This window comes from Carettochelys insculpta, chromosome 8 (assembly GCF_033958435.1).
Source record: "Carettochelys insculpta isolate YL-2023 chromosome 8, ASM3395843v1, whole genome shotgun sequence".
Taxonomy (NCBI): Eukaryota; Metazoa; Chordata; order Testudines; family Carettochelyidae; genus Carettochelys; species Carettochelys insculpta.
The window spans coordinates 60,639,505-60,927,862 of NC_134144.1; the positions used below are offsets into that span (position 1 = coordinate 60,639,505).

The following is a 288,358-nucleotide window of genomic DNA, read 5'->3' on the forward strand; positions in this document are numbered from 1 at the left end:
GATGATATAATTGCAAAGTAAAAAAGCAAAAAACAAAAAAACAACAAAAACCCATCCCTCTTGGTTATTTTTGATAAATGGTGAATGTCCAAAACCCCCAAAATTAACAATTCATATCTAAATAGCAAACAATATGTGATCTTGAAACACTGGATAAATCCCCACGGTGTCCTCCAGAGAGACAGATGGTTCAGGAGTGAATGTCTGGAAGGCAGTGGTACGAACACACATGGAAGTGTGAGGAAATATAATATGGAAAAAGTTTGTGAACATCCTTCAGTAAATATGTATCACATTACAAATCATTGTATGTGCGCTGTTCTTAAAATAGGGGTTTCAAAAAGTTATTTATTAAGGACCAACTTGTATTCACATGCAGTGTGGCTCCTGAATTATTGAGTTTTCTACCAAATTGGAAAAAATGGTTCTTCTACATGTTTTGGTTGCTGATCCCTGCCCTACAGCACAATCTGGACAAGCTATTCTTGTGTCTATACCCTCACATTAGCAGATTTCCTGTACAATTTTTAAAAGCTCAAAATTTCACTCATGATCTAAGTGATCCAATTCCTGTCCATTGTTTTGGGAAGCACGGATCAGAAATCCGAACCACATGACCAGGCCAACAAAATTATCGGTAAATGATAATGGCTTCAGTGCTGGTCATGTTCAGCTTTTCCAGGGCACTAGTGTTTGTGCACATCGCCGCCCAAGAGATATTTTGGAATATATACATACATACAGAGATGGGAGTGTTGCATCAGTGTTAATAAGGCTAATTCAATCAGGAGGGATGTGGCCCGTTTCCAACAGTGATAAGAAGGTGAGAACACCTAAAGGGGAAAACTATGTATTGTAATGAGTCTCAAGGGGTAGCCATGTTCGTCTGTAGCTTCATAAAAAAACAAAAAAAAAAAAAGCCAACAACAAGTAGTTCAGTAGCAAACTGTAGTGTAAAATACCTCAAAGGCAAACAAATTTATTTCTTAGGTGTAATGAGCTTCCATGCATAAGACCACTTCTTCAGATTCAGACCATTCTGATGGTGTCAAACTTACATATGAATTCCAGGTTTCAGGCTGCAATCTGTTTTTGAAGTATTTTGGACAAAGATGGTATCTTTCAAATCTGTAACTGTGTGTCCAGGGATGTTAAAGTACTCTCCTCTTGGTTTTAGTAATTATCATTCTTCAGGTCTGATTTTTGTCCATTATTCCTTTGCATAAACAGAGTCCGGTTTGTCCAATGTGCATGGCAGAGGGCCGTGGCTGACACGTGTTGGCATATATCACATGAGTAGAAGTGATAATGGTACAGCTGATATGGATATGGTTAGGTCCTATGTTGGTGTCATTAGGGTAGATATGTGGACTGAGTTGGCAATGGGGTTTGTTGCAGGGATTGGTTCCTGGGTAAGTGTTTCTGTTCTGGGATGTCTAGTTGGTGGTGAATATGTTTCAGGTTGGGGGACAGTTCATAAGCAAGAATGAGTCTGACTCCCAGTGCCTGTGAGAGTGAAGGATTGTTATCTCATAAGTTATGGATCCTTGATGGTGTATTGGAGAGATTTTAGCTGGTGGCTATAAGGAATGGACAAAGTTCTGTTGTTTTCTTTGTTGGGGCTGCTCTCTAGGAAGAGGCTTCTGGGTGCCTGTTTGTCTCTGGCCATGTCTACACGAGCCCCAAACTTCGAAATGGCCACACAAATGGCCATTTCGAAGTTTACTAATGAAGCGCTGAAAGGCATATTCAGCGCTTCATTAGCATGCAGGTGGCCGCGGCACTTCGAAATTGACACGCCTCGCTGCCACGCGTCTCGTCCCGACGGGGCTCCTTTTTGAAAGGACCCCGCCTACTTCGAAGTCCCCTTATTCCCATCAGCTCATGGGAATAAGGGGACTTTGAAGTAGGCGGGGTCCTTTCGAAAAGGAGCCCCGTCGGGACGAGACACGCGGCGGTGAGCTGCGTCAATTTCAAAGTGCCGCGGCCGCCCGCATGCTAATGAAGCGCTGAATATGCATTTCAGCACTTCATTAGTAAACTTCGAAATGGCCATTTGCGTGGCCATTTCGAAGTTTGGGGCTCGTGTAGACGTAGTCTCTGACAATCTGTTTCTTTCCTTTCCCAGTTGGGTAATGTAGTTTTAAGAGTGCTCAATAGAGATCCTGTAAGTGTATGTTTCTGTCAGTGGGATTGGAGTAAATGCAGTCATGTTCTAAGGCTAGGCTGTAGGCAGTGGGTCATGTGACGAGTTCTGGATGAAACCTGGAAGCGTACAGGTAAGCACAGCAGTCAGTAAGTTTTTGGTATAGGGTGGTGTTTATGTGACCATCTGTTATTTGCACTGTAATTTCCAGCAAGTGGCTCTCATCTGTGGAGTGGTCCAGGCTGAGACTGATGGTGGGGTGGAAATTGTTGAAATCCTGGCAGAATTCTTCAAGGCCTTCCTTCCCATGTGTTGAGATGGTGATGCTGTAATTAATGTAGCGCAAGCAGAGGAGGGGCACATGGGGACATGAGCTAAGGGAGCATTATTCTAAGCTAGCCATAAAAAATGTTGGGGCCATGTGGATACTAATAAGGTATAATCCATTGATATAATTGGGAGTCTTCCATCTGATGTCAGGGACCTTTAGATCAGGCCTAAATGCATAAGGACTGATCCTGCAATATCCATCCAAAAACAAACAAGCAAGCAAAAGAAAAAAAAAAACAAATAACTGATTTAAGCATGTAGTTCTATTGATTAGGCTGGTTCAGAGAAGGCAATATGAATACCCTTTAAGAAAACTGACATTACACATCTTATACTACTTGCGTAATAAAACCAAGCAAGCCAGAATACGTTTGGCTTGATTAGCACAGCTGCATCCAGCAAACTGCTACTGAAACTAAATGTGTTGTGACTGCCAGCATCCTTTGCCTCATTGATTAATGGTGGAACTTCAACAACATGGATGACATTAAAAAAAAAGTGTAAAGGAACCAAAACATGGTTTTAAAACACAAAACATGAACAATTAAAACTGCAAAATAAAAACACTTTATTATCCAATGAAGCTGGACTAATGAACTAACGTTCACCAGAAATGTACTATAAGTGCTATGATAATGTAGGTGTTTTTTTAAACATTATTTGTACTATACTAAAACCTAGAGATCACAATATTGTGTGCTGTATGGATAAATAATCTCTCTGCCTAGGATAGTGAAAGTCCAAGAGATAGGATCAGGGGAAAGGATCCAACTTGAAGGCAAAGAAATGAGTAATATTTGGCAGATGTCACATTGAGTCCACTGTCCTTTCCTAGTGTGTGGTGCACGTATACCAAAAGAGAGGTTGAGGTGAAGTAGAATAGTGATAGGGGAAAAAAATAATAGGAAAGTGCAATGGGTAATGTAGAGTGGTGAGGAAGGATGTGACAGAGAAAGGGATGGAGAAGAGAATGAGTTTGGAGAAGATGTGGAAGGTAAGGATAAGTTGTTGGAATAAATGTCCACATAGAAAACAATGGCATGTAGTAATGAATGATCTCACAGGGTTCAAAGAGTATGCTGATCTCCCCCTCCTAGGTCGCTTGGAGTCAGGAATGGAGACCTTTCAAAGTGGTGGCTGCTTGTTCATAGGTGAGTCTAGATACATGTAGGACCCTGCACAGAATCAAGTTTTCTCACTTTGATTGTGTAGTCCCCAGCTGCTGCTCCTCAGTTCTTCTGCCATCTGAGTTTTCCCAATAAGAGCTGAAGGAAGGCCAAGCCTGTGACAGCATCACTTATGTATGTAATACCTATCAGAGAGGTAGCTGGTTAGTCTGTAGCTTCGAGAACAACAAGAAGTCTTGCACCTTATAGACTAACAGATATTTTAGAGCACAAGCTTCCGTGGGCAAAAACCCGCTTCATCAGATGCATGAGTGGGGCGGGGGTCAGAGGGGTATTTAAAGAGTGGGGTCCCAGGAAGAGGGAGGGTCAGAGCTGACAAGGTCTATTCAGCAAGGTGGAAATGGCCCAGTAGCAATAGTACTTATCAAAAGAGTGAAAAACAAGTTAGATCAGACAGGGGGATGTGAGCCTTTGTCAGTCGAATGGGGAGATATTAATGCCCAGGGCAGAGAAGCTGGTTTTGTAAGGTGTGAGCCACTCCTAGTCTCTGCTTAATCCTTGGTTAATGGAGTCAAATTTGCAAATGAACTGCAGCTCAGAGATTTCTCTCTCCATTTGATTTTTAAATTTCTTTGTTTCACAACTGTCACCCTTAAATCTGCCACTGAGTGTCCAGGGAGATTGAAGTTTCACCCATGGGCTTCTGTACATTACCATTCTTGATATCTGATTAATGTCCATTTATTCTTTTATGGAGAGACTGTCCAGTTTGGCCAATGTAAATTGCAGTGGGGCATTGCTGGCACATGATGGCATATATTATATTAATAGATGCACAAGTAAAGGAGCCCCGGATGGTATGGTTGATGTTAGGTCCTGTGATGATGTCACTGGTATAGATATGTGAGCAGAGTTGTCAGCGAGGACCGTTGCAGGGGCTGGTTCCAGGTCTAGAGTCACTGGTTTGTGATTTGTAGTGGCTGGTGAGGATTTGTTTAAGGTTGGCAGGCCGTCTGTAGGCGAAGACAGGCCTGCATCCCAAGGTCTGTGAGAGTGAAAGATCATTGTTCAGGATGGGTTGCAGATCACTGATGATGCATTGGAGAGGCCTTAGGTGGGGGCTGTATGTGATGGTCAGTGGTGTTCTCTTGTTTTCCTTGCAAGGCCTGTCTTGTAGCAGGTGGCTTCTGGGTACCTGTCTGGCTCTATCAATCTGTTTCCTCACTTCCTTAGATGGGTATTGTAGTTTGAGGAAAGCTTGGTAAAGGTCTTGTAGATGTTTGTTTCTGTCTGATGGATCAGAGCAAATACAGTTGTACCTTGGTGCCTGGCTGTTAACAATGGATCGTGTAGTATGCCCTGGATGGAAGCTGGAGGCATGTAAATAAGCATAGCGGTCTGTGGGTTTTTGGTATAGGGTGGTATTTATGTGACTGTTGCTTATCTACGCAGTAGTGTCCAGGAGGTGAATCTCTTGTGTGGACTGGTCCAGGGTAAGGTTGGTGGTGGGATGAAAACTGTTGAAATCATGGTGGAACTCTTCAAGAGCCTCCTTCCCATGGGTCCAGATGATGAAGATGTCACCAATGTAGCTCAGGTAGAGGAGGGGCATTAGGGGATGTGAACTGAGAAGGTGTTGTTCCAGGTCAGCCATAAAAATGTTAGCATACTGTGGGGCCATGCAGGTGCCCATAGCAGTGCCACTGATTTGAAGGTATAATTTGTCCCCAAATCTGAAATAGTTGTGAGTGAGGACAAAGTCACAAAGCTCTGCCACCATTTGTGCCTCGGTCTCATCAGGGATAATGTTCCTAACAGCTTGGAGTCCATTTCCATGTGGGATATTGATGTAAAGGTCCTCTACATCCATGGTGGCCAGGATGTTGTTTTCCGGAAGGTCACTAATGGATTGTAGTTTCCTGAGGAAATCGGTGATATCTCAAAGACAGCTGGGGGTGCTGGTAGCATAGGGTCTAAGTAGAGAGTCCACATATCCAGACAATCCTGTGGTGAGGGTGCCAATGCCTGAGATGACGGGGTGTCTGAGATTTCCAGGTTTATGGATCTTGGGTAGCAGGTAGAATAAACCTGGTTTGGGTTCAAGGGGTGTGTCTGTGTAAATCTGTTCCTGTGTTTTCATAGGGAAAGTCTTGAGCAGGTGCTGTAGTTTCTTTGTGTATTCCTCCGTGGGATCCTCGGACAGAGGCCTGTAGAATGTGGTATTGGAGAGTTGCCTGGCAGGCTCCTTTTATTAGTCTGTCCTGTTCATGATGACAACAGCACCTCCCTTGTCGGCCTCTTGGATGACAATGTCCGAGTTGTTTCTGAGGCTGTTGATGGCGTTGTGTTCTTCATGGCTCAGGTTATGGGGTAAGTGATGCCACTTTTCCACAATTTCTGCCTGTGCATGCCAGCGGAAGCATTCTATGTGTAGGTCCAGTTTGTCATTTCGACTATCGGGGGAGTTCATGAGGAATTCTTTTTCTTGTACCATAGGTGGGATGGTACCTGTGGGTCAGTGTTCTGTTCAGTGTCATGTTGGAAGCATTCCTTGAGTCATAGACAGCAAAAGAAGGCTTCCAGATCACCACAGAACTGTATCAAGTTTGTGGGGGTGGTGGGGCAGAAAGAGAGTCCCCGAGAAAGAGCAGATTCTTCTGCCAGGCTGTGTGTAGTTGGACAGATTAACAATATTGCTGTGGGAGTTAGGGGTACCACTATTGCAGCCCAATGTGGAAAGTAGGGAGTTTAGATAGTTTACAGTCCTTTTTCTTCTGTCGAGAAGAGAAATGTGTGTTGTAAATCTCCTGTCTTGTTCTAGTAAAGTCCAGCCATGTGGAGGTTTGCGTGGAAGACTGTTCATTTACAAGGGTCTCCAGATTTGAGAGCTCTGTTTTGATGTTGCCCTGTTTGTTGTACAAGATGCTGATTAGGTGTTCCTAATAGGTGGTTCCTAATATGTAACACCTGTAACCCGCACACCTATGCGTGGTTAACTCCCACCTCGTGGTACTTAGACCACTTCACAGAGAAAGAATAAAAGTCCTCTACAGCCCATGCTGAGGGCCAGCTGCCCTTTAGCTCAAGCTGTAGAGGTCCCTGCCCTAAGCTCCAGAGGTACCGGGCTTGATTGTGCCTGAGGGTAGTTGCACATGCTCACCCAGGCAGGGCAACCTGCTACCGGCTAGTTGGGTAGCCTCGGGCACAGGTGCAGAAGGGAGACCTCAGACTTGGGGGGAGCACAGGGCTGAGCCTAGGCGGGCAAGCCGCGGGGTGCACCTCTCAGCCGGTTAAGGCCGACATCTCCCCCACCCAGCCCAGGCGCAGCTGCTTTCGCTGCCCGAGGGGAGGCTGCACGCGCGCTGCCCGGGGCCGGGCTGCCAGGAAGGCGGGTGAAAGCATTAGAAGCGGGCGGGGCGGCAGGAGCAGGCAGACCCCCCGCCCCCAGGCTCCCGGTAGCGGCGGGGCGCACCTGGCCGGCCGGCCGCCCTGAGCCGCCGCTGCGGTGCTGCCCGCCCCTCCCCGGCCGGGCGGGCGAGTCCCAGCGCCGCCAGGTGCTTCGCGTGGCTCTGCGGCTGCAGGCGCGGCAGCCCGCCCCCGGGGGTGCCTCCGCCTCCGAGCGCGCTTCCCCGCGCCTGGCTCCGGCGGGGGGCGGGGGGGCTGCGGTAGCGGGAAAGGAGGCGGTGGCCGCCGCCGCCGCCGCTCCTTGGTGCTCCTCCCCGCGTCACTTGCCGCCGCGGCTGTGCCCATTGACGGCGAGCGGGGAGGCGGGTGTCATGCGCTCGGGGCCGGCGGAGCGGTCCCCAGCGCTGAAGTAGCGGCGAGCCGAGCCCGCGCGGGCCATGACAGCCATGAAGGAGCAGCAGGCAGCGAACCCGGGCGGCCGGGGGAGCCAGGCGCCGCAGCCGGAGCAGGTGAGAGTTTGCAGGAACTATTCCCTGGGGGCGGGGGGAATCCCGCCCCCAGGGGAAGAGACCCCCGGCCCCTCCCCCCACCGCTCCAGCGCGGATTCCCGGCCAACTTGTAGCCAGTGGTGGGCAAAAGTGCGGGCTGCGCACCTGGCGGGGCCGCCGGACGCTGGGGGCAGGTCGGGTGCTGCCGCCCTGCTCCGGCTGGGGTACGGCCGGGGGCGCCTGGGGGGCGGGGAGGTGGCGGCGCCTTGGCCGCAGGACGGGCAGAGGCAGCCGGGCGCTCGAATGACCTTTCCCGGCGTGGGAACGCAGCGGAGAGCGCCCCAGCCTGCTGCGGGGAGGCGGGTCGGGGAGGCTGTCGGTGCTTGTGTTCGGGAGCCCGCAGCTGGCAGGGTCTCCCGGGGGCCTGGGCTGCCGTGGCGCGTCTCTTCCAGGTGCTGCTGCAGAGTTGAGCAGGCAGCGCAGGGCTCCAGACTTTGCTCTCTGGGGGGGCCCTGGGCCACTCTCAGCCCGTTCCGTGTCATCTGCCCCCGTCTGAGTCACCCGGGAATCGTGCAGGACTTTGGGCTCTTGGTTCCCTAAGTTGCAGCCGGTGAAATAGACGAGCACGGTGATGGGTCTTTACAGATGTGTCATGTTTACATCAATTAGTGTCTCTAAGTGGAGGCTGTCAGCTATTAGGTCGTTGGATAATTACGGTGCTCCATAGAGAGGAGCAGGCCGATCCTACCAGAGATGGTGCTGTCCGCTCAGGAGATGCTGGGAAATGGTGTAATTCTTCCCATGTCAGTTACTTTAGCTGCCAAGCACAAGAAGTGGGCATGAAGGGAGTGTGATAAGCTTAAACATCCAGCACTGGGATGCGGGAAACCATTTAGCTTCTCTTCCTGCACTCCGGATAGAAAGCAGGAAGGGAGATCCTTAGATCTGTGAGGAAAGACTGGAGTCTTTAACACTATGAGAATTCAGCACCTCTGTTTTGCCTATTTCCTCCCCACATCGTGTCTGTTGAGCCCCTGGCAAACGTGTGAGCACTTTGTTTTGATGTGGAAGGAGAGAGATTATTTACTAGCCTTACAAGTGATAGAGCAACATTTTACACAGCCTTTTGGAAGTCTTGCCGCTAAAAGCCTTTGAACCGTGTTTGCTATTAAATGGGGCTATTTGGAATGCTGTTTGTCTTCCAGTACGGTTTTTGTAATGACAGCAGAGCAAGCAGTTTCAGTATAGGAAAGCTTAACTTTCATTAACAGGCTCCTATTTCTGAGGTGTGCTCTTGGATGATGGTAATAGTACCTTAGAAAAGACTGGTCATGTGAACACTCTTATAAAATCTTTGATCACTAAGCTTGTGACCCCAGATGGTGACTTCTGGTGCTGCACAGTTTGAAATTGTGGGAGTGGGAGAGGGGAGCAAAGAATAGGATAGAAATGCAGGCAGTAGTTTATCTAATTTCCTCAATGTATAGTTGATACCAGCTGACCATGCTATCAATACTGACATGTACCAATTTTTGCATTTGGAAAGCAACCTTTTTCAAAAAGCAGCCAAGATAAAAATTATAATTATAATTACATTTTCTTATCAGACAAATGACCAGGATTTCCAAGTGTATCACAGAATCAGTTTATTGGACAAAGTACATTTTGATAGTGAAAACTTATATTATAGGTTTGTGTGTTGTCTAAGGACCCAATCCTCCAATATTTACCTATGTGTAAGTAAGAGTGTTAGTAATCCTACTGACTTCAGTGGGGCTACCCGTATGAGTAAATCTAAGCATGTTCTTCAGTGTTTGCGGGATTGGGGTTTTGTGTACACATTCTACCATTCTTCCCTATGATATTGAACAAAGGCTTGTTTGAGCCTTTCAGTATTCTGAATAAATTAAATGCATCTGTTACAATAGTTTGGGACAGAATGACTGGGTTATTGCTGTCAGCACTTCCTATGATGTGTACAGAATGATTAAAGTTTACAGCATGTCAGCTGGTGCAGGCATTTGTTGCTACTGTATGATCAATCTCAGGCATTCATAAGGTGCTCTAATTTCAATAAAATATTGTCTTCTGTCTTTTAAGAAGGCAGTGCTCTTAGCCAACAGCAAAGACAGTTGGATTTAACCACTCACTATGGCTTTATTTTAAAGTCACATTCAGTCAAATTACCAAAATGGCCTTTTGTTGTTGAAGCTAGAGATTTTTTAAATATCAAAGCAGTTTGTTGTACGTCAAACCCTATTACTTTCTACTTCCCTGTTACCTCACACTGAATTTTATCCTTTATTTAATTTTAGACAGCTGTAAATCTTAGGAATATGTTTATTGTGTTTCACTGCTATACAGTTCTCAACCACTCTTTCAACTAATTTGTAAGTGAATGGCGGTAACTGTGGTTCTTCCTTGTATATGCAAGCATTAAATGTAGAGGAGAACATTGTTTTGCCAGGCTCGGACTAAATGGTGTTGTGCAATTCCTGGTTTCCATGCCTTTTTTTTTTTTTTTTTGCACAGGGTAATATTTGAACTACCCATAGCAATTGTTCTTGACAGTTGAATTTTATGTATAGAAGATTATTCTCTTCATTTTAAATCATAGGTGGCTACTTAAGAGAGTTTTAGTGATCCAAGTTCATGCAGCGTTCAAATGAAGTCAGCGGGGATCCATATGGATTCAAGTTTGTCATATTAGATATGTTTTATGGTTACAGAAACAATCATTTTTCTGCTCGTGATAATTGTTACCTTTTTTTCCTCATAAGACCCCTGCAAAGTAGAAAAGCAGGTGTATCCCTGTTTTCCAGTTAGGGAAGTGAGGTCCAGAGAAACTAAGTTCAGATCTGCATGAAAAACTGTTATTGGTATAGTAATATGGAAATTGTTTTTGGTCACATCTCACTGCTAGTGAAAGCCCTAATGTAGAAACAATTTGTATCATCACAAAAGTGCTTTTGCAGCTACAGTTTAGTTTGCTTGCTAAACCAGTATAAACTATGCTGGCAAAAGCCTTCTTTTGTTGGTATAAGTGGTATCTGCGTTAGGGAGGGTTGCTGGCAAATATGGACTGAGGACTGGAAGGGACTTCCTGGGTGATGGGGTCCATACCCTTGCTATTGCAGGCAACACTGTCATATAATCCCATTCATAAATTTATCATGCTCTATTTTAAAACTAGTTACTTTGTTTGCCCCTATTATGCCTTTTAGAAAATTGTGTCAGAAGCTCACCCCACATATGGTTAGAAAGCATCTTCTAATTTACATCCTGCATTTATTCATGACCAATTGATACCCATTTGTTCTTATGCCAATGACATCCTTTAGTTGAGAGCTCTTCTCCATCTATGCTATTTATGCCTTGATATGTTTGTAGAGAATAATCAAATTTCCCCCTCCTTCTGATCAGCCTTAGCCACCATTTAGCCAGGCTAAGCAAGCCCACCTATTTTAGGCATTTTTTTCATAAGACAGGCCATTTATTGCTTTCACTCTTGTAACGTTACCATGGCCCAAGTGCCTTGCCCAGTGCCACACACAAACTTGTGACAAAGCAAGGAATTATTCACAAGTCTCCTCTTGCAAATACCTAATCACTGATATACTTTCGTGTGTGTGAATAGTCAGACTGAAGTCAATAGGTTTGTTGCAGTGAGGCTATGTCTAGATGAGAGCGATCTGTTGACAGAAGTTTTTGTCAGAAGATATCTTACTGGCAAAACTTCTGTTGAAAGATCTTAGCCAGATAGCAAAGTGGATCACTCTTTCGATCCGCTCTGTTGATAGAGAGCAGCCTCTTGACAGAACGGCCACACAACACTGTCAGAAAGGGTCACGCATCCATCAGTCCCTTCCAGAAGCCCCAGCAAGACACACCCTTGTGTTCATGGTAGCTGTGAAATTGTGATAATGTAGATTCCAGCATGGTCTAGGTTTACCCAGTTGCGTGGGCCATAGGGAAGCTGTACTGCCTCAGTCCGCTGCTATTGGCGCATGAGCTAGCTACGTTAAAGCTGGATCACATAGGTCTACATGTAGAGTTGTCAGACTCATCAACAGCATTACAGACACTGCATGTGTCTGTCTTGTTGATTTTTTCCATTGTAGGCTTTTCAGGGCAGAGACTGCTTTCTACTTTGTACAAGGCCTAAGCACAGGAGACCCATTTGTTGTTGGTCCTTTGGCAAAATAGTGATAAACAAGATTATTGTTGTTTTTTTGAGAGAATTTTGATAAATTCACATTCATTCTAAGCCCTTGGTTAATGATTGTGGTTATTTATTTGAAATGTAATTTTAGATGTTATACTTTATTTGCATAGAGAAAAATACTGTTTAAATTACTCTTATTTCCACTGAACTCTGCCTGAATGCTTGCTTCAGAAATTATTTTAGCTTCATTTGTTTTACTTGTGTAATACTGCAAATGGCATTTGTCAGTCTGTAATTTTTCTTTAACAGCTGCCTGGGATCTCAGACAATAGCTCTTAGGGATAATGATAATAAAATAAAGCACTGCTTAATAGTCACAACAAATTTGGAACTGATAGTATACCTGTCTGACATGCCAGTTGATGCGTATTGCTTTCTCTGCAGATGAAAAACTAAAATAATTCCAATCTGTATTAATATTGTGAGCGTCAGTCTGATTCCAAAAAAAGAAAAAAACAAACCTCACTTAGAGCTTCCTGTAGTTCCATGTGTGCATGAGCAAAAAAAGTTTGAAAATTTTAATTGTGTACCTGAGTTCCTACTATTTGCCCAAACTTAAGCATTGTTTTCTAAAATTCAGTTTTAAAATACAAGCTACATCTTTCTCTAGTAGTTCTGAACTACAGTCCAGTACTGCATCTTTTAAGTTTATATATTTTTAAAATAGATAAGTGGAAGTGAAGATTAGTTGTGTGCTTTTGTGTTAAATAATTTGATTATTTGTTAAGCACATCAGTTACTTTTGCTCTGATTTGAAGTCAGGGGGACTATTGCCATTACGGTAAACCGCAGTGAATTAAAGAGCAAGAAATTTAAAGAATTAAAGAGCAAGAAATAAATTTGCTTTTCCAGGCCTGAGTTCTGACAATTTAAGATGTAGTAAAGACACTATTAATTAAAAAAAAAAAAAAAAGGCCTCCAAGGAGATTTATCTCTATATGGATCAAGGTTTAGTTTTTGGTGAATAATAGGCAAAATGTCTTTCATGTATTCCTTATGTCCTTCATGCGTTTCTTCATCATGTTACAGTGGTTTCCCAAAACTAGGCCTTGACCTTGCTGAGGCTATGTTTACACTATGATATATATTCAGTTTTATTAAGATCAGTTTTATAATGCTGGGTTTAATAAACTTGAATTTGTGTGTACTCACCTCCCCACAAAGTTGACCTAGTGCTACCATGGTGAATTACCAAACATCGACTGTTGCTGCAGTGCATTGTGGAAATCTATCCCACAATTTCCTCTGCCCTGTAGTATTCTGGATTTTTTTCACTGGTGCACTATGGGGGAAAAATGCCTCGCAGGTGGCTGTGGGTATGTGATATCTTCCCGCATTACATTGCCCTCATTCCCCTCCCGTGGAAAGCAAGCAGCCATTTTTTCTGAAGGAAGGAAAGGCGAAGGAAAACCAGATAGGCTTGTTTCAGAAGGTGACTGAATCCTGTATACTGGTTGCTCATCTGCTTTTCCCCTGTAGAAAGAACACATTTAGGTACCACTGTAATACTGCCCTGGGGTCACCTTGGTGACTGTGTTACATCAACTGGCACTCCAGCCACCTTTCCCAGAAACACCATCCCTGAAAATACTACAGGAACAGATTACAGTTTGCGATATCTGCCCCCCCACCAGTCTGCAAGGGATGTCGAGAGGTGGGTGGGGGAGTAGGATGAAGGGCCAGTTGACATGGTCCGTTCAGTAGTCTGCTCTGATGGGGGGGCAGCCCCGAATGCCTATGACTGTGGGGGCTGCCCCACAAAGTCTCCAATGGGTGCCTTGGGTGGGTGTTGGATACCACAAGATGTAATCTGTGGAGAATTCCCCCCAGTGACAGCCTCCAGAATCTTAGCTGTGAGGGGTAGACTTTCCCCTCAGCAATGAGCAGCCCCTGAGAAAATCTTAGCTGTGGTGGGTAGACTTCCTATTACTTAACTTCCTGCACACCTGGAGCGCACTGGAGACGCAACAGGCCATAATGGACGATTGTGGGGCACTGTGGGACTTCTCTGAAGGCCAATGAATCTGGTTTAATTGGAAGCTGTTTCCACACTACCATTTATCTGAACTCTTACATTCAAACTCCCCGTTAATCCCACTAGGGTTGTTAGAGTAAGAAGATCATCTGTAGTGCCCCCTAAATTCGAAATAATGATATTTGATGGGTGAACAGTCACAGGTTAAAATTGAGCTAATGCCTTAGGCTGCTGCTACACTTCCATGGTCCTGTCAGAGAGGCCATGGTAATGAGGCAATTCGAAGCAAGCTAATGAGGCACTGAGATGCATATTCAGTGCCTCATTAGCATAATGGCAGCCACACAAACAAACTTTGATTTTCAGATTGACAGTGAAGATGGGGGCAGCTTCAAAATAAGTGTCCTGCTTTGACATTCCCACAGAACTAGATCGGAGTAAGGGAATGTCAAAGCGGGACACTTATTTTGAAGCTGCCCCCATCTTCACTGTCAATCTGAAAATCAAAGGTTGTTTGTGTGGCTGCCATTATGCTAATGAGGCACTGAATATGCATCTCAGTGCCTCATTAGCTTGCTTCGAATTGCCTTATTACCATGGGCCCTCTGATAGGACCGTGGTAGTGTAGCAGCAGCCTCAGATTCAAATTTATGCTGTAGTGTAGACATAACCAAAGAAAAGTAAATTGATGGATGCCTGTGCCTGCCCTGAGTCACATTCACTCCAGCAGGGTTCTGGGTGGACAGAGGAATCCTCTCATATGAATCTCTTTGCAGGATCAGGGACATGGGGGACGTATGTTTTGTATAGTAAACCCTCGATTATGTGGGGGTGCATTTCTGCAACCCCCATGTAACTTGAATTTTTGTACAAGTTGAGGGGATATGGGGGAGAGTGGAGCCAACCTGGTTCTTGTCTCACTGCCACTTGCTGCTTGCCGGACCTTGGAAACTGACCAGCTGGTCAGTTTCCTGGGTCCTGCAAGCAGTAGGTGGCTGGGAACCAGGCAGCAGCCTGGCTCCCATCTCCCCTTCTACTGCAGAGAGGGGAAACTGACCGGAAACTGGCCAGGGCAGCAGCCTTGGTCAGTTTCCTGGCTGCAGCCAGTGGAAGAGAGTTGGGAACCAGGGGCAGCCTGGCTCCTTTCCACACCTTGGAGCCAGGAAACTAACCAGGGCTGCTGCACTGCTCAGTTTTCCAGCTCTGCAAGTAGAGGGGAGCTGTGAGCCAGGCTGCCGCCTGTTTCCCAACTCCAGGCGGTTCCAGGGACTGGGAAACTGCTCCTGTCAGGGGAAGAAGCCTTACTCTTGCTGCACCTGGCAGGAGTGGTTTCCCGCTCCTGTCAGGGACAGCAGTTGCATTAACCTGAGATGCTCAGTTTGGTTGTGCGTATCTCGGTTTGGCAGATGAGCCTGTTAGATTGTGGTTTTTTTCATAGTTTTCATTTATTAAAAATATTCCTTTTTTCAGTAACTGACAAGATTTTTTTTGAATTTTTATATTACATGGTACATGCACACTTACGAAACAGTAGATGAACATTGACCTACCGTAAATGAGACAGTATCTAGCTATCATAGGTATTCCTGTGCAATTTACCAATCTTGTACAAGGAATTAGGGCACCATGTAAAAGGTGTTCAACTCCAGATAATCCAGAAGTTCATTCCATATGCTATCTGGGTTTTTTGTTTTTTGCATTTCCTTAGAGTTAACATAAGAAAAGTGAGTACAGTACAAAATCAAAAATGACTTCACATTTCTTCATGTTTCTGTAGCTAGCTGTGTTTTTTTGACTTGTAATATATTGTCATATATCAAATTTATTGATTTTTTTTTTTTTTTTTTTTTTTTTTTTTTGTGGGACAGTATAAAGTCAGCTACACCAGATTTCTAAGGTGGAAAAATGAGGAAAAGTGGTAAAAGAGAGTTTTTATTATTGCCAGAATTTTACTGCAAGTTAAAATTTAAATTAAGGTTCAGTTTCTTATTCCAGATGTGAGTAAGCCATATCATTTTTGTGCTGAAGACAGAAAGATATTACAAACTTAGATTATGAAGTTAAGTACATGAATGACAGCCCAGGAAGGTTTTTTGGAGTTGTGTTGTTAATCCTTCTATACGTTAGAACTTTATTTTTCCTTACCTCATCAGCCATGTTAAGTAACGGGCTGTGAACACAAAAAATGCCATGTGCTTAGCTTGTGGAACAAAAACATAGCTTTTATTCTGGAGGGGCTTTTTAGTCATATTTTATAATCCCTCCAGCCCTGCACACGAAGCCTTTTATCTTGATTTTATTTCTAAAATAGCCTACGGATAAGCACTAGGGAGTGGAACGGTACTGTTTCTTCTGTTTTGGGGCCCTCTCTCGCCCTGCAGAGGTGGGACTAGGATTTGCCTCTTTACAAAGAAACTCAGTGAGATTTCTGTGGGGTACAAGGCTTTGCCCGGTTCTTACAAGCCAGAATAATTTATTTTCCATTTACAAGGAATTCGAGCTAGCCCTGGGAACTTGAAAATATTTGTTTATAGTATATATTCAAACACAATTTCTTTGCTTCTTTCTGGTAGCTTCCTATTTTAAGGTACTGCTTTGATAATTAATAAGGAGAGAGACGGGTTTAAGCCAACTAAATACTGTTTAATAGTTTATTTCCCCTGTACGAAAGTCATTTTACTAACTTTGTTGACTGAATTTTAAAGCATGTAAAGGCTTTCATGAATGTGATGAGGAAAAATAATCATTAGTCATATAAATTTTCATGCTAGTAAAACGTATGAAATTAATCCCTGAATGAGTATCTGATTCTAATAGCACAGAAATTGATGGAAGTCTTCTGATTGGTTTCCTAGGTTTTGCATGAGGCCTTATCTGCTTGGATATACAGTACTGTATTTAGCACATCCTGCTTTGTACTGCTCGTAATTAACTCTTCTTTCATATTGCACTGACAAAATGAGACAGGAAGGTGAGTAGCTGCCTTCAAATCCATTGCCAGAGGTGCCCTTAAGTCTTCCGCCAGGAGGGAGCTATAATTTGATGACAAACTCTTTCTCGCTCTTAGAAGACCTATGTCATTTCTCAGCCCATGCAGTAACCATAAAACCTATGCTGTCTCAAGCTCTGCACCTTTTCACTTTCATCATGCAGTCCTTTTATGCTCCACTAAGCTGTATCGAATAATTTTCATGAATATATGGTAGTAAAAGGAATTATGCTGTTGGTGACTGATGATGATAAATTGCAGTATTTGTCCATTAGGAAGGACATTTGGATGACCTACAGAATCGACGGCTGAAGCTAGAAAACCTTTCTTAATTGTTCATAACACTGATAGGAGTTTGAATGTAACTTCTTATAGAGAGATTTTGTACACAGTGAGTGATTCAAAACCATGATAAAAGCCCTCTGGTACTTTGAGACTGTTGTATAAAATAATCAATTAGCAAGTATAAAATTGCGTAGTGATTTTAAAAAATAGAAATTACTTTAATAGAGCTGTTGGAGTATGCTATTTCACTGAACCAAAGGCATTTTGTGGTAATGTAGCTGGTGGATTTTATTTTATATATATATATTTCGGCATGGCAGGGATGGAGGTGGAGAAAGCAAATGTGATAACTTGCCTTATAGCATAGTGGTTAGGGCACTAGTTTGGGTTATATGAATTAGTGTTCCCTGTAAGTTGAGCATCTGGGTGAGGAGAGATTCAGGTGCCACCCAGCTGATTAGCAGAGTGCTGGTAGCTGCTTATTGCCAACAGCATGTGTTTCTAGTGGTGGTGTACATATGCTTGTACTGGCACCCAGAACAAAATTTATTCTGCACATGGCTGGAAAAAATAGAGGGAATCTTGACTGGCACCCTCAATTTGAATCTTTGTGCTATCTGGGTGAGACTGGGCTGGAATGAAAAAAAACACTGCTTTGAGTCAGGTAGAGGACCTGGGTCTCCTACATCCTGAGACACATATACTGAAAAACTTAATCTTTGACCCAAAATGGACATTTTTGATACTCTTCAGTTTTTGTGCATTCCAGTGCAGAACAAAACCCAACTTCAAAATCTTAAAGAGCTTCAGTGATGTGAAACTGTTGTCCTCTTGCCGTCTCTACTCTGTAAAGATTTTGGAAACTGTGTAGAGTAATATTTGCAATTCACATTCCTTTGAAAAGGAAAAAGTGTTGTGTGGACTGCTTGAAAAGGCATTAGGTTGAAGGATAGGCAGATTCTTCTGCGGTATGGGTGTGATTTCCAAATACAAGAAAGAAAATGTTAAGCTTTTTTTATTGTGTAAGTTAAATGCTGAAAAAATGCAGAAGACTAAGCCAAGCAAACATCACTAATGGGAGTGACTGTAATTTCTTAGCCTGCTCCTGCATTTGTATACAATACCTCTCATCTCGGGACTACACAGTGAATGTTGAGTTCCTCTGTCCTCTTTCTGTCTCAAGCTCCCCATTGGTTGAGGTGAACATAACTGACTGAACCTTTCAGTCTCAGGGTTTTGTCTTAAGTAAAATCTTATCCAAGGACTAACTACAATGAGCTTCTTGAATTTGAGTTTCTCTCTTTCTCTGTATAGCAGGGTATGTGAATGGGGGAATGAGGGGAGTAATTTATTAATCAAGTAAATCTCACGTCCACAATTCTGCTGGAGGGTGGGATAGGCCAAATGATTACTGTAAATAGATCGAAAAGACCACAAAAACCCAGGCTAGCTTTAATAATAGAAACATTATTCAAGTAGGTATGTTTTCTGGATAGAAATTAGCTTGCAAGTTGCCTTCTCTGTCTTGGAAGAAATGTGCTATATCCCATGGTGTGAAAAGCAACAACATAAAAATTCCTGCTGGAATGTCTGTATGAAAGGCGTTTTTGCTCCAAGGCGTAGATGATTCTGTAGGGCAATTAGATGCTGTCAAGCATAAATATAAATTTAAATCTAGTCAATGTAATAGACTGTTATGAAGTCAAAGATTCTGAAATAAAGGGGTAGCTATCAAGGAAATTACTTGTAAAAGATGCTTTTTATTTTTTAATCCAAATTGTGTTGCAGTATTTTGGGGAATTGTTAGACAAATGCTGTGTTCTACTCCTGATTTGACTTTATTTTATAGTGTTTGGGCTTGTATATGAGAATTTCAGTGTTAATACTTCCAAGGAAAGCAGTGGGATTAATTACATGACTAACTGGTACTGGTACGTGCAAATATTTACACAAGAACTTTTGGTAATTTGTAAATTTGTAAAAAGCTCTTTGAGGTCCCACAGAGTGGAAGGAAACTTATTAATGCAACTTGTAATCAGGGTGTTTTGTGACAGTAGTTTGCCCCATGCATTATCATTCTGAAGGTTCTCTCAGTTAATTTGTAAAAGTTCAGAATGTTGATAGTATTTGGAAAGCTTGAAAACGTGGGATCAAACTGAGAACATTATGGGCTACATGATACATCTGCTCATGCTGGTATATCATAGGGAAGTAAAATCCTGTTTAATTAGTTAACCAGTGAAATGCTAGGCTTAACTGGTTAACCTGTTGATCAGGGGTGTTCCTGAGAATGCCACTACAGTACAGCTGGACTGGAGTGGCCCCTCCTGCTGCAGGCAGGGGTTGCTTTGTCTGGGCTGTAGAGCTCCTGCACCTGGTGCACTGGGGAAGGGGGCTGCTCCGTCTCAGCCAGAACATCCCTGCCTACAGTGCCTGTGTGGTCAAGGTTGCTCCAGAATGACCAGAGCAGCCCCTGACCACAGTAGCCTGGCCCCAGGCCAGAGCAGGCTTGTGCCCCAGTGCACTGTGGGCAGGAGAATTCCAGCCCCCGCTCCCCCTTCTGGGCCACCACAGACTGGGGATACTCTGGCACAGCTAGAGTGCCCCTGCCCATGGCAGCCCTGTGTGGCTGGAGCAACACCCTGCCTGCAGAGTGCGAGGGGCTGCTCCAGCCGCTTCTGGTTAACTCTAACCAGTAAGCCTCATCCATTTAAACATTAACATCTCTAGTGTATCAAAGGAAATATTTTGCATGACTAAATGCTCAGGATTATGAGCAGGGACCTCACTAGCTGATCTTATACTAATTTATTTAAAATCAGCAGTAATTTGTTTTTATATTTTCTGAAATAAATTTTTACTTTTGCTTTCATATATTAATGAACATTATATGGGAAAAATACTCTGCATGTGTAGTAAACTCTGTCATATCTGGCAGACCCAAGACTGGGAGGTTGCTGGATATTCAAATATTCTGGATAATAAAGAGGCATACCTAGCAATGCATAACACTGAAGAAAAACAAGATTAGATATTAAGAAACAAAAATGTATGCAGTGCTTTATTTACCTACAGCAGTACTACTGTAAACTTATACTGTGTTTTGCTGTATTTATTTGTATTTGCTTTCACTATACAAATACTTACGCAAAACTTAACTAAAATTTATTTATGGTTAAAGTGCCAGTTATTTGAGAGTTACAGATAATAAAATGCTGGATATTAAAGAGTTTACTGTAATTCTGAAAAATACACAACTTTAAACATAATGTTAAATTTTAGCATGTTTATAACTAAGGTAGTTCCATTGAAACAGTTTTTCCTCTTTAATTTGATTATATTTTCTCAGAAAGGGTCTTCAAATAAACATCTGCCAGTGCATTTTTATGGAATGCAATCAGCTGAGATTTGGTTCCAAATTGTGCATGTGAGTAACAATGCAAAGACAAGAAAGGATCCATTGAGCTTGATGGGACCACCAACAGATTCGTCTTGCAAAAGCAAGGCTTCAGATTTTTATAAAACAATCTTTCATAAAAGGTAAAATCAATAAGGAAGTTTCCATTGTTCTCATTTCTGATTGGAGCAGTTATTTTAAACAAATTCTTAAGGGTATTTGAAGTCCAATTACTGCAGAATTATGAGCCAGAAAGTGAATCTCTTTTTTTGGTCTATCCTGACAGAAAATTACAAAGTAAGGCCCTGATCCTATCAGGAGCTTCATACAAGCAGATCCCTTTGCATCTGCTGAGCTCAGTGAGAAACTGCAACCTAAATTAACAATAAAATGTAGATTAGATATGCTTGTGTGCTTTTAAAATTTTTGAGATGTATTTATTTTAAATATGGTTCTTACTTACCGTGTCCCTTTGAGATATTACAGAGTACTTCTTCATCTGCTTAAAAATAACTGACTTAAATAATTTTTTTTTGCAATTTGTTAAAATAACAAATGCATTATTTTGTAGTGTTCCGCCATCCAGGATACAGTCATTCAAAAACTTAAAACAGAATTCAGTGAAAATTTTAGTTAACTACTTTGAGTTATATATGTTAAGTTGTTTTAATATGCAAATGTATAGATCAGTATCTTGCTACTACTAATAATGGATTGGAGGGAAAATAAAATAAGAATTTACTTTACAAAATGAAATATTTCTGCTCTGGAACATACAATTATTAATTGTCAACTGTTCTAGAAAATTAGAAGGTTTTGGTTTGGAAACATTTTTATGGGTGATAGAAAACATGCAAAATTCTGTAAATCACAGCTTAAACATAGTAGCAGCACAAGATAAGATTCCTAGATTAGACATGAAATTGGAAGAAAATATTACATGTAACTAGAAAATTAAGATGTGGTCCTGTAAAAATGAATGTATGTAACTTTAGTCCTGTTAATGTTCGGTTAAACTCAGAGTTGCTAGTCCTGGGCTTAAATGTAAACATGTGCTTAGGAGTTTGTAGGCTTGTGATTCAGACTTTTTTTTTCCTAATGTCCAGTTTCCCAAAACAGCAGTTAGGTGTCTGTAGCTATTTCACTGTATGACAGGACAGAGATAAATAGAGCTGGGAAAAAATTTTAAAATAAAGCAATTTTCAGTGAAAAATGTTTCTACGTTGACCAAAATATTTAGCAAATTTGTGTCTAATTCAACAAATTCTTTTGGACAAAACTAGAACAAAAATAGTGTATTTAAAAATATCAATGTTTCAACTTTTCAGAATTTTTATTTTATCTTCATTTTAAAACAAAACAAACAAAAAGCCCAAAATATTTCATGATGAGTAAAACAAAACCTGAAATGGAACTTTGAAGAATTTTCACTTTGGCTTGACCCAAAACAAATGCTTATTTATTATTCATTCAGCCAGTGGTCTAAGAATAAAATGTACCAGTATCTGCAGTAGGGAGTAATAACAGAATAATCTGTCCTGAGTTGCAGCACCATATGCAGGCTTCAGCTAGGATTCACCTGATGCAGAATTATTCCAGGTAAGGCCCTGATCCTGTAATCTGCTGTCTGTAGATTCCTTGATCTGTGCGGTGAAGTCATTTGGGATTTGTATGAGTCCAAGGTGCTGCCTAAATGGATCTTGTGGCAAGATCCGAGCTTGCCTGTATTTGGTAAAGGAATTATGTTGCCCGCTGTGTTGAACTGAGTATGCTATAAAGAGGGGGAAAAAATCTCCTCAACAATTCCCCCAACACTGTTCGGTTAGTAACATTATCATTCTCAGATGACATATTATCCTGAAATATGCATGTCACGGCTCTCACCAGAATTTCCACCACCCTAAAGCAAATAGCTGTATTTAAAGAACTTCTTATTTTATGCAAAATATAGTGATTGCAGAATTCTTCTTGTTCCCTTGAAGTGAGTATAATTGTCAGGGTTATATCTTGCATTTTACAAGGGGGAAAAAGTTAAGATGTTTTGTCAGCCTTCTACCAAGAAGAAATTTTTATTGCAGAAAGTTTAGATGTCAGAAGAAGAAAATAGTCACAGGCAGTCACTCTACTTCGTGTATTGCAGTCTGCCATTAGGTGCATATTGAAAGGGGAGTATGTCCAGGTTTTGTCCAGAAGATGCAGAAGAAGACTACTTTACATGTTAAGTAGAGCTTCAGACATCAGGACCTAAATGATCTGCCTGCATTATGGGAAAGCTGGTGAGAATAGGAGGGGAAGCAAAGAGCACAGGGTGTAGCCATTAAAGCTCTGATCCAGAAACTGATCCACGTGAATGGAATCCTGTTTCCATGCAGTGCTATCGGAACCTGAACTTCTTTCTCCTGATTTTAATACATGAAAATTTGTAAACTTAAACTGACAGTAATATAATGTTTTGCCTTTAATAACTTGAAATTTTGACATCTTGTCCCGAGAGTTTGGAAGGAGAGTCCCATGCTTCTACATCATATGATATAGTAGAAGAGCTAAAGTTGCTTATTTAGGAAAACCAAAAGTTGAACAACTTCAGAGGATTTTATTTACTACACCTTTTGAGCAGCAGTGACTTGTGGGACAACACATGTTATATCTTTTATTTATTTACCTTCCTGTTCAATAAAAAATGTTTGCCATGGCAACCTTGTATCTCACGGCATGTATGCTGAGATAAAAAACACCACCTGAAAAGAACAAGCATAGAGTAATTTATTATGTTAGCATGGGGATATTCTTCAGTGTATAAAGAAGGAAAAATATTCTTTATGCTAAAATGACATTTTTATTGAGTTTTTTCATTTTTGTATCTAAAACAATAAGTAGAGAGAATTATTTGTCTTCAGTGTTTTCTTTCAGACTGCTTTTATAAAATGTTTTTTTCCATTATCTAGTAAACTTATCTCATACATTTTGCCATAAATCATGTATCATTTCTGAGTGGGTGTCTTTCCCTTTGAAAAATCAGATACAGCAATGGCATGCCAATTTTGCTATTAATAGAATTCGTATTTAACAGCATAGTCAGACTTTCTGTACCTTTTGACTTTTAAAGTGGTGTCCTACTGGATTTTCCTATCGCTCCTTCCTGAAGGGTCACTGCCAAAATAACACATGGCATCGTTTAATTGTTAGTAATGGCTGCTGTGACTCCACAAGGATATGTGGCCAGACCACATGTCACTGAACTTCAACTGGGTATCTGTATTTTTTCACAAACCAGTCTGAGAAGCAAGTTTTGAAATAAAGGGTTCCTGCTATGTGCTAAAGTTCTAGGAGGCAGGGAGTAACATCTGTTTTTCACTCCTCACACAAGAGGACTCTTGGAAGCACCTGAGGAAAAAAGAGTGAATTGGGGGAAGTGCTGGACCCAGCCTGTGTATGAAGACTAAAAAAGACTCGAGCTATAAAGCTAATGCAGCTGGTACGTTAAGTGGCTGAGTTTCCATGTGCTAATGGTTAGGGTGAGAATTTGCTGTTCATATCCAATCTATCTAGCGTATCAAGCTTAGGTTGTGTTTTTGTTTGCTACGTAATATTTTTAGCTATTCACTATCAATTATAAGTTTGTAAAATCTATCTTTTGTGGTTAATAAACATTTTTGTGTGTTTTGCTTTATCTAAACCAGCAAGTTGGAGTGAACTACATGGAAATTTTACTTCAGTGTACTTGATGCTTCTTCCTCTTCACACTGAGGGGGAGGTAAACCCGATAAGAAATTTTTACTGGTTGGGGTTTGGACCAGGGCAGAACAGTACTGCTCTGGCTCCTAGACTGGAAAGCTCAGGAGTATTTTGACTGTATCCTTTCTATTGTTCATTCACATACAGTGGCAGGTCAAAGAAGGTGTATGTAATTGCAGCTGGGTATGGATGCTGGTGGAAGTGCGTGACTGGGAGTAGGTCTGCAGCTTGTCATGTCAGCACAAAGGCTACATCTATGCTAGAGGGTTTGTTGACAAAACCCATGGAGCATCCACACTAAAAATACGTGCTAGCAACATACTGTCAACAGAATTCAGACCTTTGTCAGCAGCCTTCTTCCTCTCCTCCATGAGGCAGAACACCTTTCTTAACAAAATCTGTTGACAAAAAAGCCATGTGGATGCTCCAGGGGGCCCCTCTGTCAATAGACAGGGCTTCTGGGTCACTGCTGTACTTCCAGGTGGCCATTCTGTTGAGAGTGGCCAGGCAGTCTCTGCGCTCTCTGCCAACAGACTCGGGGGGGGTTGCTTTTTTTGGTCCTCTTTGCTGTTTAGCCACAATCTGTTGACAGAAGTTTTGTTGGAAAGTAACTTATGACTGTAACTTCTGTTGACAGATTCCTCTAGAGTAGACAAAGCCAGTATGAGAGGCAGCATAAGCTAGATGCTAAAGATGGTCAAATTCAAGTAAAAGGTATCAGCAATAGCCATGTTCCAGGTGTCATCCCAGGAGGGAATCTGGCACAGGATGTCTAAAATAAGTAGCTTTCTGTCACTCATATCTGTCTTTCTTGACAGTGATCAAAATCCATTCTTCCTTTTTATAATCAGATGTTGTTAAGTCTTTGTCATAAGAATTAAAGAATAATGGGTTATTTTATATATGATCTATAGAAGAACTAGCTCATCCAGAAGCTTATATACTTAGGTATGTGACATTTTTTTTCCTGTCAGGAAGATTTATGTTTGGAACTCTGCACAGATTTTGGCTACTTGCCTTGCCTCGCCTCCTGGCCTTGGGTCCAAAAGTTGGACATCTGGCTTCACAGAAGCTTTGGGGATCTGCACTTTTCTTGCACATAGTCAGTGGTCCTCCATTAGGTAGTCTCATATATTGAGGGTGCACTCGTTATATTAAATGCACGTTCTTGGTTAAGGACTGGCAACCAGTACCCTCTAGACTTCTTGATTGTCTCTGAGGACATGAACAGTTCCATTATAAAAGGTTTAGCTTTCTATGTAGCAATTGAACAGATGACTGCATTCTGCCCTTTGATATTTTCTGCGTTTGACCCAAGCTATTTTAATACAAGAAATCCAATATGTCTGCCTTATGAACAAGCAAAATAGTGATTCAAGTAAGGCCAGCATGAAAATCAGTTTGATTTGTTTCGTGGCCTTAGTAGGTAAGCTTGATGTTTTTCATATCGCCAGACGTGTCACGAAGAATGCAACAGCTAGCTTTTGTTTACTAATGGAAAATTTTAGCTGGAATGTTTATGCAGTGAAATGGATTTAAATCTCTATTTCTATTAGGGATCTCTGATTCAGACCACAGATTTTAGCAAGAAGTTTTTTGCCCTTAGGACTTTTTTGGAGTTCTTCGTTTAGAAGAATCTATAAAATAATGTTCCATGTTTAGAAAGCAAATAAAGCTTATAGGATTTAATCTTTTATTTATGAACATTTAAGATGAAAGTTGATTTAAATTATGACACAGGGAAGTTCATTCAGAAACAGCAGACAGTAATGCTATTTTTTGTAACTGGTAGCATGCTGTTGAGCCTAGGTTTTAATGAAGAATGTTGAATTTATTATGCTAGGACAATTTTCCCAAGTGACTTCACAGTGCGTGATTTTTTTTTTTTTTTTCTTTTTAAAGTGGGAATGGAATTTGATGTACTAAATTCCTGGGGTTCTTATTTAGACCAGAACGTTGTTTCTTCAGTTTAAATCAGGTAGTTAACAGTTTGAGATGTTGTGTTTTTGCCAGGACCAAACGATGTACAAAACTCAAAGGGACAAAGAAACTGGCCAAATATCTATTTTCATGTGTAAATAATAGACCATGCCAAAATATCATGAAGTAACTGTACATTTTTATAGCAAAAACAGAGAATAGTATATATGTGAAATGTACGTTAGTGTGAGATGCAGTAGTTGACCCTCTATGTTTTTCAGTCACTTTAGTTTTCAATATGTAAACAGTTTTACCTCTTTTAAAAATTAATTTGGCCATCTTTCCTGGATTGAGTGCATCATTATGGCTGTGCCTACACTAGGGCAATCTGTCGGCAGAAGTTATTGTGGGATGCTATCTTTTGACAAAACTGTCAACAGATCAAAGCCAGACTGCAAAGTGGATTGCTCTGTCGATCCACTCTGTCAACAGAGAGCAGCTGGACTGCCTGGCTGCTCTCTTGACAGCATGGTCATCCAGAATGCCCCAGGTGGGGTTGCGTGTCTGGGAACCCCGGAGATGCATACTCTTAAAGCCTGCCCCCCAGCCCACACACAGATGTGTTCCCTGCCCATGCTCAGCTTGCCTGCCTCATTGAGGGCTCACATGCTTGCTGAGAGAGATACGAGCACTTTCCAGTTAGCCATGGTGCCAGGGCAGCCCCCAAGCTTAGGGTGTTCCCACCACAGGTGCTTCAGCTTCTGCTGCACCTCATCACTGCCATACTCCTCTTCCTCTGTGGGCAGGGGGCATGAGCCTGGCACCAGCTCTGAGGAGCATGCCATGGCTGCCCCATAGGCCCACATGTGCTCACCTCCCTTGGGAGCTCAGGCAGGTTTGGAGGCACAGCATCAGTTCCAACTGATGGGACCAACTCATCATAGGGCAGTGGGATGACCAGTGGTGGCTCCAGAACTTTTGTATGTCGAAGGACATGCTCCTGGAGCTCTGTGCCTGGCTTGCTCCCACCTTCTGGACACAGGACACCTGGCTGCAGTCCACCATCCCTATTGTGAAGTGGGTTGCCATCGCCCTCAGGAAGTTCACCACCACCAACAGCTCATGCTCCATCAGGAACCAGTTCGTCATGGAGATGTCCACTGTCAGGGTTGTCCTCTTGCAGGTAAGGGACTCTTGGGCTGCAGGGTCTGCCCAAAGAGGAGAGTGGAGTTCTGCTCATTGGATACCCATGAGGAGCAGGGTCGGGGATGCAAGGGGTATGGGGTGGGAAGGTCCCATCCATGAGGGACTATGCCATTCCACCATCTGCCTGCTGCTGGGGGAGGGGACGTCCTCTCAGGAGGGGCTCCCAGAGAGCTTGAGGGAGCAAGGGTGGGATGGGGCAGGGGAGTCTGCTAGAGCTCGGGGGCCCCCTCAGTCCCTGAAGTGTTTTGTCTTCTCCCCTTACAGGTCATGGTGGCCCATCAACAACATACTGATGTCGGGGGTTGTCCATCTGGCAGAGGTGGATGTGGTCATGGCTGGATTCACTACCCTGGGGTTCCCCAACTGCTTCAGGGTTATCCACAGGACCCACGTCTCCATCCAAGCCCCCAACTGCAGCATGGCCATGTTCATCAACTGCAAGAGATATTACTCCATTGTGCCACAGACCCTGGTCAACCTCCGGGGACAGTTCGACGTGTATGTCGGGTGGTCTGGCTGGGCACAGGACATGTAGATGTTCCACAACTCTGCCTGTGCCAGAGGATGGAGGTGGGCACTTTCATTCGCTGACAGGAGCTGGTGGTTGGGGATGTGAACATGCCACTCTGCATTGTGGAGGACATTGCCTACACCCTCCATGCCCTGGCTCATAAAGCCGTACGCCGGGTAGCTGGACCCAAGCCAGCAGCTGTTTAATGCCCAACTCAGCTGGGTACGAATGCAGGCCCAGTGTGCCTTTGGTTGCCCCAAGTAGTGGTTGCGTGTTGTATCCTGCACAACCTCATGGTGGGGAAAGGGAGGTCTTCCTTCCAGAGTGGGGGCTGGATTCCAACCACAGCTATGAACAGCTGGACACAGTTTGAGTCCACCAAGCCCGTAGGGATGGGCTGCAGATCCATGAGGCCCTGAAGAAGAGCTTCTCCTATGGCCCCCATTAACCCTCCCTAGGGCACCTCCAGTGGGGGGGCCTAGGGCCCACAGCCCTACCCCATCCCCACTGCGACACGTCCCTTCACCCCCTCACCTCTTCCTTACCCTGCCCAATAAAGAGGGAAGGGGGTGTGGTGAACATGTAACATTTTACTTACAGAGGTAGAAGTGTTTAAAATAAATGTTCTGATGAACTATTTACCAAGTGCAATAACGGGTAACTATAGAGCAGCGGGGGGTGGGCGGGGCTGGGGAACTGGGAGGATGGCTATGGCCATCACCCACTGTAGCAAGTCCAGCATGCGTAGGGAGATGGCTGGCTGCGGGGGAAGTGGGGTGGCAGCCGTGGCGGCGGGGCTAACAGGCCCCTCCAGACACTGGTGGTGGCATTAAAGTGGGACATCAGTTGTTCTCAGGCCTGTGTCCACCACTACGAGTCATCCTGCAGCTCGAGGAGGTCAGTTAATCTCCATAAGGCAGCAGTGTGGACCCTCTGGAGGTCTTCAAATGGCCGATGACATCCCCTCTGGCAGCAAGCCTGCTTTCTCAGTGGATGGAGAGGGTGCTGACTCACCCTGGTGGTGTTTCTGGGCTGCCTGGGTCTAGTGCAGGGGTGGAGCTGGCCCACCCTGGCAGGAAGGTGGGACTGGCTTTTGAGCTTCTGCTGGCATCCCAGATCCGCATGTAGCCCTATGGGAGCTCTTTCACCATCACCCACACCTTCCTCATGGCGCAAGCAGGGTAGTCCCAGGCCACAAGGATGGTGGCCAGCTGAGCATAGGTGGAGGCATTGTGCCATTTTGTTGAGAGGTCCAGGAGAGTCTTTTCCTCAGCCCAGAGGCTGATTGTCCTGGACCTCAGGTGTGGACCAGGAGGGGGCCCAGTGTTTTGTGCCGCAATGGGGGTGGGGTTGGGCTGGGATCCTGGGATACCTACAGCAGCTCCCTGTCGGGGCCAGTGGGATCACCAGGGGGCTGCCTCTCTGCCATGTTTCAGGAAGGAGCTGACAGGAGTGGCTGTGAGGGTATGTTGAAGAGCACCCTGTGGCTCTGCTGCTTCCTGCCACGGGGTTTCTGGGGCTCCCTGTAGCTTCAAAATGGCGGGAGGCAGTGACTATACAGTTGGGATTGCTATGGACAATCATTTCCCTCAGTGCAGCTAGTTGGCACCCTGGAGGACTTTTCTGATGACAGAAGGCCCCCCCCCAAAAAAAAATGTCCATAGAAGCTTTCTGTCAAGAGAGAGCTCTTGAGAGAGGCGTTCTGCCTCACGCGGGAATGGCAGAATGATGTTCACAGAAGTGACACATTCTGTCAATTTACTGTTGGCAGAACGTCTTTGTAACGTGGACATGCTGCGAGTTTTGTCAACAAAACTCTGTAGTGTAGACATAGCCTATTTGAATACATAGTCCTGACATTCATTAGAAACAGGCAAATAGTCCTGCATAAGTTCCTGTGGAGAATAGATACTGTGTGTCTGTGACGTGCATTTGTGGCATATATTTGTATAAAATACACAAACGGATAATCGATATCATGACTTCACGAAGACTGGACGTGCTTGTCCCTGCCTGATATTTTATGATATTCATGATATTTTTATAGAATTGTTTTCTTTGTGCAACATATGGTTTGAGGTGGCTTTATACCACAGCGTATACATGTGAAATTGTTAGAAGGTGTATCTTTGAAACTGCTAAGTCACACATACCTATAATAAGAAGAGCTGGGCAAAAAATATTTGTTGGTTAATTGAAAGGTCCAAAAACTGGGTGGAGGATTAAAATTTGGTTTGAATATAAACACACTTTTCAGCATTTTCAAATGTAAGTCAATAAGAAAAAATCAAACCGATATATTTTTCCTGTGAATTTTTAAAGGGCTAAAGTCTAATGGCACATGAAAAGTGAGGATGAGCAGTTTCACCATCTGTCTGTTGGCTAGTTACATGGTTCCCATTACCATAGTATCTGCATGCCTCAGTCTTTTAGTGTATTTATGCCTGGGAGATAGGAAATGCTATTTTCCCTATTTTACAGATGAAGTACAGGGAAACTAGGTGACTTGTCCAAAATCACACGTGAAGTCAGTGGCAGAGCAGGGACTTGGAACCCAGGTCTCCAAGTCCTAGGCTACTGTCCTAACTGCTGGACTATCCTTCATCTCTTGACCTCAGAATATGTCCCTCAGGCTGTGTCTACACGAGCCCCAAACTTCAAAATGGCCACGCAAATGGCCATTTCGAAGTTTACTAATGAAGCGCTGAAATGCATATTCAGCGCTTCGTTAGCATGTGGGCGGCCGCAGCACTTTGAAATTGACGCGCCTCGCTGCCACGCGTCCCGTCCCGACGGGGCTGCTTTTCGAAAGGATCCTGCCTACTTCGAAGTCCCCTTATTCCCATCAGCTCATGCTTCAAGGGGACTTCGAAGGAGGCAGGGTCCTTTCGAAAAGGAGCCCCGTTGGGACGAGCCGCGTGGCGGTGAGGCGCGTCAATTTCGAAGTGCTGCGGCCGCCCGCATGCTAATGAAACGCTGAATATGCATTTCAGCTCTTCATTAGTAAACTTCGAAATGGCCATTTGCGTGGCCATTTTGAAGTTTGGGGCTCGTGTAGATGTAGCCTCAGAGTCACACTTTAAGGTGATCCTGAACATGCTGAATAGGAGAACAAGGAATAGCCCCAAAAGTAGGGGAGTAAAGGCACTTCCAAGTAGCATGGGCATTTTGAAGTGCCCACAGCTACACGCATGCTGGAGCTTTGAAGTTGCCACAGCAGGTAATTAGCCTAATAAAGTGCTGCATATTCACCGCAGCACTTCATTAGTAATTTCCCATCGCCCTGATTAACATGCCCCCTTTGAAGTTGGGGGCAAATGTAGACAAGCCCTATGTGGTATGTGGTCCATACCACTTTGACCTGATGTGTATCTGTGTGCCAATGGCAGTGAGTGCTGGCATATTTAATCTATTCTAACAGAGAGTTGGATCTCTCCCTGTCATCTTGATCTGTGGTTCTTTTGTGGCACCCATTTCCACAGCATCTACATGCTGTGTTTCTTTCTATCAACGTTTCAGAAGCTAAAATGATCAGAGATGTCTCCCTTTGTAATTTGGAATGTGAAAAATAAAACAATTCCAAGCTGGAAGTGAATGTTACAACTTTGTGATGGGGATGATATCTGGGGACTATGAGTTTCTCATATGCAGTGAATATTGTCTCTTAGAGGACTTGAAAACCTCTCAAAATGAACAGACAAAATTGTTTGAGAGGTGAGTATGGGAAAACATTCACCAAATTCAACTACCCATGTTGAAGAAACTCTATAACTGTCACTTAAACAGCTAAGGTTTTCTATCCTATTTCTACTGAGATGAAAAATGGATTTGTCAGCATGGATAAAGCTGCTGGCATGTAATGGCTTTGCTTTTCTTGAATGCAGAAAAGGTTGTTGCTCAGTTTGTAGGGGGTAGTCTTTTTATATGAAGATAATTTTGGTATTAACTTCCTAGACTGGCTAAAACAGTTATCTGATAGAGTACATCCGGTTGGTCTAATTAATTTTTCTATTGTGTGGAACACGTCAGGGTAACTCCCTGTCTCCATTACTGTTCCTACTTGCAACAAAGTCCCTGTATGTTAGCCTTGGAATCCTGCTTTGTATCAAAGGGCTGAATCAGAAAATGTACCTTTGTCCAAATAACGTTCCATCACCTTAGTGGTTGAAAACAACTTACCAAGATTTAAGATCACCTGGGAGGTTATTGGGCTGTTAGGATACTATCCACAGGCATTACTTTCCATATGTAGTTCCCTCTGATGTCAGTGAAGCGTGAAATTAAAGACTTTCCATAAATTCAGCTACAGTTTTTCATCTCATTTTAATGCAGAATTGTGCATGCTGCTCTGAGGTTAATACCTATCAATGTCAGTTGTTACCAACTAAGATGAGGATCTCTTTACACTGAGTGCTGTACAACTCATAGAACACTAGAACTGGAAGGGACCTCAGGACCAAACACCATCTATATCATCCCCAATAAGTGTCTGTCTAACCTGCTCTTAAATATCTCCAGTAATGAAGATTCCACAACCTCCCTAGGTAACTTATTACAGTATTGAACAACCTGGACAATTTGGAAGTTTTTTCTAACGTCTAATCTAAACCTCCCTTGCTGCAGTTTAAGCCCATTGCTCCTTGTCCTGTCCTATGCTCAGAGACCAAGGAGAACATTTTTTCTCCCTCCTCCTTGTAACCCTCTTTGAGGTACTTGAAAACCGTTATCATGTCCTCTCTAAATCTTCTTTTTCTAAACTAAACAAGCCCAGTTCTTTGTCTTCCCTCATAGCTCATGGTCTCTGGACTTTTAATCAGTCTTGTTGCTCTTTTCTGGCCTTTTTTCCAATTTCTCCACATATTTCTTGAAATGTGGTACCCAGAACTGGATACAATTGGAAGATCGAGGCCTAATGAGCACTGAGTAGAGCAGAAGAATGACTTCTCATGTCTTGCTCACAACACTCCTGTTAATACTTTCCAGAATCATGTTTTGCTTTTTTGGCAACAGCATCACCCTATTGATTCATTTAGCTTGTTGTCCACTATGACCCCTGAGTCCTGGACAGGCGCTTCCCATTCTATAGGTTTGAAGCTGATTGTTTCTTCCTTAGTGGAGTACTTTGCATTTGTCCGTATTAAACTTCATCCTGTTTACCTCAGACCATTTCTCCAGTTTGTCTAGATCAATCTGAATTATGAGCCTATCTTTCAAAGCAGTTGCAACCCCTCCCAGCGTGGTATCATCTGCAAACTTAATAAGCATACTGTCTATGCCATTATCTAAATCGTTGATAAAGGTATTGAATAGAACTCGTCCCAAAACAGATCCCTGTGGAACCCTGCTTGTTATGCCCTTCCAGCATGACTGCAAACCATTAATAACTACTCTCTGGGAATGGTTATCCAGCCACTTATGCACCCACCTTACAGTGGCCCCAGTTTTATTTGCTTAGTTTATTGATAAGGTCATGCGAGACCATGTCAAATGCCTTACTAAAGTCTAGGCATACCACATCCATCACCTCTCCCTTATCCACAAGCTTTGTTATTCTGTCCAAAAAAAAAAAAAAAGCTATCAGATTGGTCTGACATGAATTGTTCTTTACAAATCCATGCTGGCTGTAACCTACCACATTTTTTTCATCCAGATGTTTGCAGATGAATTCCTTAATTATTTCCTCCATTATCTTTCCTGGCACAGAAGTTAAACTGACTTCTCTGTATTTTCCTGGGTTGTTCTTTTTTCTCTTTTTATAGATGGGCACTATGTTTGCCCTTTTCCAGTGTTCTGGAATCTCTCCTGACTTCTAGGACTTCTCAAAGATGGTAGCTAAAGGCTCAGAAACCTTGTGTATCAGCTTCCTAAGTATTCCAGGATGTATTTCATAATGCCCTGTTGACTTGAAGACATCTAATTTTTCTAAGTAATTTTTAACTTGTTCTTTTATGTATTTTATCCTCGAAACCTATCTTCTTTCCGCTAGCATGCGTTATATTAGGCATTTCTGCATCAGCCCTGTTGGTGAAGACTGAAACAAAGTAGTCATGGGCACCTCTGCTATTCCTAAGTTTCCTGATATTGTTTCTCCCTCCTCACTGAGTGGTGGGCCTACCCTGTCCTTCGTCTTCCACTTGCTTCTAATATATTTATAGAATAACTTCTTGTTACCCTTTGTTTCTAGCTAATTTGAACTCATTCTGTGCCTTGGCCTTTCTAATCTTGCCCCTGCATACATGCATTGTTTGCTTAGATACATCTTTTTTGTTTTGTCCTGCTTTCCACTTTTTATATGACTCCTTTTTGATTTTGAGATCATGCAGGATCTCCTGGCTAAGCCAAGGCGGTCTTCTACCATTCTTTTTAGCTTTCATAAGCAGTGGTATAGTTTGCTTTTGGGCCCTTAATAATGTCCCTATGAAAAACTGCCAGCTCTCTTCAGTTGTTTTCTCTCTTAATCTTGCTTCCCATGGGACCTTACCTACCAGCTCTCTGAGTTTACCAAAATTTGCTTTCCTGAAGTACATTATCTCTATTTTGCTGTTTTCCCTATCACTATTGCTTGGAATCGTGAACTCTATGATGTCATGGTCACTTTCTCCCAAGCTACCTTCCACTTCCAAATTCTCAATGAGTTCCTCCCTGTTTGTTAAAATCAGATGTAGAACGGCTTCCCCACAATAGCTTTTTCCACCTTCTGAAATAAAAAAAAAAAATTGTCATCTGTGCAGACCAAAAATTTTCTGGATATTCTGTGCCTTGCTGTATTAGTTTCCCAACATATGTCTGGATAATTAAGTCCACCATCACCACCAAGTCCTGTGTTTTGGATGATTTTGTTAATTGTTTAGAGAGAATCTCATCCAACTCTTCTACCTGGCTAGTAGACCCCTATCATGACATCACCCTTGTGGTTTACCCCTTTTAACTTAACACAGAGATTCTCCACATGTCTGTGTCCTGCACCCATCTCCACCTCAGTCCAGGTGTGCACATTTTTGAGATATAAGGCAACACCTCCTTTCTATTTACCATGCCTGTCCTTCCTAAGTTGTACCCGTCTATACCAATATTCCAATCATGAGTATTATCGCACCAAGTTTCTTTGATACCAATTATATCATGGTTGTGTTTGTTTAGGATTTCACATTCTTCCTGCTTATTACCCATGCTTCTTGCATTTGTACGTAGGCATCTGAGATACTGATTTGCTTTTCCTCCCCAGTTATGCCTAGTCCCTCTTTTTTTTTTTTTCTATGCCATTATAGTCCATGAACCATCCCATGTCCAACCCAACTCTCAGATCTCCAGGTTTTTTTACTTACCTGTGGGCTTTGGTCACCTGTCCCCATCAAACCTATTTTAAATCCCTCCTCACTAGGTTAGCCATTCTCAGTCCAAATACATCCTTCCCATTCCTTAAAAGGTGAATTCCATCCCTGCTTAGTAGTTGTTCTTGGAACAGCATCCTGAGATGGAGGAAGCCAAAGTGCACCTGGCAACACCATCCTCGCAGCCCGGCATTCATCTCCAGAATGCGCCTGTCTCTGCCTGGGTCCCTATCCTGGACAGGAAGGATTGAGGAGAACACCACCTGCACTCCCAACTCCTTCACCTGTACTCCCAGAGCCTTGTAGTCATGCTTGATCTGCTCAAGGGTGCACCTTGCAATATCATTTGTGCCCACAGGGATGAGTATCATGGGGTGGTAGTCAGTAGGCTGGATAATCCTTGACAGTGCCTCCATAACATCTCAGATATGGGCTTCTGGCAGGCAGCATACCTCCCAGTATGACATGTCAAGGCAACAGATGGGTGTCTCCATCCCCTCAGAAGAGAGTCTCCTATCACCACTACCCTATGTTTCTTTCTCTCAGTGGTGGCAGCAGACCTCCCAGCCTTGGAGGTACAAGGCTTCTCTGATTCACCTGTAGGGGGTGGTTCCTTATCTCCTGTATCTCCCATATTCAGAACAGCGTAATGGTTTCCCAGTACCACAGTGGGAGGACTGGAAGCAGGATTAGAGCACTGCCTGCTGCAAGAAGCGACCAGCATGCCAGTATCCCCACTGAGCCATCTCCACCTCCACTGACGGTGTGTCAGCATTCTTTTGTGTTGGGGCAACTATCTTAACCTCAGCTGTCTCAGCATGAATACTGTCCAGGAATTGCTCGTGGAGTCTAATACTCCTAAGCCTACCTACGTCTTTCTGTAGCTCCACCACTTGCTTCCTGAGAGCTTTTACCAGAAGACACCTTCCACATTAGATGGTCTCCCTAGCCTGGACTTCAGTAGGCAGAAATTGCAAGTCACAGTCCCTGCAAAATCACACCAGGGTCTGGACAGAGGCATCCCTGGTTAGGAGGTCTGCCTGACTACAGGCACAGGTGGAGGAGACAGTAGCAGTTCTGGCACACATGTTGCTGGTCTTCCTAACCATAGTGGAATCCCTCTGTCAAACTTCCTCTTAAAACTGACCCGTTTGCAGCCCCCTGCCCGCTTCATTCCCCTGATCCCTCTGACTGTGGCTTCCAAAGCCTGCAAACCTCAGTAAGGCCTCCCTGTCGTTAGTCTCGGAGGGGAAGGCTGATCCTGAGGCTGGTGAAAAGCAATCGAGGTAACAAGGGATCAAAAAGATTCCAACCCTCCCAGGCACACAATCCCAACTGCCACAGTAACTGAAACTGAAATCACCTGCGCTCAGAAATCAAAATGTAAACAGTCAGGCAAACTCAACGTGATAGTTTGGGATGTAGTTTTTTGTATAAAAGTTCTCAACAATGCAAAAATGAAACTAGTGCCCCTCTAAACTCCCTTCTCAAAATGTCCTCCTGTTTGCAACTGCCTCTCCGCAAACTCCCCTGGTCACTTGCATAGTGAGAGACAGCGCCTGCCCCCAGTTCTATATACAGTAAACTCTTTTGTATCTAGCAGCCCTGGGACTGGGAGGTTGGTGGATAGTCAAATACGCTGGGTAATAGAGAGTAGGGTGACCATTCATCCTGTTTTCACTGAGACAGTCCCATATTTTAGGCAGGTGGCCCTGCTGGAACCAGAAGCATCCCTGCAGCATTCCCAGAACCTGGCTGCATAGGGCAGCTGGCGAACATCCCACCCTTTTTACAGGACAACAGCCTTTGCAACCACATTGCTCTCCCATGGAGCGTCAGCCTTGTTCCAGCACCCCATGGCATGGGGCAGCCAGGGAGCTGCACTTACTTGGCAGCCACAGCTGGGGAGCCACTCCCACTCCTCAGTGGGGTCCTGTATTTGGCATAGGGTAATATGGTCACCCTAATCAAGAGTTATATGTAGCAATGCATCCAACTAAAGAAAAACAAAATTAGATACTAAGAAGCAAACAAAAATGTTTGCAGGATACTTAATTTACCAACAACAGCAGTACTGTATACTGTAAACTTATTCTGTGTTTTGCTGTATTTATTTGTATTTACTTTCACTATACTGTTCTTAGGAAAATGTAAGTAAAATTTACTTACAGTTAAAATGCCGGTTATTTGAGAGTTCTGGATAATAGAATGCTGGATATGAAAGAGTTGACTGTAGAATTACTTCGTCACCCACCCTTTGACTTGCTTAAAGATCCACAGCAGGCCTGTATTCAGAGGAGAGGGGGTGTGGGTGGGGTGTATGTGCAAAGGGAGGGAGTGCATGCTCCCATGTCCAGTTTCTTTCCCTTCCTCTCTACTGCACTGTGAAAAGGGAGCCCCTAGGGCTTGATGTGGGAACCCAAGGCATCCTAAGAGCTGTATTTCCGTGGCCAGCTCCCGCCTAGAGAGCTGGCCCAGGAGCAGGAAAGGGACTACATTTCCCAGCATGCCCTCGGCTAGTATCAACAGTAAAGGAAGTGGGACAGATCATAGAACACTAGGACTGGAAGGGACCTCGAGAGGCCATCGAGTCCAGCCCCCTGCCCCAATGGCAGGACCAAGTACTATCTAAACCATCCCTGATAGACATCTATCTAACCTGTTCTTAAATATCTCCAGCAATGGAGATTCCACAACCTCCCTTGGCAATTTATTCCACTGTTTGACTGCCCTGACAGTTAGGAACTTTTTCCTAATGTCCAACCTAAACCTCCCTTGCTGCAGTTTAAGCCCGTTGCCTCTTGTTCTATCCTCAGAGGCCAAGAAGAACAAGTTTTCTCCTTCCTCCTTTATGATTCCCTTTTAAATACCTGAAAATATAAGATATTATGGAATATTGGTTTTCACTGAGGATATTAGAGCAAGAGCCCAGAAAAGTAATTTCTATAAAAGCTTTATTACTGTATTATTTTTTAGTATGTTGTAACAAAATCATTTTACCAATCGCTGTTGTCACTCAAATTTTTTGTTAACCTCTCTTATGCACACTCATTGTATAACTATTTTGAACTTCTTTATACTTTGAAAAAATGAGGTCCACATTTACCAAAACACACATTCCGCTGCCACTAAAATATCTGTGTATAGGCCTGCACAAGAAGTCTGTGTTAGGGCCACATAGACACACAGTTCATAAGTATAGGCCATGAGCTAAAAGCCAGCTGCTGTCTGGCTCAAGCTATCTGAAATTGGGTACCTGAAGGTGAAGCATCATAGCATTAACTTTGTGGTTGTAATTGTATCAGTGCCTCTGCAATAGGGATAATGTTTGTCCATATTTACAAAGGATTCTGGGATCTTTGAAAGAAAAGTGGAATATAAGTAAGATACATTTTGTCCACAATAACAGCAGTGTGGAATAAGAGATGTTATGGTATTTTCATATATTTAGAAAAGGAAACAATTGGAATATTGAATCTAATTTGGGTAACAGAACATTATCTAAATGACATTGATGCCTAAAATTCTGGCTGCATGAAGTTGTTCCCCATTAAATAGTTACTAGATAGTGGTTTCTTGGTCCATTTCCTTCATGTGCTGAGTCCTGGTAGATATCGACCTTTTAATAGTGGCCAGTGCAGATGTATGTTGGTTACTCCAACAATTCTTATTTTGTGGTGAAGTACATCACTGCTGGACATGTATAGCTTGTTGGATTGATACTCACTCAGCTCTGATCATACCTAATCCACAGAGGTATTGTCAGTATTAGGTAGCTAAACATTTGTGAAGCTGTTTGAAATGCTGTGATGATAAATGTTTTAAAAAAACAAAAAAGAAAAAAAATATTCCTAGGGAAAAGAGCTTTTCACTAGGTATGCTCATAAACCTGTAGTTATTATGGTTAAGATTTACTTAAGTCTTCCTTTTGGGATATGCACTATGTAAATTGCGTAGGAGATTATACTGATGTTTTTCATATAAATTCAGGAAGATAAAAGTAGGCCTCTGCTGCACAACTAATACTCTTACTGATTCATTCTGCCAAGGGTTTGTAGAAGTCAGCTTTATCAAAGTTTCTCAGTTCTTACATGATATTTAATTGGTGTAAAGCAAAATATGGGCCATGTTAGCTCTTTATGTGCAATGACTAGTGCTGATGACTGCTGGACCGATCACCACCTTATTCGATCCACAATATCGATTAGGATTGTCACCAAACAGAAAAGTCAGAGGAAACAGATCTGATGAATGTGCAAGGGTTGAAGGACCCCATCAGAATAAGTGAATTCCAGATATCAGTAATCCATGAGGAGGTGGTGTAATTTGAGGAGCCCCACCACAGTGCAGATGAGGAGAGGTGGAGAAGAAAAGAGTGCCAAAAACTGCCCCACATCTTTCCAACATCTACCAAACCCTGCTGTTTCTGTGGTAAGATCTGTGGCTCCAGAATTGGGCTGATCAGCCGTGAACAGACTCACAAATAGCAGGGTGGCATGAAAATGTCCTACTTGTTATCAAGCAGCTGCCAAGAAAGGCATTCTGTGTCCCACAAGATTAAATTATGAGATGAAAGGCAACAGGAAGGTGTAAGAAACAGGCAACACGAGACACAACACTGGAACATGATAAGCTGTATGGTTGGCTAATCACATGGTGATCGCTTTTCTCATTATTTCCACATACTAACTCACATTAACAGGATAGATGGAATATATTCAGAACTAACTACTTTTTCATGTTGGTATCTACAGTCAGTATAAGGGATGTTTTTTGACCCTGAACAGAAAGGGAGGTGCAACGCTTAACAATTTTTTTTTTTTTTTTTAATTTTGGAATCTTCTTTCCAGGGGAAATTTTGATATTTTAGAGATGTTTGTTCCTCAATCTGCCAAGGCAGGGAGGTTTCCTCCAGAAATCTGTCTGGAGGAAATTGAGGTTTCCAAACTGGAAAGAAGATGTACATTTTATCAGTAAAGTTTGCCAGTTGGTGTGATGAATTCTCCATCACTAGAAATGTTAAAATCTATACAGGCTCTTTTTCTAAAAACAAAATTACAACCTCTATACTTTAGGGATTATTTTGAGGAAGTTGAGTGTCCTGTGGTGTAACAGGTCAGACTAGATGATAACTGTGGTCCTATCTGACCTTGGAATCTTTCCCAGCTGCAGTTTAACCCCTTAAGTTTGACCACTCTGCAAATCAAATCGGTAGTGTTTTATTTATTTATTTTTTTTGCAGACACATTTTTGTTGTGGAGATGATGATGCATGAGTGGCCAGAATTTCACAGATGCTGAATATTCACAGTATTCAGTGGGAGGTTCAGATGCTCAGTGTCCGTGAAAATCAAGCTGTAAACTGAAATAATGACATGGTAATGGTAAAAAAATTGCTGGACCTGGCTTTTTCAGACAATTACTTGAGAATACAGCTTTGTAGCTTTAGTTTCAGCATGTCTTACAAATTAGCCAAGTATCAAGTTTTTAAAATTAGGCTTCACTTTTTATGTTTCCTACAAACAATAAAAATGTGATGTTTTTATACGTATATGCTGAAATATACAGTGACAGACAGTTATTTTCCGCTGCTGTGACACTTGTGTGTCCTGCTGCTTTATTAGGGGTGCATAACTGGCTGGATAACCATACCCAGAGAGTAGTTCTTAATGGTTCTCAATCCTGCTGGAAAAGTATAAACAAGTGGGGTTCCGCAGGGGTCTGTGTTAGGACCAGTTCTGTTCAATGTCTTCATCAATGATTTAGATATTGGCATAGAAAATACACTTATTAAGTTTGCAGATGACACCAAGTTGGTAGGGGTTGCAACTGCTTTGGAGGATAGGGTCATAATTCAAAATGATCTGGAAAAATTGAAGAAATGGTCTGAGGTAAACAGGATGAAGTTTAATAAGGACAAATGCAAAGTGCTCCACTTAGGAAGGAACAATCAGTCTCTCCCCATTCTGTGTGTGTGAAACTATCTAGGAATGACCACAGCAGAAAGGAATCTAGGGATTATAGTGGACCACAGGCTAAATATGAGTCAACAGTGTGATGCTGTTGCAAAAAAAGCAAACATGTTTCTGGGATGCATTAACAGGCGTGTTGTGAACAAGACACGAGAAGTCATTCTTTCGCTCTACTCTGCGCTGGTTAGGCCTCAGCTGGAGTATTGTGTCCAGTTCTGGGCACTGCACTTCAAAAAAGATGTGGAGAAACTAGAGAGGGTCCAGGAAAGAGCAACAAGAATGATTAAAGGTCTAGAGAATGTGACCTATGAAAAAAGGTTGAAAGAACTACAAATTACAAAGAATGAACATAGGCAAATAACACAGGAATGCAGGAGTAAAATTAGAAAGGCTAAGGCACAAAATGAGCTCCAACTAGCTACAGGCATAAAGGGTAACAAGAAGGCCTTTTACAAATATATTAGAAACAAGAGGAAGACCAAGGACAGGGTAGGGCCATTGCTCAGTGAGGAGGGAGAAACAGTAACGGGGAACTTGGAAATGGCAGAGATGCTTAATGACTTCTTTGTTTCGGTCTTCACAGAGAAGTCTGAAGGAATGCCTGACATAGTGAATGCTGGTGGAAAAGGGGTAGAGTTAGTTTTTGAAATTAAAAAAAGAACAAGTTAAAAACCATTTGGAAAAACTAGATGTCTGCAAGTCACCAGGGCCTGATGAAATGCATCCTAGAATCCTCAAGGAGCTGATAGAAGAGGTAGCTGAGCCGTTAGCTCTCATTTTTGGAAAGTCATGGGAGTCAGGAGAGATTCCAGAAGACTGGAAGAGGGCAAATATAGTGCCCATCTACAAAAAGGAGAATAAGAACAACCCAGGAAATTACAGGCCAGTCAGCTTAACTTCTGTGCCAGGAAAGGTAATGGAGCAGGTAGTTAAGGAAGTAATCTGCAAGCACTTGGAAGGTAGTAAAGTGATAGGGAACAGCCAGCATGGTTTTGTAAAAAACAAATCATGTCAAACCAACCTGATAGCTTTTTTTTTTTTGACATGATAACGAGACTCGTAGATAAGGGAGAAGCAGTGGATGTGGTATACCTAGACTTTGATTTGGATATTGGCATAGAAAGTAAGCTTATTAAGTTTGCAGATGATACCAAGCTGGGAGGGGTTGCAACTACCTTGGAGGATAGGGTCATAATTCAGAATGATCTAGATACATTGGAGAAATGGTCTGAAGTAAACAGGATGAAGTTTAATAAAGATAAGTGTAAGGTGCTGCACTTAGGAAGGAATAATCTGTTTCACACATACACAATGGGAAAAGACTGTCTAGGAAGGAGTACAGCAGAAAGGGATCTAGGGGTTCTAGTAGATCACAAGTTAAATATGAGTCAACAGTGTGATGCTGTTGCAAAAAAAGCAGACATGATTCTGGGATGAATTAGCAGGTGTGTTGTGAACAAGACACGAGAAATCATTCTACCGCTCTACTCTGCGCTGGTTAGGCCTCAGCTGGAATATTGTGTCCAGTTCTGGGCACCCCAATTCAAGAAACGTGGAGAAATTAGAGAAGGTCCGGAGAAGAGCAACTAGAATGATAAAAGGTCTGGAGAACATGACTTATGAAGAAAGGCTGAAAGAATTGGGCTTGTTTAGCTTGGAAAAAAGAAGATTGAGGGGGGACATGATAGCGGTTTTCAGATATCTTAAAGGGTGTTATAAGGAGGAGGGAGAAAACTTGTTCTTCTTGGCCTCTGAGGAGAGAACAAGAGGCAATGGACTTAAACTGCAGCAAGGGAAGTTTAGGTTGGACATTAGGAAAAAGTTCCTAACTGTCAGGGTGGTCAAGTACTGGAATAAGTTGCCAAGGGAGGTTGTGGAATCTCCATCGCTGGAGATATTTAAGAACAGATTAGATAGATGTCTATCGGGGATGGTGTAGATAGTGGTCGGTCTTGCCATCGGGGCAGGGGACTGGACTCGATGGCCTGTCGAGGCCCCTTCCGGTCCTAGTGTTCTATGATTCTATAACTGGGTTTGTTTAGTTTGGAAAAGAGAAGATTGAGGGGAGACATGATAGCGGTTTTCAGGTATCTAAAAGGGAGTCATAAGGAGGAAGGAGAAAACTTGTTCTTCTTGGCCTCTGAGGATAGAACAAGAGGCAACGGGCTTAAACTGCAGCAAGGGAGGTTTAGGTTTGGACATTAGGAAAAAGTTCCTAACTGTCAGGGCGGTCAAACAGTGGAATAAATTGCCAAGGGAGGTTGTGGAATCTCCATTGCTGGAGATATTTAAGAACAGGTTAGATAGATGTCTATCAGGGATGGTTTAGATAGTACTTGGCCCTGCCATTGGGGCAGGGGGCTGGACTCAATGGCCTCTCGAGGTCCCTTCCAGTCCTAGTGTTCTATGATTTTATAGTTGTTGTGCAAAGAGCTATGTTAATATAATGTTAAGTTTGGTCATTTCAATGGGCATCAAGAAATTCACTGTCATAAGAATGGCCATAACAGATTGGACTAAAGGTCCATCTAGCCTGTACCCTGTGTTCTGATAGTGGCCAATGCAAGGTGCTACAGAGGGAATGAAGGGAAAAGGTAATCCTCAAGTGATCTATTCTGTCTCGCCTATTCCCAGCTTCTGGCAAACAGAGGCTAGGGACACTAGCCCTATCCAAGTTCAAGAATATTGAATAACATTTTGGATCACTGTACATACAATATTAAATGTGTACTTTAAGCTAAAACTTAAATATGAATATAATAAATGTTTTAGTAAATTTTGATTATTTAATGATTTGACTTGTGCCTATGTACATTGCCAACTTAAACATTGTCTTAATATAGGTTGTCTTTAAAAATGAAGAAAATATACAGAATACTCATAGGCTGTTTCTACACAGGCCACTTTCTCTGAAAGTGGCATGGTAATACACTGCCCGAAATATGCTAATAAGGTGCAGATGCAAATTCCTCATACCTCATTAGCATACGGTCACGTGATTTGGAGTCCGGAAGACCGGTCTTCCGGACTCCAAAACGCCGTTTAGAGGCGTGGCCCCCAGGCGTCTTCCCCTTTTTGGGAAGAAGGGGCCTCCGGAAGAAGGACTTCCTTCCAGAAGACACCTGGGGGCCGCGCTTCTAAACGGTGTTTTGGAATTTGGAAGAACGGTCTTCCGGACTCCAAATCACGTGACCATATGCTAATGAGGCACGGGGAATTTGCATCTGCGCCTTATTAGCATATTTTGGGCCCTGTATTACCATGCCATTTTCGGAGAAAGTGGCCTGTGTAGAAACAGCCATAGAATTGAAATGATGATGGTATCTCTTTTTTTCTGGGGGGGAGCATCAGACTTCGAAGTGCTGGCATGCATGTAGCTGTGGGCACTTCAAAGTGCCTGTGCTACTTCAAAGTGCCTTTACTCCTCAAAGTTGCCATGGGGGAGAATTAGCCTAATGAAGTGCTGCATATTCACTGCAGCACACTGTTCTCTGCATTTTCTTTGGACGTTTCCAGAACATTTCCTTTTCAGATGGAGTGCAAACAGAAGAAAGCCCACCGAGGAAATTTTGAGGCGGCAAATTGCAAGCACTAAAATAGGAGTTTGAATGAGAATAGCTTTGTGTTGCTGTTGTGATATTGTAATAATAAAGTTGACTAAAAATAAAAACAGAGATGATTTTTGCTCTCACACTTGTAAATTTGGGGAGCTTCTGCTAAACTTACTGGAATTGTGCCAGTGTTCACAATATCAGATTCAAGCTTGCTGTTTCCACAGAGCTAAAGGAAAATGGAACAACCTCTCTATTTTCCTAGCATTATAAAATAAAAAGTTTACAGAACAGCTTTGTACTATAAATTACTTGTGCAATTGCACACACAATAAAACACATGCATGCACACAGTGATCCATGAAAGAACTCATCTCTTAAAGATCAGGCCCTTATTTTTTTTTTAATTCAAAATAGTATTATTATTTAGGTAAACTCCTCCCCTTAAATAAACTGCTTGCTATGTGGGACTGGTCTTTAATGGCTAGTGCAGAGAACAGGCAGCCAAGAAGGATCTTCCTCTGAATTTTAGTTTTAGCTGAGATCTAGGGTTTGACTATCTTTTGGAAAGCTTTTTGTGTATGGATTCTTTTGAAAATAAGAGGTCTTAGGCCCTGATTCAGAGCTTATTGAAGTTAATGGAGATTCCCATTAACTTTTCTGCATATTGGATCTTGCCTTTTAATCTCTCCGTGCATCAGATTACCCATTTTATAATGAATAGAATAGTTTTATATACCACCATCTTAATTTGAGATCCTGAAGCTTTTTTCTTGAGACCCTGGGTGAAACAGCGATATAGTGTTATTTTTTCCCCTCTGTATGAACTGTTCATTTCCTGCTGCAAGATTGAATCTATTTTCTTATCCAGCAAAGCCCAAGCTGTTGCCAAAATGTTACCTGTAACCTCTTATCTTACAGTTTAGCTGTCACATGAAAGCAAATTACAATTCATAACTGTGGTAATTTTGAGGAATTAGAAACAAAGATTTAGGATTACAGTTCTCTGAAACATGAACACTAGATTAATGTTGTTTTCAGTGTTTTAATCAGCATTCAGTAGAAGATGCTTCTCTGCTGTCTCTTGAGAATTTATATAAACCTTTGGGGATAAATTCTGCTTTCAGTTATGCTGGCTGAGTCAGCAGGTATAGTTGATATTTACACTGGTGAATTGCAAGTGAGAGCAGATTTGGCCTCCCAGTGTCCAGAGAGAGGTGGTTTATTTACATCCCATGAAACATGATTGAAACAAGTGGGATCATGCAGGATTGCAGTTGGGGTATTTTGGGTTGGATTGTTGGGTAGACCGTAGGGGGAATGGAGTCTATGGGTCAATGAAATTGTGGATGTATTGATATGAAGTGTAAGAGAAGGGTAAATTAGGAACCAGGTTGGGGGGCTATGAAAAGAAGGGGAAACTGGCATAAATGTAGTTTACTCTTACTGTGTCCTTTGGTGTAATCAAGAAGGGTGGGGTTGTGTGTCCATTATTCCTTTTACTTCCCCACTATCCTACATGGCCTTGTTCTCCCAGATGCTTTCACTGTTGCACCCCAAATGATGGTGTCCCAATTTTCACTTGGAAAATTATGGTCTGTGAGCAGAAATGCATGTTGGGTAGTTGTGGCCCCACCCTGACGTTGGAGAGCAGAGTCCTCACTCAGTGTAAATCTGCACAGAATGTAACCCAAAGATGCTGCCATCACCACCAGGAAGTTGTTTCCCTCCAGTTATGGAGTTGAACTCTGTTGCTTAGAAAATCTCCAGGACAGAGTCTATATTTTTGTTTTTCTTCAAAGAAAAAAACATGTCAGCAGAGAGATGGATTACTTTGTAGGATTTATGGAGTTATTGCAAGGCTTTTTTAGCTCACAGCTCTCTAATGAAGAGGGATAAATAATCAATGCCATCTATTTCTTTAGAGTTGTAAGATGTTTTGAGAGACTGTATACCAAAAATCCCTAGATCACTTCTTTTGGTTTCAACAGTTGTTTCACATTACAGCTTCTATGTCATATGGAAGATAGAGGCAATTTTGTGGAAAGGATTTGAAAAACATACATCAGTTTTAGTGCCATCTCAGCAAAGCATCTTGGAGTGGCCATTGGTGTGGCATTTTGTAAAAAGAGAATCGGGTCAAGGGTGGTGGTGAAGATTTTTTCTTTTTCCAGCCACTCTTTTAAACTACTTACAATTTGTACTTCTTCCTACTGATAATATATAAGGAATAATATATTAAGAGGGAGATGTGCTGTACATCTAGTGTGTTTCCCACAAGTATGAGCCTTCATATGCTTTTCCTTATTAAGCTTGCCCCTTGGACTACATCTACCCTGCAGAGATCTTTTGAAAGAAGCCCATCCGAAAGATGTCTTTCGAAAGAACTTCTTTTGAAAGAGTGCATCTGTACACAAAAAGAGTGATCTGCTCTTTCAAAAGAGAGCGTCCACACAGCCCCCACTCTTTCGAAAGACCAGGCCAAGGATCAAAAAAATCAGGTGCCATGAGGACTTTCAAAAGAGGGACCTTGTGGATCACCTATACACGTTTTCTTTCAAAAGAATCTTTCGTAATAAGGCATTTTTCCTGAAACGGGAGAGGAAAAGTGCTTTCGAAAGGAGCACTACATTCTTTTGATTTACTTTTGAAAGAATGCTTTTTGTATGTAGATGCTCTGCAGGATCTTTTGAAAGAGCCCCCTTCTTTCAAAAAATCTTCTGAAAGAACTTGCTAGTGTAGATACAGCCTTGGAGAAAAATCTATTTCTGCTCTTCTTACCATTACACTTTCTCGAAAGTACATTTAGAGCAATACATTCACGCTGGTAATAGGGTACTTAGCATTCTTGGGTGATACCCAACTAATTATTAATGCTAAAGAATATAATAGTACATGCGGTATGGTGGAAATTAAAACTGAATAGACTGTCTGTCAGTGAATTTTTTACAACAATATGTTATGGACAAAGAGGGATTTGGGAAATAAGCTTCAACTAAATTCAAAGTTAAAAGACTTGAGAATTTTGGACATTGTGACATGAGGATTTTTAAATGGTCAGCTATATTCTCCAGGCAAGATTCTTCTTTTGATTACATCCAGTGTTTGATCTCGATAACTTTAGTGAAGCAGAACATGGGCTACAACTGAGAGAACAAGTTAAATTAAACTCTCTGAGGCTGTTTCTACATTACAAAAATAACTTCGAAGTTGAGCATTTACACACAACCTACTTTGAAGTAGGGCACGACTCCATTCCAGGGAATTAAGTAAAGACTTTGAAGTTGGGCTCCTTATTTCGAAGATAACTTCAAAGAAAGGGAAAATGTGTGTAAACTCTCTGCTGGCTACTTTTGATGTGGTGCCTAACTTTGAAATTAACTTCAAAGTTAGTTGGTAGTGTAGACACACCCTGATAAGCCTTTGCTAGGCCCTGTGAAATCAATGACTTGGCAGAGTGCACCTGAGGAGTGAGACGTGGGAACTATGTACATCTACTTGCACAGATTAATCTAGTGTGGTAAGCACCATTACTTTATCCAACAAGGAATACGGTTTGTGGTAGAACAAGAAATAAATGCTAGAAATGAATGAAAGGGAAAGTTAAAGATATTGTGTGAGTTACTGAAGCTCTGATGGCAGATAAACACAATATTCAAGTTCTTCAGTCTATTCAGAATGTGCCCAAATGGTAGAATAAAATTGGCCCTTGACTATGTTGCCTCAAAATCCTCAAAAAGAATAGTACTGCTGAGCTTTTAGCTGTTGTATCCTCATCATAAAGACTTAAAGCAAAATCTGGGGAGAGACTGAAGAGAGCTGAAATAAAATCAAGAGCAAAATGAATATCATACCTGATCTGCTAATGGTCTGTGGCTTGCTATGAAGAAATTTCCCATCGATTATACCCCAGATGATGCAAGAATATTCATTTCTCTATGAGGTTTGGATGTAACCATTCAACTACACCATATTTATAGCACTTTGGAAAAAAAAGATAAAAATCACAAGAGAGGAAAGGTCATTAATGAATATTAATAGCTACTGAGCAAAGTATGAGTTGGCAATAGAACCACTGGTAGCATTTTCTTTCAATTGTTGCTAATATGTCATGACATGATTGGTGACCTTTATCTCAGCTTTGATTTCAAGCCATTTAAAGTGTACCTTTTTAAAATGTAGGTTAAGGGCTAGACTGCTGTTCAGGCAGTCTCATTCTTAGGGCAATACAGTACAGCAACACAACAGTGTGAGGTCTAGGATGTATCATGCCATAGATAAATTGTACTGGGGTTAGCTTTTCCTCTTATCTGAGTTTTTACTGGCCACTTTGGGAGAGGAGGGTACAGCAAGGTCCTGCCCTTTGCTAACTAGTTAGGAGTCATAACAGAGAGGTAGCTGTGTTTTGTCTGTACTTCAACAAAACAAAACAGCAGAAGTGTAGCACTTTGTTTTAGGAAGAGAATTTAAAAACAGATTACATCAGGAAATTTGTGAATTGCAATTCATATTCAAATTCACCACGTTAACATGTGGTATGAACAGCGATACGAATTACCTCACACATTACAAGGATTGCTTCCCTTCCTTTAATGCTCATAATTATCTCAGGCAGGACACTTAAAATCCCCATCCCTCTACGTCCCCATCTTTAGTTCTATGTACTTGATTTGTCAGTTTTTAGTGCAATTTTTTTTGAAGCTCTGTACTTATAAATATCAGTCTCTACTGGAAATGAGATTGACCTTATGAAGTGGGTCTGTTCCACGAAAGCTCATCATTGAATAAATCATTTTGTTAGTCTTTAAAGTGCTACATTTCCCCTGTTCTGTTTATTTAGAAGTCACTTGCTCCTCACAGGGCGTTACTGGGGATTATACCCTGCACTCAATATGCAATTTAATTTCGAGTCTGGTTAAACAGGGAGGGAAGGATATGTTATCCTCCACGCTCCTGGTGCTACTTTCCCTTTGATGTAAGGGCTCGATATAATCCTGCTGTAAATCAATACCGACATTTTATAGTCCACCCTGTCTGCCCAAGACTAGACCATGCTTTCTTAATGCATTATACAATGCCCTTTTACTCATTCATAGACAAGCTATAGTAAGAAATGTAGTGATAATGAGCAATTCTATGAGAACTGACTCATGATGACTGCTTCATCAGCAAAGGGGAAGTTAATTGTCTGGCAACAAAGCTAGGACTTATTTCTATCTGTGAGCTGAATGACTGTTTTAAATATTTTATCACCATAAATGTGATCCTGTTGCACACACTGTTGCTGTAAATCCAGTTAAAGATATTACCTCCCCCAGCTTGTCTCTGTGACACTCACAGAAGAACTGGAAGGGACCTCAAGAGGTCAAGTCCAGTTCCATGCCCTCATGACAGGATAAAATACCAGCTGTATCATCTGTTATCTAACCTGTTCTTAAATATCTCCAATGATGGAGATTCTGCAACTACCCTGGGCAATTTATTCCAATAAGTAACCACCTTGACAAGAAATTTTTCCTAATGTCCAATCTAAACCTACCTTGTTGCAATCTAAGCCCATTGCTTCTTGTTCTAGTATCAGAGGTTGAGGAGAATAATTTTTCTCCCTCCTCTTTCTAACACCCTTTTGAGTACTTGAAGGCTGCAGTCATGTCCCCTCTCAGCCTTCTCTTTTCCAAGTTAAACAAACCTGAGTCTTTTAATATTCCCTCTCATAAGTCAGAGGGTCCAGGGTTAGCAACCCCTGGCACGGGTGCCAAGAATGGCATGTGAGAAGATTTATGATCAGCATGTGCGGCAGGAGCTCAGACTTGCCCCTCCTTCTCCATGAAGCCAGGAGCTTGCTCAAAGCCATGGTTTCTGTGGATGAACAAAAAGATCATCTAATGTTACCAACTGCTACCGAAAGGATAAAGCTCTGCATCTATTAGTGACTGTACATAGAGGTCAAAGGTCAAATTTTGGCACTCTGCTTTGGAATGGTTGCTGACTGCTGTTCTAGAACTTTAATCATTTAGTTGCTCTTCTCTGGACCCTTTCCAATTTCGCCACATCTTTCCTAAAATGTGGGGCCCAGAACTGAACATGATACTCATCACGGTCATGTCAGGATACCAGACTTTGTTAAAAATCAATTCAGTAGCATTGGTGAAACAGGCCAATTCAATGATGATCTGTAAGACTGGATTCAGATTCAGACCTTCACTGCCTGAAAATATCATATAAAAATAAGGAATGTATTATGCTGGTTTATTGAAACAGTTCCTTTTTTCTCATAAAGCAGTGAGAAGAAGCGGTACATATGTAATAACGTCTTGGTATCCAGTTAAAAGCTACTTAGCATCCTCTGTTTTGATACTTATATTAACCCTTAAAACAGTGCTATGCTTTTTTTGTCTTAGCTCTGCCACAGCATTATGTGAAGTTAAATATTGCGAGAGATGGAAAGATAGCAAAATATGACTAAATTACTGAAACAAACCAAGGTTTTATCAATTACAGTATATTTCTACAAACCACCACGAAAACCCTAAACACCTACCTGAAGAATCACACATTATAACTGGTGTGTATCTTTCATCTTGTAAAATCATGTTCTGTAGAATTATTATAAAATAGCAAAGTGCAGTGCTGCATAGCTCAACGTTATGCTAGATAGAAGATATTAAAGTATTTCTCTTCACCCTATGACTTGTTATTAGTAATGGATATATAATCTCTACAGTAGCAATACTAGCAGTGAATGGCATAATTGCCTTTTCTACCTGCAGACCTGTTGATTTCACACTGGTAGTTCATTTTTAATTAATTTTCTATCATGGTCTGTTATCATTTGGGTGTGTGTGAGGGGGGTTATTACTTGAACTTCTAAGAGTTTGTTTATTACATTAAATATAATGTTTATACTACATACAAATATTCTTAGTTTTTGCATACTATAGTTTGTCTTCCAGTAAAGAGTGACTCATATAGCCATTTGAATGGAGGTCTGTATTTCTAAATATGTAATTATGCATGATGCCCTTGCTATGTTTTCCTGGTCTTTAGTGCCAGTGAAATGTACCTGGACAATAGGGACATGACAGCAAATAGAAAAGGACATATACTTTGCTTTTAGGAATATCCAAATCTATACTGTCTCCTGTTCCAGAACTGAAGACTATTTAGTCTTCATGTGACAATGGTGGAACATTTGGGGGCACACTTTGTTATGAAAATAAATTTTAGTCAGAGCTCGTTACTTGCCTCTTAATCGTGTGTGTTATTTGGCAGCACTTTAACTTTTTTGGCTTACAGCTATTGAACCTGGGGAATAATCATCATAATTATAAAACTCATGGAATGGGCGGACTATACAGAGGAGATTGTGAAGCCACACTGAACTTTCTACTTTGTTACTAGAATTGCAGAAAACTCCACCAAGAGCAGTAGGTGAAATATCCAGTCCCAATGAAACTCCCATTCAATCTACAAGTGTTTTCTTAGAGCTCTGCATTTCAAAAAGTTTAAATGGTCATATGCTCATCTTTCTTAAGGTAATAAAGTGGATTTTATATTTTTTCTTTCAAGCAACAGGAGCCAATGATATACTTTTTTGTTCCCTTGATACACACATAGCAAGACTACTGTGTGACTTGATAATGCAATGGTGTTTAAGGGATGACTACATTGCCAATAAGACAGTGATTATCATCTTCATGACACCAGAGGTGGAATAGTGTTTGTAAAATGGCTTTTTTTAAATGCAGGAAAGATTTGTGAGGGCTGAGTTTTCCAAAATGTGTTATTAAGAAGATGATTTTACTGGCGAAGCCATAGGAGGACATTTATAATTATGAATCTTTTTATTGCATGCTATCAAGAGCAACACAAATTTCTTTCCTCCAATAAAGCAAAGATGAGGAACATGGACATTTCTTTCTATGCACATTATAATTGACATATCCAGAGATATATTATAACTGGCATGCAAACTTAGTAGGGAGCCTGGAGATCTGCACCATTTTGGGGAGAGCACCAGAAGAGGGTGAGCCTCAGGAGGCCTGTTCTCTCTGCTGGGCTTGCTCCATACACGTAACTGATGCTCTCCCTATGCCATCTGTTTGAATAACATGGCTGCTTCTCTGCTGGTTCTCTTGCTCCCTCCCCACTTTTTTTAAAATAAACTTGTGACTTCATATTTCCATAATCACTTTCCCCTTCTTTTTCTTTAATCCATGTCCCAGTCTGGGGCTACTGCAGAGCTATATTGCCCCACTGGAAAATCTCTGAGGCACTGTGCATCATGAAATTCTCAGGCACATAGCAGGAGTGCATATGATGCTACAGCCTTTAAGGTGGCACCTCATTTATTCTTTGCTGCAGCTAGTCAGCACCATTCACTGTACAGGGTTGAGTGAGAGGATCCCATAGATGCTGTTCACACTCTCTCTCTTCATTGTACTTACTTTGTCTATATTCTTTTTCCCTTTTGTTTTCTTTTCATTGGAGAAAATTCATATCTCATTTGCCGTGTTTTAAATCTGTCCTTTTCTCTGTACGTATGTAATCAGAATATGGCCCACTAGGTCCTGTTTTCTCTCTCTCTTTTCATCCTGTCCTTCTCTTTTTTCCTGCAAGAAAATTTGTTGGTGTGTGTAGGGAAAACAAAGCAGACCATAAGACTTGCTTTCCCAATGTTTCTTCTGACGGTCGTACTCAATTGCTATTAAATGATTCACTCAGTATCCATCACCAGATTTTCCCAGAAAACTCCTCTGATTTGTTCTTTCAGCCAAAATATGGGGCTAGATCCTCAGCTGGTGTAAATATTTTGATAATTAAGTGTATACCTCTTTTTTTATACTTGTGTAGGCTATATGCAATTGGAATGATTGGTTAGGCACTAGAAAAAGAGTTGAAATAATCATATTAACAGATTTAGTTGTGCTTCCCCATGTCACTTAAGGAACAGTCATGCCATTGGTTATTGAATGAAGCGACAGAAGCTAACTGAGATTTTACTGTATGTCTAATCAATAGTGTATAATTCCACTTGAACAGAGTTCAATCACTTTCTATATGTCCTTTTTATCCCAAACAGTAGTTATTAGATTTTACATTTGCAGCTTGTGTTGCATCTGTCAACTCAGTGAAACAAGGAATCTAAATACTTCCATATGAGGGTGTGTGCCTCCAACTCAGGTGAAACTGTGACTTTTAATGAAGCGTAACTCATGATAGTGCATTTGTTCAGTTGGTAGATGTGTGGGCCAGTGGTTTTAGAGGGGTAGAGGGACACATCTAATCCTAGCTCTGACTCTGGATGACGTGATCATCAAGGTAGATGTCTTAAGGGTGAGATACAGAGAGACTTTCTGTACTAATATGGATAATGAATTTCCCTGGTTTGTAAAGTGCCTCAGGACATAAATGTGACCAGTGCTAAGTAAGTGCCAAGTGGTATCCTGTGTATGTTAAGGCCCACAGTGCTGGTGGCTGTTTTGGCCACTTGTGCATAGTTACTCCCACATTGAGTCACAGAATACAGATCCTTGTTTGATGCTTTAGGCCTGTCGTAAAGACCATTTTGGAAGCAATATCTAATATATTGGCTGGCTATTGCTATAGTGAACTGGCTCCATTATTCTGAAGATGTATGTATTTTTCAAGCCAGCTAGCCACTCTCAACCATCCAAATAACCACATGTGGCAAGTGGCTAGCCTGTTGGACACCATGGGCTTAGGCATTCATGAATTAGGGTCTAAGCCTAATAAAGAACCCACACAAAACAAAGGTGATCCTTGCAGAACAGTTGATGTCATGCCTGCCCTCACCTGCTAATGCTTCTTGGTTCCTAAGGTAGAACATAGCACTCTCTGATGTTGGTCCATGACTCACTGTTATGGCAGTGTGTGGAGTACATACATTGTACTCCTCCTAGTACAGGTATAAATGATGTAACTGGTGAGGCATTTCTTAGAGGCATAGAATAAAAGCAAACCACTCTACATGCCCAAGCAGCACTTCCTTCATTCACACTGCTGGATTTAGCAGCGTAATGTCTCACTGCAAGAGCCTTTCCTTGCAACAGGGAAAAAAGGTGTGTTGGGGGAAAGGCACCAGAAACTCCTTGTTCGGGAACATTTACCCAACACAGGGAAAGACTGATGTACAGCAACCTTCTGTAATGTGGACGCAACCTGTTTTGAAACTGCAGAGTATAGCTACATGCACCCTATATGCTGTGACCAGTGAAGTATAAATGGTAAGAGGACAAAAAAAAAGTGACATTATTGCTAAACAACAAAGTAAAAGAAGCAATCAGAAGCAAAAGAAAAATATATCCTTTTAAAAGTGGAAATTAAATCATATTGACAATAGAAAGAAACATAAACCCTGGCAAGTGAAGTATAAAAATATAGTTAGGCCAAACTAGAATTTGAGTAATAGCCAAAGGGCTTGTCTACACTGGCCCCAGACTTTGAAGGTGGCATGGTAATCAAGGTGATGGGAGATTACTAATGAAGTTCTGTAGTGAATATGCAGCACTTCATTAGGCTAATTCTCCCCCATGGTAACTTCGAAGTGTCAAACTTTGAAGTAGCGCGGGCACTTCAAAGTGCCCACGGCTACACGCATGCCAGCACTTCGAAGTGCCTTTGCTACTTCAATGTGCCTTTACTCCTTTACTCCTCAAAATGTTGAGGAGTAAAGGCACTTAGAAGTAGCCCAGGCACTTCAAAGTGCCCACGAGTGAGCCACAGCTATGTGCAAGCTAGCACTTGGAAGTGGCTGTTGGGGGAAGAATTAGCTTAATGAAGTGCTGCATATGCACCACAGCACATCATGAATAATCTCCTGATAGCCTATTTACCATGCTCCCTTCAAAGTTGGGAGCTAGTGTAGACACAGCCATTAGACAGGTTGGAGGAGTGAGGGAGACTCCTAGTTGCAGGGATGGAAAGTGGGGCCCAGTGTAAATTTGCTCACCCCTGGGCTAAACAACTAGTGAGCCTACTGAACAATCACATGCTAAAGGAGCACTCAAGGAAGATAAGGTAATTGCTGAAAAACTAAAGGAATTCTTTACCTCAATTTAATGGATGAGTGTGAGGGAGGTTCCTAAATCTGAGCCATTTCTTTTTTAAGTGACATATATAAGGAACTGTCCCAGATTGAGGTGTCATTAGAGGAAGTTTTAGTAAAAAAGATAAAATTAAATAGCAATAAGTCATTAGGACTAGATGGTATTCACCCAAGAGTTCTGAAGGACCTCAAATGTGAATCTGCAGAATAATGAACTATGATTAATAGCATATCATTTAAAACAGCTTCTCTACCAGATGACTGGAAGATAGCTAATAGGTACCTATTTGCAAAAGAAGTCTCCAAAGGTGGTCTTGGCAGTTGCAGTCCAGTAAACTTAACTTCGGTACAAGACAAATTGGTTGAAATGATTCTAAATAACTACCAGACATGCAGTAACACAATTTGTTGGGAAAGAGTTAATGTGGCTTTTATAAAGGAAAATCATGTCTCCCCAGTCTACTAGAATTCTCTGAGAGGGTTAACAAGCATGTGGACAAAGGTGATCCAGTGGCTACAATGTACAATTTTTAAATACCTTTGATACAGTCTCTCACCAAAGGCTCTTAAGCAAAATAAGATGAGAAAGATCATCCTGTGGATCGGTAACTGGTTACAAGATAGGAAACAAAAGGTGCAAATAAATGGTTAATTTTCAGAATGGAGAAATGTAAATAGTAGTGTCCCCTAAAATTTAAACTGGGACTAGACCTGTTAATTATGTTCGGAAGGGGCTTTGGAGAAAAGGGTGAGGTGGGAAAATTTGCAGATGATACTAAACTATTCAAGATAGTTAAGTCCGAAGCAGACTGCAAAGAGTTTTAAAGTGATCTTACAGAACTGGAAACAGTCAAGTAGCACTTTAAAGACTAGCAAAATGGCTTATTAGGTGAGCTTTCGTGGGACAGACCCACTTCTTCAAATAACCCTATGGTCTGAAGAAGTGGGTCTGTCCCACGAAAGCTCACCTAATAAACCATTTTGCTTTAAAGTGCTACTTGACTGTTTTTTGTTTTGATAGTGTATAGACTAGCATGGCTTCCTCTTTGTTACTATTACAGAAGTGGGTGACTGGGAAGCAAAATGACTACAGTAAACCCTTGAGATATGCGCAGTCAAGTTGCACGTGTCTCTGGTTAATGTGACTGCAATCCCTGACAGGAGTGGGAAACTACATCTGTAAGGGTCAGCAGCCTGACTCTTGCTGCCCCTGACAGGAGTGGTTTCCTGCTCCTGTCAGAGGCAACAGCCACTTCTATCAAGGGTGGCAGCCTGATAGGAGTGGTTTTGATTATTGTTGTTGATATATCAACTGGCATTGACTGATTATTGTTGGAAAACTGGATAACGACCTAAATCAGTGTCAGATGGCTGTTCTTATGCTTTGTTTTTACGGGCAATACAGTATGCCCACAGCATTTGATTCAATCTCTGTAGCTTCATGAGCTCCTTCTAGTTTAAGATCTGGATCACTTCTAACTCCAAGCATGATGTGCAAAGACACTTACCTTGTTTCAGCTTGACTTACAACCTCTTCTCTTATCTTTAGCCAAAGCTGATCATCTATCCATGCTTCCCCCTCTTCGCCACTGGCTTCTCTCACATCATATCAAGCCCAATCATCTTGTGATTTATCCTTTGTAATCTTTGGGAGGGCGACAGTTTACTTCATTGACCTTTTGCAGTGCTTAAATCCCACTCCCAGCTGCCATAGAGAAGCAGAGGAGGATCCAAAAATCAGTCATTAAGGATTTTTCCTACAGTCAAGTTCCAAAAGGAATGAGTTTCATTAAGTACCACGTTTATAAAAACTTATAAAGAAACATAATAAATAAAAAAAACCTTATTTGTGCTACAAAACATGACTGTTTGGTGGTGGTGGGATTTTTTAGTAACATTAGAGAAATTGGAACTAGTTCCTCTCTGCTTTAAATCCATTGGGGCATATTCACCTCAATAGGGGAAAGAGTGCACACCTTGGTAGGATATCATTCTGAAGTAAGGGAAGTGATAGTGAATGCCTCCCTCTATTTCCTTTTGTGGAAGGCAGGTTTCATCCCTTACAAGGATTTTGTAAGTGTCCTCCCAGAGCTAACAGCTCAGAGGTGAAAATATACCTTCCTCATTTTCTTGGGTCACTTTTACCTCTCCAGGCATTTTGGGTAATGCTGGTTCCCTGTCACTTTCCCAATATAGCCTTTTGTCATTGCATCATTCACCTAAAATCCAGACTTCTGCACTGAGGGTTTTAGTGATCCAGTATCTTCAGTTACGCACAGAAAGAAAAATTTAATCTAAACAGGTCAGTCCCCACAGAAACACAGAGGGAAGAAACTCAGAGTTCTTACGCTGAGTTCTCCTGAGTCTCACCCAGTCTTTCGTTACAAAATCCATAGTCTACTGAATGAAAAGCATTATCTTCCTTCCACTTCCTTATAGGACTCTTCAGTTGGTATCCATGCAGACTCTTTGTCCTCCTCTGCTGAAGTCATTTTTAGCCAGTTAGCTAACAGAGTAAGATTGGAATATGTGTGCCCTCTATTGCCCACCACCGAGAAATACTGTGTACACAAAGCCAGCCAGTGTTTCATGCACATTTCCAAGAGTTACGGGCCTCCATAGCAGAATGCAAATTGTTGCCCCAGCACAATTGCAGCAGTAGAGCACCAATAATAGACTTCTCCACTGCAAACTGATTTTTCAACTGACAAGCAACTGTCAGGAGTCATCTGCTACCACATAGCAATTGTGACATGCTGCTTAACCAAGAGGGCCGCTCTCATTCAGTTATCCTGTGCACCCAGCTCAGCACACAGTTCCAGGAAGGCTGTTTTGCACAGCCTCAAATTCTGTAACTGTTAGTCTTCATTCCATAGCTGCATCACAGTGTGATCCAAGCAATCGGTGGTGGTTTCCCTAGTTCAGAAGTGCAGATCTACCCTGAACAGCTGCTTTGTGACTGCCAAATGCAATGAGAGGTTGCCACTGTTTCTATCATGCATACTGTCAGGCTCCTCTGAGTCGTCTTCCTTTGTCAGTAATCACAAGATGATTTCCGCTGCCATGTACAAGGTCCTCACCACTGTTAACGGAGCATGTGAGAAAAATTCAGGATCCAATTTTTCTTGCTTCGGATGCCAGAGTGCACAGTGCAGGACACCAGATGCCCTGAACAAAGTGTGGCCTGATAGAACCATTTGCATAGTCCCAAAATAGGTCACGCTCTGCTCTGTGGTTCCCACAACACCTAGCAACAGTTGGTGTCACCAGGCATTGTGGGATACATACCTACAATGCCTTGCCTTCACTGTCCACAGGAGAACTGAAAATGTGGACACAATCTGTTGACACAGAGAGAGTGAATGCAAACGTGCTTTAGTGTATTTATTTATTTATTGGTGACTTTTGTGCATTGATGTTGGTTTTCTCAAGAAAACTTGTTAGTGTAGACATTCCTTAATCCTACTATTCTCCATGCTGCTGTTGAATTCCCCTTACCTCTCCCACCTTCCCTTCGTTCCACTCCATCCCCTTCTTCAGACCTCTGTGCCATGTCCCATATGCCCTTTCTACTCTCTCTGGTTCTTACTTCACCCTTCAATTACATATGGGGATGAGGGAAAGAAGCAGGAATGAGTTTTTTAAACTTAAAGTTTAAATAGTGTAAATTAGTATTTGCTTATATAAATATAAATTGAATATTTTGATGTGGAAATGCTGACCTGGCTGCATGAGACAGAGGGCCAGTGTTTGCCCTTACAACCAGAAACTGCACTATGGATGTCAGTGGATATGCATGTTTGTAAGCGAAAAAGGCTGTTTTGTTTTGTTTGTGTTTTTGTTTTTGTTTTTTGTCATAGACCTGATCCCAGCCTTCCATAAAGACATTTCATGGTTTCCTCAACACCTTCAGCAAAATGTTACAGCAATGTTCATCCATTCTGTAATCTGGTAAAAATTATTTTTTTAATAAAATACTCTGGACCCAATTTCTTCTTGCCCGGCATCTCTTGAAGTCACTTACACAAGCACAACGATAAGTATAAATATTAATGAATTGGAATGGTAATGTTTTACATTCACTTTGCACTCAGTATTAACTTTCCTTTGAGAGTAAAATTACCCATCCTTAATTCTGACCATCTTTACCATTACTTTTCTCTTTGTAGCCTCTTTAAATTAATTGAGTTATTTTTCATAGTTCTCAGCTGCTGAAATCACATTTATTTTTAACAGTCTGATATATTTTAATTAAAAGGCCGTATTTGAAGAGTAAAGCCTTCAAGTCTATTTTTATATGTAGATCTTCTCCTGAAGTGCCTTACTTCATTAAAACTGGAAAATTAAAAGAGAGAAAATAGACAGGGGAAGTGAGGCATATTATATTATTACTTTCATGTTTAGTTTTGAAGGTAAAACTATGTCAAAATTATAATTAGATTTTGTCCTTGAAATAGCCTTGCGATAGTAAGTGTCCTGATGGCAGAGACTGTGATAGTATTTTCTTTATGGAGTTACAAAATTCCCAAATGAATAAGTTCAAACTGCCACCAACCATTGCACTAAATTATAATTATCATAACTAAAATCATTTTGCCCACACAGAAGTTCTGGTGAACAGGGTAAAAAAGTTGTTTGTTTTTTGTTAATGCTCCATGAAAAATTCAGGCAGTTTAATAAAAAAATAAATAAAATATATAAAAATCAAATTTGAACATGAAGTGATATCCTAGAATAAAGTATTTTAGAGACATTGCCTCATTCCTAAAATATCCAAAACAATTTTTAAAAGCCAAGTAAATACCACTTTCAACAAGTCATGTGGATGATGTTTGGGCTAGATGTGTTTTCTTGGGGGTGGGGGGTGGTATTTTTGAGTAACATTAGAGAAATTGGAACTAGTTCCTCTCTGCTATAACTCCCTCGGGGCAGATTGACCTCAATAGGGAAAAGAAGGAGCTGTGCACACCTTGGTAGGGATATCATTCTGAAGCAGGGGAAGTGATATTAAATGCCTCCCTCCATTTCCTTTTATGGAAGGCAGATTTCATCCCTTACAAGGAATTTGTAATGGTCCTCCCAGAGCATGCAGCTTAGAGCTGAAAATATACCTTCCTCATTTTCTTGGGTCTTGTTTACCTCTCCAGGCACTTTGGGTAATGCTGGTTCCCTGTTGCTTTCCCATTGTAGCCTTTTGCAACTGTGTCATTCACCTAAAATCCAGACTTCTGCACTGAGTGTTTTAGAACTGGTTTCCATCTAGGTATAATGATCAGTACCTATCTTCAGTTACTCTACTGTGAATATAGTGTAAACCCAGTCAAGCAATTAGTATTACTCCAGGGGTGTGTCTACATGAGGAACTTACTTTGAAGTAGCCAGCAGAGTGTCTACGTACATTTTCCCTTACTTCAAAGTTTACTTAAAAGTAAGGGAGCCCGACTTCAAAGTCTTTATTCCATTCCCAGGAATGGAGTAGTGCCCTACTTCGAAGTAGTAGGGTGTGTGTAGACTTACAACTTCGAAGTAAGCAACCTTGAGGTTATTTCTGTAGCATAGACACAGCAGATGTATATCAGGATAAAGTAAAATAATTTGATCCATTAATAAAAAAAACTAACATTAATATTTGTTTAATTTCCCATTAAAAAACTAGCCTGAATCAGTATTCTTAGTTTTGTGTATGAATATAAATAAATTATGGTGGGGAAATTAAAACTCAGTAATACTTACAATGCACCTTTTAACTTGTTAAATCCTGAACAGAGGTGAATTAATTTATCGCCTTAACTTAGACATCATAAACACCCTGAATGACTTGGTCTGAATTCAGCAAATGTTAGGCCAGGTCCCGTACCAATGTCTTTAACTGATCCACCCAGAACAAGCGAGTCTTTAAACAATATTTGTCAGAAAAACAATATAGAAAATTCAAATGCTCTGTGAAAAGTTGCTAATTCGAAAATTTAAGTAATTCCAAAGACCTAAAACTTTGAAGATGACTTATAATCCCCACTCAGAAAGTAAGACTAATGAAGATTGTAGTAATCAAGTTTAATACAGTAGCTCTTTGAATTATAACTATCTTAATCAAATTTTACATGCTTTTGTAAAATGTAAGTGTCTTAATGGCATAATTACCCTCTGCATATCTTCCCTCAAAAACTAATCCAAAAACTTGTCACAGATTAAACTATTCAAATGGCAGAATCCTCATTTAAAACTTAAATATAGCATGGCAATATAACATTAAATATTGTGCATCAGAAGTCAAAATCCACCATGAAACCTCTCGGGTTCCATGCCAGTCCCAAGCCTGTCATTTGAGAGGAGTTGTTTTAGAAAGATCCTGAGAATAGGATGGATGCAGAAGGTCACCAGTGAGGAATTATATAGGAAGGTACAGCCAAAAGAGAACTTACTACAGTAGGTTATACAATGGAAGGTAGAGCTATTGGACATATCTACAGAATGAACGATGAACAAAAAATCAAGGCCCTGGTATTCGGCATAATTGATTGTTCGAATAGGAGAGGCATACTCCACAGAGAATGGGTAGATGATATAGTAGATTGGTGCGGATCTAGTCTACAGAAACTAAATTCCTCCCTGGACAAGGAAAGATGGAAGAAAATAGGGAGGGAGATGTTGGACACCAACAGGTGCTGAGCCCGTGGTGGTTATTGATGATGATCAGAGGTCACATATTTGTTATCCAAATTTGTTTTATGCCTTAGATTTCTCCTTTCATAGCAATTCATAATGAATCTTGATTTTGTTTTGACACTGTAGGGTATGTGTCTAATAAACTTGTGCCCCTGACTAGACCAAAAATCAGAATAAAAACTGTGGTCCCAAAATGAAAACGTGAGAATTTTTGGTGGACTGAAAGTTGGAAAAAAAATTAAGATAAAAGTAAACATTTACTTTGACCCATAACTAAATATATTTTTTACTGTAGCCCTTTTAAAAAAATTAAGTAAGTTCTTTAACAAAAAGTAATTTTGAATAACAAAATAACAAAAAAAAGCAAATAACAAAGCAAAATTGTTAACTGTGAAAATCTTGAAAGGAAACTTTCAATTTTCAGAAACAATCGGGCAAGTTTGACATAAATTTGCAAAATGTTTTCATTGACTTGAATCTTTTGTTGTGTCCGAGAATTTTCACACAGCTCCAGTTTTCAATCTTTCTAAACTTCAAAATGACTGAGCCACTGAGTGCTGTGTATATAGAAGCTTTTAGAGTGTCACTGTAGTTCTGGTTTCACACCTGTACATTTCATCTACTGAAGTGTTCCTTATGATGATGGGGTGTTATCATCAGTATTTCCTCATAAACATTACTGAAATGTTATTGTCACATTGTCTGGAGTGGCTCAAAAGTAAGAGCACCCAACCTTAAGGCAGCCTGCTGAAAATTGGGGCAAAATAATTTCTTTGCAAACCTCTCTATAAAACAAACTCCTTCAAGGAAAATATTTACTCTTCCCTTCCACGGCTACAGTATACATTCTGAGCTGAAACCCTCTACTGATCCAGGGAAGGACCAGCCTCAAGGAGCTCATTTGTGTCTGTCTTTAGCAGACTCTGGCAAAGAAGTTGATTTTTCACATCCTTTCTCTGAAGGAAAACTGCTGCTCTCAGCTGGCCAAGGTTGGAGGGCATTTCCCTCCCCGTTGGAGCCTAGGAGTGGTAGAACTGTACTCTTTCTGACTAGTAGGCCTCCTTCAGTCTGCATAGACTATGGATCGTGCCCTTTATAGTTTCAATTGAGGACTTCGTTTACAGCGTCTACTGTGACTATGAAGACCCACATGAGAGTGACAGTCCTTGCTGCATCTCTTGCAGATGTGGTGGGTGTCTGGCAAGTCCTTAGTGTGCTTTCTGTGCGCTCGCTTCTCCTCTGCTAGCTGTCTGATCCTCATCTCGCCCTTCTGAAGGCCCTTGTGTAACCCCTGCCTCCATCTGTTGCGGTCGTCTGCTAGTTCTTCCCAGTTGTCCAGCTCAATGTCTCCCTCTCTGAGGTCTCTCTTGCAGACATCTTTGTAGCGCAACTGGGGGCGTCCGGGAGGTCTTTTGCCAGAGGCTAGCTCACCATACAGGATGTCTTTTGGAATCCTTCCATCATTCATCCTGTGGACGTGGCCAAGCCAGCGGAGCTGACGCTGCCTGAGGCGGGTGTGCATGGTTGGGATTCCAGCTACATTAACCTTCTTAGACATGGCTAAATGTTATCACCTACTAAAAAAGCAGCAGGGAGCAGAGTCTAATACCCGTAATAACATCACCTTTAAAATCCTCCCTCTTGAAGATGACCTCAGCCAGAGGCATAGTGACAGAGGATTCAGCTAAAACTAGTGTATTTAAACTTGTACAGGGAATTTGTCTTCACCCGTTACAAAACTTTCCTTGACCAAAATGACTTGGAATGCTTTGTCTCTTCGGCCCTATTCATAATCTGAGGCCACTTCCTTTAACATCCTTAATTTTTTTACTGCCCTCGCAAGACTCAGGCCAGGTCTACACCAGAGGAGAAAATTTTAGGTAAGATAACCAACTCCAGCAATGTGAATTGTGTAGCTGCAGTAGATGAACTTATATTGATTTTCTGCACCATCCCCACACCAGACAGTTGAGAGATGACTTCCCTTACTCTTCATGATTGCAAGGAGTATCATGATCTATGGGGGTTGGGGGCGATGCTCCGTGTTAGATTTACACTCTGGTAAGTATAGACAAGCCCTCAGTTTTAACATAGCTTGTTGGGCCCTATACCCTTTCTACTACTGTTTCTGGGACCACTCACACTGGGAGTTGTATATCGTGGGTAATCTGATATTTTGCAGCTGGGCATCCCACCATGATGGCAGACAACATGCCTTGCCTTACAGATCCCCTGGGATTTGTTTTCAAGGATGAAGTTAGGTTTATTTCAAATTTCCTCTTTTTTTATCTGGGGTGACAGTGGATTCCCTTCTCATGGGATTTGTGCTTTTCTTTAAAACCAGAATGGCTCTTTAGTCTGAATGTTCACCCACTGTCAGAAATTATGTGGAAAATACAGTAATTTTTATTACTATAAAATTTTTCCTACACTGTTTTCTGGAACAAAATTATTTAGTATGTATCAGTGCTTTGGCCTCATAATGGTCACTGTAAATGAAAGGAATTCTTGTAATTCTGGGTAGTATAACTGAAATGTTTAGAAAATGTGGAAAAAGTGGAAGCAATATGATGCAGTTAGGTATTATTAATACAACATGTAGAAATTAATTAATTAATGCAGCAACCATGAGATGGTACATTTCAAGATCCTGATAAAAGGAAGAAAGGTGAGCAGTAAAATACAGACTCTTGATTTCAGAACAGCAGACTGCAACTCTCTCAGAGAACTGATGGGCAGGATCCCTTTGAAAACAGATGTGAAGGGGAAAGGAGTTCAGGAGAACTGGAAGTGTTCTAAAGAAGTCTTATTGGAGGCACAGGAACAAACCATCTTGATGTGCAGTAAGACAAGCAAACTTGGTAGGCAACGAGCCTAGCTTAACAGGGAAATCCTTGACAAAGTCAAGGTCAAAAAGGATGTATATGAGAAGTGGAGACTTGGACAGATGACTGAGGAGTATAACTATATGGCTGGAGAATGCTTAGGAAGTAATCCGGAAGGCAAAAGCACAATTGGAACTGCAGCTAGCAAGGAATGTGAAGGGCAACAATAAGGATTTCCTCAGGCTTGTTAATGATAGGAGGGTTATCAGAGAGAGTGTGGGGCCGTTACTGGATGAGGAAGGTAACCTAGTGACAGATGATGTAGGTAAAACTGAACTACTCAAAGATTTTTTTGCCTCAGTCTTCGTGGACAAGATCAGTTCCCAAACTACAGCACTAGGCAATGCAGCATGGCAAGGAGTGGGGTAGCCCTCGGTGAGGAAAGAACAGGTTAAGAGCTACTTAGAAAAGTTAGAGATACACAAATCCATGGATCTGGATTTAACGCATCCAAGGGTACTGAGGGAATTGGCAGGTGTCATTGCAGAGCCTTTGGCCATTATCTTTGAAAATTCCTGGAGATCAGGAGAGATCCCAGATAATCAGAGAAAGGTAAATGTATTGTCCATTTTTAAAGAAGGAAAGGAGGACAATCCAGGGAACTATAGACTGGTCAGCCTTACCTCATTCCCTGGAAAAATCACCCTCAATAATCCATTTTGAAACACTTGGAAAAGGAGAAAGTAATCAAGAGTAGTCAACATGGATTCACCAAGGGCAAGTCATGCCTGACCAATATGATTAGCTTCTATAATGATGTAGCAGGCTCTATGGACATGGGGAAGTCAATGGATGTGATATATCTTGATTTTAGCAAAGCTTTTGATACAGACTCCCAAAACATTCTTGCCCATAAATTAAGGAAGTATAGATTGGATAAATGGACTTTAAGGTGGATAGAAAGCTGTCTTGATGGATGGGCCCAATGGGTAGTGGTCAATGGCTTAATGTCTGTTTGCAGCGGCTTTCAAGTGGAGAGCCCCAAGGATCAGTTCTAGGGCTGGTATTGTTCAATATCTTTATTAATGACCTGGTTGTGGGGACGGATTGCACACTCAGCAAATGTGCAGATGACACTAAGCCAGGGGGTCGGGGTAATTGGCGGGTAGGGATAGGATTAGCCTTAAGGACGGAAGAATCCCAAGCATTGTTACAGGCTGGGTACTGACTGGCTAGTGCAGCAGAAAAGGACCTGGGGATTACAGTGGATGAGAGGGTGGATATGAGTCAACAGTGTGCCCTTGTAGCCCAGAAGGCTAATGCCATATTGGGGTGCATTAGGAGAAGCATTTCCAGCAGATCTAGAGAAGTGATGATTTCCCTCTGTTTGGCACTGCTGAGGCCACATCTAGAATATTGTGTCCAGTTCTTGCCCCCTCCCCCTCAGTATAGAAAGGATATGGATGCATTTGAGTGGGTGAGAGACGGGAGAACATGGAGTAATGGTCTGAAGTTACAAAGGGAGAGGTGTAGGTTAAATATTAGGAAAAAAAACTATTTCACCAGGAGAGTGGTGAAGCACTGGAATGTGTTCCTGAGAGAGGTGGTGGAATCTCCATCCCTAGAGGTGTTTAAGTCCTGGCTTCACATAGTCATGTGTAGGATGATTTAGTTGAGGTTGATCCTGCTTTAGGCAGGGGGCTGGATTAGGTGATCTCCTGAGGTCCCTTCCAGCCCTGGAATTCTATGATTCTCTGGTTTGATTAAATGAAAATGGAAGTGGGAGAAACAAGCTCAAAACCTTGAAGAAAATAACATTGACAAAAGTCCAACCTATAGGTAAGAGGAAACAAGAAAGAGTATGCAAGATTACTCCTAAATGGGTAAAAGAATCCAATATCAAAAGAGTCAATTTTTTAGCTACCAGAGCCTACTTTGTATCAGTTTATTTAAAAAAATAGGTTAAGGAGAAGAGTCCTTTTCCACATAATACTAATAGGATTTCTGCAATTTGGTGGAAGGGATTGATTTTAAAAAGTGACTGAACCCGGAGATCTGCCCAGGTGAGAAGAGAATTCAGCTCATGTTTTATATATCAGCAAGAATGATGGTACGCATTTAGGTTGACTAGATGTTCCAACTGTATAGGGACAGTCCCAGTATTTGGGGCTTTCTCTTTCATAGGTGCTATCACCCTGCCCCAACCCCTGTTCTGATTTTTCACACATTCTGTTTGGTCACTCTATATGCACTGAAGAATGGTTGCAGAGCTATTGGAGGTAATTGTCATGATTCAACTAACATCTCATTGAGAACAAATGAAAATACGTGACTTGTTGCTATCTTCCCCAACCTGAAAAGAACTGCTCTTCTTCCTCCTTCCCCCCCACGGGAATAAAGATTGGAAAGATGAAAAAAAAAAACCCTTTCGGGCATTCTGTGACATGAAACAAACCTGTAGAATGTTTGTTTCATATGCATATTTATTCTTCAAGCTTTAATAGGCACAGTAGATCCTCAGAGTTATGAACACCAATCAGCCATACGCCTTGTTTGGAACTGACAATAAAATTTGAAAATGGAAAGTTGCAGCTGCAGTGACACACATGACCAAGCAAATATAGTGCTGTGTTAAACATAAACTAATAAAAATAGAGAGAACAGCATTTTTCTGCATAGTTAAGTTTTACAGCTTTAATAAGTCAATGTTGCCTGGGACTACACTGAGCTCTGCTCATGCTGCTGCTGGCAGAGCTATGCAAATTGAGCTGCTTGGGATTGCAAATGGTTGCTTATTTGCATACTCCCAAAGCTCATTACCATGGCCACATGAGAGTTTAGTGCCGGCAGAAGTGGGTGCTAGCACTGCGGAGGCTGAGTGAATGTGCCTCTGCTGGCTAAACCCCACTCTGTTGGCAGGGTAAATGGATGCAATTTTAATGCAAATAGCTGGGCTCAAAATTCAATAAGTGATGAGAAGATCAGCTAAAAATCTGAGTCTTAATACAGGACCATGAAAAAAGGCACTGAACATTGTTCATGGGCACTGCCTGACCTAGTACTGGCAGTTAAGGAATTGATTTGATTTTCCCCTTTGTTTTTCTTGTAATCTGAATAATATGTTTTCCTGTTCTTTGTAAGATCACGTTGGTACCACAGTTGTTGTTGTATCTGTCTGCTGTGCTTCAGAACAAGAATAGATCTCATTCTGTTAGAGTTTATGCCCTTTGTTTGCTCTTTACACCTAACAGTATTTGGAAGTTGCAGTCTGAAAACAAATCACCTTACAAAAAGTATAAAAGGTTTCTCTTATCTAGTGCTGTGCAATGGTATCTAAATATACAATTAAAAACTTCAGGGGATTCACAGAAAATGACAAAAAGAATTCTGATGATGCAGTCTTGCAAAATGGTGATGACTGACATAGATGCTGTCAGAAAGGAGGTAGCAAAGCTGGTGTCTGAGTTTGCAGAGGACTTTTTTTAGCTATGGAGTTTCATTAGGGGGTTGCTTTTAGGTAAACTGATGCTTTATTTGTGTTTTTAATGTGTTGAAGATACCTAGAGTCCTTAGAATTCAGATGTAAAATATTGTGTAGTTATGCTTTTTGAAATGTTGCACTTTAAGATGTTATGTTTTTAATTTCACATTCCAGTTCCTTCTTACTTTCTAGCTGTGTCTACACTAGCACCTTCCTTTCGGAAGGGACATGGTAATGAGCGAGGTTGGAAGATGCTAATGAGATGCTTCCATAAATATGCAGTGCCTCATAAGCATAATGGCGTCCGCAGTGATTCAAAAGTGCTGCTTTCGAATCACGTGCCACCTGTGGAGACGGGAGCCTGTTGAAAGGATCCCCCAGACTTCTAAAGCCCCTTCTTCCTATCTGGTGTTAGGAAGAAGGGGCTTTGAAGTCGGAGGGGTCCTTTCAAAAGGCCTCCATCTTCACAGGTGGCACACGATTCGAAAGTGGCACTTTTGAATCACTGCAGCTGCCATTACAAATGATGCACCGTTTATTCATGGAAGTACCTCATGAGCATCTTCCAAGCTTTCTCACTACTGTACCCCTTCCAAAATTGTGATGTACAGTGCTCTGCTAGGTCTCTCTTGTTTACATGTTGTATGTGTGCAGGAGTAGGATGGGGTTAGAGGTGTGAAGTCAGGGAGACAGGTAGGGTGTAGGAGCACACTGTGGGTATTGGAGGGAGGGTAGAGGAGGCACAGGGTCTGAGAGGGAGGGTAGGGTGCAAGGAGGGGATGGGCTCTCGGAGTGCGGGTGCAGGAGCATGCTGGGTTGGAGGTGTGGGGGCTGGCACCCTGCTCCTGGACATACATGGCTATGTGCCCCCCACCCAACTCAGGCACTGCCCCCCATAGGTCTGGACAAGTACTTTGCTGCACGACTCTTCTCCCAGATGATGGGGTTGGGAAGTGGCAGCTGTTTCCTCCTCCCCATGCCAGGGTTTGAATCGCAGGTGTTCCTGGATCACAGATACCCAGATTAAAGAGGTACAAGTGTACTTCAGTTGTAATTCAGTACACTACATCTCTAAGATTCATTGGCCAGGTATTCATTACTTTTTGGCCTATCCACAAATTTTCCCCCACACCCTAGTAGGGTGGGAGAGGGTATGGGGTCCTGAACATGATTTCTGCTTTTCCTCCTTATATCTTTGTACACCAACACCACCACATTTGCATAGCGTTCCAGCCATTGCAAGCACACAGATATTGCTTCAGGATTTGGCTCCACATCTGTTGAGAACACTTCCTAACCTGTAGTCTTGGTAGTTTAGAGGTCATTGTTACAGTGTCAGACACTGTTTTCTCATTCACTGGATTGCATGGTAATCTTGAACAAGAATAAATCTATTTGCCCCAATCCCTAAATGGCCTCCTCAATGATTGAACTCACACCCCTGGGGTCAGCAGGTCAATGCTCAAACCACTGAGCTATCCCTCCCCTGAGACTAATGGAAATATTGGAGCATAAGCTTTTGTGGCAGAGACCCACTTTGTCAGATGTACGGATCTTTGCCCATTAAAGCTTATGCTCCAATATATGTTAGTCTATAAAGTACCACAGGACTTCTCTTTGTTTTTGCAGACACAGAGTAACACGGCTACCCCTCTGGTAATAGGTTCCAATATACTTTCTTATTTCAGAGTGGTGTCAAAACTCATCCCTCTGTACAGGATTCCGGTGCTGTGCAAAGTTGTAGGCTGATAAATTGCAGACAGTAACTAGTGCCAAAAGTCTAATAAAAATTTTATACAATAAAACACTACTATAATGAATTATTCAGTGATAGCTGTTCAACAGGGAAGTGGGGCTTATGGTATGATGAACTGTAGCAAATAGAAAATAAATATGTAGAGGTAAAGACCACAAAACTGTGAAGAAAAAAATCAGATGTAATATTATGTATTAGTTATTACAGTAGTGAAAGACTGAGAGTTAGTTCTGATATACATGATCAGTTTTTCACAAATTTTTAGAGTTGCTTGCTAATCATAGTTACTTCTCTGTAAACAGTGTTCAGTTTTTTCAACTTTTGGAGGTGGTTTGAATGTTAGGAAATGCAAGATTGGCAAAAGTGTGCTTCTCAGAGGAGCTGGGGTGATCTTTGACATGAATCTCAGTAGGCACCCGTATAGCTTTGGGAACTGTTGATTAATTAGAAAAAAGAAAGGTCCTCAGTTGAAGCAAATATTAGTTGAGTCATGCAGAATGCCCATGACTTTTCATACAATTTTCTTTTGGTCTGAATACAAGGGCAAGCCCATTGACTTAATTGTAGTCACTGAATTACTAATTTGCTCCAGCAGACACCTTAAGCCATTATTTACTGTTTGGCATATTATGTAAATTTATATTTCAGACTCTTGATGGAAATAGAATGTTAGGTTCTAAGACCTAATTGTGCATTTTCAGAACTCTGGTCTATCCCCACTGTTGGAGGGAGGGATAACTCTGTGATTTTTAGCATTCATCTGCTAAACCCACAGTTGTGAGTTCAGTCCTTAAGGAAGCCATTTAGGGATTGGGGGTAAATAGATTGGAAAAAAAATCTCTCAGGGATGGTGTTTGGTCCTGCTAAGAGGGCAGGGGACTGGACTTAGTCACCTCCCAAGGTCCCTTGCAGGTCTATGAGATGTGTATCTCCATATATTATGTAAGTTCACTCACCACAGAAGTATCTCTTTGTGGCCAAGGATTATGTAGCAGCTATCACCTTATCTGGCTCCCATTGCTGGTGGTTGTTTCCTATGACTCTGCACTTTGGAAGGGTCACAGTTTAATCTACCACTTCAAAGCTGACTATTTCCAGCAAAAAACAGTCCAGTGTCTTCACAGGAGGTGTTGGCTCCATATCCAGGCCTTCTCATCCTCACATTCTTGCATCAGGGCTTCCCAGTGTCCTTCACTCTTTGTATCATGGAAGTTTCAAGACACTTTCTCCAGGTGCAACCATATAACATAACTGATTAATCCCTTCAGGGCATGTGCAATGTACACTCCTGTTCATACCTACCAAAAAAAAAGCAAGTCCCAAAATATCAGTCATGGGGGAGAGGAGGAATGAGCTCTTTACCCTCCTCTAGTTTCTTGACTTACCTCACTTTCCTCCCTGCATGTTGACATTCTAATGACAACCACAATAGCATTAATCTGCAAGTTGTGGAGAGTGTGTTCCAGAAAGCAAACCTCCTTTTAACACTTAAAAAAAGTATTTTCCTTTCGATGTGCACATATTATGGTGTTTGTTTATTTATTTATTAACTTGCTAGTGTGACCTTTCTCATACTCAAAGACCTCCAACTGGGTCAAATACAGTTCTCGCTAAGCACACAAGATTCCCATTGACTTCACTGGGAGCGCTCTGAAACCGCTATTTGGCTCTAATCTCAAGGCTCAATACTAAATTTTATGCATTACCAGCAATGTATACTGGACCTCTAGACAGCCATTATCTTCACTACATTAGGGGAAAAGTCAAAGGCAAGACTGATTTGAACTTTGCTTCCCAGTTAGTAGAACCATTCAATCACTTGACAAATACCTCCCTCTGTACTAATAGAATGGTCTTTGTCCCATCCCGTCCTCTAAAACTGTTCAACTTGTTTCTCATTATAAATTCCTAAATCTCAAAATTGGCAAGAAACATTAAAGAGAGAAAATAGCCCAGACTAATTTGTCACAAGAAGTAGGACATTACTTAGGAAGGAATCAGTACTTTTGGGGAAATGAATGATGATGTTCGTGCCTTGCTCTTGGGCAAATCTTTTGTTTGGATGGATTTCTGCCAAAATGTGGTAAGATATTCAGTGAGATTCATAATAAAGGTGAAATAAGTGTTATGGTATGGATGGGGAGCTCAGACAATACTGTTCCCTTTTGCAGCAACATCTGTCCTTCCTTTGTTAAGAACATAATAGAGCCCTAAAAGTGTTCTTCATTCAACTCCCTGCAAAATTCCTTTTAATCATGTAATTTAAAATTATGCAGACTTTGCAGAAGGAGACTGAACCCTGCCTTACTGTTGCTTCCTTTCAAGCATAGCATTTTACAGAGGAAAGATGTGCCACAGAAAACAGTAGCTGCCTTATCTATGGTACATGAATGGATCCTATGCTCCAACTGTCCTTGTATTTAGTTGCTCTCACTAAGCTAAAGAGGGCATGTGTGCAGGTCAGTAAGAGATTTGGGTATGTCTATCTTATCTATTTTATCTTTCTAATCTATCTATTCCCAAAAGTCTTCAAACAATATTTACTGCTTCCTAATTTATTTCAGGAAGAAGGGTGCTTTTGAAAATGGGGCTTCCTTTCGAAGGAACCACATCTACACAGCTATTTTGCGTTTCAAAAGCAGCACTTTGGGAATGTGAGTGGCTGATATTATGCAAATGAGGTACTAGATATGCAAAACATAACCTCATTTGCATTTTCAAACTGCTGCATTTGCATAAACCTTTCAGAAGAGATCAGCCAGTGTAGATGCAGCCAATCATTGCTAAATACGTTTACTTAGGTTAAACAGTCCCACCTGATACATAGCTGTGACACTCAAGTATCTTTCTCAGACATGAAGAGCTCTGTGTAGAGTGAAAGTATGTCTCTCCCAGCAGCAAATGTTGGCCCAATAAGAGCTATTACTTAATCCAGCAGACTGAAACTTCTATGCTGTCATGGTAATAGGAGTTTGAAGCAGGTAGCTGGAAGGAGGCAGTTAACAGATTTGACCTTTATGGCTGGGAAAGTGAATGGTTTTCCTGAGCTGACCCTACTTATCTGTTTGTCCTGTTTTGTCTTCAGTTAGATGGAATCTGGAAATTTTGCTTTTCAAGTACATTTCTGTTTAGGAGAAATGTTGCAATGTAACATTATTCTTAGGATGATCACATTGTTGATGGGCTCATCTGAAGACATTTTTTGAAAAAGCATATGACTGACACGTGGACGCACACAAAGCTGTCATTCCATGCTTGAAAATACTTTTTATTTTCAGAAAGCAGCAAAAAATACTTGAGGGCCAGATTCTGATCTTGCTTGCACAGGTGTACATCATGACTGAAATAAAACTGGTGTAAATGGGATCAGAATCAAGCCTTGAGAGAAGACATGGAAGTTGGAAAAGTCATTCAAGAAACATAAACTATAACATGAAAATATTGAGTAACTTATTCCAGTTCAACTCAAAATAGCACTTTTAAGAACTTAATTGGTTTTACTTTAAGCTTGCCCCAAGCTAGGTTCTGATGGGCATACTTGTCTGACAGAACTTTTCTAACATCTACATGACACAGATAGGTTTTGACCTATGTAAAGAACCATTCCTTCTAAGAAGCATTCCTGTCATCCTTAAACCAGTCAAGTTCTTCTGATTTATTGCACAGCTCTCATTCCCCCATGCAACATAAAAGATAAAGAGTCTCTTAAAATGTTTTATATAGTATTGCCTGTTAAAGTAAGAAGTGCTTTGCAGAGAAAATTGTGGGATTCACACAGTGTCCCTTCATCTCCCATTGAATCAATGAACCCTGTTAAAACGACCAGCAAATGCCTAGGAATTTTTTCTGACATAGATCTTGTTGCTTTTTAATTGTACATCAGGGAGAAAAGACTCTGCATAACCACACTCTTTAACATGTTTATGAGAAGTGTAATGCTACCAGGACACACATTATTTCTAAATGGGAGTATAGCTTTGTAAAGTCAATATGTACAGTGGGATCTTGGCATAATAAGCATTGATATAAGCAAAAATTAATATCTGTGTATTAGAAAGACAAGATGGGTGAGGTAATATTTTTTTACTGGACTGATTCCTGTTGGTGTATGACACAAACTTGCAAGCTACACTTAGCTCTTCAGGTCTGGGTATTTGCCATTTGTCATCTAAAGCCAAGAGCCTAAACTAGAAATCTCCCATGTGGTCATTTTGCCCTGAAAACATAAAGACCATGTCTTCACTAGCATTCCTCTTTTGAAAGAAGCATGCAAATGAAGGAAATCAAAAATCCAAATGAGGCACAGATTTACATATCTGGCAACTCATGTGCATACTCTTCCTTCAAAAGAGCTTCTTTCAAAAGAAGAAAAGCAGTGTAGACATGGGTCTTTCCTAAGTAAAACCTTTTTTTTAATAGAAAGAAAGGTTCTTTTGAAGATGGGGGTTTTCTTTCGAGAGAGCCACATGTACACTGCTTTTCTTTTTTCGAAAGAATATGCAAATGAGGTTCCAGATATGTAAATCTGTACCTCATTTGCATTTTCAGTTTCCTCTATTTTCATGCCTTTTTTGAAAGAGGTATGGAAGTCTAGACATAGCCAAAGGGAAAACAAAATTTTATATTTGCAATATTAATAGCACTCATTTGTCTAGGGAAAAAAGAAACGCACCGTATCCAATGACTAAAACCCAACATTTTTTAAGTTTTACATGGGAAAGAACTAAGGAGAAAGGGGGTGAAGTGTATGGGCTCAGGATTGTAAAAAATGACTTCCCAGCATAGAGGTGGATAAATAATCTGTTTTTTAATCTAGTGATCAAGTGAATATGTTGACCTATTGATTTTGTTCTTTCAGGCATTTTTAATTTTTATTAAAAACAAAAGAAATTTAAAAATGCCGTTCATAAAACCGATGGAGGAAGAGGAGTTTATTGGAATAGGGACTGGTACACACTTTTTTCTCTCCTTCTGCATGCCTGGCTCTCTCTCACTCTTTCTTTCTCTCACCAAATGATTATTTAATACTGACTGGAACAGCTTCAACAGAAGAGACCTGAGAGAGCCACCCAGAATACCCTTTACCTCCTGGGCTTCAGTTACTCTCTCGAGAGCCGAGAAGCCCACCTTTACTCTAAGTCATTCAGAAGTGGGAAAACTGAATCTCCTACAGCCCTGGTGAGTGCTCAGAAGTGATGAATGGGTGTGTACAGAGAGTCACATGCATCCCCTCCTCAGCATCCTTCTCCCTACCAACCACCAGCACCACTGTTTCTGGTGAGTTTAACGACAGTCCCCCATTTCTCCCCTGGAATAAACATGGCACTTCTTCAGGGGGAGAGAGCAGAGCAGAGGCAGGGAGAAGGCAGGATATGAATGGTGCAAGCGTGGGAGGGTGGGTGATTGGAGGGGAGAGGGAGGGTCTGCTGTGGGTCAGGAGTGGATGGGGAAGGGTCGGGGACATGTGGCTGGTGTTCCACTGGAATGCTCACACCAGTCGCCTCTGTGACTATTCTAAACACTGGTCTATTGGTGATAAGTAAGGTCCCTTGTGAATTTAACTTGGTTTGTGGGTGGTTGTGGTGTATTATTTTTCTCTCTGAAAATGTTCAGTGAATTTATGGCAAATTTTGGTGACTAAAACTGCATATTTTGATGAATATACTATCGAAAAAGTTTCACCCAGTTTTACTTTTAAAGTTTCATCTTGACACTAATGCTTTCTGGGGCATTGGCCAAATCTCTTAAGCTCTCTGCCAAAATTTACTCATCTAACATATGATACATACATTAAATAACTGTTGGCTTTCCACTTCCCCCAACCCTGCATTTTGAAGTGATATCTAATGACCTTCAAAATTGTCGATGACGAGGAACACCACACCTTTTAAATGAGGGCATGACAAGGAACATCAAATTTTGTGTTGAATGTACTGTTTATACATATACATTTATATTCAAACATGCTGGAAATTTATAATGAAATTAAAAATAAATTTTCTTTTATTCACATGTGATGTGAAAATTTTTAACTGACTGATTTGTCCTTCTAGTATAATTTGGATTGTCAGCTTTTTATTTATACAAAAGTGAATACTCCTGCCCTTAGGTCCCAAACCTGCTTGCCCCATCCCCAGGCCTGGGCTAGGAGTTGGGGTGCAGAAAGGGACTGAGGGTTCTGGCTGGTGCTCATGCTTTGGGATGGAACTCTGGGGTCCAAGCATTGCTTACCATACCTCCCAGGATGCAGCTTCCAGGTGCCTGTGGCCCTTAAACACATTGTCTGTGGTCACACTAGCCATTCATTTTGAAAGTGATTCCAAAATGAGGGGCAATTTTGAAGTGAGCAGGAGAGTGACTACACAGAAATTGCTCGTTTCAAAATCAACTTAGAAATTACAAGGTGTTCATTTTGAAGTTGTTGTTCCGCTCCTGTGTTGGGAATAACACCTTCTTTTGACATTGATTTCCAAATGAAAGGTGTGTAGTCGCTCCCCGGCCACCACTTCGAAATGAAAAGTCCTCCACAGAGCTGGCCCCTCCCCAGAGCACAGAGGCACCCTGACCAGCAGCCAGAGCTCTATGGCTGTCACCTGCAGGTGCCTTAAAGCTGCAGGGACACAGAAACCCTATGCAGGAAGCAGTGTGTGTGCTGGCAGACATAGGAGCACGAGGTGGCCAGACAACAGTCTGAAGCACACCCAGAAAGTGACACCTCTCTGTGGACAGACTGTTGGCTAGCAGCCAAGACCCCCAGGATCCTCAGGGAGCCAAGGGTTCTGGGCAGCAGGGCTCCTAGGGTTCTGGGCAGCAGGGCTCCTAGGGCTCTGGGCAGCCCCCAAAGAGGAGTGGGGGCCCTCTGGTGGGAAGCTGAAGTCTGGGACCTGCTGGCTGGCTGGCTGGCTGGGGGGATGAGGACGTCCTGCTCAGAATGCAGGAGTGGAAGAGAAAAGCAGTTGCCTTTGCCCTCCTCCAGCAGCGTCGCTGCAAGGTGCCACCCACTGTGAACCCTTGACCAGGTCCACTCCAAAGTCAAGGAGCTGCGGCAGGGCTATGCCCAAGCAAGAGATTCAGCCCGGCAGTCAGGAGCAGCGCCGGCCACCTGCCCCTACTGCAGTGAGCTCCACCAGCTGCTGGGACCCAGGGAGGTTGCACCACCTGAGAAGACCCTGAACACGGCGGAGCCAGAGGGGCAGGGCGAGGAGCCCGAGCCAGGACCCTCGATGCCCCCACCCCACTGCAGGCCCCAAAGTACCTGCTGGCACCAGGGACAGTGACGGCGGGAGCAAGGGACCACTATACATAGCTGAGGCCTCCCAGGGCCCTAGCCAGACTGCCTCCACCCGGGCCTCCCCTGAACCACCTGAGGAACCCTTAGGTAGGACTGAGTGTGGGGTGCCCTGGTCATGCGGGGGGGGGGTCCCCTACGCATGCGGCCACAGGCCAGGGACCCAGGGATGGCCGTCATTGCAGTGGGGGGGCTCATGCATGTGGCAGGGGGGTCCCCGCATGGGCCTATGGGCTGCCATGAGGGTCATAAGCCTGGGAGGGTGGGGAGGGCTGGGGCAGCCACTCTAACAGCCACAGGTTGACGGACCCCACAGCAGATGGGCCACCCCAGAGCCCCTCACCACAAGCAGGGTGGGATGCTGGTGGGGACAAAGCTGCTGGCCCATGGTATCCAGGCTCATGACTGATGGGGCACCACCCTCTCCGCTTATGTCTTCACAGCCTTGACATCTGCCAGCGACCCCAGTCCCCTGGACGTGCCCAGGAGCCCTGTGGCAGCTGAGGAGGGTGAAAAGGACGATTTCTCCCCAGACCAGGTGCTGTGGTGGGAGGAGCCACCACTGCAGCTGGGCAGATGATCTGGTGGCAGCCCCCATGGCTGCATGATGGGAGCAGAACTGCTTGCTGCGGGAATGGCTCTCCGTGGAGCAGGCAGCCTGGGACTGGGTGGCTGGGTATCTTGACACCCTGACCCAGGCTGTCGCCAACCACCTGGCCCAGCCGCCTGCCCCATGAATGGCCTTTCCTGCAGTGCCCGCCCTCACCCCAGCCCCTGCCAGGTCCCCTCCTCTATCACGGCACCCCCCACCCCAGCCCCCATTTCTCCCCAGCCCCAGCTGTACCCTTTCTGCCCCCGCTGCCCTTGCAGCTCTGCTCCCAGCTGACATGTCCCCGGCTGAGTGGAAGGAGCTGGCGTGTTGGCTGTGGCCGGGTGAGTCCTGCCTGTCTGTGGCTCCCCACGTCGCCCCGTGAGTCTGAGCGCCTAGATACACCATTCGAGCCACGGACCCAGGGCAGACACAGCTCCAGGGGCCGTTGTGGCTCCCGACCAGCCACTCCAACAGAGGATTGAGGTCCCTCCCCATGTAAACAGTTCAGCCCCCCATGTAAATAGTCACATGTTCTTTGTTTTCCAAAAATAACAGTTGAATTTATTTAACTGTGATATGTGTTGCCTTAGGTGGGGATGGTGAGGGGGGCACATGCGAGCAGGGGTGCTGGCGGGGGTGGGGGGAGAATATGTGGAGTGGGCCAGCCAGGTCATGGGAGTCCCCGGGGAAAGGCCTCCTGGAGGGCCTCCTACTCGTTCACCCCTTCCCTGTGCACCTGGCGACATGGGACCACACCTGGCTTCTCATAGTGTGGCACAGCCTTGGCCACCCAGTGCACCACAAAGAGCTCCTGCTTGCTGTCCACGAGGTTGTGGACAGCACAGCAGGCACCCATGACTGTGGGCATGCTGGGCAGCCCAATCTCCAGGTGCGTCAGCAGGCACCTGAAGCGCGCCTTCAGACGGCCGAATGCCCGCTCAATGGTGTTCCTGGCTTGGTTGAGACAGGCGTTGTAGAGGTCCTGGTTCTCATTGGTGAGTCCTGTGTAGGGACACATTAGCCAGGCCTGCAGAGGGTAGGCAACATTGGCGACGATGCACGGAGGCATGGTCACATCCCTCACCAGCAGCTCCTGTGGGGAATGTAGGTGTCCTCTGCCATCCTGCAACCGAGCCATGAGTTCTGCAGGACACAGGCATCATGGGCACTGCCCAGCCAGCCCACACAAATGTTCATAAAATGTCCTCAGGCATACATGAGGGCCTGGAGGATGACAGAGTGGTATCCCTTTCGGTTGATATACTGTCCCCAGCTGTGTGGTGGGGCCTGGATGGCGATGTGGGTGCTGTCCAATGCGTCAATGCAGTTGGGGAATCCCAGCTATTGGAACCTGGCCATGGCAGTGTTCACATCTCAAAGGCAGATCAGGCAGTGCAGGTGGATCCTGTTGATGGTAGTGACAACCTGTAGGGATAGAGGGCACAGGCACCTGTGAGTGTGTGGTAACATATGGGAGACCCCCCTCCTGGGATCCTGCCATGGGTGTGTGGCCCCAGGTGCCTTACCTCAAGGAGAACAATCCCGATGGTGGCTTTCTTCACACTGAATTGGTGGCCAATTGAGTGGTTGCTGTCCAGGTGGCCAGCTTCCACATGGCGATGGCTACTTGTTTCTGCAGGGGGAGCGTGGGCCACATGCGGGTGTCCTGATGGCAAAGTGCTGGTGCCAGCCAATAGCACAGCTCTATGAATGTGGCCCAAGTCACCCAGAAGTTGCGGAGCCACTGGTCATCTTTCCATTCCCTGAGGACCCTCTTTCCCGCTGGTGGGGTACCTCCAGAGGCGATGGCAGGGCTGGAACAGGAGGTGCTTCAGATGCACCGTGGGGGGGAGGGATCTGTAGGAGGGTGGCCACGTGTCGGGTAGCACGTAGCCTCATATGGCATGCTGTCAGGATGGCCATCAGGCTGGCCATGATGTCCAGGGTGTCCCCATCAGTGAAGTGCTGCGGGTCCATGGCAGGCACTGGTGTGGTGGCTAACCAAGGCTCTGTTGAGTGCTGTGCTGGAGGTCGCATGCTGCAAGTAGCTGGGGTGCTCAGCATGTGCACAGGGAGTGTGTTTAGGTGAGGCCCCTTAATAGGGTGGCTGGCCTGTGCTCCAGAAAGAGCTTGCCAGCCATTCGACCCTGCCCTCGCCATTTCCTGCCCTGTTATGTTGAAATGAAGCTGTGGTGTGTAGCCGCTCCATTTCGAAATGACAGGGCACCTCTTCGATGTTGCGGCTCGCAATGTGGACCCACGTTTTGTGTGTAGTCGCTTCCTTTTGAAGTGGCCCACTTTGAAGAGACAGATAGGAATTACCCCTTTTGACGTCACTTCCTAGTGTGGCGACCGCCATTGGCAGCCAGGGAGTATTTGTGCACTGCACTCACGTCCACAACCCTGCCGTGCTCATTTGATGTTGTTCCTGGTTAATGAGGGCTGTGGAGCTGGCTCACGGGTAAGGAGGAGGCAGTGTGCTGAGTCTCCCTGACGTATGGGCTGCAGGAACCTGCTGGCCCCTTCCAGGAGCTACATGGAGTCAAGTTAAAAAGGGCCTGAGTTTTTCAGAAAGATTCCAGTACGGGAGCAGTATGCGGTGTATGTTAGGCAAAATAGCAATTCCCAGAACAGTGTCTCTCTAGGTCTTTGCAATGCCCCCCTCCTGTGATCAGTCCCATACACATGCTGAATAGGCTCCCCAGCAGACAACCTATCCTGAGATACCAGCTGGCCCAGTCTCTTATCAATCCCAGTGACCTTCTCCTCTGCTTTACTGTGACTGGCACCCACACCGACCAATCAAATACTCTGTTGCTGTTAATAGCCTACTCACCTAAACTCTTATTTGCCAGTGCATCGACCTCCTATGACCACACAGGGTGCAGAGCATGCCAGTCACTGGCAATTCTACTCCTCACTCCCTCCGAGGCACTGTTCCTCTCTGGGACTTTGCAAAAGCAGTGTGGAACAGCTTTAAACATTGTAGCTTATTGTGGGAGGTCCTTTGCAAAGTGGGGTACTTGAGGCCTGTGTACCAGAGTCTCTGTATGTGACCTAGGTTTCATTTAACCACTGTTTTTTTCACATCCCTATATGGGAATGGATGGTGGTATACTTCCTTTCTCCCACACTTTTTCTTGTCTATTTCAGTAGTTAGAGTTGTGAATAACTTAGTCTTTTACTATGTATATGCACAGTGCCTAATACAAAAGTGCTCCAGTGCTGGGGTCTATAGGTGCTACTGTGATACAAATAAGAAAAGGATTATTAGTTTAAAATATTGCACTATATAATGTTACTTACTGAGGCACCTTGAGTCTAAAATGCTTTCCCCCCCCCAAAAAAAAAGTGTCTCCTAAAAGTTCTGGCAATAGCTAGAAAACCAAGATCAGAAGTTATTTCAGATATAACCTTGAAAATCCAGTTAAACAGTGTGAGAATTCATGAGACAATACAGTTGCTCTTTGTACCATTATTTAAAGTGGTTAATTGTTAATGCAGCTTTTTTCATAATTACATGTTGTCTCTAATTAGTGTGTTCGAATTCAGGCCTGAACAGTTGTAATATTTAAAAAAAAAAAAAAAAAAAAAGTCTCTCCTAATCAGTCTGTCGCACTATTCAGTTCTAGCACAGCCATTCCATTACTAGACGTATTAATAGTATCTAGCTCTGCACTGTTCTGGTTGAATTTGAATATAGCAATTCCAATTAAGCTTCTTCCAAATTAATTTTAGAACCAGTTTTCCAGTTTCCCTGGGGTCACAAGTCACTTCAGCCCATGTATGTTGCTCGACCAGCTGAAAGTGATTGTGAGCTAGTATTACTTGAGGGTCTACTGCCCTGTAAGTGTTTACAGATGTAGATAAATGCCTAGTGAAATTTTCAAATGTGGGAGTTAGTCACCTAATCTGCTTGGGCACAGCTGAATATCACACTGGGTAACCTGGTTGCCTAGCTGCATCTTCAGGTGCCTAAATACCTTTGAAAATCTAGGCCAAATACTGATTCAAACCATTTCTGAAAGTACTGATTATCATGAGTCCTCAAAGTATCTATGTGATTTGACATAGATAAATCCCATACTCAGTTCAGTTAGTCTTAGGTAAAATGAGGTGTTTTCTTACCTGCACAAACAGAGAAAAACAAAAATCTGAAAAGAAAGAGTGCCTTGCATCCAAATTTCCACAATGTGTTTTTTCTAGCCTCATAATCACTGCTTACAAGTGGCTCTTTTATTTAAAAAAAAAAAAAAAAAAAAAAGCTTTCGATCCCTGCAGTCTGGAGAATCATGGACTTGTGTAATAGTGATGCTACACAATGACTCTTAAAGAAAACTCTGCTATTCTGATCAATAGAGGCTTTGACGATAGGAAGCAATTGTGAGACCGTAATCATTCTGACGAGAACTTGCACAACAGAGTTCCAAAATGCTGTGAATAACAAAAGCAGCACAATGTGTGAAACTTATGGGTACTTACACAAATGGATTATGACTATTTTGTACCACTTCAAAGTTCTGAGGGTTGTTTTTATTTTTTTTATTCTCCATTGCTATCTAGGCCATGGAATTACTCATAAACAGCCAGCGTACTATAGATACCACCAGTTTAATTAATGTTTCAAAGTCTTGTTGTATTTGTTTTCCCTCATGTACAGCACTACAAAATCATGGAAAGTAATATTCAATATTAATCACAGGACAGGCTGTATGGTGGAAAGTCCATGTAAACTAAATCCTCTTATTAAAAGTGTACCAGCTATTATCTTTTACAGTTCCTAAACCACACCAGATATGTAGCTATCTTTTCAAAGTGATCACCTTTCTACATTTGACAATGTTTAACAAAATAGATAATGGAAGTGTTAATGCCATTAAAGCTGTAAAATCACACTAAAAAGCGATATAATCACACTGGATATGTATTTAAGACAGATCTATAATGAGACAGGGCATAGGTTGTAAATAGCACAATTGGCGTACCACTGGGATGTTCTTTCTCTTACTATGATTTCTGTCAACACCTTTGGTTCTTTGGTCTATACATTGGCTGTATTTGCACTAGCTCCCAACTTCGAAGGGAGCAGGTTAAGTAGGGTGCCGGGAGATTATTAATGAAGTGCTGCAGTGCATATGCAGCACTGCATTAACTTAATTCTCCCCGCAGCACCTTTGAAGTAGCCTGGGCACTTCGAAGTACCGACAGGTTAGCCGTGGCTACATGCAAGCTGGCACCTTGAAGTTTAACTCTTTGAAGTCCCTTTACTTCTCAAAACTCAAAAGGAGTAAAGGGACTTTGAAGTAGCCCAGGCACTTCGAAGTACCGCTAGCCGGCCCTTCAAAGTTTAACACTTCAAAGTTGCTGCGGGGGAAAATTAGCTTAATGAAGTGCTGCATATGCACTGCAGTGCTTCATTAATAATCTCCTAGTACCCTACTTACCATGATCCCTTCGAAGTTGGGAACTAGTGTAGACATAGCCAATGTGTAGACCAAAGGACCAAAGGTGTTGACAGATATCATAGAAAGAGAAAGAACATCCCAGCGGTACACCGATTGTGACATTTGCAACCTATGCCGTCTTATGCAGTATCATGCTCCCTTCAAAGTTGGGAACTAGCGTAGCTGCAGCCATTCAGTCTAATATTTTAGTTTTTGATCTGGTGTTGTGCTTATGTCATTTATACATTTTAAAGTAGAGATTCCTTAATTTTTATCCAATTGGGTGATATATGTCGCTGCTGTGGGTTGTCCGAGGGGGGAAAAGAGTTTTCTATTTACTGTTACGTAGCTGTGCCCCCCTTTCTTCTTACAGCTCAGCAAGTTACCTTTATTTTGTCAAGAGCACTGTCACTTTAAACAAGTCAGCAAATGAACTGGTAAAACTCCAGTTCTGTCAGCAAAGCTGTGGCTTATTTGCTATGTCATCTGTGCTCACTCAGTCTCCATAAGTACAAATAATTAGCAGTATAACAAAGATTTTAATTGTATCATTTATCAGATCCTTCATATGTATATTTTAGTGTTATGAATCAGTAAATATTGTGATGTGCTACCTTAGTCTGTTTGAAGAGGGTGGGGAGGGGAGTTGAGGAAAATGGATGATTCTTCTGTATCAATATTTCTTTTTTAAACTTCTTCATTCAAAGTTCATTTGCATTTGTAAATGCTTAAAAAGAAACATCATTAGTGTCAACATCCTGTCAATGCTTTTTGAGAGGCCCCTCAGTTTAAGTCCTTGATATTTACTTGCTATCAATGGGAACTCATTACTATAATGATTTATGTGTGGTAATGAGGGAACAGTATTGCTATATTTTTGTTGGAGACTTCATAAGATATTGTGCCACTGTTGGAGGCTGAAATGAAACGTGTTTCCTGGCTGCCCTGATTAAGACTCTTCTTCAACAACACCCCCCACTTTTCCCTAACTCATCTCAGTTAAAGGCCGGGGACAGTCAACATGTACTGCTTTAATGTCCCACTGATGCTTGAAGACGTAGTAAGTCAGGAGTTTGCTTTGGTGAATGTAGACATGTTTGTATCACAGAGCTGTGTAAATTCAATTCAAAGCGTAAAAGCTTAACTTTGACTTTAGGCAGCATCCACAAACAAGCAGAAGTTCATCTGTAAATTTTCTATACCTGTTGTATATAATTTCTTGCATTAGATGAGCACCAAACTTTACTTCTGTGTTTTGGATGAGGTTAGTCTGTTCTGCATTACCAGGAAAGTTGAGTATATCAGCGATATCTAATTTCGCTTGTTTTCCAAGGCAGCCGTGCCTGTTTTTAGTTATGTCTGGATCAACTGAGGAAGTTGGGCAGAGTGCAGGGACCCACTCTGTGTTGCTATTCAGAGCCACTTTGATGCTTTTGATTCTGGCATACAGTGTAGCCATTATAACCACCGTTAATTACCTTATACTGTTTTTGGGACTTGTGTGTTTGTCTTCTGCTTTCTGCAAAATAAAGTAGTATTAAGCTACAATCTTCAAGAAAGAATAGTTTATGTTGCTTTAAAATCTGACTTTTTCTGTATCTATGTATTGTACATAACTTTTGCCATAAGGATATTTATTTCCCTAAGATCAGAATTCTTTTATGAGATTGGAGTTGAAGCCTCATGGTATTTCTTCTATGGCATATTCATTTAGTCAAATTCAAATGGGTATAAATTCATTGAAACTAAACTTGCCCTGTAGTTTTGGATGGCTTTAACTATGAGAAAAGTTGTTTCAGTAAATTTTTGGGCTTCGTGCCCATCAATCTTGGAAAGGTTTGCCTTGCTTTTCTGCACATGTTTGTTCCTGAATGTTATTACCTGGAATGTATTCTCTGGTTTGACTCAGGATGTGCAACTCTCACTGCAGACATTTATGAGATTCTTCTGAGACATGTATGAATCCTATGTGGTGGTCTGAAATGTAGTTTTTAGACAGATGACATTTTGATCTTTAGAGAAACAAGGGAATGAGGCAATGTCTTTTATTGGATTAACCTCTATTGGTGAGAAATGAGCTTTGAGTTTACATTCTTCTTCACTTCTGTGTTTGCTCAAAAGCTTCTCTTTTGTACCAAGTTGGGCTAAGAAAAGATACTACCTCAATCACCTCATCTCTTTAGTATGCTGGGTTTGACAGGATACAACAACCCTGAATACAATTTTAGTTTTTAATACTTTAGAGCTAAAGCCAAAAAAGTAATTTAAACTGAGGGCTTCAACAGCTAACACTTAGATGCCCTAACACCTTGTGGAATACACACCAGCCCCAAGTTAGGCTCCCTATACTTCACGTGAGGCAAATTAGTTGCCTTAGAATGTGATTCACAAGGACTAACATGCTGAGCAGGGAGTCACCTTAGCTATATGGCAGAAATGCTGATGACTGGGTGTCCCCTTAGCCCCAGCTATCAAAAGGGAGTTAGGTACCTAATGCTGGACTTAAGGAAGATGCCTGCCTTGTGTCAGGATTCACATCCATGAACCTGCACTTGAGCCAAATATCCAAATTAGGTCAGCCACTTTTTTAAAGAAAAAATAAAAACAAAAAAGCCAAGGTGGTTCCCTCTCCCTTAATATTTATGGTCTGATAATTAAAGTGCTCACTGAGGATGTGGGAAACCAGGCTCTGATGCCCACTCTACCTGATTGGGAGCAAGGACTTGAAGCCAGTTCTTCAACTTTCTAGGTAAGGGTTCAATCGGCCAGGTTATACTGTATGCTTTCTCAGTGTTTCCTGTTGGGCATATGCCTCTTTTGTATGAATTATTTAAATAGCTTTGGGCAGTGAGTGAGAGTATGTGTGTGATTCTCTCTCATAAAGCTGGAAGGGACCTTCAGAGGTCGTGGACTCCAGTCCCCTCCATTCACAGCAGAACCTGTCACCCTCCCTGACACATTTTTTTAAAAATCTATTTGCCCCTGCTCCCAAAATGGCCCCCTCAAGGTTTGAACTCTCAATCCTGGGTTTATCTGTCCCTCCCTGCTGTCTGGAAGAATCCAGGTTCCAATTGCCTACTCCAATAAACAGATAACTATTTCATACCAAGAGGAAATGAGTGACACAGATGGGGAATGTCCAGTCTGAGGCCCCCTGAGCTGCTTGTCAGACTCAAGACTTTGCTTTGTGCAGGCACACCAGCAGAAATTTGCAATTTAGGTGGCACCCTGGAGTTTTGCTGTAACTGGACGTAGGCTCCTAAAGCTAGTTCCTGTTGTGGAACTAAATCCTTAATTCCCACTCTTTGTCGTGATCAGATTCCATTGTTGGTTGTAAGACCATAGTAGTCATTACAGGAACAAGGGCTGAGGCAGAACATTTAAAGTTACTGATGTTTCTAAGATGAAGAAGAAAAATTTAGTTTCTTAATAACTTACCTAATCAAATTACTACACTAACTCAGTGTGTCAAGGAAATTCTATTGTTTCAGTGTCCTGCCTAGTTTTATACATTCTTGCAAGAGAAGTTTATACCTTAAAGGCTTTCATGTACATTCATTAACAAAAAAAAAATGCATAACTTAGGCTTTTAAAAAGAAAAATCTGAATTGTTTTTGTTGCTTTGTTAATTGCAAGAGAGTCTGTTTATACAACTAAGTAATTGCTACAGATATTTCTGAATAATAGTCTATTAATGTAAATTATTCTCTTTTCCTAACCCATGTTCCCAACTGTAATTCAAATTAAAGTGCTTTCCTAAATTATGAACCCTTAAATCTCAGATGAACAAAACATCTACAGATGAATTGAATGTAATGCAAATTAATTTCCTGAATCTGATACCACATAAATGTATTATTTTTACTGTGGCTTCACCCTGGACTCCATTGTAATAATCATCTTGATGGAAAATTTAGGCTGTCTAAAGTGTTGTATGTTACAGCGAGAGCTGAATGGTGCTATAGGTGAGAAATCCAAAGCAAAGATGCAGAAAAAGAGGGAGAAAGGTTTCATTTATTACTTTTCTATATATACTGAATATACAATGTCAAACTAGACAATAAATACCTGGAATATTATTTAACATTAAGATGGGTTATGGAAGATCAGAAATATTGGGAGCATTATTGAATGTGGAGTATAATGAAGTTGCAAGGAGTTAATGTAGAATTTAGTCAATATTCTCATTCTATATATAGTGTATTACCTTGTACAGCCAAAGAGAGCCTTGTAGTCAGATTATGGCCAGAGTGATCCTGGAATGGCATGTGGCTTAGAAAAAAACGATTGCCAAGAATAAACTAAGCTTCCATGTTGGATGAAAGCCAGATGTGTTTTCTGAACTGTTTTTGCAAAGGGCAACACTGTTAAATATCCAAACATACAACTCAAACCAAAACCTAAAACAAAACTGCAGCACAAGACTGGTTGGTGGAACTGGTTTGAGGGATGTGAGTTTCATGGCTGTACATTTCTGGTCTGTTGAGGATGTTTTATTCTGTGCTGTAAGTGTGCGAGGTATCCCAAGAGCCAGCACAGTAATCCACCAGAGGATTAGCCAGTGTTAAAATGTTTTCTGGACCTTAAAATATATGGCTCTGTGAATCACCCTAGTACAAAGAGGAATTTCTGGTCATACAGAGATGATGTGATGGCTCTTACACCATTCCATTCCCTGTAGCTAGCATAGGAGGCATGGCTATGGGATGAAGGACATGGCCATAATGTCTCTTTGAGACCTCTGGTGATTGCTATCCAAAGTAATCATCATCAAGGCCCCTTGGTGGCTTGTCAGTTCTGCTACATTTTCGCTATGCTGGGAACCCAGCCTGGTGCACTGCTGGCCCAGGATCAGAGAGCACATACCTACTTCCTGAACGGTGCTGTTTGCTCCAGCATCCAGCGTGGAGCACTTGCAAAATGTGTTATAATGTCCCTTTAATGTAACTGCCTTTCAGTAATGTTTCTTTTCCTCTCCATGGATCACCACGTTGTAGTGTTGGAGAGGCTTGCGTGTTTCAATGACCCCAAGAGCAATGCTTCCTTGAGTCGTGTACTTCCTTTTAGTTACCCATGGCAGAATAGTCAAAGGTGAGGTTCTGAATGAAGTGTGATCCAAGAAGTCCTCAGTGGCAAAGCAGATGGACGATAAATGCACAGTGCAGGTTAAACTGTTGTGTGATGTAATGGCTGTGCAGGCAGATGAAGGCTGCAACTGATAGAGGATTTCCACTGTTGTGTTGCCCATGCCGTTTGTTTCAAGGCTTCTGTATGTCAAGGGCAGTGTGGTGACTGTGCATCACTCTCCCCACTCTAAAAGAAGTCTCACACAGGCATCTTCCTGTTTTGGGAGATCCCCATGGAAGATGATCATACTCCGTAACTCTTGATTGCCATCCTCAATGTGTTTTTTTTTTTAAACGTTCTGAAAACATACGTAAAGTTACTTAAATATAATGCTAATATATCGGGTCAGTAGTCAATGGCATCCCATGCTTGTGTCCAGTTCCATCTTAAATTTTGCATCCTTGGGACCGCTTCAGTCTCTTTTCTGGTCATGAGACCAAGCTGCTTGTAAAGGGGTGGCATTTATAAAACAGAGCGGCTTAGATCAGACCTCCAAAATGCATTGTGAATAGAGGTGAGTGGCTCAACTTTTGGGGAGTAAGAGAGATGTATAATATAGATATTTTAAGAAGGTGAGCATGAAATTTGCATAAGCACTTCAAAGCCGGGCTGAAAGGATTTACATGTGGTTAGTCAACCAGTACTCCATCAGTCAATAAACTGCGATTGGAAAGAACCTAACTTTAGAAAGCAGCCTTGTACAGGACAGCCGTAAAGCCCTAACATCTCTGAGTACATCTAGCCAGGATAACAGACACAGGGCTGGTCTGAGTCATCTGATGTAGTTGCACAGGCCTTAAGTGCTAGGTAGGTTTTTGCGAGGTCCCAGATTTTGAGCTTCAACTCAACTTGAGCCCAAATGTCTACCTAGACCAGAATCTGAGTCCCATGAGCATGAGTCAGCTCACTGTACTTGCTGTGCACAAGTACCCTCTACACCCATCCTCCTTGCGTATTTTGGGGATAACAGTTCACATCACAGTCTCCCTGGAATGAATACCATCCAGATAATATTTTCACTGCGGTTTTAAAGATCTTATTTCTAGGAGAATGGGCCATCCTTAAGCATATGCAAAGTAAGCAGCTGTGTAGGTCACCACTAAATTTGGGGCACCGCTTCGCCACAAATTAACTAGTGCCTTATGCTTGGCCTCTGTATGCCCAGAAAAGCCAAAGGACTGTGCTGCCTCAAGCAGCTCCAATCCCCTGTCCTCCACTTCACTTCCTGGATGTGGTCATCCAATCCTCCAGCACCTCAGCCCCCGGCTCTGCCTCCTGGACCCAGCGGCTGAATTCCTCAGCCCTCCACCCCCTGCTCTAATGGCCCCTCACCTCTGATGGCCCCAGTCCTCTGGCTTCGTGCTCCACCTCCCAACTCACAGCACTGATGGATTGCACTAGTCCCCCACCGCTCTCCCTTCCTGCCCCTGCCCCCACGGCCCTGGTCAATTTAACAAATAACTATCCTGTGACAAAGAACTATCCTAATCAATGGAAACAAAACTACCAGGTTCCAGGATACAGTCCCTGCATACGAAACGCAAAGGATTATATCTACATAGTTCCACTCTTTTTTTTTTTCCTTTTCTTACCTGCCAAAGACATGCACAGAGAAACCAGCTGAGCAGCCACATAATACTATAATACCTGTTTTCATGAAGCCAACCTGACAGCAAGTTATGCCCTTTCCCCTTAGGACTCAGTTCAACAGAAATTAAATGCAGAGATTGACAAAGCAGAAAGCTGTGGATTTGGCTTCCTCATTCAACTGAATTGTTGTACAAGTAATAAATTTACCACCCTAGTAAAGCCATTTGAGGCTTTATCTGTTTGTTCCTTGCATAGCATTGGTCCAACCCACCCTCTTTGCACATTTTCACAAGCCTTCATGTTGAAAATGTGGACAAATATTGGCTTTCTACAGTCATGGAAGCCATTTTTTAAAGAAAATCATTTCCTGCATTTCGTTTATATCTGTTCAGTATCTATATTTTACCAGCCCAGTGCCTAAGCCTTACTTGGAAAGTAAATTTTTTTCATTAAAATATTTTTCCTGATCTGATGCTCTGGAGAAAGGGAATGAATTATTTCTTTATCCTGGGTCAATGCATTTAACTTTTAATTTTACTTCTTCTTACTGCTTTAGGACTTCCCTTATCTGATCAACAGCAGACTAGCTGTTTAAAAGCTTATTATTTCCCACCTCTGTGATAGCTGAATTTCCCTGAGCATACTTACTGAAAACTAGAGCACCGCCACTAAGTGATAACTCCTGTGTCCTCTGCTGCATGAAATACTGCAGTTGAGGCTAGATATTATATAATGATGGGATAGGCATAGGTAGGAGCTTCCTTAGTCATTCCAGAAAATAAATAAATATTCTAAATCTTGTATGGGCGAAACCAGAATGATTCTGGTATAGGATCTCAGGGCTAAAATAAGTTTTAATTCATAATTACATTTATGGTACCCCTGGATATTAAAGACGTTCAACATTCAACTGGTTTCAGAATTTGGCTTTCAGCACACTGGACAGAAAGGTGGCAGGAAAGAGTAGAGTTTTCAATGGATGGTGCGTATTATTTTTTACTGGAAATTTTCTTCTTTGTAGCTGTGTTTTAACAGAATTCCTCATTCACAAATTACATTCAATGTGTACAATTTATGGATGTCTTTGGTGATGATAGAATTCAGTGGATCATGGGGGGCGTAATTTAAATAATGAGAATCCTTATGGTGGGTTGTATATTTTGAGTGACTATTTTTTGATAAGAGTTATGTTGTGAAATCGGTAATAATGTTTCAGAGGAACCTTTTCAGAAGCTGATATTTTCCTTTACACTGTTTTTGGTCTAAGAGCCTGTCTAGAACCTTGGATACCCCACCCATCTATTCATTGCTTTTTGTACATCGGATAATTATTCCATGCATTTACCCACAGAGACGCTTTATGGTATTAGAGAACTTTTGTCCACTGACTCCCTCTTAAATTTCTCTGTTCACCATTTTACATCTCTATAGGATTGTCCTATTCAGACTGAAAAGACATATTTTGATTTATGACCTACTTAATTACATTTTGTTCATGAGATGAACTATGGAAAATGTTTTTTGAGATGGCAGGTGTCTTATTGCTGAATATTAATAATTATGTTTTTTATCAAAACATTTTATGCCCCAAACTCAGGAAGAGTTCTGAAGAAGAATGATGAACTACCTGGTTAGAGCTCATTTGTAGGAGGAGGGTCTTAGAGTTCACTGTCCTGTTTCTCCTCTCTATTATACTATAGTGTAAATTATAATATTATAGTTTAGAATATAGTGGGACTGTAGCCAGAAATCACCCCAGCTGGCATTGATCGATATGATGCACACACACACAACCATCCCAGAAGGGGACGTGCCCCGCCCACACAAAAGAATGTCCTGTACTCCTAAATTGCTTATCTCTTGTCTTACAAGTGCGAACTAAGTAAGAAATGCCCTTGTAACAAACTGGCGTCACAAAGACAGACCAGTATGATCTGGCACCATAGATAAGAAAGAGAATACGTAACCCAAAAGGGGTATAAAAGGTGGGTCCAGCAGAACTCTAGCTTTGAGTGCATTCCACCAACTACCTGCTGGTCGGGTCAGGTGATTGCCTCCCGAGGTCCACAACTGGGGACGCCCAACCTTGTATTCGTCTTTCCGTGGAATTGAGTGACCGATCCAGCTTGGCTACGCTGGTATCGAGAGACGCAGAGAGGGTAAGATACACCCATGCTAGGTCTCCGACTTTTTTTGTGCACAGCTAAAGAATTAGAGCTCTGTAACTAGATGTCATTGTGCCAAGATATCATTGTGTTAGATGGTAACAGATATCTTTGTATTGGATTGTAACGTAACTTGTTAACACCTGTACTTTGCTAGCATATAAGAAGTAAACAATAGCCTTTTGTAACCGCACGCTTATAACTGTAGCTTAATAAACTTGTAACTAGTTAAGCTCTGAGCCTAACTGCTGTTAACCCTTTTGTCACTGCAACACAGCCGGCACAACAAAAAGAACTTTAACCGTTTGGTTACTACAGCCTGGCCGTGGGCGACAGTGCTAGGAGCTGCCTGCTCTAACAGTAAAAAAAACTGGGTTGTTTAGGACCCAGGGGAGTACCTCACCGCACATTACCCGGCCACCGGCTAACAGGGACTGGGGCCTAATTTTGAGTCAAGAATAAACAAATTTATTAATACAGGAGAGAAAATGGTAGGGAGAACATGGGAAACAGTGATACAAATACACAGTTGTGTGGTCTTGTTAACATATGATATGTTAAGTCCAGCTTAGTTACAAGTAAGAATAAGAGAGAGACTCCTTGGATTTGGAACTCACACCCCATGTCGTCTGTCTTTCTGAGGTTGGGGGACCAGTGTTGGGATTCTCCGGAAAGGATTTCTTGTCCTCTGCCTCAGCCTTTTACTATTGTCAGGAAAGCCTTTGATGGCCCATTGATCAGTGGAGTCACTCTTGCTCTATAGTGACATGGAAGAAGCATCTGATTCCCTCACCTATACAATTCTTTATACTGGTTTTTCACATACAAAACATTTCATGAGGGTATTTAAAATGTTTCCTTTTAGTTATTCAATAATATTGTTTCAGCAAAGGCAAGTGCTCTGAGTATCATTATCTCTTTCCCCAAAAAGTGTTGAGTCTTATGTACAAAGAACTATGATCATGATTTCAAGCAAATTTATGTTGCAGTCGTTCCATAGAATTAGTGACGTGCAATTCATTGGTCTGACTGCTCTTTTTCTTAGCATAAATATTTTAATAGCTGTTAATTGGTAGTAGCTTTCCTAAAGTTCCATTATCTGATGGCTGAACAAATGTGGTATTTCTTGCTTCTGTAATGAATTCTTGAAGAAAGGTCCAATGCCTAAAGCCTTATTTTCCACAATTACCCACTAAAATTAGCAGGATTGTCACACAAGCAAGAGCAATAGGATTGGGCCACAATTAATTTATGAAAGACAATACTTCAGTGTTACAAAAGAGGTTGTTTGGTGGGGCAGCCTCTGAGACCCTTCCCACTAGTTTCCTCACGAACCCGGTTCAGCTCTGGTATTGTCATTCAAGTCCTAATCAAACTTGATGTAGTACAGGTTGCACTTCTGAAAACTAGCAGTCTTGGGTCTAGCAACATCTGCTTCTGGACCAGAAAGTCTGGGAAACTAAGGGCAGGAGGGCCCTGTGGCAACCCAGGCTGGGATTGGAGTCATGCGACCTCCTGCAGCAGCTATACGAGCTGCCCTGTGGGAAGAGGTGACGTAGGTGCCTGCTGAGGTCTTGGGGGACCATGGTAGGGACCTCCTGTGGTCCAGCAAATTCTCTTTCTCATGAGTGATCAGGAACCGACCATGTCAGACCAGGAAGGTAAAACCTGTAATCCACACTGAAACTCCACACACAAACCTGTAGAGCTATGCAATCTCCACAGCTAGAGGTGATGGTGTGTAACCACTGCTGCTTTTGCTCAAAAAAAAAAGAGAAAAGAAAAGAGGAGCTGGTACACAGCTGTCTCCCAGCCACCTCCCCACCCTTCAGAGTTTCTGTGACTGGGTCCGCCAGCGGGACTCTGTGCCGCAGCTGGCTCCCCGCCATGGGTCAGCCAAGGATCCCCCAGCTGTGGCCTGGGGCTGGAGCTGTAGGTTGGGTTCTGTGTCCCAACTGACTCCCAGCTCTGGGGCTGTCATGGTTCCCAGGCCCTGGATGGGTCCCTGGAGCTCGACCTGTTGGTGGAGTTCCATGCCTCGACTGGCTCCCAGTCTCAGGGCTGCCACGGTTCTGTGGCAGAGTCCCAGGGCTGGATCTGCTGGCAGGGCTCTGCCCTGATCTGGCTCCCAGTCATGGTGCTGCTGAGGTTCCCCATCTGGGTCCCAGGGATGGATCTGCTGAATGTTTTTTGCTGCGAGCCGGCTCCCAGCTATGGGGCTGGCAGGGACCCCTGCCATCCAGCCGGGGAACCTGGCTGGGACCACTAAGGTGCTGGTATGGCATACCATCTCATACTGACACAAAAAAAGCCCTGGTTGTAGGACAGAGAGAGTAGGATTTTCCTTGCATTGCCTGTACATTAGTTCACAGACAAACGTGCGTTACGTTGGGTCATGTCCAATGTATATGTGTAAGACATAAGTTAGAATCATGGGATTAGGACTCTCAAGGACCTCAGACTTCAAATGATCTTGTCTGAGTAGGGGAAATATGAAATATACTGCCTTTGTATGAGGGAAAGAAGACAGTCTTAGGTATTCTAGTCTTAGTAAGCATAAAACCTATTATTTAGTATTTCACTGCTAAGGGAGTTCTGTTTGGCTTTGTCAGTAAAGGCTTCTGCTTTTGATAGAGAAAGACACCTCTGCATGATGTCCATGTAGTTTGTTTCCATCAAAGAATGTGGGTTGTCACAACATTTTTTTTTTCTTGCCTCAGACATTTGCAAACTTGTTCAGGAACAATTTCTGTATGCGCAAAACAAAACAAAAATATTTTGAAGTTATCCTTTGTTTGTCCTGGGTAACTGCCATATTGGCTAAAACAAACAGAAGAATTCTAAAAGACTGTCCATGAATAGAACCACCCCCATCTCTCAGCATGTTCCCTCCGCAGTCGTCTAAGAATTAAAATAAAAAAAAAGACTGCTTTGCGACATGTCCAGAAAGTTAACAAATATGGGTGATGACGGTTCAGGGCAAATGGGTTCTGAAACCAAGAACCTCTCAGCATGTTAGTAGTTTCTTCTCATTTATTCCATGAATAATCTATCTGCAGAGATGCTACTGATCTCCCCTATGACCATATGTCACAAAAGAAGAAAATCTCTCGGTTGTCCAGGTCCCAAACCGTTTCATGTATTTCATATTTCAGCTTCTCTATGTTCCCTTGCTGTAAGCCTAGATAGGGTGTATGATAGCAATCTAAACTTGAGGTGACAAGCGCCTGGATAATAGTCATAAGGTTGACAGCAGAGAGTCAGACAACAGTCAGAACTTACTTTTCCAGAGGCAAATGGAGAAAGTGTTTTGGCGGGGGCAGGAGAGCAGTATCAGTCAGGTATGGCTTTGATGTATTTTTCTCTTCTGTAAGGCAGTGATGGTGCAGTATGGAATCTGAGGAATATAAACTATGTATTCCTCCTGTTGGCAAACTTAAATCCCATTTAAACAAAAAAGCAGTCCAGTAGCACTTTAAAGACTAAGAAAATAATTTATTAGGTGATGAGCAACAGAGAGAAAGCCATGCTAGTCTATATACTGTCAAAACAAAAAAGCAGTCCAGCAGCTCTTTAAAACCTAATAAATTATTTCGTTGGTCTTTAAAGTGCTAGTGGATTGCTTTTTTGTTTTGATAGTATATAGACTAGCACGGCTTTCCCTCTGTTACTATTAAATCCCATTTGTCTTATATTAACAAGATGTCTTATATTAACAGGATATTAATGTAACCAAAGCAGAATATATGCTTATATGGAGTAGTAGATACAGAAGTATTCATTTAATATTGTCACAAGCTACTGTTGATATTTATGAGTAATAGGGGAGAAGTTTTCAGGTAACTACTTACTGTATAGCAGAAAAATATTTTTCAGTTTAAGATGGAATACTCTGAGCCTCTGGCAGTTTTGTAAATGCTTTCCATTACAAATAAGTATCATGTAATACATTGTAAGCTTAGGTATTTAAACCTTTATGGTCCATACCACTTTAGGTAGAATTACAGTAAACTGCCACATTTTATTTCCATAATTACCTTGTAAAAGTGCCAGTTGATGTTGTTCTGAAGTTTATGTTCAGCACATGTTAACATCGTCATATTTTGGAAATCTTGTAAAAGCTCAATTTGATTTTCTCATAGGGAAATAAAGTTGTTTAAAAAGACATTACTGTTAAAAAGATCAAGGAATTACATAACTTTTCAGTAATTAAATGAACTACAGAGAAGAGAAGGATGATGGGCAACTCATATATAATTTGTGTGTTTATTATGATCTACAAAATCATGTTTATTTTAATCCTTTTTTTCAGGATATTGTGTAATTATGAAACTTTTTTAAATCCCTGTAGGAGCTTGGAAGTAATAGCCCTCCACAGAGGAACTGGAAGGGAATTGCAATTGCACTGCTGGTGATTCTAGTTGTATGTTCACTCATCACTATGTCTGTCATTCTTTTAACACCAGGTAATCTCTCTATCTATCCCTTTATATATGTAATTTCTTAATGAAGGCATTTTGGTTCAGAATGTAAGCTTCAAAATGACTTGCAAGTATAACATTAACCCTTGCCTTTGAGCATTTTAACCTCTGGTTACTTAAATTTCAGTATCCAAAGCAGGCACAGAATGACCTATTTGGGACCTGCTGTTGCACGCCCACTCAGAAATCCCCCTGGCTTCAATATATGTGAAACTAATTGAAGCATGGGTGGCTGCCTCCGGGTATAATTTCAGATTCTTTGGTATGTACAGAAAAAGTTGTTTAAAATGTGCTAATACTGAAAGTGAAACGGTTATATCCAGCCACATCAGTGTGTGTGTGTATATCTCACTGTCATCTACACACACAAAATCAGAGAGAACTAAAACTACTTAACAGCCAAAAATATGAACATACCTTTCCAGCATGTCCTGGACAATGTAAATGCCTATACATAGAGGTTTGATTTTTGCTGCCATTTTTCTTTATTTTAATTTGATCCAAGAAATATTTGTAGAGGAAGTCCTTTTTTTCTGTCGAGGGAACAAACTTTTAAACAGAAACCCAGATAGAAGTCAATATGGTAAAGAAATATGTAAAGAAAAGAAACGTAATTAATTTCTCACAGTCAGAAGTTATTTGAAATAAGTGAACTGAAATGCATGTATCAGTGGTAAATATAAGTTTGAAAATATTCTGCATTGGAAATGTTGTTATTCATTGGCTTGCATTTGAATGTGCTTCTTAAGTTGCATAGTTCTGAAGTTTGAAAAAAAAATTAATCAATCTATACCTCTATACATCCCTGATTAAGTTCACATGGTTACATTTGTATATTTTTGCATAATTATCTAGTATAATTTATGAGTTAATATGTATATGATCAATAAGCAGATGTTACAAATTCTTTTGTGAATTTTAGTACTTTGAGGTTTAGACTACTGCAGTAACTGAATCAATCAAAAATGTGGTTTAGGATGTTTAGCTATTATTTAAATTAGACCCCCTAATAATGCAGTTAGTCTCCCTTAGCCTATGGCTATGTTACTGTAATTCATACATTATGAAGCTGGAAGAAGGTATGAACAGACTGAAAAATTTCGATAGCTCATAAGCAAGAGACGAGTCCCGTCTGGGCAAGTAACAGAGCCAGATTTGGCCAGAGAGCTGATAGGTAAGGTACTGTGGGAATCAAGCTAAGAGGGGAAAATTCAGCAGAGTTGGGAGTTTTTTTGAGAGATACTATTAAGGGCACAAGAGGAAGCAACTTAATGCACAGAAAAGATTGAAATTAGGGTAAGAGGACACTCTGATTTAACCTGGAGATCTTCAGTGAATTGAAACTCAAAATCCCCAAGACCAAAACAAGAACAGCCATACAAGAAGTGGAAACTATGTCAGAAGGTCAAATTGTTAAAGAATTGTTTAAAAAACACAACATAAACACATAATAAGAAAATTAGAAAGGCCATTACACAAAATGTAATAGGAACGAAAAGGGTAACAAGATGTATTTGTAAAATTCTGAGATGCAAGAGGAAGACTACGAATAAGGTAGCCCCCCCACATTAGCAAATGAAGAGGGAAAGAGTAACAGAAAACACAGAAATGGCAGAATTGTTACATGTGCATTTTGTTTGTTTTCAACAAAAGGTTAGCAGTCATAGATGTTCACTACAGCTGTTACCACACTACTGCTCCCTTTTGGAAGGGGCATGTTAATGAGACTGGGTCTACACGTGCCCCTTCCTTTCAAAAGGGGCATGTTAATGAGCAGGTTTGAAAGATGCAAATGAGGCACTGCAATGAATATGCAGTGCCTCATTAGCATAATGGCAGCCGTAGCGATTCTAAAGTGCGGCTTTTCAAATTGTGGGCCGCCCATGGAGATGGGACCTTCTGAAAGGACCCTTCCCCAGTTTTCGAAAGCCCTTCTTCTGATCACCAGATAGTGTGTGGGCCTGGTCATTTCCCCTGCTGGTCCATCAGCCAGACTCATCCTGTTGACAGAAGAGCTTGGGGTGTTTGTCCCAGGCCCCATGCTTTGTGGGCAGGGGAGCACACTGCAGGAGGATGTGGGAACTAGGTAACACAGGGGTCTGGCAGGCAGCACCACCAGCCCCAGACTGCTCTCCTTCTCTCCACCATGTCCCATCTCAAGGGGACTTGGAGACTGGCAGCAGGGGGGGCTAGCAGTAGTGCCAATGGCTCTGCCCCACTCCACCTTGTTGGTTCCTGGCATTGCTCAAGCAAGGAGGACACAGGGTGGAGTTTGATGGAAAGGGTGGAGTAGCGGTGGGGTGTTCTATGTCTCACATCTACCGCAGAATGACCCCACCATCAGCAGAGCTCCAGTGCATGCCAATTCTTGGCCAGCAGGGCCCTTTCCTTTTCTTTCTGTTTCAAGGGGACATTGGCATGAGCTGCAGTGGTTGGTAAGTGTAGGGAGGCACCTACCTATTGACCTTTCACTTGCACTGCCTCTCGCTTTCCTCTCCTTGCTTTGCTCTGTCCTCTCAGTGCTGCTACTCCATATTCCCCCAGAGGCGGGGCATGTCCCACTCCCAGTGCTTTGTGGAGAACCAGTCCTTGGTTGGAATGCTAAGCATGCTTACAGCCTGGCCAGCTACTTCTGTCTGGGCTGGTGCCCCAGGAAAGTCTTCTGGTCTGGTGCTGTGGTCAGGAAGAGCTGAACCCTGCAGGTGTCAAAGTTCTTAACAGTGCTGATATGGGGAAGCCTATCTGCCCCTTAGCTGTGCTGTGGAGTGGTGGGGGGAGTTGATTTCAAGCCTGTTCATGTTCCAAACCTGTAAGCTCCTCAGCAGACCCCCAGCAGGGACTTAATCCATTCTTCACTCTCTCCATCCTAGGCTCTGTCCCCAGGGAATTCCAGTTTGTTCTATCCCTTAGGCAGCCTCCCCTGAGAGGGAGAAAGGAGAGCTCTTTAAAGACACAGGCCAGGTCATCCCTCCCCAGCTCATGTCCTGCAGCAGCTTCTCTGGTCCTTCCCTCCTGCACAGTGCTGAAAAGCAGCTGCTGATCATAATATTCTGGAGTGAACCCTAGCAGAAATCTGGGGAGAGGGGCATGTGGCCCTGTGTTCCCTTCTCTTCCCCCTCCCCCCACCCTGTGTTGTCCTGGGAAGATGCTGTTCCAAGTGAGGTGGGGCTGTACTGGAGCCTGAACTAGGCATGGAAGTACGGAGGGAGGAGAGCCCCGGGAAGGGAAGGTCAGTTGGTCACCTGCCCTGTGTGAGGAGGTGTGTGTGTTACATTGAGCTGGAGCAGTTGCCTATTCATGGAGCATAAGAGGTTAAACCAGCACTGAGAGAGGGCTGAGGCTGGGAGCCAATGAGAAAGGAGGTATGAGGCAGCCAATCCAAACCTGGCTGGGCTGGGCTAAAGGGCTACTAGCCTGGAAGAGCAGTCACTCTCAATACAGCTAAGGAGAGAGAAGGACCTAACTGCCTAATAGGAATGACTACCTGGGACAGAGCTGGGAAAAGGCAAGAGGAGAAGGGGAGCTCTGTCCTTGCAAATCTGCAGTCTGAGATCTGCCACAGGGGCTGGAGGAAGTACTAAGACTGCATAGAGGTAGCCAGGGCAGGAAGCCAACAGGTCCATCTCCCTTATCAATGGTGAGTGGTCAATTCAGAGTGCAGTTTGCCTCTGAGGGAAGGGGCTAGATAAAGAACAGCAGTGGGTTACTGAGGCAAAGTGGGGGGGTAAAGGTAATGGGGTTCCCTGCAAATTCCCTGCATAGGGGCCCAAAGTGCTGAAGAGGAGCAGATAACAGCAGGAAGGACACTGGCCAGCAGAGTGTGCAATGAGGCCAAAAAGCTAATTCCTGGACTGGTCAGCAGGTGGTGGTGTGACGGTGTGTCGACCATGTCACGTGCGCCTCCCTGAATGTCTGTGGAGGGTAGGGGTGTGTGTCATAAATACATAAAAAGAATCAAACTGCACAATGGAGGGTCAGTCAACTCTGTTATTTTGAACATTTGTACTAATGGTAGCCATTGAACTCACTTGAACATGAGCAGTTTTATGAGGTGTCCCCTACTCAGCATAGGGAAATATGGTCACCGTAGGAGTTCTCGGAACTGAGAAAGACTTGGCTAGAGTATTTTATCCAGTTCTGGACAACATGCTTAAGGAAAAATATGGACAAATTGGAAAAAAATCCAGAGGAGAGGAACAAAAATGATTAAAGGTCTGAAAAGATGAGACCTATGAGGAAAGAATTCACGGGGAGGAGGGGAGACTAGTTATATTTAATCAGGAGAAGAGAAGACTGAGAGGATACATAATATTCTTCAAGTATGTAAAAGTTAGTTATAAAGTGAAGAGTCATAAAGTACTTTTCTTAACCAGTGAAGACAAGACAAGAAATAATGGGCTTGAATTCCAGTAAGATTTAGGTTAAACTTCAGGGGAAAAGAAAAAAAAACAAAAAACAAAACAAAACAAAAAAAAAGCCTTCCCACCTATAGGTAGTCAAACAGAAACAAATTACCTAGGGAGGTTGTGGAATCGCCACCAATATCTGTCAGGGATGGTTTACATAATACTTAGTCCTGCCTCAGTGCTGGTGGGGGTGGGACTAGATGACATGTCAAGATTTCTTTCACTCCTACATTTCCACGGTTTCTGTGTATGCTTGGCTGAAATCCAGTCCGGAGCAGTAAAAACAATGATTCAAAGTAATATGTGGGCTGTCACCCATTTTGGCTCATATTGCAAAAGATGAGTTTGGCTGATCTAACCACAGTTAGCAGGGAGGGGGTTCATTAAGGAGTCAAAAAAAAAGTTGGGAGCATGTCATGATCAGGCCCCCCAGCATGGTGGGGTAAAGGGGGCAGTTGCCCCAAAGCCTGGTGTTTCTAAAGAGCCCAGAATGCTTAGCCTCCACTGCTGCTACTTTGGATATGGCACTCTGGGTCACTTTGAAGTGCTGCGGCAGTACAGTTCCGTAGACCTCTTGGGGACAGGGGACAGTGCCAAAGTCCAAGGCCTGAGGCCCAGCCTCTTTCATCCCTGGCCCTGCTCCCCTCCCACCTTGCCCTGGGACTCACAATGGCTCTCAGTCCCACTGGTCATGATCTTCCCCAAGCCACGCTGGTGACTGAGGTACATTTCTTGTTTTCCACATGAGGATTTCTTTTTGAAGGTTATGGCAGAAGGTAGAAAGAATTATGCCAAAACTCAAAGCAATTAAGACCAGTTCTAGCCCTTATGTTCGAGAATCTGTTGCTCATAGTAGCACATTTGAAGGAGTATTTCAGCGTCTTCAGAGGGAAAGCTTTTTTTTTTTTTAAAAACCCACACCTCTAAAATACATGGGCTAACAATACTTATGTTACTAGAATGCATGTCCCCAGTTACATTGGTTTTGCCCAACAGTTAGTCATACAAGTGAAAACCATTATTGTCTGCTCAGTTGCTCTGATGTCCCTTAGAAATTTGCCAGTTTGGTGTAGTTAACAGAATCTTCTCTGCAGCGAAATAGGATTGGAGAAAGAAGGATTTCATGCAGGTCAGGAGCTGGGTTTACACTTGCCCCCAACTTTGAAGGGGGTATGGTAATCAGGGTAATGGGAGATTGCTAATGAAGTGCTGCAGTGAATAGGCTAATTCTTCTCTGCAGCAACTTTGAAGTATCAAATTACATGCATGCCAGCACTTGGAAGTTTGGTGCTTTGAAGTTGCTGCAGGGAAGAATTAGCCTAATGAAGTGCTGCGTGTTCATGGCAGCACTTCATTAGTAATCTCCTGTCTCCCTGATTAACGTGCCCCCTTCGAAGTGGGGGGCAAGTGTAGACAAGCCTAGGAACGAAGGACATCAGGGGAGTTTCGAAAGGAAACTTGCATCACAACTGCTTGGTGTTCCTGCTCCTGGGGTCTGCAACCTGAGGCTCCAGAGCTGCATACAGCTTCTTTGTGGCTCCCAATGCTATAATTGCAAAGTAAAGGGGAAAAAAAAACACCTGATTATTTTTGATAAATAGTGAACATCTGAAAGCCCAGCAACGAACAACTCATTTCTCAGGTGCAAACCATATTTGATCTCTGAACAGCAGATAACTGCCCTTTTAATAAGTGTAGTGTATTATGGGATTTGATGCTGTATCTGTGTTTTAATCATGTTGCTGATAGTCTTATTCATATGCATTGTGGCTCTTGAATTTTTAAGTTTTTTGCTGAATTTGAAAAAAATGGCTCTTGTTGTTTTTGTTGCCAACCCCTGCCCTAGCTCCTCATTTTCATGACCAAGTTATTATTTAAAATCTTCTAAATCTAGTTAAAGTAAGAATTTTGCTTATATGTGTTAAATACTATAGTTGGATTATTGCTCTAAAGTGTTTCAAAGCCAGCTGCAATGTCTACCAATAAGAAAATGACTACATCTTGTAGCTGTAGAAACAAATAATTATGGGCAATTTATACATGTACTTGGTCTAAATAGGCCTTAATATAATACTTTAAAATGTTTTCCTGTGAAATACATTTGATAGAAATTAAGTTTCATGTTATCTGAGGATCATTGAGAACGTATAGCTTCCAGTTTCCTAATAACACTGGTCTGAGCAAATTCTAAAGATGAGTGCTTTGTATTGTTTTTGATTCTCATCACTAAACATGTTATCAGACACAGGGAGAACTACAGTGCCACCGTTCATTTCTTTTCCTGTCCATTGCTTGTTTGTCCATGAAACTCAGTCTGGTTATATCCTTGTGTAATGATATCTTACTGTTTAGTTGTTGGTTGGCCTCTAAGTTTTACATACCTTTGTTGCGTTTGTGTTAATTTCATTGCCACCCTCTCCTCTGTTTGTCCTCTGAAGTGTCCCCATGTTTTAAAGTTAACTTGCAACCAGTCCTGTACCCCAATTTCACGTTATTCTCTTTTTTGAACTTCATTTGCCTTAAAAGAATTCCTTTGTTACGTGTTACCTTCTAAAAGGCTGTCATTGTTACAGCTCCAGCCTTATGATGTTTGTTTCATTTAATGCAGCTGCTTCCAGACCAGACCGTAAGCCACTAAGTGCACTGGTTTGATGCAATTCCACTTTGGAACCAAATGTAAGGATGAAATTATGGATGAATAGAAAACATATTCTGTACAGCATTTGCACCTAAATAACATCTCATTTTAATCTCATCCTTGGTGGAATTGGTCAAGCTTTATATGTATTTTCCTGTGGCTTCTCTGCTGTTGCATTTTGGCACTTTATTTGCTGTCCCTCTTCCAATGTACAACCACTTTATCTTACACCAAACCTTGATTTGAACTGTTGCCTAATTTTTCACCAATTCTTAAAGTACTGGAGGATTTGTACAGTTGTATAATTGCAATTATCCTAGCTGTGAAACGATATGATTTCTGTGGATTTCCATAGTTTTTTCCTCCAGACTAAATCAGAAACTTCAAGTAGCTTCGGAAAGCAGCAAACATCTTAAATCTCTGCTGTCCCATTTTTCCACCAATTGTCAGAGCATCCATCAGCCTATTCTGAAGCTGCTATAAACCTCACCTGCTCCTTCCTTTAAAAGTGGCCTTGATCTATTGACAACAACTTTTCCAGTACTTATTATAATCTTGTACCTCTAATTATTCAGATTGGTAGGGACTCTTTTTCTGAATTGGTACTATTTTCTTTATTAGTCACTGGTATCTCGTCTTGTTCCCATGCCCCTATTATATAATTTTCCAAATGCTTTGATAGTGCTTGTCTTGCCATCTTTTGTCAGCTCATCTCTTATATTGTTTCTCCTCTGGCTTTTCGATGTTTAGCAGCCTCACTGCTCTTTCTGTTTCTTCTGGTGATGATGGTTCAGTGTTGGCAACCATTCTACAATGCATGCTGCCCTGTTCACCCAGCATGTCTACACTGCTTGCATCTGGATTAATGACATGATTCAGCACTTTACTAAAATGCTCCTTGCATATTTCCAGCACCTCTTTGGTACTTGTCATCAGTTCACCAGTAGCATTCCTTATGGTTTAAATAACTGGCCTGATATTATGTCTACGCAGCTTAGACATTTTTTTGATCTTGCTCTCTCCTCCTGTTTTCTTGATGCCTCTCTTAGTTGTTGAGCCTCTTCTTTCCAGGACTTTTGCTTGATCAGTCTTCACTGCTTTGCACTCTTTGATTGTTTCCTTCTTTCATTGCAGTCTTGGCGGCTTTACACTTTGTTTGAATCTTTTTTCGTTATTGTCCAGCTTTCCCAAGTTTTCTTATGTCTTCCAATAATCTCTATCACTGTATTGCTTCCTAGAATAGTCCCTATCAGTTTTGTAGTGAGATTTCTTCTTCCAAAATTTCTGGTTTGAAATGTCCTGAAAGCATCATCTTGTATATCTCCCTCACACAGCTATCCTTTGACTTATCAAGACCATATTTGGCTCCAGTTGCACCAATTTTTGCCTTGAATTTTTAGTTAACATTTCTCATTAGTTGTTCATGATTACTGCCATGCTCAGTACTTCTCTGGAGTCTTATCAATCAATCATTTTCTGTATGTTTTTTTTAACTGACAATCATATAGTCAGTCTAAAAGTTATTTCACCAATCTGGTGAGTTCCATATAATTTTGTGCATACTGTATCTTTTGGAGGACTTGGTTTCCTCACAATGTGTGTTGCACCAGTTCTTCACTTTTCCTCATTATCGTTCATAATGTTATCTAGGTACAGCTAGGTTGAACAGAAAAAATAACTATTGATTGCAGTTAACTAGCACATTTAATTGTATTGGGAGGCATTTAATTTCCTACCTAGAACTAAGTAGGTGTCACAACAATATATGCTGTATGTTTCTAAAGCTTCAAACAGTAATTCCAATCCTACTTATTGTTCCTAAGAGAAGAATAAAGGTTGAATAAGAAGTTATTTGTCATAAGAGTTTTTAACATTAGTTCCATACAAATATTGACATTAAAGAAAATAATAAAAGCCCTGTGTGTAGGCTAGAAAACTTCTCCCTTTGGTGTAATTGGTGTAATAAAAGATATTACCTCATCTACCTTGACATGAATAGAGACACATTGTCTTTTCATTTTTCTTCTGCAAGGGATAGGAGCTTATCAAAACCAAAGAAAAATTATTAACACAGATTTCATGAAATAAGACTTGAATTTGTAGAACTAATTTGAGCAGATATTCATTATATTGATAAAGAAGAATACAGGCAGAATTAGTGATATCTTACCCATTATTAAAAGAGCTTTTTTTTTTTTTTTACTTCATTGAAGTTCAGGAACTCGTTCATTTTATATTGCTTGCCCATCCTATGAATCTCCACTGCTTATTAAATGTCCCAATAATCCTCTTATACAGGATTTAAATTCCACATAGCATAATATTAATTTCATAGGTGAGGAAAAGAACCATAGCTTGTTTGATAGGATACCAATCATGTGGAATGTGCTCATTCTGGTGCTGATAATATTATATTTTACTTGTAGGTAGTGCTTTTTATCCATAGATATCAAAGTGCTTTATAAAGACATTATACCTAGTTGCTATGAACTGCCAAGGTCACACAGCTGGTCAGTGACAAACCTGGAAATGGAAATCAAGATCTATGCATTGGAATGTATCATCTCCCATTGAATCTTTCTGTGTAGCCCAGAACCAGGATTCATAAACACAAGCTGCAGCTGACTGTTTACCTTGTAGTGTGTGTGAGAGCTTAAGGTTAAAGGAATCACACTGTCATTCTGCTCCTGCAGTGGATTAGCAAGTTCTTGGGGGTGGTGAAACGCGGCTGCAGGGCTGTGCACAACCTGGAAGCGCCAGACAACAAGGTTATGCTTCCTGAAGGTGCTGAAGAAATTTAGTATGGAAGAGCTCGCACTTCAGGGAACCAATCTGACCTTCCTGCACACAAATCAAATATGAAGCCAGTGCTTTTCTTTCTTAGAGCTGTCAGTTACCTTTGGGAAAGAGACCTGAAAATAGAGGAAAACAGAAATAAATTATCTGGGGACCAGACTCGTACACAATATAATCTTCTTTTCCCCTTTCACACTGTTTGAACAGGTGGATTGAAGTAGAGCGCACAGTAGAAGAGCTGTGTCTCAGTCAACATTATACAGATTTCTATTACCTTTATGTTGTTTTCTTTCACCTCAAACGTTTGAAATTCGTGTTGGCTTTGCCACTTAAAAATCATCCTCAAGTAAAATTTCTGAGATGAGTTGTTCACATGAAACACATAATTATCTCACTACATACCTTAAGCTTTTCACTATATTGAATATCATTGATCTCATCAGAGGATTCAGGTGGTCTTTCTTCCCTTGTTCCTCCCAACCCCTTCGAAAAAAGTGAGCAATACTCCTGGTCACCATATTATTTGAAATAAGTTGGAAAACTCTTAGATCCTATGAATGGAGGCAAGGTTCTTATGTCAAGACATACAGATTGCAGGTACTTCAACCATGTGTAGAGAAGGAGAGTGTTTATACTAAGAGGTAAACTCCATTCTTCCTAGTTATGACTGGATTTGTAGCATCTCTTAAGGCAGAAGAAACTGAGGGCCGATCAGAGAGAAACATTAAGATCAGCCAATTTCGTGGAGAACTTCAAGCAGAAGCTTATGTTCGGGTACTGTTTATTGTTATATCAGCCCCCAGAAAAAGAGTAAATTTGAATTATATGTTACAATGCTGGGTCTCTCCCACATTGCTCACTGTTTAACCCAATTTCTTCAACTATCAGAAGTGGTTGCAAAGGTTCTTTTTCTGATCTGAACATCTACACTAACTAGATCTAGGCCATTAATTCTCTGCCATTAATGACATAAGTTAACAACCACTGTTGTTCACTACCCACCTTATATCATTGTATTGTCCCTCTTTCATTCATAAGTTATAGTACTATTTCACTAATTTCAAGTTGACGCATCTATATACCCTTTTAAGTTACACACAATAAACTAATGGTCTCTTTCCACTTCTTAGCCAGTATTCAAAAGCAGGCTGCAATACTTAGGTCTCATCTTGCAAAGACACTTTTACCTCAGAGTAGGAAAAAATTATTCATTTAAAATTTGAAACATTAAATAATTACAACTTAACTAGTCTTATGAAATAGCTAAAGTAGAATTTGTGAGCCATTACTCTTCCTTTGTTGTTGTCTGTTCATTTACTTGCTAATTTGCAAAAGTATTTTCTTATCTATTAGTGCAAATTAGTGAGTTTCTGCTCTGCTTGATTCCTGCTTTTCAAAGTCTTTATTTTAAAAAGAGTTAGCTGTCTATATACAAATGTCTGCCGATTGTTAAGCAGTTCAGCTGTCAGTTTACTGCACAGTGCAAAAATGTAACACTTTTTATCTTTGAGCAATTGAATTCAACTCTGACTCCTGCAATCTACATAATATATGTGTGGATTTTTGTTTCTCGCTGTGTGTGTATATTCAGTTGGAAATACAAAAATCTATCAAGTTAGTTGGGGACCTGGAAAATTTTAGCCCTTGAGTGAATACTCAATAAAATTTAAAATGGAAATGGAAAAGAAAGGGTAGACTATTCTGCAATAAACATGAGGAAAAAGACTCTTTATCGGGCAGACAATATAATATACAGTCTGCATAGAAATTCAGACCAAATGTGTGTTAGTTTTCTGATAGCTTGTCTTTTCATGAATTAACTGAGCATTAAGGGAATTTACAGTATTTGAGTCTTGTGGTGTCAGATTAACATTCTGCTAAAAAAAAACATAATTAGAGAGGTTGACACCTAGATTAAAAGATCACAAATTTGATTTTACATAATACCATCTTTCGCATTGAAGTTTTATTCTTCAAACTTTAGACAGTCTTTTTTTCCTAAACTAGATGGCTGAATAGGATGCTTAGAAATACGGTAGTCAATGTGAAGTTATGAAATGCAAATTATAACAAAAAAATTACCTAGCCAACCTGTGAATTGTCAGAATGAGAAGAAAAGTGGATGCAGCTGTCTTTTTAGTTATACTTTCCATATACTCTCCAGTTTATTTTTAATGGCTTTAATAAGGAATTTAATTAAGTTTTGCTCAGAATAAATTTATGAATTAGGCAAAATCTGGTGTCATAGTAAAAGTGGTGAATTGGATTGAAAGCTGGTAAACTAGGAGGGTACACAGCGTTATAATGAATAGAATTTGATGCAATGTGAAGGCTTCAAGTGGGGTTTCATGGTGAGAGTTTTATTGAACTTTTATCTAAGTTATTCAGAAATGGAAATGAGATGCCTAGTGTCTAAATTTCCAGGTGATTACAGAAACAGTGGTGGGGTAGGTAGGTACTAAGGAGAACCCTGCCCAATACTGAAATGAATTAAGCTCTATGGAATCTGATGGTGATGAGTATAAGGTAATAAAAGCTTCTATGGAGAGAAATATTAGAGAAAAGATACCTAAATTAGTATGTTATTGTCTCTGGTAATGGAATACAGTAGTTTGAAGGTAGACACTCAGTGGGTGGGATCAGCGGCAAATAAAGGCTAATAAGGTTCTGTTGTGTTTAAATGGAGACTAGGTATAAATCAAGCAAGATAATAGTGCTACGCTGTAAAACCCCTGTAGAACTATACTTGGAATACTGTGTCCAGTACTTGGTTTTGCATTAAAAAAGTCAGATCCTTGGGAAAATGCACAAGAAGTCAACATTTGGGGACTAATAGGTCTGTTTTGTGTGAAAGAAGTTTTAAGGGTGAAACATGGTCAGTCTTTTTAAAAGGGTGAGTGGGGAGGTGATTAGAGTAAGAAAGGGGCTGTGCTGGCTGAGACCTTGGGGCGGGAGGGGAAGATCTGTATAGAATACAGAAAGTTGGCTTAGTGAGAGGTCTCACTCTGATTCTTGTTAAGCATAAGTTTAAGAGAGAGTAGGGTTGGGGAGGAGATGTTGCTTTCTGAAGACAGCATGTAAATCATCAATACCACTGAGAAAAGTGGCTGAAGCAAACTCTTCTGTTCAACTTCAAGAGAAGAGCAGATATTTTTGGGGGGACGGGTGGAAGCATTAATTTAATGTACTTAGAACCAGCCTGTATTCTCCAAGACTGATGACAATGATAAAGCTCAGGGACCAGGATTGCACCCCTAAGTGTATTACGAAATGTTCCTACCACAAAGAAGATTTCTCTTTCTCTGTTGAACTCTACTACTTTATTGTTAACAAAGGGGTCGCCAAGTTAGTCTGTATTTTTAAAAACAACAGGAAGTCTTGTGGCACCTTATAGACTAATAGATATTTTGGAGCATAAGCTTTCATGGGCAAAGACCCACTTCATCAGATTCAAGATCTCTGCCCACGAAAGCATATGCTCCAAAATATCTGTTAGACTACAAGGTGTCACAGAAACACTTGATTGTTGTTATTCTAGACTTCTTTTCTAACCAAAACCCAACACCACAGAGAATTGTTGTAATTAGCTTTGCTAATAATGATATTGTGCATGTCATGCATGCCCCATGATCTGGTAGCAATGTGTTCTTTCACGAGTTATGTATATAAGTTTTTCAAAGCAACCAGTGATTTGGGACAATGTGGCCATGTCTACACAACCATTTAGCACAGCACTGCTGCCAGCAGCGCTGTGCTGATGACAGTTCACGAAATTGCAAATGGAGGACAATTTGCAAACTCGTGCGGCTAATTAGCATAGCCATGCGAGATTTTGCTGTTGACAGGGGTCGTGCCGGCATACAGAGGCCAAGTGGACATGCCTCTGCTGACTAAGCAGCCTCTTCTGTTGCCAGTCCCTATTGCCTGAAAATTCACATGACCTCTGTACTGCCGGCACACCGCTTGCTGAAAGCAAAATCTCATATGGCTATGTTAATTAGTGGTGCAAGTTTGCAAATGGTCCTCCATTTGCAATTTAATGAACTGTCATTAGCATAGTGCTTCTGGCAGCAGTGCTGTGCTAGATGGCCACGTAGACGTGGCCACTAAATATAATTGGAAACCTATTTTCTGACAAGAAATGGTGACTTTCAGTTAGCAGTACCTTTTAATCTCATGTATTAATGTATCCATTTACCTAATGACTTTTTAAAAATTAGATTTCTAGAAGTATCAGCTATTTCCATAAATGATGCTTCAGCACAAGAAAATGATAGTTTACTGGTATTTCCTTTCTGGAAGTAAGATGCTCATTGCAGGGGTGAAATTTAAAATTGTATCAGAATTCACTACCAATTAAGAACATCTGAAATGCTGCACTCTCCCTTTTTGCTTAGCATGTGAAATAACCTGGCCTGCTGATTTGTGGGGAAGGGAGGGGCGAAGGTACCAGTTGCCCTGGGGCCCAGCATGGCAGCAGTCAGAGCCCTGGGCCCTTTAAATCACTGCTGGAGCAGCACGCTGCAGAGCCCTGGTGGTTGTGCTCTGGATGGTGTGTGTGGAGGAGAGAGATGGACACAGCTGGATGGCACTGAGGACTGTCTGCCTTGGCAACACTCCTTCCATCTTGAGAGCATGTCTCTTCCAAGAGTACAGAGGTGGCCTGCTCCACTTTGCTCAGTCCATGGAGGCTGTCAGCTTGCCTGGAAATAACTGTATAGAAACTCTGGACAAATGTGCACTTACTAATGGTGGGCACTGTATTCCTAGAAAGTGTACCTTATATTGCTCTGTGATCCAGAATTCTATTGCTCCCATCTCCCAAGATCTGATGATAGTGGGGGAAGAGGTTATGTGGCCAGTCTGATAATTTTTACATGTGAGTCTTGTGGTGACAAACAGAAATACTAACAGAAAATGTTAACTTAGATCTTTTTTTCTTCAAATCCTGTGTCACCTTAAAGATTAACAGATTTATGTGGGCGTAAACCCACTTTGTCAGGTGCACCAGGAAATTACAGAGACAGGGATCTTATGTATATATATGTAATAATATATTAAACAGTGTTGGAGCCAGCACAAACCCCTGCTTCACTCTGCTGAGAATCTCAAAGGGTTCGGATGTGGATCCGTTGTATACGACGGTCCCCTTCATGCCTTCACGGAAGGCCCTAATAATGCTGAGCAGAGTTTGGGGGACAGCCGATCTTAGCCAGAATCGCAAACAGACCTTTTCTGCTGATCAGGTCAAATGCCTTGGTCAGGTCGATGAAGGCAATATACAGAGATTTGTTCTGCTCCCTGCACTTTTCTTGTAGTTGCCTAACAGAGAAAACCATGTCTATGGTGGACCGTTCAGCTTTGAACCCACACTGAGACTCAGGGTAGACTCTCTCCGCCAGAACATTGAGCCTCTTCAGAACAACACGTGCAAATAGCTTCCCCATGGTACTGAGAAGGGAGATGCTGTGATAGTTGTTACAATCACTTTTGTCACCCTTGTTCTTGTAGACAGTAATGATGTTAGCATCCCTCATATCTTGCAAGGCTTCGAGCGAAGACCAGGGTGCTTACGAAGAGTCTAAGGGAGTTCCTTTTTGCTGACGATGCAGCTATTGCTGCTCACACTCAGCAGGAACTGCAGTCACTCATAACTCGCTTTGCGGATGCATGTATGGAATCTGGCCTCACAATCAGCTTAAAAAAGACCCAGGTGATGGGCCAAAACGTGGGTAACGAGCCATCTATCAATGTGCTAGACTACGAACTGGAAGTTGTCCATGAGTTCATGTACCTACACTCGATGATCTTGGACAACTTGTCACTTGATAACGAGATCAACAAGTGCATTGGAAAAGCTGCCACAACGTTCTCTGGGCTGACGAAGAGAGTATGGGCTAACAGTAAGCTCACTGTACACACCAAGGTGCAGGTCTATACAGCCTGTGTTTTGAGCACATTGCTGTACGCCAGTGAAACATGGACTTTGTGCTCAAAACAAGAGCAGCGGCTCAACACATTCCACACGTGCTGCCTTAGGCGCATACTTGGTATCTTATGGCAGGACAAGGTCCCCAATAGTGCAGTGCTTGAGAGGGCAGGCACCACCTCCATGTTCACCCTTCTCAAACAGAGGCGTATGCGCTGGCTGGGCCATGTCTCACTAATGACGGGTGACCGAATACCGAAGGACCTCCTCTTTGGCGAACTGGCATCTGGAAAGATGCTGAAAGGGCGACCTAAATTGCGCTACAAGGACATGTGCAAGCGTGACCTCAGTGCTCTCTCTATCAGTGTGAGCACCTGGCATTTGCTCGCCTCAGACAGGCATGCCTGGAAACAGGGAGTGAAGGAAGCTCTTGCTATGTATGAAACTACCTTGGTGAAGGAAGCGGAAGACAGGAGAGCCCTCAGGAAGATCCGTGCCTGTGATACCAGAGCGACATCTGCCTACTGCTGCTCACAGTGTGGAAAGGACTGCCACTCCTGCATTGGATTGCACAGCCACAGAAGACGCTGCTCGAATCAGTCCAACTGGGGCGCAAACCCATGATCCCTTGGGATCGAAGGATGCCTACTACTAATATATTAAAAGAACGGGTGCTAAATAAGGACTGAATAAGCATTTAGAATGATTTTCTCACTACAAAGGCCATTTTCCCTCTCTTGGTATTCATACTACCACATCAGCTGCTGGGAATGAGCCATCTCCATCCTGACTGAGTTGGCCTCGTTAACACTGGTCCTCCACTTGATAAGTAACTTCCTTATTTTAATATACTGTCTTGTGAATACCAAGAGATGGAAAATTACCTATGTTGAGAGAGCCATGCTAAATCTTTAATTGGTTCTTATTCAGCACCCCTTCTTTTATTATACTTGTGTGTGTGAATGTATCTCTGCCTCTGTAATTTCCACTCCAGTGCATCTGACGTTGTGGAGTTTACTCATGCCCAAATAAATCTTAGTCTTTAAGGTGCCACAGAACTCCTTGTTGTTTTTGGAGATTGTCTAACATGGCTGTCCTTATCAAAACAAAAAAGCAGTCAAGTAGTACTTTAAAGACTAACAAAATAATTTATTAGGTGATGAGATTTCGTGGGACACACCCACTTCCTCAGACCATAGCCATACCAGAACAGACTCAATATTTAAGGCACAGAGAACCGAAAATAGTAATCCAGGTTGACAAAGCAGAAAAATTATTATTGAGGTGAGCAAATCAGAGAGCAGAGTGGCAGAAGGGGCCCGGGGTGCGAAGGGGGAGTCAAGAATTAGATACAGCGAAGTATGTAAAAGAGTCCTTGTAATGAGTCAGATAATTGCCATCCCAGTTCAAACCATGTGTTAATGCGTCGAATTTGAATATAAAAGAGAGTTCAACAGCATCTATCCTTCTGAGACTTCTCTTATTCTAGTGACATATCATGGCTAGTGGGACTGAGACATGAACACTATTTGAAACTGGCCCATGGCCATAAGAACTTGTGTAAAAATCTTAGGGTTGTTTCCCCTCACCTCATAGGAGGTAGGTAAGGTTTGTTTTAAATTGGTATTTTACCAGTTATATATATAAAAAAATAACTTATTTCAGTAGGCTGTATGGAAGAGTATGTAATCAATATATGCCTAAATCCTGCACTATGCATACAGGAAATACTTACACTGAATAGAATGGCAGTGTGTCTACTAGCTAAAGCACTGGACTGGGACTCAGGAGATCTAGATTCTATTTTCAGCTGTGCCACTGGCCTGCTGGGTGATCTTGCCCAAGTCATTTAATCTTCTTGTGCCTCAGATTTCCATGGAAAATACGGGAACATTGATACTTAGCTTCTTTGTAAAATGATGAGAGGTGTTCTAATGGAAAAAGTGAATAAGTATGCAGTATTATTATTGACTTCAGTAGCAGCCTTACTTGTTTTTGAGCTGTAGGATCTGCCCCTAAAATCCTAACAATTTTAAATAATTAGCTGTGATATATCATTTTTTTTTAAAAATTTATAACCTGCCATTTCTTTGCTTGTTTGTTTTTATTTCTAGATGAACTTTCAAATTCATCAGAAACCAGATTGTCTTTAGAAGATCTTTTCAAAAAAGAGTTCATAGTTCATAATCCAGAAGCTAAATGGATTAATGGTATGTATATAAGCGGTTTGAATGCATAGAGAAGCATTTTTATGGTTAATAGAAACACTTTCATTACTAAAGCTGTGAGAGTCATAAAGACTGTTTTGCTAGAAGTTTTGTCATGTTTGCAGTGTGTATCTAATTTTTAATATGTACTCCCTGTATCAATATCTGTTAATCTAGCTATTGGATAATTAGTACTCCATACGACATAAGGAGTTTGATCCAGATCAGTTTAAAACTGAGGCTTGTCTGTGTATTCAAAACAAAATCGGACCATTGAATGAAAAGATTTATTCAGATCTGAACTTCAGGGTGTGCAAATGGTTCTGACACACAACATATGTAAGCACATTTCAGTTTGAACTTCAACATATTTGCACAGCTCTAATTACTTTGTGAGGATTATATATCAAGTTCTGTATGTTTAAATGCTTTAAGAAATGTATATAATGTTCTAAACAATAAGTGGTGTTACTCTTGTCTCCTAAAAAGAGTCTTTCAATCTCTCATTGAAATCTTTGGGGGTTTTATTTCATCATATACAATGTTTCACATTCTTTCTCTAAACAAGAAGTTTTCAAATACCACGGTATCCTTCCCTGTCTTTGTGTTAACATAACTGTGTGGAATTCAAGATATAATAATCAGAAGAATAACAATAGGCGTTCTGCAAAATATTATATTTGAAGAAGTTGTGAAAATAGGAAATCTTGTTATGTGGTTGCAGAGCTTATAAGAGAAGTGCAGGCAGAATGCTTTCTTCTTCACATTGAAAAGATCTAAAGATACTGAAGCTGGCTTGCCTGAGGTGAATCAGTGAGAACTGCAAACAATGCCTGATAAAAGGGCACTAATGGAATTAAACTTCACAACCTTCTCTGGAGACTGAGGTGAAGTTGCATCTCCCCAGTGAAAGTTCCCAGGTGTGTTTTGCCTCAGATGAGGGGTGAGATGGGGCAGGAAGGCTGTTTCATAAAGTGAAGCATGCAGTAACTCTGCTTCTTTGAGAGACCAAACCATGGCCTACTCTTGCCTTCTCCCACCCTTCCAGTAATGGGGAGGTTTTGCCTGCACAGTAACACTATCCTGGAGCAACTGTGTTTATGGGAATGCCAGAATTTCTAGTTTATCTATGCCCTGAATCAGTGCAAAAGAGAGAAGAAGGAGCCTTGCTTCCTCACCCTCCATTCATGCTTCTTTGCCATGTTTGTTCATTTCCAATTACCCTCCTGTATGATGAAATTAATCTCCTCTGTAGAATATTGATTACACCCTTTTCCTGTGCATGAAACTGAATAACTCTCATTTACAGCAAACACAAGTTGTGAGCAGCCTTCATATGACTGCAGCTAATTCAGTGAAAAAATCCTTTTTTTGTGAATGAAAATTATATTATATTGAACCATAAATATAGACAATCCTCGAGGATACAAAGAGTGCAGCAGTAACAAATAACATCACACAGTCACTGAAGCCTATCTTTAAAAACTGCTCATGACACCAACAAAAATCAATGGCCTAATGAAGACAGAGTATTCTCCACTTCTGCTTGCACAAATAATCACGTGTGCATGTAAATATACAATTGATTTTGCATATGGACTTTGTCCTCCTCTTTAAAAAATTGCACTGGCAACAAAATAGTCTTTTAAGGGGAGTACTTATGGTAGATAGTAACTTACTGGAAGTGAAGCTTGGTGCAAGCTTCACTGTCAGCACAATTCCTTTGCTTGCCTATTATCTTACTAGGTCTTGTATTTGAAATTCTCATTTTTTCCTCAAATCAAATGTAATCTAACTTTCTAAAGTGGCATGGATAGGCTTTGAGTTCTAGTAAATGATTATTGTTTATATAATATCATGCTTGTCTATTATCATTTAGTCCATACTCAGGAATATCTGCCCTGGACTGCAGAGGGGTTTTGGTGAAGGAATGATGAAAATGATAAATGCTTGCTTAACGTGCAGGATTTCTTAGCTTAAAAAGCTGTTTTTGAGGTGGGATCCTCTTAAAGAAACACTTCGTGAGCGGTGATCTTTGGTGACTGTATAATAAGAAAATGCAGGTATCATGGCTAAAAAATCCAAACCAGACCTAGGGCCCCACACCTGAAGGGGCAATACACTCGAGCTGGCTGAGTCATGCTGTCAGTATTCTGCCTTGTGCCTACCCACTGTGCAGATCCTGCTGTCAGTGTGCTGCTTTGGGCCTGCAAACTTTTGGCCAGTCCTGGTTTCGCATGAAAGAAGAGTCCGATTTTGATTGCATTCAGGGGGTAGGGAGGTGGTGGCTTTGTTTGTTTATTTGAGTTGGTTTCTGGGGATTGTTGCCCAGAAATGAGGGTGTAGTTGCTAGGTTTAATAGTTTGCATAAATCAGAAATAACAATAATACTTTAAGCTTTTCTTTTTCTATATTTTGTTTAGTACTAAAATTTACATATTTCAAACTCAAAACAAGAGAGAGACCAAAAAAGTCACCTCTTTCTTCCTCCTCCTGTTTTTAATGACATGTTCTTCATCCTAGTATTGATCTTCTTTTCATATTTTATTACCCAAGTGATGGCTATACATGGTAGGTGTATCAGCATATTGTTGCAGTCAGGCTTTAATCGTACCTTTAGGTATTGAAGAGCATGGTGGGCAGGATAATTCTGTGCTAGGAGTGAAGGGTTTGACAGAAGAGGAGAAGCTGGTCATAACCATTCCTGTGGTTCTATTTAGCAGTTTAGATTTCTAAGTCCTCTACAGTCAGCATGCTTAGACAATTCCTTTCAGATACTATATGCCTCTGAAACAGCTCACATAGGGATAGAGACAGATTTGGGGAGTAATTTGAGCTAGGACTCATGGAAATAGAAGCCCAGGAAAGAAAAGGTCCATTTTCAACAATTTTCTAGGTGGCATTTTTGTGCAGAGCCAGAAATCAAATTATTGATGTGATGCACATCAAAATTGTCTTGATCATTTGGTTTGCACAATGTAGTCAGTGCATGCCATCCACTAAATCTTTGGAGGACCAAAATTGAGTATTTTATTCAAGAAAGTGTACTTTATCACATTGTGCGTGTGTCAATACTGGGGAAATGGGGGGAACAACAAGTGGATTTCTGGATTTTCTGGATTTCCTTTTGAAAGGCCCCATCTATGTGGGCGGCAAGCAATTCAAAAGCGGCACTTTCGAATCGCCACAGCCGGCATTATGCTAATTGAGTGTTAGTGTAGACATAGCCCATGACTGGCAGTTGTAGTAGCTGCGTAGCAAGATGGTCAAGCTGCTAGCCTCTAGACAGGAGTGGCTCCCTTTCTCCTTTTGCCACTGTTCTGTATGAGTTTGATATACCTCACTATATGTACCGTAAACGCTCTAAAATCCATATATGTGGTGGCTTTTTTTTTTTTTTAAATGTGGTATGACTCATGAGAGTTCGGATTAGGGTTGGTGAACCAAATTTGGGATGACTTTCACCAGGGTTTCCAGAACTCTGAGTTCTGAATGAAATACTTGTTTTTCAAAGGAGTATTTCTAAGTACCTTTCTTTTTCTTGGTGCCACAAAACTACAGATCAAACTATTGCTGTGATGTGGATCAAAATAGTCTGAGATACTGGTAAATTTTTATCCAATGTAGTGCATGGCAGCTACTGACTCTTCTGGGGATCCAAATTGTAAATGTTATATTGGGAAACATGTTCACTTGTATGGATGTGCAGTCTGGATGGATTACAGTGTGCATGATCCAGTAAAGAATAACCATGGCAAAGTTTTTCTGCATTCACTTTAAGCTGCCTGAGTACTTTGAGCAAATGTGCTGATGCTGTTACCCGAGTGAACATCTCTCCATGGACACTTCTAGACCAAACCTTCATACACCCATATAATAAAAATGGAATAACTCGTGTTGCTTCTGCAAGTTGTCACTATTATAATATAAAGTATGTCCTTATTTTATGGGGATGTTTATGGTGAACACAGCAGAATAGTAAGCAGCTTGGCTAACCAATTTTTTTCTTATATTGTGTGGGAAGCAGCTCATAACATAGGACTTTGTGTATAGGGGAGATATGGAGGGACAGGGAGACAGGTTTTGCTGGGAAATGAAGACAAGTAATAGAAAAAAAAATGGGTTAGTTGTTTGAGAAAACCTGTGTTTTACTAGCCACGGATTGGATGAGATTAGTCTGCATTCAAATGATTCGAGGTATACATGCAACTCTTCCCTCTGCTCTCACACATTGGCGTGTGGAAAATATAGGTTTTACTATATCATAATCTCGGCTTTTTCAAACACCTCCGCACACGTCCTCATGACACAAACACCTATACAAAGGAAGCCTAACTACTACTTCCAACATTTACTGTATGTACACCCAATATACTTACTGCACTTGGTATTTGTGCAGATAATTCTCATTGGCTATTACCAAGTCCAGGGGAACAAGAGGAAGAATGGCAGTGCAACCTTTTTCAATTTATTTTTCTTCTATGCATGAAATTGAATTGATTTTCTTCAGTAACTGTGAAGTTGGCAGAATAAAAGTGTCTGAGTAAAAGGGGCACATAGAAGCTCTGATGAAATGGGGCAGTGCTAATGCATGGGCAAGCATATCTTTGTATTTGCTGACTTTCAGACGTTTGAGTTTTGCTCCTGGAAAGGAGACACACATCAGCAAGCAACAGTATCTCTGTTAGGGTATTTTTTGCCACTAACCTAATTTGACCTCCAATATAACATAAGCCATAGAACTTTGGAAAGCGATTCCTGCCTTAACTCCATAATTAGGGTTCAGGAGGCAGTGGTCAGTTGTCAGTTGTCCCTTGATATTGTTACTCCCCAGTCTAGACTTGTCATTGGTCTACATGTTCCATAATGTTCCATTATGCTTTCTACTTCCCCCCTCCTCCCCCATTGTGTAGGTTATAATTTAATCACATAAAATGTCCTTGATGTTTTGGGACTGGAGTGGATTTTACTCATTCACATTCTTTGAAAGGGATATCTTTTCCCGAACCCCAACTACCTGAAGTTTGGCTTGCAACTAGAAGCAAACAATTTTATATTTATATTCCTTTCAAAAACACTTTTTTCCACTTCATCTTGCAAGTTAACTCTGGATATTCTAGGTATCACTTGTCACTTCTGTAAATGTCCATATATATATCCTGCTATGGTCTTGGTCTCAGTGACATCATGTGACAGAGAATTCCATAGGCTAACTTTATTTTATGTGGGGGGAAAAAAGGACTTTCTCACTGTTCATAAATCTACTGCCCTTCAGGTCCATTGCATGTTGCTTTATTTTTCTGTTATGAGAAAAGGTTGTTGTATGTTGTATCTGTACTGCTCACAAACACCACTTCCATGATTTCAATATCTATTCCATCCACATCTATTCACTTCCTAGTTTTTACCTCAGTGATGCTACTCTATTGAGTGTGGATTCTCCTTTTCAATATTTTTTTCTGCTTGAGTCCCTGAATACTATTTGCCATTCATCCATCCATATCCCAATCTATTTAAGTTTCTCTGTAAGGTGTTGCTTTCCTGAGGTGAGCAAACTGACCCTTCTGTTTAGGGTGTCATCAGGAAACATACGTATATAGCAATGCATCTCAGCCTCTAGGTCAGTCTTCATGGCTATGTCTAGGTTGAAGCAAATTGTTGACAGGCAAAGCCTTTGACAGATCACGTCCAGACAGCCAAAGTGGATCGTAAGAGTGATCTGCTCTGTCAACAGAAAGCAGTTGGATTGCCTGGCTACTCTACTGGCAAAACAGCCAAACAGAAGCACAGCAGAAGGGTTTCCTTTCCTGGAAGCGCCTTCTGGCAGCAGAAGTGCCCCCCAAAAACTTTCAGACCAGCTTTTTGTCAACAGATGTCTTTCAAGGGCCTTCTTCCTTGTGGTGAGTGGGGTACAGCTGTTGACAGAAATGCTGCGTTCTGTCCACTTACTGTTGACAGAATGCCCTTGGGCATGTGGACACTTCATGGATGATGTCAACAAAATAGCTGTTTTGTTGACAAAACCCTAGTCTAGACATAGCCCATGATACTTAAGTAACCTTGCTACTTACCACCCTCCATGTACCTGGGACAGATTCCTAGCCTTGCTTTGTTCATGAAAGGCTATTCAGTTTGGTTCATTTATCCAGCAGTCACTTCTCAGTACAAAAGGTCTGCTCAGTGCATCATTTCCAGTCATTTGGGTTTCCAACAGGTTTGTGGGCATGCTGAATAATTTGGAGTGTGTGGACCAGAAGGGAGGAATGGAGAGGACAGAGAAATAATTTCGGATTTAGCCTGGCTCCCACCGCAGATGTTTTCCTGTTGCCTTAGGTAAAATGTGAGGGATGAGAATAGGCACCTTACAGAGCAATGGAAAGAAAGAGGAGTGTTTTTGTTTTGTTTTTTTAATTAGATACTTAGAAAATGTTTTATGATTGTTGTTCAGCATCCCAAGTGCTTTAAAACATAACATTATAAATAATGTGAAAATGATTAATCTCCAGAGGAGGATCACAAACCAGGTAACAGAGCAAAAATGTAATAACTAGGAAGGAAAGAAATTGTGCAAAAAAGGGCAACTAGATGCAGAAATGGACAGGCGCAGAAAGGAAAAGTGTGTGTTTGGGGGCAGGGTGGGGAAATGGTGAAATGGCGGTAGTCTACCATCCTTGAGGATTAATGGCTTTCTTGGGTATTGACACCACAGCTCAAACTTTTATCGTTACTGTTTCTTAGTTTCTGGACACTTCTCGGACAAATATCAGAGGGGTAGACATGTTAGTCTGGATCTGAAACAGCAACGAAGGGTCCTGTGGCACCTTATAGACTAACAGAAACGTTCTGAGCATGAGCTTTCGTGATGAGTGAGTCTGTGCTCACGAAAGCTCATGCTCAAAACGTTTCTGTTAGTCTATAAGGTGCCACAGGATCCTTCGCTTCTCAGACAAAGGCATTTACAGGTTAGCATAATGTCCACCTGAAACTCCTCTTTTTGGGGCTCTCTGGGACAAATGCTGTGCTGATATCCAGCCTCTGTGCAGCAGAAGTGTGTTTGCTCCTCATGTGGTCAGCTTGCTTGCTAGTGCACAGGGTGCTGGGTCTCAACACACAATACGGAGTTTTTATGGGGATGGTACATCTTGGCCATTCCCCCTTACTTGGGTTGGGGCTGTGGCTAACAACCACAGTTCAGCAGTGATTTGGGAATGCACACAGTGCAACAGGAGCAAAATAAATAATGGACATAAATTCAGTTGGTTACATTTTTGATGGATTTTTAATTACATTTTTAATTTGCTATTGGAAAAGTTGAATATGGCCAACCTACAGACCTTAGAAGTTTGTGTAGTTGAACAAAGGCAACTGATATGCTTGCTTTTCTAATTTGATAAGATTTCCAAGCAAATGTGTAGGAAATATTTGCCAGCTAGTAATCATTTTAACAACCATGTATTTTTGCCAAAGAAATCTAGATTAATTTCCATCCATATTTGAGACTGCACAAATTCATACCCTCGCTAGTAAGAGAATTAAATTCTGGGCACTTTGGTCAAATAGAATTTGAAACTGGGGAGAACTATTGGATTTTGGCCTGAAGCATTAGTCTTCTATGCCAAATGCGCTTCACTTTATTATTATTTATTTTTATTTTCTGATCTTTATAATATTTTGGTAACCCACAAGAGGAATTATTTTTTAACAAATAGAGTTCACACTCTGTGTGTGTGTGTGTGTGTGTGTGTGTGTTGGGCTAAGGTAAAATCTTATTTGACATGAAGTGAAAATTTAAAATGTGTGTGAAATGTTAAAATAGCAGTCTACTCTGTAAATACAAATCACATCTCCCTTCCAGGACTGGGAACATGGGTTGTGAAGTTAAGCCATAATTTAAGTGCTCTTGTTCTGGGGTCCAGCATGTGCTCACACTGATAATTTAGAAGTTAAATAATAAATATAATATGTTTTGATGGTTGTAAAAAGTGCTAGAAAGACAACTCAGGAGTCAAGACCCTTGCATATAGGCTCTGAGAGTCATCACAAAGCAGGAAACTTGACCTCTTTCACTGTATGAACAACAAGAAGTCTTGTGGCACCTTTATAGATTAACAGATATTTTGGACCTTAAGCTTTCGTGGGCAAAGACCCACTTCATCAGAGGCATGAGTGGTGGGGGAGGGGTTCAGAGGGGTATTTGAAACCTCTGAAACTGCCCCCGCAACTCATGTATCTGACGAAGCGGGTCTTTGCCCACGAAAGCTTATGCTCCAAAATATCTTGTAGTCTATAAGATGCCACAAGACTTCTTGCTGTTCTCGAAGCTACAGACTAACACAGCTACCTCTCTGGATACTTTTTCACTGTATGGTGAGTATAATGTAAAAAGAGGGAAGAAATGAGTGTCAATTTAGCACAAAATCAAGACGAGCAACATTAATAAAGAAATCAAAAGGCATGAAGAGAAAAAAAAATCTTTAAGGATCTATGCACAAATCCTGGGACCAGGTAACTAACACAAGGAATTAGAATTCTTCATTTATGGGCATAAATTCAGTTTAGCTGATATTACAGAAACCTAGTGGAATGATTCACATGAATGGAATGTTAAAAATCAATGGATAGCTGATTTAGGGAGGATCAAGTGGGCAAAAAGGGAAGAGGAATGTCACACTATTTCAAGAATTGGAGGGGTAGCTGTGTTAGTCTGGATCTGTAACAGCAACGAAGGGTCCTGTGGCACCTTATAGGCTAACAGAAAAGGTTTGAACATGAGCTTTTGTGAGCACAGACTCACTTCATCAGATGCCAGCATCTGATGAAGTGAGTCTGTGCTCACAAAAGCTCATGTTCAAACCTTTTCTGTTAGTCTATAAGGTGCCACAGAACCCTTTGTTGCTATTTCAAGAATGGCATTACCTGTTTCCAGATCACTGACTACTCAAACAACGATTGGGAGTGCTTGGTGAACAATGTCCTATCAGGTAAAGCACAAGAGGGGGGTGACAGTAGGTTTCTGCTACATACTATCAAATCACACAGGAAGCAGGATGACCAAATATATTAAGATTAATTTTTAAGAAACAAACATGCATACATCATCATGGGGGACTTCAGTTTCATGATGTGTGGAAGAATGCTTCTGATGACCTTTTTACTATCACTTTGGGAGTTCTCGTTCATATAGTGGCAAAAAATTTGTTTTTGAAGTGTAAAAAAAGTCATTTTGACATCAAAATGAAATAATTTGATATTCATGATAGATTCCTAAGGGGATTTAGGCATAATTCATAATTACTGGAATTGTGCACCCGTAGGAATGTGGCAGAAGCAGGTTTAGTTGCCTGCTCTGGAACAGGAAGTTGAATTAATTTCTTCTCCTCTCTCATGTGAGTACCACAACCAGATGGCTACGGGGTATTATGAACTGAGTTATTCCCAGTGTCTCATGGGCTACATCTGTGCGAGGGAAAAACTTCAAAATGGCCATGCTAATGGCCAAATCAGGAAATACTAATGAGGCGCTAAAATAAATATAGATTCAAGGTAAGTTTTGGATCCATTTTTTAGCTACACTGACTTTCATGTCAACTCTTGTATATTCGAGTCTCAAAGGCAGCTACAGTTCTGCTGTAATTATCTTTGTATGTTTTTTTGATATTATCATTTTATGCCCATCATGGCGAATCATTGTGGCAACTACCCATTTATGATATTTTCTTTCCTGTTCAGGGATCTGTAACTAATCAGGTTCCCACAAAATTCCCCAATTTATATGATTATGTATGTGGTATACAGATATAGAATGGTGGTAGTAGAATTTTTAAATTTAGCAGTATTTTAAATAATTTCAGCCATTTATCTTCCCATTCTTAGCACTATGTGTACAGCACTATATGTACAGCATTAAATACTAATCACTTTTATAGCACTCTTCATTTTCAAAGTACTGTATGAGCATTAACTGATAGCTCCTCATAAGATCACCTCAGACAGATAAATATTTCTGTTTGACAGAGGGGAAAACTGAAACAGAGGTCGTAATTCTGATCTTGCGCCAAGGTAACTCTGTTGACTTCAGTTATATTTATCCTGATTTACTAGCATAAGTGGCTTCAGAATAAAGTCTGAAGATTTTACCCCAAACCACACAGCTAATCATCAGAAGAACCAGGATTAGGATTCTTGCATCCCTAATCCCTTGCTCAAATCACTGGTCTTATGCTACCCCCTGTTGTGCCCCCTACCTGTTTTCAGTGATCATTCTTTCCAGGATTCCTCATCTTCCTGGATTTTGTTTTCTTAACTATGAATTTATTGATGAGTCTGCATTCCAGCTTGCCTCTGACTTCCTCTTAGTACACTTTGTAAGGGTGAAGAATAAAATATCATTGTCACCTTTATGTGTATGAGTTCACAGGGCTGGGGCTGAAATGCACTGGTCCTTGGGCTACACCAAGGACCAGTGCATTTCAGCCCCTGCTCGGGGAACTACATATAGACAACAACTTCCCTCCAAGTCAAGATCTGCTCAACACTTCCCACACCTGCCCAGGCTCCATCCTTCTTCACCCCTTCCTCCAAGACCCAACCCCTGCTCTGCCTCTTCCTGCCACTGCTCCACCCCTTCCTGCCTTTTTCTACCCCATCTACTGAGCATGTCCCTGCCCTACTCCCAGAGCTGCTTGTATGCTGTGAAACAGCTGTTAATTTCAGGCAGGACATGCTGGAGGAGAGGGAAAGGAGTTGATCAGCAAAGCCAGCAGTGGGTGAGAACATCTGGGGGAGTATGGTTGCTTGAACTTTCTCTAGTTTTTCTCAATGGATGATGCATCCCCAGACTCCCACAGAGTTGACATTTATGCCTTTGTTTTACTCTCCTCAGCCCCAAAGACAGATTAGAGGTCTTTGTCTTCAGTGTTGCTTTATCTTGTATCTGCAGACAGCTGCGTCTAAAAGTTGTTCCATGTTGGGAGCTGCTGGAATGGAAAGGTGCATTAGCCATACATGGAAACAACCCTTGCCCCAGGGGATGAAAAAGAATGGAGGAGGCTTACAGTCGCAGAAAGAATATAAGAAGGAATCCATTGGAAGCCTGGTTCAGCAAGGTTATGGCCACTTGTGCCAGAGTGAGGGCCCATGGGGAGCCCATTCAAAAGGTCCCATCCACTTTTTTGCTGTTAATCCATCACTCTTATTAATCAAACACTTCAACAGATACCAGAAGAGGACGAGCTTTATTTTCAATTGCTTCTAAGCTCTTATTAGTCATTGATTTAGCCACACAGTGCTGTGGAAAGTTACTGGCAATACTTTGACAGTCTATAACAGGACTCTTCTGTTTATAAAGTGTAAACTTAAGCAATGAAAATGTATATTTGGAAGAGCTTTAGAAATGCAGTAATCTTTTCTAAAGGACACGAATAACTGTGTACAGATATTAAGCAATTTACCAGCAGACAAAATAGTAATGCTAACAAAGCTATCTCTTTAACAAGACGCCATAGACCAAATCCATCTGATTACATCTTTGCTGGCATACCAGTGAACTATTCTTTGAATAATAGATTTTTTTAAACAGTTTGGAATGGCAGGCTTTAATTATAAGGGTAATTATGTTTTATTACGTTTTATAATGGTTGCAGTGGTTTAAGGCTTTTTGAACATAATAGTGAACTGATTTCCTGTAGTTAGATTCCCCAACAGTAGGAAGATCTTTTCTAAGTGTGTAATTTAAATTTAAATAAATGCAGACCTCTGTACTAAACTTGTATAGAATGAGAGTGATAACTTAAGAGAAAATACAGCTTTGTGACACTCTGATTACTTTTGTAAAGACAGAAGTATATTCTTCCCTTGATGCATGTGTCTAACTTCCATTAGTGTTAATGGGAGTTGTGTGTGCATTCCAACAAGACTACACTCCAATTAATTATAAGACTTAAAGAAAATGTGAGTTCTGTTAGGTTAAGTTAGAGAGTCATATAGTATTCAAATGTTCTGTAATTTTTTCCTGCTCTCAATCCTTTGATGGCTGCTTTACATAACACTGACTGACATATTGTCATGCAATCTTGTAAGTAGTAGAATCCTACTTTGTTTCAAACATATTGTGGCATATAGTCAGCTCAAATCTAGTTCTTTCTGTGATATGTAGACTACAACCTGCCTGTCTTTATTCTGTTTATGTTTAGCTGACAGTTGAATAACTGTTCCATTAAATTTATCAATTTCAAGGTTAGCTGTAGCTGACTGAAACTGAAATACATAAATGTGTTTGAATGAATCCTTTTCCTTTTCTCTTTTCTCGAGTTTTCCTTGTTTTTTTAAGTAGATATTGCTGATAATCTGAGAGAGAACAGAGAATAGGTGCGTGATTAATATTTTAGTTTAGATTGCAAATACTATTCATAAAAGGTAGAATGGGCTGAGGAAAGTAACAATAAGGTATTTGTAGCAGACAATGTGCGTGATTGACATTTATATTGGACATAATTCATGTGTAATACAGCACATCTGGAAACTTCAGGCAGTAGATTCTGTACTCTGTAAATAGATACATAAATGGCAGGAGTTCAGTATGCAGTGAGAGAAAATGAGCAGGAAGTTTTATGTATCAGATACATAACTGTCAGGTAGATTAGGGCAATTCAACAAACTTATTGCGAGACATACATTTCTGTTTGTCATCTTTACTATTACAGACCCTGAGTTTCTTGTTATCTCCTTGTAGTCATTGGAATGCTCTTTTGGGTATTTTTTCCTTGCTTGTGGAGCTGTATGCACCAGCATTTTGGGTTATGTATTCCATTTAAATCATCAGTCATTGTTTTGAGATCAGAGTATTGCATATAAGTAAATAAGGATGGGGTTTAAATTTCTGTTCTACTTGTATTGGAAGGGGATGTGGGATTACTTAGAGACAGAACTTTGACAGGCTATTAGGTTCTTCTTGTAGCCCAGTAAAAAGGATTGCATTGGTAGGAAAGGAAACATTTGCTGTCTTATCAACTTATCCTAGTGTACTGTATGGTTGAATAGCATGAGAATGAGCAACAAAAGTTAGTATTGCTAAATCAGAAAATGTAAAAGTCAAGGGATAGAGAGAGACAGGCAAGAAAGGGGTGAATTCTGTGTCAGGCCAAGAGTGAAATCCTATTAATTAGGGCAATGACAACTAATAAAAGTCTCTTTAAAAAGGTGTGGAAGGAGCTAGAAAGAAAGCAAAAAGTGTTTATGTCCCAGAGAGCCTGTTCCATAGTAGCTCTCCCTGGTAGCACCTCCTCCTAGTTTCAACTTCCAATGACCTGAAGCATGACAGTTCTAGATAAGAATACATCAGAGACTGTAAAATCCGGCTTGCATCAGCAGCTGGAGGAGAAGGAAGTTGGTACCTTGACTGATACGATGGAACTAGAGGCAAAGACCCTTTCTGAAGTGTGTAACGTCACATCAGCCTCAGTTAAACAATTCAACACAGCTAAGGAGAAACTAGAAGAAGCTCTCTTGTTCTCTTGCAATGCTGGTTTTAAAGCAAGCATGTTACGATCCACATAGACAAGGGAAAAGTGTATCAGTGAATAATTTTATATCAGCCCTGTGTGATCTTATTGAACATTATTTCTATGGACAGATGAGCTAGGACCTCATCAAGGACAGAGTAGTGGAAGTGTGGATACAAAGCTCTTAGATGTTGGATCTAGTTCTGATACTAGAAAGGCCAAAGGGCTTGTATTGTTAAAGTGGGAATACAATGACATTATCACATTATTCTCCAAACTAATTTTAAGCAGAGGGCAAAGTACAGGTCACACATGTTGGGAAGATGATACCCAAACATATAGCTCAATAAATAACCTGACCACAGATGTAACTGAAGACTGATGAAGCCATGTTGTTTAACCAAAATGAGGAACTCAACAAAAAGAACTTCCAGAATGAGGGAACTGCATGTCAAAAACCCTGATCAGCAAGGGCAGCCAGAAAATGAATAAAGGATACAGCCATAGTTCTATAAAAGAACAAGGCACTTCTGGCAGAAGATCCAGAAGAAACCAACTATATGTTTCTTAGAATAACAGAAGCCAACTCACAATGGCAGTCATTGTTTTCCAGGATGGCCCCGAAAGACAGTAAAGTAGGATTCTAAATAGGCTCTAAAGTGGATGTAGCAGGTGTTAGGGGATTGCTCTACCTGATGATTGAAACTAGTGCCACTCCATGAAGTAAAGTGGATGTTGGAAGGCCTAGGACATTCCTTGTGAAAGGGTGATTTTTCTCTCTAATTATTAGGAGGAAAGAATACATCCCAAAATTTCGTTGTGGTTGATAGTGTTTGATTGCCAGCTGGCCAAACACACCAATATAACTATTACCTATATTCCGAAGTGTCGGAGGCTGATAGGGATGGTGGAGGAATGCACATTGGATTATATCTAATGGTGTGTGAAGCATCAGTGCCTGTTTCAAAACAAAACATTTGTTTTTTTTCTGAAATGGATAGGCTTTTATTAACAAAGTAGGCACACCAACACACATTTGTAAAAGGTAAGAGTTACTGCAGCTGTATTTTTCACAGAAAAAAGTTTAGGCAAAAATGTTCACACATATCTATGCAAAAGTCCTGGTGCTTCTGCAGTATCCTGAGTGCTATTATACAAGTTCTCCAGGCAGATCATAGACTGAATTTATAAAGTTTCATTATTGTAATTAATTCTATTCTGATTATTTATTTAGGTTGTTAACAGTTCAAAGACCTTCATTTTTATACCATATATTCAGCCTTTCTAACAGTTTGAAGCACTCATTGGTATTTCTTTTTTCCTGTGTTCTTGTTACAAAATGTAATGCATGTTTTGTGCTTTTTTAAAGAAAGAGATTAAGTCCTTGTACGTCAAGTTTCAGCAGAGCATGTGCATGTGTAATGGCCAGCTTTACTTGTTCAGTAAAGGTTTATGGTGAAAATGCTGCAGCATCTTTAACTACAGCTGCATGAATGTTCTGGTATAAATCTGTAGCTGGAAAAACATATAATTAGCATAATGGCAAAAGGGCAAGCCTTAATGGGAGATTGAGATTTATTTCTTTACTTCAAACGACACTCTAAGAATGTAAGTTTTCTTGTTCATCCTTTAAAATGGTCATATAATCAAGACAAAGCCAGAAAACATGCTGATAAGAGAAAATCTTTATAAATTGTATTGTAACAAATTGAGAAATGTAAATGCAATGGAGAGAGATGTTTAAATAGAGTTGAAGCTGAAATACAAGCTAAAATAGGGGAAGAAATTGAAGTTAGGGATGACTTTTTTTTAAAAGTAAATCAATTTGTGTCTGAATGTCAGTGACATCATAACTGAATTTTCATTTGTTGGCTTGCATTAGTGGTTGTGGCAAAGAATGTCTGAGATGTGAACCTCCACTTTGTCAAAACCTTCCAAGGTGTGTCTTTTATTACAAAGTGCACATTGTTAAAACGGCTTGAAAATAATATATCCTCATTTTACGCCCTGCGCAGTGGAAACCCACTGCCTGTCATCTGTTGTTCTAAGCACTATGGTTTGTTGTTTGCATGGTGGAGATTGATGGGTGCAATCAGATGCTATGACATTGACTATTACAACTGTGAAAGAGAAAAAAAACTGCCACAGTGGTAGAAAAGTTGATTTAAAAAAAAAAAACTGGCCTTCCCTAAAATTTCTGGGCCCTGTTTGTGGTGAAGCAATCACAGTGTCAGGACACAGTTCATCTATGACATACTTTTTTTACTGCAATTTAACAAATTTATGGAATGAATTTAGTGAGGAAACAGGTGCTTTGTTGTGCTTGTACTTGCTGGTATTGAGTACCAACAACTCGGTAGCCCCAGCCATGGGATGGGCTGGTGGGGAGAAGTGGGGAGCCAGCTGAGTGCTAGCTCTTCTTTTATTCTTAAAAAAAAAAAAAAAAAGGCACTGGTGACAGCAACATGTCTAGGCTTCATGCACAATCTTGTATTCAGTTCAGATGCATACTGAATGTCATTTAGACAGATTCAGTTCAGTACTGTGTACCTAAAGTAAACTGGTTTGAGGTTACATTGTAAAGTTCTAGTTTGTCTTTGTATTTAAATACCGTGGTGAGGGACCTTTAGAATTGCATCTGTGAGTACAAGTTCTTCTAATGTCCTACAAAACTAATTGCTCTGAATGTCGTGCAAGTTAAAGTCCTCTTGTTGATGTATATGTTGAAAACCAATTCATGAATTAAGAAATGGAATTTGAGAGTGGTTCAGATCTCACTGATTTCGATGAGACTCTGACCTTACTTGACTTATTCCTCTCTCCTGTGCTATCTAAGGGCATTTTGGTATTTATTGTGAAAATCAGTCAAAGAAGCACCAATCTTATTTCTATTGTTCAATTTGTATGACCACATCTAATGTGAATTAAAATAGGACCCACACCCAAAATGTTTTACGTTTTGACTGCCTTGCTCCCAATGACATACCATGGCCACTGAAATCTGCCGAGGCATTTAGAGCATTGGTTGTTGAATTTAATCAGGAGAGTGAATGTGTTCAGGTTATTTTCACTGGGGGATCCTCAGACATGCCAGATTCTGCAGCTAAGCTGAAATTTATTGAACAACCTGTTACCCTGGGAGTTGGAGTGGAAGTCTTGCATACTGCACCTGGATGGGGAAGAGGGCTTATTGCATACACTAAGAAAGGCTTAGTTTGGTGAAGTGGCTGAATTTCTTTTGTTGGACCTTGCAGTCAATGCATATGCTTTTATTATTTCTGTACATGGGTCTAGCATGCATGAATGCATAATTAAAATAAATCTAATAAATAAATAAAGCTGGAGAGACTTTTATTTAATAATTTATTTAAAAACTAATACTCACCCACCCACCTACCTTTCCTATTTTGAGAGTCCCATCTTTTTTTTTTTTAATGTGAATGGTTTCTGATCCTAGAAACATTGTTACCTTGTTAAAATCAAAAATAAATTGAGAGAGATTGACAGAACGTTTGGAAGAATTGCCTTTTAGCAAGGCTTGTTGTGAGCTAGGACTGATCCTTAATTAATTGATTTTTTTCTTCCATTTACTAGTGGACAAGTATTCTAATAAGGGAATTTATTGTATTATATAAGTACTGCCATGCCCTAATAGTTACCCAGTGAGTGCAGCTCCATGTTGAGGTAGGTGTATGACTATGTATGAGACCAGGGGTACAAGTTTTAACCTCCTATTAATAAGCTTTGGAAAATATTTTGGCTCCTTACTTCAAAACATTACAATAGTAATATTTCCAAGTATCCAAAAGCAAAAATTTGGATAGCTGGTTAGTAATTTTCAAATGTCAAAACAAATCCAACTCCTCAATGTCTTTTAATTTGTGATGCCATTTAAAGGAATAACTATGTTGGTGCTTTTAGATCTTTAAGTGAGCACATGATTTTAATTCTTTTTTTATTATGTTTAGTTTTGGATACGGTTGGGCATCGGGGTTTAAATGTCAGCATCAGCATTTAGCCTGTGCAGAAGAGGTGCAATCATGATTTAAATTGTTAATAGCAGAAATGACGACAGAACCTTAACTAGACCCTCTTGAAGAGTGCTGCTATAATAAATTAATTTTACTAGCTGTACTGTACCTCCAAAGCTTTTTCCCAAGGTGCTGTTTTATCTGTGGGGTAGTGATGGAGTTTAAATCAAATATAAACAAGAAATGTGCCAAAACTAAAGGAATCAATAGACGCCACAGGAGTTTGGAATCCTTACAAGTTCTTGAAACAAAAGTGGGAAAAAATAAAAAGATGTTTCTGCCTGAGGAGCTGTAAACTCTTACATACACATTGCTATACCTAAAGGAATCAGAGTTTAGAAAACAAAGAACCACCAGTGCAGGGGTAAAATACTCACTACTTGTATTCTAGTTTCTGCCATGTGTGCTAAAATAGAGAGTACTTCCAGGAATTTTGCTACAATGGTAATGATTCACTGACTTTATTACTATAAAACACTTTGTAGGGGAAATGTTCTGCAGAATATTTTTTTGTCCCTAAAGGGAGGTGGTAATAGTAGCAGAATGACAAAAGACTTTCTCTGTGGTTGGTGAGTAAACACAAATTCAGAGCAATTTGATTCTGGGCAAGAATATACACAGCTTTGTATAGAACTGCAGGATAAAACAATATGTCAGTTTAGGATTTGTTTTGCCTACAGAATTGCTTATTAATTCTGTGTGCCTTATCATTTTCTCACTTAAATTGGATTTACATCTGTATGACTCCACCTGATTTGGCAGAGTTACCACAGATGTACACAGAGAATCACGGTCATTATCTCTTGGGATGTTTTTTATGTAATTTCTTAGCGAGCAACTCTAGTCCAACCAAGGACAAAAAATGCCCCAAAGTGTGACTTCCCCAAAGCATCACAGTGGAAACTTGTCGAATTCCCCCTAGTGAGTGGTAATTTTTAGTTGCTGAACTATGTGAAATGAGAAATCAAGAAACAGAAAAAAAACCAAGGATTATATAAATTTCAGTGTACTTTGTTCACATTTGGACAATGTTAGTTCAGTTGAAAATTAAGTATGTGATTTTATACATATATCTACCATCAGGTTTACATAAGTCTCACCACAGAGTAGCACTGCAAACTACACCCTTTGGAGTGTATGAGTTTGACTTTCTACTTGGCTGTATCTACACTAGGAATTTCTTTCAAAAGTTTTTTTGAAAGAAGGGGGCTCTTTCAAGAGATGTCGTGGTTTGTCTACGCAAAAAAAAGCCTTCTTTTGAAAGTAAATTGAAAGAACATGGCCCTCCTTTTGCAAGCAGTCTGTTTCAGGAAGAGCGTCTTCTTTCGAAAGCTTCTTTCAAAAGAAAATGTGTAGATGCTCTGCGGACCCTTTTTTTCACTGGGACTTGATTTTTTGATCCCTGGCTCATTCTTTTGAAAGAGCAGGGGCTGTGTGGATGCTCTCTTTCAAAAGAGCAGATCACTTTTTTGATCTGCTTTTTTGTGTCGATGTACTCTTTCTTAAGAAGTTCTTTCAGAAGAGATCTTCTAGAAGGGTTTCTTTCAAAAGATATCTGTAATGTAAACATAGCCCAAATGTTTTCAGCTGAAGTCCTTTCAGTTCCGTGATATTCCCAGTGACTATGAAATTGAGTTGTTCCCGATTGTGTTTTCCTTCTGAGTCATAAACTTCATTCTTTATTCATTCATTCATTCATGCTCTTCAGTTGTAGTCTATGTAGCAATGGGACGAATGCACAGCTTAGTGCATGTCAGTAGACACAAAGGAATTTACTCTGAATAGAAATGACATCTTGATGATGAATGAGCTGAGTTCCTATCCTGTTTTCAGAACAAACAATGTCCAAACTCTCCTTTATGTGCTGCTTGTTGCAGCATAAACCTAAGCCTTAACTTTCTCTTTGTGCTTTGGCTGTTTCCAAGCTTTCCCTTCAGAGTCTCCTGTGTTGTAATTCCTTCTTTAGGAGAAGCATTTCAATTTTCCAAGTACCCCAAATGAAGCTGACTCTGCAAACCTGCCAAAAGGATACAACAGCACTTCAGCTTTACACAGGTCCTTACTATCCATTAACAAGGTGATTCAAGGGAATAGCCTTTTTACTCAGTTCTCTCATTCCCTTTGCAACAATTTAGATATAGTGTCATAGCACTGTAAAGAAAAAATCTTTCTCCAGAAGAGCTTACAAGCAAAGGACCCTGTTCTGCAAATGCAGGTTTGAACCTCTCTAGTCCAGCAATATCCATTGTCTGCCATGATTTTAGTTAGCTGGACATCCACTTATCATGGGTGTGGCCAAATTTCTCATGGTCCCAGAAGGTTTGTTTATAGCTACCCATCCTGGCTCTCACTGTTCTGGGCTGTTATTTAGCTCTAACTTACCTCTAAGGCTGTGTCTACACGAGCTCCCTCCTTTGAAGGGAGCATGGTAAGTAGGGTGTTGGGAGATTATTAATGAAGTGTTGGGGTGCATATGCAGCATTTCATTAAGCTAATTCACCCCCACGGCAACTCCGAAGTGCTAAACTTTTGAGGAGTCAAGGGACTTTGAAGTACCGGGGGGTTAGCCATGGCTACACGTGAGCCGGCACTTCAAAGTTTAACACTTCAATGTTGCTGGGGGGAGAATTAGCTTAATGAACTGCTGCATATGCACCACAGCACTTCATTCATAATCTCCTGACACCCGATTTACCATGCTCCTTTCAAAGTAGGGAGCTAGTTTAGACAAGCCCTAAATCGCCGTGTGTACACTAGCCAAAAACTTTGAAATGGCCATGCAAATGGCCATTTTGAAGTTTACCGATGAAGTGCTGAAATACATATTCAGCACCTCATTAGAATGCAGGTGGCCACGGCACTTCAAAATTGACAAGGCTCGTCCAGATGGGGCTCCTTTTCGAAAGGACCCCAGCTACTTAGAAGTCCCCTTATTCCTATGAGCAGATAGGAATAAGGAGACTTCAAAGTAGCCGGGGTCCTTTTGAAAAGGAGCCCCGTCTGGACGAGCCGTGTGGTGACAAGCTGCATCAATTTCAAAGTGCTGCGGCCACCCGCATTCTAATGAGGTGCTGAATATGTATTTCAGCACTTCATTAGTAAACTTTGAAATGGCCACTTGCATGGCCATTTTGAAGTTTTTGGCTAGTGTAGACGTAGCTAATGTCTTCTAAGAGCCTAGCAATGGAAGTGTTGGTAATACTCCTAGACAATATTGACCTCCTGTGGTCTGGCAAATTCTCTATTTTGGGACCAGTAAGGTCTTGAGGGTGCCAGATTAGAGAGGTTCAACCTGTATAATGAAAGGTGATCTTAGAAGGGGATTGCATAGTGGTAGTGATTAGGAATGGAAGATAACAAGTGCATTCTAGAGAGTATTTGTTGAAGGAAGTCATATACAATGTAAAGCTTTATCAGATGTACAGACCAGGATGAAAAGAACCAGAATAGTGCAAGTAAAAGAAACAGACAAAGCGAGCAATTAGTTCTTAAGAGCTGCCATGAATAACTGTAGGAAGATTTGGATCTGTTCCTCTGCACATAATGAAACACATTCTATGCTTGCCTATTAAAAACAAGGGTGAAGACAGACACCGTCCATCACATTTATTGTGGCTAGAGGAAGTGGAAAACCCTTAGAAGGACATTCTGGTCAGATACTGGATGAGTAATGAGTTTCATGGTGGATGATTCTCTGGGAGGTTGTTTTTCACGCTATGTAAAAGCTTAAGCTCATTGCAGCAGTGGGAAGTCTTCAAATATTATTTTTGCTATGAAGATAGTGCTTTATACTAGAAGGAAACAGGTTGTTAAAACTCCTGCAATAAAACTATTCTGTAGTAGTTTTGCATCCAGATTTTCTCGTTTGTTATATATTGCTTTTCCACAATTATACCTTTGCATTGCAGAGGCTGCAAAATCTTTAGAGTAGACACCGTCTTCTACTATGTGCAGTATATCACCTAGCGCAATGAGCCTTGGATCACTAGAAACAACTGTGCTGTCCAAATAACTCTTAATTATTTACAGCTCTGCAAAGAGCTACAAAAGGATGTCTCAGAACTGGGTGACTGGGCAACAAAATGGCAGATTAAATTTAATGTTTCTAAAGCAAAGCAAAGTACATCAGACCCCATTAATCTCAATGGGATCTAAATTAGCTGTTACCACTCAAGAAACAGATATTGGTGTTATTGGGGATACTTCTTTGAAAACATCCACTCAATCTACAGTGGCAGTCAAAGCAAAGAGAATGTTGGGAATAATTAAAAAAGGGATAGATAATAAGACAGAAAATATATTGCTTCTATATAAATCCATGGTTTGCCCACATCTTGAATAGTACATGCGGCAGTGGTTGCCCCATCTCCAAAAAGATATAATGAAATTGGAAGAGGTTCAGAAAAAGCCAACAAAAATAATTAGGGATACGGAATTGCTTCTGTATTAGAGATTAATGAAGCTGGGACTTCTTAGCTTGGAAAAGAGGCAACTAATGGAGCATAAGATTGAGGTCTATAAAATCATGGCTAGTGTGGAGAAAGTAAATAAGGATCTGGCGTTTAGTCATTCTCACAACAAAAACTAGGATTGCGTACAATGCGTAGATGCTAGCACAGTTGCTTCGAAGTAAGGCCCTGTTATTTTAGAATAACTTTGCTGTGTAGATATACCTAGAGAACTTGCATTGTCAATTTAGGTACAAGATAGCAGACAATAGAGAGGGGCTGAGGAGGTTAAAGAGTGAGACAACTGGATTGCTTGGTAGTTGAGTTTAGGAAGGAGACTACTAGATGACGGTAAAGAGTATGAGTAAGTAAATCTACTATATTGTCTCACCTCTCCAACCATCCTACAATAAATCAGAACCAACACAGCTTAGGGTGTCAGCTTTTCTGAAGTTGCTGCCTGGAGAATTTTCAGGCCAGATATACTATCTCTTCTATGGAGAACAAATTTGCTTTATAATGCAAGATGTCACAAATGTGACAGGTGTCTGACAGGTACTAGCTCTTCAATTTTTATTGAACCCAGTGTTTTGAAGTTTCTTTCTCTGATGAAATTGTAGAGGGAATCTCTAGTCAAGTGCTTTCCTGTTTTCTCTGGAGGGTTAGCTATCATCTGATGAGTCATGCAAGTCAAAAACTAGAAGCCAGAAGCTACACTTGAACAGTAGCCCTAAAGGGAGATATATATCTCCCTGTAGGGCTTCTCTCTGTGTGTGTGTGTGTGTGTGTGTGTGTGTGTGTGTGTGTGTGTGTGTGTCACTTGAAACTTGCAAATATATTGTTAAATTTGAATCATTTAGTGCAATCCAAATGATAAATCCTTCTGAGATTTGAATTAGGGAAACAACTAGCAGTACAATAACCTGAAAGGCCAGTTAATTTTGGGAGAGGAAAACAAAAATAAAAGATTATCAATCTGCTTTCATTAATGGAGGATGGTAGAAAATTTGCCCTGTTTATTGTCCTTGTGCCAAGTAAAGAGAGACAGGATACAAGATACGTGGTTTAATTAGGGCACAGCTGCGGGGGCTCAAGCACAGTACAATTTCTTTCAGGCCCACTATAAACTTGTAACACAGACCCCCTCTCACACACACACCCCAATTTGCAGCCTATGTTGAGCCCCCTCAAGGGTCTCTTGGCCCCAGTATATCCTTCCACCTCATGTGGGGCCCTGACCACAGCTTCATTAATTAGTCATCCAGCAGTTACACCTACAGTGACAGTCATGATTCCTTCCTTATTTCTCTCCACCGGGGAGAGAGCTGCAGTTATTGCCTCATCCCTCCAAAGCTGGTCCCCAGCCTACTACTGAGGACTTGCCACTTCTGTCTCATATGAGGGTTAAGAAGTTTTGTGGAATTGGGGTTGTCTCCTCTCTGCATCAAATATTAGGAGCTCCAGTCTGACTGCCCATTGTCCCCCTCCCACACTGTACCTGGTTAGGTGAAGCCTTTCCACCCCTTCTCCCCTTGTTCCAAATATTGAGGGAGGGAGACCCTTAAAGAAGCCACTGCCCCTTTTTCCTGCCCCAAACCAAATAACACCCCCTTCCACAAGCATTTTTGAGGATGCAACAGCTGCAGTCTCCAGATGTTTGTAGAGTGAGTCAAGTGGAGACGACAAGGAATCCCCCCCTTACCTGTTGCATTTATTATTTCATTACACAACTTTGACAGAACAGTAGGTCACCAAAGGATTACGATGTGGAATAAGGGTCCCCTGCAACATTATTGGTTTCTACAAAAATAATTATTAATGGTGATTATCAACCATTACTGCAGATGTGGAGAGTAAGCTAATTTATGACTATGGAGAGATTGTCTCTCTGTGACAGACCTGTGGGCCCTATACATTTAATTCCCCCTACCTCCAAAAAGTACCTGTTCTGTCTGATCCTGGTGAGCCAGGAATCTTGATATCTTTTGTAAAATAATTTAGTCTAATGAAACTACACATGCTGCCCTTCCAATAATATTGTCTGAAATCCTGGCCTTGTTGAGGTTGGTGGAATTATTGCCATTAACTTCAACTAGGCTTGCTATTATTCCCATAAATTTAATCTTGCCCAAATTTAAGTAGTCTGTATTCCACAACAGTTTTCCTGACATGTGAGTTCAACAGGTTAATTATACATTGTATGAGAAAACATTCTATCCCAATTAAATGTGTTGTTATAATTTAATCCAGTGAACTATTATAATGGAGAGTAAATAGATACATGTGATTGACTGAATCTGGCTTTATAAAAACATGAGCTGTAAGCTTTGATGTACACCCAAATATTCTGGAGTGCGTTACTGCCCTCACATAATAGCAATCATAAAAAAGGGTTAATTTTAAGGGGGGGCAGGGATCCACTTATAAGCTCTTCTGGTATTTTATTGGTCAATGTTAATGTATTACTACATAAGACCAAATATAATATTTAATACTAGAAAAAACATTAACTGATTAAGCCTCAAGACATCCCTGAGAAGTTTTATATATTTTATATAATTTTATATATTTATCCCCTTTTCATAAGTGCATTAAAGAAGACAACAGTGATTGAGTCTTAATTAAAAACTAGTGCACTACTGCCATTGCTGCTTGACTGCACCTTTTTGTTGATGATGCAGTTTAACTTTCTTGTTCCCACTGCAAAATCACATCCCTACCAAAGTTTATGGTTTAGGTTGGTAGAGAAGGGGACTCAGCAGTGATGATGTTTTGAATACAGACAGGCAATTTCTCACACAATGATATATTTGGGGTAAAACAGGAAATGGTATAGAAGCAGGAAACACAGAAGAGGAGAGAAGGTATGATTGATTACATATATCTGCAATCAAAGACATTTCAAGGATACTCTTGGTTGCCTATGTAGAAGAATCAAGGGATCTGGGTTCTACCCTTGGTTTAACATAGGTTGTTTTCTTTATCATGGTATTTTTGTTGCGTGAGCGTGAATACAGCAATATGCGTGATAACTTTGTTTCAACCATCAGTTTTATTTTTACAATGATACATAGTATGATCTTAATCATTAGCAAGTATAAATTTGCTGACTGTTATAATCTGAGAAGATTTAAATTACCAAATGTTGGCAGATCATTCAGTAACGGTACTGAATGTTATCTTTGCAATCATATTAATTGATGAATATTTCTACCTGCAACTGCATGTACCCAATGTTCATAGTTTCCTTTGACTGTAATTTATAATCATTATTTTGTTGCATTCCTCAATAAAAGTTGAGAAAAGTCTAAGTTGTTTGCATCCCCTTTTCAGGATGGTGCAGATACTGTCTATTCATTGTTAGTAATTTAAAACAATGAAATTTCTCAGTCTTTACAGCAGGAGAAGTTTCCGATTAATATTCAGAGGACTTATGTTTTTAAAAATTTTGTCCTCTGTGTCATTCACCCACATCACCTTTGATAAAAGTTGCAGTTATGCTCCTGTATTTTACAACTGCTTAGGAAGATGAGTAATTGGTTTCTACCAAAACTATTTCAGTAATACTCTGAATAGTGAATAACATACTCGCTTTGTATGTGATAGATTTTGTATCTGTTGCTTTGAGCACTTACGTATGTCATCCGTCCCTTTATACAGTGTGTGAGAAAATAGGACATACTGCTAAATTGGCTGCATTTCCAGTTCCACTAAGAACATATGGATGAATGCCACTGTGTTACTGGGATAGTCTCAAAACTGTCATCCTGGTGCTCTCCCAAGTAAAGAGACGGTTACACTTCAGGTCTCTGAGAAACTGTCATCATTTTCTTGCCTGATTGGCACCGATGATGCATCATAAGGTTGCATTTTCATTCTTTGAGCAATATGTCTCTAGACATGTGCCCACACAACAAAATGCAAAGAGCATAAATGTTGCCAGGATCATGTATGGAAGTATGTAAATATTCGTTCATTATATGTATCTTATTTTGTCCATGCAATGTTCTTGTACGTTTTGTTGGCTGGAGGATGGGAAGGGAGGTGGGGTTCTGACCCAGTATGCTTTCAATTTCAGGTTATTTGCAGGGGGCAGTGGCTATTATGTATTTATTCAAACCAACAGCTAAAGTAATATGAAAAACAAGAGGGATCCTTGAGTATTTTAAAATAGTTCAGCTATTGCAAAATAATTTTCTTCATATTAAGGAGGTCTATTTATCTCTGAATTTCAGACCTGCAACAACAAAGAGTGATATTGAGGCAGCCCTCATTGTTAATCTGTCCCACAATAATTCCAGAATCGTAGAATACTAGGGCTGGAAGGGACCTCTAGGGGCCATCGAGTCCAGCCCCCTGCTGTCAGGGCAGGACCAAGTACTGTCTAAACCATCCCTGATAGACATCTATCTAACCTGTTCTTAAATATCGCCAGTGATGGAGATTCCACAACCTCCCTTGGCAATTGATGCCATTGTTTGACCACCCTGACAGTTAGGAACTTTTTCCTAATGTCCGACCTAAACCTCTCTTGCTTCAGTTTAAGTCCATTGCCTCTTGTTCTATCCTCAGAGGCCAAAAAGAACAAGTTTTCTCCTTCCTCCTTATGACACCCGTTTAGATACCTGAAAACTGCTATCATGTCACCCCTCAATCTTCTTTTTCCAAACTAAACAAACCCAATTCTTTCAGCCTTTCTTCATAGGTCACATTCTTTAGACCTTTAATCATTCTTGTCGCTCTTTTCTGAACCCTGTCTACTTTCTCCACATCTGTCTCGAACTGCAGTGCCCAGAACTGGACACAATACTCCAGCCGAGGCCTAACTAGCACAGAGTAGAGTGGAAGAATGACTTCTTGTGTCTTGTTCACAACACACGTGTTAATGCATCCCAGAATCATGTTTGCTTTTTTTGCAACAGCATCACACTGTTGACTCATATTTAGCTTGTAGTCCACTATAACCCCTGGATCCCTTTCTGCTGTAGTCATTCCTAGACAGTCTCTCCCCATTCTGTATGTGTGAAAGTGATTGTTCCTTCACAAGTGGAGCACTTTGAATTTGTCCTTATTAAACTTCATCCTGTTTACCTCAGACCATTTCTCCAATTTATCCAGATCATTTTGAATTATGATCCTATCTTCCAAAGCAGTTGCAACCCCTCCCAGCTTGGTATCATCGGCAAACATAACAAACATACTTTCTATGACAACATCTAAATCACTGATGAAGATATTGAATAGAACCGGTCCTAAAACAGACCCCTGCGGAACTCCACTTGTTATACTTTTCCAGCAGGATTGAGACCCCATAAGAGCTACTCTCTGAGTACTGTTACCCAGCCAGTACCTTATAGTACCTTAGGCACCTTATAGTAGCCTCATCTAAATTGTATTTGCCTAGTTTTTTGATAAGAATATCATGTGAGACTGTATCAAATGCTTTACTAAAGTCCAGGTATACCACATCTACTGCTTCTCCCCTATCCACAAGGCTCATTATCCTGTCAAAGAAGGCTATCAGATTGGTTTGACATGATTTGTTCTTTACAAATCCATGCTGGCTGTTCCCTGTCACCTTACCACCTTCCAAGTGCTTGCAGATGATTTCTTTAATTCCTTGCTCCATTATCTTTCCTGGCACAGAAGTTAAGCTGACTGGCCTGTAGTTTCATGGGTTATTCTTATTCCCCTTTTTACAGATGGGCACTGTATTTGCCCTTTTCCAGTCTTCTGGAATCTCTCCTGTCTCCCATGATTTTCCAAAGATGATAGCTAAAGGCTCAGATACCTCCTATATCAGCTTCTTGAGTATTCTAGGATACATTTCATGTTACTCAAGGATCATGAAAGGTAAAAATGCAATGGCTCTATTCTGCCTTATCGGCATAGGTACCTTTTGGGGGCAACGTAAGATGCTGCTGCCCTAGAATGCATTATAGGGGAAAAGCAGTTCCCTGATAGTTACAAGAGTGTAGTATTCACTCTGCTCTACTCTAATCAGCTTCACTAACTAAGGCAAAAATGATGGAATGGGACATACTTCTGCCCCTGTTGTGCCCCTTTGGGATGGCCCACACTGCTAGCTGTGTTATTCTTGTGTTCAGATTTGTCAGCTACAGTCTGGCGTAAAGGAGCAAAGCATATAGTTAGCCTATGGTATTTCCTATCTCAGAAGTTCACCAAATCAAATAGAAAAGATGGATTTTAAAATATTTGTATATACCATGTGGACATCTTGTACAGAGCTGGCAAATGCTAGTTTTCTTCAGACCTCTTTGGCATAGTTAGAGCTGTAAGTAGAATACTGGATTTGATGGATGTTCAGTCTGATCTGGAATGTCAGGATTTGTGTTTTAATTTTCTGTGAAATACCTGGAGAAATTATTCTACAAGAGCAGCTGGTTGAATAAATAAGTAAAAACTTTTTAAGAAGTTCCCCAACATGGCTATGGAACTCCCATGATGCCTTTCTTGCCCTCATCAAGAGGGGAGACTCTGATGTGCCCTGGGAGATGTTGCCTGATCAGGGAGCCTGGCTTGTGAGGAGAACTGGGGATACAAGGGTGTCTGAGCCACACCTTCCATGAGTTACCACTGCAGCATTTCCAAACTGAAATATTTTCGTTTTCAGTTAAAAAAAAACTGATTTTCAGTATTTCACAAAAAAATTAAATATTCAGAGGAGGAGCAAATCAGACCTTTTCCAACCAGTTCTAACCTTATTCCATAGGTGCCATGCATTAAGCCAAAGGAAGAAGCACAGTAACTAAGTCAACAAAACTATGCTGATTGTCAGGTTTACATGCTTGCAGGTTTATATGTTCTGCTTTAAAAACTTCTTTCCCTCTGTGACTTCTGTCTTCTGAGAGATGTGTGAAATAAGTGGATTTGTTTCTTTAATGCTCAAATCTTAACTGAAGTGATAAGAACAGCAGAATGGCCCTCTTGGATCAGACCAATTGACCATCTAATCCTAATCTTCCTACAGAGGCCAGTGTCAGGTCCTTCAGAGGCAGTGAACAGAACAGAGGAATAATTGGGAGGTCTATCCTTGTTGTCCAGTTCTGGCAGTTAAGACATTTATGGACACCCAAAACATGAAGTTAAATCCTTGACCATCTTGGTTAATTGCCAAGATGGACCTAACCTCCATGAACTAATCTAAAACTTTTTTGAACCCAGTTATTCCTTTGGCCTTGACAACATATTCTGTCATCAGGTTCCATGGACTTCTGGTGTATTGTGTGAAGAAGTACTTATGTTTGTTTTAAACATGTTGTATATATATTTCATTGGGTGGCCCTGATTCCTTTAAGTGGAATCTTAAATAGTACTTCTCCACTGACTGTCTTTACATCATTCATGATCTCATAATTCTCTGTAATGTCTCCCACCCCTTAGTTATCTCTAATTGAATGTGTCCAGTCTTCTTAATCTTATCTCATATGGAAACTGTTCCATTCCCCTAATCAATTTTGTTGTCCTACTCTAACTTTTCCACTTCTAATATTAAATTTAAATGGGGTTACTAGAATGGCATGGACTATTCAAGGTATAGTCAGACCATGGAACTGTGAAATAGCATTATGATATTTTGTGCCTTATTTGTCCCATTTCCTAGTGTTTCTGTGTATTTTATTCACATTTTTCACTGTTCTTGCCTATTGAGTAAATGTTTTCAGAGAACTATCCACAGAGTCCAACATCTCTTCCTTGAGTGGTAACAGCTCAGCTAATTTAGTCCTTATCAATTTGTATATATATTTGGGTTTACGTTTTTCAATGTCCTGCTTTGCACTGATCAGCATTGAATTTTATCTGTCATTTTGTTGCCCATTTACCTGGTTTTTGTTTGCCCATTTGTTAATCGTCATGACCAGCTTTGGACTTACTTAGGGTGACCATATGCCTTGTTTTTAAGGATAGTCTTGTATTTAAGACCTCCTGCAGGTGTCCCTACTTTTTCTTAAAAATGGGCCAATTGTTTAGTATATTCTCTCTCCCCAGTTCCATGAGTACTGATGTGTCCTGCTGCTGGCTGGTTCCTTGCTTAGCAGCTGCAGATCTACCACCAATGAGTAGTGGGGGTCCAGTGGCTGATGATGGAGGTGGGTACGTAAGGTTTGTGGTAAGGCAAAGCTGCGGTGTGGCAGGGCCAGATGTTCCCCCTGCTGGGCTTTCAGTGCAGTTCTGTGGCATGATGGCAATGAGGTTCCTCTTGGCAATGAGGTCTACCTTACTCCCTTTCTCCTTTCCAGCAAGAACTGGCTACTTTGTGCCATGGCTGCTGAATGTGGGCAGATGATGGTTGGTTGTGTTGCCTCTTCTGCCCACCTGTATGGCGTTGCCTTCAAAAACCACTCCACCTGTGTTTGTCCTTTCAGCACTGTGCAGAGAACCAACCAGATCATTCAGCTCGCCAACACAATGGCTGCCTGGCTCCTTCCTGCTCCCTCCATTTCTGGCTGGGCTGGCAGACCTGGAAAGCCCAGGACCTCTGGCCCAGGACTTTGGGCAGCAGGAGCCAAGCCCTGCATGTGTCAAAGCCCTGAACAGCACAAGCACAGGGAAGCATCTCTGCGCCTCAGTTAACCTTTGGAGTTGTGGGAAGGAAACCTGTATGGGCCCTGACCCTGCAGTCTCTGTAGCAGTAACTCCCCCCACTCCCACCCAGGCAGCAGCTTAGTACTCTCTTCACATGCTGCCTCTGCCAAGGTCCAGCCCTCAGGCAGTGTGAGGTTGGTCTGTCCCCTAGACACCCTCCACTGCTGAGCCATTTCTCTGTTGGGTTCACTGAGACCACTGCCATTAGGTTCCCTGGATCACAAGGCACCCTTAGAAATTAACCTTTTCCTGTCTGTACTGTAGCCAGGGGATAGAAGGTATAATAAACCCTTGAGTTACATGGGAATTGAGTTTCTGCAACCCCCCATGTAACTCAAATTTTCATGCAAGTCGGGGGCAGACAGGAACTAGGCTGCAGCCTGCTTCCAGCTCCCCTGGGTTTGCAGGAGCTGGGAAAGAGTCCAGCTCATCAGGGCTTGTCAGTTTCCTTGCTCCCAGAATGGTGGGGAGACGGGAACCAGGGGCAGCCTGGTTCCTGTCTCCCCACAACTTGCCACTTACAGGACCTAGGAAACTGACTAACTGGTCAGTTTCCCGGGTCCTGCAAGTGGTGGGGAGCTGGGATCAGGCAGCAGCTCCTTGCCACTCTGGGGACCGAGAAACCTCTCCTGTCGGGGCAGCAGCCCAGTTAACCCAAGACAGGCACAATTTGGTTGCATGTATCTCAAGGGTATGCTGTAGCCGGATTATATCAGTAACCAGCAGCAACTTGGAGGGGTGTCGGAGAGAAGGGAAGAAATTATCTCTGCATCATCCTTATACCCAACACTTTGTGGTTACAAGCAGCTCCTGTCCCTTCCCTCCTGCACAGTGCTGAAAAGCTACTTCTGGCTATGATCTGGTGTGAACCCTCACAGAAATTGGTGTTGGGGTGGGGAGGACAGGCTTGTGACTCTTGACCCCCACATGTTGTCTCAAGAAGATGGCATGCAAGGTGCCAAGAGAGACAGGTCTTTTGTGGGGGTTTAGGCAGGCATGGAGGATAGAGAACACTAGGCAGTGAGGGTTGGGTAAGGTCAGTTGGCCTCCCCATCATCTTGTGAAAGAGGTGTGCGGGAGTGTGTGAGAGTAACTTCTCCGCTGCAAATTTTAAAGATAAGAAAGTAAATAAAAAGACTACAGCTACCCAGTTTCTTTTTAATAGAGGCTCAGCCAGCATTATATGAATTCGGATGTTTGTACTGCATATTTCTGGCTGATTTATTGCTATTGTACTCACCTGAATGGGAGTAATTTTGCCAGCTGTCTTATATTCAACATAAGAAAATACGGTCTCCCTATACTTAATGATCTTGAGTAATTTTGTATCATCTGGAAACTTTGCCAGCTCACTGCTTTGCCCCATTTTTCTGGATCATATATGAACAGTACTGGTCTCAGTACAGATCCATGGGGAGATGCCATTATTATTTTTTTTTGCCATTGTGAAAACGCTTTCCTTTCTTTCCTGTTTTTAACCAGTTACTGATCCTCAAGAGAACCTTCTCTCTTTTGCTTCTGATAGATGAGCACCTTTCCCTGCTTCATGCATGTGCTGCCTTATCCTTCCACAATAGATGGAAAGCTCTGAAGAGAACTGACACATTCTAGTATGAAGTGTCCTAGAACTAAATAGCCACTTCAGTTGAAGAAGGAACATTCTATGGAAATAAATATAGGAGTACATGACACTACTTGCCAGTTTTGTAATTCAGTATTTGAGAGACAGACAAGATGACTGGTATTGATTTCAGTTAAGTTTAAAACAATACAAAATTGGAGAATCAGTCGCATAGGGAAGAAATGTAAGTTTGTTTGTTTTTTTTCTATTTTTCAAGAAGCATCTTGACTATCTGTTTACAGGTCTCAGTGACCCAACCAACAGCAGGAAATAATAAAAGCAAAGGGCTGTGTGCATTCTTCAGAACAGCATGATGAGTAGCTTTGGGCTCTGATTCTCCTTGGGTAGTAATTATTACCACCACTAAGTGGGTGGAAAAACTCTTTCGTTGTGGTTAGGTAACATTTTATACTTACTTTGCTCTATCGTGTGATTACAGAAGTCGCACGACAGCTTACACTCAGACCTCAGAAGAATGACTGAAAGTTGAAATATCTGAAACATGATGAAATTGTTTCTAATGAAATTCCATATTCAAAATAAATTTAACTTTAGTTACATCTTTATGCCTTGTATGGAACCTATATAATTAGAATGTCTTAAGAGGTTGCTCAATAAAATGTTAGTGAATGTCAATGTTGTTGGTGTTTTACAGTTGTTTTACAGCAGAATCCAAACTGTAACACAGAAAAAGATTGCCACAAGCAGTATACTGGGCTGGATCCTCAACTAGTGTATACCTGTGTAACTCCTTGATGTCAGCAGTGCTATGTTCATTTCTAACAATTAAGGATTATCCATTATAATTATCATTCGCATTATATATTGTTGAGCTTATTTCTTTAAATTCATGGTGCGATTGCAAAGTATACTAGCAAATAACATATTCCTTTTTTCCTACCCATACCTCTTCCAGGGAACAGGTGATCAAACTAATTAAACAAAACGATGAAGAGTTATGCCTCTGAGCTCTTTGCAAATAGTGAAATCTCCCCAAATATTAGCTTTTCTTTCTGAGCATTTCATTCTGCTGTAATTTTCTGAGAATGTGAGGCAGAGAGGGGCAAATATACAGATATAACTTTAAATAACTTTTGAAAGTCATTTCTCTGTCCAATCTGTATATCATCAGTGCATATGAAATTATATAAATGTTTGTACAGTTGTCTCTGAAACATACTGTAAGTAAATCAGCCAGAGATTGGCTTCCCAGAGACAACTGCAAGGTGAGTCACAAAAGCTAGAGTGGCTGTCAACAGCCATTGTCCAGCAAGGGAGTTACAATGCAATGGCTCACATACATGAGGCCACCGTGGGAATTGCTGAACTTTGCCTGAAAACTCAGCAGTGCCCCAGACTTGTGTTTCCCAAGAGCATGGACTGAAGGTGTAAAAACCAAACACGGGGGCCCATACATTGACTTCCTCCTGCACCCACCTATAATGCAAGCAACCAAGACACTGAGAGGACTTGAGACTCTAAATGTGGGGACTGACTCAGATTTCAAGGAAGAAATATCTGTGTACTACGGACTGCAATAGCCAGTGATGTGAGAACAACTGTCTGATCTAGCCGTTGCTCAATGTGGAGTTGCGAGTTTAGACTGCATATTTATATTTTAATTTTATTTTGGTAACTACTCTGACTTTTGCCGAACAGTTGCAGTCACATATCAGTCTTTTATAGTCGGTAAGCTTCTTTATCTTTACCAGTGAGTTGGTATGAATTGTGTGGCAAATTTGCTAAGCTTTTGCAAAAGTTGCTGTGTGTCCACTTTCAATTAATGATATAGCAAGCCAGGTAGTAGATTAGGCTGTATATTCCTGATGTCCAGTACGGGGAGCTGGGGGATTTGCCTCTGTGCCTTTCTCTGTGTGATTCATGGGTGGGTCTGGGAGCATTTTTGCAAACTAGCTGAGTGTAAGGCTCTGCATTTGGTTGTGCTGAGTGATAACAGCACTGGCGGGGCCGGGGGGGGGTGTTAGCTCATTAGCAAATGAGAGACAGCCCAGGCTGGAGAGAGTTAAGGGGCAAAACAAACCCATAATTCCAGGGCACACCCCAGGAGGATCCTGTCCCAACTAGATACTATATTATAGAAATACAAAGCACAAGCTAGTCATGCGACCAACATTTTCTTGTTTCATAACATACAAGTTATTCTCAAATGTTACAGTGAATTTTTCCTTCTATAAGAACACACTCATAAAAAAAAATTAGGTATGATGACATTGTTTGAAATTAGGAGCTAGTCTATGCTAGAAGTGCTACATCAGCAAACTGCACCATTGAATTGCAGCTGTGCCGCAGTAGTAAATCTGGTGATGATGCTTAATGCCAATGGTGCAGAAAGCTCTCATGTCAGTATGATTAAATCCATATCTACATCCACACTAGTTCTCTAAACCAGTACTTACATCAGGTTAACTTATGTCACTTGGGTGTGTGGCTTAGTCATCTTGCTAAGCAATGTAAGTTATACTGAAGTAAGTGATATTATAATCTATGTCTTAGAAGCTGCTGCACTGCAGAGGAGCAGATAGATTTGGAGACTTAAGAGTCGTGTTAGGTTTGCACTGTTTCTGCTGATTTCAGAATAACTTGCATCTCTCAAGGATGTGAATAATTCACCCTCTCAGTGATGTAAGTTACTCCCACATAAGCACCCATGTGGCCAGCTCCATTTTGTTAAATAAGGGGGCCATTTTTTCCATGAAGGTTTGTTTATTTTTTTTGTTGGGGGTCGGGGGGAGGACTATGGATCATAACAACTCCACAATGTAATTCTTTTAACACTTATAGTTGTACCGTCAGCCTTTTAAGATTGTTATATCAACTATTAATGCTATATTGATATCACAGAGGTCATTTCTCCTAGACCAAGAAGCTTTAACTGAATCACATTCATAAAATTGATGAATGAATGTGCCAGTCAGCCTGTGACAAGTGGCAGACCTGGGAGACCTGCTTGGGTCAGCCATAACACATTCATCAGCTGCTCTGGAGAGTGTACTTGGAGACACTGCTTAATAAACTTACTGCACAACAGACACATAGGAAGGTGCTAAAAAGGTGTGGAAAAGGGAAATGCAATACCAATTTTCAGTGAAGGTAAGATGAATGAATCTGTTACTCCCCCCCCCCCAAAAAAAATCTTTTTCTGCTTCTACTAAAACAAAATAACAGGCATGGAGAAGGCAACATATTTGTTTTTTAACCTAATTGTAAATAAATTATATGCAACAAGAATTTTTGTATTCTGGATTGCTAGGTAGCACAATGGCTAGAAGCACTTTCCCTCTATCACCATATTCACTAGGCAACTACACAATAACCTCATCTTTAGGTTGGAGACCTCACTACACAGAAGTTCATATCATTCTTTTCTCAAGACTGATGACAAAAGTCAATGAAACCAACTCTGAACTCCCATAGGCATGCTTCACGTGTTGCCTATGTCTGCACCGTCCGCCTTTTCCCATGGGGCTTAGAGTTCCCGCCCTGAGGTGGTCTGTGTAAACCGTAAACTGGAAAACCATGCTTTGTGGATAAATGATGCTTTTTTGTTGTTTTGTTTGTCTATCAAAATGTGAGACTAGGAGACAAGTTCTGTATTGATGTAAAAACAAATTAAAGTTAAAGCCTCCAATGACATTTTCTGCACTCTGGAAGATCTTAAAACCTTTGAGTAGATTAGATTTTGTATCAAGTCTAATTGATTGCATGCTGCTTCTCTGCTCCAGTTTGAACCTCTCTAATGTGGAACTCTCTTGTCTGGAAAACTCCATAATCCAGCATGATTTTAGTCAGTTGGACAACCACTTACCATGGGTGTAGGCAAATTTTCCATGGTCCAATAAAATTTGTTTACAGCTGTTATTTAGCTGTAATTTACCCCAAATGTCTTCTAAAAATCCAGTAAGCAGTGGAAGTGTTGGTAAACCTGCTAGACAATATTGACTTACTGTGGTTTGGCAAATTCTCTCGTCCAGCGCCTATCAAGTCCAGAGGATGCTGGACCAGAGAGGTTCAGCTTGTATTTCCACCCCTGGAGCTTTTAGGGCATGGTCCTTTTCTCCCTTTATAGGGGCTAGGGAGCCAAAAATTGAGATAGGACACTCCTAGCTGGTCATGTCCCCTACTATCAGGTGCTGCTGCTGCTGTTTTCTCAACTCACAGGAGGTCTAGGAGCCAGGACCTCCTCCTCCAGACATCAGCTTCCTCTGCCTCTCGCACATCAGATTCCCCTCCCTGAGGTGCTTATTCCTGAAAGTGAAATAGGATGTTGGAGCTCTGAGGGAGCAGTACTCCCTCCGAGGTCAAGAAGAGTCAGAAGATGGGCACCGCTCTCTCCATTTCAGGGGAATTATACTTCTTAACCAAGTCCTCTGTGGAGTGGGTGGCGGACAAACTTCTCTACTGAGGAGTATTCCTTTACACATGGCAACTTAAGAGTTGCAGAAGCATGGTAGCTGCAGATTGGATGGCCTCCCAGCCCTTCGATTATTGGCAGAGACTCCCAAATCAACTCATTTAGAACGACTATAGTCCGCCTGCCTGCCTATTTTGATTCTTAAATAACATTTAATGTAAATTGAGGTAAATGCTGTATACATAGAGTAAACTGCTCAATAAAAGTAAAAATAGATGCTGTGTATTTGCATTAGACGCTTCAAATTTTCGCATCTTGGCCCAAACTTGTCTAAGCTCATATGATAAAACATAATTTACTCTGCAGCTGTGAAATCTTACAGGGCAAATTTCAATGAAACTGATGAATGTATTTTTACAGCTGCATGTTAAACCCCAGAAAAATGTTGTAAAATGAAAATGTTCATTGGAAAATACTCAACTGTGAGCAAAATCTTTGTCTTTACTGAAACACTGTGTAAATCTCCCTTCAGAAACTTACTTTTTACTAAAATAAAACCAGGAACAGACATAAAAACCAAAATTGATATATACAGAGTTTGTATCTGACAAACTGGGCTCCAGCCCAAGAAAGCTTGTGCCCATATAAATTTTGTTAGGATTCATTGTTTTTGCTGACTAAAACAGAAAAACTGAAATAGAGCTACCCATCTGAAACAGGCAGCATTGCTTCACAACCCAGTATCTTCCTGTGTGAAATGTGGGTAAGGATGATGATAGGTGGTAGGCCTAGCTAGACAGAGTGAGTGTTTCAGGGAGTGGAGAAGGATCATGCTCCGGCCAAATCTGGACATTTGGGTTTGGATTCTGAGCTACAGTTGCCATGCTCTGAACAGCTCATGCTGGTTTACTTTGTTTCAGCTGCTGGCAGCCCAGGTCTGCTGTTTCAGTAGCTAGATGAATTACTACATCCAGGGGATAAGGATGTTTTGGCCATACCTCCTGTGCTGAAAGTAGGCACAGAATAGGAGTAGTTACGGAGCACAGTAGGGTACCTGGGAATTCCCCTGGTCAAGGAAATCCAATGTTGGCAGACAACATTGCTTGAAGGACAGCTTTGCTTGCCAGAATAACACAATGCTACCGCATTATAGGAGAGGACTGGGGTCTTGCTCTATAGTCTTTAATCTACCTATGGTACTTATATGGGCCTCATTAAAATAGTATCAGGGTGCCTCAAAAGTTTGCAGTCCTACTAGAAGGCAAGGAAGTGCTGTTATCCCTATTTTACAGAAGAGAAGTGAGGCACAGAATGATAAAGGCTATATCTATATTGCAAGGGAAGTTGTGGTTGTAGCATATTTGTAGCTGAAATCTAGCTAGAGTTTTAATCTTGGTAGTAACACTAGTGCAGATATGGCAGCACAGGCTCAGCAAGGGCTAGTGATCAGAATGTGTACCCAGGCTCAACAGCAAGCCCATAGCACCATGTACGTACTACTGTTGCTACTGATGTGCGGTTTCTAGGGTTCTACTGTCACGCACACAGATTGCCAGGTTCGTCTAGTGCTCGCTAACTGGGTTTGGTTAGAAGAAGGGGTTAACTGAGAAGGGGTTAACTAAAAAAGGGGCCCCGGTAGTGGGTTTGCCCACAGCCCATCTGTTGGTACTGACATACAAACACACAACGCTCTGTCCTATAGAACATGGAGGTTCAGCAGGGCACGCTTCCCACTCAAGGCAGCTTGCTTTCAGAATTTCCTGGTCATTGGGCCGGAGCCCTTTCAGGGGTCCTGGGATGTCTTTGCCTCAGCCTTACACGTGGCCCTTACAGGCTCATGAACTAAGACATAAACACACCATGATACACAGTTAAGGGTCCCTTTCCCTCTGACCACTGGTTAGGGTACTGGGTAAAAGAATGGATATGGGTGACGAACAAATAAGACGTAGACAAATTTAACACAAGCAATAGTTTTTACTTACACAAGTGAGCAGGTACAAAGATAAAACAATAAACTGTTGCATTATGTTGTTAGAGCTATACTGATACAGATTTCTTTGCGGTACCAATAGGTACAGTAGTGCGCAAATACCTATCTCATGAGCAGGCGGGGTGTAGGGTGATCAGTCCTTGGCACAAGCGACACTTGGCTTCTCCAAGGCATCAGGAGTTGCCCCCTTGGGGGTTGGTGTTATGCTCCTATATATGATTTTTGATGTCACTACTTCCTGGGGTGATGTATGCCTAATCACCAATCATTTTACAACACATTTCACTTGGTCCCTTATATGGGATGTAGAACTGGGAGGGCCTACCAGCCTTCACTTGATTATCATATTCATTAAGTCATGTGTTAATAACCGCTCCTGCTCCTCCAGGCTTCGTGCTTATTGCATGCGATCAAAGAGCCCCCCCCACTTCTCTTTGTTCTTGTCTCGTGAGACACTTCCCTGTTTTCTTTAGCCAAGGTCACAGGTTGAGTGCCTGAGCTACGCACCCGAGGTCGGTCATGCTGATATGGTCAAACTGACATTTGACAGCTGCTCATGCTTGTTACATGAAAGCTAGTATGGGTATTTCATCTTTTGCTACAATTGTACTTGCACAGACAGTGTATACATATGCAATTCATCTTGACCAAGGTCACATAGGAAGTCTGGTGCAGCAGAGAAATTAAGATTTTTTCCCCACTCTTAGGCTAGTGTTCTATCCACTGAATGGCCCCATTTCCTTTTAAAAATTGCAGATTGCACCTGTGTTTTGGGTGGGGCTCATTTTAAGACAATAAGGCCATTTCTACACAGGCCACTTCCTTCGGAAGTGGCATGCTAATACAGGGAGCAAAAGATGCTAATGAGGTGTGGATGCAAATTCCCCATGCCTCATTAGCATAACATCACGTGATTTGGAGTACGGAAGACTGTTCTTCTGGACTCCAAAACATCGTGTAGAAGCGCGGCCCTGGGGGGGGAGGCTCCCAGAAGGAAGTCTTCCTTCCGGAGGCCCCTTCTTCCCAAAAATTTTCCTGAAGGAAGTGGCCTGTGTAGAAACAACCTAAGACCTTAAGTCAGGAATGCACTAAAGAAAACATGTTTAAATTTAAATATGTCCATCAGCACTTAAATATGTGCTTAAATCTGATAGCAAGCATGTACTTAAGTTCTTTGCTAAATCATAGCACTATGAGTAAAACATATGTTCTTTCTTGTGTACTGATTGTCTCCAAAACAATTTATTCAGAAGGCTTGGATGGGCTGTATCCTTTTTGTCTTGATCCTTGTACTGCTGAGGTACACGCTACTTTTCAGGCAAAAGCAATTTCAACTAGATTCAGATGATAAAATTTCTGCTTTGCACACCATAAATGACACAGTCACATTATATGCCTCTCACATTTTTGAGAACATCTCACTTGTGCACAGCAGAGATGATGGGAAAACGGGAAACAAGCTTTGATATATGTTACTTCAGGAGGATGGCAGTTATTGCAAAGCCATTTGTGAAAATAAGGGTAGCATGAATAAAGAACCATTAGCTTCTCAGTATTCACTTGTGTACTCTTTTGTCATACAGTCCAGAGTTTAAAAAAAATACAATAAAAGATTTCAATTTTTAAAGCCATTAGCATTGGTTGTTGAGATCATTCACCTGCAGAGGTCATAGCCATATCAGTTTCCTTCCATCATCATTTCTCAATCACATCAACATCAACCATACATACTCCTCATTATAAGTAGAGTGAACTGTAGAAACATCAGCAAAAGTTGAGTCTGGAAACTGAAGCTTTAGTGATGGCTGTTTTATTGAGGTGTCCAGATTAGAGTAAATGCCAGTAATTTACTTTCCTAACTGTGTACTGAGTGGCCAATAGTTAGAAATAGTGTTTTCTGATTAATGCACAAAAGCAGATATATAGTTTCCTTTGTGGGAAATATTGTACAGTGTATTATTAATTGAAGCATTATTGCTAGGTTACAGAAACACAACCACAGTTAATGATGTGACTCTGAGGTCTCACACAAGTATTTTATTTGTTCCAGAAATACTAATGGTCTTGCCCACCAGGTAAAAACAGAAGAAAATGACAGTATGGTACAAAACAGAGAGTCGGACATATTCTGATTTCCAACACCAGTTTTACATCAGTCTATTTTTGACGTAAATAGAATTAATCCTGGTTTACTCAAGCCCCCATTTTTCAGGTCATGGTATTTTTCAAGTATTATCAAGCAGATTTAGGGTACTATCTAACAGTACTTTAAAAAAAGTCGCCCAATGTGGCTCCTTACATGCCTAATTTTCCCATTGACATCTGCTGGCCAGCTCAAAAGCTTCATTATAGCCCCTTTGCACTGTTCAGTGCAAGGCACACAATACAGCTATAAGATGGGGGGAGTTCTGAATTGAGTGTTTAAAATGCAAGGGAATGAGGCATACAAAAGATAAGTTATGACACAGGAAATCTGTGGTTAAATCAGAGACTTGAACACAAATCTCCCAAATTCTGGGCTAATGTTCTTACCACTGGACTTTGTTGAAGCTGTTCAAAGGTCAAGCTGGGGGACCTGCTGCGCCACTGTAATTATATACGTTGAATTGAAATTTCGACTCTACCCGATATACCCAGACCCTTAACAACATATAAACAGGTAGCTCGTAATGTGGAATTATATGGAAATTTCATTCAGATAGTCATTTTGAAGGAATAATTTCTCATATGCAAAAGGATTTGCATAATTAAGGCCATAGTTGTTTATTTTTCTATTTTATTTTCTCATTAATGGTCTGAAATGTGTGCTTTCTTTACTGCAGTCCTGATATAAAGTCTATGCAATTCAGTAAAAAAAAGTGAAAGTTGACTTCCCTGTGCTTTGGATTATGCCCTCAATGAGGATGTGCAGCATCAGTGACATTTTTTCTTGAAAGATTAAAAACAAGATATTATGGACACGAGCAGCCAGAATCTCTTCTGTGAAGTAAATTTAAACCAAACAGAATGATTATGATATATAATATTTATCCATGACACCATCTTGCAATCAAATGCATTGTTAAAATATGCATATGGTTATCAGGGAATGAGAGAGGTTGCTTTCTTGATTGTTTTTAAAAGATAGTTTAGTTACCTGGTACAGCTAGAACAACTCCAGAGGAGCCATTATTATTGATCAGGTAAAATATATATTTAAAGAAAAACCTTTCAAATCACTCATTCTATTTTCTCATGTGATGATTGTGTCTAAGGTCAGATGCATAATAAAAAAAAAATCTCTTGGCAAGTTCACTGGAAAAAGGAAGTGTACTCTATTTCTCTCTAACTTCAATTAGTTTCTTGTTGTTCTGATTGAAAACATACATTTTTTTATTTAATACAACACCGCTATTAGACACAATTGCCCCATCTGTCTTAGAAATGCAAAAAAAACAAAACAGAAAAAAAAAACAACAACCCAAAACAGTGCATTTTGAATCCCTGTTTTTTGGGTGATATAACATTAAACTTTTCAGAAAAAAAGAGTCTGTTTATTCATCCCTTGGTGTGTCTTTCTGTCACATCAAGGTGAGAACAAAAATGAACGAATCTGAATGCTAAGACTCTATGTGCTTTAGATGGAATGCAAAACTATGTTCAACATACCCAATCAGCTTCTACAAAATGTACTTCTACTATCTTGCTTATGCCAATAAATATTTTACATTATAACATTCAAATTAGATGACAATGAATTATTAAACAACTGTTGTTATTAAAATGTGATCTGTAACTCCTAAAATGCATGGAGTTATTTTGCTTTGAAAAAACATACTTCTGTGCCAAACTACCTATAGATATTATAGAGCTCAAGAGACAGAATGTGCTGACGTGTGCACTCGTAGTTTCATTGAAATTTAAATTAGTTCAGAATTCTTCAGAATTAAGTGTTGCCTCCATCATGACTATCTTTTCAAATTACTAGTGTTGACTTACTGTGCAGATGCACTTGCCTGTGGTTATGGCAGGTTTTTATTTTTGATACAAAAGAATAGAAATTAAATCTTAAGCACCTAGACAAAATGTTTGCAATAATTCAGTTGTAATTAGCAATGTAAAGGTCTATGTATAGTGAAATTATGTTGGGTAGTGTTTCGTCTTTACTGAGTTTGCAAAAGCTTTTCCATTAATGTTTTTGCTTGATGCAAAAAACCTTAAAATGTACCAACTAAATCCTGGTCCTTTCCCACTGCCCATTTACTCCATGTTTGGGGCAATTCCTAAGGATCAGAGGGGACTGAACCTTCACTCTGGCAGTTGGGGATCACAGCAGAACTTGTTGGTGGCCAAAATGTCAAGATTGGCTCTCCATAACTGCTGCATATCTCCTCTCCCAATTTGAAGGAAGGTCTAATGGTAGTTCTGTGCATTTAGAGTTCTACTTACCATACGCCTTCACTTCTCTTGTACTCCCCTAAGCCCTTGCCTATTGTGGAACAAAAGGAGTTACGCAGCTGTTCAAAGAAGGTTTGGTCAGACTCACCTGCCTGTATGTCTGTGTTTATGCTATCTCTGTTTTTTGTCTTTCCACTTGCCTTGTTTGTTTAGAAAGGTTTTACCTACAAAAGTTAAAATGGTACAGGTTGAACCTCTCTCATCTAGCACCCTGTGTACCTGATCCAGGTGCTGGATGAGAGAATTTGCCAGATGACAGGAGGTCAATATTTTCTACCAACACTTTCACTGCTCACTGGTTCTTCAAAGACATTTAGGGATAAATAACAGCTGAATAACAGCAGCACAGAACACTGAGCCAGGACTAGTGGCTGTAAACAAACCTTATGGGATCATGGGAAACTTGGCCACACCCATGATACATGGACATCCAGCTAATTAAAATCATGCCAGATTATGGATGGTGCTAGATGAGAGAGTTCCAGATTAGAGAGGTTCAGCCTGCATTTAGAAAAAAAATAGGTGCAGGTGGACTTCATATACTGTATTCAGAGAGGTTAGTCTCATTTGTTTTTAATAGCTTCTGAAGTATGAAAGGAGTGTCAATTTTGAAAATTTGCGGTTATTCCAGTTAGACTATAAATGTAAAATCTAATTTATTAGAGTTGCCAGTTGGATAAGTGCAATAGTAGCAAATAATATACTGGAATTCAGTAGCCTAGACCCCTTTTATTGAATCCAAGGAGTGTTGGCTTGTTAATTTCATGCTGGCTTCTTTTTAGGTCAGATTTTATTTTGATTTTTTTTTTTTAAATTGGGACACTGTTCTTAACTAATCACCAGTTGATTTAATTCACTTAATCATATCAAAATACAATTAACAATTCTCCAGTCAAGTATGGAAACAACTGGCATTCTAGTTATATACTCCACACACCAATACATTCTTACAAGCAGTTGTCAAAGAACAGGGTTAAAGCTCAGCCACAACTCCCATTGGCCGGGTCCCGTGAACCACTGGGAGCTGTGGGGCTCCATGCCTGCAGGTGCTAAGATAAACAAAACAGCTGATGGTCCACCAGCAGTTAACCCTGACAAACTGCATGCAGTCTGCTGATCAGAGATTCCCCACCTCTGTATTAGAAAGACCAATAGTAGACTTCTATATCCAATTATGGTATCTACATTAAAAGGCTGAAAAAATGGAAAAGGTGCAGGAAAGATCCATAAAATATATTCCGAGGTAGGAGAAAATGCTTTAGAGTGAGAGAATTGAAGACCTCAATCTGTTTATTACAAGCAGACTGGGGAAGAGTCTGATTGCGTTATCCTAGGCTATGTTTAGATTGCCAGGAATTGTTGGCAAAAGATAAATTGTGCAACACACTGGCATATCTTCTGCTGATGTTTCTGTTGGGAGAGGCTTTCCTGACGTTTGGCCCATCCACACAGGGCCAAATGTTGGGCAAATCCCCTCCTCTGAGACATTCCTTCTTCCCTGTGGAATGAGGATTACCAGGATGTCAGCATAACACTCCGGGAGTGGCATACTTCTGTTGGGAGACCCCTGGGGTCCCAACAGAAGCCTGCAGTTTAGAGAGAGCCTCAGTGACTTCACAGGGAGAAAATATACTGTAATAAAAGGCTTTTTTAATTTAGTGACGAAAGGTATAACAGGAACAAATACCCATAAGATGAAGCCCAACAAATTCAAATTAGAAATTAAGCACATTTTTAATGAAGGTGATTCATCCTGGTGCAGGGGAACCCTACCAAGGGAAATGGTAGATTGTCTTCATTTCTTCCAAAAAACATTGGATAATGTCTTTTGGAAGATACATCACAGTCAAACTCATTTGATTGGGCTCAGTAAAGGGGCTATTGTGTAAAAATTAATGGACTATGACACAGAGGATTAGACTCTTTAATCTAGTTGTCTCCTCTACTCTTAAAATCAATGAATCTATGAAGAAGAGACATAATCCTATACATGAATGAGTAAAGACTTATGCCCCAAGTGGAATTTATTATGCTACTATATTCATCCATTCAAGCATTTCTGATTCCATTACTGACGCTGCCTCCTTTTAACATTGCCAAGAAGCTCTTGATTTCTGTGTAGTCAGGGAACTTTCTCATGCTGATTGACATCTCTCCATATAAAGATTATGTAAAACTTAAAATGGGAAGCAACCAAACAAAGATTGGAAAAAGTAAAAGGATTGTTCAGGGAATGTGGCCAAAAATTCAATGCATGATGACTCACCAACACTGGAGGTCAGGAACTTAAATGCATGTTGCTTCTGAATAGCTCCACTGGTTGCAGAGCCTGAGATATGTGACCTTCAATAGATTGTGTTCTTTCAAGGTCTTGAAAACTATGAAAAACAAATTATTGCTGATTAGATTTCTTAGTGCAGTAAACCACATTTCACTGATCCAGACATTAAAAAAATAAGATGGCCTCGCCTGTTTCCTAGCAAGGATTTAATAGAAGAAAGTAGTATATTATAATTATTTTTATAAAATACATTGAATATGTGCAGAAGTACCTTCTGATTGGCAACTTTAGACTCATAGCCTGATACAAAACACACATGCCAAAATATATGGCGGAGGGCAAAAGCCCATTTAGTAATGAATTTGTCTTACACTTTTACTGTTCACCTGCTCCTAATTTCACCAAATTCAGTAAAGAAGCAATGCGCCACAACAGGGTATGTATTATAGATCTATGGAGAATTTTATATTTACTAACTCACACCTTAATTTTTATTAGACTATATCTCATTATTTTTGCATATGTTTTAAAAGATATATAATTTTGTTTATGTTCATATAATGTGCCTGTCTGCTGCCAGTAGTCCTTGCAGAAAGAAAAAGAGAAAATGGTAAGGCAAAGGCTATAACACATACTTGATGTATTTTTAAAATGCTGGGTGTTTATTCATCTTTATTAATCCTTCTTTCTTGTTTCCTTTTTCTTTGAAATGACCTAAGCCATCAGCCTCTAAACAGCCTCTTTCTGTTCCCCAGAAAGCCAGGTGCCTTTTCAGAAGTAGTCTGTTCTAACATACGATTTCAACTTCCTTGCTATAGCAACAATAAATTTTAAAAAGTACTCTCTTGAATGGGATTGGTTTTAAACAGAAGTACAGACTGCTTCTCAAAAGGGCAGGTGGGAACTTAGGAAGGTGGAAGTTTAAATTTATCCCCCCAGACTCTCAGTATGGCTCCCTTCCCCAAATCCTCCAATCAACTGTTTTTACTTCCCAAATTTAACATAATGGGTATATGGGGGTTTCATGTACCGTATTTTGGTGTTCATTAAGGGGTTGCTTGTATGGTTGTGTCATCCAGTCAGGCTGATGGCAGAGGGAAAGGGGGACAGTTGCAAAAGGGCTTGGAGCTCTAGCCTTCACCACTGCTAGTCTGGTAGTGGCAGCTGCCTGAGCCGCAGGCCCTTTTGAATTGCTATGGCAGAGCCACTCTGTGTGGTTATCAGGAGGTGGGGAGGAGCCACCACTATGGTATGAGTGGAATCATTAAGTGCTGACTGCTGTAAGCGTCCCTCTTCTGCCCTTGGCCCAATCCCTTCTGGGAGTGCAGAGATGCCCCCCGCCCCCCGACCTTGTTCCAGTGTCTGCTTTTGGCCACTACTGGTGAATCCAGGTAAAGGTTTTACTAACCAAGCAAAATGAAGCTTTGGCCAATGTGTTGTCAGTCATATTCTACTTTTCAGGAGATTTGCATATCATTAGAGCAAATTATTGGTGCTTTGCTAGGAAATAAACAATTTCCATATGTTCATAATCAAAAAGTGCACCTAATCTTTGCTATACTTTAATGGCAACTGACGATTATTTTAACAAAACAATCTTGTGCAATATTCTTTAAAGAATAAAAATTGTGAAAAGTTGTCATTACTTACAAAACACATGCATAGAATTAATTCCATGGCATGATTTAATTTCATATAGCAAGGTACTGCAAATTATATAGTACAGATCTCTCTAATTTGGCTCTCATGAAGCATTTCATGGGATTTTAGAGACTTCTGAATGAAGGCTCTTCAGCAGAACTGTATGGGAACCAGAATTTTCCTTCTGTGGGAGAAGTTACCTTTCTTGAAAAGAAAGATCTGAATTGGAATGAAAAGTCAGAAATGCACAATTTTCCATAGAAAGGACATGTTGAAAAAGCTATTTAATTTCCAGTCCCAATTCCTGGTTCTCCTGGTTTCCCAAGTTCTGCAGGAATGAAACTGGTAAGCTGCGAGGAACTTGGGGCATTCTGGGATCTGGGCTTGACCCTTGGCCAGCTGCCCAGTTAAATACAGAGAAGCTTAAGAAGTGGATGGACTCAGAGGAAGCCTGCTGGGTTTCCTTTTAGAATCTAATCAAAGTTTGACATTTTCAACCACAGTTTCAGTTCTTGGCAAATCAGCATTTTCTGATGTTTTGTCAGAAAACTTCCATCTACCTCTAGTCTTCAGCATATCAGCAGTCCCCTGGCCAGGCCTGCTGATGGGGTGGGGACGGGGCGCACAAATGGGGCAACTTGCCGCAGGGTCTAGCAGTTCAAAAGGTCACAGTGCTCCAGGCTGCCACTACTATAATAGTGCATATGGGAAGTGCTAAGGAGTGATGCAGGGAGCACACAATATGGTCTGAGTGGTGCTGAGGGGTGGCTGCCTCAGCCCCAGCCCCAGCCCTGCCCTGTCAGCCTGAGGCCCTGCCCCTTCTGGGAGCACAGAGCTGGCCCCACCAATGGGCCCAGCAATTCTTTTGCCCCCATGTCTCTGGCAGGCTGGCAAAGTTCAAATCCTGGCTCCTATAACTACCAGATTCCTCAGCACCTTGCCACTTTGGCTGCTGCAGAACTTGGGAGTGCAGAAAATCCAAGAATTAGGATGGAAAATTTAAGTGGTTTTTTTTAAAAATGTCCTTCCTGTGAAAAAAATATGTATTTCACTTCTCATTCCAATTCAGAATTTTTTTCCCCAGCAACACATGGTTTTTTAAAGGGATACTCTTCTGTTTCTTATGTTTCATATATATCTCTGCTTGGAGCATCCCTCGAGAAAAATGTGGCTTGTCTTTTGCAGGTGGTATCAAAACTAATAAAAAGACTCACCCCTGCCGGTATAAAGTGGCAGAATCCATTACTAGTTGCATGAGCGCAAGTTAATGCCAGCCTTACATGGGGAATACCTTTTGCTTCCTACGTTTGCATAGGTGTAGACTCTTGGGAGCTCTCTGGTTACATGTGGTTTTCTCAGTGTTGTCAGTTAAATCTGAGATCCAAGTACACAATATGTTAGTCAGGAACTTTAGGTGCATTCATGTTACTCCCTCAAGGGTTTTGCTACAGATTTGGTTACACAGACACATTGGAAACTTTTCACAGGTCTACATACTTGTGCACAACAAGATTTTTTAAAAAGGATTTAACATTTCTATGATAAAGACTATGCAGATATAACGATTATAATATGTTTGCAATAAATATTAAACTTAATGTTTCAAAGCTAAAGCTAATGTCTAACCTGTAGGTCCCAGAATGAGATCTGTTGCGGGGTATGTCTTTCCAAAGATGGGGTGACAGAGTCAGGCCAGAGGGCTGGCTGAGAAGGAGACAACAGAGAGAAAGAGCTGACCTGGAGAAGCAGCTGAGGAGGGCCAGCTGAGCTCCCCTGAGACTGCCACAGCACTGTTTAAAAGGCCTCCTCTTCTGAGAACAGTGGAAGGGAGTGGAAGAGAAGGTTGGAGTGGTGAGAGCAGAAGTAAATGAGAGAGCACAGAAAGAACATCAGCATTGCCAGGGATAGCAGGGGAAGTGAAGAATTTGGACACAGTTCCCCACAGGCAACCAAGGGTGAGGGCCTCTACTACAGCTCTCTTCAGCCCCAGGGCACTGGGGCAAACTGTGGCTAGAGCATGTGGGGGCCTGAGCTACATGTGGCACGGTGAGCAGAACAAAGGGCTGGGGCTCAAGAGTGTGGCTTCCCCTGCCATAATGGGTTCATACATCTTTCTCTGAAACAGCTGGTGCTGGGCACAGCTGGAGACAGAATATTGGGCTGGATGGGCAGAGGGTTGATTCAGCCTGTCAATCCTTATTTCCTGTCTGAAGTGTTAAAGTAGCTGTAAATATGAATGCATCCGACAATTAATGCCATCTCTTAGATACCGTGCTGTTTTAGGAGTGAAATTCACCCCCTTTAAGATGCCTCACAAGCTCTATGCATTGTTTAAACCCATTGAGTATTTCATGATGAGCTGTACGTGGGATCTGTGCCTACTCTTGCACGTAGACGTATCTCTGCAGTTTAGAGAAATATACTGATTATTTGCTGCTTATATCTAATAGGCTTACTGATGAAAATGAATTACCCATAACTTACATGCAAGGTGACACTTGCAACTTCTTAGTCCATGCCTTGTTCCCCCAGAAATACGTGTCTTGTAGTGTCCAGCACACTCCTGAACAATGCAGGCTCTTAAGAAGTTTGTCATGTCATCAAAGGAGAATGAAAATGCACCAACCTTCTTACCCCAATTGGTGTTTTCCATATACTTTATTCTAAAAACCTATTGGTTAAGATAAAACAATATGATACATTCATTTATCTTTCCATCTTCTCCCAAGCAGCTCTAATTTTCCAGTCACCCACAGTGTTCAGCTGTTCCATGTTGCAACTGATAACGTGTTAGTTGTAGTTTTCTTTTGGTAGCCAATTTATCGACCCAACCTCGATCACTTGATTAGTGTGGCGGACGTTGTTTATCTGGGCGACGTCTGAGCTAGCATCTTTTATCATTTAGTCATATTGGCACCAGATTTCATTCCTATTGTTGTTTCACGGTCAGCACATCACTCATCTGACCAACCCTCCTCCTTTATTCAGGCTTGGGACTGGAATGGAACCCCCAAAGGCTTCATGGGCAAAGTCTACACTAGCCCAAATCTTCAAAAGGGCCATGCAAATGGCCCTTCAAAAGATTACTAATGAGCCCCTGAAATACATATTCAGCACTTCATTAGCATGACGGCGGCTGCAGCTCTTTGAAATTGTCACAGCTCGCTGCCACATGGCTCATCCACATGAGACTCCTTTTCGAAAGGACCCCGCCAGCTTCGAAATCCCCTTATTCCTATCTGTTGATCTGCTTATAAGAATAAGGGGATCTGCTGATCTGAATAAGGGGATTTCGAAGTTGGCGGGGTCCTTTCGAAAAGGAGCCCCATCTGGACGAGCTACATGGCAGCGAGCTGTGACAATTTTGGAGTGCTGCGGCCAGCAGCATGCTAATGAGGCACTGAATATGTATTTCAGTGCCTCATTAGTAATCTTCGAAATGGCCATTTGCATGGCGTAGCCATGGTAGAGTTATTTTGAAACAGCTAATTTGATTTCTTAATTTGAAATAACACAGCACACACAACATACATTTTGAAATACCACACAGCTATTTTGAAATAGTATTTCGGTTCCATAGCATTATTTTGAATAGAACCCATTATGTTATTCCTCAGGAAAGGAGTTTTACCGGAATTGAAATAATGCACCTACTATTTTGAATTTATTTTGAAATAGCATCTGTATCATTGGCTATGTCTACACAGAATGCAAACCACCCGTGTAGACAGGGCCAACTTTTAAAAAGGACCCCTGATTTTGAAAGCCCCTTCTTCCTATTTGGTTTTAGGAAGAAGGGGCTTTTGAAGTCGGGGGGGTCCTCTTGAAAAGGTCTTGTTTACATGGGCATTGTGCATTCCAAAAGTAGCACTTTCAAATAATTCACAGCTGCCATTATACTAATGACTCATTGATATTCATGTCAGCACCTCATTAGCATCTTCTGAACTGCCACATTAACATGCCACCTGTAAAAGGAAGGGACATGTGTAGACACAGCCATTCAGATACTCCCCAAGTTATTTCAAAATAACTGCTATTATTTCAAAATAACTTGGCTGTGTAGACACAGCATAAGTGTCGTTGAAAGCATGAGTATTGTCTGAATATATGCTGTGATAAATTTGCCTCTCGGGTCTATCTTCAGCTTGGGACCACTCCCCCTTAGTTCAGTTCTTTGAAATGAGCTGATGTCAGAGATACAGGAAGAGAAGTAAAGTCTTGTATTTTACACCCCTTCTATAACTTTTCTTGTTCTAGAAACATCCTTGCTGAGTTATGACATGTAATTCATTGTGGACAAGAAGTTTGAAACATTCTCTTGGTGCAGTGTAAATTTCTTATTCATATCTTCCCCTTGCTGGAGAATTTCTGCTTAAGTAAGTGGTGGCATCTTTGTAGGGTATTAGTGTGTCTTTGTCTATGAGAAACCAATTTGTAGGTTTTACCCAGAATTACAGCATATTTCATCATGATGCATCTGATGAAGTGGGTCTTTGCCCATAAAAGCTTATGCTCCCATAAATGTTAGTGTATAACGAGCCACAGGACTTCTGTTTTTGCAGATACAGACTAACCTGGCTACCCCCTGATACTTGTCAGTGTTTATCAGTAACAATCATACAAAAGAACCATGCAACTCTATATATAATGTTGATGCACATAGTTTACTAGACAGTGATATTCAGTGGATTATGACATTCCAAATGGTATCTCAGAAGGTATACTTTATACAAAATTTATCATAGTCTTGTAAAAGTTGTGACCATAAGAACATAATCTGTTGCACATACCCATGAAAACAAACAGGGGACACATTCTCAGATGGTGTAAGTGAAGAGCTCCACTAAAGACAGTGAAACTGTGAATTCTATGAGTTTATTTATCCCACTGTTTTATTCTAATATATCTGAAGACTGTAAAGGGAGGCATTTTTTCAATACAAATGGCAAATTTCTGAAATAGCAAAGGACCCAATAAAGCCTATATATAATCATAGTCTTTCTGTAACCCCAGGGGGAAAAATATGGTGGAGAATTATGTTTCAGAAGCTTTATAATCATCATAATTACACTCATCCCTCATTTAATGAGTACTTTACATATGAGTACTCGGTAAAACAAGGAACATACATACCTACCTTTATTCACTGTATGAGTGAACTTCTGCTGCTTATATGAGTGGGGTCCCTGGCCAGGGGATGGGGAGACCCATGACCCTGTAGCTGGCTCAGCTCCAGCTGTGGGATCCCTGGCTGGGAGCAGGGGGACCTGCAGCTGGCTCCTTCTCCCTCCCTTCCCTCAGACATGCAGCTGTCTGACAGCCCTTCTGTTGGGGGCAGAGAGGGAGAAGGCTCTTCGCCTGGCTTCCTCCCTTGCAACGGCCGGAATGTGAAACTGACCAGCCAGGAGCTGATCAGTTTCCCGGCCCCGCAAGCCATGGGGAGACTGGAACCAGCCTGCCCCTGGTTCCCAGCTCCTGCCACTCTGGGAGCCAGGAAACTGACCAGACCTGGTGGCTCCTGGCTCCACTCCCCTTGCAGGAAAATTTGAGTTATGCAGGGGTTGCAGGAACAACCCCTGGGTAACTCCAGGGATTACTGTATTAGACCCCCCGCCCACCCCTCAGACCTCACCCTTGGCCAGGTTTTAACTGCCCTCTACAGTCCCAAACTTCCTCCAGCCTTAGACCCCCCCAGCATCTACAAACCACCCCAGCCTTAGAGCCCCCCAGCAGCCCTAAACTGCCCCAAGGCTTACACCCCCCCAGCAACCCCAAACTGCCCCCAACATAAGACTTTCCCTGCAGCCCCAAACTTCCCACAGTCTTAGACCCCCCCACATCCCTCAACAGCCCCAGCCTTAGACACTCCTCCTCCTCCCACAGCCCCTTCACTGGGGCTGCTCATCTGGGTGGCTCCCCCAGTCCTCCTGCTTTCAGCAATTAACTCAAATGTTAAGGTTTCAGCACCTAGGCATAAGGTGATTGCTATCCCTAGTGAGAGAGAGAGAGCTGCCATCTCTAGCAGTTATCACTATTGATATCTGCCTGAGGCAGCAGTACTAAGAAACTGCAAATGGCTTCTTTAACAGCCTCATGCAGCTGGAAACTGCCCAGCCAGTGACCTTTAACAAATCTAATGGGACCCATGTTTGAGTTCTGACCCATAGTTTTGAAATCCCTGCTCTATATGCATATACTATATCCTATTTCTGTTGCCAAACTATTCAAATACATCAGAAAAGTACCTAAACTCAACTGGTTTATGTCAAGTTACAAGCCCTTGGAATGAATTGGAGACTTTTACACATATTTTAATGGGAATTTAGTGTCGCTCATGAGCTTTCACCTACAAGCAGAAATCTGGGAACCAGTTGTGCTCGTATAGCAAGGGATGACTGTATAGAAAAATATGAAATAGAACTTTACAAGATTTTTTTGAAATTCTAAATTAAAACTGTAAGCTATAGGTATAGAAGTTTGTGTTTAATGTATTTGTTCATAATCTAAGATCACTATGGCAGTAATCCTAATTTCAAATGATCAGTACTCAATTTCATCTTTCCTTTTCTTTGGTATTGGTTTGTCTCATATGTCCTTTTTCTGAAGTAAATAACATCGACATTATTGATGATCTAGTGGGCACTCTATCCAGTGAGAGACCACGTTCTTAACATTTAATCATAAAGTGCACTCTGCAAACCCTATGGCTAGTCCTTGAGATGTCAAGTTCAGAAGTTCATCTCCCACCATTTTTGGAGATGAAATAGTGAGGCTTAAACAACACAAAGAAGTATATTGGAGAGGAGAGAATTCACATTATTAGATTCCATCTCTTTGAGTTGAGGCATGACTGACACAGTACACGCACAAAACTGTGAAGTATACAGCCACTAGACACCAATCAGTTTTATTCTTTTCTTTGGTTTTGCCTTTGTTAACAACAAAACTTCAACCAGGATTTTGCACTTGTCTGGGTTGAATTTCATCTTGTTGATGTCATACCAATTGCCCGCTTTATTCAGGTCATTTTGAACACTAGTCCTGTCCTCTAAAGTGCTTACAACCCCTGCTAGCTTGGAGTCATCTGCAAGTTTTATCAGTATAGTCATCACTCTGTTATCCAAGTCTTTAACTAAAATACCTCCCTGTTTTGCATAATCTGCATACTTAATTAACTTCTTGTTGTATTATGAAAGAGGACTGTATCTCTGGAAGTATAATCAAAGATGCTTCATAATGGGACGTGCATGTGAGGCACCCAACCTGAGACTGCTACACAGTAATAAAAATAGGGAGTAGGCATATTGATCAGCTGTAGCACTTGTATGGAAGCAGATAGGGCTGAACATGGACCCTTCCTATTTCATGTCAGAGCATCTGCCTGAGGCACATAGGTTGCAGTTACTTGTCTCACCTATTGTATATGACAGACCAGCCCTACCTGATGTTTCAGGTCTTCTCTTGTTCTTGTAAAAAGTGAGGAAAAAAGTTTGGGTTAGGAAGGGACAAATACTATAAATCATACCTCTAGCACTATGCTTAAGATGCTTGAATGAAGTGAATGGCCCACTTGTAACTTTTGAGTTGACTTAGATGGTTAGGAAAATGATTCCTCTTCGTCATTGGCCTGATATTCCAACTTTGGTATTCAACTGGGCAGGAAAATTCTGCTGAAGGGTTATATGTATTTTAGACCACCAAACTTTATAATGCCTTAAAAATATCCTGTCTTAATAGCTATTAAGTTGTCAGCCTGTTTTCACTCCTTGTATCCAGGAGTGACTGGACTGGAACGCAAGGGAGGATCACGTCTATATTGTCCTCTCAAGCGCTAAAGGGCTTTATGAAAGATTATTTTTTTCCCTAGGTGAGGTGGTTACAGATAATGGCATACAGGGACTCCAGTTTCATAGCAGACAAGAAGAATGGGATCCTCCTCCTCTTGGACCCGATCCTCAAAGCAAGGGAATAAAAGAGAAGTTCATGTATGTTCCTTAGTACACTCAGCAACTGCATGGACTTAACACACTTCCTCCAGGCAACAGGATTCCAGCTGCAAATGTTGGAAGTTCAGTTGTTGCTACCATCTCTCTAACCAGAGATCTGGCTGGTGTATCTTGTACACAGAGACCTGTTTTATTTTCACATTTATAATTATTTTCATATTGCATAGCTATAGCAAATCAGCACGTTATTATCTGAATTGTCTGTGCTAGGATTTTCAATTAATCCCTATAAAACACAAAAACAATCACTGAAAACAAAACAAAACCCAAACTGTAGATCTATTTTCTGGCAGTATGATGAAATAAGTGACAACAGTTTGGACAGCTTGATTTGTATTCTCAGGAAGGTGCACATGTGTATTAAGTGCAGCCAGGATTTCTCTGGAGAGTAAGTACATTATTCCTAGAAACAAAAGTAACAAACATTGTTTACCTGGAGAAATAAGCATGGCTTGAGAAACTCTGCTGCAAATAGAGGAGACTCTAGAACTTGTGAATTATGTATAGATCCTAATTTAACATAGTCTTCATTCTGTCTTCGGAGATTGGCGAATAGCATTTTATAATGTTCAGGAGGAAATATGTTTGATTCTATTTGCAGACAGGTGAAATTATTATTTTTTCATTTATTTCAGGCAAATTGCAGTCAATAGCAACCAGTCTTCATTTTGCTCACTCCAGGGTCTCATTTATTTTCTTGGACTGATTTTACTATTCATATAAGATTTCTGTTAAACAGGCCACAAAAAGTATTCCAGGTCCTTGTTCAGGGAAGAAAATAAACAAAATAAAACCAAAACTGTTTGCGTATAATCTCTTTTTACTTGCCACTCCAATTTTTACCCAACTATGTTTAATGTCTAATGGCGCATTTCAGTTTCTTTGGATTATCAATCTTTCGCATGTATTGCATCCTGTCTCTTTGTTTTGTGGAATTTTCTGAGCCTCTGTGTTTTTTCTCTGCCCTTCTGAAGAAACATGCAGTGTGGGGCTGTACACACTGTACTGGTTATTGGGTGCCTAGACAGACCTTCAGGTTGGCTGAACATTCACGGCTGAGGCTCAGTGGGAAAGCAGTCCTGAATTAGCATGGAAAGAAGGGCTTGTTATGGGAGCAGCTAATGCCCATTCTGTATACCATGGGTATCCATGAGTGGGCACCAAGTACACTGATTTTAGGTGCAAAGGGATGCCCTTAATATGTATAGCTAAGAGGGACTTGCGTCAGATCATGAAGCTTTTCTCAGGAATAAAATTACGTGTTTGGACATGCTGCAGTGCAGGATGTGTCAGGATGCCCCCTGGGGTCAACGAGGCTATGAGGTGTGCAAATAGGAAGCTCGCCCTATCCATGTGGTTATACAGGAGATCTACAATTATCCTCTTGACAAAGCATGAGGGGAACACCAAAATTCTTCAGGCTGTTGGACTTTACCTGTAAGACTTGGGGGGCTGACATTTTTGCTGATATTAAAGGGGGCATTCATAAATGTCTGCAAATCCAGTGGGATTTGGAGAGGTATGCAGCCAAGTTAACTGCAGGCACCTCTTTGTGGCAGATGTCCAAAGAAGGTAGTCCTTAGGAAAGGGTTACAGTGATCCAAGAATTGGTTTGGTAAAGGATTTTAAGGAGGTGTATGTTAAAAGAGCAGAAGTGGGGTGCAGAACTCCTATGAATGACCAGCCTACCTTATACGCATTCACAGATTGTGGGAATAAGGATGGGCTCAACAGTGAGTTGGCTGGAGATCAGAGTGAAAACAGGTGGGTGGGGCTGAAAGAAGCTCTCTGGGTACATTTTCATCTGCTGGGTGCTCCTTGGGTGCTCCCAGGCAGTTAAACATAAAGTAATGAACTAATTAAACCACATCCACTGTCTCCTTCCTCCTATTCGTTCTTTAGAATTTTTGCATCCTATTTCTTTCTTAACAAAGTCTTCTGGGCCACTCTCTGTCATGTGAGAAAATGTGGGCTCAATTCAGTTTCCAGTAAATTTAATGTGAATGTTACCATTGACTTTAATAGGAGCTAGACCAGGCTAGTATAACCGGCAACTGTTAATTTTTGAAGGCAATGGAATTACTCATATAAAATAGACCCGCATGCTGGTTCTGAGCCTTGCTGAGACTTTCCTAAGGCAAAACCAAAACATGCTATAGAGTAATATAAAGTTGGAGAGCCAATGGAAAATAACATATTAAAATGATTGTTCAACCGAATGTCGTATGTCTGAATATCCATGCTCTTAAAATGTTTGGATGTGCTGCTGGTTGGTTGGTGCAGTTCTAATATGAGCTGTTTAAATTGTTTTTAGCTATGAAGTTTGAAAAATATATCAGTATAGGGCTTTGTTATGAATCCCACTGGGTGCAATGCCACTGAAATGAGTAGAAGTGTTCCCGATAAGTATGGGGTATTCGGAGTATCCTGACTATAGGATTAAGCCATTGAGGTTTTGATTTTTCTTCTGCATGTCAGAGTGTCTGAGTCAAAGCCTATTGAAGACACTGGAACAGTGGCAGGCAACTTGCAGCTTGCAGGCTGCATGTAGTCCCCTGTCTGCCCTCCTACCCCACATGCCTCTCATGCACTGGGGCACTGGAGCTCCACATTTCCTATTCCTTTCTCTCCTTCCTAGCACTTTCAGAGTACCATGATCTGCTGAATCATGTTCTGTCCATGCTCCTGCCTCTGCAGCCCGGGAGCTGGAACACCGCAAATGTGCTGCTATGGCACATTGAGATGAAAGAGGACCACTCCTGCAGCCTATTTCTATTCTTCGTTGCCCATCACTGCTCTGGAAACACTGTATCAGGTGCATTGGCTCAGATTTTTAAAGATTTGTAGGCCTTTTGGCACTCAGGGTTGCAATGCCTAATTGATTTAGAGTCAATTTCATTTGCAAAATGGATTTATGCACTTTGGAGCCAAAACTGCATGTGAGAGTCCATGCCATATTGAATATGAGTCTTTAAACCACCTGAGTACCTTTTAAAAACCAGGCCCTCTGCATTTGGAGCACTGTACTTATGTGGGCATAAGCATTACTTATTTTTCAGAATAGTAACAGAGAGGGAGCCGTGCTAGTCTATATACTATCAAAACAAAAAGCAGTCAAGTAGCACTTTAAAGACTAGCAAAATAATTTATTAGGTGAGCTTTTGTGGGACAAACCCACTTCTTCAGACCATAGCCATACCAGAACAGACTCAATATTTAAGGCACAGAGAACCAAAAACAGTAATCAAGGAGGACGAATCAGAAAAAAATGATCAAGGTGATCTAATCAGAGAGTGGAGAGGGGAGGAAGGTCAAGAACTAGGTTAAGCCAAGTATGCAGACGAACCCCTATAGTGACTCAGAAGATTCCCATCCCGGTTCAAAACGTGTGTTAATGTGCCGAATTTGAATATAAAAGCCAGCTCAGCTGCTTCCCTTTGAATAGCGGTGTGAAAGTTTTTTTTCAGTAACTCGCATACTTTTAAGTCATTAACAGAATGGCCCATTCCATTAAAATGTTGACTAACTGGTTTGTGGATCTGGAGTGTTTTGATGTCTGTTTTGTGCCCATTGACCCTTTGTCTAAGGGAGTTAGAAGTCTGTCCAATATACAAAGCATCTGGGCATTGTCGGCACATGATGGCATATATGATGTTAGTAGAGGAGCATGAGAAAGTGCCCATGATTCTGTGAGTAACCTGGTTAGGTCCAGTGATGGTATTTCCAGAGAAGATATGTGGACAAAGCTGGCAGCGGGCTTTGTTGCAAGGAAAGGTTCCAGGACTGGTGTTCCTGGGGTATAGACTGTGGCTGTTAGTAAGGATCCCCATGAGGTTGGAAGGTTTCTATTTTTCAGAACTGTTGACTAGTGGTTTTTATCCGTCAGTGAGGACATCATCATGTTCCAAAAAGGTAAGCTGTCAAAGACGACACAAATGAGGGTATTACCATATGGATACCAATATGTATAACCTGACCTTCATCCCCCGCATGTAACAAAGAGCTCAAGGAAGCCCAGGACAAAATAAAATTAAAGGTAAAAATAAGAGTTAGGCAGCATGTAATACAGATCTTTTCTTGAGGGGAAATGAAGGAAGAACAGCAGATGTGCCTCACTAGAAATATCATAGCTCTGCATTTGCAGGGTTTTTTCTTTTTTTTTCAAAGAAGAATTATGAGTATCATTTACCATGAGAGTGAGCAATGGGATAGATCACAGTGACACTCTGAGGGTTGCCTGTGATTCATTTAAAAGGGGCAGTGTGTAGAACCATGGTAGGTGTTTCGAAGAGGCACACTGAGAAAACACTTCAGTCTACTTAAAGGCAGTCTGATTCTAGAATAGGTTGCACTCTGAAGGAAATATAACCAGCAGATATGATTGCAGGATGTTGCTGGCCTTTGGGTTTACTTGTAAAAACCCAGGCAATTAGATGACTTTTCTGGAAAAGTTTCTCCTTTCATGTATAGTTTTGATAAAAACCAAATAGAAGTCAACATCTAAGGGCTGAATATTAGATGAGCTAATTCATTTGCATTTTATGGTAAATGATCCATTCCCCAAACCTCCAACATCCTACTTTTCTAGCTTTATACAGGAGAATTGCAGTAGATAGTCTGTCAGTGGGCCTACTGTGGCCCTACATTAGGGGATCAGGAATGGATTTGTCTCCCTATAATTAATATTACACCTGTCTCTCATGCAAACTTACATGAACTGTTAAACGAAAAGCAGTCCTGTGGCAGCTTAGAGACTAACAAATTTGGTCATTAGCTATTGTGGGTATAACCCACTTCATCAGATGTTGTAAATGTCAAAGTGACCACACGACAGCTTTTAGATTTTGAGTTACAGATGAACATGGCTACCCACCCCTGAGAATTTGGAACTTACAAAGAGTAAATCCAAGGCATACATTTTATTTCTCATATGACATAATCTTAGACTGTATTTCCCAAGTTTTTCTTTCAGCAGTCCCCTTACCATACTTTCTCCAGGAAAGAGGAGCCTTTTTTTTTTCTTTATGAAAAGACTATTCTTTTTCATTGAAACATGGGAAGTTGTGGACAAAATTATGGCTACTGCAGCACAATTAAACTATAGCAATCTCCATTTCATGTCTCTGTGCTTTCTTGTCTGTGACCCTTGAATGCAGACAGCCTGGGAGGATGGCTAGCATTCTGGGTAGCAGCTTGTAGCAGAGAGAAGTGTGTGTGGATAGGGTAAGGCCACATGCTGGCATCAAGACAGAGCTGCAGAATCTATACTATATCTGTTCTGAAGCTGTGGCAGGGAATGATAGTAATATGCTACCTTTAGTAGCCCTAGATACATCAGTGGGGCCAACAGGCATTGTGGGCCCAAGGGGGAGTGAGAAGGAGGGCCTGTCTGCATGCTCCTGGGAGGACTGGGGTGAAGGGAAGAAGAGGCAGGGTCAAGGGCAGTCTGCCTTTTGCACTGCTCACACTGTGGCAGTGACCCTCCTTCTCCAGCCACATGGCATTTCAAAGGGACCTAGAACTTTGGCCACTTCCACAGCTAAAGTAGTGGTGGTGGCTTCAGCTCTGGGCCCCTTTGAAACGCCAGGCCCCAGGGCAGCTTCCCCTTTTGCCCCCACCCCCCCACCTTCTCCTCTATCAGGGGGTCTGAGAGACATTAATGGAACTGGTCAAATACTGATTTTTTTTTTATTAAACACTCAAATTTTGACAAACATTTTGACAAAAATGTGTCCCTCTGGGAGCTTGGATGTATTCAATTTTCATAAGTAAATACAGATGAATATAAATTTCTCTGTATGCATAGAAACCAAGGGGAAAAGATTTCCATCAATAATAAACAATTTTACATAAAGAAAAAGTAAGAAAAAATGCAGTTTGAGAATACACTAGTTTGATTTAAAATATATAATTTGTATATATAATTTGACATGTGATGTTGACAATTTGTGTTCTAATGTTTTATAAAGTTTTAACATTTTGAGTCTCAGTATTTATGGGGGATAATTTTCCTCCATTGTGAAAATTTAAATAGACACAAATAGAAAAATATATTTAAAATAAACATCCATATTGTCTATCAAAATAAAAATTGAATTCTGTCAAGCCTCAATACTGATGTGGAGACCTATACAATTATGAAAACACTTCTCTTAAAAGAAAAAAAAATCTGTGTGATATGAGTCCACGTGTCTTTTGTCTCCCCTGATTCCACCATCTTGTAGTCTGTTACTCATCTACCCACTGGGGATTGTGATGGTGTTCCATGGGTGATGTTTGCAGTGTACATGCATACTTCCAGTCAACAACAACAGGAGCTAAAAACACCAGAAATCTCCAATCACCAGTGTGAACTTGGAGGAAATGTTGAGCTCCCAATTTATTTATTTCATCTATAAAAATGAAAATGGGAAAGTAAATGTATTTTCAGTGTAATGGCTCTCTTTCTGTTGTCCTAGCTGTGTTCTTCCTTTAAAACAAAACCAAACCAAAAACAACCAAACAAAAAAGCCCTGTGAATGCAGTTGTATCTATTATTCCTGCTGTGTGCATCCTAAAAAAGACATAGCGTACCACTGAAAGAGAAATTAGAGTTATGCATGAGCAATACTGTGCAAATTTCTGCATCCACAAGACAGCTTAGGCTGACTAAATACTATAGATAGATATAGATAACCAAAAGGTTTCAAATAATGTCCTCAGTATTTCAGAATACCAAAGCTGAAACACAAACCCTAAAAATATAGGTTTCCGACTGTGCTAGAAAATATGGATCTCATGTGGTCTGGCAAATTCTCTTGTCCAGCATCAATCAGGTCCAGAGGGTGCTGTACAAGAGAGGTTCAAAGTGTGTATGGTACTGTTGATTGTGCCTCAAGAAGTGTCTCCACAGAAGACAAGCATACTCAATTAGATTAGGGCTATGTCTACACTAGCCCCAAACTTCGAAATGGCCATGCAAATGGCCATTTCGAAGTTTACTAATGAAGCACTGAAATACATATTCAGCGCCTCATTAGCATGCGGGCAGCCGCAGCACTTTGAAATTGATGCGGCTCGCCGCCGCGCGGCTCATCCAGACAGGGCTCCTTTTCAAAAGGACCCCGGCTACTTCGAAGTCTCCTTATTCCCATCTGCTCATAGGAATAAGGGGACTTCGAAGTAGGCGGGGTTCTTTCAAAAAGGAGCCCCGTCTGAACGAGCCGCGCAGCGGCAAGCCACGTCAATTTCTAAGTGCTGCGGCTGCCCGCATGCTAATGAGGCACTGAATGTGTGTTTCAGTGCTTCATTAGTAAACTTTGAAATGGCCATTTGCATGGCCATTTCAAAGTTTTTGGCTAGTGTAGACGTAGCCTAGGTGTTGTATTCTGTCTTAAGATGAGATTAATATCTGTGTTGTGCATCCTTTATTTAAGTTGCAAGATCCTTTTCTTCAAGCTCACATCAATATTGAGGTAATTTGTGCCAAAAAATACAGCATTCAGTGAAAAAAAATAGACATTAAATGATAGACATTCATTAAACCCTTCCAAATAGCCTTAATTAATGGGGAGGGTCCTGGCCATATCAAATAATATATAGAGTGGATTGAAAGTATCTCAAGATAAAATACAATGAGTAGGAGATAGGTAACATGAGGCAAAATACTGCAGATATAAAAGAATGAAATTAAAGTCACTGCAAGACTACAGAAATTTGGGTAATAAAAGTTTCACATTTAGGCTACGTCTACACGTGAAGCCAACATCGAAGTAGCTTATTTCGATGTAGCAACATCGAAATAGGCTATTTCGATGAATAACGTCTACACGTCCTCCAGGGCTGGCAACGTCGATGTTCAACTTCGACGTTGCGCGGCACCACATCGAAATAGGCGCTGCTAGGGTACGTCTACACGCCAAAGTAGCACACATCGAAATAAGGGTGCCAGGCACAGCTGCAGACAGGGTCACAGGGCAGACTCAACAGCAAGCCGCTCCCTTAAAGGGCCCCTCCCAGACACAGTTGCACTAAACAACACAAGATCCACAGAGCCGACAACTGGTTGCAGACCCTGTGCCTGCAGCATGGATCCCCAGCTGCCGCAGCAGCAGCCAGAAGCCCTGGGCTAAGGGCTGCTGCCCACGGTGACCATAGAGCCCCGCAGGGGCTGGAGAGAGAGCATCTCTCAACCCCCCAGCTGATGGCTGCCATGGAGGACCCGGCAATTTCGACGTTGCGGGACGCGGATCGTCTACACGGTCCTTACTTCGACGTTGAACGTCGAAGTAGGGCGCTATTCCGATCCCCTCATGAGGTTAGCGACTTCGACGTCTCGCCGCCTAACGTCGAAGTTAACTTCGAAATAGCGCCCGACGCGTGTAGCCGCGACGGGCGCTATTTCGAAGTTAGTGCCGCTACTTCGAAGTAGCGTGCACGTGTAGACACAGCTTTAATGTGTCAGTCCTTTTGCAGGAAACAAACACTTTCATTCTCATGCTCCAGTAAATTGTAATTTACCACCCTATTTTTTCGATCAAAGTGACTGTTGTATGAGTAAAAGGAGAGACAAAGCATTTATTTTTGCTTTATATGTGGTTCCTGAAGTTTTGTAGCTATCTGTTTTAATCTGTTAATGTCTAATGCCTTTTTTCTGCAATGAGAATCATGTACGCAGAACCTAACTTCCTTGTGGTTCCTGAACCTCCATGTGGGTCAATGTTAAAAGGCACAGGCCTATGAATCACTTAGGCTGCTAGGGCCCATGAATCACTTAGCATCCACACTAACAGGTTCTTTCAAAATATTTTTTTGAAAGAAGGGGCTTTTTTGAAATATCTAGTGGAGCATCTACACACACAAAGTGTTCTTTTGAAATTAAATTGAAAGAATGTGGCGCTCCTTTTAAAAGTGCTCTTCCACTCCTGTTTCAGGAAGAGCACCTTTTTGTGAAGTCTTTTGAAAGAAAATGTGTTTAGCTGCTTCACAGGCCCTTTTTTTTTTGAAAGAGCACTCCTTATGGTGCCTGATTTTTTGATCCCTGGCCCATTCTTTCAAAAGAGTGGGGGCTATGTGGATGCTCTTTGAAATAGAACTTAGCTATTTTGAACTGTATCATCTTATACTGTCCTAAGAGAAGAACATATATGTCAGGTTATTGCTACAATGCAGGTAGGTGTGGGTAGATGGATTTTTCTTTTGGAACTAGCATGTGAAAAATAGCTGCAGTCACTCAAGCTAGCTATCCCGGGATATGTATTTGGACAGCAAGTCCAATCTGCTGCAACCAAACTGCTATTTTTAGCTATGTTAGCATGTTAGCACCAGCAGAGCTAATGTGTGTGAGTCTGCTAGTGCTGGGAATTATGCTCCCAGCTGTGTAGACATTCCCTCGGATAAACAATCCACCCGTTGAATAATAGGAATGTGAGATAGGAAATACTTGTCAGCTCATGTGAAAGTAGAAGGAACAGTGAAATGTTTCTCTGTAAGTATTTGTAACCCTTTTGTTAATGCCAGATGCCTGCCACAAGGGCCGGGTTCAACTCTTGTGGGGTTTTCCTATCAAGGATACAACCAACCGTCTCGAGCCCCCACCCAGTGGCCTGGGACAATTTCACCCCCGTGCTGGGTGCCTGTAAGGTGGTTCTCCCCCTGCCTCGCAAGCACAGAGTCTGAGATAGAAATGGCTTGTTTAATGACCGTAACCTACCCCAAGGTTACAGCGACAGATGCAGTATATCTCAGCACAGAAGAGACAAAACCCCTTTTACCCAGATACCATCCCCATATGCAGTAGAACCCAGTCTCTTGCTGGGGCTCTTGGCCCTTTTCCACACACACACAGTTACAGGGTGTACCCTCTGCGGTGCAGTCCCAAACTCAAAGCCCACAGATACATCACCAGGGCAATACTAGCTGTCCACTTGTCTGTAGCCTCCTCTTGCTGTCACCAGCCGTCTGCCAGTCGCCATTGTCCGCCACCGCTCCTACCGGCCACCCGCCAGTCGCTGTCGTCTGCCGCCACTCCTACCGGCCGCCCGCCGTCGTCTACCACTGCCGCCGCTCCTACCAGCCGCCCGCTGGTCCTGCTGTTGTCCGCCGGTCCTAACCCCACTGCTCGGGACTGCCCTAAGGCAGAACTCAGTGATTTCAGCTCTGTGTGGCCTCAGCTGCCACTCTGTGATTTCAGCTTTTGGTATCTCTAGTGTGGGGTTTCACAAACACCCTAGTATCCAGCTCTATCTTTTAACAGGTGGGGAGGGTTAGTCAAGCCAGGCTTATAGCTATATGGCCAAGGCATAGGCACGGCCAAGGCACTCAGCAAGCTGGCTCAACCAGTACCCCTTCTCTCTCTCTCACAATGCTTTAAACCAGGGAGCCCTGTGTAATCAATGTCTTACACAGCTAAGGCGACTGCCCTGTCCCCCACAACAACCCAGAGCATTGGTGAGATCTCACAACTCCCGCATTAAGTGTCAGCTTAAATTGTGATTTTACAACTACATGTTTACAATAGACCAAATCTCATGGCTTACTTGCTACCCATTAGGCTTTGCCTGAAAAGGTATCACACATGCACACCTTTTGCATTCTCATGCAGATGACCTCTGGGAGACTCATTCCTCCCAGCCTTCAGCAGCACTGCATTCCTTCTGCCACATTCCCTACATATTCATTTGATTTTGAAAGAGAAAATAAGTTCAGCTACATTAGCGACTCTTAACTTGCTCTCTGAGAATGTTGAAGTGCTCAAGTTTTATCAGCCTGGAACACCCCTAAATAGCCATATCTCTCGTGCTTGAACATCAGGTGAGTATAAATTTTGAATGGTACGTGACTGTAGGATTTTCTATTTGCAGTTTACATTATTTGGCTATTTACCAAGAGTCATTCAGTCAGAGAGTGGAAACAATACCAAATGATTTCTTAACACAATTGCACAAATCAGAAATTTCTCTGACAGCCTGTTTGCTATGAAACCAATTATATGCTGAAGAAACTCATCAATAATATTTCATATGAAAGTAATCTGAGATTTTTTAAGTCATTGTGTAGACCATTAGTAGGGGAAAATGCAAAATAAGACATCTTAAGTAATTGCATGGGATTTGTTGAACTCCTGTTCTCCAGCAAAGCAAGATTATTCACTATAATATATTCCCCAAATTTTTCTTCAATCTACATTTAAATAGCCCAACTGATAAAGTTTCTCTTAATTCCTCCTGGAGATTTTTCCCCAGTCTATAGACTATGACATTAAGAAATAGATTCTGTTTTCCATCATAAATTTTCCTTTTCTGACTTCTACTACTTTTTTCATATTTATGCTCACTTGGGCTGTGTTAAATAATGTTCTCTGCTCTGTGTCGGAAACATTTACAACAGTTACTTTATTTTTGTGTAATTGTTATTCAATCAATATATAATTCTATTCAAACTATACATTTTACAGACGAGTGAAAATTACAAAAAAACCCACATTTTTAATTGTTGACCATCTGCAACACACATCTACATCCTTCATAATGTCAGTTCATCAGGAAATTCTACTGAGTTTAGTTACTATCATGTAAAGTAAATCCGATTTTACTCATGGCTATATGGTACTGAGATGTAGGGATATATGCATCCTGAAACATTGTTAGTTATGGTCAATAGTGGATATTTGTCGTATAAATATAAGACTAGTTTGTTGAAGACTCTTCAGAATAAATTTTTTCTTAATTATTCTGGTTTATTATGCAAGAAGCCAAGGTAGATGTCCTAATGGTTCCTATGTTACCTTGATATTAACGAGTCTATTACCTGATTATGTGAGGCTCGAATTTGCTCTTTCATCCTTGAGATTTAAGTTTCAAATTAATCCAGTAATTGTTGTTATCCAATTAGCAGGAAATCTGCAGCTTGGTTGGAAATGGTTTGGAGCTGAGTGAATTTACTTTGGGAATGAAATGAAATAGTAACCAAAAGAAAGTAGTTATTGGTTGGAATGGTAGTCTCACTTTTAATGACCTGACTGGCAAAAATATTTATGGATCAGAGACTAGCATGGATTTTCCCCACCCCAGCAGGGCAGGGTCTCTAGCTTTCTGTAGAAATGATGGGTGGACAAGACGGCAGAATTAGAACCCAGGAAATTCTTCTGTGGGTTCCTTTCTGGCCCAAAGAGGAGGTGTTTAGTGTATGTATACTGCCTTGTGCAGTGAAAAACTGGCCACATTCACTGTTGTGTGTAGCTACAAGTGGTAGTGAAAAGTTTCAGCAATGGGAGGTAACAGGAAAAGGCTCCAATAGCTTCCTATGGCAGGGAAATCTTCTGGCAGCAGGATGCTATCCTTCTGTTTAGACAGAGATTTATAGATTCATAGAATCCTAGGTCTGGAAGAGACTTCACGAGGTCATCAAATCCAGTCCCCTTCCCAAGCAAGTCCATCCTACCTTAATCATCCCAACCAGGACTTTGTCAAGCCAGGAATTAACAACTTCTAGGTATGGAGATTCCACCACTTCTCTAGGTAACCCATTCTAGTGCTGTTCGAGTGAAACAGTTTTTCCAATATCCAACCTAGACCTCTCTCACTGTAACCTGAGAGCATTGCTCCTTGTTCTGCCATTCATCTCTACTAAGAACTGCCTCTCTCCATCCTCGTTAGAACCCCCACTTCAGAAAGTTGAAGGCTGCTATCTAATCACTCCTCCCTCTTCTCTTCTGCAACTAAATAAGCCCCAAACCCTCAGCCTTTCCTCATAGGTCATATGCTCCAGTCCTCTAATCATTTTGGTTGCAATCTACAGGACTCTCTCCAATGCACCCACATCTTTTCAAGTTTGGGGTTCCCAGAGCTGGATACAAAACTCCACAAGTTGCCTCACCAGTGCCAAATAAAGGGGAATAATCACTTCTCTAGATGTGCTGGAAATGCTCCGCCTAGTGCATCCTGATATGTTATTAAACTTCTTGGTTACAAGGGCACACTGTTAACTCATATCCAGCTTCTCATCCACTGTAATCCCCAGGTCCTTGTCCGCTGCACTGCTACTTAACCAGTTGATCCACAGCTTGTAACAATGCTTGGGTTTCTTCCCTCCCAAGTGTACAGAACTGCACTTTTCCTTGTTGAACCTTGATTTATTTTGGCCCAATCTTCCAATTTGTCCAACTTCTGGATCCTATCCCTACCCTCCAACATGTCTACCCTCCCCCTAACTTAGTCTCATCTGCAGATTTGCTGAGGGTGCAATCCATCCCCTCATCCAGGTCATTAATAAATATGTTGAACAATACCAGCTGTCAAACCCATCCTTGGGACATTCCACTTGAAACTGATTACCAACCAGACACTGAGCCATTGATTGCCAATCATTGGGTCCAACACTCTAGCCAGCTTTCTCTCCACCTTATAATCCATGTATCCAATCCATACTTCCTCAACTTGTGGGCAAGAATACTGTGGGAGATGGTATCAAAAAGCTTTGCTAAAGTCAAAGTATGTCACATTGATTGACTTCTCTGCATCCATACAGGCGGTTACAGAGGAAGAGACTACAGGGAGCCAGTGATACTGTGCTCTCCAGAGAAGACTGTAAGAATGTAGTTAGGTTAGGGGGCTCCAGTCAGTCAGTCAGTCTGGCAACAGGAGCTTTGAGCTTGGGGCAGCTAATTAGAAAGAAGCTCATCTGCACAGGACAAGTGGGTCTTGTACAGAAGTCAGGAGACTGGCAGCAGAACAAGCTGCAGTGGAAGGGTGCTGTCTGTCCCTGGGGAAAGGGAGATATATTGGGAGGTTGCGCAGATGAATTGCCAATGTTAGTCCCTGGAGGAAGGGAGAGAAGAGACTGGCAAACCCACAGGAGTGGGGAAGGCCAGGAGTTGTAGATGTGACTTAAGAAGACGCAGCAAGATGCAGGGACCAGTTCCTCGTTTCAGTGCAGTGGGCTCCACCTGATTAGAAACTAGTGTAGAGCATAGGCCTGGGCTGCCTTCCAGCCACTGTGGGAGTGGAACTGGGGGTCAGCGATGCATAAAACTGCTGAGACTGCTGGAAAGCAAGAACTTTGATGTCCTCCTCTCTAAAACGCTCACCTGGGTGGAGTTGTGACGCCTCGGCCGTGGCTCCTGAAAGCAAGAGAAGTGCTGCAGACCAGAGAGGGAGAGAGACATGGACCAACACCGTTCTAACTGTGCAAGGGGGCAGTAATCCCTGCATTGATCAGGAGGAGGTGCCAGACAAGCGATGAGTGGTGTGTGCTTTGATGGGTACATATGGACAGTGTTTGTGTGTGCCTGTACTAGGCCTGGTGATGGGAGGGCAAAGAGAGCAGTTGTACCAGGGCCCAGTGTTTCAGAGGAGCCCGGAGCCCCAGCTGTCACTACTGCCAACGTATCAGCAGTGGCAGCTGGAGCTCTAGGCCCCTCTGAAATGCTTCAGCAGCGCTGCTTTGCTCAACTCTGAAGGGTGGCCCAGCACCATGGTCTGAGTGTCACTAAGGGCTGAGTGCCCTAGACCCCACCCTTTCTGCCCTTGGCCAACTGGGCCCCTCTCCCACCTTGGCTTGGGGCCTGTGACTGTCAGCCACTCTGGTCTTTACTCAGCTAAACATTTCCTCACCCGTTAGACTGCTATTCATACCTGTGATATGGTACATATGGCTTATGTACTTGCCTCCAAGAGGAGTGTACAGTAGGACCTATTTTCATAGCTGGGTCTCGTAGTCAGAGTTTTCAAGTCCAGACACACCTGCCTGTTATAATAAATTATGTATCTATATTATGTAGAAATAAATCTATCATAACCATAGAAGAAATACTGGTCATTTACTTTCTGCTCAAATGTAAAATTTGCCCTACTACAGTCTTCCTAGCCATCAGGATTTTTGCTGTCATCTAACAAAATTGAACTTGGAGTGCACTTTCATTAGTGCTGATGATAATATGAGTAATCACAGAATAATGTGTAATAGTATATTGCTGCGTCTAAACCCAAAGTCATTCATTACTAGTGTAATGGAGAATTTTTCTGATCAAGCTGATGGAAAGCTGGGCAGGGTATATTTATAGTTGAAGTTGCCTTTGATGAAAGACCAAGTATTTGAAGAGTGATACAGTGTTTCTGCAGAAATCACTAATATGAGTAGAGTGCCTAGATTACTTGTTGTTTACCACGGGTCACTCTGAGTGTTATGACATTGTTTGGAGCCCTCTTAACTTTTTCAGCTGTTAGCGTATTCGTTAACATTTTCCCTAAAGCCACTTGCTAATGAAATGATTAAGCTTAAAACAGAAATCAGTTGCAAAATACTAATAGAAACCTATGTTTAAATAAAAAAAGGGTTTTTTTTGTTTGCTTCTAACACAGTTATATTTGAAACCACTTATTCAGTTGCCTGAAACAACTCACCCAATGCATACGTAAATACCATGGTTTTGTTGGGGAATAGCACTGTACATCTTGTCCACATCTGATTTCTCTATCTGCCGAAACACAAGTCATGAAAATGGAAAATATTTGTTGAAGGTATATTTTCAAGGTATGCAAAATAAAAACAAATCCCTAAAATATTAGATAGCAGCTCTATCTTTCCACTTTTATTTGTTTTATAACATTATTTTTTTAGAAAATAATCTTTACTTTAAGTTTCTCATATTGATGCATTATTGCACTAATGTCTCATCTGTTTACATTAATATAAGGCAACTGATGTTAGTGGAGCATATTGAAAAAATTGTATGGGTACTGTTAAATCCATGAGACAATACAAGAGCTTTAGAAGGGATCTATTTCTGAAGTGTTTAAAAGCTTGTTGTCTGTTTATGCTCACTTTAAATGTTTCTTATTTAGAAATGTATGATTCCCTGCCCGCACAAATAGCTTTATCTTTCTGCTTCTAATTTTTTGAACAGCTTTCAGAAAATTACTTCAGCTATAAGGAAGTGGGAATTCCTATTTTAAGATACACAAAATACTTTACATTTATCATTTTGATAATTATTGTTCATACTTTTTGTTCATCAGTAGTTATAGTGATGTTTGGGGATGATCTCATTATCTGGCAAATGGTAAGAAAACAATTTATAATGTTAGAGACTATATTCTGTAAGCATTTCACATAATTAGTACATGTGAATTGTAAGCTGCTTTCTTGTTCCCAAGACATCTACATTATCAGCCCTCTGCTCTATTTTGCAAGCAAAAAATGAGCACACTAGAATCCAAATTAATTAAAGATAGTGTTTCCATAACAAGTATCAAGAACAATCCTTTTCTGGTATTTTATACCAGAGGTGTATGAATAGAGCAAATTAACTTTGAGAATAGAATGCATGAATCAGGGTCTTTAGTCTATTTTATGTGGCAATATGGAAGCTAGCATTTATTTTCTTCTTTTTAAATATAGGTCTTTTTTTTTTTTTTTTTCTTATTTAGCCTCAAAGGCTTCTTGGCTTCAGTGGAAAATGTAGTAAAGAATTTAAATGTAAATTACTCATTTATTAACTACTTGTGCTTTTCCCATCAATTTGTAATATTCTATGTGAGAATTGCCTTGCTTCCTGAAGACTGTAAAGACAAGTCTGGCAGGCACGCTGCTTTCACAGCTGGAAGTTAGCACAGACCATTATTATGCTCATAGAGTTCTAATAGCTTTTCAAATTTGTATTCAGACTAACTCTTAGCCAATGCTCTTAGCCCACAATAACAGCCCAGGAATGGACACCTGGCTTTGAAAGTCACAAATCACTCCTTGGTCTTTCCTTGATGCTGTTAAACCTCCTGGCAGAGAAAATTAGTTCCATTTCTATTGGCTAGTGGTTTGGTAGTAGAGATCATCGAGGCCAAGGTGGCTGACTTACTTTGGCAGGCCCTGGTCAAAGTAGGAGGGTGGCTCTGGGCCCTAGAAAGAAGGGGGTGGGAGTTAGCCTCCACTAGCTGCCCCTTCAGCACTGTCCAGCTTACGCTACCCAGGGCTCTGGCTGCTGTTATGGTGGAGCACCAGGCCCTTTCAAAATTGTTGTGCCCTGAAAGAGCTGCCCCCTTTGTCGTCTTCTCCTCTACTATCAGTGGTTCTGAGCTCTGCATATAACTAGCCTCTGTCCTCCTAGTCCCCCTTCACCGGTTAAGAGGCCAGGAATACAAAGCATGTCCTCCCAAGTGGATGCAAACGAGTAATACTGGTCGTGTACAAACATGAGTGAGTGGGCTCTTTACTCCCTGCAAAAGGGGATTGGACAGTTGATAATTTTATTATTAATATAGGTCAGACCTAATACACATACCTAGGTGGGAGGAAGAAAGATGAGATGCCTTTCCTCATTTTGAGTGGTTGGTGTCAACATTTTCAGGCCTGAATTTAGAGGGGACTCACCCAATGTGAGGCTGTGGCTAAGGTGGCTATGCTGGCTTCAGGTTCTTATTCTGGGATTAGATTGGCCTGCATTCCAGGCAGGATGTGGCCCAAAATGCTCAATCAATCCCATCATTTTTAATAACAGGGACTCATTAATTAATTTTTGTTTATGTTATGTAAGTATGTTAGATTGGGAGAGAGAGGAGAGTTGAATTTCATACTCCCTAAATTAATTGATTTATGATAATTTATCCATCTTGACAGCCTTCCTAATTTTTTTATGTGGAAGGCCGCCAGACTCCAGTCGTCGGCAGGGGGGAGTGAACATGTGACCTTAGGGGCTAAAGCCAGTCCTTCCACAATATGAGCTGAAAACAAGCTGGATCTCAGCTAGGGCTGCAGAGCAGAGACTTCTGTCTCCCTTCCCAGTGGTCTCAGTGCCTCTGGGGTTACATATGGAACACAGTTGCATTGCTGTGGTGCCTACATGGTTGGTAGAGAATGAGTTTTCTGGATGATAGTGGTGGAAGTTCAGGTAATCTCAAGTGTAGCTCCAGGAACAGGGCTTGGAGCCAGGACTGGAAGGAGTTTGAAACAGGAAGGAAATGTGAGAGGCAGGTTGTGGTATGTATCCAACAGCTTCTATATTGTTTTCTGGAAGGGTTGTACACCAAACTTCTGTCTCCCATGGCAAATCAGAAAGTACAACCATTTTGCAGGTGGCTCGCTGCACCCCACTGACACCCAGCTAGAGACCAGGCTTATAACCAACACTTGAAACCACCACTACAATGTATCTTCAGAATAATACCAACTATCCCTGAATTCTCACCAATATGACTAAAGATTTAGTCCTATGAACCTCAATAAGGACCGTGTAAGAGTGTTGCTGTAAAGTCTCAGTCAGCAATTGAACATTTTGGTGTGGAAATGTCATAGGAGAACACAGATTTTAACTTGGACTTTAAGCGGATGTTGTCTTTTTAATTTTGGTAATTTAATGAAGTGTTTAGGTAACCCACACACCTATTGGGTGTGGTTCACTGTTCCATGTAGCCGCACTTACACAGAAAAAAATTCACGAAAGTATGAAATACTGTGTTCTGTCATTTACAAATGCTTGAAAGCTTGGCACACATACAACTAGAAAGTGGGATGAGATTGGTCAAACCTCACTTCAGTGCAGAGGCAACACATTGGGGCAGGTAGTGGCAGTGACTTCTCCCCATTCCACTCTTATTTTTGCCAGGGATTATATGTTCTTCCCTGAACCTTTAAATTGTAACTCTTCCCCTGCTGTCAGTGGTTGCACATTGTCTCTATTGTAACCTACTAAAAATTAAATCTTGGGGTTGTAGCAGAGACCACATGACCCAATAATGGAATCTTCAAGCCTATCAGTGACTGAGGAAGCCATTCTGCTGCTAATAATTCAGTTTATGTGGTTGAGACAGAAGGCAATAGAGGATGCATTCCACTTACTGAAATCTGTGAATCAGAAACACAGGGCTTGTCTACACTTGACTGAAACATCAAAGGGGGCGTGGTAATGGGATATTACTAATGAAGTGTTGCAGTGAATATGCAGCACTTCATTAGACTAATTCTCTCCTGTGGCAACTTCAAAGTGTCAAACTTTGAAGTGCCGGCATGCGTGTAGCCACGGGCACTTCTAAGTGCGTGTGCTACTTCGAAGTGCCTTTACTCCCCAAAATTTTAAAATGACAGCACTTAGAAGTTGCCGCAGGGGAGAATTAGCCTAATATTCACTGCAGCACTTCATTAGTAATCTCCTATCACCTTGATTACCGTGCCCCCTTCAAAGTTGGGGGCAAGTGCAGACAAGCCCCCTGTAAATAATACATAACACATTCTACAAATTTTCATTTAAAAGGAAGACATGGCTATACATCATAGAAACCTTGGCTTTTCTGTTACATATTGACCAAATGATATCCTATTAAATAGATTGAACTTTCTCTTTTCATTTTAAAAAAGGCCATAAAAGGTTGTTTTTCGTTTTAAATGCGTGCTTGAAAAGGTGTATTTGAGAGTTTCTCAGTGTGTGAATTTTCTACTGAACAAATTAAGATAACAGGACTATTTTATTTAACAACAATTCTTGTGTTTGCCAAAACTGGTTAATGTTTGGGTATGAAATGTTTCCCAGAGTTTGTCTATATGTTGATATTTACTTTTTAGCATTACAACTTAAAGCTGATGTTTATGGTATGAATCTGATAGGAATTCTCCCCTTTTTAAGGACAATCAAAAGAAGAGACAAAAGCAACTGAAATTCCCTTCTTTCTTTGAAATATTTATAATATCGTGTGTGTACAAATTATTTGCTCGTTTTAAATGGCAGAAATCCATTGAAATTAACTTATGCTAACTGAAAATCTAGCCCATAACATATAGTAAACACTTTCATATGCAGCCTTGTATTATTTGGAACTCTCAAATAACTGGCATTTTAAGCATAAGTAAATTTTAGTTACATTTTCCATATGTACAGCATAATGAAAGTAAATAATAAATATTGCAAATACATTACTACTGTTGATGGTATGTAAAGTACTCTGCATACATTTTTGTTGGTTACTTAATATATCTTGTTTTTCTTTAGTGTTATGCATTGCTAAGTATACCTCTCTATTATCCCGAATATCTGATAACCTCCCAGTCCTGGGGCTGCTGGACATGGTAGAGTTTATAGTATATAAGATGGAAAACAAACAAATCTTTTAATATTTTAGCAACTCATAATAGGTCAGTGAAAAAATCGTAGAGTTTTATTTTGTAACAATTGTGTAGTCCATATTTATATCCACTGCAATTTCAGCTTAAAATATTCAGCAGTCAAGGGCACTATAGTTTGATTGGCAAAGTATTTTACCCCTTTAACTTAGTCCTTGAGTGATCTAGCACTTTAGCAAATAATAAATTAGGTGATGGTGTGAAGAGCAATTGCTAGGGCGGTACAAGAATGCAAGACTTCCTTTTGGACACTAACTGAATTCAGAAAGGTGAAGAGGTAAAATCTTGAAGAGAATTTATAATATGCTGTAGGAGTTAGAGACTGATTCCTGTATTTGCTTAGTATGTATTTACTTCCTACCACCTTTATTTCAGAATTCAGGATCAGTGCACAAAAGTTGGAGACTCCAATTGTATTAATAAAAATAATAATGTGATTGTCTCCACTGGTGAAACTATCCATCAGTGATCTGTCATCTTCTATCTAGTCAGACTTTGCTACCTATCCTTTATATGCCAATATGTGCACAAATAGTTTGTTGCATTTACAGTTATTTTCAGGTGTAAATCTTTGAACACCCGCACACACCGATAGACAAAGCTGATCTGAGGTTACTTAAAAAGCACCTAAATGCATGAAGCTGTCAACTGTTGAACATTTACAATATCATAAAGGAAATTTCTATTTCAATGGTAAAATGATACCATGTGTATACTATGATTTGTAGATAACAATGTTAGAAGGCTGAAATGTTTTAGAAAAGGAATGTTGGTCAAAGAAACAGTGAATTGGAATGCAGAACAAGAGGCAAATGGACTAAAGTACTTCATGCTGAACTTACTATGCAAACGTATTCCTTGCTTAAATCAGTGAGATGAATTTGGCATCAAAAGGCTAATATGCATGCTTTGAAGTATATGAATGCAGTATCGAAAACCTCGTCTTATGTTACTTTCACATTGCAACAGGAATTTTACTGAATCCACTCTATTTTGACTCTTTTTGAAATACTCACAATTAGCATATGTGATGAGCAAGTAATCTAATTACCCCTACATGACCAGACTATGGAAGAGTAGTTGCTATCTTGCAAACAAAAGAATGTTGTTGTTCAGCTTTGCCCTCATTGTCTTTATATTATACTGCAGTTTAAACTTATTATACTTCAAATTAAATTGACTAGTTTATCTTCACAAGTCGAACCTTACATTAAGATCATAATTTGTAATTTTGGAGGAAGAGGAACCCTGCATTTATAAAAATGAAGTACAGCAGGAGAACTTTCAAGATAGTGAGGAAATTGCATAGAAGCTTATGTTTCTCTTCTTCGGGATTAAACCTTTCTCCGAGATAACAGTGTTTGAGATATATAAAGGTTGAACCTCCTAAATCTGGTACTTTGTCATCCTGCAACACCTGTGGTCTGGCAGAACCATATATATGTTGCAGGACCAGAGAGTTCTGCGGCTGGGGTCAGACCCACTTCAGTGGAGCAAGGGCTGGGTTTATAGCAGCATCTGGCAGCCTGGCCTGGGCCAGGGCTGGAGCCCTCACCAGTCCTGCTGCAGTAAGGGAAGAGAGGGGAAGGCAGTGGGAGGCTGGGGCCAGAGGTTCCTGCCACAGTGTGGGGTTGAGGCTCAGACCGGAGTCCCCATGTGTTGGAACCCTGTGGCAGCCCCGTGAAGCCTGGTGTTCCTGGGGAGCAGGAGGCTGAGGGTGACTGGGCAGAAGGCCTGGTCCAGCAAATTCTGTCATTCAGGTGCTGCCACGTCCCAAACAGTTATGTGCTACAACAGTCGTGTGTTGCTGACTGCAATGAAACATTAATACCAAATTCATCAAACCACTATGCAAGGGATTATTTCAACTGGTTACATATGTTAGAATTACTTTCAGGACTGAGGGACTCAGCTCCAGGTATATATTTTAGGTTCAAAGAAAAGAATTATTATAAATCTTTGCACCTCGTTGTCCCCATTTCCTATATTATTTATCCCTGTAGAACTCTCCTTGAAGTTGGAGGGAGAGTCTGAACCATTGTATCAAAACAGTAGCAGAGACTATTTCTCTCTTGTGCCCACCAAATCTTGAAGCCTCTAATCAAAAATTTCAGAGAGAGCTTTGCCTGCACAATGGTTAATGATAACTATAATATAAAAATATCATAGTAGGATAGGAGCAGGAAGGGTACAGTTCATTAATTTTTGTCACAGTGATTAAATAAATTAGAAAGGGTTTATGGTAAGGCCTCCTCAAATTATTAGCAGCTAAGATGTGTTTACTTTGAAACATGATGCTATCTGTCAGATGATACAAATATCTGCATAGTTATTTATTACTTACGCTCTCTCAACATAATTTAGGCACAGTGTAATGTGCTCTAGAATGCTGAACATCTTGTACTCTTTAGCATGATAATGAAATAGTAATAGGCTAGCACTCTGATCTGAAATCTGGTATGTAATTAGAAGTCTATCAACTTCCACAAGAAAATTCTTAGGGTTACTTTTGGCCAGTTACTGTACACTGAAATATGTTACAAAGATATCCAGGAAAAGACAGTCTGGGGTCAGACTGAAGGTTTATGAGAAGTGCTGGGCAAGAAACTGTTCTTAAAAAAAAATAGATTTCAAAAACCTTTTCGGTCTCACTTTGGAACAGATAGTTAAAGCTCAATTTTCATGAACTGATAATCCAAAATAAATTCTGGTTCAGTCTTAATGCAACCTTTTTTTTTTGAACTTTTTAAAAGGTTTCACTACAATTAGCTTAAATTTTGGAAATAGTTATAACAAGAAAAATGATGTTTAATTTTTAAAGGACCATTTAGACAATTTGAAAACTTGTGGAAGAAAATTTCAAATGAGAAATTTATTGAAAACTCACCCTTTCCTTGGAACAGTTTTAATTTGGATGAGTCAATTTTCTGACAAAACCATATTTGTTTTTTTTACATAAAATATAGACATGAAATATAAGCATTACAGTGAACAAGTAACAGCAGTTTGTTTCAACATGCTCATTCCCTCCACAAGCCCAGTCCTGACAACAATTTTCCTCTTGTGAAAATCCATTGACTTGACTGAAGCTAGCTATGGCCTGATTCTGAATAAATGTGAAATTAGCTAATTCTCAAAATATATCGAGTTAAGTCATATCAGTGTAATTTTTGTTGTGCATAAATACATCAGAAAATAATTAGGATACCGGCAGAAGTGATTTTAGAGTAAACCTTTTTCAGTTAAAGCACTTTGGTTTCCTCTATCGTTGGAAACAAACGCTGTCAGCAATTCCGCAGTCTGTCTGCCTCAACTGGAGTATTTATGTCCAATTCTGGGCTCAACATTTGAAGAAAGACATGGAGAAAAAGGAGAAGGTCCAGAGAAGGGCAACAAGAATGATTAAAAAGTAACAGCGAGATAGCCGTGTTAGTCTGTATTCTATCAAAACAAAAAAGCAGTCCTGTAGCACTTTAAAGACTAACAAAATAGTTTATTAGATGATGAGCTTTTGTGGATCTGAAGAAGTGGGTCTGTCCCACGAATGCTCATCATCAAATAAATTATTTTGTTAGTCTTTAACGTGCTGTATGACTGCATTTTTTGTTTTGAAAGAATGATTAAAGGTCTAGAGAACATGAGCTATGAGGAAAGACTGAAAGAATTGGGCTTGTTTAGAAAAGAGAAGGCTGAGAGGGTACATGATAGCAGTGTACAAGTACATAAAAGAGGGTTACAAGTAAGGAAAAAAAATGTTCTTCTTGGCCTCTGAGGATAGGACAAAAAGCAATGAGCTTAAACTGCATCAAGGTTTAGAATGGATATTAGAAAAATCTTCCTTACGCTCAGGGGCTACGTCTACACGAGCCCCAAACTTGGAAATGGTCACGCAAATGGCCATTTCGAAGTTTACTAATGAAGCGCTGAAATGCATATTCAGCGCTTCATTAGCACGTGGGCAGCCGCGGCACTTCGAAATTGACGCGCCTCGCCGCCGCGCGGCTTGTCCCAACGGGGCTCCTTTTCAAAAGGACCCCGCCTACTTCAAAGTCCCCTTATTCCTATGGAAGGATAAGTAGGCAGGGTCCTTTTGAAAAGGAGCCCCGTTAGGACGAGCCGCGCGGCAGTGAGGCGCGTCAATTTCGAAGTGCCGTGGCCGCCCACGTGCTAATGAAGCGCTGAATATGCATTTCAGCGCTTCATTAGTAAACTTCGAAATGGCCATTTGCGTGGCCATTTCCAAGTTTGGGGCTCGTGTAGACACGGCCAGGGTGTTTAAACATTGGAATAAATTGCCTAGGGAGGTTGTGGAATCTCCATCATTGAAGATATTTACGAGCAGGTTAGACAGACATTTATCAGGGACTGTCTAGATGGTACTTGGTCATGCTGAGAGCAGGGCTCAGTGATCTCTCAAGTTCCCTTTCAGCTCTGGTGTTCTATGAGTCTGTGACTCTAAATCACAAATCAGTTTATACAGACACTACACATTTTATAGTTATTGAGTATAAACCCAGGTTTATATCTGATAATGGTTCATGACATTATATATTTTTCCCAAGAGTTTTTAAAAACTGCTTCTGTAGCAAATAACTGTACCCTCATTCCAGACTTATTTTTTTTCTTCCTGCTGAAGGGCCAAGTACAAAATGTTCATGGAGACTGTGTACCTGGCTCCAGGGTCTGCTTAAGGTACATTGATAGGATTGCGTTAGACAACTTGCACCACCCCTACTCATGCTGTACCTCTTTTCTCTGGAGAAATTGTTTGTCTATCTTGCTACTAACAGAAACAATTCATAAACACTAAAGACTAGATTGGAATTTTACAACCTCCCCTAGAAACACATGGAGGAGGGAATTATGTCTGCGTGTCATAATTTGTTGTTCACTTGTTCCCAGGAATAAAATAGTGTACTATTTACATACAACAACAATAAATTAAATTCTCCTCCGCACTGGCTCAGTAATTCTGACAATGCATTTTGAGGGTGCAGTTAAGGCCCATTCTTCACTACTCTCTACTCTTTCTACCAACCATGCTTTGTTCGGTCTCTCTACTGTGTTCTGACCAGCAATCTGGGTAGTCTGCACAGAGGATTTAAGAAAATCTTGTGTCCTTCTGCTTCTCTGCAAGGGCATGTTTGCAATAGCAATCTTGCTCAAGTATTTTTTTTAAAAAAGCCATTTAAAAATTCTACACATTTACTGCAGTTTTGGAGTGCATTGTTAACTGGAGACATCATTAAATTTATATTAAACAATTGTAGAAATAAATTTTAAATTCAGGTTCAGTTATTACATTTAAATTAAAATTCTGCTATGAAATTACGAAGGATTTTGGGGTGGCGAAGATTTCATCTTTCATCATGTCCTCTCTGATATTAAAATATTTTGACATGGGAAGGCAGAACTGATTACTAGTATAAAAACTGTCATGCTTTCTTGTTGATGTCTACGATTTTAATGGGTTACATTTTGTTGTAACAGAACGAACAACTAAGTAAAATTGTAGGTGCTAGAAAGCCTCCAGGAATAAAAGTCCAGAGGGTTTATTAGGGTTTCCTTGGCAGAACAGCAGTTCTGTGATGTAGTCTGGCAAGATAACTCCATGTTTATCAAGTAACATTTTTTTTTTCTTTTTGGGGTCCTGGTTCATGGCTTACTGTATTTTAAACAAACTGATAAGGACTAAAGTATGGGCTATTATCTTGGCATTTAACTCTATGAAATCAGATTTAACATTTTACTCTGCAGTAAGAATGAACATCACTAATATTTTTTCTCTGACTCAAATAAAAATGAAGATTTGTGAGTGTAAAATAAATAATGAGGGCCTAATCAAATCCTTTTTTCCTTTTTCTTTTCACCTTCTACTGCTTTGTCGCATTGCATACTAAAAGTCACAAGTGAAGGAAGCTTCCACCGTTTTTCAGGGGAGGCTTTTCCGTCACCTAGTTCATGTTACATATATTCAACTGGTCCTGACTTTGGACCAGATCATCTGCTGTTGTCAGTCAGTTACCTGTGACAAAACTCGTTGAGCATCTACACACAAAATGAATTTTGTCTACAGAAATGGTTAACAAAAAAGCCATGTAGATGCTCTAGGGGGCCCTTTTGCTGACAAAGCAGGTCAAAAGATTGATCTGCTTGTATGTGTATACATGATCTATCAACAGAAGATTTGTCAGAACATCTCTTCTGACAGTCATTTCTGTAGACAGGTGCTTCTAATGTCTAGAAAAGGCAGCTTGAATTCAGGGAACCTGAGCTCAGAGAAAGCCCCTAAGAAAATGGAAAGCTAAATAAGCTGACAAAAAAGGAGTCCCTTTTGGAGTTCACGCAGGTTCGAGCCAGACAGGCAAGTTATTTTGAGATAACAGCTGTTATTTTGAAATAATTTTGTTGTTATCTACACTATGCACACTCTATTTTAAAATGAATTCGAAATAGGGGATGCATTATTTCAAAATGGATAAATCTCACTGTTAAGACATGATAGCATTTATTTTGAAATAAGTGCTATCATTTTGAAATAGCTAAGTGCTGTTTCAAAATACATGTTTGGCTGTGTCTCCGTGTGCATTCCTCCTTTGAAAAAGGCATGCAAATGAGGGAAATCGGGAATGCAATAAGGTGCAGATTTACATATCTGGTGCCTCATTTGCATATTATTCTTTTGAAAGAAAATAGTGTAGATGCTGCTCTTTCCAAAGTAAACCCCATCTTCGAAAGAACTCTTCTTCCTATTTATTTTATTTACAGTTGCTAATGCACAGGGTTGCTGGATTCCACTGGTTTCCATCTGTCTATTTTTTCTTTGAACCAATATAACTACAGTAACACACAAGGGCACATGATGCCACATAACATTGACTCTAAAAGCCATCCAGTCCAAGTGGTGTTAAATTTCAATCGGCCGACCCCATGAATTCGAAGTACGCAAGTGCAGTTATCTAAATTACCCTCTTCCAGGAGACTGGCTTGGTTATGACAGTCTTGTGGCCCAGTGAGATGAAGGAGGGTCATTCGTGCAGCCCACTCAGTAGCCTCGGTTGCCCATTGCTATCTTAAGCCCCTATGAGGATGAATGAAACAAGTGGAAGCAAAAATCTCTTTGTAAGAGGGTCAAGAAAAATCTCGAGAGTTAGGATCTACTTGCTTTCAGACAGAAAGCTCATAGCAGGATTGAGCCAACAGATAGTGCAGACTTTGGAATAGGGAAATTTATATGCAATTCTCCTCTGAATATCGTCTTTCAGAGTTTAAATTATATTGCAAAACAAACACGACCCCAATGCTTAAAAAGTTCAATGGGAACCTGTAGTTTTTTTTTGATGGATAACGTATGTACTTATCTTGAAATTTCATCTGTATATTTAATACATTTGTAAATGACTATTGTATTTAATTAGCAAACATCTAATTAGACCAAGATTTGTCTAGCATCTCCTGTTTATTAAATTAGAAAACATTTTCAATTTTAATTAACATGGCATTTTCTCTAATCATTTTAATGAAATGCCATCTGCAGTCCTAATAATATTTTGTGGAGCACCAACTGATTGACATCTTGATGATACTTTATCTTCTAATAGTCACATCATTTTAAAAACTAAGAAGAATGAAGGAGTGTGTATATTGTACGGCTGAGTTATATGTAGACCATCTGTCAGAAAAAGTTACAGAATTAAATTAAGGACTGCTATGAGCAGTATCAGAGTCGTGGAAGCCCTGTTCTGTTAGACGCTGTAGTGGAATTGTATCCATACATTTGTAAGAGACAGCCTCTGACATAGACAGACATATAGTCATTAAGTATATTGTCTCCATTTTGCAGATGAAAGCTGGAATTTTTAAAAGATTTTTAGACTCAGAGGGGTAACCATATTAGCCTGTAGCTTGACAAATGACAAGCAGTCCTGCAGCACCTGAAAGACTAACATTTATGTATTAGGTAATGAGCTTTTGTGGGTAAAATCAAAATCTGAATAAGTAGGTCTTACCTCAAAAGCTTATTATGTAATAAATAAATTTGTTAGACTTTAAGGTGCTATAGGATTGCTTGTCATTTGTAAAGGTTATAAAAAGTGCGGTTTGACATTATTTATTAAGGACCATCTCCTATTCACATGCATTGTGGCTCTTGAATGATTGAGGATTTTTTCCCCAATTTTGAAAAAAATGGCTGCTCTTGCTATTTTAATTGCCAACCCCTGGTATAGTTCTAGTAACTTATGAAGTGTTAGGGCTTGTCTACACTACCACCTTCCTTCAAAGGAAGGATGGCAATTAGGGTGTTGGGAGTTTACTAATGAAGTGCTGCTGTGCATAGGCAGCATTTCATTAAGCAAATTCCACCCCCCACCCCTCGCAGCAACTTCAAAGTTTTAAACTTCAAAGTACTGGTACGCGGCTCACCCACTGGTACTTCGAAGTGCTGGGGCAACTTCGAAGTCCACTTACTTCTCCCGAGGAGTAAGGGAACTTCGAAGTACCGGAGGGTGAGCCGTGGCTAGATGCATGCCGGTACTTCGAAGTTGAAAACTTCAAAGTTGCCGCCGGGTGGGGTGGGGAGGAAGGAATTCATTAGTAAACTCCCAACACCCTAATTACCATCCTTCCTTCAAAGAAAGGTGGTAGTGTAGACAAGCCCGTAGTGTAACTCAGAACAGAATATGGACAATTTTTCCCTTCAAACAGCAAATTATTTTTAAGAGGAATTACAGAGAAGCTGATTTTCAAATAGGCTGACCTCAGTGGGTACTGCAGTTACCTGAAAATTGGCTGTATAGCACCTCAGACTGGAATGCTTTTGAAAAAGCAGGTAAGAGGGAATGTGTTTATTCACAGATTATGTGTGTGTTTCTACATTTACTGCTTTGCGTTTTGTTGTATTTTGTCTTTGACACTTTATGGAACAATACATATTAGACCAAGCACACAGTAGACCCATGCTTCCTGCCAATAACACAAGCAGAACTTCTAGACGTGGTGAACCTCATTTGTCACGCTGTCATTTCCCTGCCATTTCTTTCTAGGCTAATCTCTCAGCTTTAGCTGCAAGAGTCAAAGAAAAACGTGGGCACTGCTAAAATTTTTTAGTGTAAAAAAAAATGCTGCTCTAATTTGGAAATGTTGGGGCTGTGCCTTCGCATATTTTGTAATTGTATCATTACAGGAGGCCTAAATTGATAACATTGAAATCTGCATTCAGAAATATAATCTGAATTGCTTATGTTAAATCTAGTTGGATTTAATGTCTTTTCCATCCACTGTTCCGTATATTGTTTTGCAATCTGCTCTGCCAGCATAGACAGAATGGAGTAACATCGATTGTTAACATTTGCTACAAATTGTTCATATTCGTTAAAATTCTTATTTCTGTCCCATAACATCGCATTTTATGAAGGATCTGCTTCATTTGGTTTTCAAATGAATGCACAGTCATTGAATGCATCTGTTAGTTATGTATTCCATTCCTTCTTTTTTTTATTTTTAAATAGAGTATGTCACCTGCTACTGAGCTAGATGCGAGTTGTAAATCTTGCTGGAGTGCCGATGAATTTTTAAAATCTTTTTTTTTTCCTTTAAACAATAAAGTAGAAAAATGCAGATTCAAGTATGGCAAAAAGAATACATTTAGGGTGAAATCTTGTCTCTGTTAAAATCAATGGATTTTGCCATTGACTTTGGTGAGCCAGGATTCCACCCCTTGTCTCTTACCATGGTGGAGTGTTTCATGTCTCTTCCTGTGCTCTCGTTTGAGGGACATCCAGCCCCAAGTAACACAGTATTGTTTCCTATAGAAGGGTGGGGGGAAGGAATTCTTGTAACTAGACTGCCTGTCTGGGACCAGCGAAGCCTTTCCAGAGCCAGGTCTTGAGAGAATAAACCCCTCACCCTCTTTCTTGCCACCTCTTCCCCCATCCTGTTTTAAGTTGCTTGAACTGACTTCATTGATATCTGGGGAGCACATCAGGTGCCATCATAAGGACAATACCAAGAACAAGAGTGTTGTCCATTTGGAAATCAGAGTTGTTCAGTGAGTTAAAATACTAGTGTAGACTGTGGACCCTGAGGCTACGTCTGTAGTAGCCCCTTCCTTTCAGAAGGGGCATGGTAATGAGCGAGTTGGGAAGACGCTAATGAGGCACCACTATGAATATGCAGCACCTCATTAGCACAATGGCAGCACATGCGATTCAAAAGTGCCACTTTCAAATTGCGCACAGTCTGCGTAGACAGGAGCCTTTTGAAAGGATCCCCAGACTTCAAAAGCCCCTTCTTCTTCTTTGGTCTGCGAGGGGGGGGGTTCTTTCGAAAAGCCCCCATCTACGCAGGCAACATACAATTCAGAAGCAGCACTTCCAAATCGTGCGTGGTGTCATTATGCTAATGAGGCACTTCATATTCATGGCAGTGCCTCATTAGCATCTTCCCAATTCTCTCATTACTATGTCCCTTCCGAAAGGAGGGGCAAGTGTAGACATACCGTGAGTGCGTGGGTGTGTGGTGGCGGTGGTGGTTACAGGGACAATACTGAGGATGCAGCTGATGTTGCTTTTTCCCCTTCTTTTGGATGGTACAGTATTGTGACTTGCTTTTCTTCCTTTTAACTTATTAGTAACCTGGCCTTGAGCTACTGAGAACACTTAGGCATCCATCTGCAACAAAGAAGCTTCTTCAGTTGAATATGCAAAGCTGAGCTTCACTTTTGAAATAGTAAAACTAGATGTGAAATAGCTGTAGAAGGCCCTTTGTAACCATGGGTCTCAGAACTTCATACCTGACCTGTGGACTTTCAGCCCTCTTGCATGTGATATACCTTCCTTTGCCTGCTGGACAGTGTTTTGGAGAACTTTGAATTCTCGTGGCCTTTCAGGGTCATATGGGGTCGGTATCTTAAGAGGTATAGGCTGATATCTGAAAAATGGGACTCATCACCTCTGTGGGACTGTGATGAATTGATACATTTTTTAAAATAAATCCCAGGGAAAGGAAAATTTGGGGAGTATGGAAGTATATGTATAGAAGTGTGAGAAACAAACAATTTACAATTTAAAATAACAGAGCCTAGGATCATTTGGTAGAGGCTCTATAGCTTGACAGCACGTGAAAGTGTGCATTGGTATAAATAAATTATGATAGAAAAGTTTCATCAGACCTTATACGCTAATATTTTTATCCGCTCCTCATTTTTGTCACAGTTTCAGACCTCTCCCATGTTTGCTCACTTTATATGAAATTTTAAAATGTTGGGTTTTTTCAGAGAGTGGTTAGTAAAATCTCTCATGAGACTGTATAAGAGGGTTTGCTGCACTTGTTACAACAGCCAAAGATAGCTTAACGTTTAAGTGCTCTGAAATTGAAGTATGCTATATAAGTGCTAAGTGTTATAAATGCAAAAGCAAAGCAATGCAACACTCGTTGTCCAGTTCTGTTCTGAGTCATGTCCAACAGGTAAGAGTTCTGTCTCTAAAAAGTTGGAGCAGTGCCCGCAGTCATTGCAGCCTTTTGTGCTCTCCACAATATTGTGGAAAGTAAAAAGGAGCCCTTCATCCAGGGCTGGGCTGTGGAAACTAGCACCGGGTACATGCATCTGCCTTCTGCCCCTTGCCACCAGGCACAAAGGGATGGGGTACGAGTCAGGGAGGTCTTACGTGAGGCCTTTGCTCCAGGCCTGCAGTGACCCTCCTGCAGCCACCCTCCCCCAATACACACCCTCTTCTGCACCCCTCCACCACCTCCTCCCACACCACACACACTACTGTAGTACTATAGAAAAATAAACGTTATTAAAAATAAACTTTACATTATAAACTTCCAAATGTGCAGTCAACTATATGCAAGGGGGAAACTATATACAACAGGAATCCAAAGGTGGCACTGGGGGAGGGTCCAAACTTGGGGGAGGGCACAGGGTGGGATGGGGGACTCAGTCATCTACCTGGGTGAGGGGCTGGGAGGGTTGCCTCTACCGCCCCAGGTCCTGGTGCTAGCATGCTGTCAGCTTCCTGCCACGTGTTGTTGGGGGCACATTTCCTTACACATGGCTGGCAGTGACCATAGACCCCCCGCTGGGGCAGCTAGAGCATCTCCACCCTCCTGCGGGCTGCTTTCACGGTGGACCCCCTATTTTGAAAGAGCGAAACACGGAGCATCTACACACATCCTATTCCAAAGTTACACTTGGAGATAGGGTACTATTCCCTATACAGGACTGGAAGAACAACTTCAAAATGAGGCCCTGTTATTTCAATCCTGATTTTGAAGTAGCATGTAATGTGTGTAGATGCTCCATGGGGCTTTTCCAAAGGAGACCTTATTTTGAAGTTATCTTCTAAATAAATTGCTAGTGTAGACATGGCCTCTGTGTGACAAAATAATGGCAAAGGGCCAGCTCTTGCAATTAGATCCATGCATGCTGAGCTGTGCAGTTGAATGTAGTTCCGCTGACCTTGAGAAGCATCCACACACTATACAGATATGCCCACCACTGCACTGCCATGCACTGCCACTCACTTTTGAAATAGGGCAATAAATAATAAGTTTCTCCAGATTGGGGGGGAAGACCAAAAAGACCCTCTTCTCCGCCTGTCACTCTAACCACTTCACTTCCCACATTCCTTTGTATCCCTCTCTGTTCACCATTGTATTAAGTGCTAATGTCAATTCTGCAACTTCAAGTCTCTTTGTAGGTCTTTCCCTCTTGTTGCATCTAACAACCCCCTCCCCCCTCCACACACCTTTTGCTCCTTCTCCCACCTATGATTTCTTCCAGGCTATCCCAGTACATATGCAACTTCCTGTCCAAATTGATCTGTGAAGCTCTATACCTCTTCAGATCTACTCCTGCCATCATGTCTACCAGAAATCTGCCATCCAGTGATGGATTGAGTGATGAGCAGTCAGGGACAGTGATTTTCAGTTGGTTAGGTCTGGATGTTTAACATGACTGTGTGCCAGAGTTAGCGGTTGCACATTGCTGCTATATCCAGGGAGAATTAATGGGACTCCTATGCTCTTTCTGTGTTCTGACAGGTAAGTTACTTAACCCCTTTACCTCTCTCCTCTGTACACAAGCAGTTACAGTGGCTGTTGAGAACAACAAGAAGTCTTGTGGCACCTTATAGACTAACAGATATTTTAATATTAAATATCTGTTAGCCTATAAGGTGCCACAAGACTTCTTGTTGTTCTTGAAGCCACAGACTAATATGGCTACCTCCCTGATACTAGTGGCTGTTGAGTTTTGGGACTGAGCCAGAGATGGAGTGGCATCCCTCTGCTCTCCCTGTGTGGCCAGAATTATAACAGGAGTCCTTACTCCCCTGGACAGCCATGTGAGAACTATAATAATGTAGCCCTTATTTGACCAAATACATGTTCAGGAAAGCTGAACCCATCTGGAACCATTATACTATGCAAGAACTAGCCTACACATCTATGTGATGTTATAATCCTCTCTTCTACCTCCTTCATACATTTCAGCTACCAATCAAAATAGCATTATTATGCTGCACGGTCATCGACTGGTCAATTATCTACTCTTCTGAGTGTTCTTTATCATACACAGTGCCATTCATTGGATTGGCTCTTTCATATAATGATGATTGCCCATGATTATGGTGCTTATACTCAACACTTATGCAGTGTTTTTATGTAACATGCTCTCTGAGGCTCTTAAATCATTTTGTCGACATTTATGTACTGAATGCTTCTCCATTGCAATATAATTATATCCAATATGCAGACGGAAGACTGAGGTATAGTCAAAAGGCAGGAGTGTTCAGTCTGAGAACTCCTGCCCCTATGTCTCTTGGCTAGCACTCTTTTCCAACTGTACAGATTAAAAACAAACTCTTAAATTTATCTTCATTTAGATAGTTGGGAGTTGGAGTTGGGGTTGTGGACTCTGTGGTGGGTCAGGGATGAGGAGTTTAGACAAGGGAGGTGGAACTCAGGGGGTCTGGACTGAAGAGGAGGTTGAAATATGGGAGGAGGTACGTCTTTGGGCCGGGGGTGGGGTTTCAGAGTGGGGCTTAGAAATATGCAAGATGGCTCTTGGCTGGGAAAGGATTTTGGCCTGTGGGGGATGTAGGATTATGGATCCAGGAGGAAACTTTGGTACAGGAGTAGACTCAGGGCTGGGTCAAAGGGGTGGGAGGAGGAGTGGGGTGCAGGCTTTAGGTGAGATTTTGGGTGGGGCAGGAGATTGCGGTGTGGGAGGAGTTCGGGGGAGCAGGATCAGGGCAGCCTTGACCTCAGCTTGCTCCCCATTAGCAGCAGCATGTCCCTTCACTCCTAAGTAGAAGCACAACCAGATAGCTCTGCCTGGTGTGCACCATCCCAGCAACTCACGTACCACAAGAGCTTCAGAGTCGTGTGCAGGGAAGCGGGTAGAGGTCAAAGGAACATGGAAACTGCACAGAGCCTGCTAAGCAACCTGCGAGCCTTAACAATTATAATTTTAATGGCCTGGGTGCAGAATGGAGCCATCAGAATTCCTTTTGTGTGGAAGTTCTGGACATCTGGCAATTCTAGTTGCTAGTGGAACATCAACTTTTTATTTTTGTTTTGTTTTTAATGAAAACAGATGAACTGAGGAATCCTTTCCCTCATCCTGTGTCTGACTGGTGTATATACACTGAGCACTGCCTGTCACAATGGGGCCTTAGTCTTGTTTGGGGCTATTCAGTGCTACTGAATGATAAAAATGATATCAATTTAAAATCTTTGAATAACATTATATTGTGAAGGCTTGCAAGGAAGCTGTGAACAACTGTTGCCTGCAAAGAACTGTCTCATGTTAAAAATGTATCATGTTCTTTTTTAGATTTACAGCTTAATTCTGCACTTCACAACATTCCTCATTTTTCACTTCTGATGCAAAGTTACAGTAATCTTGACTAAAACCCAATCAATCCCATTTCACCAAAGACAGAATATTAGATGAGTGATAAATTAATTAAACTTCATTTATTTCACAAATCATACTAGAGAACAATCTGCTGTACTGTGAATCAATACTAAGCCATGTTTCACTTTAAATGAATAGGCATGTTTTGTGATGCTGTAACCTTGATTCTTTTTCAAGTCGTTTGTTTGCCAGTTCGTAAAATTCTGTAATCTGCAATTTTATGGACTAACAATTTTACAGACATTACAGCGATTTACTGATGTCTTGTTTTCTGTTTCAACATTATTACAGTGTTTCCTATAGGTTTACTTAAAATTTTTCATTATATTTCCTCTGTTTCAGATATTTATAATAAGGGGGTTGTATTGATCAAATAGTGTATCGGTAGAAAAGGTTTCACTGGAGATCCTAGCTTTCTGGCTTTCTCCCTTTCTGGAAGTGTTTTAAGCCTAGGCAAAATCTAGCCCTTTCATATTACTCAGAAACATCATCGGCTTATACCCTACAATATTTAAAATCATAGATATAGCCATTTCTGCAAATGTATTGCAGCTTTAGATTTCCTTCAAAAATAATAATAATAATAAAAAAAGGAAAACTAAGGGTGAATGCTAGATCTGTTTAAGACAACAGCAAAATTCTCATGGGTTTCAGTGGGCAGTATGTGGGTAGAATTGCATGTCTTATTAATGGTGAAGCTATGTTAGACAAAATCTTGGGGATTGAAAGTTAAGGCTGACATACTTTTTTAAACCTATATGCTATCATAATAATCACAGTTAATGTACCTTTTATATATTGTAGTTTTGTCAGTAGTTTGAATGCATCTGCATATATTATTATTTTACTATAGTAACTTAAAAGTGGGATAAATTGAGACAATTTACTCACTTTACGGACTTAAACATGATTTTTAGTATGTTTTTGATAAACATACTCTAATAGGTTAGATCGTAATTATGTCTTAATCTTTTTCTTTTACTATAGTGTAACTCATTCCCATGACCTTCTCATGTTGCATCATATATACTTGCTTGAAATACAGAACAATGTACACCACATAGTCTGACTGCAATTTGTTAAACCAATAATGGGGAAATTCCTTCCATATTTATAAATTAATCCAACTGAAAGAGAACCCAAATGTTTTTATTTTACTACTTCTCTTCTCCTTTTAATGTGCCCACTGCCCAGAACCTGCAGTGATGGTATCACTTACAGGTGGTAGTGCAGCAGATATATTTAAAGGAAAAGGGAAAAAGTGTAACAAAATCATTCATATTAGAAATGGGATGTCCACGTTTTGTCCTGAAAACATCACCCACTTGAAAAGCTTTTTTTCATGTGAGGTCCTCCATCAACTGTAATGAATCTAGTCAGGATTCAGGGATATTCAAATGAGCAAGAGTTTTGAGCCTTGAAACCAAATGCCTATTTCTGTGTGCTTTGTTCACAGGAGGGTGGACTCTCTGACAACGACCTCTTTGACAACCATTCCCTTTAAATCAGATGAGCAAGATTTGATGCATAAAAAGAGTTTGAACTATTTATGATCTCAGCACAAGCAACCAAAATACACATTATGAATGAAGTTCATTCCTCAGTTTGTTTGCACACACTTTAATGTGTCAGTGTCTTACAGTTATTTTGTTCATGAAATATGCCTGTTGTCTCTGCAGATGTGTTAAATATTCAGCGTTTTTGCTAATTGTCAATGCCTTTACTCTTGCAGATACAGAAGTGGTGTATAAAAATAGGAATGGACATGTTGTAAAACTGAATGTAGAAACAAATACAACCACATTATTATTGGAAAATACAACATTTGTAAGTAAAGCATCCTTATTATACTCATTACAATTCTATGTGTACGTTGTAAATGGCATCCAGTAAATAGTTACTTGGATTTTGTCTACAACAGATAAGGAATGTAGTGATTAAAGATGATATTAGAGATGGAATCACCACCCATTCCACAGCTGATTCAAGATTTTTTCTGTCCAGTATATTCTCATGTGCTTGGCAGGTAGTCTGACACAGGCCCTTGTAGGCTCATTCTTGCAGTGATGACTACAGTGAATCTTGCTAATGGGTATAAGTATAGTTTATAATAAATATGGGGAAAATATATTAAGACATTTAAATATATTCCCTGGGTATGTTTGGTCAAAATTTGAAATTCAAAAATATCAAAATTTGAAAAAAAAACCCTATATTGTTGATTGAAAAATGAGGAAATGTTTGAAAAAAAATCAGTGATCTTTTCACATTTTGCTAACATTACTATAAAGTCAAGCAGCTCTAATAATTACATAACAAGAAAGCATACATATTTCTCATTTTCACTAATCTCTTTCTATTTACAAGCTTCTCTAAGCTTAGCTTATATAGTCTTTGTTGAGGTACATGTCCTTTTGAGTTTCTTGTAACATGTCTTGCAAGTAGGAGGATGCTACCTCAATAATAATACAGGCTGAACCTCTCTCATCTGGACCCCTCAAGACCTGACCGGTGCTGGCTGAGAGAATTTGCCAGACAATGGAAAGTCCATTTGTCTAGCACATTACCAACACTTCCAGTGCTTATTGGGCTCTTAGAAGATGTTTGGGGGTAAATTACAGCTAAAGAACAGCACAGAACACTGAGAGCCAGGACTGGTGGCTGTAAACAAAGTTTATGAGACCACTGGAAATTTGGCCACACACATGGTAAGTGGTCATCCAGCTAACTAAAATCATGCTGGACTTTGGATGTTGCCAGATGAGAGTTCCATATTATAGAGATTCAACCTGTAATTCTTAGGGAAGGGATAGGCTCAGTGGCCTGATCATTGGCATGCTAAATCTAGCATTGTCAGTTCAATAACTAGGGGGTCATTTAGGGATTTGGAGCAAATATATTAAAAATTAAAATCTGTCAGGGATGGTGATAGGTCCTGCTGTGAGGACAGGAGACTGGACTCAATGACCTCTAAAGGTCCCTTCCAGTTCTATGAGATAGATATATCTCCATATTGCTTAAATTTTCCTGTGTTTTACTTCATCCCATTATTCCCAGTGAAATCCTCATTTCATCAATTCTTACAGTACATATTTCATGCTTCTCAATTCTTCTTCCCAAACTGTCACTTTGATCTTTCTGAATTCATCTCAGTTTTGGGGGATCAAAGTGTCCAGGACTTGATCTCAAGACTAATTTTCAAGAAAGCCACATGTCAAGGGATTATCGCCTTCCTGGTCTGTACTGAGAAGCCTTTGCCAATTAAGTCCAAAGTTACTTTGGCTTTCCTTGCTTCCTGGAATGTAACTTCCTTTCTCTTCCCACATCAGGAGAATGCTTTGTGTCAGGAATGCCAGATCCCAGCCACCTGCTTCCTCTGAACACTTCAGTTAACAGTAGGAGACTCCTTTAGCCAATGCTATTGGTATAGGCCGTCAAAAAAGTTGATAGTCTTGTGGACTGAGCATCAGAAAGAAGGGTTGGGAGGGATTGTCTGAGGAGGGTTTCTGTGAAACCCAGAGTCTCTGGATCTATTTAAGGGGTGGTGCACCTTCTATGCCACCCATGCCTCAAGACACAATCTGAAACTGAGAAGGTCTGACAGTACCACTTATGAATGCCTCTCTTTGTCCACTTGAGTAAAAATGCTCCTTTTCTATAGGGGGAAAATGGAATTTCAGAACAGATTGATGTAGACAAGCAGATGTTGCTTTTTACTGGTTTTGCATTAGGAAGGAGCAGTTGAACCCCAGATTGCCCAGACTGACTTCAGGGACCAAAACAAATACTTTTAATTAGAATTTGGCAACTGATCAAAGATGCATAATATCCAACGAACTGTCCAAAACACCTATATTTGGAACAGTGGCAATGAATAGAGATATGATATGTCTGTTTTTCACAAGAAACTCGTTTGTGTGCAGTATGTGAGCATAATAGAAAGCTGGAAGCACAAATGAGGTAGATTCTAGCCAAGGTCAGACATAAGTGGAATAAAAAAAAAGCTCAAAGTGGAACAGACGCCTAAAAATTACTTGAAGGTGTACAACAGAGGGGAATTTTGATGTACCTGACAATTTTCTGTCTGAGCTGAATACACAACAAACAACCCTAACAAAGGGTCAGGATGTAACAGCAGCCTAATGCAGAACTGCAATCCAAAAAACTCTCACCTCTCTAATCTCTACCCTCTAAAATGCTGTGACTTCTCCACACTGCTAGATGCACTCTTTCAAGGCTGAAAACCTGAATTACTAACCATAATTCCCCTTTCATTGTCACATCTGCTTACCCATTAGTGCATGAATAGAAGTACTGCTGGGTTAATACCCTTCACAGCTGTCTTGTGATCCTCAAAGAGATGGCGCACCATAACACAGTCCCATCCTTGAGAAGGGATTTCATTGTGAAATATTCCTCTATCTTTCATTCTCTCCCCCCGCACCCAACCGCGCTCCATTCAAACAGCCAGGTGTGCGTGTTTCTTAGTGAGATTGATAATGTCCCATTAGAAATCATCCCACCATAACAAACTTCTTTTGTGTGCACAACAAAAGAGGCAGCCATGTCTCTTGATTGCTGCCTGAATTGTTTGTATTTGAACCCTCATCTTATCAGTGAATATCATCTTACTTTATTACTAATCCCCTGAAGCACACACTGAAGCATAGAGGCCCCCTGTATGCAGCTCAGACGTTTTTGCTTTACTGCTTGAAGATTGCCATTTTGTGAAGCGTGTTTTCTTTTATCCTACTTAGTGTCACTTTCTGTCTAAAATGCAGAGGCAAGGCCTTTGAAAGACATTCACTGTGTGTCTTCCAGCAAAACTCAGGCAGTTTCTGGGATCATTAGTAAGTTCTGTGTTATGTGCATTACAGAAAAGTTTTTTTTTCTTCCTTAATAAAAAAACACCACTTTAGATTTTCATCAAGGTGTAATGGCGCTGAAATTTATTATGAAGTTTTGGTGATTTTTTTTTAAATCTCTGATTTCTCTTCCAAGCAGATTGTCTTTTAAACGTCTCTGTAGAGAACAGCCGAATTTTTTCTTCTCAGTCATCCTATAGATTTATTCAAAGACTGTTAAAATTTACTAGATTTTAGTACAATTAAGCTATTTGTTGCCTCTGAATATAAGTGGAGAAGATGGAATACTTTCTATAATCAGCCTGTTAGCAAAACACCGTAATGGTTAACAATGTATTGAGAGGGAAAATTACAAAATTGTTTCAATAAGCACCATAAATAGTCTATAAGCATCTCTGTAGGTTATTTGTTAGATGCATTTTGTGAACTATATCCTTTATGTTCAGTGTACCTGTCTGACTTTATCAGTGAATAACGTGCCTGCTCTAGCTGGGCAATAAACAGTTAATACTTGAAACCAGTGGTATTCAAATATTAACAGCTGGAAGGAAAGCAAATTTAATACTCCATGGAACCAAAGAGACTACTAGTATCTAATCACAACATGGCATCTGGAGTTTATGTTGTGATGCTGTATCCATGTGTGATGGCAATGCATATTGTTACCTAGTTAACGTTCCTGTCACCCTGAAATGTAAACTCCTGCTCACCAGTGATTTAGCAGTCAGCAGCAAATATTTATTCTTATTGCACACTATAATTCTAAAATTAGTTTGAATTCCACCACATTTTTGTCTAAATAAGGTTGCCATTTTTGACATACTTTTTTTTCTCCCTTTTTAACAGACTTGTCCTACTGTTGTTGCTTTTTAAGCTTAGTCAATAAAAGGATGAGCTGTTTGCAACCAAATCATAAGCACAGTTTCAAAGATGGATGTAAGAAGGGATGAGGAAGGGGATCTGCATGGTGCTTGAGTTCATTAAATACATACATGGCCTCTCCTCTTGCTCCCATCCCTCACCAGATTGCCATGAAAAAGTATAGGGAGCCAGTGACCCATAATCCACTTCCCAATGCTTAGGCTCTGAAAATGACCAATTTCAAAATTTCGCTTCCTTCTTCCACCTTTAAACAGACAACTGAAATTAGTAACAGGAAATAAGTATTAGTGTATTAATTCTCAGAAGCTGCTAGGATCCATCTACCATGTGTTGGATGATTAAGGATGGGGAAAGAGTTAGAAACATGAGTAAAATAGGGGTTATTCCTGATAGATCCACCTCTTCTTCATCTACTCACTTTGGTGTTACCCCATCTACATTCTGGTGTTAGCTTATTGTGCATATCTTGTGACTGCAGTGGAAATGTCTAACCTTGCAGGATGACAGCAACAGAAGGGGGTTGAGGGTAATTTATGCATCACTATTCACAAATGCTGTATTGTTAAGTTAAATCAGTCCTGCTCTTTGTGACCAGAGGCATGATTCAATAGTGGGGAGACCATCAATATACTTGTACTCCAGACAGAAAACTAGGTTCATCCTGTGCAGTGTGTGAAGGGGATAATAAGGAGATAGCTTTAATTCTCCCTGGAAGCTCAGCACAGACCTCCATACCATGACTTTTCACCTTCCATTGCCTAACAGGAAAGGACGTGGAGATCTGAGAATCTCTGCAAGGAAAAAGAAATAGCTCATGAATAATACTAAGGAACTATCTATATTTGTACAAGGAAATGCCTTGTCCTTATTACTTTAATACAGACTATGATATTCTTATTTCAGCATCACACATTAATCATAGAACCACAGAGATCAGCAGTCCTAGCCTGGGTCAGAGAGTACTAATAGTAGCTTAGGTACCACCAGGAATCCATACTCTGTCCTTTGATGTAGCTGCTAAATCAAACAACTTAGCTCAAACCACATCAGATCACTTCAGCAGACAGGAATTTCTATGGGGGGAGATGATGTTCTCTTACCTCTTTGTGGTTGTCATGCAGACAGTGTGGTTCTGGAGCTCTCTCTTCTCTAAACACTTCTCTTTCAGAATCATCTCTCTCCACCATCCATCTCTAGCTTCTGACAAACAGAGGTGAGGGACACCATTCCTTACTCATCCTGGCTAATAGCCATTAATGCACCTAACCTCCATGAATTTATCTAACTCTTTTTTAAACCTAGTTATAATCCTAGACTCCACAACCTCCTCTGGCCCGGAGTTCCACCGGAGTTGACTGTGCACTGTGTGAAGATTTCTTTGTATTTGTTTTAAACCAACTGCCCATTAATTTCATTTGGTGACCTCTAGTTCTGATATTATGCAAACAAGTAAATAATTTTTCCTTGTTCATTTTCTCCACACCACTCATAATTTTATATACCTCTATCACATACCCCCTTAGTATCCAGGTTTATAAGCTGAAAAGTCCTAGTTTCTTTAATCTTTCTTCATAGGGGACCTGTTCCAAACCCCTAATCATTTTAGTTGCCCTTTTCTGAACCGTTTCTAATGCCAATATATCTTTTTTGAGATAAGGAGACCACATCTGTATGCAGTATTCAAGATGTGGACATACCATGGTTTTATATAAGGGCAATAAGATATTCTCCATCTTATTCCCTATCCCTTTTTTAATGATTCTTATTTGCTTTTTTATTGCCACTGCACACTTTGTGGATGGTTTCAGAGAACTATCTACAATGAAGCCACGATCTCTTTCCTGATTAGTTGTAGCTAAAGTAGTCCCCATCATACTGTATGTAGAGTTGGGGTTATTTTTCCAATGTGCATTACTTTACATTATTCACACTAAATTTCATTTGCCATTTTATTGCCCAGTCACTCACTTTTGTGAGATCTTTCTGTAGTTCTTCACAGTCTGCTTTGGTCTTAACTATTTTGAGCAGTTTAGTATCGTCGGCAAACTTTGCCACCTCACTGTTTACCCCTTCCTCCAGATCATTTATGAATAAGTTGAATAGGATTGGTCCTAGGACTGACCCTTCAGGAACACCACTAGTTGACCCTCTCCACTCTGAAAATTTAGCATTTATTCCTCCCCTCTGTTTTGTGACTTTTAACGAGTTCTTAATCCATGAAAAGATCTTCCCTCTTATGCTGTGATGACTTAATTTATATAAGAGCCTTTGGCGAGAGACCTTATCAAAGGCTTTCTGGAAATCCAAGTACACTGTATCTACTGTCAAGTACCGAAGGGGTAGTCGTGTTAGTCTGGATCTGTAACAGCAACAAAGGGTCCTGTGGCACCTTATAGACTAACAGAAAAGTTTTGAGCATGAGCTTTTGTGAGCACAGACTCTGATGAAGTGAGTCTGTGCTCATGAAAGCTCACACTCAAAACTTTTCTGTTAGTCTATAAGGTGCCACAGGACCCTTCATTGCTGTATTTACTGTATCTTCCTTGTTCACATGTTTGTTGACCCTTTCAAAGAACTCTAATAGATTAGTAAGACAAGGTTAACTTTTGCCCAACAACTTATGTTCTATGTGGCTGACAATGTTATTCTTGAGTACGGTTTCAACTAATTTGCTCGGTACCGACGTTAGATTTATTGGTCTGTAATTGCCAGGATTGCCTCTAGAGCCCCTTTTTAAATATTGGTATTACCTTAGCTATCTTCCAGTCACTGGGTACAGAAGCTGATTTAAAGGATAGGTCACAACCACAGTTAAGAGTTCTGCAATTTCACATCTGCATTTTTTTCAGAACTCTTGGGTGAATGCCATGAAAATGTATAGGGAGCCAGTGACTCATAATCCACTTCCCAGTGAGTTGTTACTGTTAAGTTTATCAATCAGTTCCAAAACCTCCTGTAATGACACCTCATGCTTGGACAAATCCTCAGATTTGTCACCTACAAATGATGCTTCAGGTTTGGGAATCTCCCTAACATCCTCAGCTGTGAAGACTGAAGCAAAGATGTAAAATATCAGGGAAAAAAAAAGCCATCTCTGAGTGCACCTTTTGTATCTCAATTATCTAGGGGCCCCACTGGTTGTTTAGCAGGCTTCCTGCTTCTGATGTACTTAAAACAAAAACAAAAAAAAATTAATTGCTTTTTGAGCTTTGGTGAGCTCTTCTTCAAACTCCTTTTTGTTTTTTTTTCTTATCACATTTTTACATTTAATTTGGCATTGTTTATGCTCCTCTCTATTTTCCTTGCTAGGATTTCATGTCCACTTTTTAAAAGATGCCTTTTTATCTCTCACCGCTTCTTGTACATGGATTGAAAAGGAGTGATTCTTTTACAAAGTAATTTTATCACAAGATTAGAGGGAGACATCTAGATGGGAATTCTTTTGCAAGTATGACACATTTAACCAAGGCCTGAACGGAGAGCTCAGCTATCTTATTCATTACAAAGGCAATTTGCCTACCTTTTTGATATGCACAGAAATAGGACTCAGACTGCCTAATTTACTTCATCCATTGATGCTGCTAGCAACAAGTAACCCCTTTTTTCCTCCCCTCACCTTCTCCCTGCTATATAAACCTTAGATTTTATGTTTCTACTCCATTTTCATCTGAAGAAGTGGGTCTTACCCACAACAGCTCATGGCCTAATAAGTTTGTGAGTCTCTAAAGTGCTACATGACAGCTTGTTGTATCAAAATGGTCTACGCTGCTAAAAATTGTGATGTTGTTTTGGTGCATTCTTAGCTTGCAAATTAGTGATTGTTGGACTGGTGTGGAAATAAGTGAATTGCTCCAAGGTGGTTCTTACTGTCCAGCAAGCATTCAAGGCAATGATGCATCAAATTAATGCAGTCTGTCTACTTCCTTGCACTTTAGATGAGTAAGGTTAGAAATATAAAATAACAGTATTTGGATGTATATAGTCACCTCCCCCTGCATATCTGAGTCTCCCAAAATTTAGTCCTAATTTGATCCCCTCACATAGCTAGGGGACCCTGTTAAAAGTACGAATCTCATGTACTGATATTTACTCTCTGTTTAAAAAAAAAATCACTTTCCCCTATTCCTGTTGGCTGTGATTCCTCTGCCATTTCAAGAAGGCTTAATGTCAAGCTTAAGATTCTCAATGCTGGGTCTCATCCTGTTAATCTGTTCAAATTGCATACATTTCCAGGAGCTTCCCGTTTGATGTACTTCGGAGTGTACTGTGCTTCTAGTATCATATTACTATGGGCCATCTTTTACATGTGGCTTGAAAGAGAAGGATTACTTTTTGCTGTCTGCTAATTAACTGTATGGTATCAGATGGGTGAACAGAGCAGAAGTAGTTTTGGCTCATGAATCATGATTAGACTCTGTGGCAATCCAGCTGCAGAAGCTCTGCAGAGGCCTTGCAGCCAAAATCATAGAATTAGAATTTTAGTCTGAATGTAGCTTTTGGCAGCAAATATGTTGAGATATTTCACATAGAATTGTTCACAGTTAAGCTTTCCTTTATTGTCCCCTTCCTCTGTCTTGATGAGAAACTCAGTACAGCATCATAGTGCAATTATAGTACTCTGTTGATTAATGTAGCTTTAATTGCAATGGCAGCTTACACAGTTCTGTTATATTTAAAAGCTTTCCTCAAGAGATTAGTGAGTGAATAATAGTAAATGCTTTAAACAACACTTCATACCTCATAAATATTGCTAACTGTTACAGTATGGCCTTTTTTAATTATACGTATTGTGAGTATTAGAGTTGGAGTGGATAGGTGTAGAGTAGACCAGCAACAGGCCATGTGGCATAGAATTACAGAACACTAGACTTGAAAGGACCTCAAGAGGTCATCGAGTCCAATCCCATGTCCTCATGGCATGGCCAAGCACTGTCTAGACCATCCCCAATAGAAGGCTATCTAACTTGCTCTTAAATGTCTCCAGTGATGGAGATTCCACAACCTCCCTAGGCAACTTATTCCAGTGTTTAACCACCCTGACAATTAGGAAGAATTCCCTAATGTCCAACCTAAACCTTCCTTGCTGCTTTTCCTATCCTTAGAGGTCAAGAAGAACAATTTTTCTCCCTCCTCCTGGAAACCCTCTTTTAGGTACTTGAAAACTGCTATCATGTTCCTGCTAAGTCTTCTTTTTTTCTAAACTAATCAAGCCCAGTTCTTTCAGTCTTCCCTCATAGCTCATGGTCTCTAGACTTTTATTTCTTGTTGCTCTTCTCTGGACCTTCTCCAATTTCTCCATATCTTTCTTGAAATGTGGTGTCCAGAATTGGACACAGTACTCCAATCAAGGACTAATGAGCACTGAATGCAGCAGAAGAATGACATCCCGTGTCTTGCTCTGAACACTCCCAGAATCATGTTTGGTTTTTTTTCAGCATCACACTATTGACTCATATTTTGCTTGTGGTCCAGTATGATCTTTAAATCCCTTTCTACAGTACTCCTTTCTAGATAGCCTCTTCTCCTTTTGTATGTATGAAGCTGATTGTTCCTTCCTAGGTGGAGTACTTTGCATTTGTCCTTATTAAACTTCTTCTTTTTACCTCAGACCTTTTCTGCAATGTGTCCAGATCATTTTGAATTCTGACCCTATCTTCCGAAGCAGTTGCAACCCCTCCCAGCTCTGCATAATCTGAAAACTTAATAAGCATACTCTCTATGCCAATATCTAAATCACCGATGAAAATATTGACTAGAACCAGTCCCAAAACAGTCCTCTATGGAACCCCATTTGTTATTACCTTCCAGCATGACTGTGAACATTAACTACTCTCTGAGAACAGTTATCCAGCCAGTTATGCAGCCACCTTATATTGGCCCCATCTAAACTCTCTAGGGTTCTGTTGTGTCCCAGCTCCAGCATTCACCCACGGCTGGTTTAACCCCTTATGGACTAGTGTAAAGCAACCACCCCATCATACTATAATACAGTGACAAGACTAATCAAGCCCTAAAGAAATTCAGCAACCCTCTGACAATTGGGAAAATCCTGCCCACAATCCTTCAATTTGGAGAAGCCAGGTTACGTCTGGTGCAGTCTCCATGAGTCATCTAAAAGGCCAATTTGGTGCTTGCAGGGAGCTGGGAAGCAGAGTATGCTTCAACTTCCAACTCACAAGTGGGCCTATGAGAATTGTGAAAAGGCTTGCCCCTGGCACATTAAGCTCTTTTCCCATAAGTTTGCTAAACACCACTGACTTTGTTGTGTTTCTGTTCATCTGTCAGAGTCTTGGGCAGCTATATTTAACCATATAGCTTGCTCTTGCATGTATAAGTTCCCTAGTCCATTAAACTCACCATTTATGTGGGCCTGGATCTTCAAATGTATTAGGCTCCAAACTTCCACTTAACTCAATGGGAGTTAGATGCCTAAATATCACTGAAGATATTATCCAAGGAGAATAGCGTATAGTGAGTGAGACTATCAAGCAAAAGATGAGAGGACTGGTCTGCACATCAATAATAACTGAAATTAAAAGAAGAAAAGTGAGGAAAAAAGAAGAGTCTGTGACTGAGCGGCTTATATTGACGTGTTGGCAAAACTAGCAAGAAAACTTGCTTGCATCTGATTTCTGATGCCAGATTTGGGGCAGGAGAGCTCATTGATGGGGCTTGGAGTTAACCCCAAGATTTCAAATAGACTCAAAAGAATTAAAGTAGCAAGTTAATAATTTTTTTAATGAAAAGCAAGCCAAGCAGATAATCCCTCTCCAACCCAGAAAGGCAGAGAACATATTAAAAGGCAGGAGTTTGAAGTCGTTGCTAGAAGCAGTTCCCAAAAGTAGACAGGCAAACTCTATTTCTTTTCTGAGGGTCTCATTTCAAAACACTTGTAAAGTTATTTCAAGCTAGGGGAACCATCCATTCCATTTTTCCTGGCACAGTCTCTTATTTAAACTGTCCAACAAGTCTCCTTCTTCACGAAAATGGGCAAATCGTCCCATATTGTGTGGGGCTCTCTCCCATGCCACCCCGTGTCTCAAGGCAGTAGCCTCTGCTGCTAGGGAGCCCCACTGCAGGGCAGCCACCCGGTTCACTAGCAGCCTGTGCCTTGGGGCAGAACCACCACTGCCAGGAGCTCTGCTGTGGGTAGCCTGCCATATTACCTGGTTCTCTATGCCTTGGGACAGCAGCTCCTGCTGCAAGGGAGCTCCTCCGTGGGGCAGCTGCCTCATTTCCCTGACACCTCATGCCTCAGTGAAGTGGCTCCTGATGTTTTGGGGAAGCTTCTCTGTGGGACGGCTGCCCCATTCTGACCCCTGACCCCCTACTGGCAGGCTGTGAGGTGCCTATTCTCAGCACACACAGACACCCTGCCAAGAGGTTGCCAAGACCTCATCCTCCATTCCCTCTCACTGAGGGGCTGTGGAGCCCCCATCCCCAATGCCTCCCCATGGGTAAGTAGCCTCCATCACCAAGGAGCCCTGACATCGGGGAGCAGCTCCAGAGATGAATGTTCTGTATTAGCCATAGGGCAATGTGGTCACCCTACATTAGGCCCAGAGTGCATTGGACTGTCCTGAAGCTTGACACCTGCTTATATCTTCTCCTTAGTAAGGGAGTCAGATGTCTGTCATGTGGGCAAGGGAGAACTTTAAGGAAGAGCATGTAGAACACTTATTTTTTTGCTGTTCTTTTGCTCTTATGGTTCTACAGAATCTAAGTCTGGCGTATTTTTCTTATTTGGCATGCAGAGGGATACAGGTGCTAACTTCTTCTTTTCCTACAAACCTCTCTTCTGCAAATAAGATGGTGAAATTTAACATGGGCTATTTAAAAAGAAGTACCGCCAAACTTACTGTTTGATGCAAAAACAAATAAGGCTGAGATTTTTTTAAAAACTAAGGAAGTTAGGCAGCCAAACACTACTGATTTCAAATGCACACATCAGTTACTCCCAGGGGCTCATTTGAAGATCTTAACTCTGAAAAATACATCTATTGATTTATTTAAAGTGAATTTAGAAAGTGTAGCATGTGCACATTGACAAGATTATTAGATATGATTTCTACTCTCCTGGGATTAACTTCTCTGCTTGCATAACATACAAAAATATTTCATATTTTTAACTTCTGTTAGCAACAACAATCCCATTCTACCAGCCAGAGGGAAGTAATCTACCAAAAACACTAGCTGTCATCAGGAGACAGTCATTTATTGACACTCCACTTACACATTACACTTCCAGAACCACACAAAAAGTGCAGGTGAGTGCCAGGCAAACCAGGACATCTTCATCATGTCTCATGCAATTATAAATCCCTAGATACTTAAGATGATCTTTTAATGGGAAATAAGAAACTAGCTCTTACTGGCCTTGCCTAAAAGTGCCAACATTCTGCAGCTGAGCTGCCCAGGTGTTTACTCTGAGTGCATCATTCATATTATAGTGGCGTGATCACTGGCTGAAGTTTCTCTCTAACTGCACTAAGTCATACTTGCTTGAAAACGATATTGGAGAACATCCTAGGTTACATATTGCAGAACACTGAATTAGTGTTGCAATAATTAATAGATGACCTGAATGAAGATGTTCTTAAAATGTTCTTAGTAGTTTGCCAAATAAATGGTATGCCACATACATGATCTGATCACTCAATCAATAAAGGGTAGGTTGGAGGACAGGAATCTTTTAGTTTGAATAAGCAAAAAAAGAAATCTAAATGCACAATCCTTTTCGTTTCTCTATCTCTACTCTCTATTTCTTATTTGTTTTGTTTTGCTTTTGTCCAACTTTTTCGCAAGCTTAGTTTTGGTACTTTTGTGTGGGATAAAATTCTGCCTTCTGATTCCTACTTGCAATTTCCAATATCGTTTGGCCCTTTACTTGAGCAAATGGCTAATGTGTACACAAATTAACATAAAATATTTTTTCTTGAATAGCAGTATTTCTTCAGGCACACACTGATCCTCCTTCTACATTAAATGCATTACATTCTTTCTGACATCAGCGTACCCCTCCATTAAGCTACACCCTTAATTCAGTTGGGTGGCATGTGAACTTAGCTATATATAAAGCAATATTACTTTTATAATGCTGTTTTCTGTTTCACTTTAGTTTCCACAAGGGATGTTTCTAAATGTTTTCTTCTTTGCTGTAAAATAAAAAACATTTTCTTTGTAGTGAAGATTGTTCTACAAAATGTTTATGCTCATAAAGATACGAGAAGCAACTAGAGAGCCAAAGCTCTATTACTGCAATGTGCTTATCCATTTTTTTTTCCTGTACACTAACTTTTAGCTTAACCAATGAGGCTTCTCTTTCATAATTGTCTGTGACGAACTGTATATACCAGCAGGAGTTTAGTTGTTACTCCTTTGTAAATGTGTTGCTTGTAGTTGAGTGTAGTGTTGGTATGATGATCATGTCTCAGTGTTTTCATTTTTTTATTTTGTTGATAGTGTAGCAGCTATATTCATCTGTTGTGTTCTACTAATGTTAATGAAGTTACACTGTGACTATAATGTACAAGTAATTCAGCTGTTTGTAATAGGAGTTATCTTGTAATTGTAAAGGTCTTAAGCGAATTTCAGACTTTGAGGGGAAAATGACATTACTTGTATTAGTTACCCATATTATTACCTGTTTTTAGGTAACTTTCAAAGCATCAAGATATTCAGTCTCGCCGGATTTAAGATTTGTTCTTCTTGCATATGATGTTAAACAGGTAAGCAAACTTTTCATAAATTGTCTTGTTAATTGATACTTTAAATGTTTTATCATTTCTGATTTACCTTATGATTGTGTTTAATATAATTAGGTGTGCACATAGTTCATTTTATGCCCCCATCCATTAAACTGAACTGGTGGCATAATAAAGCCAAATGCACAGCTCATATAAATTAACATAGCTCTTGTGACATGTCATTATACCGATTTTTATATGAGCTAAAGGCCTGACCCACAGTTAATAATTTGTAAAGAAAAAATAGTGCAAATACACCTTTAATTATCCAAAGTTCAATGATCTAGTATTGTCTGCTATCCCAAACAGATTTGGTAAACTATTACCAATATAGGGTCAAACACTAAACCAGTGATACTCAGATCGAGGCTCAGGAGTTGCAAGTGGCTCCTTAATGTGTCTCCATTTACTCTTTGCATAACATGGTATTAAATGAAAACTGGGTGTTTTAATCATTAACTAGTCAGGATGCTTGTATTATGTTGTTAAACAACCGTAGAATGCTTGGGCAGTTATTTTGCACTCTGTGTATGTGAGAGAGAGTACATAGAGAATTCACATTACTGTAGCTCTTCGAGAATCCTGATTGGTAATTTAGCTCCTGAACCACTCAGGGATGAGTATCTCTGCTCTGGACTCATTCAAGTTGTGGAAGTTTTGCCCTTTCCTTCACTAGTGCAACAATTTGAATCCTTGAAAATCCCTCAGGGTATATGCAAATGCATATTTTTCATGATATTCAGATAAAGCTTTAGAGCATTCACAGTATTTTGGCAAACAGTTTGCATCAGTAAAATCATAATCTGGTTATCTAAAATTTGACTCTTTTCACACAGGAAAATTGAAAAAAGAGTTTAACTGTGATATACGGAGAAGCCAGGATTTTGTCTAAAGCACATATAGCATATAAGTTGTGAATTGGCATTCCTAGGCTTTGATGGGCTGATGTATTACATTTCTATAAAGATAAACTTCTTTAAAAAGTTTCCAGACAATGGACATTTATGTTACAAATTCTATGTAGCTGAAATATTTTGCTTCACATAGAAATCAATATTCAGAGATATGAGCATATTGATTTTATTACTTACTTTTGATAAGCCTCATGTTGGTAATGCACCTTAGACGACTAGTGTTTAGGATGCTGAATTTCTTGAGATAACAAAATATTCATTTCCATGTCAGAATAAAAGCCTGCCAGGTGCACTAGTAGTATTCTGTAATTGATCTCTAGATCTGTACCCTTAATGATTATGTCTGTAACCCAGAAAATATGTTGACAGATAATAGAACATACTAGAGTAGTCTGAAGTAAAGGAAAAAATACCAACTTCTTAAAGACTGTTGTTTATTGGAATCTGATTTAAAGGCCGTTGAAATAAATGGGAGTTCTTTTTTCATTTCTTTTTCGTACCAAGTTATTAAATACAGCAGCTGAAATATGTGGAGGTTGTCTTTGTAGGATTTTACACAGTAGATATAAGAATTTAATTCTGATTCTTGGTCACAATATTTCTTTGTTCCTTGTGATTTTCCTACCTGTTTCTTGCTGTGTGGAAATAATGTATGTGGACACACACACACAATTTCCACACAACAATGAATAGATAAAGAAGGAAAATCAGAAAGATTTAAATCATATACATACATGCACACATATATGACAACCTATTTACCTGCTTTATGTTCTGTGTTCCTGATGTGGAGAAATAGGATAATACAACATTGTTGTTATTACCTGTGTTCTGTGGAGAACTTCAGTGGAGTACCACTGAGGACAAATTATACCCTTATGTATACATGCACTAAGGGCTAATTCAGTGAGCTACTAAGAGCCCTCAAGTTCCTTTGAACTCGCTACTTTATAGAAGGACACTCTCTGACATGGTCATTCTGCTTTATATACAGGTCTGTACTTTATTTGGAAGTTCAGTTATCAGCAAGCCATTGAAGTCAGCCACGTAACTTCACTGAACTTTCCATCAGGTCCCCCCAGAGGCTATACATGAATGTTTCTGTTGTACTGTTTGCCAGATGATGAGTACTAGTTTAGTATGTGTATATTTAAGATAGTGTTTGTTTTATTAGCTCATATTAAACCTAGCTCTTTTCTAGCATTTTTCATCAGTGAATTGCACATTTTCTTACAAGGGAAAACAGTAATGTTACCTCCGTTTTACTGAGATACAGAGAGTGGGAATGATGTGTCGAACACCACCCAACATTTTAGTGGTAGAACTAGGAGCCAGATGTCACAAGTCCCAGTCCATTACTCTCCACACTAGACAAGGCTCTTTCCTAGTGTAAATGAATATATCTTCACTGAAATCAAGAAAACTACACCAATCCAGCCTGACAGAAGATCTGTCATTTAGATGTGGTCATCTTAAAATACTATAAATCTCTTTAACAGCTGCTTAACATATTTTTATATTATTATGGTGACCAAGAATTAAAATGTGTAATTCTTCATCTCAAATCCTTGGTTCATTTAGCTTCTGGGTTCAATGGCTTCTTTGTTTGTCTAGATTATTTGCTTCTTATTTCTCCTCTTACTCCTGCTGTTAGCGGTTAGCTTCCGTGTCTCAGACGCCCAGGCAGCTGGTGCTAGTGGAGTGCTGCAAAGATGTACAGCAAGCTAATGGAATCTACCTAGGACCATCAGCTCTATTTCTTTAGTCTAGCTCCTTCCATTGTACCTCTGTCATTGCTGACAGTAATGTGCCCCTAGAACAGTGTTTCTTAATGTGTTCCGTGGAACACTAGTGTTCCATGAACAACTCGCAGGTGTGCTGCGAGTGACTGACACTTTTTTGATATCATACACTGAAGGTGTATACTTTGTTATTAAAACCAGATATAAGATAACTTCTTCATAGCTGTCAAAAATCAGCTATGACTGATTTAATTATTTCATGCTGTGTATGTTGCTGGGTTTATTTTGTTCTGTTTTTTGTTTTGGTCTCTCAACAGTTTTTGAAGAATAGTTTCATAGGTGTTTCACATTAATAATATTATTGTTTGGTGTTCCATGGTCTCAAAAAGTTTGAGAAACACTGCCATAGAATTCCCCTTTTAAAAGGGGTCAGCTGTAAAGAGATGATGTCATAAATAGTTGGAAGACATGGTGTTCATTCCACACTTATCCTCAAGTTCTTTCCTTGCCATCCTTAATGTTCATAAATATTTGGGTAATAGTTCTTTATTTAAAGTAATAGTTTACATATGTTTACCTGTGTGCCATTGTAACATAAAAACAAGCAGTCCTGTAGCACCTTTAAGACTAACAATTTTATGTTAGGTAATGAACTTTCAAGGGTCAGACCCATGAAAGCTCATTACCGAATAAATAAAATGGTTAGTCTTTAAGGTGATACAGGACTGCTATTTTTTTTTTTTTGTGAAGCTACAGAGTATTCATGGCTACCCCTCTGAGGCTATTTTCCCATTGTAACATAGTGATACAGCTGGTGTAGATTTATAAATTCATAAGAGTGTTGTAAAGAAGCTGGTAGAATTCAGCAGATTGAAGTAGAGTAGAGACAAATGTTTGTTGAAGACATTTGTCATGAAATTGTAATTAGAAACAAGGTTATTTTGATGTTTGGATTAAAAATAAATGTTGAATTAAATTAAATAGCTGGATTCTTTTAACCATAGTCAGCATTTTCTCTCATCTATTTTATGCATGGAATGGCAAACTTTAATTAAATTTGCAATTGTTTGAGCACAATTAAGATTGTCCCTTATGCATAACGGGACATAAATCTGCATGAAAATAAACCATCTTTGAATACAAAAGTAATAACTGAATGAATCATATAAATCATGCCTAATCAAAGGAAAAAAGGATCAAACTCTGCTACAGCAGCTGGTTTAATGTTGCTTTCTAAATTTGGTATGTGGCAAAATAACAGCCGTTATCATGTGCAAGATAGTTGTTATGGAATAATCTTTACATTTTGGTGTATTGATTTCTGGACACACGTTTGTCTCAGTCTTTATGACAGCACACTATATAAAGTGGCTTAATGTTAAGCAAAACTGACAGGTACAGTCACCTCTGAGATAACTTGTAACAGCAGTGAGGTATGGGAGGGGTTCAGTGTGTTCACTACTACGTAGCTCCACATTTTCCAGTTTCTGTCCCGTTTTCCACAATTTTTGCTTTTACCAAATTCATGTGGATCATATGACTGCAGCCGAGGCTCCGTTATGGATGCTCATGATATTGGATGAACATCTCTGAAAAGGGTTCTTGCTTTACCAGGCAGCAAACAAAGAGCTGAGAACTAATGTGAGAAATGAAAGTGACCTATATTTTCAGGCAATGTGAAAAACATGGCAATGGTCTCGCCATTTCCCAGTGCTTTCTGTGGAAAGAGAGCATGGTAGTATCATGGAATCATAGAATTCTAGGGCTGGAAGAGACCTCAGGAGGTCATCTAGTCCAGCATCCTGCCTAAAGGAGAATCAACCCCAACTAAATCATCCCAGCCATGACTATGTCAAGCCAGGAAGTGAAAATGTCTAGGGATGGAGATTCCACCACCTCTCTTGGTAGTGCATTCCAGTGCTTCACCTCCCTCCTGGTGAGCTAGTTATTCCTAATATCCAATCTACATCTCTCCCTCTGTAATTTCAAACTATTGCGCCTTGTTCTGCCATCTGTCACCACTGAGAACAGTCTCTCTCCATCCCCTTTAGAGCCCACTTTCAGGAAGCTGAAGGCTGCTATATCAAATCACCCTTCAGTCTTCTCTTCTGCAAACTAAACAAGCCCCAATCTCCCAGGATCTCCTCGTAGGTGCTGTGCTCCAGCCCCTTAATAATTTTTGTTGCCCTCTGCTGAACCCACTCCAATGTGTCCATGTCCTTTTTATACTGGGGGACCCAGAACTGGGCACAATACTCCAGATGTGGCCTCATCAGTGCCAAATAGATGAGAATAATAACTTCTCTAAATTTGCTGGAAATGCTTCTCCTAATACACCCAAACATGCCATTAGCTTTCTTTGCTACAAGGGCACACTGTTGACTCATATCCAGCCTCTCATCAACTATAATCCCCAGGTCTTTTTCTGATGCACTGCTACTTAGCCAGTTGGTCCCCAGCCTGTAACGGTGTTTGGGATTCTTCTGGCCCAAGTGCAGGACTCTGCACTTCTCCTTGTTGAACCTCATCACATTTCTTTTGGCCCAATCCTCCAATTTGTTTAGGTCATTCTGGACCCTATCCCTACCATCCTATGTATCTACTGGACACCCTAGTTTGGTGTCATCTGTGAATATGCTAACGGTGCAATCCATCCACTCATCCAGGTCATTAATAAAGATGTTAAACAGTACTGGTCCTAGAACCAATCCTGGGGGCAGTCTACTTGAAACCTACCACTACCCATTGGGCCTGTTCACCAAGGCAGCTTTCTATCCATCTTACAATCCATGTATCCAATCCATACTTCCTTAATTTATGGGCAAGAATGTTGTGGGAGACTGTATCGCAAGCTTTGCTAAAGTCAAGGTAAATCACATCCACTGACTTCCCCATATCCACACAGCCAGTTATGTCATCATAAAACCTTTAGGTAATAGGGAGCCTACATTTCTTTTAGGCAGAATGAGATGGATTGGAAATGTTTAATCTTTGATTTTCTTGTAAGTTTATCATTCTCAGCCAAGATCTGGAGTGGGTGATGTTATCATCTGAATAGCTGGAGTCTATGTTAGGAAGCCAATGGGGAGTTTTAGAAAAATAGTTCCATCAATGGAACAATGGAACAATGTCAGCAAGTGACATAACTTAAATCTGTCATTTCAACTCTTCTTTTTTGGGCCCTGGTAACAGCTGCCAAAAGGTTCTAAAGTTCTGCTTACTAAAAGGAAACATGTCTATGCTTTTCCACTTTCCCTTTTGCATTGGCCTTACATCTGGCATAGTTTATGTACAGGCACATCCTGAACACTAGGAGTTTAGGAAATTTCTCCAGAGTGCTTGCGGATCTCTATTCCTCCCAAGAGCAAGGATAAATCATAAGAGTTCAGTCCAAAACCCACTGAAGTGAGTGTAAGACTTTCAAAATACTTCAGTAGGCTTTGAATGAGATCCCAAAGGTATGATCTAGTCACTTTCTCACTAACTCATTGAAGTGAGAGCTAGTGAATTGGAGCAAATTCCTGTCCTTCCTCACTGCTTCTCTCACATTATAGTTCCTGTTTTCCTTTGTCTTGACTTTGTGATTCCTTTCCGATGATCTCTTATCATCTGCCAAGTGCCCTCTCGGTCCTCCTCCAAATACTTTTTTTAATGCTAACTTAATGTAAGGACTGTGTCCTATAATCCTTTCTTTACCACTAATAACCTACAATTTGGCTTTCTTGAAATCATTTACATTTGCCTATTTTAGTTCCTGATTAAGGACAGCTCTTATGGTATGAAATTTGGTACATCCCCATTCAGGAATCTGTGGGTGGTGTTTTAAAATAATGGACACTGTTCCAATATAAATTTGTGAGCATCTACACAGCAAAACTGCTATATTGAAAGAGCCAACAGCTTGTTTCAAATTCTGTAAACCTCATTCTAGGAGGAATCATGCCTATTCTGAAATAGATATTTTGAAAGAGGGGCTGTATAGACAGGGAATAGAGGCTATTCTGAAATCAACTGTTCCAGAATAGTTTATTCTCAAATAACACTTCTGTGTAGACATAGCATAGAGTGCTTCCGGGGCTGTAATCCAAAATAGGCTCTATTGTGTGTGGATGCACTATTTTGAAATAAGTTTTTTTTTATTCTGGGGTTTCCATCAGTGTGGATGCATTATTCTGCAGTAGGTTGTTTTGGAATAATAACCTGGGAATAAACTATTCTGGAATAACTCTGTAGTACAGACATACCCTATGAGACTTAAATGTGTGCTTGTCTGGACCTAGTCTTTACACTGTAAGTTAGTCTGAGTGAGGAATGTGTGTAAAACAATGCTGGTTTACAGCACAGAAAATGGTAGATGCATGTGTTTGTTGTCTCCAGGTGCTGATGCTGCTGTGATCACTTTCCCAACATCTAATTCATTTTTTGTTCTGTCAGAAGTACATACACCAGAAGTGATTTTTAGTAATCAGTTAGGGTAAGTGAGGATGTAGCAGAATGCAAGCCTTTGCAGAAAGAAGTGGAGGAAGTTGTCTCATGGCACAGCTTTTTTTTAATTTGATTGTTATATGTGAATGAACAATATTACAGAATGCTTTCTGAAAAGGTTGTAGTTTAATGCATTAAACAGTGTAATGACTCAAGTGCAACAAGAGAGTTCAAGAGAAAACACTAGAGATGAAGTTGTTTATCTGCTGTGCAGGGATGCTTATCACCACTTCACTGTTGTATGTATTTTTAGAGAATAATAACAGAGCTGACCAGTATCTACAAAGAACTAAGGGTAAATTGACAGCAGGAGCACATTTACTGAGCTTTTTCAGTAGCCTATGGTATTAGCTTTCAAAGTGTTTTTTGAAAGATCTATGAGAGCTTATTTTCAGTTTAGAAGGATCCAGTAGACAAAAATTGCATTGAAGCCTAAAATTATGGCTATCTGTTATACATTATGAGATAATCTTCCTGCCAATTACGTGACACTTAAATGTTCAGTTATGTCAGTAATCTTATCTTCTTGGCCTGTGAAATTAATTATGGTAATTGTTCTACTGAAGTTGAAAAAGGGAAAAATCAGTTTGCTGATTGTTTTCTCAAGCTAAGGATTATTGGAAGGCAGAAAAAACAATATTAAATATCAAAGTGATGCAGGTGTTGTCAATGAAAAGATACCATATAAGTCTGACTAGTGGGTATTAGTTCCCAAGGGGCATTAGCTGTAGGTTGGTGATGTTGCCATGAACAGAAGTGCCCACTGAAGTCAGTGGCACACCACTCATTTTTGGAATATGGAATATGAAATACAGGACTGAAATTCCACTCCAATCAAAATGCTGCCCACCTGCCTTAATGGGCCAGGGAAATTTTGCAGGGGTAAGTGGTGAAAAGAGCAGTCTCAGCAGCATCAGAATGAGAGATTCAGGCACACTCATTCAGGTAGCTCCTTTCCAGTAGTCTCTGGCCATAAGAGAGGCATGTTGATTGGCCAGTGCTCAATAGTTCCGATCAAAGATCAAAAGTATTTCCTATTATTATTGAGTAGCCTTGGCCAGGTCTGAAAACAAATATTTTTCTCTTATATTTTAGAATACCTTTGCATTTTTGCATCTGTACATTTTCAGTATAATTCTGTCATTATCAGCAATACCCAAAGTCACAATTAATGTGCTACTTAAAACAGACACATTAAATATGACAATATGCGGTTTATTTAACAGGGTACTAATATATGAAAATGTGGAGGGAAGAAAACATCAATATTTGATAATAATAAAATGTAGTTAATCTCAAGCATCTAATTTCAAAGCTTCAGACAACACTGGAACATTATATATTTTAGACTCTGACTGTCTGTGCTACATTTCTTCAAGAACTCTTAAAGTGTAAGAGCTACAGCCATGAACTTTGGAATGCAGCTTCCTCTTACCCTAACTTAAACCAAGGTCAGGGTTGGTTGTGCTTGAAAAGTGGGAAGTGCCTGAAATCCTGGGACTTCCCAGCACATGGAAAGGGAGGGGCACTGACAGGAGGGGTGACATACTCCAGACTTCAATGGGGGTAGTGAGCGCAGGGAACAGCCATACTGCAGAGTGGCCACTGGAGGCACCCATAGCTGGAAGACAGTGGTCACATGGAGACAGGGCTCTCCATCCTGCCAGGAGAGATAGAGGGTCCTCTATCCCCCTCTCCCTCCACCCCCGCACCACTTGCACAAAGCCACAGCACCACAAAGGGGAAGCACCCTGGGCCACTTCAACTCCCCCACACAATTAGCCTCCCCGTGTGGTGCTGTGGCCATGAACCCTGGCACTTTACCACTCATACTCTCAATGGGGCTGAGAAAACCACCCCATCCCCAGCTCAGCCCCCTCACCCCAGCTCCTCTCCCCAGGGCTGAGGAAAAGAACTGCAGCCCTATCTCTGGGCCAGCCACCTGGCGGCTGTTGAGATGAGGAAAAGGCGATATCCCTAGTTCCAGATGTGGCTCCAGCCCACCCCCCACTGCTGCTGCTGGGCTTGGGGTATGGAAAACATCTGCAGCGCTGGCCCCAACCTTGCCCCCCCGCCATTGTTTGTGCCACAGGGGAAAAAAACAAAAAACAAACAAAAACAAGCCTCAGTTGGGGCCATGATAGTGGCTTTTTCCCCATCCCAGAGGAGAGGCGGGAGGGTGCAGGGGAAAAAAGCCTTGCATCACTTAAATACCTGAGCAATGCTGAGGCTGTTTGCTAGTATTCTTTATTTTCCAATTCATCTATTTTATGCTATAAGATAAATATTATCTTTATTGTAGTGCACATTAAATCTGTAAGCAATCATTTGTTATTTTCAAATGGCATAATACTGCTTTCCAATTTATTTTTGTGTTCCTCAAATTCTTTTCTTTTCTCCGAGTCAATAATTGCAAACAACTACTTTAGAATTAAGGGAGTGTTTCTTGGATTACATTCAGCTGAAGTACATTTGCAAAGGCTATTTTATAGTAAAGATACTACATTCAATGTGACTCTAGAGGTTTTTAAGTAATCTTTGTATGTATATGCCAACTAATCAGCAGTTTGGATTGTGTTTATTGCAGTAACTCTAAAAGGGAAATGTGAATTTCTCCTGTTATTTTCTATTATAGTATTCACATATGATGCTAATGGTGCTTATTTATCAGTTCTCTAATCTTCTTTTATATTCCCATCCATTTTCTGGAGGTATTGCAGAGAAAGAAAGTGAAAGCATAATGTCCTCTTTGAATTGAACTCATTATACATAATCCGGAGTTTGGAAGAAAATCATAGAAATTCCCACCATCCTGATGTGGGTTCCAATATACCAATAATCTTCACAAATATAGACCTCAGTCCTTAAAACAGCCATGTGAACATAGACCTGCATATGCATCAGGCCCCATTCACATTGCATCACATCACAGGCCCCATTCACACCACATCAGTGGGGCTGTGTTTCCCATGAGAGAATACCAATGTGGATCTGATTATAGTATCAAGGAATAAAGGGAGAGAGGAAATCACACTTCCTCATAACTACAAAAATGTACAGCTTGTCACCCCAAAAAGAGAACTGAATGCATGAGTCCCATAAAGTCAGGTTCAACCATCCAGATCATCCAGTCATCACTAGCTAACAGATTGAATGATGTCCTAAGTCTCAAAACATCAAGAATAACCTTCTCAGACAGGCCCCTTCAGCACTGTTGCAAAAAATCTGCTATATTTCAACTGTGTAATTAAAATGTGAGAATTAAAAGTTGTCTGTGTTTAAATAGAATGTGAGTTGCTGCACTAGAACAGTTTTGCTGTTCAGTTGCCAGGCTGGATACAAATTATTTACTAAACATTTACAAGCTCCCAGAATGTAAGAAATAAATTTGCCTTATTCCATGAAAGATTTCTTTGCATATTGGATCCAAAAATGACATTTCAGGTAAACAGTCACATAAAAGGTATAATAATTTCTTAAATGCATTTTAACTTTATCTTATCACATTTCTGTTGCATAGATGATTTTATATTCAGGTAGAATAAGTATAATATTGTTAAAATACTACAGCTGACAGTCTTTTGGGCTTTAAAATCTATTGTTCTTAAACTTCAAATAAATGAATAAACAAGGAAATAAATCTTAAAAACACTAAACAATGTTTTTTATATTTCATTCAATAAGATATAGCTGAGGACAGAGTTGACTCCTAGGTGGGGATAAGATTATGATCTAGCATGGAAAAACAGCATACTGTTGTGCTGTCTGTGTAACAACTCATTAGTGAAATTTTTAAACCCCAAGTTAGAATCTATCTGTTGGTTTCCCTGGTACCCTGGGGAGATAATAGAGTAGACTATGCTGTGTGCTTCTGGAACACAGGCACAGATATGTGATCTAGAATAAAGAGGGTACCTAGTGGAAGCTTCTGACTCTCCTATTGCTTTCTGTCCATCAGCATGAGAGAGGGTATAGCAACTTGTTGGAGCTCAGAGTGGCAGCAGAGCGCACCAGAGCAATGGGAGGTGAAGCTGCATTTTATACGTCCTCACCCACTTGAGCTCTCTCTCTCTCTCTCTCTCTCTCTCTCACTCCCACACCCACACACATGCACACAGGTTGTGCCACAGCCTGGCCCTATGCAGTGACCAGTGGAGGTTAGTATCACTTGTTTGTGCCATGTAATATGCAGTCACTCAGTCAGAGCTTAAGAGGTAATTTTCAGTACAGGTTGATCCTTTCTAGTCCAGCACACTCTCATCTGGTAACATCCGTAATCCACCATGATTTTGGTTAGCCGGACAACCACTTATCATGGATGTGGCCAAGTTTCTCGTGGCCCCATAAAGTTTGTTTTCAGCCACTAGTCCTGGCTCTCAGTGTTCTGTGTTGATATTTAGCTATAATTTAAATATGACTTCTAAGAGCGCAGTTATCAATGCAAGTGTTGGTAATGCTGCTAGGCGATATTGACCTCCCTTGGTGCAGCAAATTCTCTCATTCAGCACCAGTCAGGTCCTGAGGGTGCCAGACCAGATAGGTTCAACCTGTAATTTAAAAGCAAGACTGTCAGTATTACACGTATGGCCGCTTGAGAAGGAATGTAGGAAACACATACAGGATAGCAGCACCCACAGGACTTTTTCCTGAGTAGTACACTGGTGGAATGTGAGAATAGCAAGGAAGTGATTCATTCAGTTTCTTGAGGCCCAATCAAGTTATTACTAATTTCAGTAGGAGTGGATCAGTTCCCCCAAGGTAGGAATATGGATGGTGTACATGACAGAGCTAGCTCACAAGAATTCTGCTCAAGTAGAGGGAAGGTGTGGCTTGGAGGTACTGCTTTGGAGGAAGTGAGATACCTTTCTTCTACAGAAAAAGGGAGGTTACCAAAATGAGAGCCTTTATAAACTGAGACTGTGTCTAGGCTGTGGGCTTCTGTTAGGAAATCAGCGGTATCTCAGCAGAAGTGTGACCTATCAGGAGTGTTCTGCCGACATCCCTGTCTTCCTCTTCCATGAAGAAGAGGGGATGTCTTGCCAGAGGTGGTTTTCGTAATGTATGGCCCCATGTGGACAGACCAAAGTTGAAAAAGCCTCTTCCAATGGATCTCTCAGCAAGATATGCAAATATTGTGTGCAATTTGCATATCTTTTGCCGACAGTTCTCCACAATCTAGACAGCCTGAGGGAGGAAGTTTAAAATGAGAAATGCATGTCATAATCAGAGATTTTCCTTGCTCAGTATTTGTAGTGGTATAAAGCACCAAAAAATAATAAACCATTACATATAAATAAAACTGTACTGAGATGAAATAGATAAATATATTTGTATTTTTATTGAGTATGTTATAGACCATGTTAATTGATGCTTACTTTATTTTTCCATCCATGAAATACACGACTGGGTAAGTCCACCAGTTTTCAATGGCAAGCCAAGAGCATACAGATAAAATATTTGTATATATTTATTTTTATTTGGATTTCCAAGCACAGCCAAAAGGAGAAAAGTGAGAATCCTTGATCTCCAGGTGTCCTTCACAGTTGTTTTAAAAATGAAATCCATCATAAGGACAAAATGAGCAGCAACATCCCTTACATACAGCAGTAACTAGTTAAACAATACAGCAAATGAGAAATGAGTCAAAATTCCCTGCTGTCGTTAAAGATATCACCCACAAGGGAATATTCCACCCAATAAACCTCCATAAAAATATGAGCTTTGTATTGTGCCCTGGAAGCAAGCAAACTGAGTCTGTATCAAACCATGTGGAGAAATGAGTTCTGAAGCTAGTGCCCACATTTCAAAGAACTGAGCAAATCAACTAGAGTAATTATTTTCCATAATCTTTGACTCCTTTGCAGAATGTGTAATAAACATTGTCTGAGATTTAGGTAGCATTTTTTATAACATAAAGAATGTGTAGAAGGGTTACTGCAGCTTATTTGACTGTTTATGTTTGATGATAGCTACAGCTGAAGCCAAATCCATATGGAGTAGAATGGGACAATTACCTCCCATATCTTACGTGCAACACACCTGTTGTTACATCCCTGAATAATATTAGCCTATATGAAATGTAATTGTATTGTTATCCCCCATTCAGTTTCTGATCTACTATAATCCCTATTATCTTTTCAGCAGGACTACTGCCTAGCTACTTATTCCAACATTTGAACTTGCCTATTAATTTTTCCTTTTTAATTAAATTACTTCATACTTGTCTATACTAAATTTCATCTTGATGAGTTCAGAATTTGTCAAGATTCTTATAAATTCTAATCCAGTGCCCCTAGAAATGCTTGAAACCCCTCCCATCTTGGTCTCATACGCCGTTTTTAGGCTGCTCTCCATTTTATTATCCCCCTAATTAAATAAAAATAAATAAATTAATTAATAAAAATATTGACTAGTATCAGATACTGTACTAACACCTTCAGGAGGACCTAAAAGGGGTTTACAAACTATAGACATGATCCAAAGCCTAGTACAGTCAATTTGCATTTGTATGTGTCTGGGGAGGGAGAGCAGCACCCTGGTGGGGGCATTCAGGAGGGTAGAGTGTGCTGTATGGATTTTTTTTTTTAATAAGTATTTGAGAAGTATCTTCTTAGTGCCTCATCAGGGCTGGAAGTGAGCAATTGAATCTGTAGTTTACTAGCTTCTCTGTGAACATTAGCCTCTCACATTCAGTGGTGCTCCAGGTAGTTAGGGACAGCCCTGACAAAGATTTTTGACAGCTGCTCCTTATTTTCTTTGAAATTTGGGGATGTAATTCATTCGGCTCTGGTGCACTGTCAACTTGTAATGGTTCTAATTGCTTGTCTACAGGACCATTATCATTAAGCTATTTTAGAATTACATTCTGCTCCAGCAAATTGTATCTCACTGTTCCTGAATGTGACCTTCAGCTGCTTCCCTTGGATGCTGAAGTAAGAATTCATTGCAGGCTTTTACCACTATCAGATTCATTTGTTCAAGTCTCATGAGACTCCTCCTGATCTCCTTATGCTGACATGTACTAAAACGTGTACTTTGTTCTCCCTTCCATTTTTCTAGGATAAGATTGTGCCTGGAATGATGCATGCAATAGATGAATAACTGGAATTAAATCCACTTCATTTTACCCCCTTCATTCATACTTGGAAATGGAGAGGTGGGAGTAACCTACTTGCCCAAGTACTACCTCCCCAAAGGGAATAGGAAAGGAGGAAGTGGGAAATAGCTGAGCCTTTGCTCCAGCCCTTTTTCTCCCCAACCTGAGTAATTTGTAGCTTGTCAGAATTTATGTTCTAGTTATACAAAATTCCAAAAGTAGAAAAAATTCCCAACACTTTTGGAGAAAGTTGTAAATTAAATATGATTTGGGCAGATTTCCCCCACAGAGGGTTCACAATCTCTGATCGTTCTGTGGATGCAACAGAGGGATGTCTGTATGGGAATGTACAATTAACTTTGATAGCCATTAGGTAGCCCTCACACATACTCATTCTAGGATCCAGAAATATCTCATTGTTATATTTGATGGTGTCTTATAATAGTCTTTAACAGTCTTATAATGTTTCCTTACCACCTTTCTTTCCCACTTCTCTGGCCTCTGACCCCATCATCTCCACTGATTTTTCTCCTGTTTCATCTACAAAAAATCTCTCTTCTGTCCCACTGAACAGATCCCCCCTATGCACTTGTTATTGGTAGCTTTCCTTTTCTACTTCTCCTTCTCTCCCTTACCTGTAAACAGTTGCTCTTTCCTTTTGTTCACCATCAAACACTATGTTGTTGCTCAATTTTTAAATATTCCTCACTCAGGAAACTGACCAGCAGAGGGAAGCTGAGAGCCTGACTCTCATCTGCTGCCTCTGACAGGAGCAGATTTTCCCACTCTTGTCAGGGGTGGCAATCACGTTAACCCAAAATACATGCAACTGAAAGGTGCATATCTCAGTGTTCTACTGTGCTCTGAAAAGTTTTCAGGACAGAACATGCAACTTTTATTTCTACCTTCAAAGGAGCTGTAAATTAACTATGCTATCAAAATATTATTAATTAATGCATACTATTACGGCAGTGAGACTTGGACCCTGTACCCCCGCCAGGAAAAGAGGCTGAATGTCTTCCACTTGTGCTGCCTCAGGCACATCCTTGGAAGATCATGGAAGGACAGAGTGACCAACACCGCCGTCCTCGAGCAAGCTGGAATCCCAACCATGCACACCCTCCTCAGGCAGTGGTGGCTCCGCTGGCTTGGACACGTCCACAGGATGAATGATGGAAGGATCCCAAAAGACATCCTGTATGGCGAGCTAGCCTCTGGCAAAAGACCTCACGGATGCCCCCAGCTGCGCTACAAAGATGTTTGCAAGAGAGACCTCAGGGAAGTAGACATCAAACCAGACAGCTGGGAGGAGCTGGCAGACGATTGCAGCAGATGGAGGCAGGAACTATACAAGGGCCTTCAGAAGGGTGAGTTGAGGATCAGACAGCTAGCAAAGGAGAAGCGAGCCCACAGAAAGCACAGCAAGGACCTGCCAGATACCCATTACTTATGCAACAGATGCAGCAAGGACTGTCATTCTCGTGTGGGTCTTCACAGTCACAGCTGACGCTGCAAATGAGGATGCCAAACGGAAATACGAAGGGCGCCTTCCATAGTCTACGTAGACTGAAGGATGCTGCTATGACTACTACTATTATGTGAACCAAACATAGAAGATTACTTTTTTTAGGAGATATTCTTGGCCCACTGGTACTCAACATTTCCTTCCATGGTTCCCAATCAACTGTACCATGATTGAATACAGGATTCCTACATATTTGTATTTTAAAAACATTTTCTTAATAGGAAAAATCTATATTGATTTAAACCTTAAATAGATTTATCTTAACCCAGTCACTTTTACTACTTGGTCTAATATATACAATGTTGTACAAACAGGCTTTTTTCACCTCTAGAATTCAAAGCTGACCATATTAAATTGTCAAACCAGTCATTTCTATTACTGTACTTACTTCACTGGAGAATTAAGGCCCAATCGTGTTCACACTTAAGCACTGAGGGACATCACCCACAAAGGTTATCCAATCAGCATCAGTGGGGCTTTTCCTGTAATAAAGGCTGTGCCCAATAGAATGCATTTGCAAAATAATTTTCGTAAGGAAAGAAATCTGTCCAGAGTCCTTGTTCATACCTATATTTTAAGTAAGAATGGGTATAGTTCAGAATGGTGAGATTGATTATTTTAAAAATCCTGTCTACATGTAAAATGGCCTCCTTTTATTCCCCTGTAAATTGTGTAGTATAAGATCTGGTATATGATCTGTATATGACCAGCTGCCATACTGCACCTTGAGTAAATGACAGACTGAAGCTGAAATTGCTATCCTGACAATCTGATCAGGAAGGAAGTTGTTTCACATTACCTCTTCAGCCTAAAATTTTGTTCAATAGCTCATTTATGCCTTTCTGGACTTGTGCAAAATAGTTACTTCTCTGCTTACATTTAAAAAAATCAGTTGAGATTATACACTGTCCCATGTCATGCCCATCATTAGGATGTTTGATTATGGATTCCTAGATTAGCATCTTGCAGTGTGTGCTCTGGTAGTCTTAAATAATGTGCAGAGCAAAAAAAGACAAGTATGGTAAATTATGACCTATGCTGACTGTCCTCACATCCACCTGTCTGCCCCAACGAAGTATTCAAAGTTTTTAACTGTGCTGAGCGTGGCTAATGTATATATTTTATCTAATGGAACTGAAAGTCAATTCAAAGGCTGTATCTCTTTCAGAGCTCAGCTCAGCTGCAGGAGTTGCCGGGACAGTGCCAGAAGTTGACACCGAACCGCCTTCGGACTCCACTCCGGATTTTCTGTCAGGGTTTACTCCCTTAGCCTTTCTCCTTCCCAGGATAACCCACAAGGCAGTGGGGTGTGGAGAATGTGGTTAAGGATCCCACTACTTCATACCTCTGTCACCATGAGTCACCATAGCTCCCTGCAGAGCAATGACCTCATATCCCCAGGACCCTCCTCCCCACCTTTCACCGCCCCTCCCCCCAGCGACCATCACCACAGGACCCTCCCCAACCCACTACCCCCATCTGCTCCCATGTCCACCCTCCTCACTGCACTGGCCCCTCTCTCCCCAACTGCTCTCAGTGCCCCCAAGTCCACCTTCCCCCATTGCTCTTCAGGCTCTTCTCTTCAGAGACTCCTTTTCCTGGTAGTGCTGCCTTGCAGGGCACAGGTGGAACACCACACCCAAGCTCCTCTAGGACACTTTGCCCAGAGGCATACTCACTTCCTTGTTAGCTGCTGCCCCCTGTTCACTGCTCCTTGGAGGTTATCCTCTCCTTTGGACTATATCAGTAAAGCCGAGAGGGGGACGCTGGTGTCTGGGCAGCCCAGAGTCTCCATAATAAGTGCCCAGGCTCATGCCCGGAGAGGTACTCTGGCATCACTGAACAGCGTTGCATCAACATGGGAGGCAACAGATACCAGTTATAAGCTCTTGCTCGACTGGCGTAGAGAACGAGCGCCAGGAGTTGCCTTCGATGGTGGGAGAGATCCTCGCATCTCGCTGGACAGTCACTGCCCACCTCAAGCTGGGCAGCCCCCAGCCAATAGGGTACTGTCCCGCCACAGTTCACCTGCCTCGCTGGGTGCGTGAGGCTTAAGGTTCCTGAAATTTGGGCACCAGGCAAACCAATAAGAAAATCAACAAGAAATGAGAAACATCAACAATTTAAGCTTGCTTGCTGGAATGTGCGGACCATGCTGACCGGCTTGACTGAAGATCTTGAGGCCATCAGTGACACCCGCAAGTCTGCTGTCATCAACGAGGGACTGAAGAGGCTCAGAGTTGATATCGCTGCACTGCGAGAGACGCGACTCGCAGATTCGGGATCTCTAAAGGAAAAGGACCACACCTTTTTCTGGCAGGGTAAAGCCCAAGAAGAACCCAGAGAGCATGGTGTTGGCTTTGCTGTCAGAAACACCCTTCTACAAATGGTGGAATTAGTCATGGGCGGATCAGAAAGACTTCTTCGGATCACGCTTCAAACTTGTGCCGGTCCCGTCCACCTGATCAGCGCTTATGCTCCAACCCTGTATGCCACACCAGAAGTAAAAGACAAGTTCTATGACGTGCTTAGTGCTGCTGTAGCGCAAATACCTGCTCGTGAACAACTGTACCTCTTGGGTGACTTCAGTGCAAGAGTTGGAGCTGATTGGGCCTCATGGCCTTCCTGGTTAGGACACTTCGGTATGGGAAAAATGAATGACAATGGACAGCGTCTCCTTGAACTGTGCACGTACCACAATCTGTGCATCACAAACACATTCTTCCGAACGAAGCCACAGCACAGAGTGTCGTGGAGACACCCACGCTGGAAGTACTGGAATCAACTAGATGTGGTCATCACTAGGCGTAATAACCTCAAAAACATCCTTCTGACATGCAGCTATCATAGTGCTGACTGTGATACAGATCACTCGCTAGTTTGCTCCAAGCTCAAGCTGAGACCCAAGAAGCTGTACCGCTCTAAACCTGCTGGAAGGCCCCGCATTGACGCCATAAAGATGGCAAACTCGGAGAAAGCTGAAAAGTTCAGAGAGACCCTCCAGGAAAATCTGTGCAGCGGCTCTGGGGGCGCTGATACGACATCCAAATGGCAACATCTGAGGGATACAGTTTACAACACGGCCTTGTCGGTGTTTGGAAGAAGAGCTAGAAACACGAACGACTGGTTCGAAGCTAACTCCGATGAGATGATTCCAGTCATTGAAAAGAAGCGTGCTGCACTCCTGGAGTACAAATGCTCACCGAGCCAGAGTACCCAGCGAGCACTTAGAGCGGCCAGAAGAACAGTACAGCAGACAGCCAGGCTCTGTGCCAACAACCACTGGCTCCAGCTATGCAGGAGCATCCAGACCTGTGCCGACTTTGGTAATCTCAGAGGAATGTACGAGGGTATGAAGAAGGCATTAGGACCCACCCAGAACAAGATGGCACCTCTGAAGTCCAAATCTGGTGAAGTCATTGCTGACAAAGCCAAACAGATGGAGCGCTGGGTTGAGCACTACTCCGAGCTGTACTCACGCGAGAGCGTTGTGGTTGACGCAGCCCTCGATGCCGTCGAGCTCCTACCAGTAATGGATGAACTGGATCAAGAACCAACTGTGGATGAACTGAAGAGAGCCATTGACAGCATTGCAGCAGGAAAGGCCCCTGGTCAGGATGGTATACCACCAGAGGTAATCAAGTGTGCCGCGGACACACCCCTGGAACTCCTACTACTGTGCCTGCGCTGGAAAGAGGGTGAGGTTCCACAGGATATGCGTGACGCTAACATTGTAACGTTGTATAAGAACAAAGGAGACAGAAGCGACTGCAACAACTACTGTGGAATCTCCCTCCTGAGCGTCACTGGTAAACTGTTTGCTCGCATCATCCTTGGCAGACTCCAGAAGATTGCTGAGAGGCTGTACCCCAAATCGCAGTGTGGATTCCGCGCAGAGAGGTCTACTGTTGACGTGGTCTTCTCTCTAAGGCAGCTGCAGGAGAAGTGCAGGGAGCAGAGAAAGCCACTCTACATAGCCTTCATTGACCTGACCAAGGCCTTTGACTTGGTCAGCAGGGATGGTCTGTTCAAACTGCTCCACAAGATAGGCTGTCCTCCACGGTTACTCAAGATGATCCAGTCATTCCACGAAGACATGAGAGGAACAATCCAATATGACGGCGCATTATCAGATGCTTTCAGAATCAGGAGCGGTGTCAAACAAGGATGCGTGCTTGCTCCAACATTGTTTGGGATCTTCTTCACACTCCTCCTGAAGCGTGCCTTTGAATCTTCAACAGAGGGCATCTTGCTGCACACAAGATCTGATGGGAAACTGTTTGACCTTGCAAGGCTGAAAGCTAAGTCTAAGGTGCGAGAAGTCCCCATCAGACATGCTGTTTGCAGACGATGCTGCTGTAGTGTCTCACACAGAAGACCAGCTTCAAAAACTGCTGGATCAGTTCTCCAAAGCGTGCAAGGACTTTGGACTTACCATCAGCCTAAAGAAGACAAACGTACTCGGTCAGGATGTTGCTGAATCCCCATCAATCAGCATTGACAACTATACGTTAGAGGTCGTCCACGAGTTTGTTTACCTCAGGTCCTCCATCACTGACACCCTGTCATTGGATACTGAGCTAAATAGGAGGATCGGAAAAGCAGCCACAACTCTGTCCAGACTCAGCAAGAGAGTGTGGAATAACAACAAGCTAGCAGAGGAGAAGCGAGCGCACAGAAAGCACAGTAAGGACTTGCCAGACACCCACTACATCTGCAAGAGATGCAGCAAGGACTGTTACTCTCGTCCGGGTCTTCATAGTCACAATAGACACTGTAAATGAAGTCCTCAATTGAAACTTTAAAGGGCCCAATCCATAGTCTATGCAGACTGAAGGATGCCTACTACTATCTCTTTCAGAAATGTTTGAAGTTTTTTTTTCCTTTTTAACCTTGAGAGGATATGCATAACAGTATATTAAATTACCATAAAATATGATGGTTATTGAGAGTAATATATCTCCATGGGGCCTCATTATGTTTCAAGAGTAATGGATACTAATTGGTTCAGGACATTGATTTAAAGGAGTTATGAGTAAATTGTAGTTGTAGTTTACTACACAAAATGTCACAGCTGATTGCATCTATGCCATTGTGCTCATTGTTTTATTAAACTAAAGGTGAAAATCATTTATAAAAATAATTTGACATTTTATGCATATTTTGCAATCTTGTACTCAGATTTTTTCAAAGAGGTTTGAAAAAATTAGAGAAGGTGCAGTGCAAAGCTTCAGAAAAGGATTTTATATCTGCAGAAATTGCCTTCTAATGAAAGGTTTAAGGAGCAAAATCTGTGTATCAAAAACACAATTGAGAGATGATTTGGCTATAGTTAATAAAGACCTTTATAGGGAAATGATACTGAATAAGAACTAATGAACTTAAAATTAAATTCAAATTAGAAATAAGGCACACATTTTTAGTGTTGAGAGTAATTGGGCATTGGAATAAACTTTGAAGATAACATAAGTTTTAAATTCTCAACTCTCTTCACATCAATACATTTTGTCAAACTCAAATTATTGGGTTCAATATAGGGCCATCTGGGTAAAACTCCAAGATCCATTTTACTTAATAAGTCAAGCTTGATTCCTTTTTTGGTTTAAAAATCTAGAATCTGGGAATCTATAACTGATGACTGTTGTTGGCTTTTTTTAATACAAAACTGATATTAAAAATGACTTTCTAAATGTGTGTCACTGAAGCATCATTGGTTACTGAAGGTGCAAGCTGCTCAGTTCTAGAACATATCTGGTGATTGTGTAGCCAGCTCAGCACATGGTTGTTTTATTTGAGAATGGGTGAAATGGCCCCTGCTAACATGAATGGTTATCAATCTTCTCATGCTTCAGGTTTATTCTAAGCATTCCTAAATCAGAAGGAGTCGGGGGAAAAAAAACGTTATTCATGTTCTCATATGACCCTACATATACCTGCAAACCTGATAAACACTGAATGTAGAGACCCAAAAAACTGTAGAAATGAACATTATATTATATTATGAACAATATTTATTTCTAATCTAATTTGACCAGGGGAAGCAAATGAGATATTTTATTTTCTCCAAAATAGACTATGACCAGTATTTCAAATATTGATACTTTAGTTACAGAAAATTACAAAGTTGAACATGAAAGTTGCAAAAGACAGCATATTCATACCAAATGAGCCAGAGCTGACTTAGTGTAAACAGGTCAGATTTACACTTCCCAACAATGGGGGAAGTTGAAGGGGAAAAAAGGCCTCTTTTGGAGCCTTCGTGTATTTCTAAAAAATGGAAAAATAATGGCAAAGAATGATTTTATTGTATAATAGGCTGAGGAAATATAGAGACCATACCACGCATGAATAGATTCTCCAAGATTCATAGATCTGGAGTGTATCTTTCTTGTTTATTCAAACGTTCTTTTTTGCAGTGTACCCCTGCAAAGGGAATACTTGAATGTAGAAATGGCTGCAAAAGCTCTCACTCCCAGTTCAGACAGAAACGGAGCATATTTGTTCATTGGGAAGTATCTTTTCCAAAAATAATACTAGAAAGTGGTGTCCTGAACTGCATTAACAAAAATTATTGGAAGAAAATGTGTTACCAGCCAGCACTTTGCATTCTAATGAATAGCTTAGTAAATTCAAATGAAACGTTTCTCTCAATAGCCTGGAGTTGCATATTGAATGGCAAACTTACACTGTGGAGGGAGGGTTTTTTAATCAACAAGTACAGAATAGGAAGAAGGCACTCTTTATTTACTTCCATTATTTGTTTTCCTCTTTGGGAACTCCTGATGCCAACATTTAATGGATCTTGCTCCATATTATGTCCCCCATTATTCATAAAACAAGATATTTGACGTCAGACACAGAACTCCACTGGAGCATGGAGCTGGTCTGTATTGATAAACTACATATATGGAGTTTTCCTTTTTCTCTCATATAAAATATCAAACACTTTAGCTATTTCCTTTTATCACAGGATACAGAATAAAGATTGTTCCCCACTGTTTGATATCTATACAACATTGTCTAAAAAAAGAAGGAAAGAAAAACTGTGGTTTCCCTGTTCCATTTACATGTGGTCCTACTCCTCATTTATATTCCATGTTAATCATGCAGGCATGCATGCAAATAACTTTACTATAATACATCTGTGCTTAAATATTAGCAAGTTTGTGTCTTAAAACAGACCTGTTCTGAATTTTCCTCTCCTTCTTGATATCTGTGGCATTCATTCATAATTAACAACTGAATCTATTCCATTCTGAATGGAGGAACTGGAGAATCCTGCATTTTGAAAGGCTGAACTGTTGAAAATTTATATTGGTTTGACTACAGCTATTTTTCTGCCTGGAAAATTTCACAGTAATGCGCAGTCTAGGAAAATACCTCAGTATTCCATGCAAATTTCCCATTAAAGTCAATGAGAGAGGTGGGTAAATCTCAAAGTCAAACTGGGACCGTTCAAAATTGTGCAGAATAGGTTTAAAACATCCAACTATTTTAAAGTAAAAGTGCTGAATGTCCCAAATAATGGGGGCAGGTGGAGCCCTTTTATTTAACATCCTTAATGATTTGTGACATTTGCAGATTATACTCAGTCATGGGGTGTCATTGATGATAACAGTGTGGAAAGAGAAATATTATGAAATGATTTAGAAAATATAGATAAAAAGAAACAAATAAACAAACAAACATTAGGCCAGAACCTCTGCTTGTATAAATCAGACACAGCTCTGTTGGCATTAATGGATCTAATTTAATGATTGGCAACACCAGAAAATCTGACCCTGAAAACTGCCGAAAGGGGAAAAAACCTATTGCTGGTTGGGGAAAACAAATTTAGCTCCATATATATTGCTTGAGAAATTGTATAATGATGAAAGAGATTGCAAGGTAACAGCAGACAATAAATTGGAAATGAATATGCAGTACAATAGGGCACCAAACATGACTCCATTCAACTTGGAGCTGTGAATACAGATGCATTGTGTCATGAAACTGGGAAATAATAGCTTATTTTCCTATGTGTCTCTTTCATTGCCTCTCCAAGAATATTTCATTTAGCTCAGGGCACCTCAGAAAGACAACAACTTGGAGAGGTCAGAGAAGAGCAGCTACCATGATTAGGTGGATGGAGAGACTGGCTATAAAGAAAGATTAAAAGAACTAAAGATATTAGAACTTGCGATAAAGGGACACTCAAAGGAACAGTGTAACTGTTTTGCTGGCAGCAAGTTCCGTTAATCTAGATAGTTTCCAGGAAAGTAGCAGAAGCCCTTTTTCTTCGGACTTCTAGAACCAGGGCTGACTAAGTTCCAAGAAAAATGTTGTAGAATGGAACCATTCTGCACTGAAAAATGGCTGTAATGTATGATCTGTTAGGAGTTGACCTCTAATTGTAGATCCTTACAAATCTGCAGGTGGATGCAGATAGCTGTATTTCATTTTTGCATTTACTGGTGTAGCTAGAGATTTGTATCTAGAACCTTGCACATTTTGTGGGTATCTGCTTTCTATCTGAAAGTATCCACATCTGCAGATGTAGATGCAGATATCCAGAGATCATTTTTAGATGCAGATGCAATTTTATATCTGCACAGGGCTCTATTAATCGTATCCTAGGAATATCCACCATGATACCTTTATGCCCTACATCTTGACCCTCTTCTATCAAAGTCCTCAGGACTCCTGTCTTCCAATTCAACCCTCTATCACCGACTTCTATTCCTGACCTGTTCTGAGCACTCAGTTTATAATGGGGTGACGAGGTTCAAAATAACCTAAATTTACCAAGTCAGAGTAAGCACCTCTGAAACTAGAGACAACATGATAGCAGGCTTCAGAGTAGAAAGCAAGAGGGCATGTCCATAAAAGTCCACATACAACCGCACAACAGATGTGACGCTTTTCAGAAAGGGGACTTTAATCTATGTGGATGAAATGAGCAACTAGAACAATGTGACTTCCATCCTAAATAAACAATCAATAATAATTAATCAGTAAATGAAACAGATGCAGTTGCCTCCCTCTGAGGATCTTAAACTTCTTGATAAACTTTAATAAGAAATCATTGAACTTATGTAGTTTTTTACTATAGATTTCCAGTTGGGAGGATGGCAGTGAAACCTAACCTAATGGGTAGCAGATAGGTTTTTAGCTCTAACTTGTAGACTTATATTTCTATGTGGAATTAAGGATGAGTTACAAAGGCTCTTGTCCTCTAGACATTAATAAGGAGTTTGTTACGGAGTAGCATTTTTAAAACTAAACTGTTCCAATCCCCTTTTTTGGCACAGTATGTTAATAGATACTCTCGCTAACCTTACATACTCCCTATTGAATCTTGTTTTAAAATATTCTGGGTTTTCTGGTTCATTCAAGATTTTTTTTCTCCTCTTCATTTTTTGTTGCTTTGTTAAGGGTGCCTTCTCTGCCCATAGTTATGGTAACAAAATCTTTTTGTGGCACAGTGGCCCCTACAGGTTGTGGGCTATGGAATGCCTAACATCTTCCTGCTTTTCTGTATATATGCTGTGAATGAGTAAGTACAATATTTTGCTGTGTTTTAAGGGACAGCATTTGTGTGTTGGCTTTTCCAAGTAAAATCTATAAATAAAATGAATAAAATTCTCTATTCAAAATTGTGATCTGAGAGAAAGTTGCTGGAATCATAATAAACACCTATGTTCATGCACTCTTAACTGCAGCACAGTGAATGACAAACCTGTGATGTAGTTATGCGCTAGCTCAATAATGATTTTTTTAAAGCTATAGCTCTATTTTTTTCACTGTTTAGGGAAATAAAACAAGGGAATGATCTATATTTAACAACTCAAAACTAAAAATAGCTATTTTTCATTAAAATCATGAAGCATCTAGTTCATTCTTCCTACTCATTACGTGAGCTGAATCTTGGATTCATTGTGTTCCTCAGCCTTCCATTGGTTCAGTTCAGTGGATGCACAGGAACATTGCATTGTACCTGTTCAGGCACATTCTGAATTCTGCTAGAGCTGCTTTCTGACACCCTGGTGGAGCAAAGCTGCCCTCAAGGCAGCTTAACTGGCTATGTGTACAGTCTCATGATGTGGAGTGAAAATCCCAAGTGACATACAATTGCCTGGCATGAGGGCAAGTCTAGGTTTAAAAAAAAAAAAAAAAAAAAAAAAAAAAGAAGTCAGTAATTGGAACAGCCAACACAATTTAAAGCAGACTTGAGGCTTCTCTAAATTGTGTTTTGGGACCAGCCCAACAATCCAAGCTTGAGGAGGCCCCAAAGATAGTTTTAACTCTGTTTATCCCCTTATCGTCTCCTGATAGTTACACAAAACATGAAATAGCTTGTCATGAGAATCTGGGCCATTATTTGCACTTTGTCTAGTTTATGGAGAGCAATATATCTGTATTTTTATGAGAAACTTGCAAAAACAGCAAAATGTACTTCTTGGATCCATGGTGCAGATGGAAGAAATTCCCTTCTTGTCTCCAGAGTCCTATTTGCCATAAATGCATAGATTAACTATTGTCTCAACCATTGCAAGGATTTAGGGAGAACAGACTCTGAGAGTTAAGATTTAGCATGTATCTCAGAGGAAAATTTTCTCTGAACTGATTTCGTGAGACTGGAAGGTGCTTATTACATTTTTATAATTCTACAAAAATTGTCCATTAACATACTTGAAGAATGAAATATTTAAACTTGATTAAAGATAATACAGTTTTCTGAAGTTCCCTGTTTAAGATCATTATAGTTTTGCAATATCAGGCTTTTTGAGAATTAATTTATACTTAACGAGAAACATCCTTCTATTAGTTACAATCAGTGCAAGGAACATCGCTAACGTAAGATGCATTAACGGAAGACAGATCTGATTTATTGCAGAATGCACTTAGTGTGGCATTCACCCCTTGTGTGGAAGGCCAGTGCAAGTCCTTATGCTCTGTACAAATGCTATTCTCAGCCTGTGTTGGGAGAGGACGAAATTGACACCTGTTTGCTTTCCTTGGAAAAGAGTTTCCTTTTCTAGCCCTTTGTAAACAGTGAAGAGATTAACAGCGCAGGCTTCTGAAGGATGCTAAACGAACAGTGGTTGCAGGCAGTAGCCAGGATACAGGAGCAGCAGACACAAGGTTCTTTTCTGGTTATCCTTTTACCTCTGCTATATTCCCAGGTTTGATGTTTTAAGCATGTTGGTTGCTAAGATTATGCAGTATTTTTTCTCAAAATTTGACAAAATTATTACATTGAAATTAAAAGAAAGTTCTGCATAGAACCTTCTCCCCTTATACAACTTCCCTTAGAGAGTATCATTCTCCTTTGGGGAACTCTGAAAAATAATATGTGTATGTATAGCATAAACACAGGAATATGGCAGCTTTTACTGTAAAAGCCAAACATCACCCAATGTGCTTTATTATTGGGGTGAAAAGAGCAAGCCATGAGAGGGAAAGAATAGTAGTATGGGATTAAGGCATCAAGATGGATTAAGTGAAATCACATTAAAGCTTTTCCAAGAAATGAGGGGCTGTGTTGCATATGCTACATATCAAACTCAGTAATTAGATCCACAGAGAATTTAGCTATGAGTGTACTGATTGCCTAAGCCTGTCAGAAAAAGCAGTCATTCGGATGCATACTTCAACTACTGATTTTGCTCAGTGATATCGAAAACCAAGGCAAAAGGAGCGAGCATTATTTTTCATTACAGTATTTTCACTCAGATTTCTCAGTGACCTAAGAGAGCATAACTGTCCTTTTGAAGAAAAGCAAGATTTTTAAGAGGAAATACAACACTAAAATAGCACATGAAGTTCTCCAAGTAGCAAAAAAAAAGGTCAGTCGTTGTGAAAGTTATTACTTGACAATTAAAAAAATATATGGATGTAAATGACTATGTAACATTCAGGGCAATGGAAAATCAGACCCAAGCTTTTGTCAGATCTTCTACTCACTATACTCCTCTGCAATTAGTTAACTTGTTTTCTGTATGACAGTATTAACTGTTTAAATTCAGCCTTCTTGTGCTATGCTCATGTTTTCACAAAGTGATTGATGGATTCTAGCCAATCAAAAATATCTGTGTTCCTCTGATCCACGCAAGACCTTTTTAGTTTAAAAAAAAAATCCACCCATGTCTTCAAACCTAAAAAATGTAACTTCGGATCTCCAGTATAATATGACCTTTTGTATCAATGAAAGATTTTGAAGACACCCAGATTTTATTCTGAGGGCCTAACATGAAATTCTTGCTTCCTGTAATAAGGAGTTAGTTATCAATTGGACACCATGTTTACAAAATCCACTGGGGAACGCTTATGTCCCCAGTGAGGACCAACATACCATATCAAGTGCTTTACCATAAGTCTCCCAGTTAGCCCTGCATGGCTGCAAACAAAAGCATTTTTATTCTCTCCATTTAATTCTTCACCTCTTGGAGTGGTCCACATGTTATGTTTTCCCTTACATTCTGCACTAATTATTCTCTTTCAGTCTAGTCTGATAAAATGATATTGTTAAGGGCCCAGTGCAGCCCATCTAGCTCATCTAAAAAATCTCTTTGAGAGCTATGCTCATGTCCTCTATAACAACCTTTGGATTTGCAAGAAATAGAAAGAAGGAACCTGCCACTAAACTGAAACTTTTAGAGTAGTGTAGTTTAAAATAATAATAAAAAGAAGAACTAGCTTCACCAGTATTATGTAGCACCACAGGTCTTGGATGATGGATTAAATCTTGCTTATCTTACCTAGCTGACTGGACGTAGCTGAGAATCAGTCACAACAAAAGTATTGTTAATTTGAGTCTGACGAAATTTTTTTCAATTGTTGAAATTTTATAGATATAAAATGTGCTTTTCTATCAGCTTTAAAAACTTAAGGAGATCCATAGAAATGTGCTTTTCCTCATCTAACTTCAGCATTATTAACCACCTTGTTGGTATATATCAAGGATGAAATTGGTCCTTTGAATATATACAAAAAAAAACTTGTGTTATAAGTAAGCTCAGAATTAGAATGTATATGTAATATAAATCATAGACTCGTAGGAGCAGGCAAGTCAAAGTATTATCTAGATCATCCCTGACAGGTGTTTGTCTAACCTGCTTTTACACATCTTGAGGGTTGGAGATCCCACAACCTTCTGAGGCATTTATTTCAGTGCATAACCACCCTGACATGAAGATTTTCCTAATGTTCAACTTCAAGTGCCCTTATTGCAGTTTGAGCACATTGTTTATGTTTCCTGTCCTCAGAGGTTAACAAGAATACATTTTATCCTTTTATATACTTGAAAATAGTTATCATGTCCCCCTGCCATCATCTCTTCTCCAGATAAAACAAATTGAGGTTTTTCAGTCTTCCCTCGTAGGTGACATTTTCTAGACTTGAATCTCTTTTGTTACTCTTCTCTGACTTGCACCAGTTTGTACACTTCTTTCATGAAATGTGGTGCCCAGAACTGAGGCCTAATCAGCATGAAGTAGAGCGTAAAAGTTTCTTCTCATGTCTTGCTTACAACACTCCTCCTAATGCCTCCCAGTATAATGACTATTGTGTTACACTGTTAACTCTCAGATATCCTGTGACTTATAACCCTCAGATCCCCATAGGCAGTGTTCCATTCTAGACTGGCATTTCCTATTTTGTATGAGTGCTATTGATTATCGCTTCATAAGTGTGGTACTTTGTATTATTCCTTATTGATTTTCTTCCTCTTTATTTCACACAATTTCTCCAGGTTTTCCGGATCATTTTGAATTTTAATCCTCTTTTCCAAAGCACTTAAAAACCTGCCTAGTTTGTTATCATCTTCAAATTTTACAACTGTACTCTGTATGTCATGATTGAAACCACTAACGCAGAACCCACTTCATATGCACTTCAGCCTTGACTGTGAACCACCTAACCCTACATAACTACTCTCTGGTAATGGTTTTCCAACCAGATATCCATCTTATAGTAACTCCTCCTAGATTAACAAGAAGTCCTGTGGCACTTTATAGACTAACAGATATTTTCTGTTAAAAATGTGTTAACTATAAGGTGCCACAGGACTTCTTGTTCTTGAAAATACAGACTAACACAGCTACCTCTCTGCTACTTGTCCTTCTGGACTGTACTTCTCTAGCTTGTTTATGAGAAGGTCATGCAACACATTATAAAAAACTTTAATAAAGTAAATATATACCACATCTACCACTTTCCTCCCAAACCAGGAGGTTTGATATATATTTACTGTTATATACATATATTGTAACCTTATTAGGTTGGTTTGACATGATTTGCTCATGTCAATGTACAATTTTGTTTTGTATTTGTATAAATTCTCCATAAAAAGAAATTAATCCCCCCTCCAAAATAAAATAAAATAAAAGGAAAGGAAAGGAAAATGCTTTCTGCAATAATTGTACCTCCAAAACCAATGCAGATTCTCAGTAACAAGTTAATCCAGGCTGCTGTCTCCAGACCAATGAAATTTCATAAATTTATAAAGCAGGATTTACTCTCCAGATACTCTGGCAGAAAAAATCTCATTTGGCTTAATTGCAACTGAAATAATGACAATGTTTGTGGCATAAGGGACTGGTGACGGCGGTGGGGGGGGGTTAGCTTGCAGAGGCGCATCCACACAGCCACTGCATTGCAGGCACCCCCTTCTGCCAACACCAGACTCTCGCAGGGCTATGGTAATAAGCTTCAAGAGTATGCAAATTGCATGCTGTTTGCAATCCCGAGAAGCTCATTTTGCATAGCTCTGACTGCAGCGGTTCAGACATAGAGCACCATGTAGCCATAGCCTAAATGTTTTTCCCCATCCAGACAAGTCATCTTCTATGTTCTTTTATTTAGAATCTGTTCTCTATTAAAGTTTTGCTTAGATTAAGGAGCAGCTTTCCATAAAGCAAGATATCAGGACAGCAAACTTCAATTATGTGACAATATGAAAAAAATACATTAAAGAAGGAGTAGATCAGACAAAAATACAATCTCTAGCATTGCCATGTTGTGTATCTTACATGACTGTGTACCTCTTCTTTATTTTCGCATATAAAAATCACAAATTGTATTTTTTTAGAAAAAGCCTATTGAAAAAAAGATAGAATTGGATTCTTCTTGTGAGTAAAGGGTACAGGATAGCACTTTAAGAAAAGTATTGTTCTAAATAAAACGATTTTTCATTGTTTGTCTCTTAGAAATAACAATAAAAATGAACATCTGCTTAAATGTGTTGCTGAAATCCCTCCTAGGAAGACATGTAGAGAAGCATACAAATTGATCCAAAAGTCTTGATGGCAGCTGAGCTGTTGGATTGTGTGCAGTATTCCTACCTTGATCAGAATGAAACATTTTCTGATTTATCCAAACTGTAGTGTCACATAAATAGGGATCAAGTGAAGATGTGGCACCATGCAAAATTCCAGTATGGGCATATGGAAAGAATGACTGATCACATTCTTCTCCAAGTTCTGTGCTGAGCCTTGATCATTAAGTAATCAATATCAATTATTTAGTAAACCTTTCACTTCATAGCAATGCCCAAGTGACCCTATAGGAAACAAGTGATCTAAGACAAACTGTAGCTTTCCTGAAAATCTTCCTTTTCCCTTCTTCCTCCACAGCTTGCAGCCGCTGCTTCAGAGAAATTCCATTTGGCGCGCACACAAAGGAATTCATGAATAAAAGAAAATAGCTTTTGTGTGTGTGTGTGTGTGTGTGTGTGTGTGTGTGTGTGTGTGTGTGTGTGTGTATAAAATATGTAAAAGCTTCAAAAACATTTGACAAACATGAAAATTAGACAGAGAAAAAGTGTTTGTTTTGAGGGCAAATCAATGTGTTTTAACACAATATAAACCAAAATACTGCAATTAAACACTGATGTCTGTGTCATTTAAAAATATTTAACACAACCCTTGTGTTGCTATGGAAATAACCGCCTCTGTCAAAAACTAAATCACTGAAATTTAAAAATGTCTTTAAACTGATCTGTTGTGACTAGCATCCACAACCCACACAAATCTTTGTTTCACAACAGCTGTTTTAAAGTAGCTAATATTCTCTTAATATAGAAGAGCAAAATACTAGAATAGAAAAAAAATCATTGCTGTCTGAGGATTTTTTCTCTGCTCCAACAGTGCAGTACATTGCTGTAATTTTAGGAGAAAATTATCAAGGAAGGGTGAAGGACCTTTTTTCTGCCTCTTTTATAGATGAAAGCCAAATGCAAAGATGCATGTCTCTAGGAAGTGAAACATAAATTTATCTCATGTAGGAGGGAGTTCCACAGTATGAGACCAACAAGCAAAATTGACCTTATTCCCTGGGAGTTATCATACTGTTCTATGTCAACCACATCATCCATGTTGATTATTTTAATCTCCGTAGTTCAAAGAGATGGCGATAGAAAGGGGGACTAGCTCTGCGGATAGCTAAGCTCTAGTCCAGTCACAGTGGAATCTTGATTCTCTTGAAATCAAGGGCAAACTTCATACTGACATCAGTAAGGTGAGGATTTCATCCTAGGGGCTTTGAAATTAAGAGTCAGGAAGCCTCTGGCATCCTTGGAATGGGAGGTTATGTAAAGAGCAAACTGCTAGCATGAGATGGTTTCACTGATTTGCCCTACTTGCGAGAAGAATGGCTTATTATTAGGCAAGCTGAAGGTTCGGTGTTTCTTTTTTCATGCTCAACCCTGTATTGCAATATTCTGGCTTGGAGAGAGAAATGCATTGCTAACCGAGTTCATTCTGCAGACATGCATATGAAGAAGCGAGTCCTTGCACATGAAAACATATGCTCCAAAAAATCTGTTAGTCTATATGGTGCTACAGGACTATTCATTGTTTTTGCAGATGTGGACTAACATGGCTACCCCCCTGATACTGGTTCATTCGGCTTTAAGAGGAAAGTGATGTTATCTCTTTGCTGTCTCTTTCATCACCACTGCTATTCATAGATCTAAATTCAAAAGGAAAAATGTTGTTAACCCCAGTGGGCTTCAGATCAGACCCTGAGCATCAAGGTTCAATACTAAGTGCAGGAAAATTCAAACAGTATAGATAAATGAACAGTCCAAAGCACCCTCATCATAAATGTATCATATCCGATGTGGGCAAATCAGTTATAAGTTGGACAGATGCAGGCCCAGGACCTCTTCTTGAAAAAGTAAGGAAAAATAAGAGAACTGCTGAATTTAAAGGGTATGATGTTGTTAAAAGGAGAGAGAGTTGAGTCTAAGTAAAAGCGTCTTTGCTCTCACTGGCCGTGTCTACACTAGTCCCAAACTTCGAAATGGCCATGCAAATGGCCATTTCGAAGTTTACTAACGAAGCGCTGAAATACATATTCAGCGCTTCATTAGCATGCGGGCGGCCACGGCACTTCGAAATTGACGCGCCTCGCCGCCGCGCGGCTCGTCCCGACGGGGCTCCTTTTCGAAAGGACCCCGCCTACTTCGAAGTCCCCTTATTCCCATGAGCAGATGTATGTAAGACATGAGCAGATGGGAATAAGGGGACTTCGAAGTAGGCGGGGTCCTTTCGAAAAGGAGCCCCGTCGGGACGAGCCGCGCGGCGGCGAGGCGCGTCAATTTCGAAGTGCCGTGGCCGCCCGCATGCTAATGAAGCGCTGAATATGTATTTCAGCGCTTCGTTAGTAAACTTCGAAATGGCCATTTGCATGGCCATTTCGAAGTTTGGGACTAGTGTAGACACAGCCACTATAGCGTTGCCACAGCAGGTCCCCAGCAAAAATCCAGAGGTAGGATGACCATATTCTGCATCATCATCCCACCTTCCAACCTGTATGGTTTTATTTGCATAGGACAGTTCTAATCTTCAGGGATGGTTTATTGGCAGATGGTGTCAGAGAACCCTCATGAGCACAGTTCCTTAGTGAGATGTGCTGCACAGAGAAATCTCATGGGAAAGGAGATGATATGAAGGAACTTGATCATTCTTCAGCTTATTTGTGGACATCGCAAAATCCACAATATTGCCTGATGGATCTTGGGATATGCACAGTTTAGAGCAGGGATTCTCAAACTTCACTGCACAACAAATCCCTTCTGACAACAAAAATTACTGCATGACACCAGGAGGGGGACCTGAAGCCTGAGTCTACCGCTCTGGATATGGGAGCCAAAACTGAAGCCACCTCAGGCAGGGGGTCTGTAACATAATTCCCACCATCCTGGGCTGAAACCTGTCAGGGATTTTTATCCCTTGGGCATTATCGTCCCCGTGGGCAAAGGGAAACAAGCCTTTGGCCATTAAACATCAATGCAGGTACAGGTAGAATCTAAAGATACATAGGCTGCCATTTAGCAGCCCCCTGCAATGGTCACTCCGTGTCAGTTGGTTTCCCCGGTAACTTGAACTCATGAATAATTCATGATCATGGATTTGAATTCCAGGCTCTTGATTGGACACAGGTGGGCAGTTTCTGGAAACTTCCCAGCCCGGAAGACCTGTTTGAAAACAGGTGCGCAGAACTTTCATATGATAATTATCTCATGAATCATGCATGAACTCTGTCTATATAAGTCAGGCTGGTCCTGGCATTCAGGGCCCTTGGGTACTTCAGGCAAGGATTCTGCAGACCCTACATGGAACAGCGTGGTCAATAGGCATCCGCTGAACCCGAGGCCAGGCGCAAAGCTGAAGCAGGGCTGAATCACAGCCGCATCTGCGGCACAGAGCTGAAGTCACTGCAGCACCTGCCTCTGGGTGGTGCTGAAACTGAGCTAAATCACTGCCGCGCCTGCCATACCTAGCAGCGCCGGCCATCTCTAACAGGAGCCCGTGCCACCTTGTGGCCCGAAGCAGTGTCATCACGCCAGCATGCCCCACCACACGCTAGCTCACACTTGCATCGAGGAGTGGCAAGCAGACCCTTCGGCCAGGCCGCCGGGTGGCGAACTGGCCCCCCACTTCGGTGGGGGGTACTGTGTACCCGGCGGCGCAACCAGGGGTCTGCCAACACCACCGTCGTCGCTCCAGCCTTAACATCACCCATGCTGCCTCACAACCTACCTGCTACGTCACTACTGGACTGGACTCACACACCGGACTGGATATCAACTCACCTAATTGCGACCATTACCAGATAAGACACGTAAAACTTACCTAGCCACTCACACACTTCCATTACGTATCCACCTGGGCACCGGGACCCTCTGTGAGGGAGCGGGCAGTTGCTCCTCCGTTGTTCACCCTCCCTGATGGGGGAGGGGAAGTACCTGGGGGCCTGACCCCTGAGGCTGGGCCTAAAAGCCCAGGCTGGGTTTCTCACTTTGTATAAACCAAAGCACATTTAATTAATAATTAGTGTTTATTACTTAAGTATAGTGGTTTTTAGTTGTTATAATTGTTGTCTACAACAGTTTTAGTAATAAGGTGAAGGTTTTAACCTCCCTTATCCTTTTTCACCTACCCATCTCTATTAAAATAAATTGCAGGAGAAGGCACTGCCTCCCTGCCTCCTCTAGTTGTCCATCCTCCCTTAGTGACCTGAGGAAGAGCTTAGGCCTCCCAGGTACACTCAGTTGAACCCACAAGGGAGTACCGGGGGGCCCCCCAACAGGGGGGCCTGACTGGCTCTTGGGTATCAACTTCTTGGGTCAAGCTAGCAAGCTAACCCCGCGCGGAGGTGGGGCTTAGCACCCCCAACCCGGCCTTGGAAGGAGACAGCGGGGATTTTTAAAACCCCTTAACCCTTGTTCCTAATCCTATCCGCCCTTTTTATCCCCATTCAAATAACCAATTCTTTGCCTTGCGGAACAATAAAACAAATTTAAGGACTACAATACAGGAAACATAATGGATGCTGTAGTAAGTGTAAGTTATGGATATTATTAGTAGTGTTCAGTTAATTTCACCCTTTATCACTGTTACTTATTATAGTTTGATCTCGTTGTGTTGCTTAATAAAAATTTTAGTTACTTTATTTCAACTTTAACCCTTGTCCTGGTCTCGTTGTCTCTGCCAGCCACTTCTTTCCAGGAGGCCTTAGCGGGGACCAGAGTGTACCGGGGTGGCACTCTCCTGCCTTGGGGTCACAGCAGGGATCTGGTTCGGGTCCTGGAGTCTGTGCACAGAAGGCTCACACACCTCCTTATTCAGGGACTCATTTAAATATTCAAATACCTGTCCACCGAGAGAGTCCTGTCAAAACCCTTGGGCTTGGGCTTTGGCTTTGGTCCTTGTCATGATCCCAACAAGTATATACATGTCCTCGTGACCCCATTAAAACAAAATGGACTCATAGTTTGAGTACAGCTGGTTAAGAGGGTCAAATTCTGATTCAATTTAGATGACGTTTCTCTTGTCACCTACAGGAGTAATGCCATGGAAGCTCTTATTGGTTCAAATCTATTCAGTTTCCTTTCCTTACAGATCTGACTCTGACACCATGTTTCTCTGCTGCACCAGCCATCATATCCATTTTTAGATATTATGTAAATATGTAATCTGTAAATCTTCTAAACCACACTTATGCAAGAGACTGGAAATAATTTTTCAGGCATCAATAAAAAAAACTTTGAACATTATTTGATATTAATATCAGTGACAGTATTTTATTGATTTATTATTATCTAATATCTCTAATTTTGGTATCAGTGTCACATCTTTTAGGCTTGTTCCTATCTTTTAAAAAATGAATTTAACTAGTTTAGCTTTTAACCATAAGAGCGATAACAAAACTTAAATAAGGTCATCCTCCTATCAACTTAATGGATCAAATGACTGGACTTCAAGGAGAAATACCATGCCCCTTCCAGCCATCCCACCTTTACATTTTATTTCACAAGTAGCTGGTGGCCTACATCAAACTTAAAATCCAAAACTCCAAACACTTCTGTAAGGCTCCGAGCTTGTTTAGTCTTTCATTTTAAAGTGAAGCTTGTTATGTAGCCACCTGTGAATTACTGTTGAGTGTAGGTTTGTCAAGGATGTGCTTGGAGAAAGGACTTACTGGGAAAAGTGACTGTCCAGAGTATTTCTTACTACATCAAATACTTAAAAATCTATTTTCAGCACTTGAAAATAGTTTTCACTCTCTCTCTCCACTGTATTTTCATCCATCCCATTTGTGTGTTCTGTAATATCTATTACATAGAGAAAATAGATCCCATGATTCCTTATCAGTGTTTCATGTTGACATTCAAACAATGGTCCAACTAACACATGTGACTTTTTACTAGTTATTCAGAAAACTTTTGTGAAATGGAGATGTATAAAATGTAGGCATGCCTGAGAGGGCAACTGCCTTCAATATCCTGAACAAACATTATTGAATTAAGAGCTGAAGTATATTAGGAGCTCATGGTATTAAAATGCAAATGTTTATATTACTCTTTGATTATATGTTGATTGCCTAGGGAACATTTTTAATGTAAACCCTGGGAAATGCTCAAATCTTTAAACAATGTCTAAGACAAGAATGAACTGTTGTTTAAGCAGATTTCCTAGGAAACTTTTAATAGAAGGGGTATGTGAAATATATATAATCTCCCTGGTTATGCAAGCATGCAGTCTTTGAAGCTCTTAAAAGAGGAACATTTTGTCTGCTGGATCACCTGTTCTATAAAGCTAGTTCAAAGATCTCAAATGGGTATAAAGCTGTGACTCTGAGTTATGGCATGGGGGTGGAGGGTCAGTGGGGGCGGGGGTTATCCTTCTTTCTACGAGGTTGTTTTTGGTTTTGTGTTTGTTTTCCCCTGAGCTAGAAGTTGTTATGAGAGTCTGAGAACAAGGCAAATTCTTGTTGGGACTTGAGGGACTTCCCAGCTCTTTTACTGTAGTTAAGGGCTGATGCACAGTAAGCTTATTAGGATGCTGCTGCTGTTGATAAATAACATACTCTGCATAATTTTGTTTGTTTCTTAATATGTAATCTTGTTTTTCTTTAGGTTATGCATTGCTAAGTATACCTTGCTATTATCCAGAATATTTGAATATCCAGTGACCTCCCAGTCCTGGGCTGCCAGATATAAAACAGTTTATTGTATATGCCTGCCTAGGCAGCCTTACTTTATTGGAGAATTCATAGCGCAGGCAGCTATGCAGCCTGGAAGTACAGTATCTGGGCCAGGAGAGAAAGATGTATATCTGCCTAAGAGAGATGGCATCTTGGGAGTTGGAAGGCTAAGGGTGTATGTCCTTTCTGGAGCATACAAGGAGAATACAGGAATGGTTGCACTGATTTTTGACAGTGGGTTTTGTTTTATTTCCAGCTTTAAGGTAACAATACACTGGTTTGTCTGCATTATTCTCAAAGATCATTGAGTGTGCTTTCATTTTTTATATGACTGGCAGAATTTCAAGTGAAGTATAGAAGAGTTTATCTCGTGAAATATTAGCAATTATGAAGTTGAAAGACCTTTCTAAACTTTCTTGCACATTTACTCTAAATCACTGTCTGTCTATAACACAATGGCTGAGTCTACACTTACAAAAAACTTAAAAATGGGCATGCTAATGGCCAAATCAAAGTATAGTAAGACGGTGCTGAAATGAATATGCAGCGCCTCATTAGAATGCCACCAGCTGCTACACTTCAAAAGTGCCGCGGTTCGCTCGCCCGCTGCTCGTCTACACGGGGGTCCTTTTTGAAAGGACCCTGCCACCATTGAAATCCCCTTATTCCTAGATAGGAATAGATGTGTAGACAAGATGAGGGTGAGAGAACCATGGCACTTTTGAAGTGCCGTGGCTGGCAGCATGCTTATGAGGCACTGAATATTCATTTCAGTGCCTCATTAGTATTCTTCAGTTTAGCCATTAGCATGGCCATTTCAAAGTTTTTTGTAAGTGCAGAAGTAGCCAATGGCTGAAAAAATACACTGTAAAATATACATGCATAATTAACAATCCAGTGAGTTTTAGATGTCAAGTTGAACTTATGCTCTGGAAAAACAGGTGTGGTTTTTCTTTTCCTTTTTATGCTGTTCACAGTTGCCATCATCAGTGAGAAGTATAGCAACTCAGGAAGGGTTTTTTTTCTGTTTGTAACAAATCAAACAGGCTTCTGCATATATGTACAAACAGAAAACAGTGCATATATATCTACAAGAACTGTTAGATTTGTGACTACATCTCAGCTAGAACAGAGCTGCTGAAGCATTTGTTAGATTTTTTTTAAGCATCGTTTACTGAGCTCAGTTGAAGCGAACATCCTCTACCAAGATTGAGAAATAGAGAATATTTCTTATTATTAGTGTCATTATAACTTGTTCATATATAGTCAAAAACGCTTAACAAAATAAGCTCTTTGGGCCATTTGTCCTTTTAGCTACTGATGATGACTGACTGATTACCTGATGACTGTGGAGAGGAGGAAGTACATGTTCTGCAAATTCTGGACACTGTTTGTTATATAGGAGACCAGCTGTCAGACCCAAAGTATGGCAAATTTTCTTGGCCTTTGCAAAAAAAAAAAAATATATATATATAGGGCAGCTGTGAGTGCATATTCTATTGCATTTTTCTGATAACATCCTTGAAATGTGAAATTTTATCACAGCCTAATTGCTGTTTTAGTCATATTATTCTATTATTTGTTAGTACAAGGCAAACACACATGGAAATGACTATTTCACTGGTATAAATGGCTACATAAGGTGTACAACAATGGAAATCAGGCTCCATATCTTAACAGTAGTTTTAGATCTTCTATCCTTTTACTCCGCTATAGTTTGTTTGTTTGATAGTTTACTGTCTACATTCAGCCTCCTTCTTGGACTATGATAATGTTTTCATAACACTGTTGGTATCACTGGATTCTAGCCATCTACAATTATCCTGGCAAGGCTTTTTTGGATGCTGGCTGCATTACAGGTCAAACTACTCAGGAACAGATCTATGTAAACAGCATTTTGCTGCTGTTTTTGTTCTCTGGGAGTTCTGGAAATACATTCTAAATCAACTGGAAACCATTTTTTCATGCATGTTGGAAAATATATTAAAAAAGAAAAGCAAATTAGGGCGAAACTAAATGTTATGTTGGATTTTAAAAGAATCATTTCTGTTAGATTTTGAAAATATTTTGGCATTTTAAACTTTAAAAAATCAACATAAAAGTTGTTTTGAATGAAGAAATCAACTTTTTATTTTAGAAATGTAGTATGAAATTATTTTTTCCATCTGAAACAATTCAGTGACATGCACATGAATTCACAAAATATTTTGGTCATCCCAAATCTACATTTTTTGCTGAAGAAGAGTAAGTTGAAAAACTTTGTCAAGTGCAATTCAGATACCCATGTCTTTCTGAAGTCTGTTCTTACTCATGTTCAGGATTTGTAGATACTTTGTTTTGCACCATGTGTCATGGTGTTCAGTATAGAAGGAACACTACCAAAAAAGTAAGTGATTAGGGAGAAAAATTACAAACAGATGTTTCGCATAAGAAGTTGCTCTGTGGTGCAGTCATAATTGTGTTTTTTCAAGTGAATGGAATCCCATTACACTAAATCTTAATTTACGCAGCCTAACTGGAGTTACGTAAAAATTAGCATATCAGAAATATTACTAAATTAATAGTACCAAAACTGAAAGCAAAGACTCCTGACATGTTTTGCTCCCTGTACAAGTCGTCTAAGTTAGATATGTGACACAAACGATATGCTATGTTTAGCAAGGAATAAAAATAAGTTAAAGCAATTATTATATTCTAAAATAAGAATGCTTCTGCAGGTATTTCAGCAAGTTCCTTCAGAGATCTGTCCTGAGTCCCTAAAGCAGCTGTTTCTGTAGTAGAAGAAATACATTAAAATTGATCAGGATGACTACATATTACCCTTGGCTCGATTAACAATGGTCTGCAAAGTAAATAAATTGCAGTGATTAACTTACTTTTTAGTGATAGTGCTAGTAATATTGCAAATGAGTAATTTCTTAAGTTATTCTTTTCATGAATGAGCAAATTCAAATGACTATCACACACTACAAAGCAAAAAAAATGGTTTACTCTGTTTCAAGTTATGCCTTTGGTTTCATGGGGATGAATGGATCTTGTGAGCTGAAATTGTTGCTCTACTCTTAAATCTAAAAGGAGGCTTTCTGGTATTATATATGCAAGATCACATTGTGGGATTAAGACTCTGCCCTCAATACTGCCAACCTATTCTATGAGGGGGTCAAGAGATATGACCCTGCCTCTTCCAGCTTCTCCTCTCCTTTTGGGACACAGACAGCCCAATCCTGCTATGTGCTGAGTATTTATATGAAATTCTGAGCACCTTCACATACCACCAACTTCAGAGTCAATTGAAGGTCCTCAGCACAAGGCAGAAATGCTCTACACCTTGAATGCCTGGGCTGTAATGGAATATTACCTGTGTGCCCTTCAGTGTATGCAAAGGTTACAGCTGTAGCAGGCATTCCGTAGATCGCACATATAAGCACAGCTCAGAATAATTTGACAGAACCACTTTCCACTAGAAAATGCAGTCCTGTGAAAATTAAAGAGCTTCATGAACTCATGTTCATTTTCCCAACATTGTGTTTTGGAAAAAAAAAAACACAACTAAAAAGCCTCAGAATATTAGAATACCCTGTTGCTATTTTTTTAAATTTTTGTACCATATGTTATAATATAAAAGTTGAAAAGTTCAATCCTAGTCCAAAGTTCTCTCTCTCTGTATATGGTTATATTTACATATATTCCTATTCAGAGTTAAGAAATGTCCATGTTTGATTTTGATTCAAAACTGTGCCAAATGTCAAAATCACTAAATCCTCTAGAAAACTGATTTCCATTTCTTGGGTCTGCACATGTACATGGGGTATTTATGGAGGATAGGACTGTGGAGGAAGTAGGATATATGTGAGCTGGAGCAGGTGGCATTCAGGATTTGCAGTCTGTGGGGAATAGGGGGAAAAGGGTGTTCTGAAGTTTATGTGGGATGCGATGTGGAGGCTCTTTGCTGGGCAGCCCCGGTGCTCCAGCTCAGAACTCCACTGGTGCGACTCAGAGCTGGCAGCAGCTGGCATTGGTCTCTAGCCTAAAGAAGGAGTGTGCAGGGGGTTGATAATTTCCATCATGCACAGAACCCTCAGATTATTTAATCTGTGCCTGGTGAGGATTACAGTTTAGAGCAGGAGAGCGTAAGAGAGCAAGAGTGAATTTAAACTGAGGTGACTAGACTAGGGGATGGGTAGGGAAAGAGTTGCAGCCAACAGCCAGTCAGCACAAAGTGGAGGAATTCTAATCAAAAGCGTAGGAAGTTTTCTGAGTGTCTAAAGGTCCACACTGCTTTTGGCTGCTTTGCACCTGCTCCTACAAGCTGGAGTCTATGCATGGTTCCGCCTGTAGTTTTCTCCCAGTTTAGGTTACATGGGTTAGGGGAGACATCACCTGAGACTGAGTGTATGTGAGGAGTTTTCCTTACACAGCTCTGTGATGGAGAGCGTGTGACCCCAATGAGCTGGCATTTTAATCCCACACCCATTGTGTAGCAGTCCCTGCTTTGGCTGCTTCTCCAATTGCACTTATTGGCCGAAGTCTCTGGATGGACTGAGTCTCCCATGGGGAAGAAAGTGTAAGATGATTGGTTAATTCTTATTACCTGTTGAACATCTGTAATCAAACATGTTCAGGACTTTTGCAGAGCTGAACAAGAGAATTTGTCATACCATTGGAGGTCAGTATTGTCCAGCACATTACCAAAACTTCCACTGTTTCCTGGGCTCTTAAAAGACATTTAGGTGTAAATTAGCACTAAATAACGGCATAGAATGTTGAGAGCCAGGACTGTTGTCTGTAAACAAAATTTATGGAACCATGGGAGACTTGGCTACACCTGTGATAAGAGGTAATCCAGCTAACTAAAATCATTCTGGATTAGAGATGTTGCTAGACTAGAGAGGTTCAACCTGTGGTAATAATTATTGTTTTGTATCGCATAATGGGTCAGTGAGAATGAAGTGTGGTTTATACAATAATGTGTGCATGATGGTTTGCAAAGCACATAGTCTCAAATAATTCTTAGAATCAGAGAATACTAGGACTGGAAGGGACCTTGAGAGGCCATAGAGTCCATCCCCCTGCCCCAATGGCAGGGCCAAGTACTATCTCAACCATCCCTGATAGACATCTATCTAACCTGTTCTTAAATATCTCCAGCGATGGAGATTCCACAACCTCCCTTGGCAATTTATTCCACTGTTTGACCACCCTGACAGTTAGGAACTTTTTCCTAATGTTCAACCTAAACCTCCCTTGCTGCAGTTTAAGTCCATTGCCTCTTGTTCTTTCCTCAGAGGCCAAAAAGAACAAGTTTTCTCCTTCCTCCTTATGATACCTTTTTAGATACCTGAAAACTGCTATCATGTCTCCCTTCAATCTTCTCTTTTCCAAACTAAACAAGCCCAATTCTTTCAGCCTTTCTTCATAGGTCACATTCTCTAGACCTTTAATCATTCTTGTCGCTCTTTTCTGGACCCTCTTTAGTTTCTCCACATCTTCCTTGAACTGAGGTGCCCAGAACTGGACACAATATTCCAGTTGAGGCCTAACCAGCGCAGAGTACAGCGGAAGAATGACTTCTCATGTCTTGTTGACAACACACCTGTTAATGCATCCCAGAATCATGTTTGCTTTTTTTGCAACAGCATCACACTGTTGACTCATATTTAGCTTGTGGTCCACTATAACCCCTGGATCCCTTTCTGCTGTAGTCATTCCTAGACAGTCTCTCCCCATTCTGTATGTGTGAAACTGATTGTTCCTTCCCAAGTGGAGCACTTTGCATTTATCCTTATTAAACTTCATCCTGTTTACCTCAGACCATTTCTCCAATTTATCCAGATCATTTTGAATTATGACCCTATCCTCCAAAGCAGTTTTAACGCCTCCAAGCTTGGTATCATCTGCAAATTTAATAAGCACACTTTCTATGCCAATATCTAAATCGTATTGACCAGAACCGGTCCTAACACAGACCGAAGCAGAACCTCATTTGGTATACTTTTCCAGCAGGATTGAGAACCATTAAGAACTACTCTCTGAATACGGTTATCCAGCCAGTTATTCACTCACCTTATAGTAGCCTCATCTAAATTGTATTTGCCTAGTTTTTGATACTAATCTTAGACACTAGAGCCCATGTTCTTCCAGAATTAAAGAGCTTAGGGAAGGATTTTCAGAAGCACCCTACGTGCCAGTTGTGCTCTGAGGTCCCTTATAGGATTTTGATAATGCTATCACTTGTATTCTAAATTAGGCATCTGAGTATTTACTCTTTGGAATTCTATATTGCATGGCTACATGCACATGCATACGCTCATGAAGGAAATCTAGAACTTGTAGAGATGTATAAAGCCCCAGTTAAGCAGTCTTGGGATTTCCCAATATTGTCCAAGAGAACTCAGCAGGAGTCTAATGTAGAAAGTTGTGGTGCAGGTTCCTTCACCTGCGGAACCTTTTACTGGAAAAGTTCAGAATCAGTTCAAGCCTAATCAATTTCAAAATACAAATTCAAAAGACATTTTTAAAAGTCACCAACAGTAAGTGAAAGAAATAATGGAAAAATTCCCTCTAAAGTATCTAAAGTACATATGACTGAAACCAGAGTTAGCCAACAGTGGTAACCCACATTTCAAATCTGGGTCCCTAAGTTGGCAGTTAAATTCATATTTAAAATCTAATAAGGAAAAATAATTTTCAGAGATGCTGATCCTTCTAAGCACCATTTGCCATACTTCTGCACCTCTTAAAAAGTGGCCTGCTTCTTTAGGTGCATAACTTTTGTCATAAATGCATTAAGGTCAAAATGCTATTTCAGTCCTAACACTGCATGTTCATGTACTATCATCATTACTATTAACTGTAGATCATTGGCAATTTTGATTCTTTTACAGATGGTTTTATATATTTTTTAATCTTTTTGTCTATTTTAAATAATCTCTTTTATCTTGAGCTATCAAGGTAAAAAAATCTCCACTTGACTGAATCAAAAATATAGTTCATCCAAATTTAAATCATTTTAAGAGTGTACTGTATACAACCGTAATGTGAAAAGAAGGAATTTATAATTTGTAAGAGATAGTAACTTTGAAGTTGACACTTCTTTTCGATAGTGTTGATTGCTTCTCCAGATACTGTGTAAATGATATATTATGCAAAGTGAAAGTTTAATTATAAGGGGAAACTTCAGTTGAATATTTCTGTTTGATTAATAACCTATCAGCAGATACATCTACTTTGAATTTAGATAGAAGTAACACAGTTCATGTTGTAACATTGCTATCAGTTGGAAATCACTGGCACAAAACCAAGCTTCACTTTCCTCTTCTGTGTTTACAGCACAGGTTCATAGTCAGTTGAGTAAGGGGAGTAATGTTGCATTGATCTTTACTGTGTGCAAAGTCTAGAACATAGAACAGAACCACCAGAATAAGAGTTACAGGGTTCTAACCCACCTCATTCTCAGTGGCCTTTTATTACATTTTCTCATCTGCCTTCTTGGTGGGGACAACACTAGCCATGTAGTTGGCAAGAAAAACTGTTCTTGCCCACTAAAGCATGTTGACATGTGATGAATGCTTGCAAGAGTTGTCTCTCTCTTTCCTAGCCTCAATCTACTTACGGAGTGAAATACTCAAGATTCCTAAGGTCAGTTAGTCTGATTCTACCTAGCACAGTGGTGTACCTCAGAGGTAAATTCCCAGTGCCCCATGAAATTGCACCAGTTTTGCATGAATAGGTAGCAAGCTGACTATGAAAACCTTGGCGTAATATAAGAAAATCATTGAAAATTCCTGACCTATTTAAAAGTGAAGGCCTTTAGAACACCGTCTCATGTCCACTGGTGGTCATTATGGGTTCCTAGGAGCTGTCTGTTCTCCTCTCTCAACCATTTATCTTAACATACTGGTTTGTTGTCAGACTTAGTATTAGTAGCCCAATAACCTGAGAGGAGCACAGTATAGTGCCTCTAGCTTGCTCTGTTATCTCAGACAAGTCACGTAGGTATTTACCATATTCATCTGAAAGAGGTCAAATCACTATGCAAACCATTGCTAAATTACCACTACTAAAGAGCAACCACTTCTAGTGTGTACATAGCTGGTGTTTAATAAACCAAGAATGTGCCTAAATAGTCCCACCTACTGAATAACAAAAACAACTTCCTTCAGCTTTTAATGGTTTCCTTAAAGGACTCCATCCAAATAGTGACTTAGCTTAATTTTTCTGGCTTATGAGATATAAAAGGATCTAAGTCTACATGATACAGTTATGTGCTATATATTTTGCTGCCTCATACTTAAATTTAATGTGATCCTATTTTTAACACCAAGGAAAAAAGACCTTGAAAATGCAGTAAGGCTAGAGTGACCATATCTCCCTATCCCAAATACGGTACATGGAGATATGTTGCGAGGGGAGGCTCCCCAGCTGTGGCTGCCAAGGGCTGCCTCCCCAGCTGCCCCATGCCTTGTTGACCCAGGAAGGAAGCAGTAGCAGTGCCTGTGCTCCTGCCAGCTCTGCCGAAGTGCAGGGACTGAGAACTGGGCAGCAGCTGTGTGGGTGGGCTCCCTGCTCCCGCGCCTCATGGAGCTGGGAAGGAGGCAGCGATGGTACCCGTGCTCCTCCTGGCTTCCCTGAGCCTCAAGGTGGTGGCAAGGAGGTGGCAGCAGCACCTGTGATCCTCCTGGCTTCCCACAACCTTGGGGAGGCAGCAAGGAGACAGCAGCCACTAGAGCTCCTCCAGCTTCCCCGAGCCTCAGGGAGGTGGCAAAGAGCTGGCAGCTGCCGGCGGCTTCCCTGAGCCTCAGGGAGGTGAGAAAGAGCTCCAACCTTCTAAGGGACTCCACTGGCTCCCTCCTTCTGTGGCTAGAGAGCACCTACTCACATACAGTATGTGGTCTCCAGACAGCAGCTGTATCTTTGCAGCTGGTGAGGGCATAGGTCAGCTGGTGGCGGGCAGGGGTTGGGCAAATACAGGACAACGAGCCCTTTTTTAAAAATAAGTAGGGATGCCATTTTGGCATCCAAAATACAGGACTGTTCCAGCCAGTGCAGGACTCACGGTCACCCTACGTAAGGCATACTATACACCAGCAGTTCTCAAGGGGAATGGGGAGAGAAAGGAAGGATGAACTCTTTAAAGGGGTGTGGTGAGCCCTCCTACTCAGTTATTGCATCACAACTATCATATACATGTCATATCTCATAGAAATGGAAGGGACCGCTAGAGATTGTTGAGTCCAGTCCCCTGCCCTCACGGCAGGATCAAGCACCATCCCTGGCAGATGTTTTTTTAAACCTATTTGCCCAAGACCCCTAAATGACCTCCTCAACACAACTCAGATTTGGCCCAGGTGCCTGTCCATCATGATGGAGGTGGGGCTGGGCCATGGTTGAGTGTGTGACGTTGAAAACTAGCAGTGCCCAGAGTCACAATGCCCTATAGCATTCTTCAGTCGAGAAGCTGTGCCCTGAAAAGTTGGTATATATTAAGGTATGTGAGTTTAACTCTTAGACATCATGATCAAAGGACTGATTGGAATCCGTGTACTAATGGTTTGGTTCCATCTAGATTACACTGGAGAATTCTACTTTGTACAAAGAGAGGAAAAGTTCCAAATTAAAGAAAGCAGGAAAGTTAGTGGGGAATAATTCAAAACAGGTTGAGAATTCATATGATGAATAAATGACTAACTTTGAGGTATGATGACATAGATTTTGTGGACTATGTTCAAGATCTTAGAATAGTGCTAGTAAAACTTTGTTCCTAAAAGAATAAGTAATTCTTGCAATGGCCATATCAAATCTGTGTAGCTCTTTATTTGTTCATTTTTATGAAGACAGCTTTTATAAATTTAGCAGTGTATGTCTATATTCACTGTGAATAAAAATAGTCTGATGTGCCTCAGAGTGATAGAGGCTGGGGGAGAGGAAAAGCTTGCTTGCTTAACTTTTCAATAGGTGATTGAATGCATATAATGGCAGATAGTTCACTTTAAATTAGTGTTCTGTACATTTGGGATTGAGCATATTTTTACTCATACATAGATTGCTGCTGACCGCATTTCAAAAAACCCATCTTAGTCTTAGCAATGAGCACTTCAAAAAGTAAATTAGTATCTTCAAAGGGAACAAATATAATGTATTTGAGAGCAGCTCCCATTCTTGCTACCATAATTATGACTTTGTCAGTGTTTCCACGAAACTCCTGTTTTTTCAGAGGGGTTTCTCAAGATCTTTTCATAACAAAATTGAGTTCTGCCTGAGACTTGGTCTCAGAGTCTCAGCCTGATTTTTTGAAAAGACAGTATATATTGAAATAAACCATTTTAGCTTTTCTTCTGTGTGAAAGGTCACATAAAATAGGTTGAGTTTATATCAGCTTTGTGAGCTTCTCCAGAGTTGCTTCACTGAAAATTTTCATTTGCTTATAACCTGGACAAATTTTCATGGAGTTTAAAGAACACAAACACCTTTCCCATTTGACATTGTCAGTCAACTGGAGCTAGATCCTGGCCCCTTCTGCACAAGTGAGCAAATAGGAGTAAAGGACAAAGAGGGACCTTCATGGCAACTTGCAGCCACCTGTCCGTGTACAATAGTTGTCAGGCTTCCAGGACTCTGAAGAGTTCTAGCTGGCCTGACCCTGTCACCAGAGTGAGCTGGTAGCCAAAAGGGCGAACAGTGGTTCAGCAAAGCAACAGATATGCTGATGTTTTCACTAAAATAATTAGTTTTTTTTGTAAGATATGTGCTGTGATCCCTGAATCATTTTATGTCTTGTGCGTAAGAACATACTGGGCCAAACTGATGATCCGTCTACCCCAGTGTCCTGTCTTCTGACAGTCTCCAGTGCCAGATGCATCAAGTGGAATGAACTGAGCACAATCACAGAATGATAGAGGACTGAAAGAACTGTGTATGTTTAGTATGGAAAAGAGAAGATTGAGAGGAGACATTATAACACTTTCAAGCCCCTACAAGGGTGTTGCAAGGAGGAGAGAAACTTTGTTCTCCTTGGCCTCTGATGATAGGACAAAAAGCAGTGGGCTTAAACTGCAGCCAGGAAGGTTTAGATTGGGCATTAGGAAGAAATTCCTAACTGTCATGGTATTTAAACACTGGAATGCATTGTGTAGGGAGGTTGTGGAATCTCCCTCAGTGGAGATTTTTAAGAGCAGTTTGGATAAACATTTATCAGGGATGATCTAGATGGTGGCTGGTCCTGCTGCAAGAGCAGAAGGCTGGACTCAATGACCTCTCAAAGTCCCTTCCAGTTCTAGTAGTCTGTGATTCAATTATTCTAAGTCACAACCTTTCCATTGATTTCAGAAGTAAAATAACTTGAATTTGAGTGGGGCTCCACAAGAGAGCAGGAATCTTCTGCGTGCAACACCTACAAGATCAGGGCCCAAACATGTGCTGGCTACGTGGCAAAAATCATTTTCGTAACTGTAAGAACTAGAAACCATTTTTAATGAGAAACAAGATAAAACCATTAACAGGAAGGCCTTAAAATTGAATGCTCAGCAATTTTCTCTGTGAGCATTGTTAATATATGAATAATTAATCAGAAATATAAAATTCATTTTTTCTTTATTTCTCTTTTCTTTCTATTGATTCAATTTATATTGAAATGGATTTTCTGGATGCAGAGGAAATGCCTGCATCCAGATTTTTACTGTTCTGCTAGTGAGAAACAGACATATTTTGCTATATTCCCTGGCACATAGAACAAATGTGACTCAGACTAATTACCTTTGTGTAATAATGGTTTGTGAGTAATAAAAATCAGTAGTGAATTATATAAAGATGGGATTCAGATTTCTGAATGAATAGTTAGTGTGAGAGAGTGAAATAGGGTTAGGAGAAAATATAAATCTATCAAAAGAAATCTGAGTAGTGAAGGCCAGTATGACCTTTTTCTCAATAGAGACCTTCATTTTCTTCTTGTATTATGAGTTAGACCCTACTGAAAAAAGTGTCTTAGAATCTAAATCAGGAGTAAGTCTAGCTTGAAGACAGTAGAGCTATGTAAGAGTAAAACAAGTATAAAGTAAGTGAGAAGAAAATGTGGTTCTTTCTTTGGATAGTAGAAAGTTTCTGAAGTGGATTTAAATTGGAGAACCACAAGCTTAAAGTTAGGCATGCGCTTAAATACCTCAGTGATCAAGACCTTTCTCTGGTGTGACAAGATAATAACCAGGCCAAGCATTCTTAGGGAAGTAAGGGAAGATTTTTATACTGAGCTTTTTCTACTATAGCTGGTTGCAGGTAATTAATCCAGTGAAGAGTAATTATCATAATGTCACTAAAATGCTGTTTTCTATACAGAACTATTTAGTTTAGAAATTCTATTGACATTACAGTTCACATAGTAAGAAAAGGACAGGATTAATCAATACAATAATAACTACTCAAAAAATCTGAATACTGTTTTGTTCCAGTGAGGAAGTTGTGGGAGTTTAGTAACTACAAGGATGTGGTCTCATTGTAAGGCCTAAATTAGGTGAGAAAATTCTGCTGTTGTCTACCCCACTGCGTGCAGTTGTCCTCTTAGTGTTGGGTATGTAGATCATGGATCTAGATATCTGTTGGGAAACCTGTTCGGTCACTGAAATCTGGGATTTCTCATGTCCAGTCAAATCTTTCAGAAAACTGCCTGGCTCCCTTGATATCAAGTCTTTCTCCAGCCACTGACAAGCTCTGGTCAGGACATGGTTTCCCTCGTCCTCAAAAATTTTGAGATATAGAAAATTTTCCTTTTATGAATCAGGATGAAAAGTCAAAATCTCAAAATATTTCATTATCTGAAAATCATTCCCCCGTCCCCTTAGAATTTGTATTGGGTGAGAGTGATGTTATTGGGTAGTGAGATAAACATACAAATCATTGTTGCAAGCACTGGTATATGTTTGTGCCAGAACTTGTATTTGCATATGTCCTGCTGACAGCTCTGTTGGGAGAGGCTTTCTCAACATCAGGCCTATCTACATGGGGCCAAATGTTGGGCAAACCCCCTCTGCCAAGACATCCCTTTTTCCTCATGGAATGAGGATGACAGATGTCAGCAGAAGTCTCCTGGAGCAGCAATCTAGACTAGCCTGTCTGTCTGTCTGTCTCAACAGTCAGCATTAGCGGTTGGAAACCAAAGGACAACACAGTGCTTGAGCCTGAAAGGTTTTACTTTTAAGACAACTTCGGTGGATCATATCATCCTACAATTGCCCACACTCTTAGCTCTGCATTGCCATGCAGGAATAGAGATTTACCCCTCTTCTCTAGAAATCCTGAAAGAAGAAGAAAATAGAATGTAATGGGGTAATAAGAGAAAATGAATTAGAGTTATGCAAACATAGAGCCAAAGGGAAGATTAAAAGGAAGGGTAAAGACAGTGAAAAGGGAAGAGCCTGAATCATAAAGTGGAGAAGAACAGAATTGTACAAAGATGAAAGCAGAAGAATACAGAAAAGTGTAGAGATAGAAAACAGCACATATCCTGAAATTGTAGACTTTTTAGTTTAACCTCAAAAGGGGGCAATTTGCTAGAGCCAATAATAAGGCAATTAAGCTCCAGGCAGCTTGAAGATAACATGGAAATACATTCACAGAAGTGTTATAGTGAAAATGTAACTAAACATCCCTTTATTTACGGTAATAATATGGGTTGACTATAGAGATTCATTTGGATGTCAGGCAGGCTTTTGGCATCACTCCACCTGAGTTTCATTGAGAGGGATTGCCAGTGTGGTATGGGTACAGAAACAACAGGAGGTTCGTAAACAAAATAATTACTAATAATTTTGTCAAATCAGGGCAAGGCTTCAAGCTTGTTGTCAAGTCTTGATAACTCAGTTTCATATTCTCACAAAAGACTTGGAGGAAAAGGTGGAGTTTACACTGCTGCTACTAAGATTTGCTGGTGAAATTAGGATTTCAGCCTGGTGAAGCTGTACCTTCTGATTAGTCCTGCTGATTTAGGTAGAATGACTAATGGTTTAGAACACGCATTTTAAATAATGCAATAGCTGTTGGAATATACTGGAAAAATTGAAAAGTTAAGGTTTGATGTATTTTTTTTAAATTAAATCCTGTAGCCTATGGTTTTTTTTTGTTTTTGAAAGTAGGAAATGACAAGGGCTGTGGCCACACTTGACCAGAATTTCAAAAGGGCTGTGCTAATAGCCAAATCAGAGAATACTAATGAGGCACTGAAATTAATTTTCAGCACCTCATTAGCATGCTGCCGGCCATGGCAATTCGAAATTACTGTGTTTCAATCACACGTAGCTTGGCTAGACGCGGCCCTTTTCGAAAGGACCCTGCAGACCTCAAAATCCCCTTATTCCTATGTCAAAGTCTGTGGGACCCTTTTGAAAAGGGCCCCATGTAGCCGAGCCATGCACGAAAAAATTGCCGAAGCCAGCAGCGTGCTAAAGAAGTGATGAATATTCATTTCAGTGCCTCATTAGTATTTTCCGATTTTGCCATTAGCATGGCTCAGTGTGTAGAACTTTTCAAATTTGTATTTATATTATTTTCAATATTCTTCCAAAATGAGGAAGGGGAAACAAATTATCAAGGGTGCTTCTTAACCAGTGTGAACCATGTGAATTCTCTGTGGTATTGACACATATTGGGGAAAAGGGAGTAAAACAGCTAGCATAATTCCCTGTTATTGCCTAATTTTAAAATGAAATCACTTGAAATACTTTTATTATTTCTAGGGAAAAGTCAGAAAGAACATTTGAATATTCTTGTGTTTCTTGTGTTGGTGGTTTTGTTAGGATGAATCCTCCATAGAGGCATTTTCATTGTGACTTTTGAGAAATAAGGGGAAATTATACATAATTTCATTTAGGTTCATTTCCTAATGTTACAAACATAAGGTAAAACAAAATCTATTTTAAAATAGATCACAAAATCACAAAAAAGCAGCCAAACCAAATTGAGTCATGAACAATACAGTATGTAACATAGACGAAAAAGGCAGAATACTCAATCCTCCCAGTTGGTAGATGAGATGTGTATCATGCTGATATTCCTATCACACTATCTTGAGCATATGTTTGTTAGGAGCCACAGAATAATCCCCAAGACATATTGGTCTCACAAACTAAACATAAGGGCCAGAGCAAGAAATTTGTCCCGGCTTTGGTACTTACTCTTTGTTTGATCTCAGACAGCATTAGCTTCTCTGTCATAGGTCTCTTGCTGTAAAATTCAGATTATACTTTTTTCCCTTCCACATAAAATTTTGTAAAGATTCAGGACTTGTCTACACTAAGAGGGAAAATTGATTTTAGAAACACAAATTCAGCTAAAATAATTGCAGAGGTGGAGTTATCTAAAATCTGTTTTAGCCACCGTCCACACAGCCAGAGGTCAATGGGAAAAAACTCTCCCCTTGACTTCCTTCATTCCTCGCAACTGCCAGGAGTAGCAGGGTTGACAGCAGCACCATAGCACTTTGATTTATCGTGTTCCCATTAGATTCACTAAATCGAACCCAGGAAGATCGACTGGCAGCATGTCAGTCTTCCCGTAAGGCAGGTGTACCCTCATTGTTGAATGAGCCCAAAGATGAGATTCCAGCTCAAGTATAGTTCCTTTGGGCGTACTTGATCACCACAATAAGCATATTCAGATATTTCTGGGTACAAAGATGCACACACAGATGTCTAACAACTTCGTTTACTCAAGTATTCTGAGGCAGTTGCCATTTGTCAGGCTAACCATTATACTCACAGATGACCATTCTTCCTTCTTTTGCCCTGCCATCCACCACACCCCATAACAGCCAGGCAACATCTCACCCTAAATGACCTCTGTAATTGTATACCCAATGCATGCAAAAGGATCAATAGTGTAGCTATGAAATTATGCTTTTTACAAATTATAAGTAGCTACCCCACTGCTTGATTTGATTCTTTTGTTCTCTTGTCTGTCTGCTGTATTGGTATTAGTTTGCAAGTGAAACAAATTTGTGCGAGCAAGACTTCCAAAGCATTCTTTAAAAACATTGGCCATAGTCAAATAGGGTAGATAGAACACTGGTCTAGACATGCCGTTGTCTGCTTTGAGATTCCAGTTCATTTGATTGTTCTTGTCTGACATAAACCCTAATGGAATACCTTGAGACATAATGTGAAGAAGTGTGGGAAAGCAAAGTAAAACATGGCTTGGATACTTTAGATACTTAATTCACTCCTGACTGGTCACTCAGACTGGCCAGTTTCAGTGCAGAGGCTATTCTAATTGCAGAATAGGACCAGAACTTGTCTTGTTACATGCACCTTATAAATTAATAAACCCAGAGAATCTGTGTGTTTTCTTTACTAATGCAGAAACACACGACTCGCCATCAACCATCAGCACATCAGCTACTATTGTACATTACATAAAAGAGCTCTTATCATCCTAGTATTTCCCCATATTTTGTATTACTAATGCAAAAAAATACAGATTAGGTGTTACCAATAGTAAGTAAACCCTGACACAGCCACAAACAAACTAGTTCTTCATGATTTTTTGTGTCAAGAAGATAGAAGAATGAAGGAAAATTAGATTTTTATGCTAAACTAGCTAATCTGAATGGTCAGAAATAAAGCAACTTTTCCTTTCCCCCATTCTTCAGCAATAAATTGTGAAATATATTTGAAAATAAAGTTTAATTTCAGTTGAAAATTTTAATTTAAATGTGTTGGCAACCATCTTATTTAAAGGTGGCAGTAAGTGATATTGATCGAATATCAGCACTTAGAAATGAAATTGTCACTTTTAATTAATCCCTACTGTCTTTTATTACATTGCAAATTTTATAGCTGAAGTAAAATATAAAGTAGTTAGAAGTGAAAAGTCCTGTAAAAGGATATTAAATGCCAAGTATATTTTCTTTTTTCTTTTTTTTTCCAATTCAACTCTACTTTTCTTTTCTTTAGTAACAGAGAGAAAGCCGTGCTAGTCTATATACTGTGAAACACTATGCTACTGGACTGCTTTTTTGTTTTCTTTTCTTTGTCATTCTAACTAGGGCGGTTCAGTTGATATGTCTGATTTATTTTCTAATTTTTGTCAGATGTCTCTCTGACGAGGCTGGAAGGCTAGTAATACCTCACAGGTTACTTGTAAATGTAAGAGCACACTACAATCAAACCATTATTTTTGCTTATTACTTGCAGCTGTAATAAAAATGTTGAAAAAATATTGAAAAAGTATGTAACATTAGCAATATGTGGTTAAATGGGTGGTGTTCACCATATTTAGTCTTCTTGTATAAACTATTGGAATATCTGCATCTCATGTTTGCACTTCAGTGTTACAATCAACAGAAGTCTAGTTACTTGAAAAGCTCTGTGATTGTATCAGCTGCATTGTCAGCAAATGAAAAATTAAAGACTAACAGATTACATTTGTTAATACAATTACTATAAGAAATATATTGAAATAGGATAAGGAGTATGTGACAGTTAATACAGATGGAAACTTAAAAAGGACTTTCTGGTAAATCTGAAATGTCCAGGTTTTTCTGGACTGAAGTTAGCAACATGCTCATTCGGAGACCTAAATATATTTTTCTATTCCTACCAAGTGAGAACAGTTTCTTATACCACCAGGCAGCTGACATTTAGGGAAAAGCTATGGATGGCTCATCACAGTTAATGATGGGTCAGAGTTAAAATTCCTACTGTCAAAACCCTAGCTGGTAACCTGACCTACTCTACCTAGTTCCAAAAATCATCTGGGTCAAGTGTTTGCCACCAAGCAGTACTTAAATATTTTTCAATAGCACTGTCTCATGAGCAGCAAAAAATCTCAGAAAAAGTAGAAGAGACTGAGATCGGTCTACAGGAAACAAATCTTAATAGGTTTTATTGAATTAGTAACCATCCAAATATATTTATAACAAAACATATTGTATGCGGTGCAAATAAATGAGCAGTAGTGCACAGTCTTTTATATAATATATGGTGCACATGTAGCCTTGTGCTCATACCATGTTCAAGCCTTGCTAGTCAGTGTGGTTAATAACAACATGGAACATGAACAATTTAAATATATTTCTAAACAATTTCCAGTTCTAAAATATCAGACCACCCGGATTTTGAATACACACTACATTTCTTTTTGGGTTCATTAAATACTACACAAATTTAATTGGGATGGGAAATACTCGTAATTAGCACATCACACAGATTTTGGTGAAAACATATGGTCCGTTTTGTGATTTAATGAGAGGTCAGAGAGAGACACTTAATGTGCCTAAAATTGCTCTCTGTGTGTACCATTAGGGTCAACCCCTCTACCACTGAAGTCACTGAAAGTTTTGTCATTTATTTCAATGAGAACAGGAAGAGAACTTTAAAATGCTGCCCAAAAGGCTAGTTAACTCATCCTGAAACTGAAACAACAGCTGCAGAACACTTCTGCAGCATGAGAGAGAGTGGGCTGGAGTATCCATAGCTATAGAATTCTCTCCTTGACCATGCAAAGCCTGTACTTTAAGGGAGGTTAACCTCAAAGTAGACTTTGAAAAGAGACCGCAAATAATGGCTTGTGCCTCCATCTCCTAATCAAATGTATTTACCTTATAAGTTAAAAAAAAAAAAAAAAAAAAAGGCTGGAAGAACCAAGTTTGAGTCACTCAGGTTGCAGCATTGTTACCACTAGCAAAACATCTTCAATACCCCTATCAACTAGAGAAGAAGTTGATATGGCAGGAAGTTTCTGAATTGCTTATTGGTATGTGACTACCTAGGCACAGACCAGATACAAATAAACTATGCTAGTTTACCCAGTGATTTTTTCCCCCACAAATAAATAATAGAATCAGAGATCATAGAATCTAAGGGCTGCAAAGATCTCAGAAGGTCATCAAGTCCAGCCCCTTGCCCAAAGCAAGGTCAACCTTAACTAAATCATCCCAGCCAGGATTTTGTCAAGTATACATTTAAAAGTCTCTAGGGGTGGATAAATAGTTTTATAAGAAATGAACAAGAGTAACAGATCAAACCAACGAAACACTTTAAAAAGAAGCAGATATGGGGCCAGAACTTCAGCAATTATAAATTGATGTACTCCAAAGAAGTCAATAAAATCACAGTGCTTTATCCCACCTGAGGATCAGGCCAGTTGATTGTAATGAGCTAGCCATAGCTTACTGGGATTCCCAAGGAGATTAATTTGATTTAATCCATTTTAAAGGGCAGAAGTGTGACTTTTTTACCAAGTAGTTTGTCAAACTAAAGGTCCTTAACAATTTTTACAACTCTCACTATTGAAATTAATAAAAGGACTAATGGTATGTTTTTCCTCATTGCATATATAATCACTTTGAGGTTTAATCATTTAATTCTCCCCTTTGAGTTATGAAAAAAGAATTGAACTAGATAATTCCTTCCTTAAAGTATGTGGAATAAAACATCAAAAATTTAAAGCAAATGTGTGAGTTATTCAAGGTGTAATTGTTGAGATGTCAATTATTGGGGATTAGTGGTGATTCATAAAAGCTAAGGGGTAAACTTTCAAAGGGCTCTTAGGACAGGTTTTTAAAGGTATCTAAAGACGCAGACATGTGCAAGTGGAATTTTGAAAAGTATCAAGCAAATTAGTGCATAATTCTCACTTATTTCAATGGGAGTTAAGTATCTAACTGCAACTTGTGGCACTATAATACTTTGAAAATCTGGCCTTCAGTCCTCCAAAATGTTTATGCAAAGGGAATACATTTAAATGGTAATGCATGGAAGGGAAGCCCTAGTTAAACCATCAGCTAAGACATCAAGTGGGTGGTTTCTTTTTAGTCACTAATTTCACTGGTATTTTAGGTGTAACCACTGCTGCTGGATGGTTGAACAGGAATAATTTGCTTATTTCTATGGAAGAATGAACCTTCTATTCATTTTGTGCTCATCATTGTATTGTTAACAGGGCTGCATAATGAAAAGTTCCACCTCTTGCTTCTCTCCTTTTGTGTATGGGGAGCATCTAGGAGTCTGTGATTTGTGTGCTTCCTGGTATGTCTTGAAACTGTCTTCTTGTTTGTGTTTGGTGGCAAATAAAGGGTTTGGGGCCCAGGGAACTCAGTCAGAGGACTCCTGTAAATTGGCTCTGGACTGGACATGCACAGTGCAGCATCTTCTGACCCCAGAAATTCCTACCTTGGAAACATTTTCTGCAGTTAATCTCAGGTGGAAAATGTTTTGTGTCCATTCCGGAATTGGGCTCAGACTTTCCTTTCAAAATACCTTTCTTGGATGAAATATGATATAAAACACACACATTGGGGTTTACTTTTATCTGATTTATTAGTTTTACTCCTCTCAGAGTGACCATATGGTTAGTAACATTTCCAGAGCCAGCAGGCACCAGTGGTTCTTTTAACATTTCCTATTTCATTCTGTTTTATTTTATCTATGTGTGTGTGTATGTGTGTGTGTGTGTGTGTTTAAATTTTTAGCTGGTATGATAACATAAGTTCTAATACAAAGGCCACTAAATTAGTGGGAGATTTTCTATTCAGATCAATACTTTTTGGATAAGGCTCCAAACTCTACACACTTACACAGAACAACAAGAAGGTCTGTGGCAGCATATAGACTAACAGATATTTTGGAGCATAAGCTTTCATGGGCAAAGACCCACTTCATCAGAAGCATGAGTTCGGGGGGTGGGTGTTCAGAGAAGTATTTAAAGAGAGGGGTCCTAGTAAAAGGGAGGGTCAGAGCTGACAGGGTCTATTCAGTCAGGGTGGAAATGGCCCATTATCAGTAGTATACATTAAGAGAGGAGCAGACAAGTCAGATCAGTCAGCGGGGATGTGGTCCATTGTCAGAATCTAATGTGGAGGTGTGAACATCCAGAGAGAGAAGCTGCTTTTGTAAGGGGCCAACCACTCCCAGTCATGGTTTAATCCTGGGTTGATGGAGTCAAATTTGCAAATGAATTGCAGCTCAGAGATTTCTCTCTCCATTTATTTTTGAATTTTTTGTTGTTGTTGTTGTTGTAAGACTGCTACTTTTAAATCTCTTACTGAGTGTCCAGAGAGATTGAAGTGTTCTCCTACAGGTTTTTTTGTATGTTACCATTCCTGATGTCTGATTTATGTCCATTTATTCTTTTATGTAGAGACTGTCCAGTTTGGCCAATGTAAATTGCAGTGGGGCATTGCTGGCACATGATGGCATATATTATATTAGTAGACGTGCAGGTAAAGGAGGCCCTGATGGTTGATGATAGGTCCTGTGATGATATCTATTTGATGGTCACAGAAATGCCACCCTATACTGAAAACCCACAGACTGCTATGCATGTCCACATGCCTCCAGCTTTCATCCGGGGCACTGTATACGATCCATTGTATACAGCCAGGCACTAAGGTACAACTGTATTTGCTCCAATCCATCAGACAGAAACAAACATCTACAAGACCTTTACCAAGCATTCCTCAAACTACAATACCCACCTAAGGAAGTGAACAAACAGATTGATGGAGCCAGATGAGAACCCAGAAGGCACCTGCTACAAGTCAGGCCTCTCAAGGAAAATAAGAGAACACCATTGGCCATCACATACAGCCCCCAGCTAAAGCCTCTCCAATGCATCATCAGGGATCTGCAACCCATCCTGGATAATGGTACTTCACGCTCACAGACCTTTGGAGGCAGGCCTGTCCTTGCCTACAAACAGTCTGCCAACCTTAAACGAATTCTCACCAGCAACTAAACACCACAACACAGTAACTCTAAACCTGGAACCAATCCCTGAAATAAACCTCACTGCCAACTCTGCTCATATATCTACACCAGCGATATCATTTGAGGTCCTATTTGAAATGTAAAACAAATCCAGGGATCACTATTTTAGAATTTCTAAGGCAGGATTTCCCCGACAGGACAGTTGAAGTTTTAAAAATTCCACACTAATCTAAATTTTTCTTGATAGTAGAATGTATATGTGTAATCACTGATCTGAAAAAGAAACAATTTAAGCTCTTTGTATGTATAAATTACATGAAAATAACTTTTGAGAGCTCCATAAAAGTATCTACTTTTGTTTCTGAATATATAAGAAAACAGATGTAAAAAAAAGAATAAACTCTACTAAGGGAGAGGAAAAAACACTTAAAACATTGTAGATGCATGGATAGATATTCCAGTCTGGTTTATTTTAGTGCTAATTTTGCTCAATAATACTAACATGTGCTTAACCTTGAAAACGCTGCTAAAAACTGCAGTAAAAGTATCCTAAAAAATATCTTATGTTCCGTCCCTGACAGTAATGAAATAGACGAGGCCAAGGACTATTGACTCTGTTTATCAACCATGTACTGAATGTTTAATTCTGTTTTAGCAGAGATCACTGATATTCTCATAAATGATTATGGGCTTATAACAGAAGATCAACATATGTGTAGTGAGGTGCCAGAAGGTTTTGAGAGTCAGCTTCTTGTCCATGTGGTGTTCTTGAATGAGTGACTTAAATCAATTATACCAAAATCCGTGACATAGTATAGCATAACTGGTTGATGCAAGCACATAATCTACTTAAGGGTAATGTACTTATTAAATCGATAAGTGTCAAAGATTTTGTATACCTACAGTGTAAGTTTTATACATGGATGATTAAAAAATATTTCTTCAAGTGTAATCCTAAAAATAGATTTATTTTCCTATAGGTGCATGTAACCCCACTCAGCAGAGCAAGTTTGTCAACCAGCTGTTGGGAAGGGGCCTAATACAACTCTGATTAGTTATTTTAAACTTGGGTTACTTAAAACCCATACCACATACTCCAACATGAAATGACAGGCCTAGAGATCACCAAGAGATTCCACCAGTACACCAGCTTGCTTGCCACCTTGAGTTCAGATGCACTTAGAACGACTGATTGCATTATAGAACTTGGAGGCAATACTGCTTGATGGAAACAGGGACACTGGTGAGTTGACAGATGCGGAATGCTATGAGTTTATCAACAAAATTATAAAATGTTGAAAGACAAGGAAAGAAAGGTTTGATCAGTACATAATAAAAGTAATTCTCCGGAAAGCCATATTAACAGAGGCAACAACATCTTCACTCTCAGTTGTACTGAAATACCTATGACTTATACATCTAATATAATACCCAGCCCTAACTAATGTGGCTGTATGACAAAATGAAGACAGTTCTGTTCTGTTTTGCTGAAATTCATGCTCTGGAAACTGGACTCACCTTTGTCTATTCTGACAAGGCAATAGATGCAGAAGATGAATGGGAGTGTTACTGATGCCCTTTAAAACTGTCTTGGAAAAAGCAAACAGTATTGAATTTTTTTTTAAACTTCTGTTCAGGCTATAGGAACCAGTGCTAGGTTACTTAAGGGTAAGGGAAGAGAGTGCACCACGAGAGTTACTGTAGGTGAAAGAATTATGCATCTGAGAATGCTGGAGAGACATGCTCACCAGCAGTCATTGCTGTACCAATATTATTGCAACTACTTGCTGTTAGGCAGCATTGTTTGTCAGATAATTCTTTCCTCCAGTGTTCCTTGTAAGCTGGGAGCTTGTGTGACTACTCTGAGATTCAAATGCCGCCCATCTGATCAGCAGAGTGCTCTCAGCTAGGTTTTTTTGTTTCTGCAGGTGGTGCACATTCACACATGCCTCAGTGCACATAGAAGTTTATTCCCTGAATGGATGGAAGAAAGTCCACACGTGTATGTAAAAGCTAGAGGGCACGTTGCTTGCCTGTTGTATGAAAGCACTAAGGAGACAAAAGCTTGTCCATGATTACTTAATGAATATTAGGATCTTGCCCAATTTAACAAGTACTGTTTGATGTTCTGTCAGTGCATTAGCAGAAGACCCAGGAAAATAGCTCTCCTGGATACACTCTATTTAGTGTTTTTGACAAAGTGGAAGTAATTTTCTCTTTAAAAAAGTAACACAAGACAGAGTAGGAAAATTGTTCAAAGTTATAAAAATCCCTAACAATTACCACCAATTAACGCAAAAAACTATCTCAAAGCAAGAAAATAAGGAAAAAGTTGTTCTAGATAAAATCTATTCTCTGCCATTCCTATCCACCAATTGCATAAAACAAGGAAGAGAACCCTGCACTTAAAGGCTGATTCCACTCCTCCTCTCAAGCCATATCCTTCCAAGGCAGGTATTAAAAAAAAAAGAAAAAAGTGAGACTGAACTATCCCAGTGCTTCAAAAGCAATAGGGTTGACTGTTAAAGAAAGGAGAGCTGTTGTCTGCCACAAGATAATGTCTTATCACCTAAAATGCATGGCTCATCCTGCAATCTGATATCACTGAGGATGGTTGGTAGCACTTACGGCTTCAGCATAATGCGATAATACAATTGAAAAAAATTATCCCAAAGTCTGTTGAGCCAAGAGAGCAGAGATAAGGGTGAGGTTAAAGTGCTGAGTTATCCAATCTTGAGTTTCTCTTATTGTAGGGTATTGGTTTTTGTTTTGTTTTTTTTAATGTGAAATTTTTGTGATTGGTGGTCATTCAATAACGAGTACGATGGCTTCATTTGTGAGTCCGTTGATGGCTGATCAGCCCAATTTTGCGGCTTGTTTGAGTAGATAATAGCCAATATGGAATAGATAATGGTTTTCTACATGGGCTGTCTTGGGCGAAGAAGCCACCCGTCCTTCACTGTTCTTAGTCTTCATTTCTTTAGTGGCCCCTCTCTGCCATAAAAAGTGACTGACAACTTTTTCCCTGAGCAGTAGACTAAAAGGACTTTTACAAAAAGGGGAAGTCTGCTGGTTGCCTTACACATGCAACTCTGAACAGCATACACCTGCTCATACAAAGGAGAAATGTTGAAAGAGGGAGTGTTGAATGTGGGAGTCCCTGGAGAACAGTGGTTAGCAGCTGCTGTGCTGCAGATAGACTGAAGAATCTTTTCAGAAGCTTATACACAAAGGGTTGAAATGCCTTGAAGTAGATTGCTGAGTTGATGCCTCTGTATTACAGTGTCCTAGAGAAATGTTTTACACACTGCTTGGTGAGTTGCCCTTGTTGCTCATTATGCTTTAAGCTGAGCTTCAGTCTCATGTTCCAAGGCCCATCTACAATGTAACATACCTAAGAACTCATTTTGTATGGAATTGAAAAGATCAAATGCGCAGATGTTTGAGGTCACTTTGTTGAAGAAATATGAAGACACACATTTTTGTCCAGTTTCTGTGTTCTTTTGAACTAGGTACAAATCTGTACATTAAAGGTTGTTAGCTGGGTACTGGGCAATAAATGAGTGCTTCATTGAAGGTGCTCAACCACCAGCATGCATTTAATCTCTTTAATTCTATTTATTGTCTGCAAATATACCACCAGATTAGATGTTTCCTAGAGAGTTGAGTTTGGTGTGAAGTATTCATTACTTTGTCACAAGTCTTTTGAGGTGAACATGACCTTTTAATCACTTCATCATGAAGAAGTATGTTCTTTTATACAAAGGGCTACTTCACATTGCCCTCATCAAAGCAACTATAATAACATAAAGCAGACACAACAGTGGCTGCTACAGATATACACTTCAGTAGGAAAAATAATGTAGGCTGACCCAGTAGCCTAGCACAAGCAACATTAATGGGAACTGTTGCTGACAGGCAGTCTAGATACAGGCGCTATGATTTGTCCTCCTTGCTTACTGTTTTTGGTTCTCTGTGCCTTAAATATTGAGTCTGTTCTGGTCTGAAGAAGTGGGTCTGTCCCAAGAAAGCTCACCTAATAAACCATTTTGCTAGTCTTTAAAGTGCTACTTGACTGCTTTTTGTTTTGATAGTGTATAGACTAGCACAGCTTCCTCTTTGTTGCACTTTGAAATATGTGCCCAACTTTGAAATTCCTGTAATGCTGACAGACCTGGGTTGCCAGCCCCAGGGACAGAACCTGTGAGCATAGGGGCTGAAGTCCTGCACTCTACCATGTGAGCTAAAGGGCAGCTGGCTGTCAGCTGTGGCTGTAGAGCAGAGACTTCAGTCACCCCAGATGAGGTCTCAGTGCCTCTGGGTACTACATTCCCTTACTCTCAATTTATTTTGGGAGTGAGGGAATTTCGAAGTTGGGCGTGCATTTTGAAGCACCAGCTTCTAGCCTGCCTGTCAGCACTTCAAAGTTAACAGTTTTGAAATTTGCTCAGCTGCTATTATGCTAATGTGGGGCTGCATATGCATGGCAGCACCTCATTGATATTTCCTGGTCCATGTTATTTCCATGCCCCCTTTGAAGAAGGAGGCTAGTGTAGACATGGCCATGGTGTATCCTAAATAGAGATATGATGTACCTCTCTTTTAGTCCTGTATTTATTTCCACTCCTTACAAATCTACCCATCCCTCCTCTTGTGATAAGTTAGAGGTATGGAGTATTTCTATCCTCGTCCTTTATTTATTTGAGTTCCCAAGCTTCCAGTCAAAGCCAGAATCCCAGGGCAAAGTATTCTTCTTTTCTGCTTGCTCCTTTTATTCTCCACAAAGGCAGGAACAGAATCAATGTGTTTCTTGTGGCTTTCCTTCATAGGTCACAGCAACCCTTTTCTGTTAATGTGTTTTTCAATTAAAACACCTCCATGTCTCAAACTCTTTATTCCTCTCCCCTCACTGCTGCTCTTTTCTTCATCCCCTTTGAGGTTATTTCCTTTTCTCTCAGGTGTGCTATTCCTTGGTCCTATTGATTTTTTTTCTCTTTCATTCACAGCCTCTATTAAGTTCTATTCAGCTTCTTTCTATATTTACCTTTGTTTTCCTTCTGTACTCATGTCTGGCTTTTTCTTCTTGGCATATGTAGTTCTGGCTCCTCCTTTGCCTTCCTCCACCTTGCTGACTCCTATATACTTTCCAGTTCAAATATTTTCTTCCACTGATCCTATTTCTTTTCTTCCTCTTTCCATCATATTTTTTCAGGCCACCATCTCATATACCTCTTGCTGTCGCTCCATTCTTCAGCTCTCCTGGGTCTCTTCTACTTCCCTCCATATCATAAATAGTATGAAAGGAGCAGCTGATACTTCCTAACTTACTGTTCCAACTGATGTCCATATGAGGCACATCAACTGGAACAGAAGATAAGAAATTGAGACCAGCGGGTTTTTTTTCTCTAAATTGTCTTCTCAAATATCTTGATTTCTTTTTGTGCATGATCATTACAGAGCAGTGGCAGCTCAGTTCTATGCTGCAAAAGCCAGGTATTCTACTCCATATACAGTGCACGTAATAGTGTGTACAGCCTGGATAAAAAAAGAAGTATTTCTATTTTAATCTGAGTCTGTCATTCTTTACATACTGGGCAAAAATGTTTGACCTTGGTAAGCTAGTGTACGCTTCTGAAAATAATGCTACATAATGCAGTGCATTCACTAAGACCAGTGTGCCATTCTCTCTGCCCTCCCATTGCCTCTTTTACATCATTCTGTCTGGCTTGACTCAAATTTCTGTCTACCCTAACTGCATGTCCATAGGAGAATGCTGAACTATCACAAAAAGCGAGAGAATGAAACTGTGGCTTTGAAAGTCCCAATCCCTGCTAGAGTTCTTTCAAAGACAATATAGCTGTATATTGCAACCAGTGTGGGCAAGTAATTTCAAAGCCAGGGTTTGACTCAAGTAATGTAAACCTCAAGAACTTTAAAGACATACCTGAATTACGTCTTACCTAAAGGATCCTTTCATGCAGTGGTACCCAGCTAAATCAATTTGGAGGATGGAGAAGGGGGGAACATAATATAAAGTATCAATATCAAGTATCATCTATGCCACAACCTGGAGATGAGGCTGCAGCTATAGTGAGCGAGTAACCTCCTAAACTGGAGGTTTCCATCTAAAATGGAGATATACTGATTGTTTTGTCATGGGTTTTTTTTTTCATGAGAGCTGACTTTCCAGTTTTTCTCATTTTCTTTCAAATTAGAGTGTGGCCCATTGTGAGTGCGTGAAATTCTGAGGTGTGGGATGCTGTGCAAGAGAAGAAACCATCTGTACACAATAAATATATATTTTAAATATTTTAATTTTTGAAGTATATTTTAAATATATAGCAATAATGTAACGTTACAATATAAAGTATTTTCTACACAGGAAGGTGTTATGTAGAAAAATGTGAGGCCTAATTTTGATCTTGTACCAGTTTCATGCAGGTGTAACATTAATTTCAGTGGAGTCACACTAGATTTATAATGGTGTAAAATGAGTGAGTTCAGAATGAGGTCCTTTTTTTGTTAAGTCATCTCATATAAGACTCAAAAGCCGTGTCTGCAGTAGCCAGCTATTTTGAAATAGCCAGCCCAACTTTGAAATAGCGCCCAGTGTGTCTGACGTGCCAGGCGTTATTTCGAAGTTGAAATTGATGTAAGATGGCAAGATGTTGAAATCGCTATCCACATCAGAAGATGAGAATAGCACCCTACTTCGACATCCAATGTCAAAGTAGGGCATGTGTAGACTATCCACGTCCTGCTACGTTGAAATAGCAGGGTCCTCCATGGTGGCCATCGGCTGAGGGGTTGAAAGATGCTCTGTCCAGCCCCTGGGCTCTATGGTCACCATGTGCAGCAGCCCCTTAAAGCTCTACCCCACTGATTTCCTGTGGCAGGAATCTCAGAGCATGCAGGCAGCAGCACAGACACGTGAATACCCTGCACGTCCTCCAGACGCCCCAATCCCCCACCAGTGCCCATGGCAGCCAGCCAGCCCCCAGGGTACCCCACCAGGGGCTGGGGGGAGAGGCAGCGAGGCCCCTCCTGATCAGATGCCAAGATCCGAGACCTGCTGGGGCTTTGGGGCGAGGAGGAGGTGCTCCAGGAAATGGGAAGCAAGCGGCAGAATGCAGACGTGTTTGCACGACTGGCCGAGGGCCTGGCTGCCAGGGGTCACCCTGTCCGCACTCCTGACTATGTCAGGAGTAAGGTCAAGGAGCTGTGGCAGGCTTACGCCCAGTAATGGGACACGGCCAGCCGGTCTGGGGCCACCCCTGCTGCTTGCCCCTTTTACAGGGAGCTCAGGGAGATCCTGGGCCCACAGTACCCCTCCTCCTCACCCCTGGCCACCCTTGACACCTTGGCCGAAGAGCCCCAGCAGGTCCCGGAGCCAGAGTCTAGCCCAGAGGCCAGCCCTGCACACCAGGGGCCCCCAGAGGAGCCCACCCCTGGGACAGTGGAGGAAGAGGAGGGCTCCAGTGATGAGGGGCTCTTGACTGACCTCCCATCCCACAGCTCCAGCAGGGCATCCGCCCGCTGGGTGTCCCCAGACTGTGGGAGTGGACCATCATGTATGTACCCCAGGTGCACACCCCCAGGTTAAGGGGCGGGGCAAGGGACATGACCAGGGCCCTCCACACACCCAGCTGACCCCAGCCCACCATGGCCCAGCCAGACCATGGCCCCTGGACAACAGTGGCACATCCCTCAGAGCCTGTCAGCACCTGTCCCCCAGGATGGCACCACGCCCCATCCCTGGGGATGCGGGGATTAGAACCCCAGAAGGGGGTCACCTATGGGGTGGGGACTCCAAACCCATCATCATCCCTGGGGGACAGGGGATGGGAACCCAGCAGCAGACGGGTAAGGGGGTGTGGGCCATGGGTCAGGGCCCAGACTAATGGCTGTCTTCGCTCTTCCCCACTCTATTCTGCAGCCGCACCATCTGAGGGCCACGACAGTGTGGGCGCTGCATCCATCATGCTGGACAGCCCAGCAGGGACATCGCAGCTTGGTAGCCAGGCAGCGGAGCAGGGACTGGTCCTGGGACAAGCCTGCTGTTGTCATGTTGCCGCTGACCCCCTCGCCACCATCTGGCATCAGGTGGAGGTGTCAGGGTGCTGCCTGCAAGTGGAGGAGTGCCGGCTCTAGTTGCAGGAGAGAGCACTGGCCTGGCACCAGGAGGCTTGGGGGTCCTTCATGAGGACCTTGAAGTGCATCGCCGAGCAGATGGCACCCCCTGCCGCTCCAGCCGCTGTCCCTGCCAGCCACCCTCCACCTGCCCTGAAGCCTGCGGAGGAGGAGGACCATGGGGCTCAGGGGCCAGCCCGGCCATACCTGCCAGTCCTCCCAGCCCCCACCTAGCCTTGGCTACGTCTACACTAGCCCCAAACTTCAAAATGGCCACGCAAATGGCCATTTTGAAGTTTACTAATGAAGCACTG

General features: G+C 40.8%; 2 long non-coding RNA genes across 2 annotated transcripts; both read left to right on the forward strand.

Moving 5' to 3' along the window:
• The first annotated feature begins 7,287 nt into the window (after positions 1-7,287).
• Positions 7,288-115,000, forward strand: LOC142016640 (uncharacterized). Its single transcript, XR_012646348.1, has 3 exons — positions 7,288-7,517; positions 96,946-97,060; positions 114,959-115,000. It is a non-coding gene; the product is annotated as an uncharacterized LOC142016640 (long non-coding RNA).
• A 25-nt stretch (positions 115,001-115,025) lies between these two features.
• Positions 115,026-220,475, forward strand: LOC142016641 (uncharacterized). The gene is made up of 3 exons (XR_012646349.1): positions 115,026-115,054; positions 206,731-206,825; positions 220,399-220,475. It is a non-coding gene; the product is annotated as an uncharacterized LOC142016641 (long non-coding RNA).
• The last annotated feature ends 67,883 nt before the right edge of the window (positions 220,476-288,358 follow it).